General features: G+C 33.3%; 17 protein-coding genes and 6 long non-coding RNA genes across 31 annotated transcripts in view; 15 read left to right on the forward strand and 8 right to left on the reverse strand.

Annotated features, from left to right (window-relative positions):
- The first annotated feature begins 976 nt into the window (after positions 1-976).
- On the forward strand, positions 977-19,296 carry LOC105325855 (uncharacterized). 4 transcript variants are annotated; one of them, XM_066076499.1, is made up of 6 exons: positions 977-1,314; positions 7,818-10,254; positions 10,616-10,777; positions 10,943-11,596; positions 17,300-17,487; positions 18,199-19,296. In XM_066076499.1, exons 1-6 carry the CDS (start codon positions 1,240-1,242, stop codon positions 18,343-18,345), a joined length of 3,663 nt encoding a protein of 1,220 aa, XP_065932571.1. In that variant the 5' UTR covers positions 977-1,239; the 3' UTR covers positions 18,346-19,296. The 4 variants fall into 4 exon arrangements, with proteins under 4 accessions (XP_065932571.1, XP_065932569.1, XP_065932570.1 ...); XM_066076497.1 differs by lacking the exon at positions 17,300-17,487 and having other exon boundaries at positions 978-1,314; XM_066076498.1 differs by lacking the exons at positions 10,616-10,777; positions 17,300-17,487 and having other exon boundaries at positions 978-1,314.
- Positions 19,297-20,367: 1,071 nt separating this feature from the next.
- Positions 20,368-27,085, forward strand: LOC105325858 (uncharacterized). Its single transcript, XM_011425593.4, has 9 exons — positions 20,368-20,512; positions 21,467-21,567; positions 21,664-21,715; positions 21,984-22,016; positions 23,314-23,420; positions 24,361-24,418; positions 24,562-24,708; positions 26,300-26,465; positions 26,787-27,085. The coding sequence occupies exons 1-9, from the start codon at positions 20,458-20,460 to the stop codon at positions 26,965-26,967; spliced, it is 900 nt and encodes a 299-aa protein (XP_011423895.3). The 5' UTR covers positions 20,368-20,457; the 3' UTR covers positions 26,968-27,085.
- On the reverse strand, positions 26,973-41,829 carry LOC105325857 (uncharacterized). Its single transcript, XM_066076502.1, has 6 exons — positions 41,783-41,829; positions 41,248-41,375; positions 41,065-41,122; positions 40,378-40,788; positions 29,350-29,484; positions 26,973-27,098 (listed from the first exon to the last, which is right to left on the reverse strand). Exons 2-6 carry the CDS (start codon positions 41,305-41,307, stop codon positions 27,088-27,090), a joined length of 675 nt encoding a protein of 224 aa, XP_065932574.1. The 5' UTR covers positions 41,308-41,375; positions 41,783-41,829; the 3' UTR covers positions 26,973-27,087.
- On the reverse strand, positions 30,044-36,857 carry LOC117686575 (uncharacterized). Of its 2 annotated transcripts, none has more exons than XR_004599714.2 (2): positions 30,462-36,857; positions 30,044-30,095 (listed from the first exon to the last, which is right to left on the reverse strand). XR_004599714.2 is itself a non-coding variant. In XM_066076501.1 (2 exons), the coding sequence occupies exon 2, from the start codon at positions 36,258-36,260 to the stop codon at positions 30,771-30,773; it is 5,490 nt and encodes a 1,829-aa protein (XP_065932573.1). In that variant the 5' UTR covers positions 36,261-36,347; positions 36,714-36,857; the 3' UTR covers positions 30,114-30,770. The 2 variants fall into 2 exon arrangements, 1 of the variants encoding a protein (XP_065932573.1); XM_066076501.1 differs by lacking the exon at positions 30,044-30,095 and having other exon boundaries at positions 30,114-36,347; positions 36,714-36,857.
- Positions 41,830-42,499: 670 nt separating the features above from the next.
- Positions 42,500-44,890, reverse strand: LOC136272999 (uncharacterized). Its single transcript, XR_010711117.1, has 3 exons — positions 44,187-44,890; positions 43,753-43,913; positions 42,500-42,557 (listed from the first exon to the last, which is right to left on the reverse strand). It is a non-coding gene; the product is annotated as an uncharacterized lncRNA (long non-coding RNA).
- LOC136272998 (uncharacterized) lies at positions 44,245-51,799 on the forward strand. The gene is made up of 3 exons (XR_010711116.1): positions 44,245-44,278; positions 51,441-51,541; positions 51,635-51,799. It is a non-coding gene; the product is annotated as an uncharacterized lncRNA (long non-coding RNA).
- Positions 51,800-65,043: 13,244 nt separating this feature from the next.
- On the forward strand, positions 65,044-121,555 carry LOC105322193 (mucin-5AC). Of its 2 annotated transcripts, none has more exons than XM_066076504.1 (19): positions 65,044-65,214; positions 65,327-65,387; positions 66,655-66,699; positions 66,925-67,049; positions 109,112-109,163; positions 109,404-109,535; positions 111,295-111,399; positions 113,961-114,098; positions 114,337-114,375; positions 114,473-114,496; positions 116,123-116,260; positions 116,426-116,464; positions 116,560-116,583; positions 116,973-117,011; positions 118,642-118,784; positions 119,695-119,752; positions 119,880-119,933; positions 120,521-120,619; positions 120,840-121,555. In XM_066076504.1, the coding sequence occupies exons 2-18, from the start codon at positions 65,375-65,377 to the stop codon at positions 120,604-120,606; spliced, it is 1,254 nt and encodes a 417-aa protein (XP_065932576.1). In that variant the 5' UTR covers positions 65,044-65,214; positions 65,327-65,374; the 3' UTR covers positions 120,607-120,619; positions 120,840-121,555. The 2 variants fall into 2 exon arrangements, with proteins under 2 accessions (XP_065932576.1, XP_065932575.1); XM_066076503.1 differs by lacking the exons at positions 65,044-65,214; positions 65,327-65,387; positions 66,655-66,699; positions 66,925-67,049 and adding exons at positions 106,897-107,141; positions 107,254-107,314; positions 108,546-108,590; positions 108,813-108,940.
- Positions 75,407-75,973, forward strand: LOC136272316 (uncharacterized). Its single transcript, XR_010710301.1, has 3 exons — positions 75,407-75,625; positions 75,803-75,841; positions 75,951-75,973. It is a non-coding gene; the product is annotated as an uncharacterized lncRNA (long non-coding RNA).
- On the forward strand, positions 76,440-80,342 carry LOC136272321 (uncharacterized). Its single transcript, XR_010710304.1, has 2 exons — positions 76,440-77,246; positions 80,114-80,342. It is a non-coding gene; the product is annotated as an uncharacterized lncRNA (long non-coding RNA).
- On the forward strand, positions 84,521-87,861 carry LOC117681543 (uncharacterized). The gene is made up of 2 exons (XR_010711115.1): positions 84,521-84,786; positions 86,052-87,861. It is a non-coding gene; the product is annotated as an uncharacterized lncRNA (long non-coding RNA).
- Positions 121,556-121,584: 29 nt separating the features above from the next.
- Positions 121,585-126,369, reverse strand: LOC105322192 (L-proline trans-4-hydroxylase). 2 transcript variants are annotated; one of them, XM_011420759.4, is made up of 10 exons: positions 126,233-126,369; positions 125,560-125,617; positions 124,811-124,889; positions 123,482-123,563; positions 123,234-123,347; positions 123,024-123,115; positions 122,763-122,853; positions 122,501-122,630; positions 122,113-122,264; positions 121,585-121,981 (listed from the first exon to the last, which is right to left on the reverse strand). In XM_011420759.4, the coding sequence occupies exons 2-10, from the start codon at positions 125,573-125,575 to the stop codon at positions 121,868-121,870; spliced, it is 870 nt and encodes a 289-aa protein (XP_011419061.3). In that variant the 5' UTR covers positions 125,576-125,617; positions 126,233-126,369; the 3' UTR covers positions 121,585-121,867. The 2 variants fall into 2 exon arrangements, with proteins under 2 accessions (XP_011419061.3, XP_011419060.3); XM_011420758.4 differs by lacking the exon at positions 126,233-126,369 and adding an exon at positions 125,996-126,138.
- Positions 126,370-127,058: 689 nt separating this feature from the next.
- On the forward strand, positions 127,059-128,342 carry LOC105322191 (uncharacterized). Its single transcript, XR_010711119.1, has 2 exons — positions 127,059-127,539; positions 127,953-128,342. It is a non-coding gene; the product is annotated as an uncharacterized lncRNA (long non-coding RNA).
- Positions 128,343-132,204: 3,862 nt separating this feature from the next.
- Positions 132,205-140,927, forward strand: LOC105322194 (uncharacterized). Its single transcript, XM_066076505.1, has 6 exons — positions 132,205-133,578; positions 134,247-134,533; positions 136,810-137,050; positions 137,177-137,278; positions 137,902-137,982; positions 139,203-140,927. Exons 1-6 carry the CDS (start codon positions 132,348-132,350, stop codon positions 139,442-139,444), a joined length of 2,184 nt encoding a protein of 727 aa, XP_065932577.1. The 5' UTR covers positions 132,205-132,347; the 3' UTR covers positions 139,445-140,927.
- A 763-nt stretch (positions 140,928-141,690) lies between these two features.
- On the reverse strand, positions 141,691-147,989 carry LOC105322190 (pleckstrin homology domain-containing family A member 8). The gene is made up of 11 exons (XM_011420756.4): positions 147,777-147,989; positions 147,324-147,440; positions 147,075-147,230; positions 146,442-146,566; positions 145,169-145,336; positions 144,504-144,811; positions 144,309-144,394; positions 144,111-144,169; positions 143,760-143,890; positions 142,917-143,049; positions 141,691-142,092 (listed from the first exon to the last, which is right to left on the reverse strand). The coding sequence occupies exons 1-11, from the start codon at positions 147,814-147,816 to the stop codon at positions 141,895-141,897; spliced, it is 1,521 nt and encodes a 506-aa protein (XP_011419058.2). The 5' UTR covers positions 147,817-147,989; the 3' UTR covers positions 141,691-141,894.
- LOC105336217 (uncharacterized) lies at positions 144,694-157,722 on the forward strand. Of its 2 annotated transcripts, none has more exons than XM_034444266.2 (2): positions 144,694-144,829; positions 154,690-157,722. In XM_034444266.2, the coding sequence occupies exons 1-2, from the start codon at positions 144,819-144,821 to the stop codon at positions 156,104-156,106; spliced, it is 1,428 nt and encodes a 475-aa protein (XP_034300157.2). In that variant the 5' UTR covers positions 144,694-144,818; the 3' UTR covers positions 156,107-157,722. The 2 variants fall into 2 exon arrangements, with proteins under 2 accessions (XP_034300157.2, XP_034300158.2); XM_034444267.2 differs by lacking the exon at positions 144,694-144,829 and adding an exon at positions 148,176-148,310.
- An 8,177-nt stretch (positions 157,723-165,899) lies between these two features.
- LOC105338189 (sushi domain-containing protein 2) lies at positions 165,900-182,008 on the reverse strand. Its single transcript, XM_011443190.4, has 17 exons — positions 181,354-182,008; positions 175,558-175,860; positions 175,195-175,332; positions 174,753-174,915; positions 174,358-174,609; positions 173,673-173,809; positions 171,622-171,800; positions 171,061-171,318; positions 170,475-170,740; positions 169,927-170,070; positions 169,248-169,547; positions 168,824-168,949; positions 167,744-167,989; positions 167,358-167,543; positions 166,929-167,070; positions 166,767-166,805; positions 165,900-166,629 (listed from the first exon to the last, which is right to left on the reverse strand). Exons 1-17 carry the CDS (start codon positions 181,588-181,590, stop codon positions 166,542-166,544), a joined length of 3,204 nt encoding a protein of 1,067 aa, XP_011441492.3. The 5' UTR covers positions 181,591-182,008; the 3' UTR covers positions 165,900-166,541.
- An 11,784-nt stretch (positions 182,009-193,792) lies between these two features.
- Positions 193,793-200,626, forward strand: LOC105324850 (uncharacterized). The gene is made up of 7 exons (XM_011424055.4): positions 193,793-194,790; positions 194,972-195,193; positions 195,866-196,009; positions 196,488-196,585; positions 196,780-197,204; positions 198,974-199,208; positions 200,164-200,626. Exons 1-7 carry the CDS (start codon positions 193,918-193,920, stop codon positions 200,549-200,551), a joined length of 2,385 nt encoding a protein of 794 aa, XP_011422357.3. The 5' UTR covers positions 193,793-193,917; the 3' UTR covers positions 200,552-200,626.
- Positions 200,627-201,697: 1,071 nt separating this feature from the next.
- LOC105324851 (uncharacterized) lies at positions 201,698-206,584 on the forward strand. The gene is made up of 7 exons (XM_011424056.4): positions 201,698-201,897; positions 203,820-203,892; positions 204,086-204,171; positions 205,177-205,284; positions 205,496-205,555; positions 205,671-205,751; positions 205,873-206,584. Exons 1-7 carry the CDS (start codon positions 201,823-201,825, stop codon positions 206,176-206,178), a joined length of 789 nt encoding a protein of 262 aa, XP_011422358.3. The 5' UTR covers positions 201,698-201,822; the 3' UTR covers positions 206,179-206,584.
- Positions 206,585-218,995: 12,411 nt separating this feature from the next.
- On the reverse strand, positions 218,996-220,628 carry LOC136273000 (uncharacterized). The gene has a single exon (XM_066076506.1). The coding sequence runs from the start codon at positions 219,890-219,892 to the stop codon at positions 219,365-219,367; it is 528 nt and encodes a 175-aa protein (XP_065932578.1). The 5' UTR covers positions 219,893-220,628; the 3' UTR covers positions 218,996-219,364.
- Positions 220,629-224,491: 3,863 nt separating this feature from the next.
- Positions 224,492-236,626, forward strand: LOC105324853 (sodium/glucose cotransporter 4). Its single transcript, XM_066076507.1, has 14 exons — positions 224,492-224,757; positions 224,954-225,025; positions 226,048-226,152; positions 226,451-226,510; positions 226,596-226,700; positions 229,641-229,746; positions 229,926-230,006; positions 230,177-230,391; positions 230,644-230,779; positions 230,939-231,046; positions 234,230-234,549; positions 234,662-234,883; positions 235,109-235,265; positions 235,553-236,626. The coding sequence occupies exons 1-14, from the start codon at positions 224,680-224,682 to the stop codon at positions 235,759-235,761; spliced, it is 1,974 nt and encodes a 657-aa protein (XP_065932579.1). The 5' UTR covers positions 224,492-224,679; the 3' UTR covers positions 235,762-236,626.
- Positions 236,627-237,797: 1,171 nt separating this feature from the next.
- Positions 237,798-243,386, forward strand: LOC105324852 (sodium/glucose cotransporter 4). Of its 2 annotated transcripts, XM_011424058.4 has the most exons (14): positions 237,798-238,011; positions 238,176-238,247; positions 238,702-238,806; positions 239,073-239,132; positions 239,231-239,335; positions 239,625-239,730; positions 239,906-239,986; positions 240,195-240,409; positions 240,645-240,780; positions 240,894-241,001; positions 241,140-241,459; positions 241,560-241,781; positions 242,499-242,655; positions 242,944-243,386. In XM_011424058.4, exons 1-14 carry the CDS (start codon positions 237,934-237,936, stop codon positions 243,150-243,152), a joined length of 1,974 nt encoding a protein of 657 aa, XP_011422360.3. In that variant the 5' UTR covers positions 237,798-237,933; the 3' UTR covers positions 243,153-243,386. The 2 variants fall into 2 exon arrangements, with proteins under 2 accessions (XP_011422360.3, XP_065932580.1); XM_066076508.1 differs by lacking the exons at positions 237,798-238,011; positions 238,176-238,247 and having other exon boundaries at positions 238,728-238,806; positions 239,231-239,286; positions 242,944-243,385.
- A 1,254-nt stretch (positions 243,387-244,640) lies between these two features.
- LOC117681104 (sodium/glucose cotransporter 4) lies at positions 244,641-251,474 on the forward strand. The gene is made up of 14 exons (XM_034444270.2): positions 244,641-244,836; positions 244,994-245,065; positions 245,464-245,568; positions 245,913-245,972; positions 246,070-246,174; positions 246,541-246,646; positions 246,833-246,913; positions 247,137-247,351; positions 247,537-247,672; positions 247,829-247,936; positions 248,701-249,020; positions 249,849-250,070; positions 250,337-250,493; positions 250,989-251,474. The coding sequence occupies exons 1-14, from the start codon at positions 244,759-244,761 to the stop codon at positions 251,195-251,197; spliced, it is 1,974 nt and encodes a 657-aa protein (XP_034300161.2). The 5' UTR covers positions 244,641-244,758; the 3' UTR covers positions 251,198-251,474.
- Positions 251,475-255,082: 3,608 nt separating this feature from the next.
- The window catches only part of LOC117681106 (uncharacterized), an 8,693-nt gene continuing 423 nt past the window's right edge, over positions 255,083-263,352 (reverse strand). Inside the window, exons 2-9 of the mRNA XM_034444274.2 lie at positions 258,726-258,943; positions 258,201-258,367; positions 257,558-257,808; positions 256,984-257,402; positions 256,583-256,864; positions 256,268-256,456; positions 255,810-255,957; positions 255,083-255,400 (exon numbers count right to left, since the gene is read on the reverse strand). Coding sequence (XP_034300165.2) covers positions 255,138-255,400; positions 255,810-255,957; positions 256,268-256,456; positions 256,583-256,864; positions 256,984-257,402; positions 257,558-257,808; positions 258,201-258,367; positions 258,726-258,943 — 1,937 coding nt within the window. The 3' untranslated portion in view covers positions 255,083-255,137. The remainder of the gene's footprint in view (positions 255,401-255,809; positions 255,958-256,267; positions 256,457-256,582; positions 256,865-256,983; positions 257,403-257,557; positions 257,809-258,200; positions 258,368-258,725; positions 258,944-263,352) is intronic.

Consider the following 263,352-nt stretch of genomic DNA (forward strand, 5'->3'; position numbering starts at 1 on the left):
TCAGAAACTATAAACTTAAGGTTTTTACAAAATCTATCAATTTCAACCTCTTCAGTTTTTGAAAATCGAATCAAATGCGTACACAGTATGACCGCACCCGAATAAAAGTGTATCGAATATTTTTAGTTTAATTGTTTTCGTTTATGTTAAGTGATTTTACAATGCTAGGTTAAGTCGAACTGTGTATATATAGTGACAGATTAATACTGGTTTTTGCAGGTTTTCACCAATAAAATTTTAATTAATGATAGCGCGTACTTTGTAAAAAAAGGGGATTCAGAATGCCCGAAATTACTGTACATATACTGTTAAGTTTATAAACCATAAGTTGTTTGTTTTTTTAGCTGATTGCATATTTGTCATAGGCTCCTATGTATTACATGTACTATGACGGCTTGATGCGATTTGACGCCGAGGTTTCTTACTTTTATCACCTACTATATAATACGTACATTTGTACGTTGATGGTAAAAGCGTGTTATTTTGAGGTTTTGTATTATACCTATGCGCACATTTAAACTAACAGAATGTGTATAAAATATACATGTTGTCTCAGCTATTAATGATTTACAATATCGTCCATATTGATCTTATAATTATATGCAATTTATAAAAATCGGAACAAGACTGCATTTTGCATAGTTATAATAGAAATATTTCAATTGATGTCAAACCATATTTTTACCCAAATAATACACATGCAACTGCAAATATCATGGTTATTACAATTTAAAATTAAAAAGAATTTTTTTTTCATGCATCGTATTATCTATAAAAATATCTTAGTCTATTAAGACATGTATTACAACAATAATCTCTTTAAAAACACGAATTATTTAAAAAGTTGCACAACAAGAACGCCAATGAGAAAAACCTGCGTGCTGGAACACAGATGAATTGGTCAGTGACACATACATGGACAAACAGACGACAAGCTGTCACGCGCGAAAAAAAAAAATGACCGACCAATATAAAATACATGTAGGCAATGTCAAACGCGGCCGTCAATCGTCACTCCAGGCCGTGATTCCGGTCCAAAGGTGCAGCAGGTCGCGTTTTGCTTTTAAGTTTTCGTGCTGCTCAAATTTTTTCTTTCCCTCTCTTTTCGAATTTTTTTCTCAGTCAAAACTAAGCGGATCCAAATATTGACTCTATCATGTCAATATATATAATGTGAGGGAATAATAATCACGAGAGATGTTCTTCTATAATTTGTGAGTGAAGCAGATTGAGTGAACTATGATTGTGATAAACAGACTTTTGACTTTTCTTTCTCCGATGGATCTCTTAATTCCAGTATTACTTTTTTCATTGGTAAGTATATTAATGAGAACTTATAAACTATTCTTTTATTGATTTTTGAATAACAATATGACAATTATACAATATAACACCAATATCAAACTCAACAAATGAAAATAATTTGTTTCTTAAAAGTTAAATATCAAGGAAAATATTATTATGAAAGAAACAGTCAGAATTCAGAAAGTCAAATCCAAAATCCTTGCAGAGTCAAACACAGCAAACATTTCCCTCATTTTCATTTATTTCATTTTATTTATTCTCATATTGTATAAAACAACATAGAGAAGATATACAATACATACATTATTAAACAAAAAGCAAGAGTGTATACTGTACACATCAACCTGGAGAGTTGCAGACTCTCTTATTAATAATATTGATTAACTTACATAAGTTATTAATAACAGCTAATTTATTACATGAAAATAATTCAAAAAATTTGAAAGCATTTGGTCGTCTAAAATACATTGATGGTAAATAAGCTTTTCTATATTCTTTCAATTCCGGACATATCATAATATAGTGATATTCGTCGCCAATGTTATTTTTACATAAATTACAAAATCTTTGATTTCTAGGTACATTGTTCCATCTGCCTGTCTCAATTGGCAGTTTATGGTTGCTTGTTCTAAATCTAACTAATGTAGTAATGTTATTCATATATTCAATAACGTATATGTCAGATTTAAAAGCTGCAAATATTTGATGATATCATTTCCACCCCCCCCCCCCCCAAAAAAAAAATCTCAATTAAAACAAATAACCACGCTGTGATTTTTATCATTTTATCAATTTACTTAAAATGATGCTGATACCCATTTTAAGTTATCTCCCCTTGCCATTTATGTCACGACAAAGGACATTTTTCTAATTCCTTTGCGCCGATATCCCTTATCTTTTTTAAACCGACGTCTTTTCTAATACATCACATTCTGACACACCTGAAATCGTGCTCCAGTCAGTTGTTCACTGTACAGAAATAGACCTTTGAGACGGTTTCGGCATTATACTAGCGTCCAACGGTCCTAGCGCCATTTTACGATGGAGGTGACAGATACCGAAGATTTATACAAGTTTACTGAAATTCTCCAGCCCATGGAGGGAAACGAATATATACTTAAATGCATATATAAAAAAATCATTTCTGGCTAGGAAAATCAAATATACATGAATGTCTAGATTTGTAAGCTCACTTGACAACGGAGCTTTAATTTCTTGGGATCGACAGATTCTGAAGACTAAATTTTTGTAGCTCGTTTATCGATACTGGCCGAATATCTTTTGAGAAGGTGAAATTTCATATTGTAAATTTTGAGTTTACTGGATGGGTGTAAATTTATACAAGATTACACCCACACCATTCAAAATCTACAGTATGCCAGAAACGAATAATAATCGATTTGCTACTTATTATATAAAAGATAAACGACACCATGAGATGGAGAATTTGTTATCTAATGTCAAGCTCTCTAGATTTAAAGAGCCCAATTGAAGAAAGAAAGTGAATATTGAATATATATTCCTGCAAATTACACGAAACTCCGGAAGATCAGAAAATAAATTCCAATGGCGATAAAATACATGTAATGACGAATATCTGAAAAACAGAACTGAGCTATGTATTTTCTAGAACAGTTCTTAAACTAAATATTTGAAACTAATATTTGTCACAACAGAGCTAGTCTACATGATGAATCTTTATAAAATATCAGAACCAAGTAAATTGAACGGATCTCACGCGTTAAAACATTAAAAGAATACGTTCACCAATTAAACGCAGTGGTTTTAAACTACATGTACTTCAGTATTATATATCGCCATTAACCGTGAAATACCTATGCATATAATCGATAAACTCTTGAGTTGTTCACCCCTTAGATGTGTATGTTATGTAATGAAGCCTAAACCTGCCACATATAAATTATAATCAATCCCGAGCTACAAAGAAAATAATTCTCCTAATCATAAACATATCGCGTATACCTGTTTGTCTTTATCACGGCACAATGTTATCGTAATTACGACATGACTAACGGCGCCTAGATCTAAATCATTGTAACTATGGGCCATGTCTATCATTATTGTGGCAATATTCCGTTTTCGTAGTAGCACATGGAAATAAGCAATACATAAGTTCTTAATTGGTAACACAATAATATTGTATTTACATATCAGATCATTTTTGTCTTTATTACATGTAAATATAGCATTATCCTTAATTTTGCCAATTTTACCAAACGAAACAGACAAAACTTCTCATGTTAGGCTGTACACATAGCTGCTGCGAACTCTTCGTTAATTATGCAAATGCCAAGTACTAGTTTCTTTCGTCAGAACACTAGAGTTCTGGAATTGAAGAAAGAAGTGATAACTTTGATTGATGACGAAAACACGCATGCATGTCCATTTTAAACACAACAGGCCATTGGGCTTCGGCTTGTAAAACATTCCGACTCCTCGAGGCTAAAATTGCAATTATATGACCCGTGCTAGTTGACTAACCGACAAAAGCTGCATTTGTTTCATGACAACAACAATTACTATATCTGTCATGACCTTTGCAAAACAAGCCTGGCTACATGCCCCACAAACCACTGGTGGTTTATTTAAGAACTTGTGTGATAAACTGCTACTTGCACGCATGCAACCGCAAAACTCCAGCTTTGAGAATTAATAAGGTTGCCTATTTATTCGGCCTCATTGCAGCTCATCGGTCAAATTGCTGTCAGAGCATTTATATGCAACAGTGGGTATAAATAAAATTATTATAGCTCCGAAAGCTTGCTTTGAATATTGATTAGGATCACCCGTGGATATTTTTACTTTGAGGATTTTCGAAATGTTATTATCTTGTTTGGAAACAAGTTGATCTTAGATATTCCAAATACGGGAACTAAATATCATTAGTTGCGTGAACTCCTTTTCATGTACATATATGAACTTGAATTAGACCATGGTAAAAATATGGAATATACAGCTAGACACATATCATAAAACCAATTAGTTAAATCGTTGAAGTTCTTTTGACGAATTAAAAACGGAAACTCAAATTTGCATTAAAATGTTTCAAGTATTGAAATTATCCACGAGCAAAAACTCGATATCATATTTAAAATTTATAGCTTAATTAAATACTGGATTTTATAAAGAAATATTAGATATATATTAGTATTTTTATTATTTAGTTTCTAATCCGACGTGGATTAAATAATCCACCTAATTCGCCCATCCTCTATAAAAAGATACAAATTTGTATTACTATCATTACATGCAAGATAAAATCCAACAAGTACAATGCATTACGACCCTTGAGTTAGGCACGATCACCGTCGCTGTGGGCGATATTCAGCGGATAAGACTTACAATAGTATGCAAGACCATGCATTGACTATATCACAAAGACAATTCCACTCCTTAAGACGGTTGAATGGTCCTGGCCTTTTCATATAACTACATTTTGAAGACGAACAACTCTGAATGAAGATGAATCCTAAAGCTAAAATATTTGGATAACGTATTTTCTTAACAAAATTAAAGTTTAGGGCCTACAATATCATATATTATCTTATATTCGGTTGTGCACTCATAGCTATGCATAAAGGTTTAAGAAGACTGGGTGGTCATGAATGACCATTTTTTTTTAGACTTTATACATCTTTTTTTTAAAAAGAGCTTTGTATGAGATTGATTTTAAATTTTAATGTTAAAATAAATGAAAGAAATGTTTTTAACTTAATAATGGTTAATTCCCGAACAAATAATCTTTAAAACTATGAGGAATGGATCTGATAGTTTACTTCTTGACCACTGAGCCTCGATCTCAAAAGTCATATAGATAGTTCATAAAATATGTCTATTTTTGTGATTAAAATTTTAAAAAGATATTTTTAAACACATACGCTTAAAAAGCACTACCATTTGTACATATTATGTGAAAGTTAAGGGTGCTGAGTGAGACACGAGTTTTCAAACAGAGCTAGCTCTCCTGATAAGTTTGGATACTGTCATTATCTTGATATCCATCCTCAGCAACTTACACCCATATGTTAAAATTTCATAGTGTAAAGAAAAAAACCCAACAAATATCTTATACTTGAATTTGACCATTTTTCCATATCTTTATACAGCACTCTTAATCTAAATAAGCTTGTATAGTCTCCAAAAGGCCATGGTCGTATATAGTCCTCTTAACGTATATAGAGCTACTAGACGGAATCTGTCACTAACGATAAGGCTATAGTCCTCCCCTGTCCCTGGCATTTGCGCCATTGTAGACTATCAGATATACGCAGTCTAAGGGTTGATTTATAACCACTGTCGTTGTAATACAGATCCCAATAAATGACTTCTCACCGTAAGTGTCGTTTTTATGCGAAACAAAAGACCTACATTGTTTTTCTTTCGTAATGTTCGTGTAAAATAAATCGTCACTATCATACGTACAATATGAAGGAATTTCTTCCCATTTCGTGCGATAGTTTATAGGGAAATACGTATCAGCCGACACAGATCGATAAATCGATCAGTTTTTTATGCTATACTATAAAAGATATTCTGTAATGATTGACAATAGACAAGGAATTTTGATAATGGGTTTGCAAAGGTTCAGGCTTAGGACAAATATAAAGCCATCATATATTCATATACTCTATTTTTCCCCCTAAAAACGAAACATGCCGTTACCTTTAGAATATTGTCTTTTGAATTTGCAGAGAATAAAAGTAATAAAAGTAAACTATTGGCGTCAGAAGGTTAGAATGATACTCTATGCATTAACACGAATATGATTTTCCTTTATAAAACTCCTTTGACATAAAAATTAAAGGTAGACATGCTTTTGATCATAAAGGTAGGAAGTTTTATACAAAATAATTCTTCGTGAACAAAAAAAATTTCTACATGCATACCCCATAATGTTTTGATACTTTTAGTATTTCAACTTTATTGATAAAACAATTCAATATTTTATGATATAGACATGTTTAAAAACACGCCATTTTCCATTAGTTTATACTGTTAAGCTATATTGAGGCAAATCACATACTGTATTTTATGCATGCAATCTCTGTAATAGTATGTAGTTATACAATTGAAGACACAATATCTATCTATACTTATAAATGAAGACTTTTTGCCAATTAACTAGGAAATGCCAGCACCAGCGTGACTGCTTACACCTTTGGTATTTCAACACGTGTTATGTGATGTCTGTAAGCTATAGCTGAATTATACTATGCAATTATTGTCAAATTAAATCTGACGAGAGAATGGAACAGAATGATGTAACCAAGAACGCGGTTTGACTAATTAACGTTATTACGAAAAGTGTAGGACGGTTTCACCATGTTGCGCGAGCAAATATTCATACTTTGGATGGGGCATCTTTAATTAATGCAAAAAGTTAATTAATAAAATGGAACAGTTTGATGCGATTTCAGTTTTGATCGAAAGAATTTATTTTCCACAACGGGGTGCCCAGGAACGCGGTTTGACTAATTTTACACCATGGCAGAAAGTGTAGGGCAGATGCTTTGCATATGAAAACTTTGGTTATAAATGCAAATTGATATGCATGCATAAGCGTTTTTTGATTTCACACATTTTTACACCACGACAAATTGGTAGTAAACCACAGACATTAGTTTGTAAACATAGTGTTCTAAGTCTATATGTATAAATGATGTATGAAGTTAAATGGGGAAGGGGGGTACCACCCTCGCTATTTTTATTTCAATAATTTTCAGTTTTATTCAAATCCTTGTATATGAAATTCTTATTTGGGACGGTGATAAAAATTGAAATGAAATGACCTCAAGAACAAATTTTAGAGATATAACGTCCTATAAATACCCACTCACTGGTTTGAAAAAATCATTGTTATCATATTCTACGAAGTTGCAACAAATAGAATTAAGGCCATGTATGAATTATCCGATTTAGTTTAGATTTTTCATTCCTAAGCTAAATATACAGCTATGCAGTTTTTTTTCCTTCATATTTTGATTTTAAAGAATAGGTTAATCTTGAAAACAATTAAGAAAAAAAATTCCGACACAGTGTAGACGAAAATGAACAACAAATATGGTTTAAAATTTTAGCTTTTCATTAATGTGTAGGGTGTTAATTCCCGCGCATTTGCAGGATACCATCTTGTCATTTAATAATGAAAATTATAATAATAAAATTTTAAATAAACATTCTAGGTAAAAAATGCTAGCAGTTATGAAGTTGTGATTTAATATCAGTATAAAATTGAATAAAAAAAAAGATAAGTACATTTATGACCGGTATCTAATTGATAACAAAATTCAAAATATTAGGAATATTTCAAAAGAATATCTACATAAAGATGTAAATCACTTCAAACCAAAAGACGAATATCTTACATATTCTTACGCATATCCATCTACATAATCATAACATGCATACATATTACATATACAAATACTTATATTAGAAATCGATAAAAAAGAATTATTGAGGAAACCAGCAACATTTTCTGATTTTTACAGGTATCATCGCCATTTTTCGTCGAAGCGTTGCATGCACCAATCAACACGACGAGGACGTTTACAGCACAGCCACCTCCAAGTTTTCAAAAACAGGCTAATTTAGGTGTTAAAAGTGCAAAGGTGTTTAGTTTTTCTGGAAATTCTAATGCCGGGGTAGCGCCACCTCTGCCACCTTTACCACCTCAACCAAAAGCAAAACCCTGGGACGTAAGGAATTCCTACCAAATTCCACAACAGGGGATATTTCCTCCCATCCAGCAACGCAAACCAAATGTACCTCCATCATTTCAAAGAAACAATCAACCGAACCAGTTGATGCCACAAACATTTAACAGAAATCAACTATTACGGGCCGGTAGCTCCGGATTCCCTGCAAAACAACAACCTTTTATAGTGACTACCCCAATTCCAACCCCAAGCCCAGATACCCTCGGTGGATCACAAGTGCGCTTTAACTTTAAAGCAGCGAAAGCCAGACAAGCCCAACTTGCTCGTATGCGCACTACTTCTCCGAAACCTTCCCCACCTGCAAAAAAGAAGATAAATACTTCTTCGTTTAATCGTTTTGACAGATTCAATCGCTTTAAAAAACCTCGCAACAAACAAAAATTTAAGAAACCAACGACACCAAAACCAGAAAAGAAATACGTCTCTGGAAACGGAGTTCAGTACACCGATTTGTCAAAAATAGCAAAAGACGGAAGTTACATGGGAAATCAAGATCCTTTATATGTTTATTCAACAACCACTGCTCCACCACCAACGTATCCACCAACTCAGCCTCCTTATCAACGACCTTACAGAAATAATTATCAAAATAATTACTATCAAACTACAACATACGGGTATCAGTATTATCAGACGACCAATAACTATAACTACGACCCATACTACCAAGGTCAATATCAAAACAACAATGCTCCATATCAAGGAAATAATCAACAATATCAAGGACCAAATAATCAACAGTATCAAGGTAATTATCAAGGGTATGCCACTACAACTCCTTATTATCAAGATCAAGGATACCAAAATCAAGGGCAATATAACCAAGGTTATCAAAATCAGGAGGGATATCAGTACACAACCCCGCCATATTATCCTCCTGCGCAACCAAACAACCAGGCCTATCAAAACAACTACGGCCCATCAGCAGGTACACAGCAAGGCGGAAACTATCCCCAGAACTATTTTGGAAATCAGACTAACTCTAATTATAATTATCCTGGACAAGACCCAAATGCCCAGTATAAACCTCAGCCACAAGGACCAGTACAAAATACTCAATACCAACCCCCACCAGCGAACCAAGGCCCACCCAGTAATCAAGGAACAAATACCCAGTATCAACCACCTCCAGGAAATCAAGGTTCAAACGCACCATATCAACCTCCGCCAGGAAATCAAGGATCGAATACACAATATCAACCACCACCAGCGAATCCAGCACCAAATGCACAATATCAACCCCCATCCGCAAATCTAGCACCAAATACACCATATCAACCTCCTCCAGGAAATCAAGGTTCAAATGCACCATATCAACCTCCGCCAGGAAATCAAGGATCGAATACACAATATCAACCACCACCAGCGAATCCAGCACCAAATGCACAATATCAACCCCCATCCGCAAATCTAGCACCAAATACACCATATCAACCTCCTCCAGGAAATCAAGGTTCAAATGCACCATATCAACCCCCTCCAGGTAATCAAGGACCGAATACTCAATATCAACCACCACCAGCCAATCAGGGACCCAATGCACAATATCAGCCACCACCGGGTAATCAAATACCACCAATGAATCAAGGACCCAATAACCAGTATGCACCACCACCAGGAATTCAAGGACCGAATACCCAATCTCTTCCTCCAACAGGTATTCAAGCACCAATTAATCAAGGACCACCCGTTAATCCTGGAGCGAATGGACAATATCAACCACCGCCGGGTAGTCAAGGGGTAAATGGTCAATACCAACCCCCACCAGGAGCCCAAGGTCCAAATACACAATATCGACCACCATCAGGAGCTCAGGGGCCTCCACCTGTTCAAGGCCAATCTTACCAGCCAGCACAACCTGCACAACCATACCCGCCACAAGGAAATCCTCCTTATCAAACAAACCTCGACCAAGGAGCTCAACAACCACAAAACATTTCATCAAACGCTCCTTATCAATATCAACCGGGACAAGGATATAATGACAATTACATTCCACCCAAGAGTGGGGGAGCTGGATCATCTCCTGAACAAAGCTGGGTTAGAATTGATAACATCATGACCACAGTTAAACCCCCGAGTAACGAACGATGGGTTCAAGTAGGATCAATCAAACCAACTTGGACTACCCAGTCAACTATCACAGTGAATCAAAATAAAAAAGTGCAAGACACCACAACGAGAGCACCACCAGATGTAGCAGGTTGGAGTAAGTATAGTAGATTAAAACATTTATACTACACTCATAACTGTGATGTGATTGCTGTTGTAAACTGCTCCCACCATAGAAAATGTTAACATTGTTCTAAAAATACTCAAACATGAAAATATAACCAGAGTCCCACTTCAACAAAACGGAGTTAAGAAATACTATGTATAATAGCTATGTTTATCATTTTTTCGGGAAAAGTTTTAGACAACAGTCATTTTTTCAAAGGATTTATAGATGCTTTCAGTAATCATGTTGCATGACTATAGACCTATTTATTCATTCAGAGTTGCTAAATTTTGCATCTAGTGCTTTATTTTATAGTGCCTATGATTTTATTTATACGAATCATTTGTTTCAGGTGACCCTGCCCCTAATCCTAATGACATAAATCTCGAAATAATTGGAGACACTTTGATAGATACCCCCATTGAAATCACAAAATCTTTAGACATTAATATGACATCCGAAACTTCCGCTAACACTGGGTCAGATAAGCCCTTGAGGGGGGACATTCAAATAGGTAACTCCAAGGATCAAATCTCTATCAATGTTAAAGATAAATTAGTTACAACTAAAACTAAAGAAACTAAAAATAAAGTTCCACAATCTGATGCAAATAATAAAAGCAAAATTAATAAAGATGCCGTTAAGAAATCAGCCATTAAAACTAATAAACTTGTTCCAGAGAAGGCAGTCAAAGGCAATGTTACCACTGATGGAAAATCCAATGTATCTAGTTTGGAATCTAATGCCAAATTGAAAACGGATAAAAACATGTCAAAGGATCCTCCAAAGCCCAAGACAACTACCACCTCTACGACCACTACGTCAACAACAACAACTCCTAAGCCAACAACAACGACACCAAAACCAACAACGACGACACCAAAACCAACAACGACGACACCAAAACCAACAACAACGACACCAAAGCCAACAACAACCACAAAGAAACCGACAACAACCACAAAGAAACCAACAACAACCACACCAAAACCAACAACACCAAAGCCAACGACGACTACACCAAAGCCAACGACGACTACACCAAAGCCAACAACAACGACCACACCAAAGCCAACAACAAAGAAACCTACAACCACAACTACAACAACAACAAAGGCGCCATCAACAACAACAACAAGAACGAAACGCCCCAAAGTATCTTCCATGCACTATAAAATTGAAAACCAAGCTAGTTCACAGCAGATCAAGGAAACTAAACCTCACGTTAGCGTCGATGTCAAAGAAAAGATTACAAAACAAAGCTCCACTAGTGTTAAAATTGATACTTCTAGAATGCCAAATTCTGAAAACCATACCAACAGAATTCTAGCAGGTAAGGAATCAGTTTCAAAGACTGATATATTCGATCATACTAAAACTATGGATTCTAAAACTCTATTGAAATCTAAAACAAATAAATCCAAGCACAAAAACAACATAACTCTTAAAAATTCGAAAATTGCAATATCCACTGACAGCAAAAAATTAAAAAATAAAGTATTATTGCCGCCTGAGAAACGCAAAACATTCGATTTAAATGATAAACAAACCAATGAGAAGAACCCTAGCAAAAGTTCTAGAAATATAAATAGGTTAAGTAAATTAAGTACTTCTAATATAAATAACCTTTCAAATACGTCGTATCAAGTAGAAATGAAGTCGTTGAATTATGAAAATAATGCTAAAATTAAAACGGGAGGCCTAAACGTTGATAAAACTGTATCATCAGATATTTCGATGAACAATAATCAGGAAACCAGTAAACAAATGACCAGGGATAAAGATGTTGTGTCAATGGATGCGGAATTAGTTCGTAGTTTTGTCAAATTAATAGAACATTTTACAGCTTTAACACAACCAGTTTTATCGGCACGACACCCAACAACCCACATTATCGGTCCTCAAAACATTTCAAATACTTCTTTTGATGGAGGATCTTTTGATAGAGGAACACTTATGAAGACTAAAATTGAAAGCTCTGATAAAACAACTATTTTGAAGGAAAGTAAAAAAGGTACAAAAACAAAAGAAGGGAGCAGAAGACTCCCACCAACCGAATTTATCAAGGAACTGAAGAGTGGACCAAGAACAACACCAACAAATATCCAGATAATAAGGTTATCAAAGATAGAGAGAGAGGCTCAGAAAAACTATGCTCAACGGTTAGAGAAATCAAGAATGAACATGCTGCGAAAGCAATATCAAAGAGATTTTAAAAATAAATTGAATAATGTGAAACAAGACCATTTAAATCTTGATTCCTCTACATTATTGACATCGCAACTTGATTTATCCAAGGAGCCAAGGATTGAAACAAAAGGTGCAATAGAAAAGTTGCAGTTAAATGTTAAAAGCTCTTCGTTGCCAGAAAGTCTTCTAGAGAACGTAATGCCATTGCCAGAAATCAGTACCCCGCCACCTGTTCCATTGGACTTGGATTTATTGAATACCCATTTTGATACATCAGGTATATCCCAACATAATAATCTAGTATATCCAATTGAAATGAGAGAAGCTTTTGAAGCCCAAGTTGCTCGTCATTTACCATCAACAACACCAGACATGTTTGCAGCGTTTGACGAGACCAGTCTCCTTAGAAGTAATGATATGTTCCACGTACAAAAACCACCAGTAACTATAGACAATAAGTTTTTACTTAACAGAAATGATCGATTTGATTTTAACTCAAATCTACAACCAGCTTTTCAGCATATTGATACGACTCACACAGAGACAATATTTACTTTAGATGGAAAACCATTGAGAACGAAAACAAAATCGAAACATTCTTTTAATTCAAAGCCAATCGATCCCAGAAAAAGAAATAAATTTCTGCACGACAAAAGAGTAATGGAAGCATCAAGACAACTTTTACAGGCAGAGAAAAGGTTTGGAAACATCCACAACTCAAACACGAGAGAAAGGAATGAAGTAAATGGACTTCAACAAAATATTTTAGCAACTTTGCCACCAACATTTGAAAAAGCAAGCAATAACTTTTTAACAATGGCAAGGAATGTACCAATGCAGACATCTCGCCAACAAAAAATATCAGTTAGAGAAAAACAAAGGACCTACGATGTTCCTCGAGGTAATTTTCAGGTTGACACTCAAAGTCAAAACATCAAATTGCCACATGAACTGATAATTAATAGTGGAAGAAAAAGAAGGATTGAAATACCAGATAAGGTATTAAATGAAAGACGTGAATTCAAAGCTACAGACAATCCACAAAACTTGTTCCAATGGCAGCAACCTAAGGAAATTAAGCATTTGAATACCGAAAGAGGTACAAGACGTCAAAATATCATTTCACCTCCAGTATCAAATATATATCAAGGCAATGGACAAGGCTCACAGGCGATATCTTTGAATACGTTTAATTCTGAACAAGTTATACCCGATGTTCATCGTGGTTTATCATATACAGTGAATAATGAAGTACAACACATTGGAGAAAAAATGAACGTCCCTGAATTAATGTCTCCAGTACTGACACACACTGAAACAAAAACATATAATAGTCATCTTAATAATTTCGGCAATCAGGAACAAACAACAACATTCTCTGAGGCAGATTTATTGGAATATCTTCAGTCAGGATTTGGTCCCTCAGTTGCTCAGAGTGACAAAGACGGTCTACCAGTTCCAAAAAATAAGAAAAACACTATAGTTTTCAACACAACACCAGACCGGGTACAAACTGAGAATCAAAATACTGGATACGATATATATAAAGTAGAACCACAAGTCAACGATTATGCATTGTTTGATAATATGTACGAAGGTAATTTTGTGAGACAAAAGGAAAATACTTTAGCTGATGAGATTCATAGAACAAAAACCATCAATAACAAATTGATAACAAAATCAACACAAGAACCTAAAAATAAAGCATGGTCATCAACAGAAACATCAAACAGTGACACGAATTTTATGGAGAAGGATAATAAAGTGTCCAATAAGATAACTTCAAATAGACAAAATACTAAAATATTCGGGAATGTCAGGAGGAGAAAAAATAATATGGGCAATAATAAAGGTTCGCAGCTGGTACCAACAACTCCACGAACTTCAAAGAAAATCAACAATCGCTTTGTAGTGGGAATCACAGAAGAAAAAGCCGATAAAGGACGAATGTTAACCTCGGAATATGTAGAACAATCTAACACTATAACAAAAAACCAAGCATTGAACGACAGGACATCAACACAACAGTCGGATAAGAACTCTAGAAGGAAAATAATAATAAAACATGACAACAGACCAGTGATACTCAGGAAAACACTAGTTAAGAAAATTAAATACGTTAAAAGAAAAGAAAATCTACAAAACCAAATTGACTATGTTACTCAAACACCAGAGATAACTACAACTACCAAATCGCCAACAATAAATAAGGCAGATATCAAACTGCCCTCGGTTACACAATCACCGTTGGAAATAATTAAGGAAGCCAAAAAACCATCGACTTCTTTGCTGAAAAAATTTCAACAAATGAAATATTTGATAAATCTAATTGAAGTAGCCGAAAAAGAGAAGCTTAAACAAAATGATGAGACAACTGTCAACAAAGTGAAAAGCGAGAAAAAAATGAAGCATACAGAATTAGACAATGAAAACGGTAAGGCGAAAAAGATATCGATGGATCAGGAAAAATCAAAATTCAGCACCAAAGTAATCGTAACTAGAGGTAACCAGAAAGATAGAAAGATAACATCACATGTAACAGGATTGCATGCAACCACAGCTCCAGACTATAAGCAACCACAGAACAAAACAACGGTGGATAACAAAACTGTTTTAAAAGGATTACAAACAAATGTGGAAATGAAAAACAAAACAATGACTGAAAAAGTTTTTTCTAAGAAAAAGAAATATGAAATAAAATCATATACGATATCTACACCTGCATTTGGTACTAGTCGGGAGACCAGAACATTTTTGTCGAATCAGAAATCAGTCCCAATATTCCACCTTCCCAGAAAAACAAAACTGCAAATAAAGAAACCACAAAGCCAGACAACAGTTAAAGTAGATTTACAAACAGAAAAATCGAAACAACATACCAGAAAGTCAATAAATACCGAAAACGCAACACTACATGATAGCAATTTGACAAAGACAAGTAAAAATTCAAAAGAAAATGAAAAGAAACCAACAAAACAAAGTTCATTTACAAAAATCAACAGTATGGAGAGGACAAACAGTACTTCAAAAGGAAAGAGACATAAAAAAGCAAAAAATGTTTCTTTAACTGAAATCATCAATATGAAGGAGACAAGAAATACTTTAAAAGAAACTAAAAAGATTAAACCAAAACAGGTTTCTTTTACAACGATCAGCAATATAAAGGAGACAAACTTTAATTTTAAAGAAAAGAAATATGAACAAGCAAAAAATGTTTCTTTAACAAAAGTCAACAATTTGAAGACAAGTGATACTTCAAAAGAAACTAAAATGATTAAACCAAAAACAGTTTCTTTTACAAAGATTAGCAATATGAAAGGGACAAATAATAATTTAAAAGAAAAAAAACATCGAAAAACAAAAAATGCTTCTGTAACAAAAGCCAACAATATGAAGACAAGTAATGCTACAAATGAAAATAAAAATTTTCAATCAAAAGAAGTTTTATTTACAAAGGTTACAAATATGAAGAGGACAAGCGATACTTCAAAAGATAAAAAGATAAAAAGAAAACAAAATTCTTTAATAAAGTTGAATATCAACGAAGCATCAACCATCAAAAGTTTACAACCAACAACGTCACAGAATGCTATGGACAAAGATTCAAATTTCGCGACGAAAGAGGGAATGGAGGAAATAAAAGGAAAACAACATAAAACAATAAAATGGCAAGCAAACACTCCAAAACTAAGCAACATTGGCCGGATATCAGGAAAACTCGAGAAACAAAAAGTGTTTTCAATTAAAAAGAAGACAGCGAAGAAGACAATAAACAAATCCGATTTTAAACTGTCAAAAAATGTTAAAACCAACATTTCAGAAAAGAATTCAGGAAAATTGATAACAAAAGCGAAGAATTCTATGATATCTTCTGGAGAAAGAAAGCGACACGTTACAGTCGGGAAGACCAGAAGCCAGAATAACAATCTTGCATCAAAGTCAATAATCACAGAAGGAAGAATGGCAAATAAAACTGAACCTCTCAATCCGCTAAATGGATCAAAACAAGTATCAAGCATGCGCATACAGAAAAGGCCACCAAATATTCCCAGAAAAAAGGCGACAACCGCACAGTTGATAAGAAAAATGGGACTCACTTTGTCAAAAACGAATCGTCCAAAACAAGCGTTGACGCAAGGAAAAACATTGTCCATTGACAATATCAAACTCACAAAAGCCCGCCAACAAGACAACAAAATTGTATCCGTATCAAACAATAAGATTAAAGATAACTCAAATAGTCGCACCATTTTAAAACCAAAACGTAAAAATAAACAGAATTTGAACACATTAGACAAAACGGTATCAATCAAAACAGCCAGAAATCAACCTGAAATAAAATCTGATATAAAACAAGACGCAACCTTTACAAATAAAATGACACGCCAAACTATTATCTCCCCTTTTTCAACAAATAAATTTAGCGTAAGGACAATAAAAAATAAAGATAGTTTTATATCATTTAGTCCTGTTTCGAAAACAGTTTCAATTAAAAGTAATAATTATAACTCAGTGAAAAAATCAAACCATCCTAAAACAAAAATAGGAAATGAAATAAAAGGATCTGTTAAAGTCTCTCAGTATAAAAATAAGCATAGAATAGTAGAAACTCCTTCATCAGTATCATTGCCAAACAAAACTATCAAAGTGCAAAACCCCATAGTAAAAAAACCAAAATACCAAAGCAGTGCTAGAAGATCTCAGAGAAATGAAACAGTAATCATGACATCAAACTCGCAGAAAGACAAAATGGCAACAAAATTCAGACGTACAGGTCCTATTCGTAATTTGACAACCGAAGAGAATCAACTACTTCTAACTCAGAACAATTCTCTTATGAATTCAGTGGAGCCATCGAACAGACACATTCTTGTAAAGATATTACAGTTCCTCTATAGCAACTCATCTGACCCAACCTCCCTAGAAACTATCAAACAAGAAATTCTGTCTACGACGTCTAAGGACCAACAAATCATCATTTTTGACATCCTTGCGGCTTACCTCGGAGGCACTCCTCCAGATAATTCCTATCTTGTAGGTAATCTGTACACCTTGTAGATCCCGGTCACTTTTACCTGATCCCGTACGAAGGTAGTAAATGTCCTTTAGTAAACAGCTGTACGTGTTTTATCCTTTGTGATCGTCCTGGTGTTTTTCACACAATGTAGAATTTCTCAGATTGTTTTTATGTTTCCCGCTTTTAGTAGCACACCTTTAGTTATGCTTTAAAGTAGACAGGTCCTTTTATGTTCTATTTATGCAGTTATGTTGCACAATTTATTGTGATTTGCATAGTAGTCACCACTTTCCCTTGATGTACAATTGTTAATGTATTAGTTTTGGTTAAAAATACTGAAATAATATAGATGATGAAATATCTATAATCTTAAAAAATGATACACAGTAATTATTTAACACAAGAGTAAATACGTAAATTTAAAACTTGATAATTCTAGATAAAAGAATAACATTGTGTCAAACAATATAAGAAATTTGAAAATTTAAATCTTTTTGGTGGAGGTAACAATGCAACTAATTCTCCTTAAAGTAACAGAACTGGTATAGTGCATGTCATTTTTTCGTGTTTTATTAAAGCACTTAAGTATTCTTTTAAGACATGAATAACAATGTTTCCGTTTATATGAAAAAGAAAACTCGTAAGATAAATCGTATATCTATTTTGAATTCATGCAACTTACTTTACACAGTCAATCTATTTATTTTCCCCACATGTCTTTTTTTAAGCAAAAAATAACCAAAGCCGAGTCCAAACGAGCGCGCAGAGAGGTGTTTACGTTCAACAGAAGCCCGTCCTCAAGGATTCACACCGCTATGGCCCCCCGCGACAAGACTACAGAGAACCACAGTATGACGTCCAAGCGGCAGCAGTAGACTCTCATAGGATGAACAACATTGGTACAACTGTTTTCCCACCCGACTTGACAACTCTCCCAACTTATCCTACCACCAAATCTTTCTGGGACAGTCTTTTTAGTTTTACACCGACAACGCCGTACCCAGGCAACAAACCTGGTTCTTGTCCTACTGCATTTGCTTTGATGTTTGACTGTCATAATGTCTGTAGCCACGATAGTCATTGCTATGGTCGCCAAAAATGCTGCCATGGGGGCAGAGGAACGGGTTGTTGTGCTCGGCCTGAGACTATGGATGTGGGATTTAACAACTTATTGATGCCATATATGATGGCTGAAGGTCAAGGACAAGGGCAAGGGGGACAAAACAACAGATTTTTCGGTGAAATACTGAAAAAGAAATAATTTATGAAAATTGTGGAAGTTTTATTTCTTTAATGTGTGATGTTTTGTATTTTAACTTTATTTAAGTTAGATTAATAACTTCATATCGTTTTTATCTGTATTAGTTATGCTTAACAAATATTCTTTTTATAAGATATACCATTCAGTTAATTTCAGTTTACTGATAAACTCTATGACGTATTTTAATTTCACTTTTTGAATTTTAGCAATAAATTAATCAGTCTGATTTCATGTTATCATCTACAAAAAAATCTTTTCTGATAGATTTATGTATTTGCTAACAGAGCCTTCTCAAACTTTTTTAACAAAGACGAATGTATAGATTAATATTTAATGGTACATGTATATCTTTAAGATAATTTAAGCCACGCTTTTTTATTTTATATTCAAATGAATGATTACAAGTATGCATAATAAATCTACTTGGTACAGTACATGTAAAAGCAACCCACAAAACACAACAAACAATTACATAAATATTTATTAAATGACTCGAATTTTAATTTTAATGAACAGTATGTTTTTCTGGATTGTGCATCACTGTGTTTTCATTAAACTATATTTGTAAAAAAAAATCAAACGTGTTTTTTCTGTTGGGAATATTGTATCTTATATGATAATAACAAGTCGACATTATTTAGCATTTCGATAAATATCATAATTATGCTAATGACTCAATGTAAACTGTAATTTGGACTTATGACAAGCCTAGGCCTGTTGAATGATTGGTATATGTGCAGTTAGATTTACTAAGAACAGACCAGACTAACACTTTCGTGTATTGAGTATAATTACCGGTTATTTTGGATACACAGCAAATATTCAATCCTAATAAGTAGAAGAAATTCTTTCTTTATTCACGTTTTTCTCTATGTTAAAATTATCACGTAACGCTTTTCAAAAGAGTCGCAACACACACTAAAATCTAGTAAAATTTCAAAGAAACGCGCATTAATGCTTATTACATGTATATTGATATTTTATTACGATAATGCATTTTACGAAGGTTTTGAAACAAAAATAGTATAAAAATGTAAGAAAAAGGAAATGTCTTGACCTCCTTAAAACACGAATATGAAAGATCCCAAACAATCGTTTATCACAATGTAAAATAAGACCATACCATATAATAATATCAAATTATGTACATGTATGCATGCACCCGTGTGTAAAATAACAAATAGAAACCATAATATTGTTATTCAACACGTTTATTGAAATTCCACTCTCTTTTCTCTGCTGTAGCAATGGGTACACTTCTATCGAATCAGGTTGTAAGTCATTTTTACACTTTAGGCGTCATTGTAAATGAATTTAAAAGAGCGTGTGAACTTTATTTTGATAAAAAAAACATAAAACATGTTTCTGATGGTAATGGTATGATAAACCGGTGCACGTTAAATGTAGTTTGTAAATGAATTTCGCTTTACATTTTTAACATTGTACACATATATCTTGAAACAACTATATTCACATTTTAATTTATGAGATATTTAAATCGATGCCACAATTAACATGTTTTATTTGGAAATAAGATAAGTTTCATATCGATAAAATTATAAAATATAGAATTTAAACGAGAAATGAAAGTACTTTGCTGGTGTCTCTGTAAAATTATGTGGGTTTGACATTTACGATCACTAGAAATAAGTTCACTCGTGATATTTTATGATATGACCTTGTACTTTGAAGATACTTACCTGGAGCGATAAGTCCACTACACATTATGTATACACTGCAAATTCTACTAATTATCTCGATTCAATGGATTTTCTCACAAAGTAAGTACACATTTAACATATCATCATAAAACGCGACATTGGATCAATCGGAAATTGGAAATAGAATATTTTGTCTTTTGGAAATCATGATATGATTTTGGAATGTGATAGAGTGTATTATAGCGGCATGTCATGTGATATAAATTGATTTTGTTCTGTTCCTGGCTAAAAATATCTGTCTTAGACCACATGAGAAACCCTATTATTGTTTCGATGACCTCAGCCATAGGTATCTGTAACTACATATATAACCCGACATTATACTCAAATAACTACTACTCATTTCTATTTCACAACGAGATGAAAATTATAAGAATTTGTGAAACTACCGTTTCTTCGACCGTCCTAAGGAATCCTTTTATCGGCATTTGTACAATATCTTTAGGAGATTTCGTAATTGAAAAAAACAACAACAACAACACATGAAAATCATTATACAAGAGTTTGATTGCAAAGAGTATGTTCGAAATCGCTTCCATTTATCAATATTAAAATGATATTCATCATAAAAGATAGATATATTGTTTAGGAAAATAATAAAAATGTAAAGCAAATGTATGTTTCGACCTATGATTTTTCACAAAATGGCGCTCATTATCTATTTCATAGGCACATGTCAGAGCACATATTGTTTTCATTTTTACAGACTATGTAATTCTTTTTTAAAATGGTAGTTATTAAAGCATGTATAACGTTAAAAGACTCAGAGCTTGAAATGATGATATCGTTTTATATTATGTAAATGTAACACCTCTGGTTTTTACACCTACTTCATGGCTAACCGTTCTAGCTATGTTAACTATGATGGTGTATAACCACCAAAAATTCTAGTTTTCTTGACCTTAGATACATATATACAAACCTAAGTGATCTCCACTATTTAATCAATAATTCATCCTGACTTCTTACTATACAAGTAATCCTTTGTTACATGTATGTGATATTTATCTATAGGTCGAATACAATGTCCATACTGTAATGTTCAATCTTGCTCTACGAAACAATGCCATGCCTGTGCATACCACAACGGGGACATAAGTCACGTCGAATGTAAGGTAATATTCGGTAACATGCATTATATGATGAGTGCTTTTAATTTATGATAAAAAAAACTACCAAAGAAATGAATTATTTATGGTTTTCCTACACAGGATGACTGTCCACATTCTGACAATAAATGCTGTACTGACGAAAACTGTATAGGTACTGTGCAACAAATGAAACAACATCACTTGTTTGTTGTAAATATAATATGTTTAAATTATCTGCTTACAAGAAAAAAATGCTCAAACAGTTAAACGGTGGGTTCCTTTAAAAGTGAGCCCTTAAACTGCTTCCATTTCGACTACTATAAATAAATACATGCATTAAAATGACCCAATTTAATAAAAAAAATTTGTTGGATTCAATATACTGATTAATCACTAGATCTTATTAAAATCCTTATATCTAGTTAGAATGTCTGTTTCAGCCACCGTGTTCGGAAGTCATTATTCACAGACGTGTAAGTATTACTTACTGAAAATGATAAATGAATTACATTATTTTTTTTATATACCCCAGCAGAAGGAAGGTATGAATGAGTCTTATTTTGTCATTTGCTCAGGAACTAGGTTTGGTTTTTAATAATTTGAATTAACCGTCCACAGGACTTAGCTCATGGGTATCGGCTTTTCTGGACAGCCAAGGAGAATAAAAGTTAATGTACATACACAATGATTGAGCCAAAAGAATATGGTTACTAAGTATTTTGTCAAAATGCACGTCTTTAAAATATAAACAACATAGATAGGCTTTTATTTTTTTTAAGAATTCGAATTTTTGATCTATATTTCAATCAAAGAAATTGAAATTAACAGTACATGTATTTTAATTGTTGATTGACTTTAATAAATTAAGGAAGAACAAACTAAATTGCAACTTATAATAGGGCCGCTTTGATGACTATGCATGTACAGATGAACAAAATTTCACATGGTTGGGCTTACTTTGACTTGTGAAACATTGATATCAGGTCTCTGAAAACGGTTATGTATTGTGTATGTAAAAAACAAATCGACTGATACATCTATAAAACAAAATGATATACATCATCTAAATCAACCTTAACTATGGTCAAGCTATGAATATTTTAAATGTCTTGAATCCCGTTTATGGATTATGCAATTACTATGATATGGTATCTTATTTTGTTTAATGGAGATACTTATTTCGAAACTGCAACACAAGATTTCATAATAATAAAAACGGGTTTTTAAAAAAAAATTATTTAAACGCTGTCTGTTTTCCTATATAAAATGTTTAAATTAAAGAACATTAAATGAGGAATGTTATGGCAAAGAGACTTCTTAAATACATTGATGTATTTAATAATTGAATCAGAAATGAAATTGTTAAGATGGGGAAAAAAACTAAGAATGGAATGAATTTTTAAATGTTAAGAATTGATAAAACTCAATCAGGGATGAATAAATATTAGCATTAAAATCATACAACTTAAATTTTAGAAGTAATGTAAAACATTTGTACAAATATGATTAAAAAAATTATTTTAGTTATAAAATTGATATTACATGTAGAATATATTTAGAAAAAATAGACAATTGTATAAAATATCAATGAAAAAATGGTGTTCGATCAATTTGTTCGTAACAAAATTAAGAAAGTTTTGTAATACATAAAATATATATTCATATGATATAACACGAATATGTGCTTTTAGATTTAAATTTAATTGCATTTTGTGAGCGACTTTACTACATATCACATGCAACATGTTAATGTATTTCTCTTTTATTTAGTTGTAAATTGCCCTATATGTAATGGTGACCACTGTCATACTGTAAAATGCATTGAATGTAAGATAAATACACGAAACTGCAGAGCACAAAATACATGCTTCATTGAGGTACGTATACATAAGGTAGATTCTTTTCAGTACTTAAAGGGGCATGGTCACGATTTTGGTCAAATTCAATTTACTATTTTTATTATTTGCAATGCTTTAAAAATGTATTTCTAATGATCAAGTGAAATTTGAGAGCCAGTCGAAGATTTATGAGCAAGATACGTGGCTCACAACTCTTTGTCATGTAAACAAGGTTGGCCTTTGTTTGTTTACATAGGTTCAATATACCAGTAAAACTCTTTTACAATCTGATTTGTCAATCTTCTTATTCATTTTAAGCTTAAATAAACAGATTCTAACGTTTAAACTCGTTTATTTTAGGTCTAAAATTGGAATTTTCACCTCAATATTCAGATTGTAAACAAAAGATTTGTTTACATAGCAAAAAATTGTAAACTTCGTAACTCGCTTAAAACTCAACAAATGACACTCAAATTGGTTGCCTACTAAAATGCCTTAATAAAGCATTGTAAACATTGAAATCGGGAAAATAATTTTTGACCAAAATCGTGACTATGCCCCTTTAATTGTTTCCTGTAGTCCGATTGAACGAAATTGAAAAAAAAGGTGTTGATATACAATTTGGTTTTGCAAAAATGAAGATTACCTTTATATTGAAAAAAAAACCCAAAGGCATTTATCACTAGCATTCATGTTTGAAGAAATAATTGGCAAAGTAATGAATTTCTGTAAAATCTTATTTTTTCTTCTACATATATGCTATATCACAATTATTTTAGAATAAAGTAGCCAAAAATAATTAGTTGATTTTTGAAATATCTATAGATTCATTTTTTATTTATCGGTTTGAAATAAAATGATTCAAAGCTTTAACATTTAATCAGATCAAGATATAAACGAAAATGAAAAATAAACAAATTCAAATTCAATTTTTTTTTCTTCAGAAAATAAAAATAAGTTTCATATTTTTTATATTTAGCCGACGAAATGTCATGCTGATACTCACGAGAAGTGCTGTCGGGATGACCACTGTATACGTACGTCCAATTGTTTCATGACAATCTATTTTTTTTTTACGATTGGTTTATTTCTATTACACTTAATTACGTGTAACGCAAACTTTTTGCACGTATTTTATCAAAATACTTTTTCATAACTATATAAATGCGTATCAATAAAGATGATGGTCTTTTAAAATGTCATTCGACAACAAGTGCGACAACGACGACACCGGTATCAACAACAAGGACAACAACAACAATACCAAAGACTACATCAACATCAACTCTAAGGACAACAGCATTTACGCCACAACAACCAACAACCCGTATGATATTTTTTAATATTGTCGATTGTTTTGTCCTTGATTTATTTTTAAAGTTTTATCCTTAATAAGTTTGCTTTATAAAAGAAGATTTGAACATACTTCATTGCATTTTATATTGCAATGGGATTGGGCACAAGTTATAAAAACTTAATTCGCCCTCTCCCTCACTGACAGATTACGTTTAAGACCTATTTTAAAAGAGTTTTATTTGTTTGTTTAAACTTTACAATATATAATCTTTAGCTTTAGACATATTATATAAGGTTACAAAGACATTGAATATAGGAAGAGTATGACCCAAACATAATGTGAAGCTGATAGCTCTTCTAGGTGTTAATGGAGATTATATTTTTAGCGCATGAATTATTGTTTGTTTTTTAACCTTGTTTCCAAGCCACAATGATTTATATAAGTTAGATTTATTTGGTATTTATTAAACTGTGCCTTGATTGATTTTAATATGTCTGTATATTTAGCTTGTTTATGATTGCAAAGTATGTGTGCTCTTCAAATTCCCAAATAGCTAACATTACAAATTTTTTTTTCACTTTCACCAACCAATTGTCGTATCTGGTCAAAACCGATTAACTCATTTTGCCTATACGGTCTCCAAAGTCTGTTTAAGTCAAAAGTAATTACTCTACATCATTTTTGGGAGTTGATTTTAATCAACTCTCCTTTGTAGTTACTCAGACAAACCAAAAGTGAAACAGTGTTTGGACCTAAGCACAAATCATCAACGCTGACAACATTTAGTTCTTGAAAATAATCGATAAATTCGATGTAATGTTTTCAAAAGCATTGTTTTTCAAGGAAACTTATTTATAGATACATTGTAAATAGTCAGATTTTAAATGGTACGAACAATTTAGATATTTTTTTATTCGTACATTGTATGTATTCCTACGCCAGGGTTCAATATAGTCTCGTTCAGCCAGACGCTCGGTTGTCTGCGTAAATCTCCGACAAGCAGAGAGTCTAACTTTCTTGCTTGTCGAAGATTAACGGAGACAGCCGAGCGTGTGGTTGAACGAGACTAGAGTTCAAGATTGCTTGGATCCATACAATTTCTTAGAAATATTTCGATTATTGATACGTATAGGTTGATGTAATTAATTCATCGAATAATACACATGATGATTCATATGGGTTTTTCCTGAAATTCCTGTCTGAGAATTCATATTATAAAAAATGTCCGTAATTCACATGTACATATAGGATTGCCATGCAAAATAACATGTCGTTGATTTTAAAATAAATAATAGTCGATAAAATCACCTCCCGTCAGTACTTCAGAACTTTGATTTAACTTAGAAGTTCAATGTAGCTTGATATTTGCAGGCGATTAAGTCGTATTTTGATGTGGCGATTTCATTCATATTTGTTCACCTCCTAAAATGTTCTACACTGCATCCAATATTGCTAAACTTTTCCACGATGATTTTATCATATCATGCAGATACCAATTAGCATACTTGTCAGAAATAATTTGATTGTAATTAGTATACAACTCTTTATCCTTCAAATTTGCGAAGCTTCAATTTTCTGTAATTATATCTATTTAATTAATAAATGGTTTACTTTCATTTAGATGCGGTTCAGCGATCCTGTATGGCGTGTGGGAACTATGAAAATGAAAGTCCCTGTGATACACGGAGCATATATTTCGGTCCAACCTCAGCTTGTGAAGGAGGAAAAAGTTTCTGCATGACGGACCTTGTTCATGATCAATTCGGAAACGACAAGATATATAAAAGGTAAACGGACTTCCAAATGAATGTCATACTTATACCATTAAGTAGCTAAAACATCGTATGTCCCTTTTGACCCTGTTTGAAATATATTTATATGTTGTATTTGTTTGTTTGTAAGCAATGAATATATTTTACATTATTTGAGCTTCACTTATATTTTATTATAATTATCAAATAGGTTACGCAAATGTACATTGCGCTCAAACATTTCGTATGTTTAGATGTGGTTCATTAAAATCTCTTGTGGTTTTAATAAATACCATACAGTTCTGAAGAGCCAATAAAAAATAAGTAAGCATTTTTACTACATTTCTTCTATAACAGGTGTGTTGATGAATCTGTCTGCAAAAACCTATGGATTTCTCACAGCTCAACACAAAATCGTTGTGTAAACTTTGGCAGCGTTCTTGCAACGGGGAACTACTCTTGCCATTTTTGCTGTACGTCTGATGACTGCAACACGGGATTGCTGCCAGACCCTACAACGTTCTACACAGCAAACTGAGAGTTTTTGATTTTGAATGAATAAAAGTCACTAGTATAACAAATGAGGGAAACTTTTACATCCGTATTTATGAATATCAACAACAGTACAAGAACTGTAAAGACATTTCTCTTGAGTTTTTCAATGCGAATCTGAAAAAGTGAAAGAAAGTAAGGTCAAAAATCACCGAACTTATTATAAGTAATGCTTATTTACTTTTTACCTCTATTGTCATTGTGAATATATTAAAATGTAAAAGCAGTCTACTCGGGTGTATATTTTGTTGAGACAGCCAAGTGTGCTGATTTAAAGAGGAAACACTAGGGTTGTAATAAATCTGGAATATTATTTAAGTAATAAAGACATACACTTAACTTAATGTTTATTTACAGCCAATAAAAGAAAAACTTAAATAAGTTAGGAGGGATTTCAATATTTCTAAGACTAAATTTGTTATTTGTCGGTGGGGGTGTCCAATATATAAGTGCTTTATTAAAAAAATCCAAACGTCACCTTTCCCTTCATTGAATGGGGATGTAAGCATAAATAAGAATTTAGTTTTTAAAAAGTACAAAATGACAAATAAAGAAAGAAAATTTAATAGAAATCCATGGACTGTGATGTAAAGACATCGTAAATGTTTTGAGCTATTCATTTTGTAAAAAGGCTGCAAGTTCTGGAATATAATATTTTGTGTACTTAAAGAGTTCGTTATCAGTCGATATAGCACTTTAATTATAGCTTTTTCCTATTCATAATTATAAGTATGCTTAAAACTATATCTAAAATCCATGTATGGATAGTTTCTCGAAAATGATACGCTAAATGCTGAAAAATCACAAATCATATATCCTTTGGAAAAAGAGATCTATACAAAAATATAGGAAAATACCAGGATTTAAAAGGTATTTTTTTCTTCTTTTCTAAATTATTAATTTTTGTTAAACATAATATTTTAAAATTTTAGATTAAATTTATTCAAATCTTCTGAATGTGGTTTCATACGAGGGTCAATCAAAAAATACGAAGACAGTGTGGCTGTCTATCATATATTTTTCATGATAGCCAAACTTAAGAGATTAATCTGTGCACCAACACTTATGTTATTGATATGCGAAGTTTTAGTCCATTTGATGAAACGGTATTTTTGTTACCCCTTTTTAAAAACAACATGTTTTGTTGCCACGGCGCATGGTAACGTTCAAAACATGACGTCAAGATTAAACACGCACAGTTTATAGATAAACCCCATCTTTATATCACGCTTAGTCTCTTGTACCTTTCTCCTTACAATTTAAAATTACACTGAACCACTTAACATCTAATTTGCACACATTGTTTCGAGAATCATAAGTTAGTTCTTCATAGTTTTCAATTTCTAACCCTGTATCTCTTAGTTTACAGTAAGGATAACAATTAACGGCGGTTGACATTACTTATTTTTTGACTAAATATTTATAGATGTTCTACTCTCTTTCGGACTGTTTTATATTCAAAATACAATAACCACCACCCCCACAAAATTTATTACAGTTAAACACAAACTTGTAAATAATTGTTGACTTATTTTTTGCACTACTGAGCATTTTCACAGCTTGTGTCGGCTTTTTTCCTGCGTTAAATCCATTTTGTTTGTACCTCTCGTTGTGCCGTGACGTCCGGCGACGTCGATGTTTTTAGTCAATTCTAAAGAGGACTATCTGTCTTTAGTTACTAATATCTGTTCGACAAAACAAAATATCCCGTCACTATTTTGAACATAGAATACCAAGACAAAACTTAATTTAAGGTTTCAATATCATTTGGTTTTAAGCCGAATTTTTAGAGATATTACTTTCGACATTATATGGTTTATTGTAGACATAACACAAATTTTGACCGTGCGCCGTGACCTCATTTTTACAGGATTAGATTCTAAATAATTCTTAGAAATAAAGGAATTTATTAACTTTTTTTTCTTGCAAATTGTTTGAAACTATTGCTTAATTATGTCTACCAAATTTAGTAATGATATGACGTTAAGTAACATAGGTATGACAAAAGTCTTCGTATTTTTTGATTGACCCTCGTATATACATGTACATGTAATATTGTAACAAGTTTAGTTTTTTTGAAAACGAGTTAAGCAATTTGAGCGTGCATTTGCTTACATTATTGACGTATTTACAAATTAAATTTGTTTTATAATCCAATGTGCTATTCCCCCCCCCCCCCCCCAAATGTTGATGCCCATGAATTTACTATGATATGAAAATGTTATTTACAAATCCATTTTTGTTCGTAAAATAAGGTAAACCATAGTAGGTTAACATACTTAAACCTAGATTATTTGTTATGAAATCTGTAGAAACTTAAATCGAAGCTCACACGGTTCTGTTAAAACACTTGAAACAAGCATCTTACCTGTACAAAGCTGACAAGTAGCTTTACATTGTAAAGCCAGGGCATACATGCTCGTTTGTTCTTGAAGGGCATGGCATACACCGTACGATAACCATATTTCACAGTTATTTATATCATCAGTGCAGTTTCCTTGACCTGAAAATTAATTGTGTAAATAAAATCTTAATTATGATTTAAAATTATGATTATAAGAAAAGAATGGTATCCCATGAATATGTTAGCGACCCGTTTTTATACAATTTAGAAATTCTACCAAGATGTTAATAATTTTAAAATGAGAGGGAATAAAAAATAAACGGATTGAATCGATTTTTATTGTTATGATTCGGTGATTTTGTAGATCGTCTAAAAATGTATTTCGTATTGGTTTTTTTGATCATGTCCTTTTAATGAATAAAGATAATAAATTTAGTAGATCTTGATACAATAAACACTATGTTCATGTAGATATTATAAGAAGCAAATCGGATAAGACTCGTGAGCATATATCGTGACATTGTTAATCACTAAATTCTGAACAGTTGAAGAAAAATTTAGCATTCAAAAATACGATACGTCGAAAATGCAACTTATAAATTATAATAATTTTTGTCAATATACTATTTAATATTTATTCTAAAATTGATGCCACCGAAAATATCCATATTCATATAACTCTCTATTGTGCTTTGTGTTGATACTATGATACCCTTGTTGTGCAATGTTCGAGGTTTTATTGCATCCAAACCCCCGGAGAGGGTGAAAAACTACAAACAAACAATACAAAATGTAAACAGTATCTCAATATAAAACATACACAATAAAAATATGACTAAAGTGGGCTTCCATAGTTTTGAATTTTGACAAATCTCAGAGCTATTCGATCGAAATCTTTTACACAAGTTCATAAACGGACATTAAAATAGTTTATCCCTATCATGTTTATAAATGTATTAAAAATGCAATTATCAATCAATTGTTGCATACAAAATTAACGAACAAAACAAAGGCAGGTAAAAACGCGCCAAATACTCGATGACTCTATATGACAGTTAAAAATTATATATATGAGTAGGAAACGAGTGTTATCCATTGGTTACACATCGTAATAAATGAAAAGGCACAAAACTTACTTCATAGGTGGCTTTAAAGATAGTAAAATATGCTGGGTTCTGGAACCCACGAGGTTGGCACTGATGCCTTAGATCACCCGGAATACAGTTAATAAAAATGAAAAGTAAAACCCAACAAAACCGGAAAGAATAATTCCGGGACACTACACTCCCCTCCTGATTTTACAAAAAATCACCTCAATGAAATAATTCAAAACAAACTGACAACTAACAAGGCATTTCATATAAGGTGATGAGAAAATAATCATTCTTATTCATCAAACTCAAAAATGAAAACACACAAGAGCAGTTTTATGTACAAATGTTAATTCAATCAGTGATCAACGGCACAAGTTCATGAACGGGACGAACGTAAGTGACCACTTTCTCTCCTCTACACAAACGGACCTCCACTTCTCGCACTCTTCCATCAGCTCCCGGAAAAGTCTGTTTGACCATGGCAGTCGGCCATGAGTTGCGTCCAGAATCGTACTCGCGTAACAGAACGATGTCACCTGTCTTTAGGTTAGGTTGGTCCGTCGCCCACTTTCTTCTGGTCTGAAGTCCCGTCAGGTACTCTTTCTGCCACTTTTTCCAGAATTCATCAGCCATCACCTGGACTCTCTGCCACTGTGACTTGTATATGTCTTTGATACCAAACTGAGGAATTTCATCTGGTGGTGTTCCAACCTTTTGGGTCAAAAGACTGGATGGCGCTAATATGGATGGGTCATCAGGATCTGTGGATATTGCAGCAATTGGTCTGGAGTTCATGACAGCGCTGATTTCGGCCATGAGGGTAACAAGCACTTCATGAGTAAGATCTTTGATGTGCTTTTGGCTCAGCAAGATCCCATCTAGAATCCTTCGTGCGATTCCGATCATCCGCTCCCACACGCCTCCGAAATGGGAAGCATGTGGTGGGTTGAAAATCCAAACACAGCCGCTTTCCGCTAAGAAGTTCTTGATGGAGGCATCTTCGGTCACAACATTCTTCATGCCCAACTCTTTGACTCCACCGATAAAATTGGTGCCACGATCTGATCTGAAGATCTTGACTGGTCCTCGAATGGCGATAAAGCGCCTCATTGCATTGATAAAACTTGAGGTGCTGAGTTCCTCCGAGATTTCAATGTGGACCGCCCTGCTGGTTAAGCACGTGAAAAGTACAGCCCATCTTTTCTGCGTTACATGACTTCCTCTGGTTTTGCGTGCGGTTATGCTCCAAGGGCCGAATACATCTACTCCGACGTAGGTAAAAGGGGGTCCAGGACTTAAACGGTCTTCAGGAAGTTCGGCCATTTTAGGAGAGCAGAATGTACCACGCAGTCTCTTGCAGATGACACATTTCCCCAGAAGACTGTTGATTAACCTTTTCTCTCCTACAATCCAGAATCCCATGCTGTGAAGTTTCCCTCCAGTGAGGCGTCGACCTTGATGAAAGACCTGTTCATGACAATGTAGAGCTAATAAGTTTGCTAAATGACTTCCTTTCGGTATCAAGATAGGGCAAGTTTCAATCTGTCGAAGTGATTTGGTTCCACGCTTCAATCTTCCTCCAACTCGGAGAAGTCCTCGGGAGTCTAAAAACGGTGACAAGGCCAAGATAGCGTTTCCTTTCTTAATTTCTCTCCCCTCCATAAGGCTCTCAACTTCCTCCAGGAAGAATTCTCTCTGGGCTGCCTTGATAATGAATTCTTCTGCTCTTTTGTAAGCTTCAGCACTCTTTGGGACTGAACAATAGTGCCATCCCACGCAGCTACTAGACTTGTTAAAGGACTGAGCAAGGTGCTGCAGTCGCGCAATTGCTCTGACCAGTCCGATCCAAGAGGAGAAATTCTTAAATCGCTCACACCAGGGGTGGTATACTTCATCCTTACAAGCGGTATGCAAGGTCTTCACAATAGGTCTCACCTCCTTATCTTGTTCCACATCAACCAATGGGAATCTGTCAGTGGGATTTCCTGATTCACTGGGAATATACCTTTCATCTTTTGTGTTCCTCAGGAAATGGGGTCCACATAACCAGCTGCTTTCTTGAAGGTCCTGAGGCTTGATTGACCTGGTGGCAATGTCAGCGGGGTTCTGATCGGTAGGACAATATTTCCACTCATGACAAGATGTCGCCTGACGTATTTTCTCTACTCTATTTCCCACATATATGTAGAATCGTCTGCTTTCGTTGTTGATATACCCGAGTACTACCTTGCTATCTGAATACAGGGTCGTGGCAGCTATTTCAACATCTAGGTTGTTCAAAATCGTAAGTTTCAGTTGAGATGCTAACACAGCTGCACACAATTCCAGACGTGGAATTGTGTGCCCATGTATAGGTGCAACCTTTGCCTTTGCCTGGACAAATCCCACATGAAGGGTGCCATCTGCCTTGAAAGTCTTCATATACGCCACTGCACCAATTGCCTTTTGTGATGCATCGGCAAATATGTGTAGTTCTCTGCGCGAGACTTCTGCACTATTGATATACGCATAAGCCCTTGGTATTGCTATATCCTCTAACGCTGGCAATGACTCTCGCCACTCACACCATAGAGAGTACTGGTCCTCAGGGAGAGGGTCATCCCAGTCCAATTTCTCAGCCATCAAGTCCCGTAGTATCATTTTTCCTTTGACTATAACAGGTGCAAGGAATCCAATTGGGTCATAAAGGCTATTAATAGTTGCAAGTACTCCCCTTTTTGTATACGGATGAAGAGTACGCGACACTTGGAATGTAAACATGTCTGTGGACACATTCCAGCTCACACCAAGGGTCCGTTGAAGGGGGGTTTCATCTAAATCTAGGTTCAGATTCTTGAGTTCTTTGGCTAGGTCATCCGTTGGAAATGCACTGCATACCTTTGGGTCATTGGAGGCAAGTTTATGCAGCCTGATGTTCCCTTCCTCCTTAAGAGTTTTCTGTGTTTTTGAGAGTAAGTTGACCGCTTCTTCGACTGTATCTACAGATAAAAGCCCATCGTCAACATAAAAGTTTCTGCACACAAATTGCCTGACATCTTCATCGGCGTTTCTTACAGTTCTGCGTAGTCCCAAGGTAGCTACCGCTGGGGATGCACTATTCCCAAAGACATGTCTCTTCATCCTGTACTCTGTAAGTTCTTTCTCTGTATCGTTGTCTTTGTGCCAAAAGAATCGTAAGTAGTTTCTGTGACATGCTGGAACAGAAAAACGGTAAAACATCTGTTCTACGTCTGCTGTCACTGCTACCTGGAACTGGCGAAACCTTAACAGGATTCCAAGTAGACTATTAACCAAGTCTGGTCCGGTCAAGAGAATGCTGTTGAGACTGAGTCCTTGAATCTGAGCCGATGAATCAAACACGCATCTGACGCTTCCTTTCTTGGGGTGGTAAACTGCAAAAAGAGGCAGGTACCAGTGTTCCTCCTCTGGAGAAGAAAGTGGTGGCGCAATCTCAGCATGACCATTATCCAGGATCTTGCCCATGAATTCCACGACATGCCGTTTTTTGTCTGGGTCCTTTTGAAGTCCTCTAGTAAGTAGATTTGCCCTGTGAAGTGCATGAATTCTATTGCTCGGAAGGAGCCGTCTGTTTTCTCTAAATGGAAGTGGTGCACACCAACATCCTTCAGAATCTCTTTCAAAACCTTGCTCCATGATGTCAACGAACTTCTTATCCTCTATGGAGAGGCCTGGTGAGTCGTCATGCTTTGTCTTAGCAAATATGTCCGTTTCCTTCAATTGGAATGAATTTTCGCAAGTTTCCATGAGAGACGTACGTCCATTGGTCCTAGTATATGTCTTGCACACTGACAAGGATTCCTGAGAATGTGAGGCCCCATAGCATACCTCACCAATCACTACCCACCCTAGGTGTAGTCTTTGAGCAAATGGAGAGTCGGAGTCTCCCAGTCTTTGGTCTAAAATGTGGTGGGCAGGCAACAAATCTCTGCCAACCAGCAATGTTATCTCTGCGTCCTGATCTAAGGGGGGTATTTCCTCCTCAATGTCCCTCATGTGTCTGTAAGACCTTGCGACCTCTGGTGTCGGAATCTCATCACGGTTGTTTGGGATATAGTTGCATTCCATCAATGATGGAAGACGAAGACTAGATTTTCCGTCCAAAGATGGGATAATGAATCCTGCCGTTCTCCTTCCAGTTTGGGTAGACAGCCCCGAACATGAGGTAAGCTCGTACTGGACGTCCGGACCTTCCACGCCAAAGAAGTTGAAGAAACAACTGTTTGCTAAAGATCGATTGCTCTGTTCGTCAATTATCGCATACGTTCGTAGCACCTTGTTTGGGTTGTTTGCGTGGTGAATGTTGACCAAGAGTGTCTTAGCACAGGATTTGCTAGTTTTATGCACGTTTCCGCAAATTTGTGTACATACGGCCTTTACCTGGCTATCAGTTTCAGTGTCGCTTGCGCGTTTCTCGACATGCAGGGCAGTGGCATGTCCTGGCTCCTTGCAGATGTTACACTTCATTCTTTTCTGACAGTCTTTGGCCAGATGTTTCTCTACACAGCATTTAAAACAAATTCCCTTTGATCGAAGGAATTCTCTTCTCTCTTGAACAGTTTTCTTTTGGAAGGCACGACAAGAGTTCAGTGAATGGCCAGTCTCATGTAAGGGACACAGTTGCGTGTGTTCCGTCTTGTCCATGGGCCTTGAAGCATTTGTGTCAGTTTTCCTTGTAGCGACAGATGATGCACCTGTTGGCTTTCGTCGACTTCCATCAACTTTGGCGTTCTCAATCACATTGTCATAGTAAAAGGATGGATCATTTTTCATTCGTGCCGTGTCACGGATAAATTTACAGAAAACATGGAAGGGTGGAAAGGTCATGTAGTGACTTTCTTTAAAGCTGTTTGCATGCCTGGTCCACTTCTCTTGGATTTGGTAAGGAAGTTTTGACACGATGGGGTTCACTCCACTTGATGAGTCGAAGTATGCGAAAAGCGAAGAGAGGTGTGGAATTTCCTTTGCTGCTTCTATTTCTGACACAATGTCCACGAGGTCGTATAATCGTTTGTTGTCTTTAATACTGAGTCTCGGGAAGGCTGCAAGTTTGTTTTTTAAGGCTGCCTCAATCATTTCAGGCCTACCGTACCTGTCCTCTAAGCGTTCCCATAGTCGGGCTAAAGCGATATCCGGATTCACACTGGCGGTCCTTATGCTTTGTGCATATCTCGCTGATTCTGGTCCCAACCACTTATTCAATAGTTCTATCTCTTCCAAAGATGTTAAGTTCAGTTCACTCACAATGTTTTTAAAACTTGTTTTCCATCCTGTGAAGTATTCTGGGCGGTCGTCAAATTTTGTGAGTCGACACCACAATAAATCTTTCTTTGCAAGGAACTTAGACACTTCATTAATATGTCCATTGCTCGAGTCTTGTTTTGGAACGAATGCCGGCGCCATAGGAGACAGTGTAATGTTGTTTGGTACGACACTATGTTCCTTTTTCTCTGATCCAGTCTTCAACTCTGACTGCTGTTGTACAAACTCCTCGACTCTCTCCTGAGCAACTTGCCGAAGGTTTTGGTATTCTTTATCTGTAAAATTCTCATCAGGTACTTCATCTAAACCTTCTAGACTGTTCATTTCAATCTGTGCTTCCTCCATCTCTCTTTTGCACTGAAGTACCTTAAGGTCTCGGTCAAGTATGGCTTTATGTCTTTCCATTTCATATTCTTGTTGTAGATATTTTTCCCGCACTTTTGCCGCTTCTAGTTTGGCCCGGTGTCTGGCTAGCTCTGAAGCTATGGAGGAAGACCTTCTTCCTGAAGACATGGCTGAAGGTGGACTTATCTGGCTGATGTTTGTCGTTGAACCTTCCATTCAATTAATCACTAGCTCGGCTATGAATTTTTCACTGTGCAATGTTCGAGGTTTTATTGCATCCAAACCCCCGGAGAGGGTGAAAAACTACAAACAAACAATACAAAATGTAAACAGTATCTCAATATAAAACATACACAATAAAAATATGACTAAAGTGGGCTTCCATAGTTTTGAATTTTGACAAATCTCAGAGCTATTCGATCGAAATCTTTTACACAAGTTCATAAACGGACATTAAAATAGTTTATCCCTATCATGTTTATAAATGTATTAAAAATGCAATTATCAATCAATTGTTGCATACAAAATTAACGAACAAAACAAAGGCAGGTAAAAACGCGCCAAATACTCGATGACTCTATATGACAGTTAAAAATTATATATATGAGTAGGAAACGAGTGTTATCCATTGGTTACACATCGTAATAAATGAAAAGGCACAAAACTTACTTCATAGGTGGCTTTAAAGATAGTAAAATATGCTGGGTTCTGGAACCCACGAGGTTGGCACTGATGCCTTAGATCACCCGGAATACAGTTAATAAAAATGAAAAGTAAAACCCAACAAAACCGGAAAGAATAATTCCGGGACACTACACTTGTATATTGCAATCTTTTAAACTCTAATATTCGTTTACTATAGTAATTAATAATGAAATAGATACATGTAACTAAAAATATAAAACATAAATTGTGCTTGTCTATGAAAATAATCATAAACCTAGTATAACTAAAAATATCAGCGTGGTGATTTTACGCTTGCAATTTTACTTCACTGTTCTGTGCAAATGCATGATCAACAAACAGCTGGTACATGTATACCTTATCTTATCCTTATTCTCAATTGAAGGACCAGACCTTTCCTTTTGCAAGGTCGTCTACCTAGTCTCAATTCATTCGCCCACACTGTTGTAAAAGCGATAAAACCATTAGATACATTGTACATGTAATATGTGTTTCAATATACTAAAATTTATACATGTTGTACACAGTAATCTCTTATTGCGCTTATTTTTACCACATTGCTGCAAAACAAAATTTAACCCAATTTTAACTCTTCATAGTTATGGAGGTCGTTGTTCATACAGACACAGAAATATCTTTCTTTGTAACGTTTTGATTCCACGATGGCACCAAAGCTGATTATATTTGTAAAAAAAAATTCAAACTTAATTAAATCAGGAGCCTGTTTCACTTTAAAAAAAAGTAACTTAAGGCAAAATTTTACATCAGTTTGGGCCAATATTTTGGTCTCGTTTAACCATGAGGCGTACGTCTGACCGTAATTGATTATTTTTACCCCGCGCTTTTTTTGCCCTTCCATGCCTGCAAACTGAATTGCCTTGTACATGTCGAATTCGCCCTGACACATCTTTATTAAAGAGAAATAATTTAAATCATTCGAGTTCGCCCAGTCTTAAATTTGCCCGGTGACAATGAGGGCGAAAGGGGCAAAAATAAAATGGGGATGAACATTTACCTGTATACTGTACTATGCACCTGTGGTGAATCATGAAATGTATTTAAAAATGTATTTAAAGTATAGAAGTTTGGTCAATGTGCATAGAAAAATTCAGCACTAGCGTTTTTGTAACTACCATAAACCTGCTTACTTGTTTAGTCTCTATCATTTGTATAGAATTTACACTAAAAACTGTAACTGTTACACAAATTTGAATAACGGTATTGTAAACAATAGCAATTTAAAAAAAATCATACCTGTTTGTAGCCAGATTTATATTTTGGGATTAATTGATGGGGGCGAAAATGTTCTCCCTTTAGTTAAACGAAACTTATCTCTAAAATTAGACTTGTGTCCGGATTTACACCGGGCGTAGAGTTACAATAGGTGTATATACATGTACGCCTTTTAGTGAAATTTTTATAAATTTGTGTGAAATTTAAAACTTAGCATTTACATTGTAGTATTTAACTACATATCCCTTCTCACAACATTAATTGTTGGCCTTCGCGGCAATGATCAGCCTGTAATAATGAAATAAGGATACCGAGGGTTCTACAGCTCTAAACGACCCTTTTGGTTTCTTTTCCTGTTTCCTTTTAATATTTCTTGCTTTCCCCGATAACCTCCTCATATGTTCTTAATAGTAAAACCTATTTAGAAGTTTTTTTTTCAGAGATGACGTGAAACTGAAAAACAAGAACTCGTATGTCCATGGTTTCGATTTTAATCTCGTTCGTAGATTACATCAGATTTTGCGGTTTTCAATGGAAATTTTGTTCCTATATCTATCTATCTATCGATCAAAAGATCGATCGATCGATCGTTTGTTTGTTAGACGTACATCCCACGGTATATCTTAACGAGGCCGGGTCTAATTTTTTCTGCCCTAGATTTTTGAATGAAATTTTTTACATGAATTTCTACTAATATAATTATTATTTTAAGTTAAAAAATTAAGACATTTACCACACCGTTTGTTTAAGGGGTCATCTCAAAGTTTGTTAATTTTTAAAATAGGACCCTATGGGATTTTGCTTGAAATGTATCAATTTTGCTCATTTTTTTTTTTTTTTTTTTTTTTACAATTTTCTTAAACTTCTGCCCTAGGGGTTTCTTTTTCTGTTCTTCATATTAAAGTTATTGCTAAAAGGCATAAAATGGACAAATAAAAAAAACCTTTTACCTCCTGGTTTGTTCCAGGGGTCTTATCAAAGTTGTATTTTGTATGCCCAATTTCCCAGTTTGTCAGATAATTGGCTATTTTTTGTTTGACAAGGACGAAAATGATGATCTTTATAGTATTATTAAAACATTTAGACATATTTTAGTAATAAATAAATATATAACATAACATATTTAAGGTCATTAATATAAAATACATGGTTTCTGTTTTGAAATATATGAATTAAGCTATATTTAGGCGAGTTAAGAAAATGTGACAGAGGGCTAGGCTTGCTGAACCCTCTTCACGTTTTCAACCCGAGCCAAATATAGCTTATACTTCAAGACATTTATGTTTATTCCACAATATAATATCAATTTTACGCATCAAACGAGCTATTTTCAAAAAATTTCGCTGAATATCTGCAGTTGAAACTATCATGCCAGGGCGTCAACAAAGCAAAAAGATGAGGTCACAATACAAATGAAACGCTGCGCGAATGCGTGCGTACTCGTTCTGTACTCGGCCTTGTTAAGTTACGCCTTTTAGTGAAACGAGCTCCTCAGCCATAAGGCTTATGATCTTAATAAAGATTTCGCATTCATTTTATTAATATAAACAGATTATGTCCTAACGTACTTACATTATTTGATTTTCAATGTAATTTACACTATGTGTAATTGAGCCCTATCAATGCCCATTGACGCCATTTAATTTGTTAAGGCCTCAAAGGATAACGGATTTTAATTAAAAATCCTTAATCTATTAAATTTCAAAAATATACATTTTCAGCTCTTAATATGATGTTCTTGATACGCTGAGGTATACTTGGACCTTATAGATTGTGACATTTTATGACGCCCTGAAATATGGTCTAAATGTCATATAATTGGTACTTATCTTTTTCAGATGAATAATTTTCAATTATGAAACTATAATAATGTAGCTCTCTCTGATCCTTCAAAATACTTATATAGCAAACCTTAGACTTTAATTTTATTGCCTGTTTTAACAAGTTGTACAGTGTTCATTTTTCTGTATGAGATTTTTTACCTTTAGAACCATGGCTTTAACAGCTGTTAATTTACATAATATGCATAACATGATCTGATGCTAAATATTTTAAAATTATTCAACACACTCAACCCCATTTCGGTTTTTTTAAAAATAACAATGGCTTCAATGTTAACAATATTGGATGTCCTTCACCTGGATGTTTTTGTCAGGCTTAATCAAAATCATACAAATGGCCTTGAGAAAAAGTAAAACTATAATGTTTTAGTAGACAGATGGGCAGACTGGTAACAAGTAGATGGACAGACAGACAGCAGACAATAGGTAGCCAGAAAACTTACACCTTCGGTAATTGTTGGGAAACACAACATAGTTTATAATGCTATATAAAATATTTGCATTTGAATTCATACGACGAAAACACATTTTCTGAAGAAACTGCACTAAATGTTTCTCTTATAGACAGCAGTTACCTTGAGAAGTTGTAAAAAGAGTAGAAGCAGTAGTGTTGGAAGATGGCAATGCAGATGACTGGTTCAGATCAGAAATGGTAGATGCTGTATATAAGTTAGTAGCAGCCGTGTCGAAAGATTTAGTAGATGAGACACTATCAGTAAAAATGTTCACATCAGTGATTGTTGAAGATACAGAAGAAGGATTAGGAGCAGTAGGAGGAGCGGTAGGGACAAAAGATACAGTTGAGGTAGTAGGAACATCACTTGTAGGAGTGGTAGCTGTTGCGGATGCAGTTGGGGTAGTAGGAGCATCATTAGTAGAATTGATAGTTGAGGATGCAGTTGAGGTAGTAGGGGTATCCGTAGTAGCAGCAGTAGTTGTCGAGGTAACGCTATGGGAGGTTGGATAATACTGTCCAAATGCCTGTGCTTTGATTGAAATGTATATAAATATGAAAAGAACTGAATGAATAAATTTGAATAATACTTATGACAATTTTGAATTTTAAAAAGCATTGCATATTTATTAACTATATCATACATCTCTGAATCATAAATATTGTGCGTCGACGAAATGACCAGTTAAACAAACATACTTGTATGTTATACAATTATTGCCATAGTTTTGAAAATTGTTCATTCAAAATAAGTTCTTTTTAGGTTTCATTTTGATATTAAAATTATATAATATGATATGTATGTTACCAATGCATTGTTCGTCTGAACAACAAAGAGTGTTGTGATGAGTGGGGTCGCAATGTTCCTTTGAAAAGATAAAAACCCTAGTTTGATATGACATTTTTTCATATCTTATGAGAGCCATATAAACAGGAAAATCTTGTTAATATGGATCAAAATAGGAGCAACGTTCATTGGTTCTTTGCTTACATTTTCTTTGAGACAATGAACATGAGGTAGTTGCCCATCGTGCAAATCAAATTTGCACATAAAACATTGATCTCGATTGATGAAGTCACAGTTTCCCTTTTCACAGCTTGGACATCCAATAGTATATGCTAGAAATTTTAAATAATTAAATATCAATAGGTCACGATAGGTAATAATGATGGACTAAATATGATAAAAATGATAAATATCAGAATAAATAATTCATATAATATATGATATATTTACAGCATAATTCGTTCTGTAACAAGATTAAGTGTATGAATATTATAATATCTACAGAGTATATTTTACTATTTTTTCTGCAATGCTCGCTACCTTTACATCCAAAGAATACATCAAGAAAATTTTTGAATTTTATCTTAATTTTGAGGGTACCACAGTTAAAAAAAAACCTTGTAGTTCATGAGAAAAAAAAATGTCATCGAAAACTATGAGACACACAAATTAAAACACCAATAGGTTACCAAAAATAGATGACCATGATGGAACCGAATTTGAAAAAAATAAACAAAACCTGCTGTCGGATTTGGGACTGCTGTAGATCCAAGGTGTCCAAAGATCGATTCTGAAATGGTAATTAATTATGTTTATAACATAGCCATGTGTTTTCAAAGAGGGGAATTTATCCTTTACAAAGTTTATTTCACCAGGACATTTTGAAGGAAGGTTAAAGCTAAAATTAATTAACATTACTAGACATATGACTGACTGCAGAGAAACTAAATCAGCTGAACAAACAGTACAGCTGCAAGCAAAACACATTTTTTTTAGTTTTCGTGTAATCGCGTTTTTTTAATGTATGGTAAAACAACTATATTTGGAAAAAATATTCTTACTTCATAAAAAAACTGATATGCAAAATTTTACTTGCTCAAAGAGAAACCTTATAACCTTATGCGCGATATTACAGTCAGAATCAGAACAACTGAATCGGAGTGTGTGCTGACGAGTATACGAGTTAAATGCATCGTCTTTGCTACTGAAGGTGTGGTACTTTTTAATGTTTTTTTAATATTTGTTCATGACTTAAATCCTAGCTCCCAACTCTATCATATCCAATTATATATATTAATTTATTTGAGTAACGTCGAATCCAAAACACAAGCAATCGTGGGAAAATAACTGATTTTTTCATGCGGAATCAACTGATTGGAAACTTATTACATAATTGGTAGAGATAGAAAAAAATTTAGAAAAAAATGAAACTGATATTTTGCAAACGTTTATTTACCTACACATCCTTCGTTATCACAGCAGAAGTTGTGATGGTCCTCATGACAATGTCCAGCCTATTATGATATAAGTGTATAATTAATTTTTGCTTTCAGTTTGCATCAACATTCGAAAGCTCTGATTGAAAATGGAGGATATTGAGGAATATTCATCAGCAATATCGTTGGGACTGTCACATTATTAATGCTAAATACAGTGTGTAGGAAGCGGGTTTGGTTGAAGAGAACTTTTATTCTTAAAAGAATGATTAATAAAGTCAAGATTAGAGATAAGGTTAGACTTAAGTTTAGAATTTTGAGCCGATACATTAAAGCAACAGGTTATTTGTTGCAACCGTGTGTTCTACAATAAGCCAAGCAGAATATTCTTCTTAAGAATTCATGCTATTCCATTGCTGGATAAAATTTATGGTTTCTAAAGTAATATTTGAGCACTTGAGTTGAAAATCAATGCGACATACTTATTTCAATTTCTGCTTGTTGTATTAAGAACTAGGCACGATAAGCTACTGCGTTACTTTTATAACACCTACAACTGAACCAAAGTTTTAGTGTTCACCCAGTATATAGTATTTCACTATATGAAATAAACTCATTTATTTGTTTTGCCGTCGGGATGATTGATTTCCACTTAACTTTCAACAGGTTAAGAACGATGCATTAATCTTGACCCCTGGTTGCAACCTGAGACCTTGACCTTTGCTTAATTTCACAAGCATTTCATGCTTGGTTGAATTTCATTCAGTGCTTTTGGATTGTTTTAGGTAACTGATGAAAAAATGATGTTACGCTTAGAGAAAAAAATCACATTGAATAAACGTTTCAATCGGATTGCCTCATATTCAAAACAATATCGAGAACAAAATTAACAGCAAATTTGAAGTAAATACTATCTATCTTAGGAACGATGCAGACACCAAACTTCCAACGGTTCGGACAGTTTTTACAATGATCATTTTGGCTTGTGACATTTTTGTTTTTCTTTTGAAACTATCACTAAAGAATATTATCATTAACAAAAAGTTGCCCATCATACTAAGCTTGCGCAGAAAAAGAGCAATTCAATGTTTTGACGTTTAGTCACTGGTACTAGATTTCAATCGGAATTGTCTTATTTTATCTATGCTATTGACGAGAAAACATATATCACTTACGAAATGTTGAAAATTTAAAATTATTTTATTTGGTAGTTTTCAAATTATTATATTTATCAGGGTGAACACTTAGGTTTGTTCAGTGTAGTTTGATATACCTGGGCACATTTGACATTTTGTGGTGGTTGATCTTTGTGGGGTATGACAATTTGACAAACTTCACATTGCATCAGGCTATTGACATCACAAATGTGATGCTCACACGTCGGACAGTTGATTAAAGCCGAGTGATGTCCACCTCTATAACTGAGAGAACTTGCTAAAAGACGCAAACAATTCAGTGACAACAAACAATACAAAATGCTGAACATTATTTGGAATACGTTGCAACCCAATCAATTTTATGACAAAATAATTCTTGTCATATTTTCTTTTTTTAATTCATATACTGTAAATTGGGATGATATTCAAGCAAATACAACTACAGTCTTCTCTTAAGATAATTGGTTTTCAACGTACGTACTACACTATTTTTAAACATGACTTGTTTAGCTGACGTCTGAAAATTTTTATCTTCTGAATAATAACTTACTAAATGATGTGCCCACCAAAGAAAGTAAAACGACAACGAACATAGTAGTCTGCAAAAACTATCGTCAGGATAGGCTGGATTGTGAGGCTAAGGTATGGCATTCGTAGATAAAAGAAATGTGTCTTGGTCTTTAGTATATCATATGAATAGATCAAGGTTATGTCATTTGTGCTATATAATTTTATAACCTACACATTTATACATGATATACATAAAGTGACCAAAAATGATGCAAACAATGAATTTGTACATAGTTTTTTTCAGATTTTTTTTACAAGTATTTTTAACTAACACGCAATCAAATAAATTTCTAAAAAAGAATAGACCGCAGCTATTATGTTTTCTTTTTCGATCGTCCGTCTGCCGGTCCGCATTTCCATCTTTCCATCAAAATGGTTAGCATTGACGCGTTTTAGTGACATCACATGTATATGTATTTTTAGTTTTTAAAAACAGTTTGCTTCATTCCCTACTTTCAGCAGAGTTATTGTTATTGAAACAGGTGTCTTTTTTCTCAGTAGAATCATTTATAAATAACTTGTAGCATGTATAAATAATAGCATGTATTTTTAAAGCCATAAGCTTACGTACGTGTTTTAAAAAAAAAATACATCAATATATTTTACCTTGGTAGTTAAAATGTGTATTGCCAAGGACATACATGTTTTGCAATGTTTGCTACCTTTATACTCAGATGAAACACAATAATTTTTTTTCTCACACAACATTAGTTACATGATTTAAAATCATCTACTGTCGTTTTATGTTTCTTTTAACAAAAGATGGTATCGTTCTTCTCATTGTACGCCACGTTAATTTGCTATTAAAACTTTTATTTTGAATGAAACTTTAAAAATATTCGTGCATGCATCTTCAGACAATCGAATGCGTTAACAAAAATATGATATACAAATATAAACTTGCTAATGGTTTCCCTTATCTAACACTATTTGAGCGAATCGTTATTACTTCTGCATTACAATATGACTAAGTCAAAAGGTCACACTAGAGCTTCAGTAATCTGGGTCTCTTCTTTTTCTTCCTACACACACCAATCAACAGCTGTCAAAACAAACCTAGTATCATTATAAAAGCACATTAATATTTTAATAATAAGCTACACTTAAAAATGTCTTTTCACATTTAACATATACAAAAACAATATGGGTTTTTCAATTTCTAGTGCCAAATTAAACGAAAACAAAATAAATTTAATATATGGTAATGTTTATTTTATACTGATAAATAAGAAAACATGGACATGTATTATTAATTTATAACTTAATTTTATTAAAAGCCCTCAATAAATTTGGTAAACTTTTAGCATACATCCCTAGTCTTTATATTATTAGAAATATAAAATTTTATCATGCATTGAAAAGGACGAAAAGATTCCAAGTTTATTTTTCTTAGTTACGGAATGAATTAATTTTAAAATGTTATCATTATTTAAAAAAAAAACAACCTGCATGGACCTGCCTTATAATAGTCCAATTAATACTTATTGCGTTACATAGATAGACACTTAATTGGCGGTATAGTAAAGTTCACTAGGAGTTGAAATCGCCTTGTTTTGACGTACTGACATATATAAGCCTCTGTCTGTATAGGACCAAAACATTCAAGTTCGTTTTAAAAGTGGTGTGGGAATAACACCAAGTAATGCAAATAACTGCAAAGGCAGATCGATGATAAATGTTTACCCCAAAAAGATAATGCAGAATTTGTAAACATTGTGATAAAATAAACATATTGTGATAAATCACAATTGTAGAACATAAGGGTTCTGGAAATGTTTAAAAATGTATTTATCTTATTATTCCCTAGTATCTAATCATCTACTCCTCTGGGAATGAATTATTTTTCAAATGAAAAGACTGTTACCCTTTATCTTAAGACACTTAACCACTGCCAACACCAAAAACTTCAACAACAGTCGCCAAAAAACTTTGACAAGAAAATTAATTTTTGAGAAAAAAAAGCATAAGAAAATTTTAAATGATAAAAATAAACTAGACACGATCTCGTTGCGAGCAACGAGGAGGTCTTCCGTGCGATTTTTTGAAGGTTATATGAACTTGACTTTGATATTTGACCCTTTATCTCCTTATTGGGGCTGCAAAAAAAAAATGATGGTTGAATTTTGTTAGGAACATCATTCTCAGCATTTTATTCTATATTGATTTTCAAAATAATGCTTTTTAAAATATTTGTTCTGTTTGAGGTATGTTATCAAAGTTTTGTACTTCTGGTCCCTTAAAACCCATTAAAACCCCTTAATACGGAACACGTTATAAAATAATTATAATATTTTGTTAAATAAATGTGAATTGAACATTCCTGCTTCCTAAACATATAACAAAATATTTTTCAGTAAAGTGCTATGGAAGAAAGACTTTAGAGCCCTTTTTGCCCCTAAATTGAAGGGCCAGCCCCTTTTTCTTGGCATCATACGAAAGTTCTTTTGATATTAAACATATTTTGTTCAACAAGTGTTTAGAAATTCTTTGGCGTTTTTGAGCTATCTGGGATATGACATTTTAGGGGCCGACCCCTCATCTCCTTATTGGGGCCAGATTACGAAACTTTTATGATTGAATATTGTTTAAAACATCATTCTAGGCATCTTTTATTCTATATTGCTTTTCAAAATATTTGTCCTTTTTGAGATATATTCGATCGAAATTTTGGACTTTTGGCCCCTTAAAACCCCTAATTACGTAACGCATAATAAAAAAATTATAATGTATGGTTTAATTAGTGAAAGATGAACATTTTTGCTTCTTAAACATATTACAAAACATTTCTCAGTAAAGTGCTATAGAAGAAAGACTTTAGAGCCCTTTTGGCCCCTAAATTGAAGGGCCAGCCCCTTTTTCTTGGCATCATACGAAAGTTCTTTTGATATTAAACATAATTTGTTCACAAGTGTTTAGAAATTCTTTGCCGTTCAAGGGCTATCTGGGATAGGACATTTTAGGGGCCGACCCCTCATCTCCTTATTGGGGCCAGATAACGAAAATTTTATGATTGAATATTGTTTAAAACATCATTCTAAGCATCTTTTATTCTATATTGCTTTTCAAAATATTTGTCCTTTTTGAGATATATTCGATCAAAGTTTTGGACTTTTGGCCCCTTAAAACCCCTAATTACGTAACGCATAATAAATTTTATAATGTATATTTTTTTTGGAAAAGATGAACATTTTTGCTTCTTAAACATATTACAAAACATATCTCAGTAAAGTGCTATGGAAGACCGACTTTAGAGCCCTTTTGGCCCCTAAATTGAAGGGCCAGCCCCTTTTTCTTGGCATCATACGAAAGTTCTTTTGATATTAAACATATTTTGTTCAACAAGTGTTTAGAAATTCTTTGGCGTTTTTGAGCTATCTGGGATATGACATTTTAGGGGCCGACCCCTCATCTCCTTATTGGGGCCAGATTACGAAACTTTTATGATTGAATATTGTTTAAAACATCATTCTAGGCATCTTTTATTCTATATTGCTTTTCAAAATATTTGTCCTTTTTGAGATATATTCGATCGAAATTTTGGACTTTTGGCCCCTTAAAACCCCTAATTACGTAACGCATAATAAAAAAATTATAATGTATGGTTTAATTAGTGAAAGATGAACATTTTTGCTTCTTAAACATATTACAAAACATTTCTCAGTAAAGTGCTATAGAAGAAAGACTTTAGAGCCCTTTTGGCCCCTAAATTGAAGGGCCAGCCCCTTTTTCTTGGCATCATACGAAAGTTCTTTTGATATTAAACATAATTTGTTCACAAGTGTTTAGAAATTCTTTGCCGTTTAAGGGCTATCTGGGATAGGACATTTTAGGGGCCGACCCCTCATCTCCTTATTGGGGCCAGATAACGAAAATTTTATGATTGAATATTGTTTAAAACATCATTCTAAGCATCTTTTATTCTATATTGCTTTTCAAAATATTTGTCCTTTTTGAGATATATTCGATCAAAGTTTTGGACTTTTGGCCCCTTAAAACCCCTAATTACGTAACGCATAATAAAAATTTATAATGTATATTTTTTTTGGAAAAGATGAACATTTTTGCTTCTTAAACATATTACAAAACATATCTCAGTAAAGTGCTATGGAAGACCGACTTTAGAGCCCGTTTGGCCCCTAAATTGAAGGGCCAGCCCCTTTTTCTTGGCATCATACGAAAGTTCTTTTGATATTAAACATATTTTGTTCAACAAGTGTTTAGAAATTCTTTGGCGTTTTTGAGCTATCTGGGATATGACATTTTAGGGGCCGACCCCTCATCTCCTTATTGGGGCCAGATTACGAAACTTTTATGATTGAATATTGTTTAAAACATCATTCTAAGCATCTTTTATTCTATATTGCTTTTCAAAATATTTGTCCTTTTTGAGATATATTCGATCGAAATTTTGGACTTTTGGCCCCTTAAAACCCCTAATTACGTAACGCATAATAAAAAAATTATAATGTATGGTTTAATTAGTGAAAGATGAACATTTTTGCTTCTTAAACATATTACAAAACATTTCTCAGTAAAGTGCTATAGAAGAAAGACTTTAGAGCCCTTTTGGCCCCTAAATTGAAGGGCCAGCCCCTTTTTCTTGGCATCATACGAAAGTTCTTTTGATATTAAACATATTTTGTTCAACAAGTGTTTAGAAATTCTTTGCCGTTTAAGAGCTATCTGGGATATGACATTTTAGGGGCCGACCCCTCATCTCCTTATTGGGGCCAGATAACGAAAATTTTATGATTGAATATTGTTTAAAACATCATTCTAAGCATCTTTTATTCTATATTGCTTTTCAAAATATTTGTCCTTTTTGAGATATTTTCGATCGAAATTTTGGACTTTTGGCCCCTTAAAACCCCTAATTACGTAACGCATAATAAAAAAATTATAATGTATGGTTTAATTAGTTAAAGATAAACATTTTTGTTTCTTAAACATATTACAAAACATTTCTCAGTAAAGTGCTATAGAAGAAAGACTTTAGAGCCCTTTTGGCCCCTAAATTGAAGGGCCAGCCCCTTTTTCTTGGCATCATACGAAAGTTCTTTTGATATTAAACATATTTTGTTCAACAAGTGTTTAGAAATTCTTTGCCGTTTAAGAGCTATCTGGGATATGACATTTTAGGGGCCGACCCCTCATCTCCTTATTGGGGCCAGATAACGAAAATTTTATGATTGAATATTGTTTAAAACATCATTCTAAGCATCTTTTATTCTATATTGCTTTTCAAAATATTTGTCCTTTTTGAGATATTTTCGATCGAAATTTTGGACTTTTGGCCCCTTAAAACCCCTAATTACGTAACGCATAATAAAAAAATTATAATGTATGGTTTAATTAGTGAAAGATGAACATTTTTGCTTCTTAAACATATTACAAAACATTTCTCAGTAAAGTGCTATAGAAGAAAGACTTTAGAGCCCTTTTGGCCCCTAAATTGAAGGGCCAGCCCCTTTTTCTTGGCATCATACGAAAGTTCTTTTGATATTAAACATATTTTGTTCAACAAGTGTTTAGAAATTCTTTGCCGTTTAAGAGCTATCTGGGATATGACATTTTAGGGGCCGACCCCTCATCTCCTTATTGGGGCCAGATAACGAAAATTTTATGATTGAATATTGTTTAAAACATCATTCTAAGCATCTTTTATTCTATATTGCTTTTCAAAATATTTGTCCTTTTTGAGATATTTTCGATCGAAATTTTGGACTTTTGGCCCCTTAAAACCCCTACTTACGTAATACATAATAAAAAATTGATAATGTATAGTTTAATTAAAAAAAGATGAACATTTTTGCTTCTTAAACATATCACAAAATATTTCTCAGTAAAGTGCTATGGGAGAAAGACTTTAGAGCCCTTTCGGCCCCTTATTTGAGGGACCAGCCCCTTTTTCTTTTTATCAAACGGAAGATCTTGTAAATATAAATTTTATTTGCGCTATATGTTATTGTAAAATATTTTCAGGAAAGGAGATAAAGAACAAAAACCATTAAAAATTACGTCGTTTTTTAAAACTCGATTTTCGGGTCCAGGCGAGCTTCGACGCCTTTGAAGCCAGACAACAACAAATGCCTTTAAACACATCTACAATCTTTTGTCTACAATCCCTGAAAATTTAAATTCATTATCTTTTTTCGTTTAGGAGGGGATAGCAGGACAAAATGGCCCTCTAAAAATCACTAAAACGTCAATATCTCCCGAACGGAAATGACGTCATCAAAATAAAAAATTATATATAAGGTTTTTATCAATATCTACAAGATCTGAAATTTTCACGAAAATCGGTCAAGTCGTTTTCAAAAAATCGCTTGTACAAAAAAGCGTAGGAAAAAAAAAAAATAAAAGGGAAAAAGAAACAAAGCAATAACAATAAGGTCTTCCGTTGGAAACGGAAGACCTTAAAAAGTATGAACTTTTTTGCAAGGAGTGCCATCCTATTTTATCTAATTTACATTAAACATTATCTAGTCTTTGAATATTATTGTGAACATGTGACAATTAGCGCATACGAATGATCGGAAGATGACTTTTCAACAAGTTAAGGTGGATTTCTGAATAAGCCTATTGTAATACAAATAAAAATGTATCTACCGATAATGATTCCCTCTATTTCTTACGAAAACTTTTTACTAAGTCATAGCTCTCTTGAAACTAACAGGACTTAAATCTACACATCCCACTAGTTGAAACCTACAACGACCTTAGAAAAATCACGGACTGCGCTAAATAATCATGATGATGTCAAACTCAAATTCCCACAGGAGACGATTCAACTGCTTCTTTAGCTAACATACTGATGTACATTAACAGTAATTTAGTTAATTTAACTTACTTTTTACAATCAATTTGTTAATTTGTTTAAAGAAAGTTGTAAATATAAACAATAAAATGCTTTTTTTGGTGATTTTCGCGGTTTGCGTTATTGTCTGCAATGTCACTACGTTCATATCCCACATGAAACACCCAAGAAAGCATTTTATTGTAGAATTGAATTTCATTAAAGCAATGTACAAGTTTTAGCGGCAGCGGTTTTCCGCCATTAACGCTGAAAAGAATACACAGCCAAGTGTAATACATACGTTTACAGTAATATGTAGCACGTATATATTAAAGCTGGCTTGCGTAGAATGAGAAAAAATCGTAACAGAACTGACATAACCTTGATTCCATTCAGTAGAGATTAAAGACAGTGACACAAATTCTTTATCTACACAAGGTGAACCTTCACCTTACAAACCAGCCTATCCTGTCGATAAGGTTTGCAGAGTACCATGTTCTTCGTTGTGTTTTTTCTTTCATTAGTGGGATCAACGTTAAGTAAGTAAATATTCAGCCAATCTTAGAAATTAAGGGCATCATTTCTTTATTTGTTTTCAAATTTTCGCGTTATTAAAACATATTGTATTTCAGCAAGTTCTTTGAGTAAAAGAGGAGGTGGCGGTGGCCACAATGTTCCGCTAATCAACTGTCCGACATGTGTGCATCACGTTTGTGATTTAAATAACTTGATACAATGTGAAGTTTGTCAGATTCATATACCCCATGAAAATCAGCCGCCGGTAGATGTCAAATGCTTACAAGTAAGTGAAAAACTTCTTACATTTTTCTTTTTAACAATCTATAGAATCAAACAACGATTGATAAATAAAGTGATTCTGTGGTTTAACTTAATGATAAAAACAAAATGAATTACAAAATGTGATGGATGATTTTTTGTTTCGAAAATTTAATGCTGAAAACCTTACTTTGAGACAAAGTTACCACTTGAATGAGCAAAATTCAAACTTTTTCTCAACAAATGGTTGTAGAGAGTACACCAATAAACTTCCTTCATATTTTTTCCAATTTTTAAATCTTCAATATAAGTCTGTAGCTACGCAGTTCGAAAGCTGTTCTGAGTGATTAAAAAGACATTGTCATGTTCTTGTATGCATACTTTTCAAAGAAAATGGCATGTAGGACATATTTATTGCTTTTATATCTTGTGGCAACATTTTTCGCCAGTTTCGGGCAGAAACAAGCCAGTTCAAGAAATCATTACATTCTTATCCTCAAATGTACAAGATGGCCGCACATCCCCCATAAAAATTATGATAAGACTCACTATTTCATCATTTTTGTATGTGGTTATAATGTGCTTTTTATGAAAGTTTTTTTTCCAAATGAAATATATATGTTTTTGCAAATTACATTATCGTATTCTCATTGATCCGTCGTTTGATTAAAACCAATGGCGTTTTTGAGAGCATAAAATGTATCATCAATATGTGTTTTGATGACTCATCTCCCACCAACAAAAGTTGTTGTAAAATGTTTCCCGATAGGATCCAAATTGAAAAATGTCCTTAAAAGACTTAAATAAGTTTAAATAATTGTATTAGGAATTATCTCCTAAGAATATATAAAGTCTTCTTTAATGACATGACAATCAATTTGTAAATAACTTTCTAGGTTAGTATGGGAACATAAAAAGAAGAAAATTAAATGTCATTTTAATTTGATGTCCCTTTGTGTAGATAGACATCCTTTTACACTTTTCGCGATAGTTCAATTAAGTGTATACTAAAACAGAAAACTCGAATGCAAAAGATGATCGTTTTAGCGTCTTTCAATACTATATTCAGCTAATTTGAATGAACGGAGGTAAGCGTAATTGAAAATTTAAGAACAGATTAATTCATAACTTGTTGTTACAAAGTTGTGTTTTCCACCGTTATGAATGCTTTGGACTTGAAACAACCAATACAAACTATAAGCTTTATATACTAATTAATATTGCATTTGAATGTATATTCTTTAAAGAGGAAGGTCTCTATGTTCGATGATGAAAAAATTCAAGTAAAAATTTTAAAACCTTTTGACTTCAGTTAACAGTCAAGTATCTAATATTATGTAGACAACATTACTTAGAACGAATGAAAATTTGAATGTTTACAGGCTCATAAGAACTCGTAAACTTTCAAAACAAACCCTTCGGAAATAACCGATATAGAAGCAGTGGGGGTTTATTCGGGATGGCCACTTAATTGGATCTACGAAGAATAAAACTTTTGCATCAACTGACCATTAATGAATAGAGAGAGAGAGAGAGTGTGAGAGAGAGAGAGAGAGAGAGAGAGAGAGAGAGAGGGTGTTAAATCGCTGGAACATGCAACTGGGCATAACCATTCGTGGACGAAAATAGTTGATATGTCGACAAATAATAGTTTATATGTGCGACCTTTGTGAATGCTGTAGTAACTAGATAGCATGTGAGGTACTTAAATGATATATCTGCCGCTTGGAATAGGCCGAAGGAGTTCACTTGATGCACTACCCATAGCTTTGCTTTACGATGCTTATTCTGATGACCGATCATGTATGTGTGTTAATTTAAATTAAATTTAAATGTTGATCGTTGATATCACGCTGCGCTCGCTATTAAATGCGTAGGATTTTCATACAGTTCCCGGGAAGCACTTTTTAATACAAGGAGGATAAAATTATATCATACGTAAAATGTCAGATTATTTGATCAAGTGTATGCTCTTGCACTACTGCATTTTATATGACAGATTTTGCGTCATTCTCGATACAATCAATCCCAATATGTACTCATTTGTATTTTGTAAAATGTTTTTAATTTTCGAAATACATCTTTTCATGAACATCGCATTAATAATGGGCATGGCTTATGCAAATTTCCTTATGTAACAAATAACATGTGCTAAAATTCTGATTCCTTCTTAACACAGCTGAGATGCAAACAAAAGCTGAAGCTTGTGATATAAATGTAGAAGTATTTTTAGAAACTACCCCCTTATATACAATGTACATGTACCACAATTGTATTGAAAACAAAATTATGTAAAAACCTTTTATTTTTCATGTTACATTTATATTTAATGTTTCTTCAGATTTTCAAATTATTTGTAAAAAAAAAAAATTCGTCGTAACCCTTTTTTAAGTTTTATTGGTTTGCGTGAAGAATTTTACAATTAAAACATATTTTACATTTAAACTTTGAGGTAAAACAAATACGTTAAAAAATGTTGCTTGGGTATTTTTGCGTCTGTTGATGTAAGGAAATATCAAAACAAAATTCGAAAAAGCACTGACATAACCACAAATAAAGCTGGATTATTTCTAAGATTTTGTTGACATAATGCTAAAATGTTTCAGAGAATATCCAAGGACAGTTTTCATTAAAAAAGATTAAACGGAAGTAAAATTTAAACACATTAAAGAACGGATTCTTGTATTTTAATTTCGCATCATCTCTGAAAAAATAATATTCTAAATCGGTCGCACCGTTAAAGGGGCATGGTCACTATTTTGGTCAAAAGTTATTTTTTCGATTTTAATGTTTACAATGCTTTAGTAAGGCATTTTTAATAGGCAATCAAAATTTGAGTGTCATTGTTTACATTTTGAATGCCAAAGTTCAAATTCAAATTTTAGTCCTAAAATGAGTGTGTTAAACGTTAGGAACTGTTTATTTAAGCTTAAAATAAATAAGAAGATAGACAAATCCGCTCAAAAAAATGTTTTACAGGTATATTGAACCCCTGTAAGCAAAAACAGGGCACAAGCCTTGTTTACATGACAAAGAAATGTGAGCTGTGTATCTTGCTTATAACTTATCTACTGACTCTCAATTTCATTTAATCATTAGAAATGAATTCCTTAAGCATTGTAAATAATAAAAACAGAAAAATAAAATTTGACCAAAATCGCGACCATGTCCCTTAAAGACGATATTTGGGGGGGGGGGGGGGGGGGGTCATGAAGAAAGGGAAAAATAAAAAGGAAACAATTAAATTACAGAAGGGTATTTCATTAGGAACGATAACTCTTAGATATCATTATTTCATTATTAAAGGCTGGTCATTGCCACGAAAAACCCGACCATCATTGCTGTGACAACGAGGGATGTGTAGGTAAATACTGCGATATAAGATATATATATAGTGTAAGTTCAATTGTCACGAACAATTACTATATTTAACATGAAAATTTAATCATATTTAAATTCACTTGATTGTCTGATTTTATGATTCAAGTTATTTCTTGTACGTTAAATACATGTATATAAATAAAACAATTTTGAATAATAATAATATTTCAAAAATGAATAAAAATTAACATTTGTAGATAAACGTATAAATATTACTTTCGGCATAATATGATGTATTGTTTCCATAGCAAAATATTTTGACGAACGCTGTGACAATTTTCTTTCCATTTTGTGATTTGATTCGCTACATCAAGATTCCGACCGCCCGTTTAAAAAATGGGGCTCGAAAGACAGACACCCCTAGCAAAATAAAGTTCAACACTAAGAATATTAATGAGGATTGGAGAAAATTAGGAGATGAATTTGAACTCTACAAATTTCTTTCGGAAGAGGAAGAGGACAAAACGAAATTACTGTCGTTGAAGTATTCAATCGGCGCGGATGATATAGAAATCTGTAACACGTTGAAAATTAACAAAGAAGAGAATGACTGAACATTGAAAGGAGTTCTTGTTGTTTTGAACGCATACTGTAGACATAAAAGTACCGAAACTGTTGAGGAATTCAAATACAATGGAGATATTCATTACCGAAATGAAATCATTAGAAGCTAAATGTACTTGTACTTAAAGTGTAATTGTTGATTCCTATTTAAGAGATAGAATCGTCTGTGGAATTATGGATCCTCTACTTAGAAAACGCTTATTAAGAACCTCTTTACCCACCTTAGACAAGTACATAGACATTTCTAGAGCTGCAGAAATTACCCAACAAAGGATCAGCATATTTGGTAATAATCCATGAGCAATTATGCAGACCAAATGTTAACAAAGTCAACGAAGGAAGCCAACCCCCCCCCCCCCCCAAAAAAAAAAAAAAAAAAAAAAAAATAAAACAAACAAAAACTTTAAAAAACTAGTAGGCTAATTGTTCTCGAACAATTAGAGGTCTTTCCACCTTAATTTTTTTTTTAATGAATTGCAAGACTGCTCAATAAGATATATACAAAATTATTATACCAATGCTATATGTTGTACTATAAAATGGGAAAGCCACAAAGCCATAAAATGATAAATGATTTTAAAGAGATTTTCTTTTTATTTAAAGCCATTTCTGTAAGAATTCCATGTTGTATATATATCGTAGACATCTATTGATAACTTTTCTAAAAAAAATTTTCACTTACTCTGAACAAAACTGAGCCAAGTGAATATTCTTTAAACAAGCATATAAACAGAAAACCTAACAATAGAAGAGAGTGTTCTAGAGGCTAGCTGTCTTTGTACTAAATGAATGGGTTGACTGTAAAAACAAGTTCCACTTGAGTAACAACAGGACCTGATATGATACCTGGCTGACCCAGTTGAATACCTTATTGCGCAATTCAGCTATTGAAACCCTTATTATAATTCTTTATTTCAAAAGATATGAAAAGTCATTAATTAAAAGATTTCCAAATGACATTGACCTTTGACCTTTATGTAATTTTCTTTGGCCAAGGTAGACGCTTCTATTCCAAGTGGTCCGAAGTCTCTATGATAAATAGTAAAAAAGTTTGAAGTGATTTTATCGAAGTTTTAATACTTTCAGGGGCAATAACTGCTAGAAGGGGGCCTCAGATCCTTCGGTGTAAATAGATTGAAGAACCCACTAAGTGTACTGAATACATTGGTAAAAGTTCCAAGTCTTTATCTCTTATGGTTATAGAGGAGTAGCGATGATTAGTATTTAGTATAAAAGGGGCAGTAACTCTGTAATTATTTAAAAGTGTGAACTGAGGGGCTATATTTTTAAATGTCTTATGGTGTCCTACTACGTCCATGAAAAAGTTTTTCTCTAGCACCCTAAACAAACATCTAAAAACTCGTTAATTAATTATAACAGATTTTCAAATGACATTGACCTTTGACCTTTTTGTCATTGTGTTCGGCCAAGGTAAACGCTTCAATCCCAAGTGGTCAGAAGTCTCAGTTTCAAGGCAAAAGGAAACAAATATCCCAATAATCTTAAAATACTTAAAATACAGCTGTTTGATGGTCAATGAACCATCGAAATTTACAATCTCAATAAATTCTGAAAAGCATAGTAAAACACTTACAAAAGCCATTGTCAGTTTTGCACAGCAGAAAAATTACCTCCAAACCAGTCAAAAACCAATCGCGTTCAAAAATGTTTCACGTGTAGAAAGTACGAAATTGATTTTGGCATGCTGAGCATTACAAAGAAATTCGATGCTGACTACATTCAGCAATTTGACCAAATTAGACCAAATTAAATGGCTGATGATGCCTTTCGGAATTTTGAACGGAAGAGTATCAACGCCGTCAGGATTAGGCAGGAGAAGGACATCCAGGCATCTAAAGCATTGCCAAGGACCTCTGTGTATGGTGAATGTGCCACAGAGGAAGACCCTATTTTAGATCATGACCAAAAGTTGAAAGCACTGATTAAAAGATGTTGCAGACGAGAACTTGGGATGAACAAAGACAAGACGAGACTTTGAGAGTAAAGTAAGATTCATGGGACATCTCATTACAAAGGCCTAAGAAACGCAAACATGTCAACAAAGTTCTGGAAAAGAAGCAGAAATAGAAGCTTGTAAAGTTGTAAAAACAAACGACAAACACGTGCACATTATAATACTCGTAGTCCTAATGACCTGGAACAATTGACGATTATAGACCTTGTGCGCATCGCACCACCGAATGGGATGGGACCTTCAAAAGAATGAAAAAGGGAGTAGTCACCAAAGTCCTCCCCAACTGATCTTTTAAAACTCAGTTCAATGGAGAGAGAGAGAGAGAGAGAGAGAGAGAGAGAGAGAGAGAGAGAGAGAGAAGTAACCAAGTGAATTCCAAACAGACAACCCAGTAAAAAAGCAAGTTTTTGTAATCGTAGACCAAAACTTGATCATGATGCAAAGTAAAAAGGCCAATTAGATGCAAAGCCTGTGTAAAGTTATCTAAGTCTTTAATATCAACGCTATGTAAGAATCCAAGATTTATAAAAGGGTCTGGCCACGTATAGTCACAAATTTTCCTTGTATTACTTATATGGACACATCTAGGGGCAATACGCAAAAAAATACTAAACGTTGGTTGCTGTAGGCAACCGTTGCCTTAGTCACCGGGGCTAAAGGTGGAAAGTAGCAAAAGTTATCTTCTTTGAAGCCATATTAGAAGGTTTTGGCCACTAATGTAAACTATCAAAGACATAAAACAGCCTTTGCCCTATTTTTATTTCTTATATTATATGAGAAAATTGATGAAGAATCCAATACTAAAATGTTACCTTTGAAACCGTTACAATATTTTTCAAATTAGTGATTTGTGGTTTTTTAAAGGCCAAAATGGGAAACTATTAATTTTTTACATCCTTATAAATGTCCATGCAAAATAAATTTTATAATAAAAATTGACATCCGTTGCTATGATAAGTAGACCAAGAAATAGAAAAACTGCAAAAAGAAGAAGATTTTGATATGCTTTAATTCCTGACTTTAGAAATTTTTAGCAATTTGAATTTAGTTGGAACTTGGAAAAATAAATTTTCATTAATACCACAAAAAAGCTTTGTTATGGAACAGAAAAGTGTTGTTGCTACCGAAAATGAAATTGCATAGAAAATCACACAGAAATTCTTACTTTTTTTGCATAGCAGCCAACGGCAGTTATTTTTAGAAAATATAAGATTTTTTTCAAGTGTCATTAAAGTTTATGATATACTCGATTTTTTCCTCGCCAATTGATTTAATATATTTAATCATTATATATAAATAATATCCATTCAAAAATGCCTGAAAATATTTTAATTTACCTTATTTTATAGCTCGTTACCATAGCAACGAATCTCATTATTTATATTTAAATTCTTAATTGCACAATCACAATAGCTTTTACCAAAAAATCCAAGATTTGCACTTTTTATTCAAATTAAATGATAAAAACATATTTTTAAAGCTGCTTGGTCCGATTTTTTTGTTATTACAGTATCAATTTTTTTCCATACAAACCATTTATCTTAGAAAGTTATGGACTTTTTCTATTTACACCAGCAGAATCAGTCTCCTTTCAAAGTTAGAAATATTCAAAGTAAATATAATAATTTCTTTTTGGGCAAACGAAAAAACAAACCAAAATGCATCACGGGAATGTTTAGAAAAAGAAACCGTTTGGTTTCGTCCCCCGAATGATTGGGGCTATTCAACCCTCATGCTATGCATCGATTGTAAAGAAAGCAAACTTCAGATATATTAGTGAACAAAACGTACACGTTTATTTGTAATTTTTCTGAACATTTCGACCTTTATTTAAAGCGATGTCAAAATCGTAATACAACCATGCCGTCTCGTCGTCAGGGGTGAAATTTAACATGAGGCGAAATAACGCGGTACCCTTTTATGTCGTTTGTTTTGTTAGCAAATTTTGTACGTATTTTTCTTTATTGAAATTTGGCTTACTTGACTGGGAAAACTACTGCAATGTCTATTATTATACATATACTTAGCATAACCATCGTTTAAAAGCGTGCATAAAATTTGATATAAAATCGGACCAAGCAGCTTTAAATTTCTGTTATGTAACCATGGAAACGCTCTAAAAAATGCGTTTCTCCGCGATATTTTGTTTCTCTTGAAAAACATTTTTAATAATGTATTTTACCCTGGAAACCCTCAGTTGTGCACATTACTTACAATATGTTCTCAAATAAGCATTAAAATGCAATTTTAACATCTTTTTCTTCTGTTACCATGGCAACGGTACCACATAGCAACAAATAAATGGTGTTAGGCATTTTTACTTATCAAAGTCTATCAAATTGTAAAGTATGGTGAAAAACCATGACTATGCGTAGCCAACGAATGTTGATTCTTACATAGAATTGATCTTAAATTCTTGTGTGTAAGTCATTCATGATTGACTAGTTGTGTATTCAGGGCACAATAACCCCCAGCTTACCAAACTTTGAGCAAGAGCTGATACGTTTCAATTTTAAATGCTTTGTTCTGTATATGCGCGTCGTTTGAAATTTGAATTTAAAGCTTTACGGATAATACCTTTTAAGAAGACATGATATTTGTTCTTGACTTTCTCTACAACGACAAAAAACTTTATAAAGGAGATAAAATGTAACATGCGATGTTTTACTTATCTTGTTATGGAATGTTCGCATTTTTATATGTAAATATATTTATTTGTTCGTTTCGTCTAAACAAATCAGTGGTTTTGATTCGTTAGTGGCTTTCATCTGTATCCTCATTCTTTGGGCATTCTGATTGTTTGTACAGCTAACCCACTTAGTTAAACCACCTAATTTTTTTTGCAAGAAATGATGCCTTGTTTTCTATATTCTTTTTATATAAATTTTAGCAATTGTACGATCAAATATTGCGTTATTTCATTTCCTTTGATTATGCAAAAACAACTTGTGCTCCAAAAGTACGTCATTTTCGTCAATGGTGAAATGTATTGAACTATACACTTCAAATTTAAGTCGTAATATTATTACAAAGACAATTGAAAATGTAAATGTGTTAATTTGGAATAGGATTTTGCATACAAAATGTTTCTAAAAAATAAACATAGTAAGGACTTAACAAAGTGGAACAATGTTTCAATCCTTCATTGTTGATAACATTATACATTTCAGCACAATACTTTGGACAACATGTATCCGGTGCAGTGACTCAAACAGGTCTGTCATATTTTATTTCTCATTTGTTAATTTCTTAAAAGTCAGTTTACATGGATACGATTGCTAACTCTGATATCAATATTCTATGAAAAAAAATGTTGACTTTTATTTCCCCTTTAATTTTTTGAGGACCCATGATCTCATCATAAGTAGGTAAATAAAATAAAGTATAATAAGAGTTAACCAAAGAAATTGCCAAAATAATGCTTTTGAATAAAATAGCTAAATAATACCAAATATTAAAACATATCAAAGTACACACTTGCATAAAACCCCTTATCAAAACTCATACGTCATCGTATCATTGATAACCAAACACTCAAAATTTAAAGGCATAAAATGTTGATACTTATTATGAAAAAAAAACCATTTTAATTTTTGTGATATACGGTTATTTAATGCGAGAGTTGATCCTATCTAGAGCAGAACGCATTGCACATATAATGTGAGCTATTTCACCATGTAAACCACAACATGCGGGGTGTATATACTAATATGTAATACGTAGGTTATACTCTCAAAGGGGCAAAAAGGAGGTCAAATGTAGATATTTCATCAGTAAAAATGTGCTGCCGTAAGAAAACATTCATAAGAAATATATAGACACGTCTGAATCAATCGTCTCTAGATTTTTCAAACTACGTCGATTGGAGCGAGTTTGACCCTGACGTATGTTTATGATAAAAAATCAGGATAAAACTGCAGTTTATTATAATTTTATATGATTTACAAACACGTCATCTGTACATGAATGATTATATATACAAAAAATAGATTGAAGGTTGATAAAATCAATAGCATACAATGTTTTTGAAGTAAAACTGATGTTGTTCACAAATTACTTAGGGTGATCAGCAACTTTCTAATTTTTTAAATACTCTTTAAAAAACTAAAAGCATTCGGTTATCGTTTACAGTTGAGACTAGAATAAATGAATGTCAGTGATTATTTTTTTAAGAATTATTTTGGATAATTTTTATAATAACTGATGGTTAATTTCTAAAGTTATTGTGATTCATTTAACTAAAATTACGATGATACTGTCTTTGACTGTACACAGGGCTACGTATTCAATATGTTTACTCTCTTTATACATCTAAAACATCTTTCTACAGCTTAGTTTTACTGAAATAAAGGTAACAATATTTATACCCCCGCAAGCATAGTCTGGGTGTATATAGGAATCACCTTGTCCGTCTGTCTGTGCAAACGTGTCCAATTGATAATAGTATCTTTCTTACGGAGGGACATTGAAATCTAAAACTTCACACATAGGTTCTTTATGACCTTACGGTGTGTTATAGTTTTGATCCACGGTCATTTGGGAAAGTTCAAGGTGAGTTGAAGAAAAAATACAAAATTTGTGTGTGCCATATCTTGAAATGCAAAATGATAAGAAGCTAAAACCCTACACAAACGCCTAAAATAGACCGGAATAAAGCTATTCAGAGTATGTCATAAGCTTTGTCGAGATCAAGGTTTGACGTGTTACAAGTTACAATCATAGCCTAGTTATTAAGAGCCCTCGATATAATAGATGACTCAACATAAAAATTAAAATTTGTCGACTGAAAAAAGCATAAACAGAGTCGGCATTTTATAGATTGATTGAAAGAAAGAGAAGCAATATAAGCCAAGTTCATTGTATAGGACTGTCAGGAATACAAAAATAACCGGAAGTAACAATCATTTTCTCGCGTTTTATGAATTTAATATCTTCAAAAGGCATTAAAAATTCAATATAAACTTGTAAAAAAATATTATATAAAAATATTAAAATACAAATATCCGTAGTTTAACATACATTTTTCAATTTTCACTTTACACCACTTTGCGATCGAAATTTTTGAAATTCGCACGAGCTCTCGCATTCGTTGCATACGTTTTACTGGTCGCATCAAGTCTCCTCTGAATAGTGGACATGCACACTATTCAGACGCGACCAAACGCGATCAAAATTATCTCAGTGCAACGCACGAACATTTGTGCGAACGTTTTACAACGTTTTGTGTACTCGCAAGAGTGATGCACGATTTATAAAAATCGTAAGATAAATCGCTGGTGTTTATGCGTCTGTTTTGCGACCTTGAGACTGTTGCTCAACGTGTCTCATGTAATCTTGCAACGTTTTACTATCATTGCACGACTTATTAGCCTCAATATTCCATGCTTTGCCACTAGTATATATACCCTGTATAAGTATCTCTGTTTCAGAACAAAATTTACAATATACATTTATTATAGATCGTGAGGGAAATACATGTATGAATATCTATTCCCTTAAAAAAATCTTATTTCCCGAGGGATTCGCCCGAGAAAAATTTGTTTTTTTCTTGGGAATAAATCTTCATATTCCCTGAACATTAATTCAATAAACGTTTTATTATACCAATCAACATATGATTACACAAACTACGTTGATTTCTAATAATGTTTGACTTTTCAACAGTCGCAACATTTACGTCGTGATTGTTTGATTTCCCTTGTAACTGTCTCACTTTTCTTTCATAAATCATAGATAGTTAAGTTGGTTCTGAGATATAGAGAGAATCATAATGAGGTAATATTTTTGATTTAATCATATTTGTCTACATCGTATGCTCATATCGGCTTTTTCATTCCTATGATATCGCCTTGATTTTGTAGACCAATCAGATATAATAGAATGATCAATATTGAGGTATGATAATAAATGCCGCTGCATATCTGTATCTTCTTGGGACGCATCTTTTCTCGCTTTCAGCTATGTCTACTGAATATGGGCGGTGTATATACCCCCTCTGACTCGCACGATCATTCGTACCATGGAACGCATAATCGCACGTCCAATCACATTGGCGCACGTTCAACCGTTCGATCACCTAGTCTCTCGCGCGTTCCTATCGTACTATCTTTCAACAGTTGCTTTCGTTGTACAACAGTCGCATACAGACGCAAGATATATCGCAAGATACAATGCGTTTACATCGCACAACGCTCGCAAAGATCGTGCGAAATTCGTACGAATACTTTTTTCATATGTGATTATTTCGGCAACAGTTGGCGATTGATATCTAATTTTTTCAGTCGCACGAATATTTGGTCGCTTCTGCTCGTGCGCCAATTGTGAAAGGGGCTTTAGATCCACATTTGGCTGTGTATTTAGATGTAATGTGACGTTGATAACATTTAAAAATAAATAAATGACATATATAATATATTAAAATAAATAATACCTGATCATATTTATAGTCTAGACAGGCACGTGCCAATGCGAATAAAGTGTTGAATCTTTTTTTAAAACTTAATACATTTTAGACGAGCATACAGTGGACGACTTAAACAAATGATCGAAATGGATTAATACAGTAGATTGATAATACAACTTCTATACTCTGTCCTGAGTGTTTGCTTCCACCACTTTTTGCTTGATATTTCGATACTGATAAATACCTTTGTGCTCAAACTACGTTCACCCACTAATATGAAAAATGTCCAGATTATCTGTTTTGAAACGCCCCCTCAACCGCTTCAGGTTTCAATACACATCCCAAAATTTGGTTGTTACACGTTTTCTGATTGCCCACGTAAAAATAAAACTAATATCGATTTTGCTGGAAATAAAGTTTAAACTTTGTACAATTCATTATGATATTTTAAAGATTAATTTGTTTCTAGAATTAATAGCAGAAAATAAGGTTGTAATGAATGATTTCAATGCCCAATTTATACTCATTTATAGTTTACTATAAATTATTGAATGTTTCATCATAATGATTATGAATCGTAAACTGCCCAAATCCAGTTTAACGCGTAAAAATTGAATAGTTATGTTTTATAGTATTTGACACATATGTCATTTTATTTTATTAATAAAAAAGAGATATTTGAAACAAATAAAAATGTTTGATAGTAGGGTTTGATTGAGGATTTAGAAGAAAGTATAATTTGCGATACGTTAGCCGTAAGGCAAATTTGTTAATTCTAATAAATGAATCTATCGAGAGCTAGTGATCGACGAATTTATTCTTATCTGCTTTAGGGAAAAGTATTTTAATCGCAAAAGATATGGTATAAATATATTAACGGATATATAACACATTCAAGCAATTTCTCTTTAAAATCTTTTACATGTGTTATTGTTACAGCAAACCCAACCAGCACAGGTGGACATCAAACAAACCAGACAAACCAACTACTTAATCATATACCTTGTCCTGTTTGTACTCATCATAAATGTGATGTTACAAATACAGATTTATGTGAAGTTTGCCAGATTACTTTCGAACATCAACTACCACGTCAAACAAATTGTCTCACTGTAAGAAAAAATTAAGAATCAATGTGATTATTGTTCTATTTCTAAGATCGCATTAAGCACTTAGATTAGTATTATATGTTTTATGTTGTTTGCCGTATTAATTTTGTTTTAGGTCGACCACCATTGTAATGATGAAAATAAACATATCTGCTGCACTGACATGGCATGTGTAGGTAAATTATTTCTTTTCATATTTATGCAAAAACTTTTCATTCGCTGATTTAGAGTAGAGGTCGGGGAGACCGAACCCCATTAATTTGCAAAGTTAGTGAAATTGTACACACTGTAGTAAATTTACATGCAAGAAGTAACAAAAAACCATTGGATCCGATTATCCTGGATCAGAGTACATTTACAATGATTGACGGTGTCTGTCAACGAAATGGATGACATTTTTATGAATAAAAGAATTTCGTTTAACCTCTTAAACAGCTTTTTAATTCTAAAAATAGTTCTCGGTTGGGAATTTAGGCTATACTTCTTTTGAATAGAAATAAAGAAAATGTTATTAAAAATTGTAAAGATTTCATTCGATACTTGATTCAAAAAATTATTTTAATCTATAGTTAACACTCAAAATATAAACATAATGATCGCAAATTTTGATCAATGAACCAATATATCTTACATCACATCACATTATAATATATTATACTTATTGCTTAGCCGATGAGGTATACATTGTAAAATATATTTTGGTTTTACTAATAACTGTTAAATACTGGGGTTTTTTTGTTGATTTTGATTTGATACCACAAATTCTGTTGTACAACGTGGTAAGAAACCCGACTTAACTCTATACGCACCATAGTCCACAACAATGCATGCTTTTGATTTTACTAAAAATTTGAAAAAAGAATGTGCCAACTAATATACATCATACCTAAATAGCTTCTAGAAGAATAGCAAAATATTAAGTGAAATCCGTTCAAGTATCCGTTTTACGATTATCAGGCAATTTTGAATAAGAATCTCTGAATGAGGTTGTATTTGTAACCCTATAAACACTCCAATCGTACCAATATATATTCATGTAGGGACAGAAGATTACGGAGTGCAGATATTTAAATCTTAGTTTATTTGTAATTACCAAATTGCAGAAATGACAAGACTGTTTAAAATGTAAATTGTGCTATGCATTGTGAATCACACGTGTTTGAACAGTTTTTGTTTAAAATGTATGTCAGCTTCGAATGTAGCACAAGCGTCAAGTACGTATGTAAAACTTATTTAGATTGATTAGATTGCACACCACAACATTCATTTTTAAGTTTAAACCTATATCCCCACAACTGCAAGGTTTGACTTTTGTTAAACAACAAAGGGAAGTAATTTGAAAGTAGGATGCGTGGTGCGTATTTAAGATGTTTTATTTAGAAATATGTGCATATTCAGCGGTTGTTGTATTGTGTATTTTATTGCTTAATTTTATACTTTTAGAGAACGTGTTTGGAAATATTCCTAAATCTGGAGCCTCTCTAAATGGTATACTTTGGATAATGAAACACGATTTGTTAAGTTATAGATAAGTTTAATAGTTAAAATTTTTTTTCCGTAAAGATATAGAATTTACGCAAATGAAGTACGCATTGAAAATAATGATCATGGAGATGAGAGTTATATAATTCTCATTAAGAATATAGAATCTTATTTATTGAAAAAGATTTATTTTTAGGAAAAAATGACAAAATAGGAAAATATTTTTTCCAGGTAATAAAATATATTGTCCAGAGTGTACTTTACATAATTGTAACTTCATCCATTGCGAGACATGCGTGTATCACGGTTTCGTTCATGGAACTCAGCTGCATGACTTTAAAACTTGTGAACTAAAGGTACAGTGAGAGTTTTTTTTTTTATTATCAATGCATCTATATAATCCGACCTACAGAAAACTGATACATATGTATGGATGCAATAACCACGGTTTTGATATAAAGTTATCAAATTTTTATAGTCAGAATGCAGTAAAGAGGGTTTCATTTGCTGTCATGATTATCCTTGCATAGGTATGTTTAGCTTCAATACAGATGATTTTTCTATCTAAACTTAGAATTTCAAGCCAACACTTTCGACATCGTCGGGGCCCACGGGTTTTCTATCCGTTACATTGCAACGGATAGAAAACCAACCCGTGGGTTCCGACGTTAGCCGTCGTTACAATAATGTTTCTGTGTTGTCCTTTATTTTTTTCTCAAGGTCTATTGAAAATGTAAAAGTATCTAATAAGTATATTGTTTTTTTAGATAAACTATTTGGAACACATTTTCAAATCACTCCAACAATTCAATCAACAAGCAATCCAAGCATCACATCTAAAACAACAGACCGAACAAGTACTTCGGATGCTCACGCTTTATCCCATGCTACAAGTAATAAGTATTAAAAGTAACAGAAAAACAACGCTTTCTGGGAAAAAACGTTTATGCTTGTTCTCAAGACGTATACTAGTTACATAGAAGAATTGCTGATAAGGCATTGTTTTCAAAAGAAGCGAGAATGAAAATAATCATTTCAAATGACAATGTCTTCATTGTAGGTTGCACATAGAAAGCATAATAATTCCTGATTCATTTTGGATAAACTTCCTCCCCAGTGAAAAATGTCAATTAATAACAATGTGAATTTGCACTCGGATATCACTTTACGTGCAAGGCTAATTAGGAAGACTTTTTAGTCAGACATTCAAAATATTTGTCAATGCTTATGTAGGATATTTGATCTATAAAACGTCCTCGTCTTTAAAAGACAAGTGAATGTTTAAGGTAATTTAATTAAAAATAGGTTCATTTGGCTAGTCTTTGAAAATAAATATGATTATACAGTACTTGAAATATTGATATAAAATATGGAGGAAAAATTTTATTTGAATCCAGTATGAATCTGGTCAGGAAAATAAAAGAGACAAAAAATCTTGAAACAGATAGCATTATTACTGTACGTTTTAAAATGGTCTATGAGCTTTGACCATATGTCATATCTTATACCACATAAAACTTTAGCTTTGTTTTCACCAATTTCTGTAAAAATGTTGCATTTTACGGAATTTGAAGACTAAAATCGATTGCAGTTGCAATTTGAGTGGTGAATATATTGTTATATGTTTGCAATTTGTTTTGGATAATTGAAGTAATTCAGTCATAATTGATGCGAAATTTGAAGTAATAAACACCTTTTAGTGAGACGAAGATATTAGTGATATGTCCTTGAATTTGACATAATCGAACATTATTGTAATTTGTAAAACTGATATTTACCAGTTTTGATAGATTAAAATTATACTTGATTTCTTTCATTTTGATATGTCTTTCTAAATTCCCCGTATAACTACAGTTTTAGTTCTTGCAAACAATGACACAAAACTTTGCAAATTTAACTTACAATACTAATGCAACAGATGGATCTACAACTTCAACAGTAGCGACAACGATAACAACAAAAGCACATAATACAACACCAGACACAACAATGCCAACTATAGACAGTTCTGTATCGTCAAACGGTAAAAAAAACCTGTATCTTCCCTTTCCATTTATCCTTCTCTCTCTCCAACTATTTCTAAACGATATGTTGGTCACAGGTGTTTACTTGTAATGACATGTCAAAATTCGTCATAAAAATATCTCTAAAGTTATTAAAATAACGCAATATTCAGTTGATAAGATATAAGCCTATTAAAGCTACACACGCTGCTATAATTTGCGTCAATTTTAAATGACGGGGAAAATACATGTTGTTGATTCCTTACAAAAGTTACCTTTATACTGATAATTGTAATGCCAAATTGCAATTCGATTACGTCATAAAGATATATCAAATTTTAAACAATAAAAAATATTTATTTTCCTAGCCTGCCAGAAAAGTAATGCCTTCTCATGGATCTATTACGTGATATCGACAGCTAATTTTGGACTATCACCCAAAACTTGGGTTTTCCCTCTAAGTGCTATTTTTACTTTGTGTGAATGTATCTTATTTCAACATTTAAAAATAATAGTACCGTGAATAACAAACGTATAACATTCATAAGACATGTATATATTTCAAAGTAACAACTGTTAGAACTGTAAATAAAATCGAGACAGATATATAATTAGGAAAACAATAACGGCTAACTGATTTCCCGCGGATATGTGCAATGAGGTCGGTTTCGCTCCTTCTTTATCAATATTCATGTATATGCATTAGGAAAATAAACAATTAAAATTCTATATCTTTGTAACTAGAAAGAATTATTCACTGTAATGTACAGCATATAGTTAACTTTTATAAGTAAACAAACACATGCGTTTTTACTGTCATTCAAAATTGACGCAAATTATAGTGGGTAATAGTTATTTTTTTTATGTTTTCATGTAAGGGGTCAGACCCTATATTATATGTTGCCAAATATATTGAAAATGTACCAGCGGTGTTTTCTTGTGTCGTCTGACCCCCTCAATATTTACAGGTTTTTTTTTTTACATCATTGTCATTAATTTGAATAAAAGGCCTATTTTCATCTTAAGCTTTGTTATATTTTTCTATTTTCATCAAAACCTAGTGCATTCGTCTTGCCTCTTAGTAACAAAGGAACACAAATAGCTTTTAAATCATATTTAATGCATTAAATAATTTTGAGATAAAGCACTTTGTATTTATCTGTTGTTTCGATCCTTGCCCAATTTGCTATTATCGTAAATTATTCACTCAGCACCATTCATTGTAAGGCAGCTTGCAATTCTTTTGATGTTTTTGTGATGAAATAGGCCAATATGTTATAATCGTTGTTTAATAGAATTGAACAACAAAGGTTTTAAAAAATTAATTCATACAGGATAGAAGCTTGTGATTGGAGCACTTACATGGATATCCCAAACTGATCAAGAAAGAAAGCCTTTTATCGTCTATTTTTGTTTCCATTCTCTTAAATTCATATACCCAGATTGAATGAATAGTAATACAATAAGTGTTCTTACTCGGACTTAAGCTTAGACTTCACTTGAGCTGCTGTCACCCAACGATACCTGGCACAAACGTATACCGACGCATAAAAAAAGGCAAACATAGTTTCGATTGTTGAATGCATTGATAAGAAGATTTTAACAAATAACGGGCACGACAAAGTACGCTAGTATTATTTATCAAACGCTGTAAAATCAAGTTGATTTATTCCATTATAGACAGAATTTTGCATCTCTATGAAATATCAAAGTACTGAAGAACTGACGGGAGTTGATTTTATCGATAATCATTTATTCAAAATCAACGAAATGTGATTTTGCATGGCAAGTAGTATCAGTAATCGAAATATTTCTGAGAAATTGTATGGATCCAAGCAAGATTGAACTCTTGTCTTGTTCAACCAAACGCTCGGCTGTCTCCGTTTATCTCCGACAAGCAAGAGAGACTGTTTTGTCGGATATTAACGGAGACAGCCAAGCGTCTGGTTGAACGAGACTACATTAAACTCTAGCGTAGGAATACATACGACTTTAATAAATTTCTAAACTGTTTGTACAATTAAAAATCTTATTATTTTCATGGTATTAATAAATAAGTTTTCTTGAAAAACAATGCTTCAGAATACATAGCATCGAAGCTTCATAGAATTTGCAATCCTTAGAAATAAAATAAAAGTTTTTTTTCTGAAAAGTTGTATTTTCTCAGAATTCTCTAACTTTAAATATTCATTTATTAATTTGATTTATTATTTTCACTTATTCATTAATAGGCCAGCCAACACACCACATGCCAAGCAGTACAACTTTGATGTATGCTACTAATACAACTGCACCAACTACACCAGCATCATCGCCCAATGGTAAATAAGATTCCTCTAGATCACTTAAAACACTCTAGTTAATCTTTGTTTTTACTGTTTTTCGTCATCCGTCGTTTGAATTTTTGTAAATAAATATGCAAATTCTTTGAACAAACAGCTACTATGAAAAGCATTGTTGATCACAATTAAAAAATAATCATCTACGCTTTTAATTTTGAGTACAGGGTATTTTATCTTAATACCACCATCCTTCGTTTTCATGACTTCACATTAGTCTTGAATATGGATCCTTATCTCATATGTATGCATTCATTCGTTCACTTACTCCCTTACCAAATCACCCACTCTCGTTCATCTATAAATATTTACGTGTCATGATCACAGCAAATCAAATTACTGACAGTGTCCTCATCGCAATAGATTACCAGCATTTTGTATTTGCAATAATGGTTCTCCAATTCTTGTTTTTTAAAAGCACAATATCCGCTATTGTTCGTTTTGCTTTTTTTAAACAAAATGATAAACGTGTTTATTTTTTTATCATTTGCAGACACATTTCTCGGCTAAATGTTAATGCTTAACTTCTTATTATAAATCTTAAATAAATAATAATAGCGATCGTAGTTCGCCGGTGCGAAGCTCGATCTTGCAGTACTATACCAAAATGGCTTATCTTTCACCCCCAATGTAGGGTTTCGTTAGATTTGTCGACCCGTTTTGTCACGCTATGTTGAGAACCAAGAGTGTTACGACATGGCTCCATTTTTTCGTAACCTGTTGAGAAACGTAAACAAAGCAAAATGAAGTTTACGTATGACGTTAACTTAACTCGCGCTATGCAGAGGTGAATCAAGCATCTATACCGCCTGTTACGTGTTATAATTACTTTTATTCTAGTGGATTATAAATACACAAGATCCATGTTTTACTCTTTATCGACCCGATAGTGGGGAGGTGTTATATAAACCTATTTTATTTAGAATAACAGCCACGAAATCTGTAATAAAAATAAAAGAGAGAGAGAGAGAGATAAATAATTAAATAATCTTTTTACATATTGCATATCTTCAAAACTTTAAATGGAAATTGGTAATAAATTTCACACCTACAAGGGCCATATTCTTACAACGAATATCTACCATACAAAAATGAACAAAAAACTACAAGGACAAAAGAGAACCTAGAGCAAAGCTTTGCAACGAGTGGGTATTCCGTTAATGTCGAAAGTAAAGCTAGAAGTTCCTGTAAGAAACAGAGGTCTTAAACCTAATTCAGGAGTAACTAAAACAAAAAGATACAAAAATTGCATATTTCCTGCTACGACTTCAAGTACGAATTAACAAAAACCTTGACGATTTCAAGAACGACTTGACAAAAAAAAAACCAAAGGTATAAATGAACAAATATCGAATCATTCTAAGTACGAGTTAATATAACTTTGAACTTAAGGTAAGACTATTTTCTTAACCAAGAACGCGAAATCAAATTTTCCCGAAAAATCAATTTTTTAACCCCAATATTTCTGTACAAGATCGTCTGATTTTCAAACGAATTTCAGCGTTAGATTGAGCTTAAAAATTTCCTCTTATTTTGGCTTAATTAATTATCTTAAATTATCGCTTATGAAAGAGTTATTTTAAAAAGATTTGGCCCCTAATTTGAGGGACCAGCCCCTTTTTGATATCAGATAAAAGGTCTCGCAAATATAAACATATTTTGTTAAACAAGTGTTAACGAATTGTTAACCGTTCTCAAGATATTTAAACAACTTTATTTAAAGGGCCAACCCTTAAACTACTTACCGGGGCAACCCACAACTAAATTGTAGGTATCATAAGGTTAAGAACATTATTCTGAGCAACTTTTGTTCTCGATTGATTTTCGAAATATTTCTCATTTTCAGATATCAATGATCAAAGTTTTGAACTTCTAGCTCCTTGAAACCCATTATTACGTAATATATGACTTAGCTATTGTACTGTATAGATGAACAGCTGTACAATGAACATTTTTCCTTCTATAATTAATTACAAATTATTGTTCGGTAAAAAGTTAATGTGAGAAGAATTTAGAGCCCTCTTGACTCCTAATTTGAGGGGTCAGCCCCTTTTTCCTGATACTAACTGAAAGGTCTTGCAAATATAAACATATTTTGTTCAACAAGTGTTCAAGAATTGATAACCGTTCTCGAGATATCTGTACAAATGTTTATAGGGGCCGACCCTTAAACTCCCTAATGTGGCCTGCAACAAAAAATTAAAGGTAGCATATTGTACAGAACATTATTCTGAGACACTTTTGTACTACATTGCTTTTCAAAATATTTCTCATTTTAACTTCTGGCCCCTTGAAACCCCAAAATACGTAATATATGATGAGGTACGGTACTGTATAGATAAACAGCTGTACACTGAACATTTTTACTTCTATAATTAATCACAATTTATTATTCAGTAAAGAGTTATTGTAAGAAGACATAAGAGTCCTCTTGGCCCCTAATTTCAGGGGCCAAACCTTTTTCTTGATATTAAATAAAAGCTTGTGGTAACTGAAACACTTTTTTCATTACATGTTTTAACAAAATATTCATACATCGAAAGGTATTACAGAAAATATGCGAAAATTTCGTGAAAAAAATTGGTGCTTATTTTCAGGTCCAGGCGAACTTTGAGGCCTTGGGCAATTTTCATAATTGAAAGCATGATGGTACATCTACAGACATTCATCTACAATCCCTGAAAATTTTAAGCTTCTATCTCGATTCGTTTAGGAGAAGATGCGTTAACAAAACATGTATAAAATCGTTAATATCTGAAACCGAAAGTGACGTCATTATTCAAAAATTTAATAATATGTAGCGCCGATGATGCTTTATCAGTCCGGAAAATTTTGTGCAAATCGGTTCAATCGTTTTTGAGACATAACACTCCAAAAAAGTCAGAAAAAGAAAAAAAAAAGATTAACTAGACACGATCTCGTTGCGAGCAACGAGGAGATCTTCCGTGCGTTTTTTTGAAGATTATATGACCTTGTCTTTGATATTTGACCCTTTATCTCCTAATCGGGGCAAGAAAAAAAAATTGATGGTTGAATATTGTTAGGAACATCATTCTCAGCATTTTTATTCTATATTGATTTTCAAAATGATGCTTTTAAAAATATTTGTTTTGTTTGAGATATGTTATAAAAAATTTGGACTTCTGTCCCCTTAAAACCCCTTTAAAAACCCTAATTACGGAACACATGATAACATAAATATAATTTGTTGTTAAATAAATGTGAGATGAACATTATCGCTTCCTAAACATATAACAAAATATTTTTCAGTAAAGTGCTAGAAAAGAAAGACTTCAGAGCTTTTATGGCCCCATAAAAATAAAAAGATAGGTCTTTTGATATTAAAAATATTTTGTTCAACAAGTGTTTAGAAATTCTTTGCCGTTTTTGAGCTATTTTGTAAAGACCGTTTTAGTGGCTGACCTCTTATCTCCTTATTAGGGCCATATGACAAAATTTCGATGGTTGAATATTTACTAGCGCAGCATTCTAAGCATTTATTATTCAATATTGTTTTTCAAAATTTCTCAGTTCTTATTTCTCAGTAAAGTGCTATGAAAGAAAGAGTTTATAGACCTTTTGGCCCCTAAATTGAAGGGCCAGTCCCTTTTTCTTGGTATCACATGAAAGGTCTTTTGATATTAAACATATTTTGTTCAACAAGTGTTTAGAAATTACAAAATATTTCTCAGTAAAGTGCTATGGAAGAAAGACTTTAGAGCCCTTTAGGCCTCTACTTTGAGGGAACATCCCCTAGCTTCTTCTTGATATCAAACGAAAGCTCTTGTAAATATATATTTTATTTGCTCTATATGTTATGGGGATAACGAACGAAAACCATTCAAAATCACATCGTTTTTTTAAACTCGATTTTCTGGTCCAGGCGAGCTTCGACGCCTTTGAAGCCAGACAACCATAATTACCTTTAAATCTACATCTATAATCTTTCGTTTACAACCCCTGTAAATTTAAATTCAATATCTTTTTTCGTTTAGGAGGAGATAGCAGGACAAACCGACCCTCTAAAAATCGCTAAAACGTCAATATCTCCCGAATGGAATTGACGTCATTAAAAAAACTACGAATAAGGATTTTATCAATATCTACAACATCTGAAAGTTTCACGAAAATTGGTCGAGTCGTTTTCAAGAAATCGCTTGTACAAAAAGGCGTAAGAAAACAAATAATAAAAAGGGAAAAAGAAACAAGGCAATAAGAATAAGGTCTTCCGTTGGAAACGGAAAACCTTAATAAAGAAGAAACCGTAGAATTACAGGAGGGTCTTCCGTTGGAAAACTGACAAGCGGGTTATCGTATATAGATCGGATGTAGTTGACAATGGTGCGTGATATATGTAGCATGGCAGAGCTCGCCCCACACCGTAAAATACAATAATGTTTTGTATGCATGTACTTACGTATATATGTATTTTTGCATGGGTTTATGTTTAAGGAACAACAAACAGTTGTGTTGATGAGCTGAAAAACTGCGCCATGTTTAAAAGTATGGGTGTATGTCACGCAAGTCCTCAGGAAGGAGCAAAGTACGACATTGCTTTCCAATGTAAACTTACATGTGATCTATGCAATGGTAATATATATATATATCTCTCTCTCTCTCTTTCTTTCTCTCTCTCCTCAATCTATTAAAAAGATATTTTAACATCATACGAAATGGGCCAACTTTTTAGAAAATTTAAAAAAAGCTTGGTCTGTTGGCATTAACTGGTTTGTTGCATATTGACACAAGTTCTCTTTATTTATTTAGAAACATACGAACCATTAACAACTGTAGCTTTAACCACTCGTAAGTTTGTATAATATACCAAAATCTTGAAAACATAGAATCTGTCGTTAGAATATAGAATATTAGAATATATTTTCTAAAAATTCTATTTCATTTTTATATTTTTTAGCTACCACCTTTGCAACTACCCAGAGTGAGTTTTTTCCAAGAAAATAACAAAGGGTTTTTTAAAATAATGTTTCCTTGATTAAATCCTTTGTTTGGTTTTCATTGTTTTTAAGGTTATGATAATGACATTTCATCTAAAAAATAATAAACATGGAATGTAGAAATCTAAAAAAAGATACTTTGTACTGAATAGATATTTTTAATTAATCTTATTTGCTAATTTTTGACAATTTCGTTTTGCTTGTATTATGTTTTTACCACATATGACTAAGAGAACGAGTAAACATTCTCTTGGTTTTCCCTTCTGTTCTGTCTGCATTCTTTTTCAGCATTAAATCGAAGGTATATGCAAGGTCTCAAAAATAAGAAGTTATGTTTGAATCTTACACCCCATAAGCCAATAATTTAAATAGGTATTTAATAAGCGTACGTAAAATTACATAACCAGTTGATCCTCGTATAAGTGTTTTTATCTAATGTGTGTAAAAAGGACAAATCACGTTTTTAAGACCATTAAGAGGGTTCGGGTAAATGATACTGTTAAATTTTACCACGTAAAACTCTTTTAAATAGTGTCAGTGCACTAGATTATAAATTCACATCACGCGTAATTGATATGAATTTTAAGGAAATTTTGTATAGAAGAAACTCAAATAAAGCAATCAATTTTCAGTGGAATTAAATGACATTTACATAATGAACAATTGCACATAAAAATTAATTTCTATTGATAAACACTACTGTAAACGTATTATATTTGGCGTGTACAATATTTTTGCGGAATCTAGGATGTAAACAAGTTGGCGTGGATTTGAGTTAGCGTATTCCTGAATGTGACTATTCTTATACATATGTGCATGGCATTTAACGATGTACTTGATTTAGCGGACGCCGCATTCCGCCAAAAGCGCTAAATAGAATACACAGCCAAATGTAGTACGTTTAAAGTATATTCGTACAACGTGAATTATTTAAGAAGATACTTAACCAGCTATATTATTGCCATCCCTGACGGTTTGCTGCTATATATTCCATATAGTATGTAAAATTAAAGTATCAATATTCCTTTAAAAGATATTCTAGGAAGCGAATATGATGAAAATATATCTTGATTCCTGTTCACTTTTTTTTTTACTTGTGCAGCTTCCATTCATTGTCAAGTTTGTGGAGATTATGACAGTAACATTCCTTGTGATCTAGCGAGTGTATACAAGGGGTCGTATGTTGCTTGTACGGAAGGAGCGTACTGCATGAACGACGTTGTTCATGAACAAGGCAACGTTAAAACTTTTAAAAGGTTTGATTTTAGATCGATTTCAGCTTAAAAAAAACTACATGTTTATATATATGTATGTATTATATATTACAATTATTAATCTAAATAGACTTGTTCACCAGAGTGACCAACTTTGTACATAAATAGCTTTTCGGAGAATAAGCTTCAATTTTTTTGGTTATTGTTTGTTTTCAGATTGCAATGAATTTTAAGGTCACCCGAGTCACTCAAAAAAACCTTTTGCAATTGGTATTTAACTGCCATCGTGGGTCGTCCTTAAATGTTATCCATCGTGCGTCGGTCGTATTATATTTTAAGATATAATATCCCTCTGCTATTGATTTTACCATATATTTTAAAAAATTCTTTATCTTCATTTTCATCAAAGTCAATATCAATAGATTTGCTAGATTTAAAAATCATGATATGAAGATATTTAGACAAAATGATTAGTTTACTTTTGTTAATATTTTCTCTACTTTTACTGTGCCCTGTCAAAAGTTGGGGCTCAGTTTGTTTGGTTTAAATTAATTTTTTCAACGTTTGAATTTTAAATAAATGTCACCTTCTAACAAAACTTGGGGTCCAGCACCTTCGACTTGTTGCTACTTGTTTTAATTATTGTGAGTTAACAAAACCGAAGTGAGATGGATTTCTACCTAAGTTATCTCTCTTATCAAAGTGACATTTCACCGTAATCTTCTCCTTGAAATTAATAATATCGATTGTCACAATTTTAAGCTTGAAATGTGTCTAGGAAAAAAAGCAACCCAAATTGTGAAACTTATTACCCTTACAACCCTCTGGGCTTCAAAGGCAGGACCAAACACGCCAGGAAAGCCCTCATACCAAATTGTGAAATTCAAAGCCCCTGGAGCAGGGATTCGGGCACTAAGGTGGGGGAAGTATGGCCATACAGTAAATATGTATTTCTCAAACTTAGAAATTCTTTTCCGTTCTATTTAATAAATACTAAATGCACAATTATAATGCTTATGAAGCCTTCTTCCTTAATTTTGAAATTCGTGGCCTCTGGGACAGGGCGATGCTAATATTGCCATATAGTAAAAATGTTAAATCTAGAAAATCTTCTCAACTTCCATATATATTTGAGAAAAAAAGATGCATCGTCCATGAATCCCTCTACCAAAATTGTGAAATTCATGGCTCATGGGGCAGGAGCTCAAGCACTATGGCAAGGCTGGTATTGCCATAAAGTGAAATGTATAAACTCTCTAAAAAGCTACCATATACATTAAGGAAAAAGTAAATGCATCACGTCCATATATCTCCCTACATTAATTGTGAATACACTGCCTTTGGGTCAGGGATTTAGACAGAGCGAATATTGCTTAATAGTGAAAATATATTAAATTTAAGAGTATCATCTATTGCATAGTTGTGGGAGATAAACTGAATACATGTACATGGTTATAATGTTCGTGATGCATTATTTTTGTCCGTCATCCTTAAATAATTTTTATTTTTTTTTTCTTCAAAACAACAAGGTTAGTTGACACTTGACCATATTAAATATAGGTTTTGTTCTATTTTAAACCAAACGCCCAGGGCCCACATAACTTATCTAGTTATGATAGCCATAACTGATCAGAAAAACCTAGATCGTCTTCAGAATATCCAGTATAAAATATCTAAGTTAAACGTTGAGTTCTATTGTTTTAGTTTTTGAGAATAAGATTTTCCCATAGTGCTCAACCCTACTCTCAGAAATCATGATTTAAGCAAACGTGAATAGGCACTACCTGAGAATGCTTCCGCAGAAGTTTCAGCCCTTCTGGTCAAATTGTTTTTAAGAAGATTTTAAAAGATTTTTCTCTACTAATTCCATTCTACTAATTCCAATGAATAAAGTCATTCTCCTTCAATGAGATTCTATCCTATTCTTAACACAAGTTATAGCTTTTCTGGCATAATGGTTACTGAAAAGAGGATTTATTTCTAGATATTACTATTTAAATATTTGACCCCCCCCCCCATAAAAAAAATTGTTGTCCAACTTTTTCCCAGGAATAATAATTTAATCGAACTTTCTTGAGGATGCTTTCATATAAGTTTTATCTTTTCTGGTCAATTGATTTTTGAAGATGTTTAATGATTTCTATAGAAATATTTGACCCCCTATTGGGGCCCAATCCTACTTCCAGGGTATATAATTTGAACAAATCTTATTGTACAAAAGTCAGGATACCTTTACACGGTTTTCTCAAATGGTTGTTGAAAAAAAGATTTTTGAAAAATGCCAACAAAATTTCAATCATTCTGAATTGTCTCCCATTTAAAGAGGACCTTACACTTCATTTCAACAAACTACATGTAATATCCCTTTAACCAAATAATGATTTGCTGATTTAAAGATACATCAATGGTTTTGGATAAAAAATGAAATTTTGAAAGCTCTATAACAACAATGACGACGACAACTACAGATAACGGACAATTTTGATTAGAAAAAGCTCACTATATTTCGGCTCAAGTGAGCTTAAAACCTACTTTATTTACCTGTGCATTGTTAGCTTATAACAAAAATCTGTATGAATGTTATGTGCATTATAAATAAAACTGAATATTTTAGAGAATTGATCATTAAAATCCTGCAGATCTCTTTTTTTTACCTAAAGCTTACATGTTTTTGCCCCAGGAGCTATGGTATAAATAATCCGGAGTTTAACTTAAAATGCACAAATTAGACTCCCTTGACAGGTCTATTTATCCATCAGAGGTTATGGTACTCGGATAACCGTCAAGTCCTTTTAGGTCTCTTGTATATATACACAATAGTAATTTAATTGAATGGGTATAGATAAATGGCCCTCATTAAGTAACGAAGACAAGTTGTTTAAATACATCTGTAAATATTTATACTACAGATGTGTAAATGAGACGGTGTGTAGGAACTTGTGGATGTCACAGACGTCCGACCAGGATCACTGTACCAATTATGGCAACGTGATGGTTAGTGGCGACTACTCATGTCACTACTGCTGTACAACAGATAGGTGTAACCGTGGACTAATCCCAGATCCTTCCACTTACTACATCAAAGCCTAAATTGTGTTTTCCGTTCCTTTATATAAAAATAAAAGTCTCGCAATTTAATTTACATATTTTTTTTTCATTTCTGACTTTAGTTTTTAATTTATGAAAATAATTTTTCTTTGTAATTTCAAGTATAAAAAATGTTCATATAAAAAGGGGTAATCTACCAGTGTCTTCTGAATTATTTGTGTAGCTGATAAACGTTTCTAAATAAAGATTAAAGTTTTATTAATTCGTAAAATGTACTGCTATTAAAGCTATTAACAGTTAGGTGTATGTATTTTGTCTTTTGATTTGTCTCACGGTGTTTATTTCTGAAAATACAAATGGTTAATGCACAACAAGGATCTATGACATCAGACTGGCGTTACGATAAGGGGGATGAATTTCTTAATGCTTATGAAATTAATATTATTGGATTTGGTACACTTTTTACAGCGAAATTAGGAACCTAATAACGTCATCCTGTAACCCATAATCAAATGATTAAATGATTAATGTCACAATAATACATCTCTTACATCTTTGTTCGCCCCAAAAAATTGGCAAACAAATATGACTCAAATTGCGTAAACATTTACAAAAAGGACCATTTAGCAAATGTTATTGAAGTTCATGCAAGGTATCATTGTGCAGAATTTTACTCACCTTAACAAGTGGAGTATAATTATAAGGCGAATGATGGTTCTCAACGCCGGCGTCATTGCTAGCTTTGTTGTAACTGCAAATATGCACCCATCTACGCATGTCACTACCAGTCTTATTTTAATATACCGGTAATATTATTATGTAATAACTGTGGTGCAATACATTGCAGTGGGAAAATAATGCATCAACTGAAATATTTTACTACATTGTTTCTCGTTCATTAACCATGTAGATAATGTTCCAGAATATGAAGATTTCTGGTCGAGATCATGCATATGTACATTTACAGTCAAACACTTACTCGAATTCATTGAACAAACTTGTGGGGACAGGTTTTCTTGACTACTTCCACTCTATGTATATCTGACTCTGTTTGATTAAAAACTGTAAAGATCAAAAAGCCAGATCAACAGTTTGGTAGTAGTGCGGATATTCTTTGATGCCTATTTGTTCATTAGCATGGTAAGCACACTTTTGCCTGGCCAATTCTGGACTAAATGTCATGGTTTGTGTCACCCTGTCTGTCTACCTGCAGACATGTTCACGAAACTTTCCTAAGATATGACCTAAGTGTGTTCCTAAAATATGACTTAGCAAAAAAGTTAGGAACATCCTAAGATCAACTTAGGACACGTCTTAAGATGTAGCTCGATGGTTACTTAGGAACAGCTTAAGTTAGGATATCCTAACCTTCTACAACCATTCTTATTTTTTCACAATTATTCATTCAGATCGAATTTGAGAGACTTGTGTAGGGATGAATCATTAAACATTTTGCCAGAGAAAATTGTACGTCTTGGTAGTTAACACAAAAGGCCTAAAACCAGTAATTTTAATGTATGCATTTTAATAATTTTACATTTACCAAAATATATATCAGTTACCAATAACAATTTAGTTTGTTTTTCTTTAAATGACCCCCCCCCCCCAATAAAAATCAAAATAAAACATATTACAAGCCCCAAAAAAATTCAATAACTGTTCTTTTAAAAAAAAAAGAAAATATTTATCAGGACATAATTGGCTTACAAGTAGATAATTATGTAAACAAGACGTGTGCATTGTCATTTCATAATTAACATTTGAGAATCTTGTCATTCAAGTATATGTAATACATAAACACGCGATTTTCATAGAATTTGAAACGTTACATGAGGAAACACATGTACTCGTACAAACACAACCAATTTCCCTTTAATCTGCAATATATAGAATACACGAACATGTTAAATAAGAAATAAGTTGTAATATATTTCGAAAATATATGAATACAGTTAATTCAACATTACGTACAAATGTTTAAAAGATTATTTTTTTCAGACTAAAGTGATAAAAATTAGGAATGATCATGCATGGTATATGTAACCCGATGTAAATTTACTTTTTATAGCAAAGGACATTTAAATAATTGTTATCAAAAATTATTATAATCAAAACAATGATTGTAACTCATTTAGTGTAGAATGTAGATAAAAAAAAATAAGTGAATAACTTTCATTCGTCAAATAGAGATAGTATTTGCAAAAAAAAAATAATCTTAATTTGTCAGCTCCAAGGCAGGCATGTAGCAACGGGGAAGTGGTGAGAGTTCGAGGCCCCCCTTCACACCATTTTGTTAAAATGAACATACATGACAGAATAATTGACTATGCCTCCCCCCCTCCCCTGCCGGATTAGGAATTTGGTGTTTGTCGAAAATGCTGGAACTGTGGAAAATATTGCCTTATTCTACCGGTCTTAAGAAAAGGCTTCACAACATCCCCATATACCTAAAAACGTGATTTTATAGCTTTCGGATGGTATTAGGACAAGGTAGGTGATGTCTTAAAAAGCGATTTAACGATATAAAAAACAAATAATTACAGCGGTTGAGTTAAGCCGGGAAACCAATTTTCTAAGTGATTTTGCAGACAAGATGTCCAATGGAAAAGATTTAGTACAACTAAAACGCATCAAAGTTTTTAAGCTGTTTTAGAGGGATGATATGGACCATTTGTGATATCAATTACGACATTTTTTTTCTTGCATTTTTTCTCTAAATGTCATCTAACTGTCTAAAATCAAATTCCATTTCAACAATAACGCTAAAAAAAGTCAGTCTTTAAAGGGGCATGGCACGATTTTGGTCATATTTTATTTTTTATTTTTTTATTATTTACAATGCTTTATGAATGCATGGTCTAAAACTGGAATTTTCACTTCAAAATTCAAAATGTAAACAAACGCTTTGTTTACATAGCGAGGAATTGTAATCTCTGAAACTAGCTTAAAACTCAACAAATGACACTCAAATTTTAGTTGCCTATTAAAAATGCCTTATTGAAGCATTTTAAACAATAAAATCGAAAAACTAATTTTTGACTGAAGAATCAAGTACATATATTAACAAATACTCACTAGGATATGCTAGTATATGAAATTAAAAACCAAAAATCTTTAAATATGAATATAAACATTCGAAAATGTTTTCCAGTATTATAACACAGTTTGCGCAATCCGCTGTTATTCCTGTATAACACCAGTCATGGTCAAGACGTCAAAGAAGCGCAAGAATAATCTAGGTCACTACTTTTTCTACGTATTACTTAAACTAATAGACTTATGCTAATAAAAACACCTAATATCGTAATGAAAACATAATTTATGCATAAAGAAAAAAAAATCTATATTTTGTTATACGAAGTTTTATTCATTCATTTATTTTTACTATATATACATGTAACATAAATTGCGGGGATAAAACAACAATTATGTTAATAATTGTATTTATGTGTTGAATGCTATAATTTTATTTGCTGATTTATTGTATTTTTCATGTTTATGTTTGATTAGTTAAGTTGCATTTCTTTCCCAGGCCTTGTAGAGGTCGTTGGCCATATTATGTAATTTCCCTGCAGTGGTCACTGTCCATGTTTATTTTTAGCCCAAATTCCTAGTCTAAAAACCTCCCAGTGACCTATTATGTAATTGCTAAAAATTCCATGGTGTAATTCTCCCCAAATTTAATTTAATAGCCAATCAAATTAAGCGATACGGTCACGTGGTTTGATGCGGTCAGTATCTGACCAGTGAGAGTAGGGTCTTTCTGTCTTCATCTATTAAAGAGTGTTAGCACGAGTAATGTTTTGATACAGTAGGTTTTTGAAACGCAGTTTCTAGTTTTTTGTTGTATGCGATATCGCATGATTATTTCTGCTGGTTCCGGTTGGGGTACAATATGTAAACAATGAGTATTTTAAATGTGTGCGTGATTGGACATTCTTACATCAGAAGATTAAGAGATTATTGTATGCAGACAGAAACAGACAATCTGAATTTGGACCCTAAAGTGTTTAAGATTGGTGAAAATGATATCTGTGAAAGTACAAACAGTGAGAAATTAGCTAGGGATATTATATCTGTTGGACAGTATTTAAGAGATGGTGTTGGAGTAAAATTACGGGCGTGCGATCGGTTCTCGCCGAGTGCCATTTCTCGCCGGTGCATTGTGATATCATTTTATCAACACATAAAATAATATACGAAGAATGACGTCACAATGTGCTGGCGGGAGGTGGTGCTCGGCGAGAGCTGGTCGCGCGCCAGTAGTGATAATAGGCCAGTTAATTCGCCGAATGCAGTTTGCACCATGCCAAAATTTTAACGTCTTTGTGGTTCAGACTAATGAACATTTGAAACGTTTTGCTGAGCCCCTTGGTGGAATTTATTTCTGGGGACATCGGGGGTTTTGGAAGGACTTTCATTATTTAGGCCCGGATGGTGTCCATCTGCTGTGTACCCCTGCCGAGGACCAGCCCATGAGGAAGTTTCGCCGCAGCATTAGGAATGCGGTGATCCTGCACTCAAAAGTTTTGAGGCCAGTATGATTTTAGATCTTATGTGCTACCACTCTAGAATAATGATATTCAATGATATGTGAATATATATATCCATATTTATATATAGGCTATTTACATTTTATTTGTTTTAATTAAGACAGTGTAGGGGCAGTTTATGTCTTAACTCCCTGAAATTTAAATGCGTGATTTTTTCATGTTGATGAGTATCAGTTCAAGTTTTACCTTTCATTTTGAACTACGCGTTTTGGCTGGAACTGATAAATTTTATGTTTGGTGAGTTTGCATACTAAAGAATGATGAAGGAATATTTGGGTCTGTGTTACCCATATGGCCAGTGGGACATGTTTCCTTCCAATTATGAATTTAATGTTAACATGTAATTAAAATCATGTTGAGACTATTTAGTTACATAAATCTTTTGATCTACATGTACTAATAATGATGAAGGAACATTGGGTCTGTGTTACCCATATGGTCAGTGGGACATGTTCCTTACAATTATGAATTTAATGTTAATAATGTTATGTAATAAAAGTCATGTTGGGACTATTTAGTTACATAATATTTGCATCTACATGTACTAATAATGATGAAGGAACATTGGGTCTGTGTTACCCATATGGTCAGTGGGACATGTTCCTTACAATTATGAATTTAATGTTAATAATGTTATGTAATTAAAGTCATGTTGGGACTATTTAGTTACATAATGTTTGCATCTACATGTACTAATAATGATGAAGGAACATTGGGTCTGTGTTACCCATATGGTCAGTGGGACATGTTCCTTACAATTATGAATTTAATGTTAATAATGTTATGTAATTATAGTCATGTTGGGACTATTTAGTTACATAATGTTTGCATCTACATGTACTAATAATGATGAAGGAACATTGGGTCTGTGTTACCCATATGGTCAGTGGGACATGTTCCTTACAATTATGAATTTAATGTTAACATGTAATTAAAGTCCTGTTGGGACTATTTAGTTACATGAATGTTTGGATCTACATGTACTGATAATGATGAAGGAACATTGGGTCTGTGTTACCCATATGGTCAGTGGGACATGTTCCTATTATTATAAATTTTATGTTAACATGTACATGTATATCAAAATCTGTGTTGGTATTCGCTTAACTATCAGGTCAAAATACCAAGTACATGGTTGAAATCATCTGTTAATGCAAAAGTTATTATGAAAAAATGCTTATGGGTTAGGCTAATGATATATGTGAAAGGATAGGATTCATACTTATTATTCTTATTATATATTTAGCCATTATGCCACCCAAAAAGAGAGCCAGGAGAGATGATGTGGCAACGGGAGGAGTACCTCCACCAACACCACCAACTGAAGTACATAATGGGAAAAAAGGGCAAAAAAGAACCCGAAAACAGGCGGAGACTGGCACTGTCAATGTGCTATCAAATCTTGATTATGAACTTCTGGCAAAAGAAATTGTAAATCAACAAAAAGCTGCTAGTGGGAAACAAAACATCGATGAAAGTGTTGGGCAACCTCCAATGGTGAATTCTGTTGAGGATACCGCACCAGTAGTTGGGGAAGCTATACCGGCCGCTGCCACAATTCATGCCTCTGCGGCTGCCACAATTCCTGCCTCTGCACTGTGAACATTACTGGATAATGTATTCACAGGTGAGCCCGCAGACAATTTATCTCAGAGTACGGGTAGTAGTTTTGCATGCTTTAGTAGCCCTCAAATTCACTTATCAGATTGTGTGCCTCTAGGAGCATCAGTTTCCTCCAAACTGAAACTTAAAATTTGGAACAATGAATTTGTTGACTTAAAAAATTTATTGTCGACCTCAAGAGATGAACCCCTTTCAATTGTAGTACAAGCGGGGAAAATTGAGCTACAACAAGCGGCTTCACATAAAACACCTATTACAATCCATCAATGGACAGATGCTTTTCTGGTATTCAGTACAATTTACTTACAGAAATTTCCCCATGAGGCATGCAATCTGTTAAAATACATGTTTTCAATTAGGGAGATTCACAAGCTTCATTGGGACCAACCCTGGAGAATGTATGATGAGTCATTTAGGAAAATAAGAGAGACATCCCTCCTGCCGTGGGAGAGAGTAGTAACAGAGTTGCGACTTAAGGTAGCCTCCATGGGTTTAAAGTCTCCTACCCAATTCCAAGCTTATAATGGTAAACAGCAGCCCTTTCGGGCAAAACAGTGCTACAATTATAACAATGGGCAAAAATGTAACTCCCTACCCTGTCGATTCGCCCATACTTGCCAAGTCTGTAGTGGACCCCACCCCCGATTTCAGTGTAGAAACATGTCATCCAAATCTATCACATCAAACAGGAATGGCGCTGGTTCTTCCAACTCCAGTAAACCCTTTAAGACTTCACAATGAACTATTAGGTTATGAGACAGATGAATTAAAATTGTTAGTGAATGGCTTTACATTTGGGTGTAGATGAGGCTGTGTTAAGTCCCCTTCCATTCATCCTCCTCATAATCATAAGTCTACATATGAGCACCCAGAAGTTTTTGAAGATTACATTCATACGGGTTTAAGTAAGCAGAGGATAGCTGGCCCATTCACAAGACCCCCTTTACCTCTTTTTAAAACTTCTCCTCTGGGGGTTGTACCAAAATCCGAGCAAAACAAGTTTCGAATCATTTATGATTTATCCTTTCCTGCTCAGGACTCAGTTAATTCTAATATACCTAGGGAATACTCTCAGGTTCATTATGTTTCAATTGATACGATACTCAGTTTGGTGCATCAATATGGGGTGGGTTCACTTATGGCTAAAACAGATATAAAGGATGCCTTCAGAATAATCCCCGTGAACCCAAAGGATTATCATTTTTTGGGTTTTACTTGGAAAGGTCAGTTCTACTACGAACGTTGTTTGCCACTGGGGACAAGTAGCTCTTGTCAAATATTTGAGAAGTTAGGTACAGCTCTTCAATGGGTTATGTTAAACAAGCTAGAAGCAGGGGGTATGTCTCATATGTTGGATGATTTCTTTTTTATTGGACCTCCTCAGTCTGAAAAATGTAAAAATCATTTGATGAATTTGTTTGATTTATGTGGAAGGATTAATATTCCAATTAATGATAAGAAAACTTTCTGGCCAGTAACATGCATCACCATTTATGGTATTTTAGGTTGATTCTATCGATATGATGAGTCGGCTGCCACCAGACAAATTAGAAAAATGTAGGACTCTTGTATATCAGTTTAGTAGGCATAAAAAAGTTACTTTGCAGGAGCTTCAATCATTAATTGGAGTCTTAAATTTTGCTTGTTTGGTAGTAGTTCTTGGTAGGGCATTTTTACGTCGTTTGATTGACTTGACTATAGGTGTGAAAAAACCTTATTATCGAAAAAAAATTTAATAATGAGGTAAGAGCTGATTTAGCCATGTGGCTAGATTTTCTTCAAAATTACAATGGAAAATCAGTTCTTTTTCCAGAGGAATGGGAATCTTCAGATGTCACGCGACTATTTACAGATGCTTCTGGTTTTGTTAGGATTTGCTGCTGTGTTTGGTTCAAAATGGTTTGCTGATGAGTGGACACAAACTCTACCTTTGCAAATTGCCGTAAAAGAATTGTTTCCAATTGTTTTGGCTTTGGAAATTTGGGGTTCAGAGATGGCAAATAGAAAAATCTTATTTATGTCAGATAATATGGCAGTGGTAGAAGTAATCAATAAACAGTCCAGTAAGGAAAAGTGCCTCATGCATCTACTTCGGCGTTTTCGGATAGTGGCAGCAACACATGCTGTACAGTTAGGCTATTCTGAGAGTTTTATTCAGCATTTAGGCCGCTGGAACTCCAATGCATTACACATATATATTAGAATACAATCGTTTCAACTGTAATTATTTGTATCTACATTCTTTCTTACCCCTGCAGTTTATTTATAGCAGGCCAGTGATTAACTGCTGCTATTGATCTGTACCAAAAAATGTCATTATGTTTTTTACTTTTTCCATAAGAGAATCTTGTGCGTAAAATAAAGAGGGTGTCTCAATTAATTTTGTTAGTTATAGTATGTTTACAGGTGTAGTAATGTGTAATGATAGGTCAGTGTTTAACTGCTATTTTTTAGTTGCACATTGTGTCTTTAGAAATTGTTAGTACAACTTTTTAGTTAGTCTATTAGAGTGCCTGCGGGTTATCACCTTGGAATTGCCATTCATGTTACATTTGTACGGGTTATAGTATAATGAATTATATGCACTTATTGCCAGGTCAGTGTGTAACTGCTGGTAACAGTATGCCAAGTCAGTGTTTAACTGTTGGTACATTTGACTATAAATTGTGATTTGTGTATGTGTTCACATCAGCATCAACAAGTGCACAACTCACCTTGGATGGCACAATGGAATTGCCAATTGTCATTATGCAATTCACATTTGGTGGCATATTTTATTTTTGAGGTGCCATCTTTTTGCTGGTTTTGTATATATTGTATATAATTTTGAACAAAATATTGTTTTTCTGTATTTTAAGGGGATCAGCATATTGATAAGTTATTTAACATTTTGTGTGAACAGTTTTGGGTCTGATCCCCTACTATGTTGTTTATATTTTTCTTTACTTTCGTCATTTTTTATAAATGACATATTTCATCATGCACAAGTGTTGAGTTCATTTATCAGACAGCAAAAACGGAGCTGCGGTGAGGTTGTGCAGCATGAGAAAACATAAAACAACAATTATGTTAATAATTGTATTTATGTGTTGAATGCTATAATTTTATTTGCTGATTTATTGTATTTTTCATGTTTATGTTTGATTAGATAAGTTGCATTTCTTTCCCAGGCCTTGTAGAGGTCGTTGGCCATATTATGTAATTTCCCTGCAGTGGTCACTGTCCATGTTTATTTTTAGCCCAAATTCCTAGTCTAAAAACCTCCCAGTGACCTATTATGTAATTGCTAAAAATTCCATGGTGTAATTCTCCCCAAATTTAATTTAATAGCCAATCAAATTAAGCGATACGGTCACGTGGTTGGATGCGGTCAGTATCTGACCAGTGAGAGTAGGGTCATTCTGTCTGCATCTATGAGAGTGTTAGCACGAGTAATGTGAGGTTGTGCAGCATGAGAAAACATAAATTATCTTGGCTTCAGATTCACGTAAGATAATGTTTATGGATCAACATCATTACAAAGCCTTCTTGAAAATTACAATCGCAATATGCCAAACTTGTTAAAATCAGTTTAGTTCATTTCATACTCTTATAAAAAGTCTCTATCGAAATCGCAAACGCAATATCACAGACCTCTCGTGTTTATTCCATTCATGGTCAAAATCAATTGCCTCTCTGTCCGTTTCTTCCGTAAAAGAGAGTAGAAGAGCTTAATTGCGCTTACAATATCCGAGAAAAATTATTACGCTCTTGAATCTGATTCTGCGATTGAATTTTTCTCTAAAAATGGTTTATGCCTATGTAGACTCTAACTCAGCTTTTAATCGCTTTGTTTTCAAATTTCCAACCGCTCTGTGACTTAAACGGAAATGCTACTATTTCGCCAAGCTTCAATCGTTTTTTTAAATTGCACAAGTGAATCTTTCTTGTTTCACTTTATTATTATAAAGTCCTAAATTGTCAAAAATAGTGCCATTATATTATAATTATTTATTAAGATAACCAAGTACTTGCAACGTTGCTGAACTGTGTTTTGTTACGTCATGTTAATCGAAGCGGTGTGGCAACGCACTTTGAAAAAATTACGCACATTGAAATTTTTTTCAAAGTGCGTTAAATTTTGAACAAAAGTAACGCACTTTGAAATTTTTTTTCAAAGTGCGTTAAATTTTGGACCAAGTTAACCCACTTTGAAAAAAATTTTCAAAGTGCATTATGAACGTACATCAACATTTTTTTATTATCGACACTCTTCTAATTCTAATTTACCGTATTTAGTACGGGGATGGGGGTGGGGTGGGGGGTTAGGGTTAACCAAAGATACAGGTCAAATACCAGTGCATCATTAATGATTTAAATTGATTACAAGACGAAGGTCCCTTGTCACCCATTTTTTTAAAACATATGATATTCAGCAACTTTGGATAAACTTTTAAGATTGGAAAAAGAAATATGCTCTGTATAAGTACATGCAGTGTTATTGAAAAAATGAGCTGGCCGAACACTAATTTCTCCATTGGTATGTTAAAGAATCTATGTGTTTCAACAGTAACCCTCTTTTCGTATTCTAATCAAATATATCACTTCAATAAAATAATATTAACATTAACGAACATTAAATTATTACTTAAAAATAAGCATTAGGATGTGGGTTATTTTTCTCGCACTGATCTTCTAAAAGATCATATTGTTTTTTTATAAACAGAATTAAGGTATCCTTTTTCACATTATGTTTACAATAAGCCAGTTGAAATATATTATACATTGATCTCCATTATTCATATCTCTAAATCATATTCGTTTGCGCATTGCCCAATATACTAGATAAGAAGTAAATTTGCCGCATACTCAAAAAAGAAAAATGCAGTTGTTAAGTTTCTTTCTGTGTAAATTGTCGATATTGTCTTATGAGAAAAGCAAAGAATTCTCATCTAGAAACTGTTTATCAAGTTACCTGAGAATGCAATGAGTTCTTTTTTAAATATATCACATTAAGCTAAACAAGGTTAAAATAATCATTTATTGAATATAAAACTATCAAATATTTTCACTAAACCCTGAACATTTTTCTTCAAAGTGCGTTACTATCGACGATATCAACGCACTTGAAAAAAAATATTTTTTTTCAAAGTGCGTTGACTTGGTCCCAAAAGTAATGCACTTTGAAAAAAAATTTCAAAGTGCGTAATTTTTCAAAGTGCGTTGCAACAGCGGTTTTCTAGGCCATCACAAAATATAAAAATATGGAGCAATGTTATCGTCATAATTTGCAACAAATGTAAATATAAACAAAAAGGTATGTATCATTTTTGGATGTATTTCGGGATATGAATACGGGTTGATACGAATTTTATCACGTGACCAACCCGTATTTATATCCCAATATACATACAAAAATGACACCTTATTTCTTAAAAAATGCTTTTAATGTCTTGTATATAAACAGGAGATATGTTTACAATTAAATTATTAAAGAAATATTTTTTATTATATATTTTCAGTAATTCTGCTCTTTTAACTTAAGAAAAATTGTCCTCTTGATGACTGTTTTAACCGTGTTGCCACCTGTTTACAAAGCAGATTTGAATATTTGTGTTGAGCAGTCATTGATTGGTACAAGAGGGCGCACAGCAATGCTTCAACATACCGTCTGAAACCGCAAATGTGGTGTAAAATTTAAGGTATCGGTTGAAAGTACAAATGAATATGTTTGAAAAGCTTCCTAGGTAATAAATTTCATCTCCTTCCTCCTTTTTTTTTTTTACATGGAACAGAAGTAGAACTGCAACTAACACTTTTAAAAAATTGTAACTTACTCAATAAAAGTTAACATGTTGTCTGTGATAGCTTTTATGCATTTTCGGGACTATAAGTCAACATACACATATTTGACAAAAAGCTAGATCTAATCGGAAATGCCTATGACATTCATAGATGCTTATGTTAAACCTAATGAAAGTGTATATGTTAGACAAGGGGAACATTTGGTCAATACTTTTATTCATTCAGCAAACTCAAATGGAAAACCAGAAATAGTCCAGAATTTAGTGTTGGCAACGAGTACTCCAGAACTCGACTATCGCTCGATCACACCGATCGTCGACTAAAATTTTCTTAGTCGATTACTCGTAATAAAGTAAATAAGATTTAAAAATATTATTAATTTTTTCTTAACGCAGCAGTATTTGTTCTACGGATGTTGATAACAGTTTTTCTTTCATCGACATGTTTGATCCGTAAGTTACCCTCTTATCCATCGATGTCCCTTTATTTTTGAAGCGGCTAGTAAGTAATCTCTTTTCACTATTTCTCTTTACTTAAACAGACAAATACCGTTACCTAACAATTTGTGTTTTCTTCTCAGTTATTTATTGGATTAGATGTTTGTATAATCAAAACTTTATTCATATCAATAATTATCTTAAGGCGTTTGTTTTTATAATCATTAAACTTTGATTATTGATTAGGCAAGGACAATGACTTAGTACCGTGGAACAGGTCACATTTGATTTGCATAAGATGATACGGAGCTAAATTATATGTAAGAGGCACGAGAAAAAAAAAGCTAGAACACTTTTTAACGGATATTTCGATGAAATTCTTTCCAATTTATTTTAAATCAAATACATCTGGTATATTTTATCAAAGTTTTTAGATATTCTTTAATTAAAGATAAAATCAATGTGGCAATAACATATTATTTGATTTAAAAAGACTCTCAGTTTCAAATGTATTACGCTAAAATCATTGAGTACTTGACTATCGCTCGTCTAAAGCCTCCGATTAATCGACTAAGCCAACCGAGTATAATTGACATCCCTACCAGAATTACAACATGAATATTGGGGTTGGGGTATATGTGATGCACACTTTTCTTAGGGCAATTGAAAATCCACAAAATTCTGAAAAATTGACAGAATTATTATCCTTTGACTGAACAGTAACGGACAAAAATGAATTGCAATAAGTCACATGAGAGTTGGTATTAGACTTGGTTTCTAACATAGGGAAAACAGCATTAAAAACTGCATGCGCATAAAGCTTTACTTGCTCTACTTTTTTAAAAGTTTGATCAAGACAAGTGGCGCTTTAAAACTTTATTCCATTCATTTTTGTGTCACAAATCTACAAGCAAGGGACAGAGCAAAGGCATATTTGATAAATCATACAGCATCGACTGACTAAGATAATTGGCATAATATTTATGAAACGTTGATATTCAAGAAAAAGCAAAAGAAAAATTTAAATGATTTTAAAATTAAAAAAACCAAAGAAATATCAACGTTTGTTTCCAAATGCAACTCTGCTTGATAATAACTCAGTTGAAAGAATGTGAGTCTACAATGTAACTTTCATGTAATATGTGTCATGAATTAAGAGCAACACAATTATAACCACCGGTTTCTACAATAACCGAAAGAAAAGTCTTAAAGAGTAGTGTGACGGAAGGATATAATAAAAAAGGGTGAGAAAAATTAACATTAACCACCTTGCCCGTTTTAACATGTATATTCTTATAAATTAAACATTTTAAAGTAATAGAACTTTACTAGCTGTGGCACCTGATTTCATTATATTAGATATTAAACATTATATATTCTTTACATATTAACAGTAAAATTGCATATACTCAAGCTAAATTGTGTAGTATGAGAGAAAAATAGCAATAGCAGAACCGGCATAGCCTTGTGTGCATTTAGAAGAGATAAAAGACAGTGACACAATTGTTTTCAGGCTGTGCCAGCCGTGCCTTCACCTTACGACCCAGCCTATCCCGTCGATAACTTTTGCAGAGTACCATGTTCTCCGTTGTGGTTTTACTTTCATTAGTGGGGACAACACTAAGTAAGTATTTTTTTCTGAAGCCGGGCGCCAATCTTTGTAAATAAAAGGCATAAGTCATATTATAAAAAATGCATTCTATTATTTAAAGCAAGCCGAATTTCTTTTTTCATATATAAAAGCTTACTCATTTTATAGTTGTAATCCGACAAAAACATTCTTTCTCCTTTTGTTGATGTTATGTTTTAAAAAAATTGAATCTCAGCAAGTTCGCTGAGAAGAGGTGGTCACAATGTTCCACTAATCAACTGTCCGACATGTGAGCATCACGTTTGTGATTTCCACAACTTGACGCAATGTGAAGTTTGTAAGATTTACATACCCCATGAAAATCAACCGCCAGTAGATGTCAGATGCGTCCCTGTAAGTAAAAAATCAGAACATTTCTCTTTTTATCAATCTATAGAATCAATAAATGATTGATAGATAAAGTGATTCTCTGCGTTCACTTCATTATGCAATGTTCATTATTCATATATTTTTTGTTGTAATTTACAATATTGTTTATTATACTTTCATGTTAAATACTGAAATCTGATTGGTTAATACGCAGTTGGTAATCCGTTCTATTACCCTGAGCGTTAGCAACACACTTGGCATGGGGTAACACAACGAATTGTTACATGCGCGTAAATTATGCGCGTACGGTTCGCCGTAGAATTCACTTTATTTCTATTTAAAAGCAGTTAAATTTTCTTTAAAAGTAAGACATTTAGTATAATAAAATAAATAGTGCCTGTTTGGGAGGGTAACTGTTGAAATTGACGCCCCGAGAAAACCATTGTCAACCGACGCTTCTATATAATATCAGTTTTTGATTGGGAAATTCAAAGAGTTCATTTGGATAACCGTTATATCCAAAGTGTTTTACGAAATATTAAGGTGAGCTAGAGCTTAACCATTTTTTTTCTTCATTTTGTAGTGTTAGATATCCAAAGCTTAAAGGATAACGTACTCAGTACATATTTAAACAAACCATTAAATATGTTAATTGAATGTTTGTGTATTGTGTTAATTAAAATCATAAATGAAAATGATGAGACTCACTATTTCATATTTTTGTATTGTATAATTAAAATCATTAATGAAAATGATGAGGCTCACTATTTCATATTTTTGTATGCAGATATAATGTGGGTTTTTTTTAATCTAGTGATAAACATATGTCCTTGCAACTTACATGATTGTATTTGAATTGATTTATGATCGAATAACAACACATGGCAATGTTGAAAACATGGTGTATACATTCAAAATATTTGGGGAATCCATCTCTCACCAACACAGGTTATGTAGATCGCTTTCTGAGAGGACCCTTTAAATTATTGTTCAACTACCTACCTCAGATTGAAAAAAAAATGGGATTTAAAGACTTGTTTCAAGGATAATTTTTCCAAACCATGTAACAGCTTGTTGCTTCAATATTAATATTTTTCAACGTCTCCTTAAGAACCACATGGCACAATTTAACCAAACTTGGCACACAGCAACCTTGTGTGAAATGAATTTAAGTTTAAGTTAAGAGCCAAGCCTTTCACAAGTGGAGCAAAATAACAACAATTGAAAATAAAATGAAAATAAATAACGCTTTTAGGTTTGTGTGGAAACACGAGAAGCGGGAAATAAAATGACATTAAAATTGAAGGTTATTGAGAATACCCTCCCCTTATCTGTAAATTGTTTCACGGGGATACACATTTTTTACACTTTCCAAAATAGTTTAACACCACATTTGAGACGTTACGCTGTTGCAGGAGTCGAGAAATTTTAATTACTAATATTTTCGTATTTAAAACAGGATTCCCTAATCTTCAAAAATCAGGTGTACACTGAACGCCAAACTCGAAAATAAAGAGTTCCGATAATTATTTTCGAAGCTCTCAATACTTTATTCACTTTGCATATATCTTCAACCAAATGGAGTGCTTGGCTTTATGTGTATTATTTGAGAACATGTGAATTTGTATCTTGTTATATATCCTTTAATGGGATAGTCTCGACAATGTATGTCGAACAATGAAAAAAGTAAAAGTTCAGAACTTTTGATTCCAGTTCACAATTAAGTATTTCATGGAATATTGACAACAATAAATAATGCTGCTGAAATTACTTAGAATTAATGCAAAATAAAACGGTTACATCAAGGCTCATTAGAGCTCCGATATTGGCAAAGCAAACCCTTCGGAAATTACTGACATAGAAGGAGTGGCTTACACGTGATGACCACTTAACAGAGACTGAAAATTATGTATTAATTTACAATGTAGATACATATATGTCTTAATATAAGAGGGAAATGCACCCAAAAAACCCCCAAAAAACTTAAAGTTGTAATGAAATTTTACAAGTTTTCTGGGAAATCACCACTTTAAATTTTGTCATTGAATTGAGATTAATATAATATAGAAGAGCCTTTTATTTTTCATTCCTTCTAATTTTATTTAAATCTATTGAAAAGAAAATAATGTAAAAAAGATTTATCACACATTTGATAGGATTTCTTGGGATCCTACATATTTGAGTTTTAAGTATACAATGATTATTGTGATCTCGTTGCGAGCAAAGAGTTGGTCTTTCATTTGTTTTAAGCTCACATGAATTGAAGGTTTAAATGAGCTTTTCTGATCACCTAATGTCGGTCATTCGTCCGTCCGCCCTCCCGTCTGTATGTAAAAATTTCACATTTTTGACTTCTCTAAAGCATTTAACCAAACCTGGTACAAAAGAACGTAATGGAAAGAAAACTCTAAATTGTTAAAGCAGAACTATTTTCATCAGACTGGTCCATAAACATGTTATCGGAATTAGAATTGCAAGAGAAAACTTAGATATGTAAGTATTGATTGGGACCTATTTCTACTCGATATAAATATTTTCAGAATTGCTGAGGATTTCTAATTTGTTACAAATTCTTTTGAGTTATCCGTTATCTGAGGCAGGTTTTAAAGAGCAACACATATAAACATAACGCTTTTTAAATGATTAGAATTTTCACCTGATTCAAAATTTAAATTTCAACAGATCTTGAAGATTATTTTACAATTTAAACATGTTTTACATCATGGAAAAAAAGTTTTAAAATTGTTCAGATTTGTGTGTTCGATAAAAAAACAAAATTTATAAAATGTCATAACTACAAATATAACTGTCATATTATCCAGATTTTTGTGACATGGTACCAATCAAACGGTTTCAGAGAAATACAGAGATAATTTTTTTTCTTTTGAAATTGCAAAATCAGACGTTATTCAGAAACGATAGTAAAAACCCGAAAAATGAGAGAATGGGTTCTAATACTGTGATTTTGCATCATCTCTATGAAAAAAAAACTTCAAAACTGGTCGCACCTTAAAGGGGGTATTTGAAGAGGTGGGAAAGTTATAAGAAAAAAATGGATTTAAAAAAGAAGAAAAGGAAACAGTATAACAACAGAAGGGTTTCTGTTTAGAACGTTAGATCCCTCAATTTCCTTATTTTATCATTATAGGCTGGTCATTGCCACGAATACAGGTACAATCGTTGTTGTGATAACGAAGGATGTGTAGGTAAATACTGCCTTAAAAATATTAATTTTAATGTTTACAAAGTAAAATTACTATATTCCACTAGAAAATAAGTTCAACCAGTTTGAAAATCATTTGATTCTTCGATACTCATGAGTCAAGTTTTTCCATGTACATTAATTATATAAATAAAAGATTTTTAAATAGTTTGAGATACAATAAAACACATATGTATACAAAGGAGAAGAGCGTACAATGCCTGTCGAAACCCCTGCACCTTGATATTTAAACGACTTATGTAAATCTCATATAAAAGAATCTTTTATTTGAAGATGTGCATTAGAATATGTGTAACCGAGCAAGGTATCCAAAAAGACAACCGTTTTGTTTAACAGATTTATTAAACGTTTTAAAGCATTGACCTATAAACAAAGAAAATACATTTGACAAAATACAATTTTACATGTACGTTCAATATGTTTTAGTTTCGATATTTCGTTGACAATAAGCAACCGTTACTCCAGTATTCATTTATAAGGTAAAAACATGTTTTGTAACACTTACAAACAAGTTTTAGAAATTACAATGGCAAGTTTAACTGCAAAAATACGATAAAGTATACATAAACCTTGCATTATAAATAATATGCCCTAATCACTATCATGGTAGTAAAGAAATATATAACTAAATATAAAATTAACATACCAAAAGATGCAGCTCATATACGCTGGATTGATCGACGTCGTTGAAAATGAAGTACTGCCAAAATTTACTTAGTGTGCACGGTTACTTATATCAAATAGAGAATTAAATTTATTAGATAATAATAATATAAACCAATGAAATTAAAGAACCATATGCGCACAATAAAACTTTAGATGAATAATATTTAAGAATATACTACACAAAACGAAAATAGAAATTCCGAAAACGAATAAATACATATGAAATAGATAGTAATAAATCTGTTCTACCACATATGTATAATATAGGACTGCATTCTCAGATCATACACAAACAATTACTAATACTTTTCTTCTCATCTTTATTTCTATGTTTTATTTCTTTACAACTTGATCTCAAGCGATCTCTGAATGTGCTAGTGCGGTTGATTAAACGTTATTTAAGATGAGCAAGGTCATTATGTATTTTTGTCGTTATCTGAAGATTTTTAATTGTTTTCCTAAATGATTCTAGATCTATTACATAATTTTTTTGAAAATTAACATTTTATCTTAGAGGAAACAAAAGCGCAAAATTTAGAAAGAAAAGTTTACTATGATTCGAACACCCTCCCAGCCGAGAATATTGTCTACAGTCCTCCGCCTAGCACAGTGAGCTACGTTTACACATATCACATGTGTAAAAAAAAAAACTTCTATGATTTGACAATTATAAATTAATTTTTGAAGTTTTGAAACTTTGTAAAAACCACGAATTTTGACCCATAATGGGTCTAGACTCCACTTTAATAAATCAATAATTTTAAAAAAAATGAAAACTTATCCTTTTAATAAAAGTACTTTTAGGATGGAGGCTAGACTCATTCACACTAAAAAAAATTGCAATTTAGCAGATGTACAGTAAACATGGTCAAGATTTAGGCACAAAACGTCGAGTGGATTAATTTGGAAACCTATATCTCTTGTGTTTATAGAATGAAAACACGCTATTAACATGCAGCGTGAAATTTATAGTGTAAATGTATACAAGCCAGTAATACAAATTTAGTAACATTAGAACAAGTTCTTTTTTATTGCTCCAAGTGGGGGATATATAACGCCTTGCACGCCCTGTCCTGTACATTTTTGCCAAACTCATATACAAGAAAAACAAGGAAGGTCAATGAAAAAATACTAAGACAGTTCATATATATTTTCATGAAAGTAAGAACTAATACATTTATTGATGCACAAACATGTTTCTTATGTATGTAAGGTTTCATTCAGTTTAATGATATTTTTGTTGCCCGATTTAAAAAGCCGTCACCACACATTAACATCCAAAATATGACGTAATATGAGTCATGGAAAGTTTGTATTAATATTTTCTTTTTGTAACCGTGTATTTCTTTAGAGTAAGAAACACTTCGAACTTCAAATAACTTAATCTTTCAAACAAATATTTATTGAAAAGTTCTTTTCTTCCGAGGCGTTTTCAAATCAAAACACAGTTGCAACCAACCCAAATTAGCATAAATGTGCGCAATTTTTGGACATTAGATTAGTTGAGATTTCAAACTTGAATCTTTATAAGATTTTTCAACGTCATTTGCATGCAGATCGATATAAAATTCACCATTTCTTTAATCAATCGTAACTACATGTCTTACAAGTTATTTCAGTAAAGATGAAATGTCTAAAGTATATGATTTATGTTCAAAATTATGATAAAACCAACATAATTTGGCATATAGTATATGAGACCAATTCTGAATTTTAGGCTTAAATATAATTTGGTTTAAGGCGCATTTGTAGATATATCACTTTTGACACTTCATATTTTTTTGTTTGCTTAACACACAATGTTGACGTGCGCTGTAACTTTTTTGTGCAGATTTAAATGTAAAATAATTTTGATTACAAAAAAAGATTAATCTTTTGAATGAAAAAAAATTTATGATAAGTATTTTATTTTAGATTCGGTTGTAATATGTTGTTAAGTAAAAGAGGCGGGACGAAAGTCTTCGTTTTTTTAATTTGGCCCTTAAAATAGCTTAAGTATTGCTTTCGAGGGCAGTTACAACATTTTAAGAATAAGAGTGAGCTTTCTTGAAAATGGAATCATGTTTAAATTGTTAACTTTCTCGTTACTGTTAAGATAGATAGATAGATAGATAGATAGATAGATAGATAGATAGATAGATAGATAGATAGATAGATAGATAGATAGACAGACAGACAGACAGACAGACAGACAGACAGACAGACAGACAGATAGATAGATAGATAGATAGATAGATAGATAGATAGATAGATAGATAGATAGATTATCTAAAAATAACCAAGCTTCAATATAAAAAAGAGTTATATGCTTTATAACACTGAAAATAAACTGTTCGATGTAACATTGGCGGGTGTTAAAATAAATAATTGTTGATAACATTATACATTTCAGCACACTACTTTGGACAACATGCATCCAGTGCAGTGACTCAACCAGGTATCTCACGTTTTATTTCACTTAATTTAATTTCTCTAGTGTTAATTTTACATTGATACAATTAATGGATGTGTCGAAAATGCCATTGCTAACTTTAACATTAATATTCTATAATAATTTAATTCTGGTTGCAACGCAACATTTGATTGGATAGAAAAATTTAGTTAAATATGTATAACCTGGTTTAAAATTATATTTTAAGAAATGACCTCAATATCTACCTAAGTTATACTCGTATAACTTAGGTCGGAGCAATTTAAGCTTTTTTATAATCCGCGAAGCGGATTATAAAGTGCAAACTGCCCTAACTCAGGTTATACTTGTATAACTTGGGAAGATATTGAGTTCATTTCTTAATTATCCAAACAATTGCCAAAATTATTCTTTTGAATAAGGTAGCTAATTTCTAATATAAGGAATAGATGTACACACTTGCATGAAACCCCTTATCAAGACTCATACATCATCAAATAATTGATAATCAATGTATTCAATGATAGAAATAAAGCACCTATAACAAATACGATTATTCAAAAGTTGATCCTCAAATAATATCCGAGAATATTATGCGCCTATTATGCTTGACGAAAATCGTTTGTAAAGGTGTCGAAACCATTACACCCCTGCGAATGTGTTCGGAATGTTTTCTGTATCGTTGCTAAGTATGTAATAAATATAGAGGTGCTCGAATGAAAGTTCACGAGACTTTACCGAGATTTGTTTAGTTCCTGTGAATTTTCGAGCGGAAGTATAAGTTCTCGGATAATATTCTCAAAATACGTAAGTGCTGGACGTTTTTCATATCATATCCTACTTTAGTTGTGTTAAACATAAAATTAAAGACGTGTCTTATTTCACCATCTAGCGGTTATTTATACTAGACGATAATATTCAGAACAGAGTTATCGTTCGTGTTCAACCACGTGTAGAGTGGTTGAAAAGATAAACACTTGGTTGCTTAATAAAATCATAGCTATGTTTGATGCTTGTGGTGTGCAATACCATGTTTTTAAGAAAATAATAGGTGTCTGTTTTGCATAAAAACTTAGTAAATCTACCATTTTCAAGTAACATTCTGCATAAAATAGTATAGTCTATTTCACTATTGATGCTATAACTAGGTCAGGCGCGGATCGGAAATTAATCCTCAGGGGGGATCTCTATTAAGCATGTTAATTGTTGCAACAGCAGACAAAAACTATTTTTTGTATTGCTACATTTATTTCTAAAACACATTTTTTCCACCAATCAATGAAGACAAAGTTTAAAATCAATAAACCTCTAGATTTTATATTTGACTACAAGTACCTAGATTCTATGAAATTGACTATAACCACGAGGCACGATTTTTACTACGAAACTGAAAGGGTCAAATAAAACCACGTGGTCTAAAATTTAAATGACAATAAGTAATAGCTTTCCAAAAAGCTTGCCTGACTAAACAAAATTATTTAATGGAAGCATGCATGTATCAATTAGGCTATCTTATTAAAAATGAATTGTAATTTTCGGTGCACAGATTTATAAACGGAACGTGCAAATTTAAGAACTTATGTACATGTATCACTTGAAATTCGTTTATTTATTAATTCAAATTTTTAGGAATGTACACATATCATATATGTGCGTGTAAGCTTGAAAGCTGGAGAGTAAAGAGTCGTTCCTTTTTAAATTATATTTGTTATATTAAGATGCAAAATCAACTAAAAGGCATTTTTAAAAAATTCCAACCATATGAAATATGATGGTATACAAACACGTATTGTTCTTGAATGTGTGTGGGCAGCTTCATCAAAATCATCTTGACAGGCAAATCCATGATATTATATTTCCATTTATCATATAAAGTTAAGAAAATGGCCAGCTGCAAAAAAAAGGGGGGGAGCAGCTCCCCTCACCCCGACCCCCGATGCTACGTGCCTGTGATGTAAACACATGGTGTGCTCTATGGTATTCGCATGATCTCAACGGACTCGTCAACTAATCGGTGCGCAAAAACTATGAATGAGACATTATGGCGCGAAATCCTGATATTACCGTTCACGCAACGAATGAACTCATCCATTGGCAGAGATCCATGGGGAGGGGGTCAGATGATTTTTTTGACATTTGTCTTGTAACAGCTACATACATGTACATGCATATTATACTTTGGATCGGATGATTTGGAAGAAATCTAACGAATTAAGAAACACACTTGATTACTAATTGTTAAATGTAATAATGTACATTTAATAAGACGCGAGTTATGATCCCGTTTCAAGATGAATGAAATCGCCCAACTGAACGAAAATCGGGTCACACCCCGCTTCGACGATTTAGTTCCTCCAGTAAACATTCCAGCTGTATAAATATATATTTGTTTTAATCCAAACTGATGACTCTCTTGTAATAATGATAATCCAACACCAGTTATTACTTACATTGTACCGTAATAGACAATATGTTACAACTTGTAGCGATGACCCCCTCCCCCTTTTTCACCGATCAAATACAGTGGAATGCTGGTCTATTTTAAAATCAGGATTACACACGTGCACTGCATGGTGAACGTCCCTTTTACTTGAAAACTCTTGCTCGCTGTTGTTAATACATGCCATATAACATTTTCATCAATTGTGAATGTAAATGCAAACATCTTAAACATGCATCGGTTAATCTTTTTGTGAAATATCATAATATTGCTTGTCCCATTGTCTGCACTGTTTCGGAGAATGCAACTTTTAAACCTTAGATATGCCTGACGTCATGACGTCAGGCAAACAAGAGAGTGGACACGACCCTTTTAAGACGGTTTTAAAATATTGTGAAAATAAAGGTTTGTATAAAAATATAGCAGATGACCGGAAGATAGCCGATCAGAGGGTGTCGTAAGGTAGCGTCCTTCTTTGAGATCAAGGTCTGTCATGCAGCAATCATACCCTTTTAATAGCTTTTTAAGAGCACCCGATTTAACTTATACACAGTATAAAAATTGAAAAAAAATGCATGAAAAGAGTCATCATTTGATAAAATGATTGATAAAGAGAAGAAATTTTCGTCGAGTTTATTTAATGGGACGGATCCTCAGATATACACACATAATTCGCATTAAATACCATTGTCTCAAGTTCTAAAAAAATGAAAATTTTAAAGGGCATTCTAAGGAGAATACAATATTATATTATAACTGTAATAAAAAATTATATAAAATTTTTATAATACAATCATCCGTTGCATTGCGCCACTTAAAAAAATTGTTGGATCTTCATTTGACTATATATACATTCAGTGTATATTTCTCCTTATGTTTCCATTGGAAATCCGCGACGTTCAATTTCCTATGAGTACACTCTGCTAATGCATGCTCCATGAGCACAAATATAAACGCCACCACGTGTTTTGAATATATTAATTTTTGTAAGATTAAATGAAACGTTCAACCTTATATAGCCATTTTGATATGTACTTATGAAAAATAATCATTAAATTATATCTACTCCTTAATGAAAAATATTTTTCTATACAAAATTTTTGGCACTATATTCATAGTCGCGGAAGCGAACTAAACAACATGTTTATATATAGCTTTTCCATGTATGTGTTATATCCCTGACTGAGAGTGTACATGTATGTAATGACTTTACAGCGACATGTGCAATACTATATTTCTTTAAAACAAATCTAGACATCATTATGAACATAAATACATTGAATACTTATTTTTGTCAATGCGAACAATTGCGGTTTGCACCCACGACATTTCAGCAATCATTTTGGTTGTTTCACAGGGGCCAAGCCCGTTTTAACACTAATTTCAATGTAACCAAAATCTTTATTTATGGTTACATTGAAATTAATGTTAAAACGGGCTTGGCCCCTGTGGGTTGTTTCGTCCATGTAACTACACCACAATTCCAAAATCCTAAATGACACTTAAAATATAAAAAATCTCTGCAGGTTAAGAAAAAAATTATAATTATAGATAAAACTCAGATGTTTTCTTTGCTGTTTTAGGCAGTTCCCTCTTCATTCATAATTGTCCCTATGGACACCAAAGCAACCTTTTTTTTTTGGCAATTGAGCAGCACTTGTATGGATGTAATCTATGTCGCATCAATCGCATTTTGATTCTACCTTGTATGTGCCATTTATGGGAGATACAAATACTTGGTTACATCATTATGATACCATGCGTGGACGCAAAGGTTACTTTCGTGACAAGATTAGATCTTACTCAATGTTATTTAGCTGTACAAAAAGTGTGTGTGCGTGCGTGCGTACTTACATGATTGCTTGCTTTTGCACAAGTAAATATACGCAATCCTGCACGAGAATAACCCGTGAATTCATTTCAACCAAATTACGAATTTCTCGTTAAAATCGACCTTTTTGTTAAAACACAAAAGTTACCTGTGTTTGGACTCGTATTTAAGTTATTACCGAGGGTAATTGAATATCAGACTTATTTAAAGTTTACGTAAATTTATGCAAGAAATAATTGACAAGGCGTATTACTGATCAATAATATTAAGTATACCTACATTTAATCTACTGTTTAATCAGGAATTACCCAAATCGAACAGTGAGACTACTGCACAACCTTCGTATGAACGTTTATTTATTAAAAAAAAAAGGGGGGTCGCACTAAACGAGAATGACCCGATTAGTGTACGAATGAATATTAATAAAATCGAGAAATAATCTAGAATTACTAGACTACCGGTATGTCTCACTAAACTGTTACATGTAACGCAAAACTTGGCCAATTATTTACCACAATAAAATCTTAATTTAGGTATAAATTATTCCTACTGTAACAATATTTTCAAATATCGATAGTTCACTTATTTAGAATAATAAAATTCCAGCTATTTACGTTCACCAATTATTTAATCGGTAAAACTTCAGAGATTAACACTTGTCTAACCGTAAATAAAATGAAATATATCGTCTGTAAATACGAGATACGTTGTGTAGCTGCCATAACATACAGCTATTATGTATGCTAGTAGAAGGAAATGTCAAATTACACGTGCATAACAATAAATATCTAATTTCTTTACTATAGGCAGATTATGTCAGCTGAAAAGTTATTGCAATATTTGTGATTACATGTATTGTATATATTGTATGTATATAAGGAATAAGGAATCATTCTTTGAGTATTATGAGGAGATAATTTTGGTCGGGGCGTGATCAAATCCAATAAAGCCCGAAGGGCTTTATGATAGATTTGATCACGCCCCGACCGAAAGTATCACCTCATAATATTTAAAGAATGATTCTTTATTACTTATATTTATATAATCTTAGGCCATCGTACGATTAAATATTTAAATATAAATAAACAAACCCCGCTGGCGCCTCGATTTGGCGTCGTTTGTATTATGAGTTATATAGTACAAAATCAAACGTAGTGTTATCACAGGCAAAGACACTGGATAATGTAAATATACCGGTATATCTATGCAATGTGTATCATGTTAAATTATCGTTTTTCGGCCTTCCACTTTAATTTCAAAAGACGGTGTATTGTGCAACCAGCGCGCTAGGTTCCGTTCTTCATAGAAAGATCAAAGCAAGATTTCAGTCTTGCCTAGATGGCCGAGTGGTTACCACGTTAGGAGAATGGGTTTCGAAGGTGGTTTGTTCAAACCCCGGCAGTTCACTCCCCGGTCGGGGCGTAGGTGGAGCTCCAATATCGTGAATCTCTAAATCTTGAAAACTAATGCATGTAAAATTACAGCAAATCGAAAATGGTATAAAAAGATGCATAAAAAGAATTAGCCAAAAATTAGATGTAAACAGATGAATAACAACTATATCAAGATTCACTTGCAACTGTTTATTAAAACTTTAGAAAAATAAGCAGGTTTGGTACATTTACTAGCAAAAAAATCTATGGGGTACTAGTAACGAACGAATCGGTTCTTTTTTGTTTTAGGGAAAATTATTTTTAATCGCAAAAGATATAGTATTAGTATATCAACGAATATATAAAACATTCAAGCAATTTCTCTTTAAAATTTTTTACATGTATTATTCTTACAGCAAACCCAACCAGCACAGGTGGACATCAAACAAGCCAGACATACCAACTACTTAATCATATACCTTGTCCTGTTTGTACGCATCATGCATGTGATCTTACAAATACAAATTTATGTGAAGTTTGCCAGATTCATTTCAAAAATCAACTACCACAAGGAACAAATTGTCTCACTGTAAGAAAAAATTAGGAATTAATGTGATTATTGTTCTATTTCTAAGATCGCATTAAGCACTGAGATAAGTATTATATGTTTTATGTTGATTGCCGCATTCTTTTTGCTTTAGGTCGCCTACCATTGTAATGATGATGATCATCATCTCTGCTGCACTGACATGGCATGTGTAGGTAAAATACTTCTTTTTAAATTTATACCAAAACTTTTCATTCGCGGATCTAAAGGAGAGTTGGGGAGTCCGAACGCCTTTAATTGGCAAAGTTAGTGTAATTGGACACACTATAGAAAAATAATAAATAACAAAAAAACTAATAACCGAAATATCCAGGTACATTTCGATAATTGGCGGTATTTGTCAACTATATCGATGATATGTTTAAAAAAGAAAGAATTTCATTTAACTTCTTAAAAATCTTTTTAATCCTAAAAATAGTTTTCAGTTAGAAATTAAGGCACTTCCACTTTTTAAATAAGTAAAGAATATGTTATATAAATTTTGAAACAGATATACATGCATGTATGTACTTGAATAAGCAAAATATTTTTTTCTTTAGTACAAACTGAAAATGTGATCATTAAGATCTCTTATAAGATTTGTGTACCAATATATCTTGAAAACTCACATCATATGAAATCATATTATATATAAAATTTAATGCTTAGCCGATGGGGTATATCTTGTGAATACTGTTTTTGTTGATTTTGATTTTATACCACAAATTCTGGTGTACAACGAGGTAGGAAACTCGACTTAACTCTATACGCACCATAGTCCACAATAATGAATGCTTTTGATTTTATAAATATTTGAAAAAAATGATGCCAACTAATATACAACATGCCTGAATAGCTTCTAGAAGAATAGCAAAATATTATGTGAAATCCGTTCACGTATCCATTTTACGATTGTCAGGCAATCTTGAATAACAATCTCTGAATGAGGTAGTATTTGTAACCCTACAAACACTCTAATCGGACCAATATATATTAAAGTAGGGCTATAAGAATTCGGAGTGCAATCATTCAAATCTTAGTTTATTTATAATAACCAAAATGCAGTAATTTCATAAGAGTTTATAAAATGTAAACTTTTAAATGCATTTAGTTCACACGTATTTGAACAATGTTTTGGTTAAAAATTGATGTCAGCTTTGAATGTAGCACAAGTGCCATATATGTGGAACTGATTTTAATAGATTGCAGCAATGGTTTATGTTTCAACCCATATTCCCACAACTGCAACTAATTTTTTTAAACAACAAAAGGGAGTAATTTGAAAGTAGGATCCGTGTTGGGCATTGCGTATTTAAGATGTTTTATTTAGAAATATGTGCATATTTAGCGATTATTGTATTGCGTAACAAAGTACGTCAAAGATTTTGCTAAATTTTATACTTGTAGAGAGCGTGTTTGGAAATATTCCTAAATTTGGAGCCTCTTTAAATGGTATGCTTTGGATATTGCAACATGCTTTGTTAAGTTTTAGTTTAGTTTCCTAGTTTAGTTCTTTTTCGTAAAGCTATAGAATTTGGACAAAAGAAGTATGCATAGAAAATAATGATCATGGAGATGAGAGTAATTTAATTCTTCATAGGTATATGGAATCCTATTTGTTGAAAAGGATTTAATTTGGGAACAATTGACAATGTAGTAAACTATTTCTTCCAGGCAATAGAATTTCTTGTCCAAATTGTACTAAACATGGTTGTAGTTTCATCCCTTGCGAGACTTGCGTGTATCACGATTATACCCATCATGAAACTCAGCTGCATCGGTTTAAAACTTGTGAACATAAGGTACAGTAAAAGTATTTTCATTTCTATGCATCTATATAATCCGACTTATAGACAAACTGGTATATATATATATATATATATATATATATATATATATATATATATATATATATATATATATATATGGATGTGATTAACACGATTCTGATATAATTTATTCAAATTTTAAAGGGAGAATGCAGTCAAAATTTATACATCTGCTGTCACGATTATCAATGTATAGGTATGTTTCGCTACAATACAGAAGAATTTTTTATCTAATCCTACATTTTAAGGCAACACTGTCGTCATCGTCAAAGCTCACGGTTTTCTATCCGTTACACTGCAACGGTTAGAAAACCAACCCGTGGGTCCCGACGATGAACTGTCGGAAACTCAACAATAATGCTAATGTGTTGTATTTTATTTTTTCTCAAAGTCTATTGAAAATATGAAAGTATCTAACGAGTAAAATGATTTTTAGATAAACTATTTCGAACAAATTTTCAAAGCACTCTGTCGACAATTCAATCAACAACCGGTGCAAGCATCACATCAAAAACAACGGACCGAGCAAGTACTACAAAGGCGCATGCATTATCCCATGCTACAACAAGTAATAATTATATCATAGTAATAGCAAAACAACGGTTTTGAGAAAACTTTTATTTTCGTTTTTATATTCTGTATACAAATTGCTGAGTGGGTCAAGTTTATCAAAACAATTGATAATGAAAATAGTAATTTTAAAAGAGAGCGCTTTTATTGTAAATTGTACGTAGAGAGCATTATAATCCCTGAATTTTTTTAAAAGATAAAACCCTACCCTGTGCAAAATGTCAATTTAGAATGAATGTGAATATGTAATTGATATACTCGAAAATCACTTTACACATACTTGCAATGATCAGAAGATTTGAAGTAAGATTTCAAAATATTTGCCAATGCTTCTTTAGAATATTTGATCTGTATAAAACGTCCTCATTTTAAAAAGAGAAATGAATGTTTAAAGCAATTTAATTTTTTCATTGGTTCAATTAATGTCATTGAAATTAAAAATGATTATACAGTATTTTAAAGAAAGGGGGAAATTTTTATTTGAACCCAATATTGGATCAGTATAATAAGGAAACGAAAGATCTTAAAACAGATAAGGATTATTATTACTGTACGACTCGAAATGGCCCTTTAGCTTTGTACCTAAATTATAGTTAATACATGTAAATATACCACATAGAGTTTTAGTTTATTTTTACCAATTTTTTGCAAAAAAGGATGATTTTTTGGAATTTAAAGACAAAAATTGATTTCGATTGCAATTTGAGTGGCTATTTCATTGTAAACTAATTTAAATTGGTTTTGGATAATTGACTAATTGACGAATCATAGTTGATGCACATTCTGAAGTTATAAACACCGTTAGTTGAGACTAAATATTGATGAAATAATCTAGAATTTGACATACTCGAACATAACTGTTGTTTGATAGAAAACACACAACTCTGAAACAGTATTAAATGCTGCATATTTATAACTCTAGGTTTTTCTACTGAATTATTTTGTTAGTTTTTATCCTACGTCAATAATGTGCCTAAAGCTACGTAATGTTTAAATATGACGTCACATGGCGTAAGGCGAACAGTGGATTATCAGAAATTTATCCTATGAGTGATATCCACTGTATATTGAGATAAACATGTGATAAAATAATATATCTTCTCCATCCATTTTTCTTTCTTTCTAAACGATTTGGTGTTAACTTTTTATGACATTTTAAAATGCGTTAGAACGTTATGTCTAAAGTTACCAAAAAATAACGCAATACATGTGTTTACGCAGCACTGTTAAGGTTTACTGTTGAGGTTGGTCGCGCCGACCAGAGAGTACTGGAAATGTGAACTATGACATTATACAAAACAACAAGTCATCAAAAATCCTAATAAATAAAGTTATTTCCAATTGTTATGGTTACAAAAACATTCAACTACATTTAAAATTACCTACGTGTGCAACTTTGTTGTCAAATAGGTCCAACGACGATAAATACGACTGATCGCGGTGCACTTGTCGATGTGACGTCATAAAATAACTATTCTTACTTTGGATTTAAGCTTAGACCTAACTTAAGCTGCTCTCACCCAACGATACGTGACACAAACGTATACCGACACATATTGAATGCATTAATAAAAAGATTTTGACAAATTAGAGCACAACAAAGTACCTTAGTATAATTTATCGAACGCTGTAAAAACAAGCTGATTATTTCCATTATCAATAAAATTGGCTTCATAGAGAAATAAATAAAAAGTTTTTCTGAAAAGTTCTCTGTTCTCAGAATTGTTTTGCATAAAAATATACTTCTTTATTAAAAGTTCAGCCTACACATCATGTATCAGGCGCTGCAACTTCAACGTATAGGACTATCACAACAAGGCAACAATCAACTGCACCACCTACAACAACGTCATCAACCATTGGTAATCAAATCCCTTTAGATCACTTCAGACACTCTAATCAATCTTTAATTATTTTTAATTATACCGTCTGTCGTCATCGGCCGTTCGCATTTTCAAATTTTGTAAATAAATATGCAGATTCTATGGACAAACAGTTACTATGAAAAGCTATTAGAATATGCCTTTTAAAGAAAATGTGTCACCCTTTTATGTATTAACATTAAAACAAGGAAAATGAATATTGATATATATATATATATATATATATATATATATATATATATATATATATATATATATATATATATATATATATATAGCGAGACTGACCATCCGACAATATTGTGTAGTATATCTTAAGGACGTTAACTGTTCTGCCCCTACTTGTAAACATGCTTAATCAAAATTAAAAAATAATCATTTTTAAGGTCTTCCGTTTCCAACAGAAGACCTTACTATTATTGTGCTGGCGAAGATTTTTCTTTTTTTTTTTACTTTTTTTTCTAGACGCGAACTTTGAGGCTTCATATCTTATCTATATCTTGATTTCCAACGAAAATTGTGCAAACAAAAAAAAAGTTTTCTTTTTTTCCTTCCTAGACGCAAATTTGGGACTTAAAAGCTTGCTCATTTCTGAACGGATTTTGCTTAAATTTTCAGTGCTTAGAGATCTAAAACATTTCATTAACTTTAAAATTCCTCTTACGTTAACAAGTTATTCCCCTTTAAATTTTAAGGGTTTCAAGACAAAGGCTCCAAGACTATGCAGGGTATGGGAATCTAACTAATTTAAATAACAGAGACATTGAAATTGTGCATATCAATTTTTTTTGGATTATATTTATTATTTAGAAAAGGGTAGGGATAAGAAAACAGGATTCCAAAAAGTGCGAAAATGTGGACATGTTAGTTTAAAAGAAAAATATTATGTTAAAACATGTAGAATAAAAGTTTCACTTTTTCACACGACCTTACTTTTTTACCAATCAGGGCTTTAGAAAATCTTTACCAATCAGGGCCTTAGAAAATCAATTTGAACTCTTCAAAAGGAGACAAAAATTTTTTTTATACAATATATTTTTAATTATTATTAATTAAATAACGCTATTAGAAATAACGTCCCGATTGGCACAATTAAGTGACTTATAATGTATATTATATCTGGATCAATTGAACGTTCTCGACATCCCATTTACCTGTATTAAAGACCAACATATCAAGTCCATAATTTTAGTTATATACATGATTTTTTTTGGCCAAAATGCTTTAAAAATTATCTTGTTTTTGGTGATTAACCAGTGTACTTTTCCCGCATCATCGATGATGTTTCGATTGTTTGAAACGTAGTATGACAGGTACATGTACAAGGGCCATCAGCCTACAATTTTTAGACAATAATTGCAATCACCCGATACTCAAATCAATGTCCTAAACAACTTGATTTGTTTACATGTAGAATTCCGGATGAGTTTTAATGACTTTTAAACTGATAAGTGGTGCCAAAATGGGTGAACATCCCGTATATTTATTTTCATTTCCCTTTTCATTACTAAAGATTAAAACAATTTTTTTGAGTCACCGTATCACTTTAAATAAAAAGAGTGCCAATCATGAATCGTTCTTTTTCGCCTCGCAGCTTCAAATGAAGACATTCTCTTTATTTTTGTGTAAACGTCGATCTCTTGGATGATTAGTTTTTTTAATTTCTCTTATGCTTTAAATATGCAAGTTTCGTGCTTTACTGCATATTGATCCAAAAGTGGAGAGTAATAATTTTTTTTTTTTTGGAATAACAGACTCGTCATTTTGTAACAAGACAGAGAGTGATATATATATATATATATATATATATATATATATATATATATATATATATATATATATATATATATATATATATATATATATATATATATATATATATATATATATTTATATATATATATATATAATTTAAAAATGATAAATATCCAGAATAAAATCACAAATTGATCCTATTAACCGCAAACGTTTTCGCCATTCCTGGCTCTTCAGGCAGTTATGTACAAAAAAAAAAAAAAAATTTTAAAAACGTCTGAAGATTGAATGAAAGCGCTAACGTTTTACTCTGTGTTGTCTTTCGTTTTTCAAATTTTCTATATATATATATATATATATATATATATATATATATATATATAAAAAAAACACAGTTGAATAATCTTTGTAGATATTGCATATGGTCAAAATTTTACACCTACAAGGGGCACCTGTTTACAACGTTTATTTAGCATACAAAAATAAACAAATTGAAAATTGAACAAAAGACAGGTGAAAAATAAAAAACAAAAAAACTACGAGGAACAAAAGAGAAATAAAGCCGACGAGCAGTGTTTACCGTTGATAGATTTGACTTAACAAATTTTCTTCAATAGTAAAGGACTGTTTTGGGTTGTGCAAGTCTATGGGATGTGGTAAAAGATAGTGCTCGAAATGTGTAGTTTATGCTGCGTTCGCCTCAATTGTCACACTGTAACATAAATTAATGTTTTGTATGCATGGTCTTATGTATATATGTATTTTTGCATGGATTTATGTTTAAGGAACAAACAACAATTGTGTTGATGAGCTGAGGAACTGCGCCATGTTTAAAAGCATGGGTGTATGTCAAGCAAATCCTCAGGAAGGAACCAAGTACGAAATTGCTTTCCAATGTAAACTTACATGTGATCGATGCAATGGTAATCTCCCTCTCTCTCTCTCTCTCTCTCTCTCTCTCTCTCTCTCTCTCTCTCTCCCTCTCTCTCTCTCTCTCTCTATCTCTCTCTCTCTCTCATCAAGCTATCTATCTCTTTAAAAAAGATATTAAAACATCATACTAAATGGACCAATTTTTAAAAAAAAATTTAAAGAAAAGGTTGGTCTGTTGGCATTAACTGGTTTGTTGCATATTGACAGAAGTTCTTTTTATTTATTTAGAAACATACAAACCATTACCAACTATAGCATTAACCACTCGTAAGTTTGTATAATATACCAAAATCTCGAAAATATAGAATATGTCATTATAGAATATATTTTCTAAAAATTTTATTTCCTTTTTATATTTTTTTAGCTACCACCATTGGAACTACCCGGGGTGAGTTTTTTTTTTCAAAGAAAATAACAAAGGGTTTTTAAAATAATGTTTCCTTGATTAAATCCTTTGTTTGGTTTTCATTGTTTTTAAGGTTATGATAATGAAATTTCATCTAAAAAATAATAAACATAGAATGTAGAAATCTAGAAAAAAGAATACTTTGTACTGAATAGATATTCTTAATATATTTTATTTGCTAATTTTTGACAATTTGGATTATGCTTTTTATTTAGAAAAGGGTAGGGGTAAGAAAACAGGATTCCAAAAAGTGCGAAAATGTGGACATATTCGTTTAAAAGAAAAATATTTTGTTAAAACATGTAGAATAAAAGTTTCACTTTTTCACACGACCTACTTTTTTACCAATCAGGGCTTTAGAAAATCAATTTGAACTCTTCAAAAGGAGACAACAATTTTTTTTATGCAATATATTTTCGATTATTATTAATTAACTAACGCTAGTAGAAATAACGTCCCGATTGGCACAATTAAGTGACTTATAATGTATATTATATCTGGATCAATTGAACGTTCTCGACATCCCATTTACCTGTATTAAAGACCAACATATCAAGTCCATAATTTTAGTTATATACATAATTTTTTTTGGCCAAAATGCTTTAAAAATTATCTTGTTTTTGGTGATTAACCAGTGTACTTTTCCCGCAACATCGATGATGTTTCGATTGTTTGAAACGTAGTATGACATTTAGTCACAGGTACATGTACAAAGGCCACCAGCCTACAATTTTTAGACAATAATTGCAATCACCCGACACTCAAATCAATGTCCTAAACAACTTGATTTGTTTACATGTAGAATTCCGGATGAGTTTTAATGACTTGTAAACTGATAAATGGTGAAAAAATGGGTGAACATCCCGTATATTTATTTTTATTTCCCTTTTCATTACTAAAAATTAAAACAACTTTTTAGGGTCACCGTATCACTTTAAATAAAAAGAGTGCCAATCATGAATCGTTCTTTTTCGCCTCGAAGCTTCAAAGGAAGACCTTCTCGTTATTTTTGTATAAACTTCGATCCCTTGGCTGATTAGTGTTTGCTTTATTTGTTTTATGATTTAAATATGCAAGTTTCGTGCTTTACTGCATATTGATCCAAAAGTGGAGAGAAATTAATTTTTTTTTTTTGAATAACAGCCTCGTCATTTTGTAACGAGAGAGAGAGAGAGAGAGAGAGAGAGAGAGAGAGAGAGAGAGAGAGAGAGAGAGAGAGAGAGAGAGAGATATTTAACATATATATATAACAGTTGAATAACCTTTGTAGACATTGCATATGGTCAAAAATTTAAAAAGAAATTTTACACCTACAAGGGGCACCTATTTACAACATATTTTAGCATACAAAAATAAACAAATTGAAAATTAAACATGACAGGTGAAAAATTAAAACAAAAAACCTACGAGGAACAAAAGAGAAATAAAGCCGACGAGCAGTTTACCGTTGATAGATTTGACTTTACAAATTTTCTTCAATAGTAAAGGACTGTTTTGGGTTGTGCAAGTCTATAAGGTTCGCCTCAATTGTCACACTGTAACATAAATTAATGTTTCGTATGCATGGTCTTATGTATATATGTATTTTTGCATGGATTTACGTTTAAGGAACAAACAACAGTTGTGTTGATGAGCTGGGGAACTGCGCCATGTTTAAAAGCATGGGTGTATGTCATGCAATGCCTCAGGAAGGAACCAAGTACGACATTGCTTTCCAGTGTAAACTTACTTGTAATCGATGCAATGGTAATCTATCTATCCATCTATGTATCTATCTATCTATCTTTTTATGTATCTATCTTTCTATCTCTTAAATAATATTTAATTATCATACGAAATGGACCAAGTTTTTAGAAAATTTAAAAAAAGCTTGGTTTGTTGCATATTGACAGAAGTTCTTTTTTTTTTTAGAAACATACAAACCTTTAACAACTGTAACTTCAACCATTCGTAAGTTTGTATAATATACCAACATCTTAAAAATATGGAATATGTCATTATAGAATATATTTTCTAAAATTTTTATTTTAATTTGATATTTTTAGCTACCACAATTGGAACTACCCAGGGTGAGTTTTTTTTCAAATGAAAATAACAATCCACTTTTTTAAGTACAAAATTTATGTTATATTATAAAGATGACAACCTTATCTTTTTTTTGCTTTCCAATGTAAACGTACATGTGACCGATGCAATAGTAATGTCTATCCATCCATTTTTCTATTTATCTATCTATCTATCTATCGATCTATCTATCTATCTATCTATCTATCTATCTCAAAGAAGTAGTTTTATTACCAATCGATAGATCAAAATTTTAAATGATAAGGAAGTTTTTAAAAAATCTTAACATCATACAAAATGCACCAATTTTTGTAAAAACACTTCAAAAAAGCGTGCTCTGATGGCATTAACTGGTTTTTGCTGCTTTACAGAAGTTCTCTTTTATTTCCATCAGAATTATACCAATTTTCAACAACAGTAGCTTCAACCATAGGTAAGTTTATATAATATCGGTATGCCAACATCTTGAAAATGTCAAATATGTGATTATAGAACATAATATATTTGTTTCGTCAAACGTCAACAAAATTTAATGTAGTATCTTCTCCATCCATTTATCATTCTTTCTCACCAACTCTTTCTAAATGATTTGGCGTTTACTTGTAATGACATATGTAGTATCTTCTCCATCCATTTATCATTCTTTCTCACCAACTCTTTCTAAATGATTTGGCGTTTACTTGTAATGACATGTCAAAATTCGTTTTAAAGTTATCTCTTAAGTTATCAAAATAACGCAATATTTGGGGTGAATAAGATATTAGCCTATTGAGTCATATTTAATGCATTTGAAAGTTTTTGGGAAGGAGCACTTTGCATTCCTGATAATTCAATACATTATATATTTAACATTGTACCGGACAATATTTCCAGTGCCAAAGTGGCATTTTTGCACCCGCTTAGATGTTTAAGATGCTGTTTCTTAAAAATCCATATATGTCAAATGATAGACCATTGTCTGGAGAGTATACATATGTATAACCACTTTGTGTTTACTTTGTCTCACCTGAAGGGAAAGATATTTACCTTTAAAAAATAATATCACATAGGAAAACAATAATTCACATAGGATAAATTACTTTCCTACAGGAAATATTGAAAATCCTAAAGGATTTTTTTAACATCCTACAGGAGTTAAATTTCCTACAGGAGAAAAGTATTTCCTGCAGGAATTTGATTCAGACAGGTAGTTTTCCTGTAGGAATTTAAGATTTTCTAACGGATTTCAAAATCCTATGGGAGTTTTGTTCAAATTCAATCGGAATTTAAATTCCCATAGGAAGTCATTATAGAGTTCAAATGTATGTGTATTTATACTTAGTGGACGTCGACTTGATAAAAAAATGTAAAAGTATGTAATACATAAACCAAGACAGAGCTGAAATGAAACGTCTATTCTACATGTAGGCAATGAGACGAAATGAGTTGAGATTCACTCTCTCTTTCTTTGGTCCTAGGAGGATTATTGTCTTTAATCTTTCCTTACTGGGCAAGCCGTAAAACCTTTGCAGCCTAGAGCACTGATGATTTCTAATATACATAAATTTGGACATTTTATCTCTTATACTTCTTTTGCTTCTGCTATTTCATCAGCGATTGCCACTTCAACTCCCCTTACGTTCTTGGAAAATATTGTACAGTTGAAAAAGAAAAAAAAACTTTTTAAATCAACCGAAGATAATAATTTTTATAATAGGTGGTATTAGAATACATGTGGTTTTAAATTAAAAAAATTAAATTAAAAAAAAACACCCAGATAATTGAACAACTTACAGTTTTTTAATAATGATTTAGAAGAGAATATATAAAGTAGGATTAATTAGATATCATTCGAAAGAAGGCACGAGAAAGGTTTGGTCCGTAGATTAACAGAAGAATCTAGCGAGTACTTGTAAACGATGAGCCAAATGTCTGATATACTGTTTTAGAAAAAAAACTAAAAGACAAAAGATATGGCATCTATCTATCTATCTATCTATCTATCTATCTATCTATCTATCTATCTATCTATCTATAATTAAGCAATTTTTCTTCAAAAGATTGTATATGTTTTATACTTACAGCAAATCCAACCAGCACAGATGGACACTTACCTTGTCCTGTTTGTACTAATAATATATGTGACCATTCGAATACAATTTCATGTGAAGTTTGTCAAATTACTTTTAATCATCAGCCACAACCACAAAACGCAAAATGCTTGAATGTAAGTAAACATTATTTTTTATTTTACCATTGAATTGAATGAATTGAACATATTTTATTGAATAAATCAAAAGGATAAGACACAAGTTCTAAAACTTAGATAGTCCTCTCCTAGTAATGAAATTTTATAAATATTGCCATACATTAAATATATTGAAATATTGAATACACATAAATATACATGGATAAACATAATATACATGAATAAACAATCTACTGCATATATAATATCACCTTATAAATTCAAACATTTTTTGAAAAACGACCACATTCACTCAAAAAAATTTGTACTGTCTTGAAAATTTCAGTGTTTTGTATATTTGTCAACGAATCATCCCCCCATAATAATAAATGTGCATCTATAATGTGTACGTAACTTAATGTCAATAGCTTATTCATTAGAGAATTCCGAGCTCTTGTATACTTTTTACAGACAAAAAACAAATGGTATGCATCTTCTGATAAACCACACGAACAGTTTGGACTGGCTATTAAGTTACAGCGGAATAAGTCAGAATTTAAAATACAGTTGTGTCTCAAACGTGTATGTGTTATGTTTAAAAATCTTTTTCCAAATGAAAGATGTTTCTCTGGCTTTACCGTATCATTGTATAAACATTTTTTGAATATTTTAATAGAGGTTGCCTCCTTTGTATTAAGACTTAGGGCATTCCATCTTCTGACAGTATCAGGAATAAATGATTTATTAAATAGTTCTAATCTAAATTTTGGAACAGAATAATCAAGAGAGTTTCTAGTTGTGTACCTTGAAACACTGCCTCTTGTATATGGTACAATGTTTTGTATGTAAGTAGGTATACCATTACAAATATCGCGATAAGGCATTAAACGTTTGATATCTAATGATAGTTTTTTGGTTGTTTTTTTTTTTGGGAAATTCCTTTGTTAAGAGGGGACAGTGTTTTGAAGACGATAGTAACCTTTGCTGCACTGATTTGGCATGTGCAGGTAAAAAATTCTTTTACATTTATTCCACTGTAGATATACTAAAAAGGAGAAAACAACAAACTTACAAATAAAAATAACCTGTTCGATATTACATCTCAACTAATAATAATGATATTTTACATTCCAGAAATCATCTTAAAACATCTTGACGCAGTCACAAATTACCCATTAATCCAACCAGGTCTCTTATATTTCCTTTCTCTATCGCTTTATTTGTATTATGCTTCCTGCCGGTGTTACATGCAAACGATTGGTGTATGTCAAAATTGCATTGATATTAACACTCCTGAAAGGTATTAACTTGAAATTTACTTCTTACAAGGATATATTGTCTAAAAATTGCAAAAGATAGCCGATATCAAATGTAAGAAATAGATGTACATAGTTAAATAACAACAATATCAAGGTTCGAAAAACCATCCAATCATTGATCATTTTTTAATTTAAATTTGAATTCAAATAATAGTTGAGAGGAAATTAAACCATTGAGAAATTCGGATAATTGCCCCAGAAGTAATATTACAAAATACAGTGTTCCTATCTTTAGAGTTGTATTATTGCAAATGTAACATAAAATTGTCACCGATCAATTTTTTTTTGGGATAACAGCCTCGTCATTTTGTAACAAGAGAGAGCGAGCGAGTGTGATGCATGCATGGTATGCATGGTCTTATGTATCTATGTATTTTTGCATGAATTTATGTTTAAGGAACAACTTTATTTGTAATATGCAGTAAAAAAATCAACATTTTGTTTTTCTGTTGGCAGAGATACATGCATCAATCAAGAGAAAAACACCAGAGGAAAGTAACACTGGGGACCTCCTTCGGGAAAATGGAGAAAAGAAGAATTAAGCGCTAACAAGAAGTAAGTAAATTATTTAAGATTTGTTTTGAATTCTTTAATTTACATATCTTCAATTTATATTACTTATCTTATTAATCTTAATAATATATATAGTTTAACAATGCAATATGAAATTTCCATGACTCTTAATTCTCTGTCCTGTAAAAACAGAGAAGCAGATCATAATAATATAGTGTTACAACTAGAATTGAATTATTAAATAAAATATTTTTTTTTCTAGATACAGGAAACAGAGAAATAAAGTATATCAATCTAATTAACTCCAAAGAAATAAACTATCGAGCACAAATTAATGTAGTTTCTCTATTAATCTGTTTAACACATGTGGACACTTTCAATAACAATTCTTGTGAACTAGTGAGTGTATACAAGGGGTCGTTTGTTGCTTGTACAGAAGGAGCGTACTGCATGAACGACGTTGTTCACGAACAAGGCAACGTTAAAACTTTTAAAAGGTTTGGTTTCAGACCTATTTAATCTTAAATTTATATATAGATGAATATCATACAGATGCAAAGAAACTAGTTCTCATGAAAATTGCGAGTAACATTCATGTTGGAAGACACAGAAAAAAAAGTTACTTCTTAAGTTTGGTTGTGAAAAGTGCTGCTTAGTTTATTTTTTTAAATTACAATGTTTATTTTTAATTCAAAATAGTTATCCAATAAAATATGTAAACAATACAGGGGCATTATTTTGAAACAAAGCGAATTTTCAAAAATATTTTTGTGAAACATTTGTACAACATGATGTGTAAATGAGACAGTGTGTAGGAACTTGTAGATGGCACAGACGTCTGACCAGGACTACTGCATCAATTATAGCAATGTAATGGTCATCCGTGACTACCCCTGCCACTACTGCTAGACAACAGATTGGACTAAATTAATCACCGATCCATCATCTCGGACATCCAAGCATAAATTGTCGTTGCCGTTCCTTCATCAAAAAATCAAACTCTAATATACTGCTTAATGTATTTCATTAATTATCCAATTTTTAGAAATTAGTATACAAAATCGACTGGCAGTTCTTAGTTCTTCAATTTTTGAAATTACAGTTACGATATAATTTCAGTATTTTTAAGTATAAGTACATAAAATAGTTTATTTCTCGGTGCATTCTGATTATTTGTGCGATAATTAAACCTTCATGAATTAAAAGTTTCTTTTTTTTGTTAAGATATACTGCATTTAAACAGTTTAGTATTTTGTCTCTTAGTTTCTTCATTTCTGGTAAAACAAACGGCTAATGTACAATCTGAATGTGTGACGTCAGGCTGGCGTTACGGTTAGGGTGAATGAATTCCTTCCCGCTCATATCGGTGAAATTGGTACACTCTTTTATTGCAGAATTAGGAACCTAATGAAATTTAAATTAATAATTTAAAAAATGACATTCATCACAAAAATATTGTGATTCAAGTTTAAATTTAGAACCAATAATGATGAAATAGTTGCAAAGGTCATACAAGGTATAAGACTTTTACCTACCTTAACAAGGGGAGTATAACGCGGATGATGGTGATCTATGACGGGGTCATTGCTAGCTTTGTTGTACGTACAAATATACACCCATCTACGCATGTTGCTATTATTGTCAGAACTGTGGTGCAATAAATTGCAATGGAAAAATAAGGCATCACCTGAAATATTATACTCAATGCCTTAATCTGTATTTTTTGACTTTTCATTGCCAAAACCTTTTTACACAATAGACAACAAAACAAAATAAACAAAACCTTGTACAACGATAATAATTTTATTCACTTGGACTCAATTAAACAGGTTTCCTAGATTTTTTTGCTTTAATATTAAATTAACTTTCAGAATATGGCGATTTCTTAACTAAATCGTATTTATCTAGACGACAATCACCCACCCGGATTCATTTCGACGAACTTGTGGGGACAGGTTTTCTTGACCTCTTCCACTCGTTGCAAATCTGCCTCTGCCTGTTTAAGGACAGGATGATGGTCAATCCTACCACACTTATGCGAACCCTCGAGAATCTGCAATTGTTGTTTGATATATTCACTGTTTAGGTATCCTATTTTTAAAACTGTTCATGACTGAGATTTTAGCATCAGCAATATGTTATCATGTTAGAATAGTGCATAGTTATGAAAATGGAATTTACTAACTTGCAAGCAGCCGTTTTCCTTTTTACACGGGTCCAATGGAATGAAAACTGTCATCATATCAGGAAAGAGGCACCCGTTATTATACCAGTACCTAGGGAGAGGGCAAATTAAGATTTTATAGCTTGTGCCCAATCCATTTGTAACAATTTATAATAATTAAATCTCTTCGAATCAAAACCTGTCCCTAAAGACGCTAATAAGGATTTGTTTATATTGAACAGCTAGGTGAACATTAATTTTGTGATCGTTGTATGAGTTTACCCATAGTCCTGGTGCCATAAATGCCGAGCTCCTTTCTGTGCACCTTTAAGTATCATCTTTCCATGGTAATGGTACACTTCTCCTCCCAACAGCTAAACGTTTGAAAGAAAAGTAACCATAAATGTCTATAAAATTATTTACGTTTTTAACTTAATTTCTATATATTGTCAATGAAATACCAAGCGTGTTTTAAGCAACAATTACATGTACCTGTTCACACGTCCCCGCTACCTTTTCACTGCGAGCAACCATTCCTGTGACGTCACTACCGGGGTGTGACCAAATTATCCTCTGCGTCTTTTTATCTTTATTGACCTCCTCAAACTATTACATGTAATTACAATTTACAATGCACAGAATTTGAAGAAAAAAAATGAATGTCATTTAACAAAAAATAACATAATTGGAATTTATTGTCATTAAAATAACGATGGTTACGGCTTGTCAACATCACATACTTCATAATTTTCTTTCATCATTGCATCACTGCTCTGTAACACAGTCAATACTTTGTTGATTTCTTCTTTGTCCAACAGACCCCTGTAGGTGAATTTTTTAAATTACTGGCATATAACAGAATATGATATCTTTTTTGGTTGTTTGTTTGTTTGTTTTTGTTGTTGTTTGGTTTTTTGGTTTTTTTGTTTGTTTGTTTTTGTTTTTTGTTTTGGGGGGGGGGGGGTATTTCACATTTTCAACAAATAAACAACATTGATTTTATTACTGTGTACTGTGTACAATTTTATCTCTAGAAATGATATCGTTTAAAATTTGATTCTTATGTACATGTTAAGTAGTATACTGTGTAACATAGTGTTTATCATTTAGAATATAAAGTTTAAAGATGCATTATGCATAGCAAAATGTTAGGTAATTTGTAAAAGTAGTATTTAACATGTTTATTTGTTATAATTGACAGCTAACTTGTTGAACCCCTAGCTCATTTATTTCCCTATCAGAGAAGCAAGTTTAAGTGCACTTAAAATGAAGAAAATAAGAAAACGTAGCAACAAATATCTATATTGTTACGCCCCATTTAAAAAAAAAATGAAAATATAACGTTTTTATCAAATAGCAATGGTTTTTCATTTCATGTAATGATTTTGAATTTTTTTTATTTATTGTTAGGCCATTATCATTCACCGAAATGTCTCCGAATTTTTCCGTTTTCACGATTACGACAAAGAGCACACGGCGGGTGAGATCGGTCAACAGAGGATGCTCTCTCCTCCATGGCACCTGGTCTTACATCTTATTTTTGTAGATGCCGTATTTGCTCTGCTCCTGTTTTATATTTTTCTTTTGGACTTTTGAATACTGTTCGTTATCACCAAATTTTATTGATACAGCATACGATTCAGATAGAAACAAAATAAAAAAAAATTGATATAATTATACATTTTTCTTATTGAACTTTGTTTGGAGTTGACTGGGACAGAAAACACAACCAATTTTCCATGTGGTTATATTAAAATAATTTAGTACAATAAAAGAAGATAAATCTTTTTAAAAGGAGTCTTATGTAAATATCATAATGATTTCAAACAATTTCGGTCTTTTCTTTAAGCAGGATTTATACATTAATATTTTGAACGTTGGAAAAGCGAAGTGCAAATGAATGCCCTTTTTAGTATCAGTTGCTTACACATAAATATCCATCGTGTAATTTGTATTGAGTGGACTTTGTGTATGTCGCATTGGACGGTGTTTATATTTATTCAAACAATGCATTGTCACGTTTAGAAAACGACTTTGCATTGTTAAATTTAATAATGAGAGAATCTTGCCTGACAAGAATATATCCATATTCCTCAAAGTCCTTTATGGCTTTTTCTGGAAGCTTGAAATTATCTGTGAACTCATACTCTGGAAAAAAAGAGTTAATTATGGTTTATACAGTTACTCTCCTGATAATAAACATATTATAAGTGTCATTAGTTTACAATAACATATGCATTAAACTTTACACATACCTTTGTTATTGTGTTGCAAGCGTGAGAAACACCTGATCTTTATATGTCGTTGATATAAATGTTATCGTATTTTATTTGTTTTAAGTACTTTACAAAGTATATGTGTATGTTTTTATTATTTTTCTTTCAAAAGTTTTATTTTTTTTTTCTTACAGCCGGAATAAAAATAGTAGTTAATTTGATTTTCTGGCGCAAACATGATGACATGTTTGTTTAAATATCGAACGTTTGTTTCCCGAATCAGAAAAGTAAATTGTTCATTTGTTTTTTCATGTACTTGTAAATAACCTCAATTTCTTTGAAAACACAATCTCTTGCATTAGGATAGTACAAGTGTATCAACCTGCACACTGTAAGTGGTAGTAGTTGAAATAAAATGTGTTAAACGTTGTATTTTTAACTTTTTTTTATCACCATCTGCTACTACTTTCATGTAGATAAAAATATAACATTGGTTCTAGTAATCCATAACGAAAGGTAACAATTTATAGACACTGCAGGTACTATATCTACCAGTGCTTTTTACTCAGATGACATACAGGAGTAAAATTTTGGTCACTCACCTGCGTGATCTTGCATCGTGCGCTTTATCCTGGATCTATATCAGTAAGTCTCGCTGCACTAAAATCATAGCAAACAAATCACATTAGTTTAACTATTAACTAGTTTGGATTAGAGTTGACCCCCCCCCCCCCCCCTTTCTACCCACAAGTATCCCATATATGAGACTGTTAAAACATCTTCGCTAGCCAAGGGTATTTGGTCCACTCTGCTCCCCTAAACCGAAAACCCTTGGCTAGCGAAGATGCTGTTACAAAGGCAATCCTATTCATAGTTCATTCGAAAGCAATTTGAGACCATCTACTTCATTGTCAAATGAGACTATATATGTGCACCATGTATACATTTATATACTTAATATAATATCATGCTTGAAATCTATTTTAGTTATCGGAGTAAGTAAAACATAGTAAACATTACATAATTGTGAAGTCTTACCTATTTGACAGTCTGATATAAACAAATGATTTATCAGTCTGATGTTAGTTTTATATTGAGTTGTTTTAGCACCGACGTAAATAAACAGATCAGCTGACTTTTATTGGCAATGTTCCGAGTAACTACATATACCGATTACAGCTCTATATAAAAAGAGTGTTTGTCTCTTGACATTCTTGCGATTTTTCATACAGAGTTGTAAAGAGCAAAAATAAACAAGAACAAAGCACAGCTTACCTTCCGCGATCAGGTTTGTTTACATTATACACTGTACGGGTAATGACCTAGATAATACAAGCCACGTGATTAACGATTATCGTAGTATTTATGGACCGGATTGGGTATAATTTTGCAGCACTAAATCTGTCGTTTCGCTTTGCTTTTCTTAAAAAGATAAGTTGTACAATAAACGTAAACAAAATTTTATTAAAAAATGCATTTATTTTCTACAGAGCTAATGCCCGGCATAAATGACTCTTTTGAAGAAAGATCTGAATGTCAAAGTCCGAATCTCAATAATATTGTCTAAATTTAATCGTAAAGCGGACACGTAACATCGGATGCTTGGAGTTTCCTTAAAAAATTACAACTTCTGACCAGACTTCAAACATTTTAGACACTCCTAAGGAAATGATTGTTACCCAGTGCAGGATCATAACACCTATCCTACAAGAAAACATATCTTCCTAGGAAGCGCCATTTTGTATAGGTTGTTTTATATTTCTCTGGATAAATATCAAACCTAAAATAAAAATTGTGAGACGTTCATAGTCAAAATCTACATGTACCTTTTAGACACACTCATTTTTGGAAACAACACCATAGACGAAATGTGACGTATGAAATGGATAATTTATCCAGCACAAAATGTTTTATTCAAGTACATGTTTATGATTTAGTCTATTCGTGATATGTAGATTTATGGTACACATCAGAAATAGAACCATTTCAATAAGAGCATGGACTTTGGTAGCTGTGTCAAACAGCAATGTGACGTAGGCATGTCTATTACAGTGTCGGCCACTCAGCCTGGCTCTCTGAAATCAACCAGATTTACATGGCTTATGAGATAAAACTACGCAATCGGTTTATATATATTTCGCTTGAAACTTTGTCATTTTTAACTTGTTTATTGACGCAAGAATTAGATAGCTACGCCCTACACTGAAAGTCCAAGGTCTTGTTAAAATGGTTCTATATCTCTAGCTGTTAAGTATTTCTATAAAACAATCATCATGATGATATTTAATTTGTATACTTTGCATCTTCCATGTTACGGTAAAATAAATTGATGACATATTATTCATTGCAAATGGGCAAGTACATTAAATTTTTGAAGAGCATATGATGGTAATTGTGTATAATAATGGTTGTGACATTTGGCTTTGACAACTAGAGCGAGTATAAATATACATAATGCGTGTTCTTATTTTTACAGTCTAACTTTACTTCACAGAATACAAGAGCCGTAAGAACAGACATCATGTATCTACAATGTACGGTGGTCTATTTCTTGGTTTGTGTGGTGGCATTTTCTGGCGCTGGTAAGATTTTTTTAAACATTAAGAACCAAAAACAAAACACATTATCATAGTGCAACAAAAGTTTAATACAGATACATATATTCTTGCTTTGGAATTCGAATCCAATAAAGTTTAAAAAAGAGAATAATATCACACGGCATCTGATATTAAGAGAATCAACTTTGATCAGTAAATGCACTTGAGAATACAAAAAATTATAAAACTAGTAAATTGTCATTTAATGTTTGCCATTATTTGTCATACCCACAAACCATTTTAAGAGTACTCCATTTTTCCCCGAAAGATATTTCATTCAGATTGGGTTTTTTTGGTATCCCATCCCATAATTCTTTTTAAAGAATATGATTCTACCAAATTAAACATGAATTGTGATAAAATATTCATTAATTTTTATTATTGTATCGTCATGGTAGAGATTCTAATTCGTGGGATGGAGACCGCTAGAGTTGGATCACAGGCCCGTCTGCAGTGCATAGCCCGAGACTACGACAACCAACCAAGAAAGATAAGTTGGTTCCACAACGGGCGCCTCGTTCTGAAATCTAGCAGAAACACCATCACGGAGCTATTCAATGAAAATAAAAACGGCTACACTTTGAGCGAGCTTCAGATTCCCGAGGTACGAAAAGGGGATGCCGGGAGATACGTGTGTAAAACGGACAAGAAGCACCAAGCTAGTCTTTATCTCACTGTTAACTGACACAAAAGCAATAAACAATGAAATCTGATTATTGGTGGGTGCATGTTTTCTATAAATGTATTTTGAATCAACTTTGTAATATAATAAAATCCTATGCACGTAAGTTTGTAATTTCATTGAAAACTAAATTGTTTTTAATGATATTCTCGAGATTTTTTTTATAGAATACGATGGATTATATAACATATCTCCATAATTTTATAAAGTTTACACGAATATTTTGACATATTGTGACTTGTCATATGAAAAAAATACCAGTCCTGGAACAACATATTTTTTTTTCTAGGACAGACAATAACTAATCCTGCCATATATAAGCATCAACCAATAATGTAATTCACTGAAGATTATAAATAATGGCTCGATAAATGTACAAACAGCTGTCCATAAGTGCAATTACAACAATTGGTTATAACACGTTCAGCTGTTCCAATTGTAGTTGTCCATTATTACATATTGACCTACATAACAGACGAGGGAGGATTTGTTTGCTCTGAAAATCTGATTTCTTGACTCTCAATTATTTGGTGCGAAAGGCGAATAGAGCCAGATTAAAAAGTTATCTCGTAATTATGAGAAAAGATATCTCGTAATTATGAAAAAAAAGATATCTCGTCATTACGAGAAAAGATATATCGTTATAAGGAAAAAGCAACCTCTGGCAGTGTAGATTCAAGTTTGATCAAATCATGATCCCAGGGGGTAGGGTGAGACCACATTGGAAGGTCGAATTTTTACATAAGAAAAACTTTGTAATTTATTCTAAAAAAATCAAATGATATAATATATCGTATGGTATTACATTTACTTATATGCAAGCATTTTGACATATTGTTGATTCTTAATTGTTGTGACGTGGGCCCCTGGGCAATTATTGGGCTCCACAAGAGGTTAAAAGTTTGATGTAGTTTTACATATTATATAAATAGTTGTTTAAGATCGTTTTGAGAACTGCAATGCTCAATATTTGAAATGAAATCATCTTGTTACAAAAGGGGCTAAGGGTTTTACATATGAATATCTCGAGAAATATTTGAAAATCTTTTAATTCAGGATCTCTTCTACTACATTGTCCAGATTTTTTGCATATGACCCAATAACGCTGATTTTATAATAGCTTTTGTTGCTCAGGTGAGCGATGTGGTACATATTCCTCTTGTTATTGATGTGTTAGAAAATCCATCATTTTTGCTTTAAGGATTACCGAGTCCTTTTAAGGCCCTGTCACACCAAGCTGCGTTCGCCCGGCGTGTTCACGGCATTGTAAAATTCATGGAATCGCCGTAGGATCGAGAGGAAAATTCAGAAAAAATGTACAATTAAAAGTATCCGCCGAGCGCTCATGACGTGCTAGGAGTTTTTACCGCGCGTCAAAGGCGTGCTCTGCGCGCTGACTGCGCTCACAAGACGTTCTTTACTTCTTGGTAGGTTAATATTGATTAGTACAATTGTATGGGAAACAAACAAAAATTTACAACTAGTCAATATATTATTAAAAAATTGTTTTGATTTTATGAAAAGGTACATTGTAATTGAAACATAGTTACTTCTAAACAATTTGTGAAGGACTAGGATTAAACTCTTAGCAGCCAGGTCTACAAAAAAGATCCGTTATTAGTTGTTAGAAAACAGAGAAAAAATGTAAAGACATCAGAACCAAATGGCATGAATTCCATCTACGTTCATTGATAGGTCTTGGAATATTAGCAAATACTACTTTTTACATAGTCATCTACATCCATTTTGATAACTATTACATCGCTTGCTATTGTACAACAGCCATTTTTCGAGTTTTCGTGGTCTCGATGACAACGCAGTAGAAACGCCGTGGGAGCGCGGTATAAACGCAGAAGAAACGTCACGAGAGCGCGATGAACGCAGCAACAGCTCTTTGGGGTCGCTGTGTGAACGCAGCCAAATGGAAAACAACTTGTTCAAACGCTGTGGATGCGCAGTGAGAGCGCAACAGAGACGCGGTGAGATCCCAAAGGACTCCGTGAGGTCTCCGTGCAAGCGCAATTGACTTATCACTGCGTCTACACTGCGATTAGCTGCGTTCCTTGAGCGCGCCGACGGAGCTCTCGTGGCGCTGTTGGAGATCTTACGGCGCTGTCACGGCGACCTCACTACGCTTCTACGGCGTGTTTATCAGAACGCCGAGCCACGATGCATACTTTGTGCATGTTCAAAGTGCGCGCCGTCGCATGGCGTTCTTAAATGTGCAAGGCGACCCCACCGCGACGGACGAAGATGCCGTTGCGTTGTTACGGCGCTGTAGGAGACTCTACTGCGTTTACCTTGGCGTTTTACATTATTTAAGGACGCAGCGGGATCGCCGTGAGGACGCAGCTCCGGTGTGACAGGGGTTTTACCTATGGGTCATCTACTAAAATAACATTACTACACATTGGTTTAAACATAACGCACCGGTATATGAACATTATTTATTATAATAGATATTTTAAAAATTGAGTTAAAAGTTTTGCAATTAAATAGGCAATTTAAAAAAAAATTCTTTCAGTTTGCAATTAAGAAATGTAAAATAAAAAGAATAGAATCTGACAGAAAACTAAAGCATGAAGATCGTAGATCGCATAGAAATGTTATGTACATTCGTTGGCGTGCTTAAAGTTACATAGACACGACATGAGCTCAAAATGTTTTGATTTAATTCTTTCATTTTTAATGTCTAGAATGGTTAATATGGGTATCCGTAATGCTTCGTCGAAATTTGAATGTCACATATTGAGTTACAAATTCTTTGTTTCGTGATTATATATATATATATATATATATATATATATATATATATATATATATATATATATATATATATATATATATATATATATATATATATATATATATATATATAAAAAGGTGCGGATCGAGATTTTAAACAGATTGATGCCCTAGTTGAGTGATAGGATTAAAATGAGGAGAAAGTAAGGGAAAGTCACAGGGAAAGGTCTACTATGCAGTAGCTATAATATAGCCCAAAGAAAAAGAAGGCCCTTCTATGGGTGGTTTAGGCAGAAGACAAAATTAATATTTTATTATTCTATTATAATCGTATTTGTCAATTCAGTTGAGATCAAGTCGTACAGTTCATCTCGTAAGTTAAATACTTATTATGTGCTCTTAAATCCTGGTAAACCCTACATTACTATTACTGTTGAATATAACCTGAAGCACATTTGCAGCTCTGTTCTGCTGCTACCTTGATAAAGAAAAACTATGGCTTGTGTGAAGAGCTTTTATTAAAAATGCCAGATGAAGTTATACTGAATATAAGAATGAAAATGTGAGACTGCATACATTTAGTAAATTATCAACAATGCAGCAGAAGGTGGGGCCCAAAAAATAACCCACACCTTTTACAAAAGGAAGTTATCCATACCAATCAAACAAAAATAATAATAATACAATGTATTTAGTAAGGAGGATAGAAGGGGTGGAGGTGGGCAAAACTTCCGATGCAAGCTAATTTGGAGCCAAAATTGAAATATTTAGGATCAGGCTAATAGCCTGAAAATGCTCTTACCGGTATGAGTATAAAAACCCCAAAAGACCCTTTAAATCCTCATACTGTACAAATATGACTAATTAAATGTAACATAGTTGAAAACTATATAATACCTAAACTATAAGTATTTAGATCACATAAATTCCTTTATATACATGTACATAAATACACTTATGCTAAAAAAAGGAACTAGTGTCGTTGCATTCAATGTATGCATACCTATTAGCCAATGACTGAACAGTTAACCATTAGTAGACCCCGCCTTCATCAAATCGGAGTTCATCAAGTTCTACCCAAAGTCCAAGCTCTTGTAAAAACGATTCTAATGATTCAAACTGCACAAACATCAACTATTTTATACATAAAAATTTTAAAATTTTGATCTCAAATCGTGTCTAGGTCCCTTAAAAGGAACGTCTCGTCAATGGTCTTTATAATGTGAATTTAAAGTCTGTTCAAATTCAAATCGAAACCTACAGCTGTATAAATAATTGGTTTTCGAATGAGACCAGGAAGTGTTGATATGCTTGTAGAAGAAATGTACTCTGTCAAGATTTGATTTTTACGAAAAAGCTCCGAAGGATGGATATTTATTTCAGTATATCGTTGGTCATTATAACGTATCTGAATTTGGCATATGGGAATCTATGTGATCCTAGCAATGGACCTGAAGGAACATACGACTGTGTACACATTCCCAAGTATGACAGCTACCAATGGGCTGTTTGTTTGTCCAGTCAAACCTTGAGAAAACACACGTCTAGATCTTTTGGATGCAAAGGGTCATCCTACTGTTGGTTATCATGTACCAAGAGTATATACCCAACGTCCCTGTTCGGATATGTTGCGAAGGAATGCAGATGCGATCCAATCGAAAATGAAAAAAGAAAACGATCATTGCAAGGAAATATCCAAAATGTTAAAGTCAAGGTGCCACCTGAATGCTACATTCCGTCTTTTACTAGTAATTGTGATTGGTATTCTCATTGCTTAGAGGCACATTCGTCATGCGAACAAACCGAATTTCATTATGCGGTTTCGTACGGAAAAGCGATTTGCTCTATCTTTGTCGATACTTTCAATTCGTTTTCAGAAGAAGGAAAGAAGTGGATTACATCATCGCAAAAATGTATAGCTAATAAATTGAAATCAATTTTGATGCCAAATGACAAATCAGATTGCAGAAATCTTCGCGAACGTGCATACCTAGCACATACCAAATGCTACTTATATCTTAGTAGACCTCGATTTTGTAGCCTGCAACATACAGACCAAATGAAAATCTACTGGAGCATAAAACAAGTATACCAGAATTCTTTTAGTGAGCACTTTGATGATGCAATGGCAAAATTTAGATCTTGTCTTCGTAACGATGTTTACAATGAGCAAAAGGAATACATATTTTATGTTAAAAAAGATATCGATGCAACCCCAAAGGCAATTGAAAAAGAGTTTGCTTCATCTTTGGCAGACCACTTTGCATTTTCATCGCAAGGATTAGACTGGGATGTGGATGTTCAAATGTCTAATCGCATGAGAACAAAACGAGAAATCGATTTTTACAGTGAAAAGAGGTACCAACCTGTTGGTATCTTTGTCAGTCAACAGAGGGTAAAACTAGTGACGCGTTTAAAGAGGACCCCAAACCAGCATCACCTAGAAATAACGACAGAAAGTGAATATAACGAAACGTTTTTGAAATCTTTTGATGGAGACATTATTGATGCTTTGAAAAAAGATAGATTACAAATTTTGGACATCGCTCAATCAGACCGTAAATGGCAGAGCTATGCTTTTTTGATCGCCACCGGAGGTAAGGTTATGCGTCTTGCTTATACTTATATTGACAGTATATGGTACAACCGTTGGGCTGAGTTTGGATCTAGAATACATTCTAATAAAAACTCTCGCTTCATCGCTTTCGTCACATAGTTTTAGTAGGTTTTGTCTATAAATTATAAAATGGTACTTACAAAAGTATATTTAAACGGGGTTTTAATGAATATTTAGATATAGAAAATGAAGAAAAATTATAGATTTATATATGTAAATATTCAGCTGTTCTTTTCTGTCAAAGATTACATGCATGTTCATCGATTTATGCAATTTTCTATAACATTTATTTTATATCACACTTTTAAATAATCTTTACCCTTATGTTTTAGCGGAATATAGTTGTAAAATTTCAAATTTAAGTTACAAAAGTTTGTCCCGTTTACAACAAGGGGCTACATACATGTACACACGTATGGGCACACGCATTGTCAATCAATTTATTGAAAATATAGAAAAATAAGAATATTTTTTACCAACCTGAGTTCTGCAGTACGAAGTAAAGGTTCATTTTTCAAGCACATTTATAAATATTATCGAACTCATATTAATGAAATACATGTAATCATCTCGTTATGACGACTGGGTATCTCTTTATAACAAGTAGGTATCTTATTAAATCGATTCAATGCCATTATTTTATTTCAGAAATATTCCTCGTCTGCATGCACTTGCCGGTCGCTGTTCCGCTATGCTACTCATCTGTACTTGTATTCCATCTCATGAGTAGGGTTCTTCCAGATACCCCAGAAGAAGTGGATCCAAAATTCTTCCTTCACACCAGAGATCAAACGGATATTGCTCTAAGGTTTACAGATGTGTCATCTCTGTCGTCTTTCAATCATTCTAAGAGAACTTTCATAATAGTTCACGGGTTTCGCTCTAGTGGTGACGCAGAATGGGTGAAAGAAATGACGTCAAGCCTTTTGAATAAGGTACTTATACTATCTGTTTCATTCTTTCATGTAGTTAACCTGTTTCATGGTACACATAGGCGTCGGAACCGCGGGGGCTAGGCTTAGCCCCCCTTTTTTTTCTAAGTAAGACCTAACCTTTAGGCACATAGCAGAATAGAGGGTTCAGGCCCCCCCCCCCCCCCCCCCCACACACACACACTTTTTTTCGCAGGAAATATAATTGTTCGGTAATGTACGTTTGAAAGATTGAGAAGTTGGAGTCAAAGGCATACTAGCTCCCCATTCCCCCCCCCCCCTCCCCCCACCCCCCCCCCCCCCCCCATGGATTAGGAATTTCGTTATTTTTGGAGAAAAAAAGAAAATTTGGTAGGTAAGATTTTTTTTTACTCGAACTAAAGGTATATCCCCCCCCCCCTTATAAGTTTCCGTACGAAATAGAGTTAATATTACTTGGTAGATGTAAATATATTGTCAATAGTCAACATTCCTTAATTGGGAATTTTGGATAATAGGACATACACCTTTCATTCATGAATTAACATTCTTATCGATAACGAATCATGAGACACGAATTTTGTTTGTTTTGTAAAGAAACATATCCACATAATTACATAGAAAAAAGGGACTAAAAATATCTTTGTACTATTTCAAAATATATTCCTATTAAAAACTAACGGTTTAAAAAGGCTGGATGGTCAACAACTTACTAGTAGTCATAAGATCTACCTTAAATTTCTAATGGTCGAAAATTGGTCATTAGATCTACCTTCAGCCTAGTGGTCGACAAATTATTCGTAAGATCTACATGTACTTTAAATTTCTATTGGTAGACAAATTAGTCATAAGATCTACCTGAAATTTTTATTGGTCGACAAATAAGCCATTAGTATAACTTAAATTTCTAGTGGTCTACAAATTAGTCATAAGATCTATATTCAATTTAGAGTAGTCGACAAATTAGTCATAAGATCTATCTTCAATTTAGAGTAGTCGACAAATTATGGGGGGAATAAAGATTTTTTGTTTTGGAAGTATAGGATTCCTCCCACCTCCCCCACGGATTAGGATTTTCATGATTTTGGGGATAAGGTTTTTTTTAGCTCACCTGAGCTGAAAGCTCAAGTGAGCTATTCTGATCACATTTTGTCTGTCTGTCTGTCCGTCTGTCTTTCTGTCCGTCTGTAAACTTTTCACATTTTCAACATCTTCTCAAAAACCACTGCCCAAATTTCAACCAAACTTGGCACAAAGCATTCTTAGCCTGAGGGGATTCAAAGTTGTGAAAATTAAGGACCACGGCCTTTGCAAAGGGAGATAATTAGGAATTTATGAAAATTTTCGAGAAATTCTCAAAAATCTTCTTCTTATGAACCATAAGACCAGGAAAGCTGACACTTGTGTGAAAGCATCCTCAGGTAGTGTAAATTCATAGTTGTGAAAATCATGACCCCGGGGGTAGGGTGGGGCCACAATTGGGGATCGAATTTTTACATAGGAATATATATAGTAAATCTTAAAAAATCTTTTTCTCAGAAACTAATCAGCCAGGAAAGCTGAAACTTGTGTGAAAGCATCCTCAGGTAGCGTAGATTCAAAGTTGTGAAAATCATGACCCCCAGGGATAGGGTGGGGCCACAATGGGGGGGGGGGTCAAAGTTTAACAAAGGAATATATAGGGTAAATCTTTAAAAATCTTCTTCTCAGAAACTAATCAGCCAGATGATTCTTTATAATTGTTAAGACTTTGGCCCCAGGACAATTCTTTGGCCTCACGAAAAGGTTTAGAGTTTGATGTACGTTTAAATCCCATATATAAACTATTGTTAAGGATCTTTTTGAGAACTGCAATACTCAACATATGATATGACTATAAAATCATCCTGTTAGAAAAGGGACTAATGATTATAAACATAAGAATATCCAGGGGAAAAATGGATTTTATTTATACAGGATCTACATGTATTGTACATTGTCCAGATAGTTTGTATTATGACTCCATTAAGCTGATTATATTATACATATTGTTCCTCAGGTGAGCGATATGGCCCATGGGCCTCTAGTTCTATCAATACTTCTGAGGATCAGTTTAGCCGCCCCCCCCCCCCCCCACTTTCAATTTGCTTCCGACGCCAGTGGTACACCTTACGTAGGCTATGCCTGTTGTCCAATCCTATTGAATTTATTCAATGTTTAAATTAATTACACCTTCTCAATACAATGCACTAATGTTCATGGCTGAGTATTGCAAAATAATGTTAGCATCCAATCTGATTCAAACTTTTATTTACAACTAGACTGATGCGAACGTCATTGTCGTCGATTGGAAGAAAGGTGCAAAGTACTTATTACGCTATCATCAGGCCGCAGCAAACACCGAAGTAGTAGGGGCCCTTCTGGCGCTAATGGTGGTGAATTTAGAACATCATCAAGGAGCCACTGAAACCTACATTCACATTATAGGACATAGCCTTGGGGCCCATGTAGCAGGTTTTGCGGGGAAATCACACAAGAAAACAAGATATCAAAGAATAACGGGTATTATTTCTAAATTGACAATCATTATGATTTTTAATTATTCTATTGCTATTCTTTAAATTTCTCTGGCTCTATTCTTTGTCACTATGACTATACTTATAAACCGTATTTATTTATTTTTTATAGGTTTAGATCCCGCTGGTCCTTTTTTCAACAAACAAAAAGATAACGCGAGATTAGCCGAGACCGATGCTCATTTGGTGGATGTGATTCATACAGATGGAGGAGGTTTGGTTTAGTTTTAATATTTTTGCATTTGTGTGAGAGAGAGAGAGAGAGAGAGAGAGAGAGAGAGAGAGAGAGAGAGAGAGAGAGAGAGAGAGAGAGAGAGAGAGAGAGAGCGAGCATTGGCTCATACATGTAACATGTATTTAGGAAATGTACAGAAACACGTGAAAACGAAAGATTACTGAACTATAGCTGCAATAACAATCTGTTTCTGTATATCTAAAGTTTTTTGAAGAGGGTAACATATTCAATATGGGAGGGGGGAATGTACTTTTGACTTCAATTCAACTTTTTTTTCATTATTTTCAATTTGATTTCTTTATATGGTACATAAAAGTGGGGTGGGGGGTGCTACGTGCTTGTACTTGCAGTATTACTATTGCGGCTTAAAAATACTGTTAAAATAAATGTAAACGATGAGAATTAATTTTGCTTTATATATTAGTTGTTCACAAAAAGATAGTACATGTATTAGTTTGTTCACCGGACCAGTACATAATTATACATATCTTTCTTGAGCGATTTGAAGAAATTTAAGTAAAAGTAATAATGTAGATAAGAAGAAAAAAACTGAATATAGTAATAAGATAATTAACAATAATCATGGTGTTATTTAATTGTAGGGTTTGGATATCTAAAACCCTTGGGCCATCTGGATTTTTATCCCAATGGCGGCAAGATTCAACCTGGATGTCTTTTTTCATGTAAGATTTAAGTACGTACAAAACAAATGAAAGAAGTTTGACCTATTTTTATTTATAGAATTTTAAAGTTTATGGTTGTATTGTCCTTTAAAGAACTTCAGATTGATTGTCATGTGCAGGATACCTCAATTGTTGTGAAGGCCAGTGTGGTTAAATATTTTGGAGCATTTTTGTCTGCAAAGTTGAAGCGATTGAATTGTTACCCCCGCAAAACGCTTATTGATTTTTTGGGCCGACTTCAAATTCCAAATGTTTCTATAAGCAGTGCTAATTATTATTTGGAACAACATGTTTGATTTTAACCTTTATTTGGCGAACATTGGCCGTGGGATTGTTGACATTTCCAATCGCTAATGATAAATCGCCGCGTAATGATAGAATTGTATCATTATAATTAGGCGTCACAAATGCACAGCAGCCCTTTCTACACTCTGAACCACTAATGATACAGGTTTTTTTTTTATCATTAAGCATTGCAGTCGCACCCTTTAATGATACAAAAGTGTGTAAAATGGAAGACAACACTTTGGCAAGACTAATCCTCAGAAATCTTGACAAGAAAAAGAAAACAATTTTTTCCCAAAATCATGAAAATCCTATATAGCTAATCCGTGTGTGTGTGTGTGTGGGGGGGGGGGGGGGGTTTAGTTTCAAAAAAATGTTTACCTACCAAAAATATCTTTCCCAAATGTCATGAAATTCCTTATCGGGGGGGGGGGGGGGGGGGGGGGGCTAGTATATCTATGACTCCAACTTCTCAATATTTCCATCTTTTCAAGGTAAAAGGAACAATTATCTTTGCTGCGAGAAAAAGGGGGGGGGGGGGGGGCTGAACCCTCTCTGATGCTATGTACCTAATGCTTAGGTCTAACTTTGCAAAAAAATGTGGGGGGGGGGGGGGGGGGCTAAGCCCCCCTAGCCCCCCCCCCCCCCCCGTTCCGACGCCTATGTAGCTATAAAACATACATATAGATTATAGATAGGTGAAATGCTTATACATGAATATGTGTCGTGTTTAGATAGACAGACAAACTAGCAGACAGACATTTCAACCTTGTATTCATTTAAACTACAAGAAACAAAAGTAATTAATTTAAAAGGACTTCCTAAATTACGACGTATCGTGTAGAAATGGGAAGGGGGCGTAAAAAATATACAGTGTCGGTTTCATCTGTTAGTGCATTTTACATTAATTTGAATTAGGTGTATTGTGTTTTCAGTTGATTTTACGTGTAGCCACTCTCGGGTTCAGGTGTATTTTACTGCTTCGATCATCTCTGACCGCATCTTTGGCGCCAAAAAATGCGAGTCATTGAATCAGTGTAAAACAGGAAGAGGATTAGACTTGGAGGGAGAAGAAGATAACAAGATGGGATTCTATACAGATGTCACGAAGAAAAGGGAGGTTAACACTATGTACTATCTAAAAACCGATATAAGAGATCTTGATGATGTTCCTTGATTAATGGATATAAATGATGCATGTTGTGATTTCCTCTGTTGTTTTCTTTGATGTATATTTCCAGTTAATTATTAAGATGAAATTCTTAACATGAATCTTTAAGCAAATTAACGTTTAAAATGTAAATAGTCAAACACATTCTTCACAATTATATTTTATGATGAAACATCTTTGCTCACCAATGCAATGATGAAACTTACAAATTCTACGGCATTTTGTTTTGATAGATACAATAACGCTACTTCGAAAATGTTCACTTTTAAAATTTTCCAAAAGATGTCCATTTTGTTAATCTTTGCACAATTTACATCCAATGTTTGTTAAGTTCTACATTATTAATTTTCAATTTGATTTTCCTTCAGTTAGTGAGTGTATCATTTTTTCTTAATTCTTGTTTTTTGATTTTTTGATTTATGAAAATGAAAATTCATTTATATTGTAATAATATACTATTATACAGAGCAGTAATATCAAGGGGGAAAAAAACATTAAATTTCTTTTTAATAATTGCTTTAATAGTGAAATCATATTGCACTGTCATAAATTATTACAGTACATAAAAACAAAATAAATTAACAACTCTTTTCATAAACGTGTTTAACAGTCAATAATATATTAAATGAACATAACACCAAAATAATAATTCATATACATTGTAATGACATAGGACTTAGCCCTCTTAGGGTTGAGATAAATTCTGTACACAGATTTACAAACACAAATAGACACTCATTATTCCATTGCTGAATGAGATCCAGACTGTATCCAGTATCATGCCAGTAAACCAAATTTTATTAGCGAGAGTCTTGCCGTCGCGAATATTCCTCGCCGCGAACCAATCCTTTTTCTATAATTTCTATAACAATACAGGCCTGGATAATGCTTGGTCGCGAACATTAGTCTTCGCGAACCAGTTTATCTCCAGTTAATCGCGAAATAAAGTCGCCGCAAATAAAAATTGGTTTACAGTATATAAAGTGCATTTATAATTTTGAGCTCGCATATGAATTAGAAAAAAATCTGAAATTTAAAATTAAACAAAGCACAATGTTATAGACATATTTCTTATATCTACGAGTATTCTTATTTATTTTTTTCTTAATTCTAACATAACTAATATATCAGATTTGGTTTAGTGTCTCAAGGACTGTATTTTTTACCAAATTGTTCATTTTTTTTGTTACTTGAAAAATCTAGATCATTTCAAATTGATGGTTTGAATAATAATACACATGTACTTGTTGTTTTCACCCCTGAGTCAGATAATTGTTTAACAGAGGATGAAACTAAACAAAACATCTCTCATTTTGTAGACTTTGTCCCTATAAATAAAGCTGTTAACTCTTTTATTGAGAGTATAACAATGTACATTCAAGCGTTATCTTGGATAAATAAAGGAATCATCGTTTTTTTGGAATCATTTTAACATCTTGAATAGTTTGTTATCATATTTATCTGAATAAAAAGTTACATTAAGTAGATATTTCCAGTCTTTGATTTTGAATTTGTTGGTTTTCTTCTGACACGAGTATTATCATAAGACAGGCAATTTTAAAAAGGGATTTATAATGATAAAAGCCTATTTTTGGTGATAGTATCTGTATAAAATCACCAAAGTTCAAGTTGCCAGAATAAATTTTATGAATTTATGCATAAAAAGAAATTTTGAAATCCATCCGAAAATAGATGTGGCAAGTTTACCAGGTATGTTTGAGTGTCTTAAAATTGTCAATATTAATTCCTAGCAAAATACAGGTAACTCACTGTTTAATATTTGCCATTATTAATAATGTAATTTTATTTTATGTGAGTATTTCATTCAACGATTCCCTTGTTTTGTATCAAATCACGAGAATATAAAATTGTGATTACCAATTTATTGTTACAATTTCCTATAGTTCAAAACTGTCTGAAATTTTAAAATCTGCGAGGGTGGCTTTTCCCTATCTTGTGCGAAAATTAATTTCTCATATTTAATTAGGAATCTACAGTTTAACATCTAATTTTTTTGTAGAAAGCATACACCATGTACGATTCAACAAGAATTTCAAGCACCACTAATGTATCAAATCTAAAATACTTTCTATGCAATTAATCATTGTCATTGTCCAATAAAAAAAAAACAAAAAAAAAACCACCTTTTCAATCTCCTGTTATTATAGGAACCTCTTATATTACACAAAGACAGTTTCTACAGAAACAGAAAATTATCTAAAAAAAAAAAGAGTGTATCACCTTTGTTTAAAAAAAAACTTATAACTTGTGACTTAATAATTTTAAACCGCATTTTGATTTTTAAAGATGTTTTAAAGATGTATTCTATAAGTATTCAACAGTAAAAAAATTTCAATTTAATTTTGAACACCAAAATAAAAAAGTAAGTGATTCAGGAAAAAAATGAATAATTAAAACTGTAAGAAGCTGGGCAGTTTTGAGCTCTACATCCTCTTTCAAACAGGCTCCTCATTGTCTAGAGTATGAACCTTGTAAAAGTCATTGAGAATGCGCAGGATTTCACCGAGTGCAGTTATATAGTTCTCCATGTCAGACATCAAGGAATGTAAGAAGTCTACCCCCTTGTTCTCTCCTCCTGGGACCGCTAACAGAGAGATGAACACTTCACGGCTTGGTAGGGCTTTCACAGCCACCTGTCACAAATTTTAAAACAATCTATTATCATAATTAAAGAAAGATGTACACATTGCATATAATACAAGTTTGAATGATGTGATTTTTTTTAAGTTTTGCTTGTAAAACATACATCCTAATTGATTTTGAAAAAAATGTTGAAAAAAATTAAGTTGTTGGAATATTTCTACTTTTGGAATTAGTAAGGGTAATTTACTCATATTGGCTGGTTACACTAACTTTTAACCAATTCTGATTGCCTAGTACAGTTACCAGGTACCTTTTAAAGCTAAGTGGTTTGCAGCATAGTTTTTGCAATTGAAGTTTCGTTATGTTTGCAAGTTCTCCTAAACATCACAAAAACCAGTTTTTCTTTCATGCTGATAAAAGCTTGCTTACAGTGTGTGTGACAGGTTGATTCATATGGAACACTTAACACTGATTGAATTAAACAGGGTGTACATATAATTTATGTAAAAGTTCTATGTAGTTTCTCTCAAAAATTATATGCAGATAACAATGTACAGTAAAATTAATAACGAATTGCCAGGGGCAGGCGATTTTACTTCGTTATAAGCGTAATTCATTATATCTGTCAAGTTTAAAACATGTAATAAAGTCTCAGGGAATAGAAATCGCTTTGCTGTTTGCGTCATTTCATTATAAGCATGTTCGCTATAACCGTGTTTTACTGTATTGTCTAAGCAAAATTCATTGATATTCACAGTGAACAACTGATAGATCTAGGGTACTTTCAAGTAAGATCATTAAACATTTTCATACACTCATACATTTACTAGGTACTGTACAATGCTGTGTGTTATGAACATTAAGTGAATCTTACAGCGAACACTCCTCTGACCACCCAGCCATGGTAAGGTCTCAAGGATTTACTGTACGCATTGCCAGCAGCTAATGACAGGTCCTGCTGGTTGTTCAGGATTTCCACCAGAAACTCTCTGATGAATTGCAGGCCTCTGCAAATATCAACAAACATGTATATCACATGGACAATTATACATGGAACATTTTTTAATGAGTATCCTCATTCAAATACTGTAACTCAAAGAAAGAGACGGTAAAACCTAATTATCTTGAATTCAATGAGGCAAAAACACCCATCTAAATAAATGTTATGTAGTAGATATCCAAGAACTCAAGGCATAAAGGATAAGATACATTAAAAAACAGTTGGGAGGACTTTCAACTCACTTTTACATAGCCACAATATTCAAGATATTAATGACAAATGAGATATCAAAGTTCAACAGTACATGTAACATGGGTATTGTAAATGTATTTATTTTATATTTAAAGTGTATGATATTTTGCAAAAAATGATTTTTTAACAAATTTAGTGTGGATTTTAATTAGTGTATTCATAAATGTATCTATTCTTATACATATATGAATGGCATTTAGTTGAAAGCGGATTTCTGTCCAGAACGCTAAATGAATACATAGTTTAATGTAATATGTTTACATTAAATGCTATGAACAACGAAAAATCAACTAATCAGGGAACAATATATCAAATATATAGTTTTCCTGGAAAAAAAAATCTGAATTTTACCTTAAAGTTTGAAAATGCAACAACAATGCTGGCAAAGACACTGTTCATGATTATTCATATAAACTATCCAAACTTTAAAAAATCTGGAAGATAACTATCAAGAGGGTTTTTTACCTCTTCATCCACAACAGAGCCACTGTGGCTGAGCTGGACACCCGGTGGTGCTTACAGTCCACTTCACCCATCACCATTTTCTGTAGTGTTGTGAAGGAAGAGGGGTTTGTGGAATATTTCTGCTGTATTTTCTGAAAACATGAAAAATCTAGGTATTACATGAATAGTGAGATTTAATAGATTTTTTTTAAAAATCCACACAATATCAATTTTTTTCTTATTTTTTTATGAGTAAAGTACTAATATGATATTTCAAGAATATAATACTTAAAAATACATTCAAATGATTCAAAGGGATGTTTTACTCCCTACTGATAAAAAAAGAAGACATACATGTATATTAAAACTTACTCTTATGTTTCCTTGAAAGTCCATTTTCACTGGGGCAAATGCTGTGGCATTTAATTTGTCTACAATTCACAATGTGGATTAACAGATGAAACAGTTAATATGTAAGTTTGAATAATAGAATTCAATAAAATAAAATGTGTATGTAAGTCATTATATACATTATTTCTTTCAATTCAAGCAAAAGAGACATAGCCTTACCAAATATTGGAACCATGCATCTACAAGCTGACAGAAAATGTTCAATAGGAATACCACCATCAGCTTCTAACTGCAAATCCATAAAACTGAAAATTCCAATAGCAATAAAAATTATGGTAAGTTTCTTTTGTAAATAAACATATCACCAGAAATTTGAAGTCAATGATGGTACCTAAAATAAAATAAATAACTTACCTGGATTGCATTGTGGAAAAAAAGTTTGGAATTTTTTCATCAATAGCATCTTTGAACTCTTCTTCATCTCCATTCTCCAAGGAGGCGGATCGTTTCAGGTTTTCACTTGAGGAGTTTTGCTCCTTTTCTTGAGTGTGGGTCTCTGTTCTTAATGCTGGCCTATCCTCCTTTACTCGTGGCTGAGGTGAATTAGACAGGGCAGAATGGGAACGAGGGCTGAGTTTTTCTGGGGAGCTGTCCGAGATCGTACGTCGTCTGGAGGAGACTGCAGGGGGATATTTGTCAGACACTGAATATGACCTTGACTCCTACAAAATGATTGAGAGGTGAACTTCTGTTTTATAAATAATATAAATCTGTTGACTTTTAGAGAACTCATTGTCTTTTATATACTGGTAGCTTTGACACATTTTACATTAAAATAGTTACATATAAATCATTTTAAAATGTTAAAAGATTAGTAAAGGGTTAGGAAAACCTGTTAAAAGGCTAAAGATTGAGAAATAACCAATCCGTTTTGAAAATTTAAAAGTAATTAATACTGGGAATAAAAAAACCTAAATTTTGATTCAAAAGCTCAGAATTGTACATGGGTTTCACTCCATAGTATTTAAAAGAATTAAAATCTCTCAGTTTTGGAGAACTGTAAGCATTGGTATTGGTACCTTCTTCGGAGGGTGTTTCAGTTTAACCATAGGGAAAGGTGAATCACTAATGTGTTGGTGAGGGGAATCATACGCTTTGCTTGCATTTGCAATCTTCATACAATCCTCCAAAGTGGATATAAATGTATCACATGTTGGACCTAATAGGGATGTAGCCTCATTCAACTTCTACAAAACAGGAAGCATTTAGAAATACAATTTTCATAAATATTTAGATCTGCAAAAATCAATGTAAAAGTAATCTTATATCTTGTCAATTTAACACATTTGAACTCTTCAAAATTCTCATCCTCACCTTTCAAATAGCCGCTGCACATTTTTAATGTTTTATTCCTATTCAGTTTTAAATGTTTAAATGTTGAGATGAGTAAGCGAAGTGTCGGCCATATTGCCGAATATTAATTCTCAACACAAGGACATAGAAATATATCCAGCAGTCACGTCATGTTTAATTTTAAACCAATGAGAATGCGACATTTCAGTCCGAGGGAAAACAATAATTAATGTTTAAATCAAAGAAACTTTTCAACTTATTTATAAACTTGATATGTACATGTATTTATGAAATATCAAATTAAAACAAGTTAAAACAAATTAATCCGGTCTCAAAAAAGTTAACCCTTTAAAATTTTTAGAACTACATTTTTCAGCCTCTTTTATGGCTTTTTCATCTTTTTCATATCTCTGACTAAAAGCTTATATTATGGCTTTTAAACTATGATAGGCTTAATTTTCTACCATACAAACAAACATTAAAATTAATCTAAATTATATATAAGCATTAAACACTATTTTAGATATCCTAAGCTGTGCATGAAAATTACAGTGCTGACATGCAGCACTTAATTTGTCTGCACATCCTGGTGCATTATAGGACCATCAATATTTAAAAATAAGCATTCAATGCTATAAAGGTAAACTATTTTATACTCAAAAAGTCATAATAACTATTCTATTAAATATTTCAAACTAATTAACTTGCAATTCTTTTCTGGGTTTTTTTTCTACAATTAAATATCTTAAAAGGCTGGATAGATTTCCTCCTGAATTTTTAAGTGATGCAAAGGCAATGAATTATTTCTGTCTTATCATTCAAATTTGTGGGCTCCAATTTTTGTGGGTTGTCAATATTTAGGGATTATTAGAATGTATTACAGTACACTTTGCTTTGAGGAATTATGAACAAAGATGGAATTTCAAAAATTGTTAAGGATCCACATCATTTGTAATCCACAAAAATTGAGACCCCATACATGTATACATGTGTGCATACCTCAATATCCACTGGATCACCTGCCTGGGCTACAGATTTCACAGAATGAACTTGTTGCATCAACAAATCACAGTACAGTCTTAATTCTGACTTCTTTGTCTTGATGATGTCAGGGGAAACCTCATCTATATATATCAAGAAAGAATTTAGCAAAACAGAAAAAAAAATAGTGAAATAAAAAAGAAACAAGTTTGATTTTTCTTCTAGAAGTTCAATAGTTAGAAAAAAAGTTTTGAACTTTTTTTTTTCATTTATTTATCAAGTAATCAAATCCCAATATCTCTTTTTTTTCAAAGAGTCAATATGTAAATCTAAATAACACTATTTTCAAGAAACTTAAGAAAAGTTATCCTATTGAAATAATTTTAAAAACCACATAATGAAGCATAAGCTCCTTAGTCTTTTTCAATTCTTTGGGAGAGAACCTCGGTCACAAACATCCTCTGGTTTGGGGCATTATAATGATCGCAGTGACCCTGGTGCCTTATTCATGAATTTATACAAAAACAGTTTAGCTGTCAGATTTAACGATGTGGGAAGAAAAGGGCCGTTTATTAAGAATTATTTACCCAGTGGCTTTATAACAGAATACCGACAGTTCTCTCTTCAAACCAATACTACTTAATATATTACCTGCACTCTCCTTGATTCTTCCATTAGTGAGCGATGCTTTAGCTGTTCCCAAGGAAACTAACCACTGCTGTCTCTCCTGAGGATTTGAAGCCCTCAGATAAAAATGGGACTCTCCAGGTATAATTAAATCTAACCGACATTTGTCTGTTGAGTGAACTATGAAGGAAAATTTTTTGAGTGAAATCAAGAAAACATGTTTAGAGTATAGACTATAGATTTTTCATTCATTCCAAAAAATTTAGCACTTACCATTAATGTCACACACTGCCATTCGAAATGAACCTTTACATCCAAGATTAACTTCCTCTTGGGATTTGTAATAGGAGAGATTTCCATTGTCCAACACAAACCATCTGGGCTGCCAACCTTATAAGAACAGTGAGAGAAATTAGTTTTATTTTTGTGTTATAAATTAATTAATTTGTGCATACTGGTACACAATTTTCATGAAATCCTCTTTCTATTTGAAATGAACATGCTTGGTACAGATATAGGTTGGATCCCAATAGAATAACAGCTAAAACAAGACTGCCAAGTATCAGGCTCTTTCGTTTAATTATGATTTTGACAGAATCCGTCGTTCGAAACTACCCCTGCCACAAGACTAAAAATAATAAATATACACGCCCTTATCGAGTGTTTATCTTACTTATCGATCTAAACAAGTGAACTCCAAGTCATCATTCATGAACATTCATTCACCTGTCAGATAGTTGGTCCATTTCAGCAGCACTCCCTCCATCTTAGAGGAAGTCACTGACGCCCCTTGAATATACTAACAAGACATCGTTCAGGGTGATAAGGCAATGGTCATTTTCCACAACCATATAAACACATAAATGTCTTATTTATAGAGCGTCAGGTGGATCTTACAGTGGCCTTCACCTTTTTAACTTTCTCGTGGCAACTACTTCCGGTTTGTCGCGTAGTAGATAGTTTCATCGTTAAATTATTCCATCGACACCGTATATGTTTAGGCCTATAATTCAACTCAAAATTCAATTTACTGACAAAAACCACATGTGGCGCATGTCATACATACAGTATACAAATATAATTAGTACAAAGTACATTAGTACAAATGGTATATGTAATGGGATATGCGAGATTTCACGAGACGACAAGATTTTTCAAATTTAGCTCTCTTGTCAAGAATAGACTCCAACTGAGAATACTGAGTGTTTATTTAGCTATAAAAACACATTACAACACTGCATTCACCAGCGATTGGCCAAGGTAAGTGTTAAGTTGACTTACAGTCTGTCCCAAGATATTTATGCATTTGGTCGATTTCAGACATGCCAACTTTTGAAAATCTTCGCGAACGTCATTTTTCATGTCAACAAATTCGCGACATTTAGTCGTGAAAATATAATTTCCATTCTTACTAAAGTATGAGTTGTAATGCACTATGTATCAAATATTATACTTTTTCATAAATTGCATTTTACTTTCTTATAATCTTGAAAAGCAACAACAATTTTAAAAAAAAATATTTATCATTGAAGTCATCAATGAACATATAATAGCACATATAAGCATTGTCATATGATTCACAACAGAACATAACTCAAAAGCACATACATACATTCATGACAGGCAATTGTAAACTTTTTCATAACACATAAGGACATCAACAAAATAAATATCACAATAAAAACAAGTCTTAAAAAGTAACTCTTTCTGATCAACTAGATGAACAGCTAATGTTGTATCCAACACAGGCCTTCTTTGCAGTTTTAAGAATGTCCTTTGATGGCTTGAAAGAATGACATAGCTGGGTATTGTTCACTTTCACAGTCAATAATGCACAAAGAGTGGAATTGTCCAGGTTTGACCTTGTGTCTGTATGTATCTTCTTCATCATGGAAAAGATCCTCTCACACTCAGCACTGGAGTTAGGAATGGTCATCACTGCCCTCACAATCCTAGCCATCAGTGGGAGCCTTGGAGTGTTGGTGATTCTGTTCTTCACGGCAATGACTTCACCCCAGAAGATGTCAGTCCTGGTGTCCTCAAAAAAGTTGGGGAGCTCCATGGAAGGAATGGTTTGGAAGTCCAAGAACTCTGCTTCTAATTGGTCCCACTGGTCCTTAGGTATTAAGGAAGGAAACCATCTGGCCAGGTCTGTCAGAATAGATGACTGCAAGTCTCCTCAAATTGTGGGGTTAAGGAACCTCAGGCTTGAAATCACAGGATCCTTGAAGGGAAACTTTGCCAGCATCTTGGCGGTCACTGACTAGTAGAACTTCCTGATAGATGTGAAGAATCTGCTCAATGCTGATGGAGGATTTTTGATAAAAATATATACTGGATAACGTTACATGTGAAAGAAAGTCCAATCCACACTTTACAAAAGTTGTTTCCCTTTGCGGTGTCAACCCAAAGGTCAAAAGGGAAAACAACCAACTTTCCCTTCTTTATTCAACCAAATATTTGAGCGTCCTGTGATGAAATCTCTCTAAATTAAATTGATGCCTTTGATCTGTGGGTTGCCCCATTAGATATGGCCAGAAATTAGTCCTGACTTTTATCCACTGTTTTCTTGTGACAAAAGTAACATAATCTATGACAAAACTGTTTATTTTATTTTCGCTGGATGGTTTAACTTCATCTAGCTGCAAGTCTGTAGCTCCCGGTCTGAAAAAATTCAGATGGACGACCTGGGAGCTACAGTGCCTCCCATAGTAAAAATCTACAATTTACGGGGCACAAAAATCTGTGCTAGTTAAGGACTGAATAACGTTATTAACACACAAATTCTGTAAAAAAAATTAGTCCCATTTAATTCTTCATGCAATTTCCTACTGTCAGATATCATCTCATTTCTTGCCTCAGACTTTCCCCGAAACACCCTAATCGACCTCGGAATATGTTATGTTAAATTCACATCGAGATCAAGAGTCACCATTTTTTACATGTAAACAAACTGCATCTTCCACTTTAGCTGGGCCACCTGTTAGTTTCTTACTATTATATATTATGAATGAATATTATTCCCAATTATTATTCCTGAACATGTTATTAAAAATGTAGATACATTTCAAATGAAAGGGATTTGCAGTCAATATCATATGTCAGAACTCTTATCTAAATCAGTAAATTATGCTGACTTGATGCATAGCTTCACTTCAAGGTATTACATCCATAATTATTATATTTAAAACCAAATATTGGTAGTTCGAACACTAAAATCTTTGTATGATTTTATAGGGTCATTCACCTTTGTACCGGTAATTGAACAAAAGTTAAAAAGGAACAAATTTATCACATCTTGAAGCTAACATTGAAGTCTATATAGAAAGGTATAATTTTTTAAGTCTTTTTATATCTTTTCAGTACAGTGGTGATAAGAAATTGCCAAGCTTTCCCCTTCTTAAAAAAATGCAAAAATAACTTAACCGTACACATTTTGAGTTTTTGTTAAAAAAGATGGGTAGTCATTTCAGTTGTTGATGGACCACTTATATATATACCGGTATACAACAAACCCCGTTTTTGCCTTTTTGGGCTGAAGTTGGTTCAGCATGGTTCAGACTCTGTGACTTGACAACCAACATTAAACAATCTTGAAATAAGATTTTTACTGCCATTAACTTCGATCATGTGTTTGTCCGATCCATTATTGTTCGTTTTTACATGTTATTTTCTTTTACTTTGATAGTGGCGTAGACTCTCAATTTCTTATTGTGAAAACTGAATACCTCAATGCTGTCTTTGAGCATGTTTTTCTCTCATACAGGATATAGAATTAAGTCGCTAAATGAAAACCCAAATTGGAACGACTTTTTCAAATCTGGATTTGTTTGTTTTTTCAAAACGACAACTTCGCCGTAACCTACGCGCGCAGGTTACATTAAACGTCGAATTAATTTTGAACAGCCTTAAGATGTGAAATAATTGGAAAAAGATTTTTTGCTTTATAATAAGTATGCATAGCGGGAAGCATGGCAGCACTGTGTGATGCATGGCGGGGGATCTTCAATACATGGCGGTACATGTACCACTATGCAAAAACGGACTGGGGAAAACACTGGCAAGTAAAGTGACAATATCTGTAGTAAAATTTCCTAGGAATTTTTTAAAATCAAACATATGTACAGAATGTGTTCGGAAATAAGACAAGCGCAATTTTTTGTGCGCAGTAAATTGCAGTTTTTAGCTCACCTGAGCTGAAAGCTCAAGTGAGCTATTCTGATCACATTTTGTCTCGTCCGTCTGTCCGTCCGTCCGTCCGTCCGTCCGTCTGTCCGTCCGTCTGTCCGTAAACTTTTCACATTTTCAACATCTTCTCAAGAACTACTAGGCCAATTTCAACCAAACTTGGCACAAATCATCCTTAGGCAAAGGGGATTCAAAGTTGTGAAAATTAAGGGCCACACCCGTTTTCAAGGGGAGATAATTAGAAATTAATGAAAAATTTCGAGAAATTTTCAAAAATCTTCTTCTCAAGAACCAGAAAGCCAGGAAAGCTGAAACTTGTGTGAAAGCATCCTCAGGTAGTGTAGATTCAAAGTTGTGATATTCATGACCCCTGGGGGTAGGGTGGGGCCACAATGGGGGGTCGAAGTTTTACATAGGAATATATAGAGTAAATCTTTAAAAATCTTCTTCTCAGAAACTAATAAGCCAGGAAAGCTGAAACTTGTGTGGAAGCATCCTCAGGTAGTGTAGATTCAAAGTTGTGAAAATCATGACCCCCGGGTGTAGGGTGGGGCCACAATGGGGGGTCGAAGTTTTACATAGGAATATATAGAATAAATCTTTAAAAATCTTCTTCTCAGAAACTAATCAGCCAGGAAAGCTGACACTTGTGTGGAAGCATCCTCAGATAGTGTAGATTCAAAGTTGTGAAAATCATGACCCCTAGGGTTAGGTTGGGGCCACAATGGGGGGTCGAAGTTTTACATAGGAATATATAGAGTAAATCTTTAAAAATCTTCTTCTCAGAAACTAAACAGCCAGGAAAGCTGAAACTTGTGTGGAAGCATCCCCAGGTAGTGTAGATTCAAAGTTGTGAAAATCATGATCCCTGGGGGTAGGGTGAGGCCACATTGGGGGGGGGGGGAGGGTGTTAACATTTTACATAGGAATATATAGAGTAAATCTTTAAAAATCTTCTTCTCAGAAACTAATCAGCCAGGAAAGCTGAAACTTGTGGGAAGTATCCTCAGGTAGTGTAGATTCAAAGTTGTGAAAATCATGACCCCTGGGGGTAGGGTGAGGCCACATGGGGGGGTGTTAAAGTTTTACATAGGAATAAAGAGTAAATCTTTAAAAATCTTCTTCTCAGAAACTAATCAGCCAGATGATTCTTTATAATTGTTAAGACTTTGGCGTCAGGACAATTCTTCGGCCTCACAAGAAGGTTCAGAGTTTGATGTAGCTAAATATCCCATATATAAACAATTGTAAAGGATCTTTTTGAGAACTGCAATACTCAACATGTGATATGACTATAAAATTGAAGCAGGCAGCTATATTTCATTAGAATCTTTTTGTATTACTGTTTTGGGTTATTGCCCTTGATTTATTGATTCTTGATTATTTTAATTAATGCATCCACTGTTAACCAATTATTGTGATGATTATTTTTATACAATAATAAATATTCAATGTATATAAGTTGTTCTGCATAAGTAGTTTTGGGTTAGGCTGGATTAGTTTGTTTATTTTTGATTTCCAATTTTTAGATACTATGAATTATTTTAGGCTGGCACATATATAGGGACAGTGTCTATTTCATTGCAACGAGTGACTGTTTGGGGTTAAACTTGAACAGGTACGGAGAGATTGAGGGTATTGACATCCCTGCTCTTTCTAATCTTTGTGTTTTCTAACCAACGAAACAGAATGTGCGGTCATTTCTGCCCTGTATCGCATTAATACACGTGTGCGGTCATACCTGCTTGTATTGGTGGTGGTTGCGGTGGAGCGCTAGTGTATGGTCATCCCTGCTGGTGTTCTGGCCTTTCTAGCGCAAGTGTGCGGCACTCCATGCGTTAGGTTGAGCTGTTGGCGCAAGTGTGAGGTCATCCCTGCTTGCGTTATCTCTGCTTGCATTAACGTTGGTACCTGTTGAGTTGCGTAGGTGTGCGGTCATCCCTGCCTGCAGAACGTTGAGTCCCTATATATGTGCAGGAGCGGTGATTAAAGTCTGCTCTTGTAAATATTTTCAGCAATCAGGGCTATCCGAGTTCCAAGGGGGAAAAATGGATTTTATTTATACAGGATCTACATGTATTAATGTACATTGTCCAGATTGTATTATGACTCCATTAAGCTGACTTTATCATACCTATTGTTCCTCAGGTGAGCGATGTGGCCCATGGGCCTCTTGTTTACTATGAGAGGCACTGTAGCTCCAAGGTCGTTAATCCAAAATTTTTTAGACCGGGAGCTACAGACCTGCAGCTAAATTTCTTCCAGTAACAATGGTTACAACTTACTATATTCTATTGGTAACAAAAGGTAACAGAGGTGACGAGCCTTTTTCTGTTTAGCTGGGGTTCTTATTTTATTTGGTTACAATGGTTACAGCTATATTCTATAGGTAACATATGTGACAAGCCTTTTTCTGTTTAGCAGAATGTCTTAAAAAATATTATTTTATTTGGTTACAATGGTTACAATGGTAACAGCTATAACCTATTGGTGACAAGAGGTAACATAGGTGACAAGCCTTTTTCTGTTTAGCAGAGGATCTTATTTTATTTGATTACAATGCCTACAGTGGTAAAGCTATATTCTCTTGGTGACATAGGGTAACAGTGGTGACAGTCATTTTCATGGTTTAAAGGAGGTCTTTTTTAAATTGGTTACATTGGTAAACCATGGCTAACCCTAAGGGTGGCCAAGGAATTCGAAGTTTGGTTCATATGTTTATATTTTATATAAAAACATTTGTTTAAGATCTTCTTGAGAATTGCAATGCTGAATATGTGATATGACTAATTACCCTGTTACAAAAGGGGCTAAATGATAAACATAAGAATATTCAGGTGAAAAAATTTGAACTTTTTTATACAGATTACATTAATTTAACTACATTCTCCAGATAATTGTATATGACTCCATGGGGCTGATTTTATTATGACAATTGTAACTCATGTGAACTATGTGGCCCATGGGCCTCTTGTTTGATTTTCTTTCAAAAGTTATTAAATAATTTTCATGATCACCATGCTGTTTTAAGATTGCTGTTTATATCATTCTCTGAAACTGATGATGTACCTATGCATTATGTATTAATTTAAAAAAAATATATTTTCAAACTTTTACAAATGTATTGGGAGGGGATTTATGTTATAATCAGACATTCAACTGAAGGAGAAATACATGTGTTGAACATTAAAATTTACATTTTCTGTATCTGAAGTATTAATTTAGACAAGTGATGTATTCAACATGAATCAACATGCAGCAAATTAATTTGTGATGGGAAAGGAGGGAGGGATATCTTAATGAAATAAATATAGTGATTTCTTTAAGTGTTCAAATTGTAATTATTATGTATTATTGATTTTGGTGTTTTTTGTTTCCAGAGAAAAGATGTTTCCTTAATCCCAAATTTTCTGTCATTTATGATATTAACATAATTTTTTTTTTTTTACAGAATGCCTCGGAAACGAAGATGTTCAGTGATGCAGAAGAAGAAATACCACTACAAAAAGGTCAAGAGTGAGGAATCACCAACCAATGAAGATGGTGTATGCTTAGAGACAAAAGATTCCTCCTGTTTAGATTCATCACAGCTAGATCACAGTTATGGTGTTTCGGATCCAGAGGAAGTCTCGGTCGTAAATTCTACTCATCTTGACCATAGTTATGAATGTTCAGACCCAGAAGAATTCTGCAGGACAAGTACTTCACATCATGACATCAGCGATGGATGCCAAGACCTAAAGAAGCTTCCCCACTCAGATTTCTTACCACCTGGAGAACTTGGAGATGGTGATAGTGAACTAAACATTGACAGTGATTCAAATGGTCCAGAATCAGTTGCTCATAATGACATTCCTTTGGGACAGCGGGTGGAAGTAGAGACAGTGGAGATTACAGATCCGTACCTGAAACTCCAATCCGATTTACTTGGAAAAGTGACTTTTCCGTTCATACTTGACTGTAATGGCCCTAGTTCTTTGATTGAAATTATTCAGCTCTCTCGCAGTGAAAACAGAACATCTGTGAAACTTTCTTTAGTGATTGGACGAGACTTTAAAGTTAGTTTGTTTGTGCATCGTGTGTTGATCCCAGAAAATCATGAGTTTTGGACTGAACTTTCTAGTAGTGTTAAGAATGTTGATGATGTCTGCAAAATATTGGACAAACTTATGCCGTATGGAGTGTGTGTGGGAAATCCAGACCAAGAATTTCAAGAATTGACCCCTGATGGATGTGGACTTTTCAGTGCAGCCTCATCACAAGAATTAACTGCATGCCGTGAGGGACACTTTTGTGCAGTGCAAGGAAATTTATCATTTTCTTCAACAATAAGAAATGTTCAGTGTACCATGCTTGTCTTAGGAGCAAGATGTCCCCACTGTTCCAGTACACGCCGACACTTGCGAGCCAGAAAAACCCGACTTGAGAAGATGGCCTTGAGGACTCTGCCATTAAGCAGTACCTACAAACACTCTGACATGACAAAGGACATGCTCATAAAGAAAATAAATCAGCAAACTGCCAAAATCAAAACTTTGCAACAAAAACTTGACAAGATGAGAAGAGACTGTGATCGAGAGATTAGAAAGAATCCCATTCAAAATGAGGAGATAAAGGACTTGATGGCCACTTGTGAAAAAGATATAGATACAGTTTATTCGTATTGCAGTTCCTCTCAAAACTTGTTCTGGAAGCAGCAAATGAAAGCCATTAAGAGTGGAAAAAATGGAATGCGGTGGGATCCAACTATAATAAGATGGTGTTTGAATATACGACAAAAATCTTCAGCAGCATATGATGCTCTCAGGGACTCTGGCATTATCGAATTACCCAGCTCAAGAACTCTCTTTGCCTATTCACATAAGTGATGTTAAAAAAAATGTCCAGAAAAAACTGTTCAACTCCTGACAAACTTGTCACAATTTGGCAAATCATCACAGCACTATCCCCGAAAAGCTGATGAATCAGATCATTGACAACAAGTTCAAGTGTTGATCTGAAGGCAGCTGTGAAAACTGCTGGGATGCTGCTGTGGATTTCACTCAGCTCTTTTACTGTGGTGTTCTGGGCTTCATCACTCCTCACTTTGTGCATATGGGCTGAAAAAAAGTAAAAGACCATTACTTAAAAATGAAAACAAAAACATTTGTAACAGAGAACGTATTTAGTTCTTTGTATATAAAAATCTTTAAAATAAAAAATGAGATGAAATTGTTCAACTAGAGGTTTATACCATTCTACAATTAGTCTCGTGATACTAATATACAACAATGACTTTTTCAATAGATACCTTTCAAATTTGGCTGGTCGTGCTGTTTTGATGTATGGCCTCTGAAACCAGCAATTGTTTTTAGGGCCTAGCTGCCTACTGGGCTCTTGAAACCTGGACCCTGTCGTCCTATGCCTTTTTCTTTGGGGTCTCAGCATCATCCTCTGTGTAATCCCCAAGCAAAGCATCCAAATCTATACCATCATCCCAAGAGAGAAAACCTGACTTCGACATGGTGATGGTACATGTTGAAATGCATATACATGTAACATCAATAAAGAAGTTATTCACCTGTTGTTGGAAGCTAATTAAGAAATTATCGTCTCTCATAATTAAAAAATTGTACAAACTACACATCCTTACCAGTTGCTTGGCCGTCCAATCTTCAAAGAGCTGATATAATTTCTGTTTGTACAACATCCTGACCGACCGGGAAAATACTAAAGACCTAAAATACTATTCACATAAAAGACCTGAAATTTATATTACCGGTAATGATATTTTTCTAAGATTTTGGTCAAATGAATTACTTTATAGGTCTTTTAATTCCAGGTAAATATTTGTTAGAATATATCATACCGATCAGTTAATTATGCAGGAATACAGAGACCTGAAAATTTGAGCTGACCTGAAATTTTATATAATGAATACATTTCTATATTCTGCATCAATTTTAATGTTTATTTGTGAGTTGTTAAATAATGTTTCTAGGTATATATGTGTTACAGTGTATCATACTGATCAGTTATTTACGCGGGAATACAAGAGACCTGAAAATTTTAATTGACCTGAAATTTTATATAATTTTATATAATTGATACATTTCTATGTTATGCACCAATTTTAATGTCTATTTGTGAGTTTTTATCATATTTCCAGGTACATACATATGTGTTGAAATACATGTATATCATTAAAAAGCATTATTATCGGTTATTTACACAGAAGTGCGAAAGACTTTAAAATTGGAGTTGAACTAAAATTTCAGATAACCTAAAAATTGTATGCAAAAAATACATTGTTCTGAGTCAAATACTCCATCGTGAAATATGTTGAATCAAAACCAAACATGAAATAACACCATTATCAATTGTTACGCAGAAATAAGAAACATGAACATATATATTATATGAGTTGACCTGAAAATTTGATTTGACATGAAATTTTGTTGAAATATACTTTATGTTAATGAAATAAATGATTACTACCAAAGTACATGTGCTTATCTGGGTTTTTTTGCTGTCAATTGCAAACTGCTATCAAAAAGATACAATAAACTTATTAATAAGTGCTATACATGTATTTGAAAAGTATTTACAAAGATATGCAAACATTAATACATTTTATACCAGTATAAATTCGCATTTTGATTTGATTATAAATCATCATAGTAGTAATAAATGTTTGGGTAAAAAAATTAATTCCACTTTTTAACTGGGTTTTCCAACGGAAAAATCCGGTTATTAAAATGTTGATTGAACTTAGACATTTTTTGGCAAAATATTGCATATAGGGTACTCTCATTGTACGGATAACTCCTCCTATAGTTTTCAAGATAGGAAGTTGTTCTTTTGCAAATAAACTGTACATATATCAGAGGTGTGCATATTAGCAGAAATTTGATTTCTGATCATTTATGAAAAAATACCAGCTTTTGAACTTGGTCATTTTTTTGGCAAAATATTGCATATGAGTACTTCACTGGATACGGTAGGTAGTGTTTATCAATTTAGAGTTGACATGGATTATGGGTACAATTCGCATGAAAGAAAACCCGGTTTGTTGTCACATTGACAGCTTTTTTACAGGTTTAAAGGAATGGGGCGTACAAGGCGTTACATACCCCCCACTTGAAGCAATAAAAAAGAACCTTTTTGAATGCTAATAAAGATTTTTTCCTCGCATGTATATACATTGTTTACAGTGGCGTAGCTACCTTTTAATTTACTGTATTCAAAAAAAGGTAGGGGGTCTGGGGGCCGCCCTGAGGCCTCCAGCGGGTCCAGGGCAGAGCCCTGGTGGGGGCTCAGGGGGCGAAGCCCCCGGAACTCCAGGGCTGCATTTTACAAAAGAACTTACGACAAAGTCGTAATATCTGCAGTCTCGTAAAATGATCTTTAAAGAACAAAATTGACATAAAACCATTTGTTTACAAATATTTTAATTCCCAAAATTATATTTTCCAGCCGTAAGAATAAATCATTGATTTGTTGGTGATTAATTAGCATTCATTTTTTTGGTCGTAAGTCGTAAGTTCTTTTGAAAAACGCAGTCCTGGATTTCATGTTATTTGAATGACAAAACAGCCTTAAAAATATGACAATTTTTAATTATTATGATTCCAATATATATGAACAAAAGTTGCTGAATTCCGAGACAAACATTATTTACCGGGTACTCTTCGAATATTTTCTTTAAAATTTCAAGACCCCCGATGCTCTTGGATTTTAGGTTTTAGCTTTTAGATTTACAGGCTTTTGATGATGAGATATTGTCTCAAAATGGTACAATTTTACATACTGTATGTGTAAGGGAAATGTTGAATTTTAAAAGAATGTGTAATTATATATGAAACACTGATACCCCAGCGGAAACCAACTGCATATGACTAAAGATAATAGGCGTTTTGATACAGGTCTATTATTCAAACCGTAACATACTTACCTAAATGACAAATTTTTGATCAAGTTTATCACAATGTATTGTGACTTTGTCAAAATTTTAATCACCCGACCGCCGACTTTAAATTACATGCAAGTATAGACTGACAGAATACAATTTCGGACAAACACTCAAAACTTTGTGTTTTCAGATTTTAGTATGAATATTTAAACTTGAAAGGAGTTAAAAGTTGTTCATCTCATTTTAATAAGTTTATTGTAGATCATTTTTTAAGCCAATAACATGAAAGTCAAATGTACAGCTCGTCCATATTAATTTATGATTCAAACGAACTTCCAATTAATTTTAATATACTTACATTCACCTTCTTTCCTCCTATTAAAATGCATTGATAGATTTGAGTGATATTTACGCATAACACAGAAGACCCAATCACCAAATCTGGTGCGTATGAATACATTCAGTCTTCCTTCAGAGCATGACCGACTCTCCTCCCGACTTCAAACCGGATCACGACCTGATTTTATACTTGGGCTGATTAATATTTCATGGATGTAAATATTTTTTAAAGATATAAATGAATTCAATTGATTGATTTCTTAATACCGAAAATAAATTTGGTATACTAAATACCAGATAAATAAAATTGTGTTATTAGAATTAAAAACACTGTGCACTATATTTGTCAGCATAATTCGGCTGTTCCAATGGCTCTTCCGTTATAATGTCGAGATTTTTTAAAACAAATCATATTTGCAGAAAGAGAAAAAATGTTAAAAAACGTAAATATAAGCATTGAATCATTATCTTTTGAAAGATGTGGTCTCATAACTGCAACGGTGTGTGCAAACAAATTTTCATTATTCGGCTGTTCCAATGGCTCTTCCGTTAATTGTGTATTACTCGTTGAATAATGTCGAGATTTTTTAAAACAAATCATATTTGCAGAAAGAGAAAAAATGTTAAAAAACGTAAATATAAGCATTGAATCATTATCTTTTGAAAGATGTGGTCTCATAACTGCAACGGTGTGTGCAAATAATGCTAGCGCGCGTTATTCAATGTGTATGCACACACCGTTGCAGTTATGAGACCACATCTTTCAAAAAATTATGATTCAATGCTTAAGTAAAGTATGGAATGACGGTATTTTACGGAATCGTAGTAATTGCATGGTTTACGATGAGAACTGAATACTAAATATGCAGATTATAATTCAGTGGAGTCTCAATACGATTAGTTTACGTGCAAACAATAGGAAACTCAAATCATAAGACCTATGCTTTGCAAAATTTTGTGTATTCATTTGCGTTTTTGCGTAAAGGGCGCTACGCCACTGGTTTATGCTATAAATTTTCACGATGCATGTTTACGTGTTTTCATTCTAAAAACACACAAGAAGTAAAAGTTTGCAAATTAAGCCACACGACGTTTTGTGTTTGACCATTTACAGTTATAGATTGCAATATTTTGGTATAAATGGGTCTAGACTCCATCTTAAAAGTACTTTTATGAAAAGGATAAGTTTTTATTCTTTTCTTCATTGATTTATTAAATTGGAGTCTAGACCCATTATGGGTCAAAATTCATATTTTTCGCAAAACTTCAAAAATTTATACTAAATAAGTTATTCACACTGATCGGTATGTGTCAATGTAGCTCAGTGTGATAAGCGGAGGAATTTAAACAGTATCCCGATCCCGGCTGAGAGGGTGTTCAAATCATATGGGAGTTTTTGTTTTTAAATTCTGCGCATTTGTTTAACCATTTAGGTAAAACATTGTTTTTCGAAAATTTTATGTAATAGACATAAAATTATTCTGGAAAAATTTTAGACTATCCAGATAACGACAAAAAATGCATTATGTTGTTGCCCAGTCAAATAACGTTTTATAGTAAACAATAGCACAGTTGAAGAGTGTTTGAGATCACGTTGAAATGTAAGAAAATAATCATAAAAATGAAAATAATAAAAGTATTGATGATGTGCGCAGTTCTATAAATGGACTGATGCACACCCTCAAATGTAAGATTTCTTAAAAGGAGATTTATCACAGGTGATTGAGGACAGGGAAGTAAGGGTTTATCGCAAGGAAGATAACTCGTAACATTATTTTTTTATTTTCTATTTTATGTCTTCCATTGTAATACACTCAGTATGAGTACCTTCTTTTAGCTTTTAGATTTTCCAGTACCCAAGACGATTAAAAAAAAATTCGGAGCTTGATTAGACTTCATACTTCTTACGAATTGTACTTTTTTCGAGTTTGCCATGCAATTTCGTAAATCTCTCGGAGTCATCTTCCTTGCAATAAACCCTTATTTCCGTTGGTTCTAGATGGATCGGTTGAAAACTTGCAACTTCTCGGTGAAAATTGTCCTATGTTAAAACACAGGCATGGCATGCAGATATTCATTGAAGGGAATTACCGGGCTACGACATGAGGTCACCGTTTTTACTGGTATATTGGAGTAGTTTTATAGTACATTTCCACACATAGAGGGTCTGATTTTTTAAAAATATTTGTTTTAGGTAATTGTGGGCAATGGATGTATAAATTAGATTAGAAATATGTAGGATATGAAGGATAATTTAATTTTTAAAAAATGATATTAAAGTCCCGGGGGTCTATAATCATGGGGGGGGGGGGGGGGGGGGGGGGGTCGATCCTGTCCTTAAGCACCTGTGGCAGTTATAAGACCCTAACACACACAGAGTACTCACAGGTTAGAATGACTAGTTTTATTATGACGTCATAAACGTTGAACGCAATGCACAAACGTTTAACGTAAAATGCAACGTCACAAGCGAGAATCAAAGTTCATGCTTGTGGATGTTACAGTGGCTCTATATTTCAGGAATGGATTCAATATTTATTTGTTTTATACGATATAAAATGGTCATGCTTGAATTAAACATGAGCTAAATTTTTATAAAAAAGCGTAAACTGTTTCAAACCATTTTATATCGTATAAAACTAATAAATATTGAATTCATTGCTTATAATTTAATTTTTTTACTCTTTATTGTAAATGAAAACAGTCATTTGACCTTTAAAATGACGTAAAACTGTACAAAATTCAAACGTAACGTCAGGTGTATTGATATGTTTTTGACGTTAGTCAAAATGTATAACGTAGGCAACATTCTTTATACGATATAAAATATTTGTTTAGCCAATCAGAAAGCACGTTACAACCAGAATTAAATTATTGACGTATAAATCGAATTTGCAGACAAGGCAACAAAGTACAAAAATGTGAATATAAGCATTAAATCCTTATTTTTTTAAACGCGCGTTACTTAATTTGTATACACACCGTTGTAGTTATTCAACTATATCTTTCAAAAAATGAGGATTCAATGTTTAAATATTCATTTATGAACGAAGTTTCTGTGCTGAATTCAGAGCGAAATTTTCTAGCAATTCCAGCGAATGTAAATAGATATTTGTATCAAATATTGCCATCATAAAAGCTTGAACATGAGCTAAATTTTATGGAGCAAAATCAGCTAAATGTCCCCACATCTCAATTATCTCATCGTGAATGCCATTGCGAAAGGTAAATTTTAATACCAACTCCTACCTACTGATGCTTTTTTTTCTGATAATAAATATGAATTATCTGGATGCTAATTATGAAATAATCAAATGTAATAAAATATGTAATGCACAATGCAATTGCAACAATTTGGACCACAAAAAATCGTAGCAGTCACGTGCAGATATGTGACATCACCACATACATATATAGAAACGTTAATGCGGATCAGAGCCATAGTCTTATAAGACCGCTAAATATAATGCCATGTCAACATTCACCCTAACTGATTGGGATTTTTAATTTAGGATTTGCGACCTAGGGGTTGGGTGGAGTGGGGTGGGGGGGGGGGGGGGGGGTAGGTGGTAAGTCCGTTCGCTCACTGCAGAACGCAAAATTACTATGTGCCAGAACATACTAGTAGATCGTCATTTTCCATTAGATGTACGTTTTTGTGCAATGAAAGAAACTATATCACATTTGCTTTTTAAAAAAAAAAATAGCAACATTAAATACGACGTAGTTCAGCTGAATAGATAGCCCATATTGACGCACATCAATATTACATTTCTTTGAAGCTTAATAACGCTATTCATTTCCACTCAGTTGATAAATCATCTTGAATGAGATTGCTTTATGATTGTGCTTAAATATTTTCCTTAAATACTATAATCTGACGCAACTTCTATTCACGACCCCACCCAACTTGAACTTTTCAGGGTGTTTTTTTTTTTTTGAAATTGAATTCTTCCTCAATTCTAACTTTGTATTCAAGCAGGTTTTAAAAAATTTATCAAATGAATATTTGTTCTGAACATCACGAAATTAAGAGGAAGATTAGAATAATAATTTTGCGCATTATCGATATTTATTATATTTACTCATTCTAAAATCTGTTTTGTGTGCATTTCAAAAGTTATATGTACTGTCCATGTAACTTCTGTTAATATTAAATTTATAAGTGAGGATCTTGATTGAGAATTGCAAAAAGATATTTTCGCCAACCAAAATATCAGTCCATACTATACATGTATCTGAAACACGATCAGAAACTTTGATCTCTTTGAAAGGTCCTCCAAAATATATCCACGGTTTTTAGTGTCTGAATAAAGGCGTGGACATGACACATGGAGGTGTGGGTTTTTTTTTTAGTCCGATGCAGAGTTGACATTCCAGTCCGATTGCTGAAAGTATATCTCGATCGCGATACTCCATTGGTCTCCTCCCTTTCGTGTCAAAAGTCACGTGAAATTAGAGCAGATTAGTTGCACACCGCGTTGGTTTAGGTGTGAAAGTATCGGATTTGTATGATATGGAAAATGATAGCATGATTTTGAAATTCTTATGCATGGAACAACGATGATTAATTCGCTTTTAAAAAGACATTTTTATATAGTTAACAATCATTAAAGCAGGGATGATGTAATACAAATCCCATAAAAACAGTATAAAATGATAATAGATACCTTTCATGATGAATGGTAAAAATGTCTGACCTATATCTAAGATATACTTAATATGTGTTTATCAAAATTACGTTGCAGCGAAACGTGAATATAATATATGTTCGGCTCAACCTGTATCAACCGTACGATTTCCTTTGGGCATTGGCAAGTCTCCCATACGTAGGGGGTGGGGATGCTTCCCCTAGACCCTAGTACCCCCTGGGTGTTCTTGACACACGGCTGTAGGGACAATTACAAGCCTGACGTGCGCGTCCGCCCGTCCCGAGTTACTGAGTTTGATTGATGTTTATCATGTAATGCAGGTCTTGTAAATAAAATACATGTATGCAGATGTATGTACAGTCGCATTTACGTCTAGGTACATGTAAATCTTACCTGAGAGAGAGAGAGAGAGAGAGAGAGAGAGAGAGAGAGAGAGAGAGAGAGAGAGAGAGAGAGAGAGAGAGAGAGAGAGAGAGAGAGAGAGAGAGAGAGAGAGAGAGAGAGAGAGAGAGAGAGAGAGAGAGAGAGAGAGAAAGAGAGAGAGAAAAAGAGAGAGAGAGAGAGAGAGAGAGAGAGAGCAATTGATCTATCCAATCTGGTTGTTAAGTTCTTGTAAAATAAAAAGAATGATGTTATATGAAATATGTGTTGCAAGGACGTGTTTCTCATCTGTTATTTGTTCACATAAATTTGTTCATTAAGAAATGAACTCAATGTCTACCCAAGTTATACTCGTATAACCTGGGTTGGGGCAATTTACGCTTTATAATCCGCGAAGCGGATTATAAAAAAGCGTAAATTGCTCCAACCCAGGTTATACGAGTATAACCTACCCAAGTTATACTCGTATAACCTGGGTTGGGGCAATTTACGCTTTATAATCCGCGAAGCGGATTATAAAAAAGCGTAAATTGCTCCAACCCAGGTTATACGAGTATAACTTGGGTAGGTATTGAGTTCATTCCTTATAATTTAATTTTCTGGAATTTGCTGTACAAATTGAGTCCGTTTTACTTTTAAAAATGATATAAATCTGTTCAAAATTCATACGTGACGTCAAGTGAATTAGTACGTTGGTGCATTGTGACGTGTCTTGTGACGTGCAAACCAGGTTATACAAATTTAACTAAATTTTTCTATCCAATCAAATGCCGCGTTACAACCAGAATTAAATTATTTAAGAAATGAACTCAATGTCTACCCAAGTTATACGAGTATAACCTGGGTTGGGGCAATTTACGCTTTATAATCCGCGAAGCGGATTATAAAAAAAGCGTAAATTGCTCCAACCCAGGTTATACTCGTATAACTTGGGTAGATATTGAGTTCATTCCTTATAATTTAATTTTCTGTAATTTGCTGTACAAATTGAGTCCGTTTTCTTTTAAAAATGATATTAATCTGTTCAAAATTCAAACGTTACGTCAAGCGGATTAGTACGTTTTTGACGTTAGTGCATTGTGACGTGTCTTGTGACGTGCAAACCAGGTTATACAAATTTAACTAAATTTTTCTATCCAATCAAATGCCGCGTTACAACCAGAATTAAATTATTTAAAAATATCTCTTATTAGAAAAAGGCATGGTTGCTACAATAATGTTTCAATGTACAAGTTTTCGAAGTGATAAGATTGTTTCAAACCAAATACTAGTAATGCATATAGATCTTATTATGTCACCATTAAAGTCATGTATATAATTTTTTTTCGTTCTTTATTTGTTACAAGTTCATTTATATTTTTTTTTTGGAAATTTTAGCACAGAAAATAGCAAGACAAATGTACTTGTTTCGTCTTTTATTTTTCATTTTTAAAGATCCAATCTGTCATTATACACATGTATATGACTGTACAAAATGTAAAATGTAAAGACATGAATAATTTACATCACATACTCAATATTCTTCTTCTTTTTTTTCATTCGTCTGTTTACAATATCACACACATGCACACCACCATATATTAAATCTTTTATCCATCCATCTTCTATCCCATGAAAGTTTGATTTAAAAAAAAAAAAAGAAATGAAATTATATACACTGACGACGATGAAAATGAGATTGAAAAATAACTGGAATGATAAAATTTTACTTGAATCATCCTACAGAAAATCAAAATTCAACACACATCATTTTAAACAAATCATAATTACATGACTGCAAAAATTAAAAAAAAAATCACATTTTTTCATAGGAAAAAAATGCAATAACAATCAACAAGAAATATCTAGCTACAAATATGAAGCAACTGTCTATAAAATTCAAAAAGCAGTAAAAATATTGCAATATAATTTCTGAAAGACTCCTTTTGATATCTGCCGACTAGAGTGATGCACCACACAAAATGTTTGTTTTTGTTCGTCTTTGTTCTTTTAATGTTTCTTTCTTTCTTCATATATTAAAAAAAAAATCACCACAGGTCACTAGAAGAAATAGTCGTCCAAAAGATTTGGGTCGACATACGTAGGACGGGGTATCTTAAAGGCTCCTCCCTGCCCCAATGAGGATAAACTGTAAGAAGAAAAAAATATTAGGTTATACCGTGGAATGTTCCTCTCCAAAAAATACGATAGTGAGTTCGCATACTTTAGGTTAGTATTACGAAACAAACCATTTAACCATTCAAGAAAGCAGACGTTTGTACTTACCTTTCGAGAAAAATTGGATTTTCAAAGATGGGTCCGTTTCTGAAATGTACAAGATTTAAAACATTTGTCGAGATATAATGTATGTATATAAAATAATGAGGAAACTGGTCGGAATACTACAGAATTGGTTTTAGTTTTTAGTTGTATTTCATAAAGTCTTACATTTCCGGATCCGGTTCAGGTTTGGGTTTTCGCCTACATTTGAGGACGGCCATGATGACTATGACAATTACTATGACGCCTATCAGAGCTCCCGAGCCCGATCCTATGTAAACAACTAAGCTACTGATTGGACTATCCTCAACTGAAAAAAATGAAGGAAAAAGCATGTAATGCATAAAAAAATAAAAGTCGAAAATATCGAACGCTTTAAAGGCGTATTCATAATGGTCCGGTTACACAATTAAAACCTCCTCGAAAAACAAGAAAATTATGTATTAGATTTATATCAAACTGTTAAGCTAGATCTTTATCTACATGTAATAATAGCTGGGATAAAAAAACCTTGATATTTATTTTGGTTGGGTCTGATTAATCATATACCAAAAGAACAAACCGGAAATTATTATTTGCATCTTTGCGGCCACCTACCGATTTTCTCCACACAGACTGGCGATCCCACTGACCACTGCCCGTTCTCCCTGCACACAACAAAGGAGGCTCCCTGGAGGAGCTGGAAGCCCTCATAGCACCAGAACGTGGCGTTGTCGCCAACAGCATAACCACTGGCGGAGCGATTCCCATTCACGGGCACCTCCAGGAACGGACACCTTACCACTGAAATATACCAGAAAAAAGTTCTTTAAAAAAAAAAATACCTGACGGGATTTTTAACATCAAACTCTAAAGGGTTTTTTTTGGTCAAACCAAGATAAACTTTTACAAAATGTGTTACAGTAGTAAAAGAAAAGTGGACATTTTAATGTGAAAAATAAATACTCTTTATAATCTATGAATAAAGGAGATTAACTCTGTACCTTTTTGCACATCACTTTCAATTTTCTTGAATTTCTCAATGAACTTCATGGTCCCTTTGGCAATTTGTTCATTTCCGGTCACACTATAGTCATACTGGCATTGTTTATTATCACCACACAACTCTAGCACGACAGAAAAGTTCAATTCCGGATTTCTTATCTCCTCCAGAAAAATCGGTTCGTAGTTAATTGCATTGTTTACTGTCCCTGAACGATTGAACAGCGATTCGTTTCCATGTACCTCCCCTGTAAAAAGGAGAAATATAATAAAATGTATCAGAAGTGAACACTATAGTTCAATTACAGCAGAGAGGGGGGGGGAATTTCATTCTTCCTTAGTTAATAACTCAAGTACCATATAAATATACATTTATCATATTGTGCTATAATGGTCCTCGTTTTGTATGGATGAAGTGAGGCGAAAATAAAACCCCAGCAAAAAACGTTGCCGTGACGCCATTATTTTGTTCGCAAAAAATTATTTCCAATATTAAGGTGGCTCACTACACCTTGGAATATTATCTCAAATCAGCAGAAAATTAAATTACTTGATTGTGATAGATATCATAATGGATAAGAAGTATTTAAGTCAAATAGGCAAAAAATGTGCAATTTTGGATGAAAAATTACATTTTCGAAAATTTAATTCAGTAAACATGAACAAAAGCTCAAGGCGGATTCGAATTCATGATTTACGGTTCAGAAGCCCAAAATTTTAACCACTGAGCTACGACGATATACAACCCAGTCGAAAGATATAAGTCTAGGTGTAGTGAGATACCTTAATTAAACTTACAAATATGTTTCAATACTAACATTCACCAAAATCGGAATTCTAATGTCCAAGATAAATTAATTATAATTAAGCAATTATATTTTAAACTTATTAGTGATGGTTTGATGACATTAAAAAAACCACAGTCAACAATAGCGATTGTAAAAATATCTGATGGGTTTTTTTTACATACAGAAATGTATTTTGCATTAATTTATAAATATCAAATGCACAGGGCATCTTGAGAGTTTGTTTCACATAAAAAAACCTAAAAAACACCGATTAAAAACTAGGAGACAACTTACATGTCATGCCAAACTTGTAATGTAGGTCTCTCATTGAAGAGTCAGACGGCAGCACTAAATTGTGTCGAGTTATGAAGTCATCATTGTCATCTCCATTAAAATTACCAAGCAGACCACGAATCTGGCCTAAAATAAAAGGTAAAATAGGTTTAATTGAGGTCAAGGCTTCTTCTTGAATGACCTGAATTCAAACAAAAATCTTGTTAACAAGACTTTTAGTCTTAGCATCGGAAAATAAACACTGGATGGATATGTCACTCATTGCTCTTTTTTCCTTTATCCTACTTTAATTTATTTTTTAAAAATGAATTAGATTTTTTTTTTTTTTTGGGGGGGGGGTAATTTTTGTTTGCAGTTGAGTTTAGTAAGGTCAAATTAATCATCAGGCATTAAATGTTAGGTAATTCCAGGTGAATAGTAATACCTTTGTATCTCTCGCCACTGATCATGACTAGGACGTTGAGGAGATCAGCTGATACATCGACGGACACGGATAAATCCTCATTCTCAAACACAATCAGAAAGTTCACAACGGACTCGTCGTCCCCCACACTTCTCTCTAACTTCACACCGTTAAAGTTTGAGGTAGCGTCAACAATTTCTACGATTTCACTGTTCACTAAAATGTCTGTTGCCCCGTCAGACGTTTTGTAGATTTCGATCTTGTCAGAGGTTTCTGTTTTCAAGGCCAATGCAGAAAATACAGTGGCGTTTTGTAGAATTCCTAAAAATGTATGAGAAGGAGAAGAAAATGTCATGTTTGTTAAAAAAAAGTACGTTGCATAAAAAGTTATGCCAACAGAAAAATATATGTATATTATTAAAGTGATATTTTTTTACAAAATGAATGTTAATACACTGAATATTTTCGGCTTCAATTTCTTGTTTCTAAATTTAACAGCGATTTCTTCTTTATCCAAGCAGTTCAGTATTTAACAACAACAACATTAAAAAAAAAATTACATCTACGCAATAAATGTGCATTTCTGGCTAAAAGAGCAACTGTACCGATAAGCAAGCTAAGATTATTTGATCAATGAATGTTTTTATGCCAGAAACTGATAAAACTTTTTCTCGATTTTTATAAATTTTGCATGACTCACCGGCAGTGTCTCTCGTCTGAACGGCACGGACTTGCACAACCATTGAAGAATTGACGTCTTTCAGTAAGACAAAATCCCCGATACCGTTAAAAGTATAATCTTTTCTATCTAGGGTTGTCAAATGTGGATCCCCCGCTGCTTGCGCTGTGAAGATGAAAACAGACACGTCAAAAGTACATATTACCTGAAAAATTCCTAGACCAGATGTTCCTTTTCTTAAAAAAAATCACTTCATTTTATATTTTTATTTTCAACAAAGAGCATTGATCGGCTCAACTTTCAATATGTAAATGCATTCCATTCTAAATAAAATAGTTTCAGTTTGAAGAAAACATCCTTATACATTGAAGTTATTGACAAAGTCAAAATGATTTTGATTTTGTTAATCTATTAAACACAAATGATTAAATTTGTCACAAACTTTGAATTTCTGTTATGGGGTTCGTGTTTTCAAGCAATAACTGAACAACTTAATATGTACTCTTGGCAAGTATTGGCTTGCAGCAATGATATTCATAAATGATGAATTATTCTGATAATGTAATTACCAGGGGTTGGAGGGGTATAGGCTTGGCACGTCGTCGGCGGTCGGAGCTTCAAGAAGCGTTGGCACAAGGAATTATTGAAAGCATACTGGCAGCACTGTAGAAAAGGCACCAAATCGTTTTGGAAGTAAGAGAAAAACGGCACCAGTTCCTCGCCCTGCGCGTGTATGTGATATCGAGATCGAGTCCCTCCTGCGTGCGGCACCTCACGTGCATCCAGAAGTTCCCCGGATGAGCTGTAGCAGCAGGTCTCTCCACTTGTAGAAAAACTGCGTAACAGGATATTAAGAATGGTGGTTACATAATTTGCTGAAGTCAACCAATTTGTTTTTTTCAAGGCTATCTAAACACTTATATTAACTTTTAGGGGGGTTACTGAAAGTGTTGCGAGAGATGAAACTTCGATCATAATTTATGATAACGCCAAAATTGTTTTGAATAGGTAATCTACGGTATCCTCAGGATACACTTGAATTTAACTTGTCAGAAGCAATATTTTCTTGATAAAGAAGATATGGTAAGTGACACCTATTAGCAATTGAAAACTGATAGATTATGGATAAAAACAAGAAAAAATGGCAATACTCACCCATGCAGAGATCTTCGAAAGCACTGGGCTGCTCCTTTGTTGTATAAACAGTTTGTGTCTATCTTGTCGTTTTGCAAATTGCACAGAGGGTCCACAAAATAGCGTCCGGTGTCACGTAACGCCTGTCTAAGGGTACACGGACACGTGGAAAGCGTATCACTAGATAGAGACGGGGACAACTTCATCCAGTTATGACACATATTTGCAGCATCTTTAACGGTAGGCCACCTAACCGGAAACACGTCTGACCATATGGAACTGAATAAAATCAAACAGAAAAAAAAATGATTTGCAATCATTTAGGAAGAGTTCTTAAAAATTAAAACAAAACATGCATGTGTTTGACATTTTTACATCTAAATTGTTTTAAACTATGATGAGTACTAATTTTATGAAACATGGATAAATGTTAATTCTTTAAAATTTGGACCGGTTTCCAAAAAATTAAAACATGCGAACAAGCTTTAAGTTAATCTTTTGTTTTAAAATATATTTTGTAATTTGATATCACATTGATTGCGCGCATGGTGTGCAAAACTTTGCAACAAGCTAGGAACATACCTGTAGCCAGCACTGATGTTGGTTCGGATGCGTAGTACTAATGACGTCATATTCTCATGCAATAAGTTCCCGTCTAATACGATGGAAGTGAATACAATGTTTGATGAATTGAGAGGAGATGAGAGGTCAAAGGATTTACTGCGAACCGTAACGAAGGATGGTTTGCTGTCATTTGAATACTAAAATATAAAAAAAAAATCCAGTATATATCAAGATAAAACTACAAGTACATAATCAAACATATACAGCAGTTTAATGAATCTTTGGAAAGGGTTTATTTTAAGAAATGAACTCAATGTCTACCCAAGTTATACGAGTATAACCTGGGTTGGGGCAGTTTACGCTTTATAATCCGCGAAGCCGGACAAATTAACAAATTAAATTATTTAGAAATATAGTTTGAAACAAACATACATATATATTAAGGGATTATTGAATAAAACGAATACATATTTTTTTGTTCAAAAACACAATGTACAAAAATTTTAAAAATATATCTTTCTAACGATTTCTTGGTAATATTTGTTATGTGTAAAAGTCTTTAACACCTTAAGTAATTAGTGTTTAGTGCCATAGTTCAAAAATCTATCTTCTGTAAAACAAGATCGACGCATTTAATTCAGGGGCCGTCCAATTAATCATAAAGGCTTAAAGTTTCGGATAAAATTTACATTTTAGCCTCTTTTAGAAAACACAATTAGTTAACTGTAACAGAGATGATCAATTATCCCATTCAATTTGCCTTTTTTTCCCACATCTTTAGGGATCGATTCTTACATTTTCTACAACACAGGGAATTCTGAAGGGCTAATCTACAACTTGATTATCTATCGCAAACAAAGTAAACCTTCAAGATCATGATTTGAAATATTTACGAGTTTCAGGTGTGAAGATTTTGGCCGAAGGGGTACAAGAAAGGGGCTGCAAGGTTTTTTTCCGGTAATTTCACTTGCGTATTTTTAGATTATAAAAAATCAACAGAAAATCTCTCCTGCAACGGGCAGATTTAAAACGGTAATAGAATTGTTATTAAAGAGATCATGTTTTCGCGATGCTTTTAAAATTCTAACTTTCAAATAGTGACGCAAGTTACTCGTGTGATAAAGATCAAATTATATATTGCTATACGATAAAAACTCCCAAACACGAAGATTTTTTGGTTTTTTAAAGTTAATCCACACCAAAAAAAAAACAAGCATCGTCGTACTTTTTTTTTTCTTTTTTTGCTTTGTAATTAAGGAAAACTTCAAGAGTTTTTGGCAAAGTTGGAAGAATAGAAATGATAAATAGTTCAGATAAAAACTTCCCCTGCATCTGTTCAATCAAAACGAGATATACAAACAGAACGCGAAGATAAGAAAAGCAAATGAGAGATTCGGGGTCCCACCCATCTTATTTATATATAACTGATCTTGAATTACAGTGCAATCTTATTGTAAACGAAGGGCAACTTGAACACATAAATTACGCCAGTCAGTTTTCTCAGATTTCAACTTTACTTTTTATTTCTGTAAGTTGCAGATTTTATAATGAAAACATTTTAAAATTAATATACTTGTGGATCTATTAAACCTACATGTACTATATATAATATGTACAGAGAGCGTATATACTATTACCACACTTTTGAATTTTTCTAAATGACAAGTACATGTATTAATATCAACTATGAAAAGTTGGTATGCAGAGATTATCATATAAGAGTATCGAGAAAGTATATTTTTCTTTCATGTAAATTTGATAATTGACCAAAAGTACACAAGTACAATTAAGAAATACTTCGCACATAAAAATTAACGGTTAGCATCTTTTTGGCAGGTGAACATTCTGAGACAAGCCAAATAAAATATTGTATTACATGTATATCAAAATTAATCATGATTCAACAAATCGTTTTAGTTTCTTGGTGTTTCAATATTCTAATTTTCAACAATTTTATTGCAAAAATGGACGAAAGTGAGCACAGCGCCAAAACCACTAGTGCAAGTAAAAAGTTTGAAAAGAGGCCTGACTCGTCAAAAACACTACTGCAAATAAAAAATAACATGTACCTGATATGCCATAATGTCCAGAAACAGCGAGGGGGACGGAGTGAGGGAGGAGTTCCAAGACAAGGTCACGTTGCGACTAATGACCCAAGAGTCGGGACTGAGTCGAGTGATTTTTGGCGCCAGAGACGCTACGTTTTCTGTTTAAAAAAAATCACAAAAATAAACAAATTAATGAGCTGGAAAATACTTATTTTGGTTTGAGGTACTATTTCATTCAACTCTGACAACGGGGAAAATATCACTGCTTCGTAAAATTGTTAAGTTGAAAGAGCATTTTTAAGCAAGAAAAACCATTGTCACAGAGATAAAATGCTATAGAGTGTATGCATACGGAAGAACTTTTTTTAATGGAAATTATTCATATCGGTTCTCTATTTTAACTTTTAGCACAAATGATAAAGCATTATACTAATGACTTTTAACGGGCATTGAAAATAATATATAATATATATTTATCACAAATTGCAATTTTTCTGTCTTTTCTGTAAATGGATAAGCAATTTTTAATATGAAACCTTCGAATCTTAAAAAGTACATCAGCTTGAGCTAAAAGAAAAGTTATCCAAAGGTGTAGGGGATCCTTAAATAATTAAGAACAAAGCATCCAATTAGCATTTCAATACACTTATGAATTTATATCAAGATGGATGAGTGCATGATTGAAGTATTATATATACTGCCGTACCTATTTGATAGGTAGAGGAGTAATTCCAACCCATTCCATATGGGTTAATCTCCAACGTCACCTGGCCTGTTCGGAAAACACTGGGCATGATGCAAGCTGCCGATATGTCATTGATAGCTGTGCATTGAAAAGTGTCATTTGTTTCTCTGATGCGGGCAAGAATGTTAAATTCTGAATTAAAACACGGTCCCGAAATTCGAATTTCCTCGCCTCCAAACATGGATCCGGATTTCGGATATACATTAATTTGTACTGAAATAGATACAAGGATATCAAATTAGAATTGATCGTTGAGGGTTTTTTTTATATTTTATTTTTGTTCATTTGTATAAAGTTATGCAACTGCATGTTTAATTTGATATTCAATGTCATTACAGTTCCTATGCGGGACTTACCAGCATGGCTACATTTTATATCCAGTATGCTGTCACCGTCTACTTGGAAAACCCATTTTCCCGGAATCCCCACGTTACTTGTCCGAGTAAGATTGATGACGGCGTCCGTTTGGGCTCCCGGGATAGAGTAAAAGTTCTTCTGGTCTCCGGCGTTAAAACCAGCCTGTTAAAAAAAATGGGTTTACACATGTTAAAATCTAGAATGTGCGTTCCATTATTTTACTGCGTTTTCTTGTGAACAGATTTTATTTACAAAGTTGAAGTTTTTTTTTATTAGTCCTGTTTTGAAATATGGTCAACGTTTTCTTGTGGATAATAGGTGATGTAATAATTTTTTTTCATATATCGATTTGTTTATCCTGGTTTAAACCTTTCAGAAAAAAAAACAAATATGAACTTTTAACATTTTTATTTTACGGCATTGAACGATTTTTTTTGTTACCTGTGCAGGACTTCCTCCTAGACCCGTTTGGGGATCTCCCAAACTGTTACTTCCGGTAGTCCACTCGATAGTTAGATAATTAAAAATCACGAAGGACCTCTTTTCGTTCTTCACAAGAACAGTTTGAAAAGTATTAACCTGTAAAATATGGTAACAAAGAAATCAAATAAGCTTCTAATACCAAGGTAGAGAAATAAAATATCTACTTTTATTAATTGATTACAATTTAGCGTTATACAGATGAAGGCTAAGACATTTCTTTCTGTTTAGAAAGAATTGAGCTAACGATTTTTTTTTTTACAAAAACCGTTGTTTTAGGAAGAGTGACGTATTTTTGATAGGATTTGAACACGATCCCCTTACCTTACTGCGGCCTGACCCAACTGCTGCATAGTAGCCCACTTTATGCCAGGTAGCAATGAACACCCAGTTAGCCTGGAAGTTTCGCTGAGAGATAAAGTATTCTCGGATCTCCTCTGATGCTTTTCTCAGGAGACTCGAACTTTGGTCCTGGCGGTACCACACGTTACCTTTTGACCATTCCGGACTGACGTCTACGTCGGCCCAGAATGGTGCTATCAATGGCGTATTCTCTGCCAAGGGAAATCGTTTAGGCTTGTACTCGTTCAATTGTGCATCAAAGGTTATAAGCCCATTGTTGTTAACCTAAGGAGAGAAAAAGAATTTTTTATTTATTTACACGTAATGTATAAAACATTATGTAACATAATTGGTAATACGTTTAATTAAATTCAGATTAATAAAATATAAATTCAAACGTACATGTTAATTGGGTGTACAAACATTTCTAAAGACAGGGCAGGGTTTGCATTTAATGTCTAAGTCTATACGTATATGTAATACATGTACTTAATATTGGGACAGAGTTTGGATCCTATATTTATGCCTCAGAATATCTTCGCGCGTTATTAAACTCTCGTTGGAAGGCGTAAGAGAGCGGATTTATATACATGTAATATATCTCTGAATAAATCAAGAGTCGATGTCCTTGTGGCTTGATGTAAGTATATATATAACGCCAGGTTCACGAGGTGCGAGTCCAGCGGCTGCATTCAATTAGCCCCAGGTAAACACTCTGGTATAGGCCGACAACGGCCACCTAGATCGTTTTATTGACAGAAGCCGGACTCCGCCTGGCTATTTCACCATTTGCCGGCGTTTTGCCCATTTCAATTGTGATCAATCATGGCTGTTGGACGTCAGGTTCTGGGTAACGATCCACATTTTTGTTGTCGGGTGTCGTAAAAATCCTTAAAGGGTGGTGACCAGAAATTATCGCGGCCTCGTTGTTGACGGGGATGACAGACGAGATTGTGTAAAAATACACAGCGATTATGAAATTTGCACAATAATTGAGTAAAAAATAAATATTGACAAACTTCTTACTTAGAAAAGTGACGTCGCCAACTACAGCGGGTTACGTGTATATTCGATCAAGCCTTTATATCTTTACAAAATAGACCTTTACACCAGGTATATTTTCATTAATATCAATCACTTTCATCTTTTTAAAGTTAAGCTTTAAATTCCTTACGCTTAAACAGAATTTCACACGATGAATAAATATTTTAATTCCTAATATTTTTTTTTGTTCTATTAAACAAACTAACTTTATGAACTCTGTCCTGTATTTTTACTTTTCAGTATGTATTGATTTGAATTGGCATAAACAAAAAAAAAAAATAAAGAAAAAAAATAAAGAAATCAAACTAAAAGTATTTGTTTAAAAAAAACAAATTCCGTTCTTTGTTGAATTAAAATATTGATTTTCACGGGGGAAAAATTGAAAATGAAAGAAGATTAAGGTACAAATACAATTAGTTGAAAATCAATTACTGTAAATATTATTAGTTTCAAGCTTTTGCAACTGGCAATATACAAATCTAGCCCCCCTTTAGTGGGCCCCAATATGCTTCACCTCTCTGCCATGTAAACAAGGGTGGAGTAAAATAGCCTCGATTTGGGTGTTAAAACAGCTTCTCTCTATTTTACAATGGATTCTTATCGGCGTTTCCGCTATCAAGGCCCGAAGAGGGGGCAAGATAAACAGAGAAGTCCACGAGGAAGTTTTGTGTGGAAAGCTTTAGCAAACAGATTCGACGACTTAGTATTTGTATAGAACTGTTTGTAGTGCATGGTGCACTGGGATATAAAGATAAACACCGATAAAGATTTTCGTAAGCCCTCCCGAACTTCCAATTTCATCGAAAACCACACGTTCTTGTTTGTCTCCATAACAAATCGAAAAATGGGCATGCTTACTGCATTTAAATATACATGTGTTGCAAAATAAAAGCGTATTTATATACCCATATTATGTCATTTGTTAGCTATTTAGGCCCACAACTGCTACAAAATATTATATTCATACGTCTAATTTTCATTCAAAGTTAAAAATTAATATTTTATTCATATTTCCAAATTATAAACGTACTAAATATGCATCAATGCGGTTATATTAGAGGTTTAAATTACTTTAAAGTACATTCTTTAGTCGTGATCACTGCTCATTTATAAATCATCAAAGGACCTGGATAACACTTGTTTGTAAAAAAAAAAAATTAAACTAAGATGATTACGTTTACAAAATATTTCATACGTTTAGGTGTTTTATTTTCTTTTGGGGGAAGGGGGGGGGGGTCATTTTTTTCTGAATTTTTTTTTACTTTGATATATGAACTTAGCCATGCAAGACAGAAACATAAAATTGATAGACGGAATGAGCGCCGGTAGGGGGGCTGGGATCTTAATGACCTTACACGGCACGTTAGCGGGTATTTCATCAACACTTGAATGGTCAGGGCCTTTATTGTGCGTATTCAATGTGACACAAGTCTCATAAAGTTACTGAAGACAGGCAATGGGTCTTTATTCTATAATGGAATGCGCGTACTTTACGCTAGGGACCTTCAAGCTATTACAATAGCTATTCGTATCTCACACATTGTAGAGTATATTACAAAAGAAGAAGTTAACCAATGGGGTTACGTTTTTTAAAATAAAGATCAAAGAGACCAAGCCTATCAAATTTTAATCATCTAATGATAATACAAAAAATGCATATCATGCTATTTATTTGCTTCTAAAATCTTTCGCTGCAATTCTTTTTAGCTTAAAAAAGATCTATTTTTAACGTTCACTTTTCAATTTCAAGTTTTTAAGAATAAAATAAAAAGGTGAGAGAAAACCTTCATGGTATATTTATGACGTCCTTGTGACGTCATGTTACATGTACTAATTAATGGTAGTCTTGTTTCTGGCAACGAAAAGTCGTGTAAGAAAAACAAGAAAGGCGGGGAGGATTCATTAATTACTAGTTACACTGAAAAACGTGCTGACACACTGTGGCAGACGACAGAAGGTCACGTGTCTCGATTGACCTCTGCAGTGATCTATACCATAAGGTCAAACGGTATTTCATAGTGCTGGCTTGAACAAAGTGCATCTGGGGCTGGTGCTCATGTATAGATATTACTAATATAGGATTATAAGTTATTTTTTTAAGCTATACAATATTCAAAGCAATGCGTTGAAAATTTCGTCCTTGATGAAATATTTTAATAAATGTAAAATAAAACCAAAACCTTGGCCTTCCCCCTCCTCCATTTTATGTTTGAGCACAAACTGGATTTCTATGCATACGTTTTATTTATCATATTTACATTACGAATTACGTAATTTTTATCTGTGAGTGATACACGACTGTATAAAGTTCTTGTTTAAATATATGACTTTCCATATTTATTTTCAAATAAACAAAATCCCCTAGTCTCTTTTTATCACTAAAAGTAAAAAATAACATTGGTAATAGATGAGCATCGAAGTTTTCGGCAACAAATCGTATTCTAGTAATAGAAAATGGCGTGTTTAGGTTGAAAAGCAGAGTAACGGCTCACTCATTCATCTTTTCATTTTTATCTTCTATCCGCGTTTTTTTTCTGCAAGAAAAATTATTCTCTGTAAATTAATTTCAAATAAGCTTGTTTTGTTTCGGTTTTTTTTAAATATGAAAATAACCATTAGTAGATTTTCCTACTGTCGCCACATTCAAGAAAATTAATGAATTCCCCCTTACGGTGCTTCCACCCATCCCATCTTCACAGAGAACAGTAAACATTCAACTTCTCTGCAGCAGCAAACAGGAATCAATTTTGATCCAGGGATAAGTTTAAATCTTTTGAATTTCTAATAATAGCATCAAGTTGAAAAGCGGGATGAAAGAGCTACCAAAGTTCCTTACGTAGACTTACGTCTAGTATTAATGAAGCAGATTATCAGTTATTGGAAGCAAAGGATTCTGTTCGTGTTTCGGTAATTATAATCACACACAAGAACCTTCAACATTAAAAATTGGCATCGAGTTCTGAAAATGGGTTTGTTTAGGAACGCCCTTTTGTTTTATTTTCTAAGAGCGTATGTTGCACCCTGAAAAAACAATAAACTTGGGTTGTAATCATTGACTATATAACCTTGCCTTTTAATTTAAAACGAAGTTTGCATATTTATATAATGTATTACTTTACTTAAAAGCAAATTTTGTAATTTGTCTTAATAAATTTCTTCTCGAAGAAAGGAGAGTTTCTTTTCTGTAAAGACTACAACATTAAAACTGTAATTACCACTTGTCATAATTTTACTTTAACATGATATACTTGTACACATTTTCTTCCTGATTTTATACATTTATCTAACCCCTTCAAAAACAGTGGGTTTATACGTATTGGAGATACCCAAAAATCAATCAATCCATTGATTTTATCTGAAAACTTTGGATCAGTGTCAATTTTACCAAGACCAACACAGCAAATCCACTGACCTTGGGCCTATATCGCTACTTATTGTGAAATACTTTAACTTGAGCATGACAGTACTTTACCAAATCCAAGCTCAGTTTTTGAAATTTGTATTTAAAAAAAGAGAGAGATTGAGAGAGAGAGAGAGAGAGAGAGAGAGAGAGAGAGAGAGAGAAAAGGGGGTAGAAAAACAACCAATCTTAAAAAATATTCATAAGAATTTATTTAAAAGTTTTGCATTATTGTATTGCCTTTATACCGGGGAACCATTGACTACTCGCCTACCAGACTCACGAGTACAAATATTAGTTTTCTCCCTCGCTGTTTACCTAAAGTAATTTGTGTGGTTGGAGAGACTCCTCCCTACCCCCACGTGTGTTTTATTGGGTCGGATCGTATCATTACACTGGTTCATATAATTAACCGTTCCCTACTTTCTCCATGCATCTGGGTTTTTTTTTTGCTTCAAGTGCCATTTTTACTCGTGGGTTTCATTTTCTTGTTCGAAAATGTGAAGAAAAATTTGAAGAACACAAAATATGAAAAGATATTTTGAAAAGAATATTACATGTACTGGTTTTCGCCTCCATGACAGGGCCCTTGAGCAGTATATATATACAGCTGATGTAGTCTAGGGGCGGATTGCCAGTTATTGGTGTTTTGAGTGATTACTAATAAAATGCCCCGAAAACTAGAATCTTATGACATGTGACAAGACACAATTTGTGTATCTGTGGACATTTCATCAACTTAAAAAATAGAAAAGAAAGGCCCTTAGTGAGTTCAGTCTTTATATATCTGAATAATTTCATATATGTATGTGACTTCGTTAACTTGTTGTGGATTTTTAAGGGTAAGCTACAGTGTATGAAAATGTAAAAGATAAAACCTGATATATCCTATTTAAGAACAGCTGGAAATCCCTAATTACAGATAAATGAGTTATAATACACGAGGGTGTGTATCGGAATTACGGTGTTTTTGTGAACAACCTCCAAAAACTTCATAGTGACGTCATATGAATCCCAGCGTGCTGCCTGTATTTCCAAAAGACGGGGGCTTCGAAAAACAAAACAATTTGCCATCCGCCTTTAGAGTAATCTCCAAAGGGAGCGGAAATTGATTTTGACATTACATCAGGGGCATATTCAATGCACATAAACACCGTATTCATGATACATCAAAGCACTCCATCCACACGGCTTATAGCAGGTGTAAAATGCACCATTCAACCGTAAATACGGGAGTCAATCAGTGTGTTTGATTCATATAATTTTCGTCTTGCCTTGCCGGAAGCAATGGCATGTTACACACCAAATGCTCCCAGACATTAACAGATACTTACAAACAGACTAGACTTATTTCTGCCGAAGAATTTGAATGGATTCTTGAGCAGTATCTTGTGTGAGCCTCCGTCGTCGGCAGGGTCAGTTTTGTTGTCTGAAGTGGATCTCCCGAAAGAATAAAGATCGGACGCGGAGAGACTCTGGATAACCGGAAGACAACTAAATAAACACGCGTAAAAAAGAAAGACCAATTTGACAACACTTTTCCGATTACATTTCCCAACATGTGAACACATTATACACCATAGGAGGCATGGAGTTGAGAAGTACGCCCGTATCACATCCTGGCCTCCAGATGTCCAACCACATTTTTTGCCAAGACCTGGTCAGTATTTTGTAAGTTTCTGTTAGTAACAACACAGGTAGTCACGAACTTCATATATTCACACACAAATTTCACTGAATCGATTCACTTATTCCTTCACAGAAAGTTGAATAAAACCAAAACATTTCGTCCCGGCGTAGCTGCCAGTTCTCTCACTACTACTTCTCTCTTCTGCATGTACACAACACACGCGAGCCTAGTCATCCCTCTCTTTCTCTCTCTCTGCGTTATCGCTAATGTAGGTCAGGCGTTCGGCTCACTGAATAATCTCCGCGATGGGTGTGGTTCAATTTAAATGCACTGACAGATGGCAAATCACAGTGCAATAACGTCGGCCCCCTTGGCTAAGAATCGACAAATGAATATCGATATTTAAAGGTACATAGAATTGGATTACTATATTCAGGTCACATAAGTTTAAAATGAGGAAAAAGGAAGGAAAAATCAAAAGTTTGAATTTTTTACATTCCAATAATGTAGTTATTAGGGTTAGCTATCATTTTCTGATTTTGTAATCAATTCTCCGTTATTTTTGGTGTAGAAGGAGAGGGGGTGTCGAATTGAATAAAAATGACTTGAACAGCGATTATTATTGCGATGGTATAGTACAAAGCATATATATATATATATATATATATATATATATATATATATATATATATATATATATATATATATATATATATATATATATATATGTTTTCATTTTAAAGGGAAAGTTTAAATGTCTGACTTTCGATGAAATTATATACATGTATGTGTATGCATATAAAAACATACATAAATTCACTTTTGCGTAAAATAAATATTGGCAAGAGTTTTAGATGATATCTTAAAAGATATGACATGGCCCTATGGGATTGATTTTTTTTTCATTGCGAAAGTCATTCAGAAATTCTATCAGTTAACCCAAACAAGACATTCATTTTAGATCAGTCACACACACGCGTTTGTGGTATATTGCTTTTCTTTATACGAGACGGCGCTTGTCTTTGTAAAAGTAATAGAAAGTCCGAAAACATATACAAGCGCCCACAGAACGCATGAACTTGGTTTTACAGCACATAAAAAGTTTTGAAAGTCGCATTCAGACCTTATCGTATGACATAAAAAGATAATTATTTGTTTGTTGAATGCAAATTGCTGTTTTCTCGTTTGGGCGTGGGACTTTTTTTTTTCCTTTCAGTGTGTGTGATTTATTCTGCCCTTCCGTCAAACACAAGAATGTCTATTTTCCGGAAGATTGCGCTAAGTGCGCGGAAAATATTCAAATATGTGGCAGAAAATGAAAGGAGGGTTTAAAGTAATAACATTAGTTTGATCTCATTTCCAATGGTAATCTCTTGGTACCTTTCAAACTTAATGGCCAGAAAATCCATCAAAGTGTACAATTGATTGACTTAAACTCACCGTGTCTGTTGGCTTGTTTTTATATTGTTCATTCTGATGTAAATGAGTCCTCAACATTCTCTTGTCTACAGATATCTTTAGCAATCATCTAAAAAAAAAAATGGGGGTTACACCCAAAGTTATACGACTTTCGAACTCTAGTGAAATCAGATCAACGGAGACGGAACAAAGCGGCATTGAACAAACTCTAAGAAAACAAGCAAGGATGAGTAACAGTTCTAATTTTATTTTCTCCTCTGCAGAACACCGCAGGTATTGCAGGTTTTTTTGTATATCTTTTTTTTTAAATTATATGTTAAAATGAAATTCTTTGAATGCAATCGTTAAACCAATCTAATTACAATACATTGTGATCCAGGCTTCACTCGCGCCCATTCCGTGACTAAGGAATGATTGAACACCCTCCAAAAAACGTCTTCTTTAATATTTTATTATCTTTACTGAATTTAAAAATCTCACGTTATCCATTTTATTTTTGCGCGGACCATTCCATTAAGAATCCAGCATTTCCATTTGCATATCATTAAGTACACTTACATGTATAACCAACAGAGTTTTAAAATTTTATATTCAATATATTTGACTCAGTTTTTTGTTAGATTCTCGTATCTATATTGTAAAGTTTTTTTTCGGTTTTTTTTTTTTTTGGTTTTTTTTTTATTAATTACAATTTTTTTTCGTATGATGTCAAGAAACAATAACAAAAATTTACATTTTTATTTTCTGAACTATATGTACATGCACTGTAAAACAACTAAATCTGTATTGATATATTTTGAAAATGAAAGCACTTTTTTATCTTAGGATGATGCGATCATTATGGTGGGGCGTGATCAAATCCAAAAAAGTTGGAAAAGCTTTAATAGAGATTCATTTATGATTCGACCGCATGTACAATGAGCACCTCAAAATATCAACAAAATAGTTCATATATTCATATGGTTTTTAGGAATCATACAAATAAATATTTTATCGACGTTTTAACTTCATTTTCATTTCAAACTCGTAATAATGCAAACAACGCTTGCGCCCAAAAAGTGACGTCATTTGCATCACTGATGAAATTGTATTGAACAATAAATACGTTAGTTATTAATATCACAAACAAAGACTACGAAGGGTTAATAAAACATAATGAAATATTGATAAAAAGCTTTTATTAAAAACATAATAGATATGTCAATGTACATGTATAATTTAATTTTATTTCCTGCAGTTGTTAAAGATTAAGAATGATAATCTGCCAAGTTCTACAAAAATGCCAAATAAATTATTTACTTCGTATTCTATATTTAGTAAAATTTTACACCAACACCACCCTTTTTCTCTATTTAACATCTCTGTGATCGATCGATTCACAAAAGCTTTATCATTGTTTGTTTAAAGGCGTTTTTATTTTGGCATTCTGGTATGTAAGGTATTTTACAACAACGATATTCAAATTGTCATAATAATACTAGCAGTGCACAAACAGTTTTTGAATATTTACGTAAACCGGACAAAAAGTGTACGATCATTCAGTGTGTAAATGGAACAGTGGCGTTTATACTAGTGTATATAGAATGAGACATAATGAAGTTCCCTTACAAAAGCCAAAGATATTATACCGTAATGAGATTTTTTTCACATGAAAGGGTAAAACGACCCCCCTGTTTAACCGCATGATAAAGAAAGGTGCTTGTAAAAAGGATTTATCATAAATGAAGGGTTTTACTTTTATCATAATAACGTCAAAAATGTGGGCGGCTTCCAAATAGTTGCCGTGCCTCGTTCTCAAATTCGGTGCTGCACGACCTTCTCACATTGTATTGATGCTGTTTTTGTTTGTGTGGGGTTTTTTTTTGGGGGGGGGGGTGTTTTGTTGATTTTTTAAAATTCAAACATTGTTTCTTTTGGTGGAAATATTATATCATCAAGAAAAATCATTTTTAAAACAGCGTGGCATTAATTTTTTTTTACCACAATTCAATGAAGTCATGACGTTATTGTTCATCTTATTTTTATTTTGTTTTATTAATTCCGATTTTTTTAAAAACATATTACATGTATATTATAACAGGCATAAATAATTGCTCGCAGGAAATGTATAAACAAGTAGATTATATCAGTGGATTTTGCAAATATATAAAGTAATATGAGCAAGGTTTTTTTCCGGAAAGACGTGTTTCTATGGAAGTTCTCCATCAAACTTTAACAACCTTTATAAGAAGTGAGACTTTTAAAAAAAACCGATTGATTTAATCATGCAGAAGAAGCATTTCATCGTTTCTGAATTTTCGCAAACCAATTTTGTAATTTTGCTTCAATCAGAGGGTTTTTTTTTAGACAGTTATCATGAGAATGACAAATACAATACATGACAACCAAAATAAAGCTGCTCACATTGCATCTTTGTAATAGATAGATAGTATTCATGAATAAATATTTACATCCGCCAAATATGATTCCCTCTATTTCTTACAGAAATTGATTGTACATTCATAGCTCTGTAGAAACTGACAGGACTGAAATCTACACACCCCTTTTATCGATTGGTCGAAATCTTCAGCAAATTAATAAAATTGACGCAATGCACAAAATAATAATGCTGATATCAAACTCAAATTCCTATAGAAGACGATTGAGCTGTTTCTTTTATCTAACGTATACTTATGTATATTAGCAATGATTTAGTTAATTTTTCTTACGTTTTACGATTTTATCAATATGCTACATGAAGGATGTAAATATAAACAATAAAATGCTTTCTTCAATGATTCAAGCGGATCGTGTATTTTTTTCTGCAATGTCGCCACCTTCATATCCCGCTTAGGTCGCCAAATGAATCACTTTAATGATTAAATTTTGTAAAATGAAATTTCTGTTTGATACAAAAGTGCGTAGGTTAATAACATTATAAAAATAACTTTAGAGCATCAACTTCAAAGGTTGAAAACAAAGTCCAAATTTCGTTTCCACTTTGCATTCACTATTAGTTAGTACATCTACGTATATTATATGTTCCTTTAATGCACAGTTTCTTCAAATTATGTGGATTTTATTTGTTTTATTTACGAATTATTCGTGCAAGTATTAGTGTATGGATTCTCAAGTCATTCCCAAAATCATTTGCATGGATAAACTCGCTATATGTACATACTAATGCATAACTATACATACATTGTAACTATACATAACAAACACATTCCTTATATAAGTAATCAAACTAAAAAATATTTATCGTCTCTCAAGCCATGGTCAAGAGTACGTGTACACATGTACATATCCCTGACCTACTCGACACATGGGAGAGAATCAAACATACTGACCATGCATATTTTGCAATTGCGACGATGAACTAGTAACGTGTGTATGAAGATCATGATGATAAAAAGACTGATGCATCATACACTTTCAACAGAAAGAGGCCATATTTGCGCTCGTGTGAAAAGGGAGGGTCCATTCATGGGTTTCCGGTGTGGTTTTCGTGTCCTGTTCAACAGATGCAGAAGGGCCGGGACACCTTCCAGCAGTTTTAACAATTCATTATTTTATCACCATGCAACAATTTGTTTATTGTCAACAACCTGTTTGGAATAATAATTTACAATGAACAACAACAGTGTTCAGCCATCTGGAGTATTTCCTGCCCATACATCTTCTGTCTTTAGCCGTAGGAATTTCTCTATAATTCTAGAACGTAGTATTCTTTTCTTTCTTTTTTATTTATTTTTTTTTTTTTGGTTTATATATCTTTTACATTATATTATGTATTTTAGAGACATGTCATTTTGTAAATTTTAATTTATTTTCTTGAATAAATCTTAAATTCGTTGTTGTTAAATTGTTCAAAATGTAGGGTGTAACGGTTTGCAGTATCAAATAAATGAAGAAAAGTTTGATTTCTTGGCATACTGTATACATGTACAGTCTACTTATCTTCGATATAAAGAAATTAAACATTGACAATTGATTAGCACAAAAAGTCACAGTCTCCATTAAGGAGTTTAATTTTCTTTTTCTTAACTTTTTGTGCTTTCTTACTTCATACTAATAATCACAGTCGTAATTTATGTTAACGGTGCCATGACCCTCCCCAAATTCTTGCTTATGCATGATGAAATAGCAATTTAGGTTTTTTGTTTTTTATATCAGCAATTTTTTTTCACTTTTCATCTTTTTTATTTGTGCCATTTTCTTTTGATAAAACTATGAATTTTATAGTAGTTCAGGGGAAAACAAACTATATGAGAAACGAAAAAAAAATGATTACATAATATCACAGACAATTAGCCCTTTTAATTAACAATCAGGAAAATGCATTTTAGAAATGTGACTGAATGAGTTAAAAAAAATTAAGCTGTTTGAAAATTTAAAAAAAAAAAAGCATTTCAATTCGCTGTTGGAGCAGATAGAATTTATATACATGAACGCCCAATTTGTCAACAAAAGTGGCCTGATAATTATCTTATATGGATTTGATGTAGCTTTGATATCTGTGTACGAATGTCTAGCTCTATAGTGTATGCGCAGTAGACGCTGTAATTAAGAACCTTATATGATTTATTTTAAAAGTACAAAACACACGCAATCAGTTCCAATCTTTGACATTTTCCTTCCTTTTTTTGCAAACATATCTAGGTCTGTTGGTCATATTTTTAAGTGCTACACAATGTCACGAGCCGAGTTTGGATACTTCAAATTAAACTGAACACTTTTGTTTTTTAATGATATGACTTCTTGTAGACGGTTAAGAGTTTTCTCAATTTATCTGTTATCGGCATGAAATCTAGCTCCAGTCGCTCAACAGCATAAAAAGTATTTTATGACGTTAGCGTATAAAACGGATCTTTAAAAAATGATCTTAAAGACATACAAAAAAAAGAATAGAAAAAAGCATGTATTTCGAAAGAATTAATTAAACAGTTTAATCTTAGAAATTATGTCGTATATATATATGCGTCATTATTATGCAATTCTTGTCTTGATGCCAAACATCGAAAATCAATAAATTTACATGTTGAGTTCATTCTGTTTAAATTCCAATTAGATTGCCCAAACTTCAGATGTGGTTCTGAACATAAACTTTTACATGAAAGTGGATTTATTAAAAGAGCTCCTCTAACAAAATCATGAATTTTAAAATTGTGCTGCATATTTTTTTTTTTAAATGTTGAATACGATGGTGCTGATCCTGCATTTGGTACTAAAACGATCGTTGATAAAAAAAAAAATTGGTCGGCAAATTGCACAGTGAAGTCTATTAATTAATACATTAACATGACATTTACATGATCTGGGGTTTTTTTCAAGTTTAGGTGTTATTCATACATGTATGCACAAGTATATACCTGAACAGAGTTTCGTCTATTTGTGTGTGGTCCAATTATACCTCTAGTCTACACCAACCCCATCCAAAATATAAAAAGATACGAATGAGAATATTACAACTGATATCTTAACCAAAATTTAAAAAATAACTAAAGATGCGATAATGACTAAAATACTTTGGATGCCTAATTTACAGAAAATGATTATTATTGCTGTTAAATCTGATTTTTGAAATGTTCCTAAACACGAACGTGTTTCTTCGAGGTCGCTCTTTAACAGAAAAAGATTTTCGTATGTAAAAAAAAGTTTCGCACTCGACAGTAGCAAATGATGAGAGAGAGAGAGAGAGAGAGAGAGAGAGAGAGAGAGAGAGAGAGAAAATTTATACATTTTATAAATAGATAGAAAATCAACATTAAATAGATGCATATCGTATCATAAGCAATTTATTCAATGTTCCCTAACAAATTTTCGACCACCAAAAAGTGCTTATCTTCGTTATCGAAATGCGTGAATTATGATGTTCAGGTCCAATTACATTACACCGAATAGTAAACCTAAATCTCTATTTTACTCACGCAACACAATATTTTTTATCATGAAACAACCTCATTTCTTTCTCTTTTTTGTTTTTTGCAAAGTTGGTGGCGTTATTTGTTTACTTTTTTGTCTTTTCTCCTACAAGAAACTGGTGAATGGGAAATATACAAGATGAGACAAAATCTGACTGCATGTACATGTGTAGCTTCCCGCGGATAGTGATTGAAATACTCGCAAAACTAAAGTTAACCATACTGTTCTTAGTATAGAGTTACAGAGTAAACGCTGATGATGGACTCCACCCTTTTGCTAGGTTGTTGCTCTGACACCTGAACTGTGCGATCTGTCAAGTGTGGATAATGTATATTGACATAGCACCCTATTGTCACACGGAAAGGGTGTCTCTAGATCTGGTTTCCATACGGAATCATTTGTCTGTTTTTATAGTAACTTCTTTGTATTCACATTTATATAGAAATCATTTTGTTCCGTCAGTTTTTTTTTTTTTAAATCGAAACTATATATGAAAAACAAGTGAACCTTGTTGCAGTAATATGATTATCAAGGAAAGAAAGAAAGAAACAAAGAAAGAAAGAAAGAAACAGAAACCCGCACGTTAAATGATTTTTCGTTTTGGTGAAATTGTGTTGATGTAAAATAAAATATATATTTATCAAAATACATAATTATACACGTCTCTGTAAGAAAAAGAGATAAGATTTCAATTACAAATATAGGTATAGCGTTTTCTTTACAATTATTCAACTTGTAAGAAGTGATTATTCTTAAATTAAATGTACGAAAACTGGTGCTTAAAATTGACAGACGTTTCAAGTTTCGTTTGAAAAAAAAATCTTTTTCATTAATTGATTTTTTTCTAGATTTCGTGCATATTTTAAGATTTAATTTTAAACAACTCTCCTATGCAGTTATTCTTGCAAACCAGTAGTGAAAAAGTGTTTGGACATAAGCACAAATCATCACCGCTGACAAGAGAAAGTTCTTGAAAATAATCGATAAATTCGATGTAATATATTTAGAAGCATTGTTTTCGAGGAAACGTATTTATAAATTCCTTGAAAATAGTCAGATTTTAAATGGTAAGAACAATTTACATATTAATATTTTACCCTGTATATGTATTCCTATGCCAGAGTTCATCATTGCTTCGATACAATTTTCAGAATTATTTCGAATACTGATAAAAAATGCATTGTATAGTTTGATGGCGTTAATTCTATTTTGCGACATGATTATATGGTATTTTCCGTCTATGGCTCGGAATTCTTGTCGGAAAGGCCCGATAATTCATGGTAGAAAGAAATGTGCATAATTATTCAAAAACACATAAAAAACTAATTGCTATAAAAAATTACATATTGTTAATTTTAAAATATAACAAATAAAATCAACTCCCGTCAGTATTTCAGTACCTTGATTACTGTTTGTGCCCTCATAAACATAGTTTTATAGGCCACATTTGTTTACCTCTAATTCGCTTGATGTTAATTCGTGTATAACCGTATGACGTCGTGTAAGAAGTGTTATGCAATTCGTACTTAGAGGGAAATAAATGTCTTATATACCTTCAAAACATTTTAATGTGTTATGAAATTCGTTTGATCGCAAGCCGTTTTTTGATGAAAAACAAATGGCTTGTTCGCGCCATCAGGTGTGCTTCAATCACATGCTTCACGTGCATTGGTTCGTTCTGGTGTGCATCTGTGTTTTGACATGCCTATGAACTGCAAAATAAACCGATATCGAATGCGATGACTCAATGATAAATGCACCTAAGTCACTCCAATAATTCGAACTGTTTTATTGAATAAAATAACCAAATTTAATATAATTTCATTTCTTTGCCACATGCATTTAAATTGTCTCGCATGCAGATTATTCGCCTAAAGTATATCATAAACCTGAAGTAGGCACTTGAACTAGGGAGATTAAAAATTGACAATGACCGGCTTTTTCACCAGGAAGAATGGTACACAATATAGTTGTGATCTTTTATTCTTTAAACTGGGTGTTACTGGCAGAAGAGTGGATTTCATTGTAAATCTATCACAAATTTATGCAGCAATTTACATATATTCGTCTTTAGATTTGTGTCCTTGTATATCGTATACACCGCGATATAGTAACATTTAGAAGACTGATGAAATGGAATTCTGTGTCAAATACATCCGTTATCCCGGGCCCTTCATTTCAATGTGTAAACAAGTCATTCTATCATTTACGGCTTTCATAATTAATCAAAATGTTGATTATACCTTGGAAATTTTTTTTTTTAGAAAAAGATAAGCATCGTGTCTGCGCATGCAGATCAATATAAAAGATTTTCGATAAAAATTTGTGATTATCGATCTGTATTCAAGTGTTCGTGGAGATTCCTTAAGCTATTTTCAGTTTCGAAGGGCGGGGGCTCTGCACTGTCAAATAAAGAAGTCCGGTGGCCGTAGAATCTCTGCGTATTTATCCTTTCATTCTTTTTATTCGAATTTCATGGCATGTTTTGGCATTTGATTTGACCTTCACCTGGTCACTTTGTTAACGCTTTGTTTCTTCTGATGTGGCTACGATTTGATTGTAATGCCTGATGGTAAGATAGTCCTGTGGTTTTTGCCAACAAATACTTAAGTTAATGGGCTGTATACTGGCGCAGGGCTTTGTGATATGATATGCTTTTTATCTTTTATTTGCACATGCATGACATTTAAAATTATCTGTCAAATGTATATGACATATAGTCATTAAACGCACTACATGGTAAACCTAAGACAAGCCGGTCGTGAATGGATTGTGTGTTTGGTTGGGTTTTTTTCATTGTATGGTTACAAATTTTTATTTATTTTTTTTTTTTCATTAGGTAGGAAAAAATTTGAAGCTTTCTTTTTATTTCATTAAAATGAATAATGATCCTTTTTATTTTTAATCGTACGTGTCAAATCAATGCAGTTCTGGCCAATATAAATAAGAGTATGTATAAATTTGTATGCAAATGTCAACTTACGTACATGTATTCTCCGTTCTCCGTGTAATAAAAGTTTACGCTATGCAAGTTACGTACGTGTAGTACATATTTATTGGTTTCCTCGACAAAGTTTGATAACTCTGCGTCAGATTTAGGCCTTTGTATTTGAAGCGTATAGTGTGGTGTAATCTATGTCCAGAGGCGGATCCAGCTATTTGGAAAAGGGGGGGGGGGGTTCCATTTGATGAAAATCAATATGTGCAAAATTGATCATTTGTCAATAAACAAGGACTTTTTTAACGTTCTCCGAGCGAATACAACTGTATTTAATAAGTATTTATCTCATCACTCTATTTCTTCAACAGCAGAGTGCACTGCATTATTGAGCGTTTTGCCGTTTTGGTTTAGGTAAGGAAAATTTGCATAATATCTAGCCTCAAGAAACCCAAGTTTCCATGCAGCAATGAGAAAGTGTGTCTATTCTTGATAGAAAAGAAAGACTAAGAAACAAAAAATAACTCAGACTAATTACGACAAACTATTACTATAAAAATGGATGTTTTGGTAATTTTTTTATGTCTTTGATATTTTTAAATTCTTAACTATTTATCGATTTTGATTTCTATCGATTGCCTTCTTAAATAAAGGTCTAAATGATAGGATATGACAACAAAATGGGGATAATTTATCTGCAGTAAAGATGGTACGTGTGTAATACATTAATACAATGGTAAAAGCAATTGTCGTCCCAGGAAACTTCTGTAATGGATGCGCTACATCATCTGGACAAGTACAGATGCGATCATATTTAGAAACATTTTGAAAGTTGTGCATTTTCATAATGGTTTACATATAAACCCTTTACACGGTATTTTTGTAACAAAATTTTCGATTCTTGGAAACAAAACAAAAAAGGACTTTCTTTTGTGTTTCATGTGGGTATGAAGGTAGCTAGCATTCCAGAAAAATAGCATAACCCGCATAAGCAGGTCATGTAATTTTCTTTGAATTTTTCGTATGAAACGAAATAAAACTCATATAGATCTATTGTAATTATTTAAGTTAATTAACTAAACAATGCATTTGGAAGCGGCTTTTTAAAGTAAAACGAATGCGTGTACTCATATTTGAACGTCGTTTTACTCGATGGCTTGTCAGTTCAAAACTGTATGAACTATATAATCGAATTTTTAAAGAAATAGAGTTGAAAATACATTGTAGATGTTATTATAAATCTGTGATACTGCTTAATTTTATGTATTTTTTCTTTAATTTTCCACAGATTTACTCAATGTAGTAAACACCGAATGTTGAAGGGGAGTACAATGTACTTTATTTTGATAAAAATCGATAGGGTTTTTTCATATAAGAACAAAATTATGGAACGTAGTGCGGAATTCTTTAAATAAGCAATTTTAAAAGCATTTATTTGAGATAATTACAGTATTTCTATTATAAATGGGAAAAATTGCCTTTAAATAGGCATTAAACGTTAAAAATTTTTTATATGTCCCAGAGAAAGGGGGGGGGGGAGAGAGATTTTACCTTAAACTCCAATATTACGTGCTAAAAAAAAGTCCCAAATTATTGAATTCCTAATCCGTGTGTGTGTGGGGGGGGGGGGGGGGGGGGCTAGTATACCTTTACTATTACAATCTTTCCAAGGTTAATTTAGGCTGCGAGATCGAGAAAAAGTGGGGAGCTGAACCCTCCCTGATGCTAAGTTCCTAATGGTTAGGTCTAACTTTACAAAAAAAAAAGGGGGGGGGGGCTTCCCCCTAGACCCCCCGGTTCCGACGCCTATGACATGCACGTAACCTCTAATTTATTCGGAATTCTCAGGGCCGTGCCAAATTTTATCATTTACTTGTTCTACTTTCACTTTCTACACATTCGCGGACTTTTCGATTTCGAAAACAAAAATGCTTGTAAATTTTACATCTAAGTGGTGAAAACAACCAATATTATGCTTATTTGTGAAACAGACAGCATCTTTTTCAGATGGATCATTTGTTTATATTCGAAGGAAGGCTCTGCCAGTGTTTGATCGAAAGATCTTCATCTAACCGCAGAGCTCTAAAAGTGTCTGTGTATGAATTTTGTCAACATCGTAGGATTTTCAAGAAATTGCAATTTTGTTCAATTGATGTAAGTCATGAAATCAAAGAAATTATAGGGATACACGTAAAGCTTAACCTTTTTACTGGATTTTATACAGTGATTTTACACGCTTCAACACAGAATGCTTGTAGACTTGTGTTGGTGCTGGACAGACATTTTAGCTCTTATCGAGTCATCACACAGCCAAATTCTCCTTCCTCCTCTACACAGGATGCTTATTTTATCGATGGACCAGGTTTAATTCAAAGTAATACCAGTAAAAATTTGATTTTCCACAGACTAGCGGAGAAACAAAAGGAGTTGGTCCTAAAAGAAAGTGTTTCTGTGAAATCCATGTTGTGGTCTGGGTATTGCAAAGAAATAGGGAGTGTAGCAGTGTTTTTATCCATAATTAGAAATGACCAGACAGAACACTTCACTTTCTTCATTCATCCACATTCAGAGGATTACGAGACGGTAGATTCTATTGTATTTTTCCCAAAAGAGTTACAGAACTTGGTGACCGCAAATGTTATCCAGATATCAAAAGGAGGGAGTGAAGCATCTGCTTATTATTCAGAAATCGTAACACTAACCAGCGAAGGCTTTCTTATTTATCTACAAGAGGGAAGAATTATGTGGGCCTTGCCTACAACAATCTCTAATCTAAGGAGACCTGCTTTGTTTTCATGGAGTGCATTTTCCTTGAATACGCAGTTTTCAGCAATATACAATAATGACATCATAACATTTATCAACTTAAAGGAAAGGAAGGTATATATATGACATGAAATCTAGAAAGTCAATAAAGAGTTTTTTTCAGACTTTAAAATCTTGAGTTTCAAACAATTAATCATCATATATCATGATTTGAAATAAATATGGATGTAGACTACATGTATGTAACACTATTTTATTCGTTACTTCAATTTTTCTTTCAATGTTATTTTATCAGATTTTAAATCAAGTGACAGATGTCACTGCCGTGTATCAGGATGATTTTGTTGGATGTGGACGAACTCAGATCCTGTGTCTTCTCCCTGGGTTTTCTTTGGAGTCCAGCTCTGATTGGCTACTCACAGACAAAGGGGTGTGGCTGTTTGATCAAAAGAGTACAACTGAAGAATGCCACACAGAGCATCAGCCTGCTGTGTTTGCTTTACAGAAAAGACTTCAGGTAAATTTAGGCTGTAGATTCCTCATTTTACGAGAGAACATTTAATCGCAAATGCTGAATTTTATCATACATGTAGTTTCATTTCATTTACATCTGTCTGAAAAACAAAAACCAGATAGATACAGAAAATTGGAAGATTTGTGTCTCACGATTTAAGCAGATGCATTAATTAATTTTATGTGCTTAATTGGGAATCTGAAGTATTGTCATCTACCGGATATATACAAACTGAAAGTATAGAGTTAGATTACGGTAGAATAGATAGCAGTTAGTCTATTAAAGCAGAACTATTACATGTACTGAAGTATGTACACAACACCATTATGTTTTACACATTTTGGGAATTTTTTTATTTTAAAAAAAATATAAAATTAGCACTTTGTTACATGAAAATTGGAAAATTTCACCCCACAAGTTTGATATGCATTTTACAGTACAGGGAAGCCAACAAAATTTTATTCCCTTAAAAATGATTTTTTTTGTTATTGATGATATTTCCTTTTATCTTTCAAGCAAGTTCAATATATATTGTATTTCTAGATAATTCTAGTTAATCATTGTTGACTTTTTGCATATACTTTAATTACTTTAATTCATACAGCAAGGGAAAAATAGATCAGCTTTACATACATGTATTTCCTTTAAACCTAGAATTTTACATTTTTTTTGCAGGGTGAGTTAGTATCATTTCACAGAAAATCTTACTTTGTTGAGAGAGAGAGGTCAGACTTCATCAGGAATACTTGGAAATCTCTGCTGCACCAGCCATTGTTCTCACATGCCAACAGAGCAATAGAGGAGCAAAAACCACTACAGGTATGTACATGTATATAACTGTATATTTTTAAATAGTTTCAGTAGAAAGACTTTGAAAATGCAGTGAAAAATTTGAAACTTGGATACTGTAAACCAGCTTTTATTCGCGGCGACTTTATTTCCCGATTAACTGACAATAACTTGGTTCGCGGCGACTTGTCACTTATGTTCGCGACCAAGCCTTATCCAGACCTGTATTGTTATAAAAACTATAGACAAAGGACTGATTCGCTGCGAGAAATATTCGCGACGACAAGGCTCTCGCTAACCTCGCTAATATTCCTCGAATGCTTATAAAAGTTGGTTTACAGTATTTGATCATTTTTTTTTGTCTTGTTAATGCCTTTATTTTTATTAAAATTCTTATTCTTGCATTTCAAAGAAAACTTTTTTCTCATCCAGCTCTTCTTTTATTTTAAAACATTTTTAATTCTGTAAAATACATATAATCACTGAGTTTGAATTTTTGTCTCTGTAGATCTCAAAGACCTCCCTGATTTCTGTAGAAAAGATTTGGCAGGTGGTGCTCGATGATAATTGGTTGGTAGGAGTGAGGATTGTGAACAGCTATGACAGGTACAGGTAGTGTTTTATTAATTATCAAAAATATTTTTTAAATGTATTTCAACATAATTAATCAATTTGTAACATCATTTTACCATTGAACGTTTTGATTTTTTTCCATTGCAATAAGTTACTTACATGTTAATTTAACGCCGGAAAGAAACCTTTGAATTAATAATTCATTTACTCATATTTTGTTTATTTAGTCCACTTCACAACCTCTCGCTTTCTCTCTCCTCTGTCGACCAAGATGGCAAACAGCCACAAAATGTCCTCTACAGTCAGAGCCAATGGCTGATTGCAGAAAACCCAGAATGCCGGAGTTCAAAGGTCATAAAACGAGGCCCTAGTAAGGTCCTCCGATCCAAAGCCCCTCCCTCAGAGCTTCAGCCAGGCGAGAAGGGGGTGGTGGCTTGTAGAACTGACATCCCTTGTTTAGTCTCACAACCTGAATTTAGATGTGAAGTTGTTCTGACTTACACGGTTTGCTGTGATTCTGACAAAAATGGAAGTGAATTGGAACAGCGTCAGTACCAAGTGCAGCAGTGCTGTGGGACTGTTACTTTAGAAACATCCAGTTTGATAGAGGGAAAATACAATTTGGAAGAGCCATTAGGGAAGACAACTCTAGGTGTGTAGCTGAATTTAATGCTAGGAACTATAACTCTTGCAGGAAAACGGGTTTGCTATGTTAAAAGTTGTTTTACCTGTGTTAAATCAGTGTGTTTAGACGGAAAATGACAAACAATGGGGTTTTGTAGCCAGCAGCACGCTTATTTTGCTTTTAATGATGCATACAAAATTAGCCCAGATTTCCTCTGAAATGTTCTACTGCCTCAAAACAATGAGCCATTTATAGTAGATCGGACCGTCTAAACTGTCCGGAAATTTTTTAGCAGATCAAATACGATGTAGTATTCATCGTCGTAAACAACAAAATATTCTACGGGGTGTGAATATCAAATAAAATCGGTTGTTTAGGCCCTTGTGTTACAGTAAGAAATGCTCAATTTATGTCCAAAATTGAGAAATACTGATACGAAAGCGGAAAACAGCTGAGATGTATCACCCATGTTAGTTAGATTAGAACAATACCATGCTATTTTGGACAAAGGTTCTCACCATTTTCATAAATTGTATGAAATAATGAAGTTTTCTCTACCCCACCCCCCAGAGGCAGGGTCATTGAATTTTTGGCCGACATAATTTCTGGGGTCCACATGATATTAATTAATTTGCGTCATTTTATACATTTTCATACATCACTTGTCAATTTAAAACCAAAAAAATCACTGAATATCAAAACACCGTGTAAATGCATACAGTATAACTTTGATCATATTTTCATAAATCAGTGGCCACCGTGTACACCGTGGTGTTTAAAAATCGCTCATAACTTTCTGAAATGAGTAGATATCTTCATAATTTTTTTTTAGTCACACAACACATTGAGTATTAATCAATTTATTAATGTTCATTTTGCGATAACAAAAAATGAGTTATATTGCAGGTGTCATAACAGTATTTCACTGAAGGTTCACGTCAAAACATGGCTGAGCCAAAATAATTCCCGAATTTTCCTTTGAATTCGGGGCGGTTCCGCTCGAGACAGGACCTGATTTTTTGTATGAGATGAAAAACAATGTGTAAGAGGTCTAACTATCCCAGTTTTGTAATAATGCGAGGTCATTTGAATTTTTGATGCGCGTTGTTTCTGGAGGGGGGTGAAAAGTCCCGGGCTTGATTTTCAAGCACATGTGTAACTTCGATGTAAACAAAGTCGCACGCCTTGCTGGATGCACGTGTGTATTTTGCTAGAAACTTGTAAATGAAGCGTTGTTTAAAAAGATGTCAAGAGGATTTTTTCCAGAAGTTCGTTTTGAATTTTTAATCTGTATGTAAAGTTGTGCAATTTTGGTAAGAATATATAGTAGAATTTAATACTGTAGTGCAACCTGCAACAAAAAATGAGTTATATTGCAGGTGTCATAACAGTATTTCACTGAAGGTTCACGTCAAAACATGGCTGAGCCAAAATATTTCCCGAATTTTCCTTTGAATTCGGGGCGGTTCCGCTCGAGACAGGAGCTGATTTTTTGTATGAGATGAAAAACAATGTGTAAGAGGTCTAACTATCCCAGTTTTGTAATAATGCGAGGTCATTTGAATTTTTGATGCGCGTTGTTTCTGGAGGGGGGTGAAAAGTCCCGGGCTTGATTTTCAAGCACATGTGTAACTTCGATGTAAGTTGTGTAACTTCGATTTAATATTTTAAAGTAAATCTCATGTGTAATTAGTTGAGCATTCAGCCTCCTTAACCAAATTGTTTGCTAATTTTTCATATCTTTCATTTCTTATGTATTTCTAATAAGTAATTATCTCCTCGTCTTTTTATTTAAGACCATTGGTGCAAGGAAGCAGTAATGCTTCTCACACAAGTCACGTGTCATCTTGAAATGAAAACCACGTGGTCCAACGTTTCACGGTTGAGTGACTGGTTGGTGAAGCTGTGCGATTTCCACTGCAATGCAGATCAGAATGTCTACCAGTCCACGGCAACGGCGTTCTCTAGAATGAAACTAGTGATTCATTCACATCCGAGTCACAGCAAGGCCAAGTTTACAGTCTACGCAAAGTAATCAATATCAATCTTTAAACAATTTTTTTTATTAAATTTCAGAATTCATATTGCTTCTGTTCTGTGCAAATTTGAATGCTTTGTGAGATTGCGAACCCAAACACTAGTTGAAGTCACGCGGAAGGGCTTTTCAATCTGTTTCTTTTCTCATTAAATGTGGTTTATGATACTACGAGGTTTAAAATCCCTTTGTACCGTTCGTAAGTGCTTGGAACCAAATTCAACATTGTGAAACTTGGTCGATTTTATCAGATTAAAATTCCTTTCAGGCTCACCCTAATTAAATTAAAAGGGGATATATTAATCCGTCATATTTCAACATACCAAAGAGCACTATAACAATAAAACACATTAAGGTGTTCGAGCCGTTAAAGATTTTTTAAAAACTGACGGAAAATGAGTTTGTTCAAAACGTACTGGAGTGTTGCTATCAATGAATCAAAGTGTTATTTATATGAAAAGAAAACTTACAATTTTATTTAATAATGTAGATGAATTTTAGGAGAAGGTTACTTGTAGTTTACGGCTTTATACGGCGTTATTCACGTGCATTTGCACCAAAAAAAAATGAATTTTTCAATCTTATTTAACAAATATTTTATTTCTTTTTTAAAAAAAAATGAAATAAATATATAAACATGGGCTGAAAAAAATGAGTTTTTGTGTTTCAGAATGTATTTCAAATTTTCCTAGAATGTTAAATGCTACATATGATATTAAACTTCGATTTTTATATAAACTTGCGGTTAATCATCATATCAAACGAATCATCATTTTACAACCGTCAATTGGAGAAGGATTTTTTTTTTTTACCGTTAGTAGTTTATTACAGAGTTTTTTAATAAAATTTCTAATTCAGACTGCTTTTTTTCTCTTAAAAAGGTTTCAGATGTATCTTGAAGCCGAATGCAAATGAGACAATAATTGCAAATGTATGGATTTTACATTGTAGCTCGAAGAAACAAATAATGCTGCTGATCCATCATCTATACGCTCGGTTAGCAGACGACATTGTCATTATGTCGCTTCTTAAAGAAGAAGAAGAGCACGAAGGGCTTCAGATAGCGATCGTAGCAATTAGGAGAGAAATCGAGATAACGAAACCTAAGCAACGCGAAAACGCAACCGGAAGCTGCCATTTGGGGGATCCGGAACTTCCTGAAAGTGACGTTAGTGGTGCTCTTCTTGTAAACAACATCAGGGAGAACTTCCGCAAACGAAAAGAATCGACATTTAGATCTAAAGTAGATTCTGAGCAGAGCAACGATAAAATGAATGAACACAGGTTTTATGAAATACAACGAAACACAGACGAAGCCATAGCAAAATTAAAATTGTGATAAAGGGTTATTGATTTAGTCTTAATAATTGAATTGTTGTCGTAATATATTCATAATAAAAGACGAAAAAATCTAGACTTATTTATAATATTTTAAATAACGTATTTAATAAATTTATCATATATTTGAATGCATGAATATCCAGTATTCTATAGCCATATCTATCTAATTTAAAAGATGTGATATATTCAGTCAATGGGTAGTACGCTGAAGCTAATTATAGTTTAAAATTTGACATTTTTAAAAATGTATTTGATAGATTTATATACTTTAAATCTTTTTGATACTATAAGTTGAAAATTGTTTCAGATATTATTAAAAATTGTTTGATATTTGCTTGATCAGAGTGACTCAGTTGACAAAGTAACATCATAATGACGTGTGTTTTCGGGTAATTGAGACATTCTCGCTTTGCCTTGCTCCAGATGTTATCTCGATAAACTCGGAACCACAACAATTTCCAGTTTTTCTCTACAAATTTATTTAAATTCTTAAGTCTATAATAGGTGGTCCTTTTCGTGCTGAATTTCATTGAAATAATATTTAAAGAATTGACTTTGGTAAAGGAATGAATCATTTTAACATAACATAATCGTAATTGTTTGAAGTGCGGATAGTGAGCATTGACCGGAAAAGGGACAGTGTAAAGTTTGTTCGGGAAACAAAAGGAGACTCGGTTTTTAACGGACATCGAACAAGACATATAGGCGAAAGGGGGAGAGTTTTTAATCCTAACCAAACACCACTCGGTGTTTATCAAAATACAACTTTGAATGTAATTAAACATACACCCCCAGATTACGTGTAAATATCAAAGAAAAACAAGCGCTATAAGTTAGATGTAGAGTCCCTATTGTTCAATTTCCGTTGTTGAATTTAAAATTGAATAGAACCACATTCCAATGCCTATAATGCGATTATGGGGTTTTTTTCACTCAGTAAAGTGTACAGAGAAGCGAAATCGGATGGAAGAAAAAAATAGCTAAGAGATCGACTGTCCTTGATAGAAGACAGATTGTTTCTTAGAAGTTTACAAACGTGAAGCGCTACTTCATCGATTTTGTCGTTGAGAAACCGAATCGCTCGTAGGATATAAATACAGTCGTTGATTTCAGTTTACCTGTGATGACGCGCTCAGGTGTATTCTGGTAGTGTGTCCCGACCGTGACTCATGGTCGATAGAGCCCGAGCAGGAAGGAGACACGTTTTAATGGTGGCTAGAATCTAAGGGCTGTTCACGACCAAAAAAAAAAAAAGAACAACACGGTGGCATGGCCATTGTGAAGACTTTTCTGTGTTTTTCCAATACTAGGGTTGGAACCCTTATATGTGGATGTTACAGCTTGGTATGTTTGGTTTTTTTTAAAACTTCATTTCTGTGTATATTTTGTGTTCTAAATGTGTCTCTAATTTATACGTACTGAGTCCTGGGTTCATCATTTTCTTTTCATTTAAATGTGTCCTTTGTATTGATAGCACGTTAACGCGCTATGTAAAATTATCTAGTTTTTAACAAACATTTTTGTTAAGTTTTGAATGCATAGCGACTCAGGTATGGAGACATTGTTAATATCTTCTGAGGTTGTTTTTTTTTTAGACTGTTGACAACTTGAACTGTTGTCCTGGTAATTGACAAGTTTTCTCACGGTCCAGTCTGTTCACTGCGGGAATTCTCGCCTATTCAATTGACAGGCAGCCTTAAAAAAGCAAACGTGGTCCCCCTTAAATTAAACATTCAGTGGACAAAGTAGCATTGTGTGTCCTGTCTGGCTACGGCCCGTTCTGGACAACGGTCTGAAAATTCTGTCTATTTTGTAGTATTGGTAATCGATTATTCAGTTTAAATCAGACAATTCGAAATGTGAAAAAAATTAGAAATCTGTTTACTCGGAAATTAAAGAAAGGGGAACGTTTTTTGTCTCTTTACAAATTGCTGAAATTCAGAGCAACCATGATTCATTTGTTGGGAATTTTAACAAGTGTTTATCTTTGCTTCAGTTTCAGAGATGATGTGAAAACTTAAAACCTTGGCAAATATTGACATTTTATCAGGATGTCAGAGCCGTCGCTTCTATGGGTCTTTTATAGACGCGTTTGATCATTTTATTGCAAAAAGGCATCTCTGAAAGTTTACTACCCGTGTAATAAATCTTGTAGAAGGACTGAATTCAAATTGTCACGGCAGATAACAAAGAATCCTAAATGTAGTTATTTACCCATGTTCTTTAAAGGGGTATTCTTTCAAAGACGTAAAAGTGTTGTAAATTTTTAGCACATATACTCTCTCTCTCTCTCTCTCTCTCTCTCTCTGAGATATCGATTTTTTGGAAACTAAGCATGCCAGGAATTCATTTGATCAATCAGTTTTATATGGAAATGAGCCGAGAGAATTCAATTGTATGACAATACCGTATCGAATTATACAGTGGTTTATAAAATGCCGGCCGCGCAACGGAGCTTAGCAATTGGTTGGACTGATTGAATTTCCATTAGTAGAGGACAATTTCATTAGTTTATTTCAATGCTTAAAACAGATAAATATGGAGATGCCAGATTGATTAGGCTCGATCAAGTGACACATCGACATGATTACGATAAGACACGGATTAAGATTCTCGGCACACCTCGTCCATGTTTGTTTGTATTTTACTCATTAGTAGTTACATAATATTTGTGAATTTTTCCGGGGGCTATACAAAAGACGACCGATAGCCCCTATCAGTATGTTTTAGGGAAAGACTTTATAAATTAACCATTAAGTCGAGATGGACACGTCGTCCATCAAAACGAGGTTAGCATGTACTTCATAGGTCGGAAATGGACCGGTAAACTGTTACAGGACCCGACACAACATAATGCCTACATGGCAGTTTTAATGTAGGATGCACTTAATAGACTCTCCTAAATAAAATAAGACAACGGAATCTTGACAGCTTACAACTTTGAGGGAAAAAATATCTTAATGATATTTCCTATCAAAGGACTCCCTTTTATTGAAATTATTAAAATGAAAACTATACAACTTACGATAAGATGACCACCAAAAAATGACAAAATGACTAGGCTTCCTTTGATTTGCCTCCCCACCCTCTTTTTGAGGTGGACGGGGTGGTATTGGATGAATTGTACGATTATGGTTTTGATTTTTTCATCTGTACATACATGCATGTACTTCATATGATTCAACTATTTTTTGTATATATGACAGTTATATATTCTGGCACACAGTAGTCTATACGTTTAATATAAAGGCCGTTTATATTGACAGGTGAATTCCCTGATCTGCCTGGTATTCTATCTGTTCCGTTATGTCGGGTACCAACTCATTGAAGACTCTCAGGGTATGTAGATTTTCTTTCGTCAATCATCTTCGCAAACCAAGGTTTTTTTGATCCACTCTGCTACATGTACCCTTGGCTTGCAAAGACGTTCGTCAGTCGGATGCTCGCAAAACAATTGATGGTTTCATGCCATTATGTGTCCATTCAGTAAGATATTTGACTTAATTTCCTATTTTCTTTCATTTATTAACAGAATACAAAGGAATCGTGTATGCTGGTTTTGTCTTGTATGGACTGATGATTGCAGCATCCCTTATCCTCATCCCAGGCGTACAGTTGGTATGTGTGTTGTTAAAATGATGAAATTCAGGGCAGTGGATTTTTTGTCTAGAAGAAAAATACTTACCATGCCGAAGTTTGCCGTTAATATATACATTATTTACGTTTTAAGGTATTTTCAATGTATATTTAATTTCTTTTATTTTGGGACCGGGTGGGGGTGTGGGGGGGGGGTGGGGTTATGGCTGTTTCACTCCACCCCAACCGCCTTAAAATAAACAAATTGATATGAAACTCATTATTTAGACAAATTATAAAAAAGGTTTACAAGTTTCAATTTTAGAAAGTTGGGAATTTTTTGCCCTTTTCACTCTTATTCATGAGATTTATTACTGCGATATGATTTTGTCGTAGGCAAGTTTCATTAAAGTGATACACTATTTCACGCTGTTATGAGTTCGAAATTCCAAAGCGATAAAAACAACCCTGATAGCATCATATTGTCTCGTAACACGGCATTGCTTTTACAACATTTCGTATGTTTAAACGAAGTGGCGTGTAAACATCTGAACTTGTCACTTCACTGACAAATGCTATCTAAAGGCTAAATATCTTATTACGACACCCACCTTGGGACATCGTATTGCAAACGTTTTATTTTGCTCATGTGTATTTAAGTTACTTGTAAATAGCAAAAGTTAGGTTTCCTAGTACATGTAACATGTACTTGTAAATATAACAAAAGTAGGTGCATGAAAGAAATTGCACGGATTATAGATTATCTAAAATTGTACAAATGTTTACATGTACATGTGAAGTGAAATTTCGTTAGTTGTAAATGAAACCGATTTATTTTTTTGTATACTGTACAGCCCTATGAAATATGACCCTACTGTAGTTATATTTTATGTTAAGATATATATAAATCATCTCATGCACATTCCAAACTTCTTACAAAGAACATATTGTGGAAATAAGAGGCTTTAACTCGTCAAAGAAGACCTAGAAATTACCTTTGTCATGCACCGACTGAAATAGTTATATCTACCGTGACTTCTTTTACAGGACAAGCGATATCTCCTGTTACCCTGGGTCTACGTCCTCATCCTCAATGTACTGTACGAGACAGGCTCCATAGCTCTCCTCACCACCGTCCACATGGAGAGGGAAAAGGTAAGTTCCGATACCCCACAGGAAAGAGAGAGAGAGAGAGAGAGAGAGAGAGAGAGAGAGAGAGAGAGAGAGAGAGAGGAGAGAGAGAGAGAGAATGTTAACATTTGGTTTTCATTAAGATTGTTCAGGGTTTTATTCATGGAATTATGATTTGATCGAGTTTTCCAAATGTGTAGCATTACAAATAATCATGCTTCATTTTTTTGTGCAGACATTGAATGCCTGGGAAATCGTATGGATGTTTTACTATTGTTTTAAACTCATAGCAAATGTAAGTGTTACTTGATTATAATTTCCATTCTTTTATGATCGATATACGTGCCTGATGATTTAAATTTTTATTAGAATTTGGTACTTTATAATAACTGATGCTTGTACTTTTACAGTGCTACTGTTTTGCCTGTGTGGTTTCGCAGTATCAAGAGCTATCAGAAGGAAGGGGCACCTATGACTATTTATACAAACCCGTAAGTATATGAAACGGTTCTCAATAATATTAGCTTGAATTTCAAATACATTTTCTCATTGATATCAATGTTAAATATTGATGATAAGCCTTAAAGAAGAGTTTTGTAATTTGCTTTGCAGAGAAATCGTCGTTCGATGGGGCGAGCGCGGGAACACGACATTGACACATTTGAGCTTCCATTCGGTGTCCATCTCCCACCTTATTCTGAATCGGACCCGTGTAAAGAGTTAAATCCACCTCTATATGAAAACTTATACCCGCAGCCAAAACTAGAAGACAGGAGGTCTATAGACATAAGACAAATTGGACTATGTCACAATGTGCAAACAGTGAATCAACATTCAGAAAGATACAATTACAGTCAAAGATATTCCGGAGATATGCCAGACAGATATTCAATTACGGTGGATGTGGTTTGGATATGACATCGTTCTTTTCTGCCAGTTGGTGTTCATATGTTATTAGTGTCTCCTAAGACATCGTTTTGCCATTACAAAACGGAAACGATAGCAGCGCATGCTCATCAAGAAGCCGCTGTTTCCTCCTCCTGAAATATAGGTCTCGTTTTCGCTCCTGGAGGAAAAAGATGTGTGTCGTTAAGGAGAAAGTGAAAATTCTCGAAAGTACAGAATTTTACCCATGATTCTATTGTTCAGGAAGCAGAATGGTGCTCTGTTTTAATGGAGAATTGATTTATTTCACCCTCACGGAATCTTTTTACCATGCTGTTCACAAACTGAATTTTTTACCTCAGGGATGTATTTTATATATATGTATGTGTTGTATAACATTTCAATGTGCCAAAGAGAGTAAAGAATTATGAATCTATAACGATTTCTGTCTTATTATATTTTCATGAAAGCTATATTCTATAAATCAGACGCCAAAGTAAATACAGATTATTTCATCACCATCTGTACCTTAGATTGGTTTACAGAAATTGTACAGATTTGTGGGCAATATAAAAAGTAGTGAATTAAATTTTTTTTACAACACAGGTCAGAGTCGCCAAATCGAACCTGTTCAATATTTAATTTAATTTAATTAAGGCTTATAATTTTAGACCATCTGAGCCGAAGGCTCAACGAGCTTTTCTGATTAAAATATGTCCATTGTCTGCATGATGATGTCTTTACCTGCAAATAGACTGCGCAAATCTTTTAACAGATTTTAAGGGCGATGATTTAAAATAAGGAGGCTGGAAGGCCAACCAAGTATGAGATCTGCCTTAAATTTTTTGATATAACATTTCTAGTCATTAACCAATCATTAACAATTATCGAGTAAAGAAAAATCCGAATATTTTGGCTTTAAAGTTTGAACATTTTCCTATATCCTATAAACCGTCCTCTTGGTCTGATGGAGGTAAAAAAAGCCTAAAAATGGCAACGGCCAATCCAGCCCTCTTAGTTAAGTTTCTTCAGAGTCCCTTAATATCTTCATAAAAGCTACAAGGGTATGATTTGTGATATGACTAAACCATCATGTTCAAACCATTACCAGTGGTTTGATATAGGGCTTCATGAGGGATGCTACGATATAGAAACCACTGTTTATCAGAAATAGTGGAAAGAAATCCGAAAAGTGTATCAGTAAATATCTCAATAGGCATTGGCATAAAAGCTTACTGCTATGATAAAAGTTGAAATCTTGAACAAGAAGCCCAGATTGAGACCACGTGTATAGTCCAGTTTTAAATGAAAATAAAATAAAAAAATGTGATAAAGCTGATTTAGAAACCGTATCCATCATTCAGGAGAAGGATGTGGACCATGAGCCCGATCTCAATCTCTTGTTTTGTGCTCAATTCAATTGTTTTTGTTTTGTTAAACTCCCATTTGCTTTACCATCGACAAATGATAAAAAAAAAAGTTATTTGTACGATCGTATATCTGATCATGTTCTGCGTCGAACATTTCTACATAACATAGAGAGGGAATCAATAATGAGATCTCGTTTTCGTGAATAGAAACGCATTACCAACCTATCTTTATACTGTATATGCATACCCTCAAGTATTAACCGCATTAATGCCAGCATAAATTGGTTAAAACAACAGGTAAAAGAGATCTAAATATCGATTTACAGTCTCATAAAAAAAAAATTGGAAAAATGACACTTTTTAAAAAAAAATTCTAGATGTCCATTCAAGAAGTCGTCAGAGAACTATATACATTTTAAATGTATCTGCAACAATTTGATTTTTTTTAAAACTATGATTAGGTTTCAAATACATATATGTTAAGAGCTAAAAGGGGCATTTGACTATAGAAATATATGCTTAATACATTTTAGCAGCTCAGTCTAGGTGCCAAACTTGCAAACTTTAGGAAATTTATATTCTAATGATTTCTTGGATATATATTCGTGGCATTTCCGTCTTTTTTTTTATTTTTGTCATGTTTTGTGATCGTTTTTTATTTCTTTTTCTTGTTTTTTATTTTATTTATATACGTTTTTGTAATTTTTGCTTTTGGAGTGAGGAATTCTTCGATTTTTTCGCGTGTTTTTTAAGTTTAAAATTTCAAATGCATATATGTACATTTTGATAAAAACAGTGTACAAATAAATCACGAAGATGAGGAATTTAAACGATTTGCTCATAAGCTGATACACAAAAACAATGCAATGTAAAAAATAAAACCATGAATGTTAGAATGTTTTATCACCCCCTCTTTAAAGCCTTGTATTAAAAGATTAATATTTTGAAAGTAAAGTTTACATCCAAGATGGATGGAAGATGTAATTTCTCTTCTTATTAAAACATAAAAAAGAAAGTATTTCACAATTTAAAAAAAAATCATTTACTCAATAATAGTTAATGACTAAACATATTAAATTAAAAAAAAATAAGGCAGATCTCATGAATACTTTCTTGACCATCCAGCCTCCTTATTTTAAATCATCGCCCTTAAAAATGTTAAAGATTTGCGCAGTCTATTTGCAGGAGAAGATGAAAACTTAACGACGTCAACATGCAGACAATGACACTGGACATAATGTTGGAATGTGTTATTCCAAACAACAATACACAACCCTTTATTATTCGAAAGTTCAATTGAAATATGCCTATCAAATGTCTTTTATATGCTGTTTGAGCGTTGCAATATTACGTTAATAATATGTTTATAATAATAATGTTAATATTAATTGCTTTCAGTAAAACAATAGGAATAAATCAATGCACTGTGTCTCTCTCCTTGTGTAATATGGAAACAAATAGACGCGTATGAAAAAAAAAAGATCTTTGCAAAATGCAAGAAAGACAACTCAATGAACTAACTATACACAAGTGTGATTTATTTATCAACTTGCTTCATGGTCAAGAAAAACAAGAAAGGTAAAAGAGCATCCTCATCAGCACATAACAGGCAAGGATCCTAGCACAAGTGTTCCCCAAGGAGGATACAATGGAGGGTGATTTCGTTTCCTAGGGAGGAGGTGGAGGGGGCGGTCATTATTTTGTTAACTCCAGTAAGCTAGGATTCATGATATCTAATTTTTTCCTCTAAATCAGTTTTATCATAACATGAAATGCTATTTAAGGACAGACCCATTACATAAGTGACTTGTGTGACGATTAAGCGCTTATTTTGAATCGCCTAAATGAATTACATGTTTCAGATTTTACACACAGAGATTTCGTTGCAAATATTTGTTGCAAATAAATTGATTTTGATTACATGTAGGTAATGAAAATGTGATAGCTATTGTGTAGGACTTATAACTGCTAGATTAGGTTTTACCCTTTTTATCATGGAAATTTCCCCCAGATTTATCCTTATTTTATGAATTCTTCCAATAATTGTACTTAATACTTTTAATCATTAATGAAAATTCAAATCAAAACATGAAAACATTTGAAGCCTCCACATAAAATTAATTATGGAGATTGCTCTGATTTTAAAATGGAGCCAATTAATATAAGTACCATTTAACCACCAAAACTCATCTGATTTTTTATTTATTTTTTTTTTTTGGGGGGGGGGGTGTTGAAAATTAAGTTGTATGTTAAATATATCTAATTTATTGTAGGATTTTTACAACGTTTACTTACATGTAGAAAAAATATTCAAAGTCAACTCAGCGGTTAAAAATGATTGGGTATATCCCTCCAACTAATTTTAGAACAAAGTAGTGCTTTAAGCAAAATAGTTATTATATATATATATATATATATATATATATATATACGTTTATTGGGACACTTTAAGTAATAGTTAGATCATATTAAGTAAAATTTACGCGATTAAGAAGGGGCGGAAAGAGCGAATCGAAGCGATCGATCCCCTTCTTAATCGATCGCGTAAATTTTACTTGATATGATCTAACTTACTTAGAACATAAACCACTTTTTCATCGGTTGATCAAAAGTTCTGCACCAATCGGACATTATCTCTCTTTTGTTTAAATTTTTAATTACAATCTTGACTGTGTTCATATTATTCCATTTTTTACGGGTCGGGAGGGGGGGGGGGGGGGGGTAGATACATGTATGTTTACATTATTCTATCCTGTCATATATAATTGCTCGAGACTGAAATTGGAAATAGGTAAATTTCAAGGTAATGTTTTTGGGGATGAAATATCAAGATTGTCTCTTAATGTTTTATTATTAAATGACTGAATTTATAAATGGAACATGCATGCAACTACGCGCCCCTTGTCCAAAATAGTCAATTGTACCTGTATTTGTTATATCAGAAGGGACACCATGATTTGTCTCATTTATGAAATGCTGCAAAGCTGAAAGAAAATAGTACAACAGTCTGCATCTACAAGAGTAACTCTCTTTAGATGCCGTATGAGTTGATGCATTGCAGATTTTCGTGATACTCTTCCTGCATTGCTCAAAATAAGAGTGCCATCAGATCTATAAAGGACCAAATCTGCAACCCATATACATGTGTATACGCTACACGAAAAAGATAATTATAAGCTTGCTAACGCCTATACTACATATACTAATGTTTTTAGGTAGAAAAAGTAGACATAAATTGGAAATTTAAAGGGGCATGGCTACGATTTTGGTCAAAAATTATATTTCCGGTTTAATGTTCACGATGCTTTAGTATGGCATTTCTAATAGTCAACCAAAATTTGAGTGTCGTCGAGTTATAAGCGATCGAGATACAGAGTTTACAAATTTTTTGATATGTAAACAAAGCTTACTTTATGTTTCTCTTTACATTTTAAATGAAGAAAAAATTCATTTTTAAACCTAAAATGAATGTTATAAACCGTAGGAACAGTATATTTATGCTCGAAACGAGTTAGAAGATGAAAAATCAGCTGAAAAAAGATTTTTACTGGTACATGTATATTGAAGATTTAGAAAAAACAGGACAAAAGCCTTGTTTACATGACGAATAATTGTGAGCTCTGTGTCTTGCTTATAACTCTTCGACTAACACTCAAATTTTGGTTGATCATCAGAGATGCATTTCTAAAGCATTATAAACACTAAAAATAGAAAGATAAAATTTGACCAATATCGTGACCATGCCCTTTTAGATAAAACGCACTGAAAGTTGTTGGTACCAAACAATTCAATTTTAACACGTCTTTTATGAAGTACGTGTATTTGAATTCATTGCAGTAAATGCTCTTGTTGGTCATGGGTACCTTTTCTGTCTAAATTTGGTTTGGACGAGGCTTGAGTCAAAAGTTGAAATTCTGTATCTATCTGTACATGATAGATTAAACCAACGCGATAAAGTATTAATTTAATAATTGTGTAATTCGGTATGTTTAAACAATATGCTTTAGCAGTGTTATAAAACAGTTGCCGATAGTAGTCAACAGATTACCCACCAGATCCGCATCTCATTTATAGCTAGTTTACCTTGTATAACTGTTTAGCCACAAACTATCATATGGTCAAGAAAGACCCGTATGTTCAAGCCTTTATCTATATATTCCAATCGCAGCTTCTCGGGCCTTTCTGGCAGGCTCGGAAAAACACCTCGAATGTATTAACATCACCGTATGTTAGAATTTTATACAAAATGGAGTCGCTTCCCATTAAATTAAGTATCGGCTAGACAGCCACGTGTGTCGCTTTTGTGGTATATTTTAGGGTATATCATTGACTTTAAAGAAGTATAGGTGACATCTCATCAGATCGTAAAATGTGTTGTATTTATATCAAATTTGATAAAAAGGGGGGTTGTCATTGATGCTTAGGTAATACATTCGAGGTGTTTTTCCGAGCCTGCCGGAAAGGCCCGAGAAGTTGCGACTGCTATATACCGGTATTCTATACAGAGCTCTTTTTTCCAGAAGGTGAGAATAGTCTAATATATTTGAACAAGTAAAAAGACCACAGGGGCTCGTCACGAAGTTTTTTCAATCTTTTATATATACCACCTCTATACTATAAAATACACAAGGGAGGAATCAAAACTCGAAAAAATCGCTACCTCCCGATTTCGGTCGCCTCGTATTAATTCTTCTCGGACGTTAAACCCTGCACTCTAGGTATCATTAGATCGGGAAAGGACCATAGTTTTTAGGAATACCTGCAAAATTTAAACATCGGTAACAATTTTAGAAGTTTTCACGCATTTTCTTCCAGTTTACTCTCCGGTGACACTTTCTTCGATCAGATGTCGCGCTCTCATTGGTCAATTCAATGTTGCTCAAGATAACTCGTACGCGGACTTGTATTTTAGAAGGATTTTCAAACGATATTCAAACTTGCTTTGATGCTAGAAATACATAGTCACGTCCTACCGAATGTCCGAAGTATGGTTAAAATATTTCTACATAAATATGAAAATTAATACATATACTCACCACGTAATAAGAACTTCTTCACTCATCATTTGAATATCCCTCTAAAATACGAGTCAACGTACGATTTATCTTGATCAATAAAATTAACCAATGAGAGCGCATGAATAAATTTGGTGCGCGACATCTGATCGAAGAAAGTGTCACCGGAGAGTAAACTGGAAGAAAATGCGTGAAAACTTCTAAAATTGTTGCCGATGTTTAAATTTTGCAGGTATTCCTAAGAACTATGGTCCTTTCCCGATCTAATGATACCTAGAGTGCAGGGTTTAACGTCCGAGAAGAATTAATACGAGGCGACCGAAATCGGGAGGTAGCGATTTTTTCGAGTTTTGATTCCTCCCTTGTGTATTTTATAGTATAGAGGTGGTATATATAAAAGATTGAAAAAACTTCGTGACGAGCCCCTGTGAAAAAGACTAGTAAGTATAAAGAAGTATAAGTAAACCAGTTTAAAGTAACCATCTAGGCCCTGCATAAACGTAATTAATTGGAGATGCTTTTCATGTTCTGAGACAAGACCAATTTCAAGCTAGAAAACAACTTTACAGCTTTAGGGAGGCTAAAGAATGCAGCCGTTTTGCAAAGTCTCTTGAACAACACTTGACGTTAACGGAGCTGTCAGACTTTGGACAATAGAAAAGTTGTTTTCGATACAATTTTAATTAAATAAGCTATAAGATTTGTCCTGGTAGGGTTCGAACGTTGACCATCTGTAAACTGCTCGAGCAATCTTTGGAAACGTCGCGCAGTCAATTGTTTTTTCTCTACCTTTATAAATTGCAGCACTCGGTTTCTTTTCATTTGTTCGTCGATTTCTATTCATTTTGATTATGTGGATTGATATCTTCTTTATATACATGTATACATATGGTTGTAATGATCCAATGTAGTACATTAGGATACTAAGTAATGCATATGATAATCTATTGGTCAAATCTGGGATCGATTGATCTTACCGACAGACATGTCCTGAATAGAATCAAGACTTGCATCGATGCATTCTAAATAACACTGCTCGTGATAAATAATGCAAACAGATGAAGCATCCACTAAGTAAGTAAACAACACATAATCCGTATATCCCCCTAAAGTTATGCTTATAGTAACCTCATAACCTACAAACACTTGTATCCATCTTATTTTGAGACACCAACAATGTATAATCAAATAAAATATATATTGATATGGAATAAAGTACATCATGTTAACATTGCATGCCAAATTGAGATAAAAATAATTAAAATTGTAATATTCAAATCCAGTTCGTCATTTTCGCCGAAAAGTTTCTGTTACTGTTGTTATTTCGATCGAGGAAATTCGCGTCTGAAAATGGAAGTCAATTGTGCGAGCTTTATCATTGAGGATTCAAACCCATACTAAGACATTGCCAAACTTTACGCGAAGGGGTTTACAAATATATGAGGTAAAGGGAAATTCCTACTGTACGGAATAGGATCGCAGGAATAGAAGTCAATATCAGACAGCTATAATCGCTCTGTCGACAAGTGTTAGGACAAAATACTGTTTACAAAAAGTGTGAGTAAGTCTGATTACAACATCCCACCCCCAATTCAAAATTCTATAAAAACGGTACAGGAACATTGCACTTTGATAACACACCTACTACATGCATGTAGAAATTATTTGATATACAGCACGATAAAAATTATTGCTGGGGTTTTTTTTTTTGGTTGTTATTTTTGGTTTGATATCTATTTCTACATTTTTCAAAACGAACTTTCAAATGTCATGCCAAATGTCAATGATCAAACACATGTAAAATACATGTTAACAGACTAATCTGCAATGATAAACATAACACCAATACAAGTTAGTTCACTTATAAATGCTAAAAAAAGAAGAGTTCAAATACATTAAATTGTGAGGAGTTGAAGAGTTTCTGTGATAAAAGGTGTTAGAACGAGTTTCCAAAGTGCTTTCTTGGAGATATAGTTTCACACATGATCTCAATTTAAAATAACTTTTTCAGTCAGTAACTGGTTTCTTTTAACTAAAGTTTTGTTTGATTGGCTATGACAGGTGTTGCGTTAAAAGAAAAAAAGAGAGAGAAAGAGAGATTCTAACAAGTCGTGTAAATTAAAGTAGGAAAAATCTTTTATCATTTTTTATTGTCGGTATTTAGAAAAATCCATGACGAAAACCTTCTACCTTATCAAATTTAAGAAAAATAAACCCGTAAAGCATCATGCAAAATGCATGTTGAATCTCTATGGGCATGCACTTTTGCTTTACAAAATCAATATTACGACTACGTAATTTTGATTAAAACCTGTTGAAATGCGATTTTTACTGGTTTCCAACGTCAGTGGTATATCAACAAGAAAACAGACAATGCTTCGGAGAGAGGATGTCGGATGTCAAACTTTGCACATATTGACTTCAGATACGTCACAGGGATAAAAAAAAAAATCATCAAAAAAGCCTTAAAACTTCAGATTTTTAAAGTGGGAAAAAACTAGCAGAGTTCGAGCTGATGACGATCAAGATGATTGAAACACGCAAATCTTCCTCGGGTGAGAGACAAATCAAGAGAGTAATTACTTCCATCAAAAAGTTTCAGCACAAAAAGCTATTTTAAACTTCGGCGGAGAGAATTGAAAGAACTGCTAAAGAAACATAAACAATTCCACCGGCAGGTGGCTCTTCAAACGCCCGAGCCGGTGAGATTCAGTAACCGGCAATCTGCGCATGCAATTCATCAATTCGGATACTGATCAGATGCGTTTGATTCTCCTGTTATTTTTGTAAGTTTATGGCGTGATTGATGGCCTTCATTTCTGATTTTACGATAAAAAAGAATAATTTATCCTCAGAATTACCTTAACTTTATCGTGAGACCTAACACTCTGTGCAAGATTACGATCGCAGCTTTACGTTTCAGAGTCGTGTTTCCTGAGCAAACTCCTGTATACTTGATCGAGTCTGCATATAGCTATAAACCTTGGAAACCTTCTTTAAAGATTTTGCAATACAATCCATCATGTTTACCGAATCATGAAAAAAATTCTGAATTAATTAGCAATACACACTGTCTGACACGTACCTGAAGAGATCTCTTAATCTGTATGTAATCGGAGTCAAGCAGTTAAATAATCATGTAATCCCAAAATTAGTGTGCTACCCAGCATGTAGTACAGCAAAATTAAAGTTCAACGACTCCATCATAAAATTCGACACTCAAGTTGAAAAGTATCCAAGAAAAGATAATTTGTGAAGACAGATTTTCGTAATCTCTAATGTGGCGTCATTTTTGTTAACGTGTTCCTGTAGATACATTATTTATTGGTACTTACTATCTATTTACGTCAGAAGTGAACTGGCCTTTAAGACTTTCTTAAAAACGATTCACTTTGAACATGTTTCATTATCACATGGGAATTTATTAGAGTTATACTTAATTTGTTTTTTTTTCTTTAAAGCAGAAGAAAATATCTTTTATATAATGACTAGCAAAAGTGATTAAGCTTGGAAACGGTCATAAGAAGATCTCATTAAAGTTTTAATTAGTAATTTAGGAAGAAAAAGTGCAAGACAAGAAGGCGAAAAAAGATGATTATTTCAAGAATTTCTTTCTATAGATTATGAATCATAATTGCACTGTCCCTTGTTCCCATGAACACGAATATAACGCAAATACAAAATTTCGTTTGCCACCATATACTTTTCCCATATACATGTACATGTACGTAGGAAGAAGCATTTGAGCAAGATCATGCGGTAAATTCAAATAAATGTACATGATTTTTAAACATAATTTAACAATACTTTATTATGTATAGTAAGAATTGAACAGCATACAATCTCCTTACTTAGACATTCTCCTTATGCAGACAAAAATTGACGAAACAATGCATGTGTAGTTATACACAGACATATAGAATATATAAAAGATACAAGTCGTGTATACATGTTTTGACCATTTGACCAATAGTAGGAAAAATATCAATGACGTAGAATGATCAACTGGATGCTAAACTAAGATAGCTGTATGTACTAAGCTTGAACTTTCCGGTGTTCATTGTTTATAGTATACATGTATGTCATAATTTGGAACAATAGCAAAGTCTATCACTCCCTCCTTTTTTGCAATTCAATGCAAGGATTTGTATGAGTTTACTTGTCCTTAAATCAAATTACATCTTATTTAATTAGTTTCTGTGGTTTACGATACTACCATACTGTGTACGATGATTGACAAAATGACATGAAGAAATCACTCCCTCCGTTTTGCAATGCAATGCAAGGATTTGCATGAGTTTACAGTACCGATCAGACCCAACCTTACACCAGAGTAACCCCAACTAAACCCCGGGTTTACTTTGGGTTTACTACGGGTTTACTTTTTGAAAATTTGGGTCCACTTGGGGTTAACTTTGGGTTTACTTTGGGTTTACTCGAGAATTGCTTTTTGGGTCAACTATACGCACTGAAGTGTGAAGAAGACCTGTATTTAATCTTACCATCTTACTGCCTGTAATTCCTGCCCCTTGTATATTCCGAATACACATGTAGTGTCTGCTTTCAGGGGTATACTTCTAATCGAGGTTTTAATTACTCTCTGTGTCCACTCTGGGTTTACTTTGGGTTTACTCTGGGTCAACTCTAGTAAACCCGAAGTAAACTATGAATTTTATAGTACTTCTGGGGAAAACAAACTATATGAGAAACGAAAAAAAATGATTACATAGTATCACAGACAATTAGCCCTTTTAATTAACAATCAGGAAAATGCATTTTAAAAATGTGACTGAATGAGTTAAAAAAATTAAGCTGTCTGAAAATTTAAAAAAAAAGCATTTCAATTCGCTGTTGGAGCAGATAGAATTTATATACATGAACGCCCAATTTGTCAACAAAAGTGGCTTGATAATTATCTTATATGGATTTGATGTAGCTTTGATATCTGTGTACGAATGTCTAGCTCTATAGTGTATGCGCAGTAGACGCTGTAATTAAGAACCTTATATGATTTATTTTAAAAGTACAAAACACACGCAATCAGTTCCAATCTTTGACATTTTCCTTCCTTTTTTTGCAAACATATTTAGGTCTGTTGGTCATATTTTTAAGTGCTACATATTGTCACGAGCCGAGTCTGAATACTTCAAATTAAACTGAACACTTTTGTTTTTTTTAATGATATGACCTCTTGTAGACGGTTAAGGGTTTTCTCAATTCATTTGTTATCGATATGAGATCTAGCTCCAGTCGTTCAACAGCAAAATGACCTCTTGTAGACGGTTAAGGGTTTTCTCAATTCATTTGTTATCGATATGAGATCTAGCTCCAGTCGTTCAACAGCAAAAAAAAAAAAGAAGTATTTTATGACGTTAGAGTATAAAAACGGATCTTTAAAAAATGATCTTAAAGACATACAAAAAAAAAGTAAAACTGAAATGAAGAAAAGGCATGTTTCATTGGTTTCCCAACGTTGATAACGTTTGCAGAAATTAATCAGCACTGTTTCCAAGAAACCATTATTTTTCTGCATGTGTTGGTAGAATAGAGCACGTATCGAATAATTCATATCATATATAACAGAAGCGAGAGCGACAAATACTGAGTGTATTGCTTGCATGCCAAAGGCAACAATATCGCTCCAAGTACCTAATTGGGACATGTTTATTACTAATCAATAATGAGAGAGTGTACATATGAGAGAATGGGAATATTAATAATTTTCAATTAAACAACACCGAATACCCATTTGAATATGAACAATGCCCTTTTGTAAAAGACAAAACCAAATCAGGATCGGAAGCATGACATTCTTCTTAAAACCGGGTGTATTTATAACACTACAACGAATGGGCGATTTGTAGACTATCAAAATAAGGCATCAATGTAAAATTTTGCATTTTTCATACTAAATTTTGAAACTTATCACTAAAAGTCGAACAAGCAATGTGTAAAATAGTTCATGTCCGTAAATTTTTAGATGTTCATTTTTTTAGGGGGAGGGGATTATTTTTACCGAGTAATTTGTATAATTACCGAAATCCCCGAGATCTGGTCGTTTAAGCTTGATTGGCAGATTGTTTACGTTTTATAGCATTCTCCTTTTCCCGAACACAGCCATTGTTTTGATTGGAGTTAAGAACAAACTATGTAATGTGCGTCAGCCTTCTCGATCTTTATCTTAAATAATAGACTTTTTGTTCTTACTGCCTGTTTTTTTTTTCGACGATTATTTTTGGTAATTGGTTCAATGGGGGCATTTGTTAAGATAATTATAAGTTAAAAAAACGTAACTTATGATAAAAGTCGAAATATCTTCAATGCATGTTTTTACTCGAAGTTGTAAGATCTTAAATGAAACTGACAGAACTCAGAAATATAATCAAAGGATCCACTTTTTCGTTCACCAGTCTGCGTAAAGAGATAGAGAGATAATCAAGTCTCCGAGAAGAATAAATACAGGAATGAAGTGTGAAGAGATTTTAATCATGGTCCGTGTACTCAGAAATTCAATCAACAAAATACTTGTATATGAATTAAAGCGTCGATGAGGTTGATTCCAAGTCATGAGATCATGGTGGCGCCTTGTTTTAATGAAACACTACTACACCTATACATACACGTATACATACAGCATCCTTTCCTGCTACAGGGTTCCTTGCGATCACACATCTAAACACGATTCATTTCACTAATTAGAAAGATACGAAAGACGTTAGCGTTTGAACATAAAATGGAATCCTTTGAGATATATTAATGTATATTCACACATATCACATATTTCCCATGCTTTTTTTTTTCTATTTTTGAACACTAAAATTAAGCACGCACGAGTCATATAATGAAGGTGGAATGTCTCCTCGGCGCTGAGTACGTCACAACGTCGTGGTCCGCTAAAGCGCTCCAGTTGACCGATCCCCTCAGGGACCGGGAGCTGGGGACTGAGGGGGTTAGGCTGGGAGCCCGGAGCGTGTTCCGGCGCTTCTGGTAAGAAAGTTCTGAGTCGGTGGCCGACATAATGGAAGTTGAGGTGTAGGAAGGAGGGACTCCGACAAAACTTGTCTTTGTAGCCAGTTTCACCGCCAGCTGTCGGGCCCTGGAATCCAATTGTAAAGAATGACAGTAATAAGCCAGACAGATAAAAATCAGGATACCTATTGCCGCTACAGAGCTAGCGATCAAAAGAGGAATGGGTGGGTCCCTGGGAGGAGACCCTGAGTACTCTGTCAACAGGCTGTTATCCGAGTCCAACACTACTGATACGTTTATCTTGGGAATAATTGATCCATTGAGCGTTTGGTTGTGCTCAAAATTACTGCTTCCATTAAGAGAACCCGGTACGTCCATATCACTATTGTGCATAGTTTTCTTCTTTTATTTTTTTTTTCTTCAGAAACTCTGCTGACGTTTCGTGATAACGATCTCCATTTTTACCGTTTTTTACACTTCATCTACAGAAATAGCACTCCTCCTTTTTTTCTCTCTCTCACAAAATGCAGTACGAATGGTTAGGATCATAATCCTTGGAAGGAATGTGGCATTTGGTGTACCTCATCCTCAAATTGAATATTTGTTTAGCTGCGGGACCGCATCATCTGTCAACGGGCCTGATAAATCCGATCAAAACATAAAGAGTTCAGTTATTATCTATCATACGCTTCCTGCCAATGCAAGTATCTTAGCTGTATCCGATAGCAATGAGTTTTATCAAACAAGCATCAAACCGCGGAATAAAACCATTTTTAAAATTCTCCTCTCTACATATATTGTGCGTTTCTCAGAATCACAGATTCAGCGCTCATTTTATCCTACTTAACTTTACTTTTCTTCCTCGAGAAAATGCTCACCATCGCTACCCAGCACGTTCACTGAGATCATTTGATTCCAGATTTTACACGTGGTCATTCCTTGAGTCCCAATCACGTGCGAGTAAATATATACAATTTATTCAATAAGCGTTCTCCATTGGAAAAAAGAATGAAGCAGCAATAATGTTCTGGGAGAGAAATCTGAGATTGGCCACAGATTGTAGGGTTTAAGGCAGTATTTAAGGATAAAGCCGTGATGGATTGATAAAAGATCTGAAAGCCGACAGGTACTTTCGTGCAGGGCGACGATCGCGGGCTCACGCCGAGAGAAAGCATGCCTATTGATTGGTCAGCTTTGGGCTGTTGTAGCGGATCATGTCATCAAAAATTTAAGTCCGTACTATTTTCAACCCAAGAACTAGTATACGTACATGTAAGTTAGAAATAAAGATTCTGTATATATATATATATAAGGATTGAAGAATCAATAACTTCAATAGTATTCAAAAGATTATTTTAAAAAGAAAATAAAAGGGAGAGAAAGAAAAGAGTATAAAGACGAATAACGAATTCATGATATTGTCAACAAGTTTAGTGTCACCACTAAACGAGACATCTAAAATAGCAAATATAATCTAAAGAATTATCCTAAATTTAGTTTTTGTTTAGTTTCCTGAATTTCTGATTAGGGATTTATAAAAGATCTTACAAAGGTGCTTGTTAACTCGCAAGAACTTCTTAATTGAATTATAGATTAAAAGAAATCAGGGTTTTTTTGGACAAGATGTACTAGGGTGAATTAAACCCATCATCATATCATGTACCCAAATGCACCAACATTAAGAGATTATTTTTACTGGATTGGATTAGGATAAAGTACACATTTCTTTTAATCAGCGATTTTATTATGATCGTCAAAAGTTTAATGGAAGAAATGTTGATTGGATTAAAAGTACGTACTTAGATTTCATGGAGATTTGTACGCAAATTCGTGGACAAAGATTATACCAATTACCTCTTACTTGAATATGCATTTTCTGTGGCATCTTAACTACAATTAATGTATATAAGAAATCCACAAATTTGGTGACTCGAGGTTTTATACTGTTCTAATATATAGACAACCCAATGCTGAAAAGAGTGACTAAATCAAACGAGAAACCGGAAACTTTCTGGCGTTTTCAAATGGCTATTTTATCGACGCTATCAGTAATGGCTTTTATCCTAAGTATACTGTTAAACTCTTATAAGTCTTCTTGATTTGGAACGTTTCTTTTTTGACGTCATTATGCCGAGAAGCTAATTGATGGCATTGGTTAGAGCGCCATTGTTTAGATTGCAAATCAGATTTTTCGCATTACGCATCGCACATAAATCAAAATTAATACTGTATGCTTATAGATATGATGGCCATTCATCTGCGATGAAATTGTTTCCGCTGAATGAATACTCTTAGCATCTTAAAGAGAGAAAGATAAAGCATTTTAAGGAAGGAATCACGTTATATTTTTTAAGTTCAAAATTTTTTGAAATTTCCAAACAATTGAAAAGAATATTTTACTCTTTACTTGTGCTTAGTGATGGCCCGGTATCAATTAAAAACAATATTCGGTATTTATCTTTCCATTAATATAAAAAAAATAAATGCTCAGGTTGATGTCACAACATCCAAATCAAATTATCCTTTCTAATACTAAAACCTCTTCTATGAAAAGGTCCTGAATTTATTTTCATTGTGTTAAAAATATTCTTTCAAATTAACTTTCAACGTAGTCTTCTACTGTACATGTATATTGATTTGCTTTGGTGATCGGCTTTATAAATTTATGTAGTGACCGGGCTAGCAGGGTGCCGGTGTAACGTAGAATAATGACCCCGTAGAATAATGACCCTTTTGCCTGAAGAATAAGTGTCATTTTACAAAAATGAGCACACTCTACATGAAGAAAAGTGACCCCCTGTAGAATAATGACTCCCTTATATATTAAAGTTTTTCAGTGTAATTTTTTATTTTTTGTGAAATATTCTTTACAATATTGTAATGTTTACTGTAGTTTACAGAAAGTAACAAAAATTATAATTCATATTCAAATAAACTTAAAGTGAAAGAAGGGGTATATCTTAGAAAGTAAAACTCCTTCTGTTATTACAAGATACTGACGTATTGCATAGGGGTATGGTTGTCATCTTGACGAGTTACATTTACATGTATATATCTCATTTTAACGAGTGATAACCCATTAAAATTATTTTGAGATACAATGTCAAATAATCTTACATAAGATATATGTAGTGAAGCGCTGCTTTTTAGTTCAGAAGAGCACTTTGTTGTGTAGGTTTGTCTTTTCTTTTTTTAATTTTGTTTCCCCATATCTGATCTGATCCTTTGTGAACAAGCGATTAAGAGAGAAATAAAAATTTTCCATCTAAAGATTCTCTGGCCTAAACCATCAAACACGTATTGTTGGTGGACTGTACAAGTACATATAATTAAGATATTTGAAAAAAAAAACAACAACAATGCATTGGAGGATGGGAGAGGGGGGGGGGGGTTATAGATATGGCCTCTTAAAATTTGATCAATATGATTAGTTTAAATTTCTTGTATTTTTTGGTAAAACATTTCTAACTTTTTTGCGCCCCCCCCCCCCCCTGCCCTGAAAAGTTGGGGTTCAGTTCGTTCCGTTTAAATTTCATCTTTTAAAATTTGAATTAAAATAAATGTCGACTTCCAGCATAAACTGGGGGTCTAGTACGTACCGCCTCCCTTGTTGCTTGTTGTCCGTGTTGCCTTGTTGGAGTTATCAGAAACAAAGTGAGAATATTTTCTACAGAAGTTATCTCTCTTATCAGATAAACATTCCACCTTAAAAATCCCTTTCCCCCAGCTCAAAAATATATAAATCATTCTTTGTTTGACAATTTATTCACCAATGAATATTGCTTATATTATTACAACACTTATTCTTTCTTGATTGTTGTTCGTTAATTATCACACAATTTATTTCCTCAATATATATGAATTTCTTTTTCATTTGTTTTCTTTTTTATTTACGGAATGACTTTGCAACAGTAACACCACCTGCACAGATTTCAAACACACACGTGCAGACCTGGCAATTTGTTGCCGATGCAATTGTAAAATCGCGATATATAAAGTTAAGCAAACTGTACATACATTTTATAAATGAAATATCGTCTTTAAATAATAAAGCTATATAATATTTTGTTAAGAATTATTCATGGTAAAGAATCAAGTATAGATCAGCAGATTTCTATAAAAGTGGAGGGTTTTCCCGCCATATGTCGACGAGAGAAGAGACGTAACAATTTGTGGCAATATAAGTGTGTTTGTGTGTGTTTTTGCTACGGATATGAAAAAAATATATACAGGGATTTCTTCACAAGTTCGGTGTTTATAACTTCAAAATCGACTGAACAGAGTGAAAATTCCAGTAATTTCAAAGTCAGATACCTTGTCGGGATACTGTATAACAAATTTTATTATTGTTTAGAGCAGGGGTCATTTTTTTATGGGGGTCATTTTTCTTCTCGTTTGACCTAAAGAAAAATGACCTCTGGGCCTTTTTTATTCAGAAAAATCCAATTATTCTACAGCAAGGGGGAGGGGGGGTCATTATTCTAGGTCGAAAAATGACCGCCGGTCATTATTCTACGGGGGTCATTATTATTCATTACACCGGACTAGTGTTCTGTCATAACAACCGGAAATCTGAGTTCGGCGGCACTTTTTCTCAAAATGTTGCCTTGTAACACATTCCTGTCTCCTATATGTAAATTTGGATGCTGTCCCTCTCTGATCATCACTGTATTTCTTATTTTGCAAATGCCCGTGGTCAATTGTTGGTGAAGAATTGGACCTAGAAGATCTTCTTTTAACATTATTTACATGTGTAAATATTCTATATGCAGAAACAATTTATTTCAACTTAGTTCACTTTCGTGGTTAAATATCTTCTCTTTAAATTCACATAATATGTTAGAAGTTTTTAGGATGGTATGCACTTTATTGGGACTCTTCACTGTTATACGTTTAAGTAGCGTGACTTTGCAATTGTCCACTTTACTGTCATTATGAATTTAATTATAGAAGCTATCTCACAAGTTTGCCGAACTTTCGGTTTCATCTTTGTTTATACCAAAAAAATTTCTGTGAATCAAATACGTAATAAAAATTTTACTTATGTCTAGAATTTCACAAAAAAACAGTAGACGGCTAGCAAGACTAAATACGTACCGAATTTTAAAAGACAAGTTACAGCTTGACGTGTTGGTTAATAATGAAACTAGAAAATTTAACGTAAACTATCAATCCGAAAAATGGCAGAAAACTTATTCTTGGAGGATTATATTACTCTTGGTGTATACTTTTGCATTGTGTTGGCCGTCGGATTATGGGTATTGTTGCACAACAAATTTTACTTGCTTTTTAATTTGAAAGAAAGTTGAACTTTTTTTCCTTACTAATGTTTCCTAACATTTACTTTTTTTTATATCTCTTACTTTTATAATAATAATTAAGTCCTTTAAGTTGAAATTTCTTCTTTTCAGCCTTGATTGTTATTTAGATTGATTCATTTCATTTTCTATGTAGTCAACGTTCAGACCCAACAAAGGTAATGCCAAGGGATACTTTCTTGCGGGAAAGACCATGCATTGGATTCCGGTGAGTTTTTCAATGACACTAGCTCTGTGATCAGAAATTTAAAACTGATTACCTTTTACCTAATGTGAACAGCCGCGTATGGTACAAAAACAATTTATACAATCACTGATAGTGTTAATAAAAACACAATTCATTCACCCCCCCCCCCAAAAAAAAAAAAAAAAAAAAAAAAAAAAAAAAACTAGAATAGATAATGTTGCCCGGTTGCATAGTTATGTACGTATCATGCTTCACCATGTTCTCAAATGTCGGAACACTTCGTTGTTGTCAGTGATAAGGAATTGCCAAAAAAAAAAGGAAAAAGCAAAACGATATATATATGATAAATGTAAAGGATATTTTAAGGATAACGTTTGTGTACATTTAAGATTGTTAGCAGCCATGAATAAAAGCTAAATGTACATATGTTTTGTTTATTATTATTTTCAAACATATATTGACAAATACTAAGAGTCGTCACAGAAGAAAATGCATATAAATGTTATTTGAGTATTTGGAGTATACATAACTTGAGCACTAATTGGAGAAAAAAAATAAAATCATACACAACAGTCATGTTTTTATAGAAATTAAATGTACAAGTATTGAATAGCACCTCCACGAGTGGCAGGCATATTTTTGTTAATTTAAAGGGATACTACGTCATACTCTATACGTAGTAAACATAGCAGAAATAAACATTGGATACCCAATCACCTGTGTTGAACTTTCTAAATGCTTCTCCTGTACATGTATATTTGAAAAATTAAAATCAAAACGTTCTACTCATTTGTATTTAACGCTTGGAGTTAGATACTGAAATAACTTACTTCCATAAAGAACATCAATATACGAAATGTTTAAATTTCAAACTTTTAGTTGTGTAATGAACAATGGAGTATCCGATCGGAAAAGCAGGCTATAGAATTTGTTTATGAAATATCGACCGAATTGAAGAATCAATCTTGAAAGATTGTTCCCTTTGATTCATTGTTGAAATTCCAACAACGCCTTGCAAAATTAAACTTTATATTTACCTTCAGATCGGTGCCTCAATATATGCAAGTAACATAGGAGCTCCTATGTTCATTGGTTTGGCAGGTTCGGCTGCAGGATCTGGAATAGCTGTCACTATATATGAATGGCATGTAAGGCTATGTTGTAGAACGTGAAATCAAAATAACGGCGTTTCACAAAAATAAACATAGATGAATATCACATAGGATGTTTTTCAATTGTTTTTCAATCATTTTTGTGGCTTATAAACAAATTAAGGTAAAATGTCCTCTTAATGAGTGAGCACAAAAACATTAACTAAAAGGCTTCCGTTTCTTGTTAAAAAAAAACCGCCAGGAAAAGATTACCGAAAGATGTGTATATTTCAATTAAAATTGAAACTGTATTATCCAAAGAATCTTAGCATACATAAACGTGTTCTCTTTATAGGCGGTGTTTTTCCTGATTTTACTCGGTTGGGTATTTCTTCCCGTGTATGTTTCATGCGGGGTAAGTGAATATGAATTATCTTTTGGATGCCCGTTTGATAATCGAACAATTCTTAAAAACATGACATAATTCACCGTTTGTAAAGGCCTACACCATACCTGAATGGGTAAAGAAGCGATTTGGAGGACGTCGACTGCGCATGTATGTGTCCTTCCTCGCTCTACTTGGCTACATCCTCTGCAATATTTCGGTAAGTTACGTCTAAATTTTCCGATTGTCTAGACGAAACAGAGAGGTTTTCCTTTAAATAAATATCTCTTTGCAAGCTGTCATACCATAAGCCACGGTTTGTGGTCCGTAGGCACCTGACGTAAAAAAAAATATTTTTTATGCATTGTACTACTACTATGATAATAGATGTAACAGTTATAATTATTTTATAAATTGTACAGCGCAGAAAGTTTTTTTTACTATACAAACATCCATTTATAAACGTCATGTGTCTTTGTTCTAGTTCAGTATATCATTATGTGCTTAGTGGTTTATGATGCTAATTTCAGAATTACATGTACGTATACTTAGCCTTTCGAAAATGTATGTTAGCTTGTTAAATGAATTGTCTTCACTAACTTCAAATTCCTAGAAAAAATGTCCAACTTTAAGACATTAAAATGAGGATCCCAAACTGGTATAGATATATTTTTAAAAAAACCTAAGATACATGTATCTATTTTCTGTACACACTTAAAAAGAGACGATTTTTTTCATCTCTGCACGCTTTATTATGGAACGCCATAGCTGCCTTAAGTGGCTATTTTATATGTAGATGGTGTTTTATTATATTATGCTGTGGTTATTTCATGTGAAGATGGTGCTTTATTATATGAAGATGGTGCTTTATTATATGAAGATGGTGCTTATTATATGAAGATGGTACCTTATTATATGAAGGTGGTGCTTTATTATATGAAGATGGTGCTTTTTTATGTGAAGATGGTGCTTTATTATATGAAGATGGTACTTTATTATATGAAGGTGGTGCCTTATTATATGAAGATGGTGCTTTTTTATGTGACGATGGTGCTTTGTTATATGAAGATGGTGCTTTATTATATGAAGATGGGGCTTTTTTATGTGATGGTGCTTTTTAATGTGAAGATGGTCACTCGGAACTTTATTTTTGAAGACTGAGTTAAACATTTATTATCTCGAAATTTTGAAACTAGAACAAAACTGATACAGTTAAAATCCATTCAATACACAATTGCTAGTTTCTCTTTTTTAGCATAATAAGTATTTATGTTACGAGATGAACTGTACGACTTAATCTCAACTGAATTGACAAATATGATTAATTTAATAATACAATATTTTGTCAGTATTTCTTGACATTTTACTTTTGCCTTTACCACTTATAAAAGGGCTTTCTTTGAGCTATATTATAGTATAGTAGACCTTTCCCTGTGACTTAATTTCCCATACTTTCTCTTCAAGTCAAATCCTATCACCTACAGCTAGGGCATCAGTCTGTTTAAAATCAGATCCTCAATCCGTTCCTTTGGTGTTTTTTTATGATGTTTTGTTTTGAACACTCAGAATGTGAGCTCTTCCTCCAACTCACCACTTAGGTTAAAGAGGAACGGTCATCAATGACGAAGACCGACTAATTTGTATTTGAATTACGCACATTTTTATAACATGAATTTTTGGACTTTTTCGACAAAGATGTCGAGAAACCCCCATATGAATCATCTTAAATAATATTTAAAGATGACATTAATTCTTTCAAACTATGTATCAGTAATAGAAATATTTCTCGAAAATTGTATGGATCCAAGCAATATTGAACTCCATAGTCTCGCAATCGCAACTTCTCGGGCCTTTCCGGCAAGCTCGGAAAAACACCTCGAATGTATTACCTAGGCGTCCATGACAACCCCCCTTTTTGTAAAACTTGAAATAAATAGAACACATTTTACGATCTGTTGAGATGTGAGCTATACTTCATTAAAGTAAACGATATACACTAAAATATAACACAGAGGCGACATACAAGACTGTCTAGCCGATACTTATTTTAATGGGAAGCGACTCCATTTTGTATAAAATTCTAACATCCGGTGAATTCGAGGTGTTTTTCCGAGCTTGCCGGAAAGGCCCGAGAAGTTGCGATTGCATAGTCTCGTTCAACCAAACGCTCGGCTGACACCGTAAATCTCCGACAAGCAAGGGAGACTCTCTGCTTGTCGGAGATTTACGGAGACAGCCGAGCGTCGAGTTGAACGATACTATACTGAACTCTGGCGTAGGAATACGTACGACTACAAAAAATATCTAAATTGTTCGTACCATTTAAAATCTGACTATTTTCAAGGTATTTATGAATAAGTTTCCTTGAAAAACAATGCTGTAGCATACATTACATCGAATTTATCAATTATGTTCAAGAACTAAGTCTTGTCAGCAGCGATGATTTGTGCTGAGGTCCAAACACTGTTTCACTATCGGTTTGTCTGAGTAACTGCATAGGAGAGTTGATTAAAATCAACTCCCAATTAAGAGCGGATCAAAGATCTTATTTTAATCAGATTGCTAGGGTATAACCTTCGCTTAAACACAAATAATTAAGAAATTCAATTTTCTGCTTTTCAGGATAACGTTACTAGGCTTTAATTCGTGTAATATTCCGTCATTATATAGTTGTCACTTAATTAGATGTAAGTTCGGTTGGGGTAAAGTCGTACACAGCTAGATCTCCTCGATAGCTTATATACTAATTGTGCTAGAAAAAAGAGGAACTAGCAATAGTGTATCAAATGGATTTTGATCGCATCAGTTTTTTGTTTTACTTTCAATATTTCGAGATAATACATAAATGGTTAACTCAGTATTCAAAAATAAGAGGAGTTCCGAGTGACCACCTTCACATTAAAAAGCACCATCATATAAAAAAGCACCATCATATAATAAAGCACCATCTTCACATAAAAAAGCACCTTCACATAAACACCATCTTCATATAATAAAGCACCATCTTCATATAATAAAGCACCATCTTCATATAATAAAGCACCACCTTCATGTAATAAAGCACCATCTTCACATGATATAACCACAGCATAATAAATTAAAGCACCATCTTCACATGAAATAGGCACATAAGGCAGCAATGGCGTTCCATACTTTATAGGGTGAAATCTATACAGGAGCAATCTTCCTACAACAAATGCTGGAATGGAATATCTACTTATGTGTCAGCATAATACTTGGAGTCACCGCTGTATATACAACAGTCGGTATGTATGAATATGTTAACGGCATCAAATATATTAAAAGTCAAATAACTTTGAACGTACTTTTATAGTGTGTAGTAATGTGAATGTTGTCCTTCTTGTCATGTACTTCCACGAATCACACGGATAAACGTGTCAATTATAGCATGTATAGTACATGTAACCAATCTCTGCACTTTCAGGTGGTTTGGCCTCTGTCATCTACACAGACACCCTGCAAACCGTGATACTTATCATTGGTGCAACCATACTCTTCTTCATGTGTTAGTATACATGTAATATCACCCTAGGTAAAAAATGATGAGAATTAATGATGTTGACAATGATGAAGCAAATCTATCTCTCTCTCTCCCTCTCTCTCTCTCTCTCTCTCTCTCTCTCTCTCTCATTTCAGAAGACTTTTTGGATTCTGATGTTTTTTGTCCTGTTTCAGCGATAATTGAAGTAGGAGGATACGCTGCCATGGAAACAAAATTTATGAATGCCATGTCAAATGAGACCAGGTACAATCGCTCTTACTATTCCTGTGGGGTGCCTCCAGCAGACTCGTTCCACATTTTCAGAGATGCTGTAACGGGGGATATCCCCTGGCCTGGGGCTTTACTTGGGCTCTCTACCTTAGGCCTTTACGGATGGGGTCAAGATCAGGTATATCAGGGTACCTGTTTTCACTGGGAATACAATGATAGAAATCTAATGAAGCAAACAAATACGCATATTGAAGATGAGATAAAGAATAATAATCATTCTTGTTGGCCCCAGAAAACCCCCCCAGAAAATTTGTAAAGTTGAAATAAAATCAGCATTTATCGAGGAATTACCCGCAATGGATATTAAGTTAGTCTTGTTAATGTGTTTTTTCTCAAATAGATTTAACCTATAAATCATTATATACAATAGATAATCGTTCAGCGAACACTGTCTGCCCGAAATATGGTACACGCTAAAGCAGGGACGCTGCTGGGAGCTGTGTTGAAATTGACGGGGTTTCTGTTGTTTGTAATTCCCGGGATGATCAGTCGTATTCTCTATACAGGTCTCTCTCTCTCTCTCTCTCTCTCTCTCTCTCTCTCTCTCTCTCTCTCTCTCTCTCTCTCTGCCTGTCTCTGTCTCTCTCTGTCTTTGTCTCTCTCTGTCTCTCTCTCTCTCTGTGCATTACTTAGTGAAATTTTTCTTACTTTTTTTTTTATTACAGAGGAGGTGGCATGTTCTGATCCAGATAAATGCATGGCGTTCTGCAACAACAAAAGTGGGTGTACCAACATAGCTTATCCGCTCATGGTTCTACGTTTGCTGCCAAAAGGTTCACATGGTTTTTCTATAAAAAAAAAAAACTGACGTTTGATTTTTTGGCATTTCTATTACGATTGGGTAAAACACAAAACTATTAAAGAAATATTACTTTGATCTGGGATTTTATTGAAATCCCAATCCAAGCTTTTAAGCTTTTCGTAGAAATTAAATCTCTTAAATTTTTTCATGAAAATTTCAAAAAATTTGAAACTGACCAAAATTGAAGTTCAGGGTAATCAAGTTAGCAAGTTGAAGGGGGGGGGGGGTGTAACTAAGGATTTTCAAAGATCTAAAGGTCAAAGGTCAAGGTTAGATGGAAATAATAATTAAAAATACTTACTTCTTTTTTTATATATTAAAATTAGAATTAAAGCTAGTGCACATTATCCTATCTGAAAAATAAAAAGGAAGTTTTTTTTATATGCTATAAATATATTAAATAATCAACCTACATGTAAAGATCTATTATCTGTTTTTGTTCTCAAAAATAATAAACATATTTCCCAAAAAGATCAATAAAAAGGTTGGTGTGTCGCTTTACCCCTTAAATCCATAACTGATACTGTATCGAGCCCACATCTGAATTTACTAATGAAATGAGACCCATGCTTCGTAGTTCATAGCCTATTAGGAAAGGACTGTTAATAATAAAGATTTGTTATAATTTAGAAATAGATTAACACTTGGCTTAAAAACACAATCATCGATTGTAAAAGAACTATTGTGTGTGAAGTCATTAAATTGATATGAACGAAAAAGTGATAATACTTCTGTGCATTTAAAAAAAAAAAGACTTGCTAGAGAGAAATTATTGTCATTCAATCTAATTGAATATTGACGAGTAATTATCTATTCATCATCGCGTTACCTGTTTGTCTTGCTGTTTAAATATTTAACATTTACAAAACAAATATATAAAATGCGATGAGATGAAACTTCCTGTTTCTTTCAATAAAGCTAATCAATTGTATCATTATCATAATCTAGAAAAGATAATTAAAAAACTTAAGTTTACTATGTGATCAAATAATTTCATAGAACTTGTTAAATAAAAATCCCGATAATTCTGATTAACTTGTACCTGACGCCAAATGATGCGATATTCGATGCTTTCAAAGCAATGAACAGAATTTAATTAAAGCAATTCTATATTCTTTCACACACTAAAGTACGTGTGGAAGCGTATTAGTGCCACATATGCATTCCACAATTTTCTTTTATTTTGGTTCACTTTAATCTGTAAAATTTACGCTTCGAAATGTAAATTCACACTTTAAAGAGTAAAATTCATGCTTTATTCTGTAAAATTCACACTTTAATCTGTAAAATTCACACTTTAATCTGTAAAATTCACATTTTAGTCTGAAAAATGTTCACTATAATCTGTAAATTTTACACTTTATTTTGTAAATGTTACACTTAAATTTGTAAAATTAACTCTTTAATCTGTAAATATCACATCTTAATGTGTAAATTTTACACTTTAATCTGAAAAATTTACAGATTAAAATGTAAAATTCACACTTTAATCTGTTGAATTTAGACTTTAATATTCACACTTTAATCTGTAAAGTTCACACTTTATTCTGTAAATGTTACAGTTTATTCTGTAAATGTTACAGTTTATTCTGTAAATGTTACACTTAATTCTGTAAATGTTACCCTTGAATGTGTAAAATTCACACTTTAATCTGTTGAATTTACACTTTAAAAGGGCATGGTCACGCTTTTGGTCAAAAATTATGTTTTGGATTTTATGTTTACAATGCTTTAGTAAGGCCTTTTTAATAAGCAACCGAAATTTGAGTGTCATTTGATGAGTTATAAGCGAGTTACAGAACTTACAATTCTTCGCTATTGAAACAAAGCGTTTGTTTACATTTTGAATGTTGAAGTGAAAATTCCAGTTTTACATCTAAAATGAATGTATTTATCGTTAGGAACTATTTATCTATGCTTAAAATGAATATTAAGATAGACAAACTAGCTTGAATTTTTTTTTATCGGTATTTTGAACCTATGTAAACAAAAACAGGGCACAAGCCTTGTTTACATGACGAAAAATTGTGAGCCCTGTATCTTGCTTAAAACTCCTCGACGACTGGCACCCAAATTTCATTTGATCATTAGAAATGCATTCGTAAAGCATTGCAAATAACAAAAACAGAAAAATAAATTTGACCAAAATCGTGACCATGTCCCTTTAAGATTTACACTTAAATCTGTAAAATTCACACTTTAATCTATAAAATTTACACTTTTATCTGTAAAATTTACACTTTATTCTGTAAATGTTACACTTAAATGTGTAAAAGTCACACTTTAATCTGTACAATTCATTCTTCAATTTGTAAAATTTACACTTAAAATATTTTCAATATCTATTAACAATTAATAAATAATTATTATGATATGAATCTTAATATCAAGTAAACACGTGTTGTTTACCATGTATACAACGTGTGCGTTATGACGGGAATCACATGTACTGATAATTAACCACCGCAAAAGAGTTAAATGATATAAGATTTTGGGAATTAAAGTAATCTGGGTTTTTTTTCGTGTTCAACCTAAAGCATACAATACTCGGATTTATTTTCGTCTATGAAGTGATACCTATATTGCAGTCGTAACACAAACGAACCGTTGAAGAAGATATAAGATTTAAGGATTTTGATTGACTTGTTCACCACAAACACACTTTTGTCCACTCAGAAATCATGTGTATTTCGTTGTTGGCATTGGATGGATGATCTTTAATTGCAGCTTTCTGTATTTCTGTTTAAAATTGTCAAAATAAATTTATGCCTATTAAGGAGGTGTACAACTAAAGTTTTATTAAATACAACAGTTTGCAATATGCCTTGTAAACAAAGCTATGTTCAAATATTCTACCTAGCCAAGACGACCGACCACTTCTTTAAAATACCACACGACCTCCTATCTAAGAAACGAGATATTCTAGACATGAGTCATATATTAGTTAATTACATTGATTTTTTTTTTTTGGGGGGGGGGGGGCAAGATACTAATTAGAATATACGCAACACGCTGAACGTAATAAAAGTGAACATCTTAAGAAAAACGAAATTATAGTAAATGTTATTTAACAGTAAACTATCTTAAAGTTAACCATTATTTTGATACTGGACCGTTTTGGAAGACAAATTGTTACTCTTTTTCTTCCTTTCAGGCCTCCGTGGTCTGATGTTGGCGGCTTTGTTGGCTGCACTGATGAGTACCCTGACCTCCATCTTGAATAGCGCGAGCTCCATTATGACCCTGGATATCTGGCACCAGTTCCGCAAAAAAGCGTCTCAGTCCGAGTTGATGATTGTAGGACGAGTTACTGTTCTTGTCCTTATAGCCCTCAGCATTCTTTGGCTGCCCATTCTTCAGCAGACACAAGGTGGACGGTTCTGGTTTTACGTGCAGTCTGTGAGGTCCTACCTTATACCTCCACTTTGTATGATGTTTCTTTTGGGGTTATTTTGGAAGCGAACGACAGAGCAGGTCTTAAGAAATGATTTTAATTGTTGATATACATTTATTGTCGTTTTCTATAAAAAAAAATTGTACAATGTGATGTTTTTTGAAGCATTCAATGAAATAATGTTGTTTTTAGGGCGTGTTTTGGGGACTGATGCTGAGTATTGTGGTGGGATTTGTACGCATGGTTCTAGATTTTACTTTTCTTTCACCTGCATGTGGCAGTAACGAAGTGGACACAAGACCGGAAATCATTTCCAAAGTGGATTTTCTACACTTTGCAACACTTTTGGCTTTGTTTGCAACCATTGCTATGGTGGTCATCAGTTTATGTACTCAACCCCGTACGGAAAAGCAGGTACACTTTTAATCATATATTTTAGTATATACTACATGTCACCTCAGAAGTTAAGCTTCTTATTTACGCTGGAGTACCGATCTCCAGTTGTAATATCCATCGAAATTCGTGGGCATTTATTTTCGTGGATTTCATGAATAATACAATTTTAATGAACCGTAATTTGCGGACCATGATTCTGCAGCAATGATCCAAATCTAAAGAATAATTTATGCTCTTTTGTAGCTTCATCGATTGACATGGTGGACAAAGGATGATAAAGCAGAACCGGAACTGACTGACGACGAGGATGAAGAAGTTCATATGTCATTCCTTAAAAAAGGAGAAGAATTCGAAACTATGCAGATACAAGAGAATGGTCAAACAACTGAGCATGATGAAGGTAAGCTTTGTTTGTTAGGTTTTGATGGTAACGCGATTTTGGATGAGGTGGTGTTGGCTATTTTCTTTGAATTTTGTGTGCATAATGGTTTTGATTTATAAAACACTTTATGATCCATTGTTATTATGTAATGACACAGTCGTGGCAACTTTTATATGAATTTTTGAAGATTCATAAAAAGAGTAAAACATTATGTTCTTTGTTTAAAAAAATATTTTAAAGTTCAGTTGATATATATGCATTTCTGTCAATATATGTAGTTAAAAATCTTTTGAACTGTTTGTCAGCTGAAGAACAACGACTAAAGACTAAGTGTAAAAACTGGGTGTGTGGAATCGATGAGGATGCAAAGCAGGTAATGACAACACAGGAACTGAAGGAGCTCCGAAAAAAGATGACGTCATTAGAAGAAGATTCAAAGATGAAGAACATTCTGAATGTGTCTGCTGTTGTCATCTTTATCTTGACTATTGTTTTACTAGTTTACTTTGGTTAGAATTTACGAAACCACATATTTGCGTTCCGTTTCGAAATAAAAAAGAGATTTTTTCAAAGACTTCACTAATGAAATTAGAGAAAATTGTTTTTTCACCTTGCCGGATGAGTAAATTGATCAAAATCTTTTATTGTGATTATTAAAATATCTACACATTTTTTACTTTTAAAAAATGCCAGTACAGTGTAAATACCAACTGTGATAGCATAACCCGACTTGCCCTCGAATGTTTAACAGTAATTATAGAACAAATACATGTACGTACTGACCAGATTTGCACTATTAGACTGTACCGCTTATGGAAGCAGCAGCACACATAAGAAGAACCTGTTCCATTTTACATTGACTTCACTATTGATACAGGCACGTAGCACGTTTTCTCGCAGCAACCATTTTTCTTCAAATTACATATGTTTGGAGTATGTAAATAATTGAAATGAAAATAAGGAAACTAAGAGTGAAATTAAAGTTATAGATACATAGATATACATGTACTACAGTAATAGATATACTACAGCCACAATATCAATTTTCATATCAATTGATGACTAATATCACGGTTACTAGCCAAAGTGAAACAAAACTGTATTTCGACATTTAAATTATCTTACATGTTCTAATGAACACGAATCTTTATTTTTATTTCAGCTATCCTACTGCCTCTTAATGTATATTCACTTATTAGTACCACAAAACATGTTTTAAAAATATATGTATTTCGACATTTAAATTTGGATCATATATTACCCTTTTTTGTATTTTAAATTTTGTTTATTTATAATTTATAATTTCCATGATCTCTGAAACAGAATGTTTGTTTTTTGTTTGATGCTTGATGATAATTAGATAAATGATATTATACTGATGCATGTGTAAATAAATATTTGAAAAGCCAAACTTTTATATTCCCTCGTTTTTCTATAACCGTATTGAACTTAGTAAACTGAACATTTTTTCATGAAATAGCATCTTAATTTTTTGATCATGTATGTAAATGAATATTATTCTTATCAAACTTTCAACTGAAATTCTTTTTACTAGAAGAACCATTTTTCAGAATGTTAGTAAGCTCTTTAACCGTATTAAGTCTAACACACTTCACTATAAGAAACAATTCAATTTATAAGGAAAGTCATCAAAAAAATGAGTAAGGTTCATTGGCCTTTTAAATTAAAAAAAAATTTACATTAAATGTCCGATAAGTAAATAAAGGTGGCATTTACACCTTAAATATAAACCTGTATGAAGTAAATAAACCCCCATAGTACTCAGAAATGAAGATACGTTATACATTGTAAATTTGAAAAAGGTTCACATTTTTAACAATACAAAATGTAAAATTAATGCAAAACAATTTTCATCCCAAATTTCAAATATGATACATATCTCGCATATAAATTTATGATATAATTACTATTACTAAATGTTATAATGAAATTAAAACACATATAAAACATACGTACCTGTTTTAGGTTATTTTTACATAGACGTACAATCTATATTCTATAGTTGACTACTCTAATTTCAAATCGCCTGCATTGGTTATTGGTATTTAAAAATAAAGACAACTTTAATTTTATAAAGAAATTTAAGTTTCACATTTAAATGTCACATGTAGAATTTCATATATCTCAATAAACCAATAAGTTACTGTTATCTCCGTTTCCAGTTGTCAGTGTTGCCCAAACCATACATGCACATTCTAGTACTGTAGGAAAAAAGTTATAATTTAAAGTTTGTTCATATCTGACTTTGCTGATTCATTGGCATCATTAAACTACAAACATTTTACGGATATTGGCTAAGACAGTGAAAGTTTAACCTATTGTTGTTTTCTTCCCAGAATTAAATCCTATAACGATATCTCTCATATTATAATAAAAATCATGTTTGCATATTTTATGGTCAAATAATAAGAAACAAATCAGTAGCTTTTTAGTGGGGGAGTGTCTTTTACAACTCCATTCCTCAAAAGCAATGGGCCTTGGCGACCTTAGGCCTTCAGCCCCATTTATTTAAAGCGATGGAGAGATACTCGGACATAAATCCTTGCATAATGTTTTTACGATATATAGAATGTTTACAAACCTTCTGATAAATCTACCTGAGAATTTAAGCTTGACCTAGGTTGAGTGAACGAGGTTCGAACTAGAATATCCGTATCTAGGCATTATGGCAGAAAACCTTTTCCTGGAGGATTACATAACACTTGGCGTATACTTTTGCATTGTGCTGGCTGTTGGATTATGGGTATTGTAGCACAAAATATTTTTGCATGCTTTTCAAATATTATTAAATGTATTTTTCATACCATGCTATATATATCCTATCTTAAATTGTATCTTATCTAAATCAGTAGTGCAGTAGTCGAAGTTTTGAACAAACAATTTTAAATAATTTTATCTTCAATTCAGTCGACTTTCAGACCTAACAAAGGCAATGCAAAGGGCTACTTTCTGGCGGGAAAGAACATGCACTGGATACCTGTGAGTTGAAAGCGAATTCATCAACAATAAAAGTGAACATGTGTTCAGTCATGTAGAAATTTTAAATCAATGACCCTTAACCAAATGTTAAATACGAAAGTAAAAACTAGGAGGCAAAAACGTGTTATACAAATGTACAGAGACAGCAATAAACTGCATGGATTTTATTACAGGCTCTATTTTAATGATTTTTTAACGTACAACCACGTTAATGCTTAACATTAATCAAAATATTACAAAGTTGGCAAATGTTTTGATTCTCGTTCCACATAATAATCTGAATGTTGCTAGTCGATAATCACATCGTAAAGCAAATTGTTTGCTTTTTAGAAACTACCTCAGCTTATTCGATGCTTGTATTGAAAAATGAAAATATGATTGAGTTTATTCTATCGATAAGATTTTTTACAATTTTTCACAGATTGTTTAGAATTACGCATTACATTTTCTGCAGATTGGTGCCTCAATATATGCAAGTAACATAGGAGCCCCTATGTTCATTGGTTTGGCTGGTACAGCTGCAGGGTCTGGAATAGCTGTCACTATATATGAATGGCATGTAAGAATATAAGATATACAGTGCATGTCATGTTTTTTCGTTGTAAAAGCGTTTCATAATATGTTTAATTTATTAACTATAAGATTTTAAGGGGCGGAGGATTGCTTCAATTGATAAAAATTATGAAACAACTAAAATCAAAGCTAACGCTCAGTTATAGTTTCCCCTATAGATGATTTCCCATAACTCAAAAATAAAACTGTTCATCATTTACAATAAAGTGAAGCATAACATATGTTAACATTTATATGTTTATTTCTTTAAAGGCAGTATTTTTCATTATTTTACTTGGCTGGGTTTTTCTCCCTGTTTACGTTGCATGTGGGGTAAGTGAACAAAACTCACTGTTTGACGGCTCCTTTAGTCATTGAATTTGTCCATATCGGTATTCTTATAAGAATGACACAATTCATTCTTTATAAAGGCTTACACCATACCTGAATGGGTGAAGAAGCGATTTGGAGGACGTCGACTGCGCATGTACGTGTCCTTTCTCGCTCTACTTGGCTACATCCTCTTTAATGTGTCTGTAAGTTTTCGTTGATTTCTAACATTGTGAAAGCACAACGAATGGTGTTAGTTTACTTTAAAGCAAAGATCTTTGTTGTCATTATCATAAATCAAATTCGTAATTTAAGTTTAAGAAGGATGTCACTGTTTTCAGGATCTATACCTTAAAGATGTCAAAAACTATCAGAAATTATGCCTTCTTTTGTAGACACATTTGCAATTGGATATCGACGGTCAAATTACTTAGTTTTTGTACTGGAGCATTTTACACGCATTTTACACGCTATTTTAACTAATAAAAATTCTAGGGTGAAATCTATACAGGAGCAATCTTCCTACAACAAATGCTGGAATGGAATATATACTTATGTGTCAGCATAATTCTTGGAGTCACTGCTGTATATACAACAGTTGGTATGTATGATTATGTAAACTGCAAGAAAGATAACAAAGCTCAAACCCAGTATGTGCATATTGACACAGTAACTTTTAGCCTTTTTTTAACTGTATTTTGTACTTTGAGGGATCTTAAAACTGATTGACGACTGGTTAATGTTAGATATACCTATTTTAACTTTTGCTCTTTCAGGTGGTCTGGCGTCCGTTATCTATACAGACACCTTGCAGGCCGTGGTACTCATTATTGGTGCAACTATACTGTTCTTTTTGTGTTAGTTGAGAACATGTACCCACGTTTCTTACAGAGAGAATTACTAGTATTTCTAATATTAATAATAAGTAGTATGCTTATAGGTAGTATATCAAGATATGATAATGACGATGATGGCGATTGTTAAAGTTATTCGTGAAAGTAATTCATATATTAATCTCTTTGCATTCATTTCAATTTCTTCTTCCGATATTTTGTCCTCTTTTAGCGATAATAGAAGTAGGAGGATACGACGCCATGGAGACAAAGTTTATGAATGCCATGTCGAATGAGACCAGGTACAATCGTTCTCACTATTCCTGTGGGGTGCCTCCGGCAGATTCGCTCCGCATGTACAGAGATGCTGTCACAGGGGACATTCCCTGGCCAGGGGCAATACTTGGGCTTTCTACCTTGGGTCTCTACACATGGGACCAGGATCAGGTAATATTTAGTAATCTGGGTGCAAGAACATTTATGAATCCTATTACAAGACTTTAATGAAAAGACATTTTTATGCATTTTATTAAATGAAAATGCTATGAAAAAGATAATGGTTTTTTTCGTCTGTATATAACGGTTTGTAATATTCCAAATTACATAAGTAGCAATAATCTGAGTAAATTTTTAAATTAAGTTGTGAAAGCTTGTACTTTCTTACATTACGAACATAAAATAGATAATCGTTCAACGAACACTCTCTGCTCGAAATATGGTACATGCTAAGGCAGGGACACTGCTGGGAGCTGTGTTGAAATTGACGGGGTTTCTGTTGTTCGTAATTCCTGGGATGATCAGTCGTATTCTTTACACAGGTGTCTAATTTTCTTTCTATCTCCTTATCTCTGTCTCCTTTTCTCTTATGCACATAAAGTACATATGAAAATATTATCGAAGTAAATAATATTCTTCATTCTCTGTACTACAGAGGAGGTGGCATGTTCTGATCCAGATAAATGCATGGCGTTCTGCAACAACAAAAGCGGATGTACCAACATAGCTTATCCGCTAATGGTTCTTCGATTGCTTCCGAAAGGTTTAAATTGTTTAATACAAATAAAAAAACCAGAGGCTCTTGATTTACAATTTAAAGCTTTTGTTACAGCACTAAACATGTACGATTTTCACATACATTATTTAGCATACATATTTCAGTATTCTATTTTATGGACAGGCCTCCGTGGTCTGATGTTAGCTGCTTTGTTGGCTGCATTGATGAGCTCCTTGACCTCCATCTTGAATAGTGCGAGCTCCATCATGACCCTGGACATCTGGCACCAGTTCCGCAAAAAAGCGTCTCAGTCGGAGCTGATGATCGTGGGACGAGTTACTGTTCTTGTCCTTATAGCCCTCAGTATACTGTGGCTGCCCATTCTACAGCAGACACAGGGTGGACGGTTCTGGTTCTATATGCAATCCGTAAAGTCCTATCTCATCCCTCCACTTTGTATGATGTTTCTCTTAGGGTTATTTTGGAACAGAACGACAGAGCAGGTGATTGGAAATTATTGACATTATATTTCAATTATCTTGAAGTAATGTTCGATAGTTTTTTCTAAATATACTATGAGACTACATGTAGTTTGTTTTATAGGGCGTGTTTTGGGGACTAATGCTGAGCACCATAGTGGGTGTTGTACGCATGGCTCTAGATTTTACTTTTCTTGCACCTCCATGTGGCAGTAACGAAGTTGACACCAGACCAGAAATCATATCCAAAGTGGATTTTCTACACTTTGCAATAATTTTGGCTTTGATTTCAACCATAGTTATGGTGGTCATCAGTTTATTTACTCAGCCCCGTCCAGAAAAGAAGGTACCTACTGATTAGACATACAACTGTATGAACAAAATTTGTAGATTTTTCATTCTGTTACCGTGTAATATAAATGATTGATTTATCAAAAAGGTTTTTTGGAAGGGGGAGGGGGCAAAACGGCAGGAAAATCTGGCTTTCAATTAAAGAATATAAAACACAAGGAAATGCATTAATAAACAATCGTTAATCTTAAACATGGTTTGTATTAAAGTAACTTTAACATGAAGCACCTTTACTTACAGACAACCCTTATGAATAGTCTAGATACAACAGATAATCAAATACCACGTCATTTTCTATTAACAGTTTTTATTTGCTCTCCACTATGTTGGGGTATGAGTCCGTTTACTTAAGTCCTTCTTTCTATCAATGTTTGCAATATTCATAGAGCTTATTGTTTCGCGTTTTAGTTTTTAGTTTAAAAGGTGGTCTTAAAAGTGTAATCTTCTCTCCTTTTTTCCTTTTTTTGGGGGGAGGCTTTTACTTTGTAGGTTGTCATAACATTAAATTTATACCCCTCCAATTACTATGAGTTCTTATATCTTGTACTAATATTTACCTTTTCTATCAACTGATATTAAAGTATAAAAAAATCCATCATGGCTGAATCCGTTTTGACCCTAAATTTCATATGACCTTAACTTTACAACGAAGAGTTTGAAGTCAAAACTGGTTAAGCACCAGATAGATATCTCACTGGAGACTCCTCTGTAGCTTCACCGATTGACATGGTGGACAAGGAATGATGAAGCGGAACCGGAACTGACTGATAATGAGGATGAAGAAGTTCATACTTCATTCATAAAAAGGGGAGAAGATCCTAAAACCATGCAGATACAGGAAAATGATCAAACAAATGGAAATGAAAAAAGTAAGCTTTTATGATAATTATAACGTTTTTGTGACCACATGGTCGAACAGAAGGGATGAGACGGGCTTATTGTCATTTTTTCTACAGTTCTAGGGGTGTTGATGAAACACTCTATGATAAACATTGTATGAGGTGTCTGTATAGACTGTTACCAGCTATCTTTGAATGAATTTAAAAGTTTTGAAAATAGTTCCAAGACCATAACGATTTGCTAAACGCAACATTTTGGAATCCAATACTGTAACATATTTCAACTAATAGTTCTTTATCCTTGAAATTGTTTGTTAGCTGGATTTGAACGACTTAAGACTTCGTTTAAAAACTGGGTGTGTGGAATTGACGAGGATGCAAAGCAGACACTGACAGCTCAGGAACTACAAGAACTCCGGAGAAGGATGACGTCACTAGAGGAATCCTCAAAGATGAAGATCATTTTAAATGTGTCTGCTATTTTCATCACCATTTTGACTATTGTTTTATTGGTTTATTTCGCGTAAAATGCAGGTATTAAAGTTTTTACTGCGTATTTGAAAGCTAATTTTGCAAAAATGTATTTATATTTAACATTTTTCTTAGCATGTACGGTATACACCGTTTTTTTTGGGATTTTACTTGGATAGCTGAGTCGATTTATTTTGGGCTTTAGTTGAGCAATAGTAGATCACTTTTTTATTCAGTGTACGTTCTTGTCAAACAAAACAATGCCTCTGTTGCATACAATGTATATTTTAATAAAAGAAAATATGTACGTACTAATTTAGTGTTCATTGTTTTGTTATTAATTATATCGTAATATCCGTATACAAATCGTTGACCTGTGCCTAATCAACAAGTGATTTTTATTTTTTTTTTAAAAATGTCTTCTCGATTATATTGATTCTTTTGTGCTAATCTGTTAATCGATCTTCAAAATGTTAAAAGATCTCTTGCACCAATACAATATGCGCTTAAAAACACATCAGAGACATCAGTATCTTGAACAGACACTAACTTGCGGAGCACAAAAGCCGAGAAAATGAAGAAAGTTTTTATTTATTCGAAGACAACACAACAGCCGTATCTTCATTTAGATATGATTATCATTTTAAGAAGCATTTGTACCTATGGCCCTTTCCTCACATTGTGCTGCAAATTGTTGAACAATTTTTTTGCAGCGTGGTCGACATGCAAATGATCATCAATTCAAAATTTCCCTATTTAAATAATAACAATGAACCCGTTCAATTTTCACATATAATTATTTGAAAACACTGATATGTTAAAAAATAAATCAGATGTTACATAGATTTAAAAACATGTGGTTTGCTTAGAAAATTTAGTTAATGATCAGTAATAGCAAACATCGGTCAATAACTGATTACTTTCTGACATCCTTTTCTTTAATGCAGAAAATCACATCAACTGAAATAGCTTGACAACATTTATTTATAATTTACCTTTTTGACTCCATGAGCTATTTTTAAAAACAAACTTAAAAAGACGAATAAGGTGCATAATCAATAAAGTATAATGCATATGAAAAAACAGAAATAAGTGTGAGTTGGCCTCGGATTTCTTTTAACTCTCAGTAGATAAAGGGTGGATATCTATGCACCATGTGCCTTTGAATTTTCTTGTTAAAATATTCCAAATAGTTATATAGAAAATTAATAAAAATCAAAACACAAAAAACTGAAGACTAACAGATGGTTATTTATTTCAGTGATCGGTATCCATCTTACCAGAGGGCCATCATATCTAAAACGATATATCCTGTAAAATATTGATTAAAATCACAATGGTCAAAAACCTTTCATATCATTAACTATGCAATGTTTTAATGACATTTTTGGTTTTTGCTGAGGTCAATCGTTAATATGAAAGTCAAACAGATCTATAAATATATATTGGTTGAGAAGAAGGAGCAAAAGTTGATAAAACGATCACATACGTACGAACAATAAATTTATCTGTGAAAAATAAAGGCAGACGACTACAGCACTATGTATATATCAACAGACGACATCGCGTTAACGCAGTGTCATTTACCTGAGATTTTAGGCATGACCTCCGGTTGAATGCGAAACGTTCATATTGAAACTAGAAATTTTACAGTTAGCTACTATGGCAGAAAACTTATTCTTGGAAGACTATATCACCCTTGGTGTTTATTTTTGCATTGTTCTGGCTGTTGGATTGTGGGTATTGTTTTAGCTTGCCTTTTAGATATAAAAATTGTTTTTATCTTTATGCTACGGTGCTTCTGATTTCAAGTTTATCTCACTAAAATAATGATATATTAGTCGTTCTTTTGACTTAACAGTGCACATATTCATGTTTTATTCAATCTTCAATCCAGTCGACGTTCAGACCAAACAAAGGCAATGCGAAGGGCTACTTTTTGGCGGGAAAAGACATGCACTGGATACCTGTGAGTTTTACAACGAACCTAAATTCAGCAACTAAAGAACCGTGTTCAGTCATGTAGAAATTTGAAATTCATGACCCTTAACTAGTGGTAACAGGTTTAATGCAAAAAAAATAAAACCCTAAAGGGAATGCTAATGTGTTTATACAGTATTACATTACTGATTTTGAATACGCGTTATTTTTGATAATGTTCCGACCCCGTCTTTTAACCAGTGCTTGCATAGAAATCACCTTAATTTATAACGTGGAAATTGCAGGCATTTTTAAAAATGTTTAAGCATTTGTTTAACGGTTGCATTTAAAATTATAAAGATGCCTTTGTTGTTTGTATACATGTATTTACCTATTTATACTATTGATAAAAAATATTACAGTATCAAGCGATTCTTTTCTCTCCAGATTGGTGCCTCAATATATGCTAGTAACATAGGAGCCCCTATGTTCATTGGTTTGGCTGGTACAGCTGCAGGGTCTGGAATAGCTGTCACTATATATGAATGGCATGTAAGGCTATAAAATGTATATAGTATGTATATGTAATTAATGTGTAACAATTTTAAATGAATTTTTTTTAAAATACTGTTTTTGCAATGTATGGCATAATGTTATAAATATTAGATTGTTAATATATCTTTAGAGAAAGGTACTCTCACAAAAAACTATTATTATTTTTCATGTTTGTGATTAGAAAACCTTTTTTAAAAGATATTTTGAATTTTAGTGCGAGTTAGATTTCACTTAAATTTTATTTCATGACGAAAATTTCACTGTTTACATAAAAAAAAATTTTTGACTTTTTATTTTCGGATGAAGTGTGGAAGACGCAAAATATATGTTTTTCTTTATAGGCGGTGTTTTTCCTGATTTTACTGGGTTGGGTATTTCTTCCCGTGTATGTTGCATGTGGGGTAAGTGAATATATTACATGTATATCATCTTTAGCATATTAAACAATCGATTTGTTCACATCGTTTTTTTAAATGACGCAATTCATTCTTTATAAAGGCCTACACCATACCTGAATGGGTGAAGAAGCGATTCGGAGGACGTCGACTGCGCATGTACGTGTCCTTTCTCGCTCTACTTGGCTACATCCTCTTTAATGTCTCTGTAAGTTACCGGTATATTAAAATGTTTATATTGCATAGAGCGTTTTTTAGTTGTTTTTTGGTCAGAAAACGAGGACACCGCGTGGATGATTCCGTCATCATCTCATGCCAACGTTTATTGAACAATCAAATCTATTTATATGTAACCAAACAACTGTGACAAGACAGGTGGACCTGGAAAAAAAGCTTTTAAGAATACATATATTGAGTTCACTCATTACTAGCTGCTTTAAAACTTTTAAAGGCGTTCTGTTTTGCATGACCCCAATATGCTTACAATCTTCTGCACATGTATACATCTTTCGCTGGAACAGAAAAATGATATGTACTCGTATCAAAGCTTTCATCTTAACTTACACTTTTGTAGGGTGAAATCTATACAGGAGCAATTTTTCTACAACAAATGCTGGAATGGAATATCTATTTGTGTGTCAGCATAATACTTGGAATCACTGCTCTATATACCACAGTTGGTAGGTACATGTTGGATTATGTAAAGTGCATCAAAGATAACGGAAGCTTTAACCTGTAGTGTTTATATACATAGCAATGCCCAAGGGTTTTTCACTGCGCGATATATGCTCTTGCATGTGTTTTAACTGATCAATGACCTATTTAATGTGTCAAATATACCTATGTCTTTTTTACTTTACTTTCAGGTGGTCTGGCCTCTGTAATCTACACAGATACCTTGCAAACCGTGGTACTCATCATTGGTGCAACCATACTCTTCTTCATGTGTTAGTAAATTACATATTCTCATATTTCATATTACTGGGTAACGAATATGATAACGATACTTAAGAGTCATCTAATAATATGTTATTGATAATGGTCATATATGATGATGGTTCCAATGAGGATGAAGCAAAGTAACATCTCTCTCTCTCTCTCTCTCTCTCTCTCTCTCTAATGTTTTTTTTTATTCCACATTTTAATAACTTTAATTTTAACTTATTTTAGCTATTATAGAGGTAGGAGGATACGAGGCCATGGAAACAAAATTTATGAATGCCATATCAAATGAGACCAGATACAATCGCTCTCACTATTCCTGTGGGGTGCCTCCAGCAGATTCGCTCCATATTTTTAGAGATGCTGTCACAGGGGACATTCCCTGGCCTGGTGCTTTACTCGGCCTTTCTACCCTGGGTCTCTACACATGGGACCAGGATCAGGTAATATTTATTAGCGTTTCCGATTTAAACAATTGTTTTAAAAAAAAATCTACAATCTTGCCTGTTGTATGAACTAAACTATATGGACTTAATGGCTACACGTAGCATTAATCAAATCAAGCTTTTATGTACGAATGTGTCTTCTTTTGTGCGTTACTTTTGTCTTTAATGTCATTATACAATAGATAATCGTTCAGCGAACACTATCTGCTCGAAATATGGTACACGCAAAGGCAGGGGCGCTGCTTGGAGCGGCGCTAAAATTAACGGGGTTCCTGATGTTCGTAATTCCCGGAATGAACAGTCGGATTCTCTACACAGGTTTCTACTTTTCTCTGCCTATCTGTCTCATTCACTCTTTCTCTTTTCATCTTACACATATGATCATATAAAAGCCTTATAAAATAAGTTATCGAACTGCATTGTACCTGATTTCCACGCTCAGTCATATCGTTTTACTTTTTCTTTATATTACAGAGGAGGTGGCATGTTCTGATCCAGATAAATGCATGGCGTTTTGCAACAACAAAAGTGGATGTACCAACATAGCTTATCCGCTCATGGTTCTACGTTTACTGCCAAAAGGTTCATGTAATTCCTTAACAAAAACACGTGTAAACTTATTTTTAGACTTTTATAAGCTGCTGCCCCCCCCCCCCCTACGACCTATAGCGCCAATGTATGACACGTGACAACGCAAAAATAGGGCACAAAAGATGCAAATGCATTAACTGAAGAATAAACATCTTAGTATGCTGTTAAACATTACCATACTATAATTTTTTTAAGAGAAGCTATACATAAGTTTACGAGCCTTGTGTTAGCATTGACAATTTCCGATCATTAATTTAATCAATAAATGTGTTTCATTATTGTTTTTGTAAGTCATGAGGGTATAAAGGTATCATTCATAGCAGAGAAAAAACATTGTGTTTTTTCTACTACATGAATGTTTGCTACCTGTATAGCCCAAATCAACAACCAAAAGATAGTGTTTTTTCTTTTTAATTCACGTCTTTCATGTAAGTTCTGATCAATCTAGAACAAATTACATGGAAAGAAACCCCGATTTTTACCGTAATTAGAATTAACTACAACTATTTAGAAGAAGTCCGTTGTCAGTCCCTACATATATTGTTTCAATGGATAAAAAAAATCACACATTGTGACCTGAAAAATATAAAATCACATGTAACAATTAATATTTATAAGAAATGCAAACCTTTTGGGTTTAACACTACTCATAGTAGAATTAATGGATTTGTAGAGGGTGTCAAATACAGGTATGTCTCCTATCTCTTCTTAGACTAGTTCTTTGCATAATACTTACTTATTATTTTTTATGACAGGCCTCCGTGGTCTGATGTTGGCGGCTTTGTTGGCTGCATTGATGAGCTCCTTGACCTCCATCTTGAATAGTGCAAGCTCCATCATGACCCTGGACATCTGGCACCAGTTCCGCAAAAAAGCGTCTCAGTCGGAGCTGATGATCGTGGGACGAGTTACTGTTCTTGTCCTTATTGCCCTCAGTATACTGTGGCTGCCCATTCTACAGCAGACACAGGGTGGACGGTTCTGGTTCTATATGCAATCCGTAAAGTCCTATCTCATCCCTCCACTTTGTATGATGTTTCTTTTGGGGTTATTTTGGAAGCGAACAACAGAACAGGTAAAATTGTATGCTCGTGATAGATATTCTGAAAGTGTGTTTGGGACAAAGGAAGGAGGGGTGGGCTCACAATGATTATACTAATCATAGGCGTCGGAACCGGGGGGGGGGGGGGGGGGGGGGGGGCTAGGGGGGGGCTTAGCCCCCCCCCCCCCCACTTTGTTTTGCAAAGGAGGACCTAACCATTAGGCACATAGCATCAGAGAGGGTTCAGCCCCCCCCCCACTTTTTGTCTCAGGAAACATAAATGTACCTTGAAAAGATTGAAATATTGAGAAGTTGGGAGTCATAGGTAAACCTATGCCCCCCTCCCCCCCCCCCCCCCACACACACACACACACGGATAAGGATTTTCACGATTTTGGGAATAAGGTTTTTTTTTTTGCTTGTTAAGATTTCTGAGGATTAGTCCAGTCCCCCCCCCCACTTTCAATTTGCTTCCGACGCCACTGCTAATAATCTCAATTTCAAGTCTTAGCAATTTGAGCTTTTTTCCAAACTTTCTTTTTCGATGTTATGATAATTCTTCATGTAATTTTAATGTTTTATGATAGATAAGTTTAAAGCAAATGAATAATTTATTTTCGAACAAATATTTTACAAACGTGGTCTATACAAGACAACAGTACTGTAATTTTGCGCAGACTCTCAATAGCTTTTCTTACAAAAATGTAACTAACAAAAATTTATAACATACAAAATTTATTTTGGTCATGTAAGTAGTATATATTACAGTTCTGCAATAAAATTCCAAAAAAAAATAAATTAAGCTCATATTGCTTCAACAAGCTGTCAATGTAATGCACTATTGTACAATGTTTTTCATAGGGCGTGTTTTGGGGACTGATGCTGAGTATTGTGGTGGGATTTGTACGCATGGTTCTAGATTTTACTTTTCTCGCACCTGCGTGTGGCAGTAACGAAGTGGACCCAAGACCAGAAATCATTTCCAAAGTGGATTTTCTACATTTTGCAACACTTTTGGCTTTGTTTTCAACCATTGCTATGGTGGTCATAAGTTTGTTTACTCAACCACGCCCAGAAAAGAAGGTATAGGTTACTCTATTTATATTAATTTTTTTTCAATTATGAAACAAATTTCTTGATGTTGCAGATTTTTATGGTTCCATTATGTACAAGAAGGGTTTTGTTAGAATTTACAGAAGAAAAATATTTTAGTTGAAAACATGTTTACGGTGATTCAAGATAATTTAAACAGTTAAAGGTAAAAACAAATTATATTTGTAAATCAGAATTTTTTTATGATGAAAGATTTCCCAATAAACCTTCGATAAGTACACTTGATTTTTCTGTAGCTTCATCGATTAACATGGTGGACAAAAGATGATGAAGAGGAACCGGAACTGACTGACGACGAGGATGAAGAAGTCCATATCTCTGTCCATGTAAAAGGAGAAGATTCTAAAACCATGCAGATACAGGAGAGTGATCCAGCAGCTGAGAACGAGGAAGGTTAGAATTTGTTTTTTTTTTTGCATTGTTCTTGACTACTCCGCCCATTGTAAGCTTTCATTTTTTTTTTTTTTGGGGGGGGGGGTTATGGAATTCAACGTCCTTTTACAATAAACGTTATTATGAATACCTAAATTCTTTTTAATTGTTTTTGTCTATCCCGATCTTCAACTGACATATTTTATGGAAGGACACCATGCAGTATGACTTCAGTGTTTGAAAAAGAGAGATAACTCATGACACTGTTTAGTTGAAGTTCTTTCCATTTGAATTTGATTTTTTTTTACTCACATGTGCATAATTTTTTGTTTGAATTTAAATGACCCAGTTACAAGTTAACATTGCAGTCATAAACTTTAATCAATATGGCATTCTCTGCATACAAAAATTAATTTTTTTTTCAAAAGATGAAAGTACAACTATATAATGCACCTTTTATGTTGGTAGAAATTTCACAGATATGATACATTCCTTTAAATGTTACTCATTTTTCAGGCGGTTTCCAACGACTTAAGACCAAGTGTAGAAACTGGGTGTGTGGAATTGACGAGGATGCAAAACAGAATATGACAGCACAGGAACTACAAGCATTGCGTAGAAAGATGACGTCATTAGAGGAAGACTCGAAATTGAAGACCATTCTAAATGCATCTGCTATATTTATCAGTCTCGTGACGGTTTTCTTACTAGGCTATTTTCATTAGTATTTATTGACAAGAAGCGGAATTTCTTTTGGAATCTAATGTTACGAAAACTTTAAATATTTCAAAAGTATTTTAGTGCAGTATCAATTTCAATTAAATTGACTGGAGAACTCGAAGTATATAGAAATAGAACAGATATATTTTTCTCTACGTCGAAAATGTGTTGACTTATTTTTATATACTAGTATTTACTGTACATGCATATTGTTCATTTTCATACTTTAATAAATAAATATACATAACTAAATCAAGAACTAATAAAGTGATGATTGTTGTTGTACATAGTATTTATTTGTATATACAGCACGCATGTAGAATCAGGATGGTGGGGGCAGGGCTCTGTTTGTGGACAGTGTTGAAAATAATTAAAAAATATCGGAAATGTCGACATTTACTAGTAGACTTTAAAATGGTACGACGCATGACACCACCCCAATCCCAACGGATTGGGATTTTAAAGATTGAGGAAGCTAGTAAGTATTTTTGGCTTAGCAAGATTTTGGGAAAGTCTGTGCATCCCCCCTTTCCACTTAAAAAAACAATGCTACGTGCCTGTATAATGTTTCTCTCCACGATCAAAAGGAAAGAATTACGTATACTAAATAGTTGTGAATGCTTTTGATGATACTTCGTCACTTGTAACCTCGATAAGTGACTGGTTAATTCATACCCACAGTACAACATGTACACTGATTGATATTTACCTTTTATTGTATGGTGAAATAAAATAAAACTAAAAAAATTTAAATCTTTATCCTAACCCCACCGGTCACACAGGCCAGAATATTCGTCTATCAACTGCAATTGTTGAAATCGCACGTGTCTGTGTTATGTAATTGCGGTTTATCAAGAATGAACACGAAACTTACTTTGTAGTGTTATCTCAATATAAAATGCACAAATACTAGTTCTTTATAATCATTATCCCTTCATACATGCATTCATGTTTTCCATAGAGAAAATGATATTCCGAAAGATATTTTTATAAATTATAATTGAATTTCAGCATACTTTGCGCGCATAACTTGACAGAAATATCCTTATAGCAGCCGTTGATCTCATTGGGAGTAATATTCCTCTTTTTTCGATTCATGAACTAAACGCTTACAAATTCAATGTCCCTGCATTATGACAAGGCATGGTAAAAGGTAATAAACATGCAGACATAAATATAACAGATATTTTTAAATACAGTGTAAAAAGGTAAAAACTCCAAGAAAATTATCAAATCAAAATTTATAAGCAAATGTGCTTGTCCATACATTATGTCTTTATCAACGGACAATTGTTTCTTGAAATTCTGTTAAGTACTTTCAGCCCCGGTCCCTATAAATTCGCGCATGGAGAAGTTGCACTGTTACTAGTAAACAGTTTCGGAAGTATATTTGATAATGCCAAAACTTCTAAGTTCATAAGGAAAATGCATATAATAACATTGTATCCTTACTAACCAAAGTAAATATGAAATTTATGTTCAATGGATTTGAAGACAAACTGTTTCCGCAGTTTTTCATTTTTAAATAGCATCTAATACAGTTCTTACGAAGGTAAAATTTTGCAAAAGTTCCGGCGGTACTCGAAGTCAAGACGTACAGCTCAGAAGCTGGCGGGTTTTTTTTATCATTAATTAACTGCAGTTTTAACGTGCTTTATACGGTATTGCACATCGATACTGTGAGAGAAAGCATTTATGAAATGGAGCTGTCCTCACCCCATTATTTAATTTACTGTTTCGTATATATTTTACGGATTGTTTCCCACATTATTGCCTAAATTAAACGCCATACGAGCGGAAGTTGGGGCTTTCCTCAAATTCCTGAAATATGAACATGTAATTAACAACACGGAGATGCCGAAAATGATATATCACTAAATTGAGATTCATCTCACTGACGGATTTGCGTCTTCGAAATATATATGTAGTTGTGGGTCGAATCCAACTGTTGTTCAACAGGTATGAAGAATGTTAATACTATACACATCTGGCTCTCTTAGAACTATAAAGCCAGAACTGTTAAGCAGTGTGTGTGTGTGTGTGTGTGTGTGTGTGTGTGTGTGTGTGTGTGGTTTTTATGACCATGTCAGAGAAATCTTGTCTTTTTGATGTGCCTGTACCGCTTGGTGTGTTATAGGACCGACGATATCCAAATATAAATATTATATGCTTAAACATATACGTACATGACAAGCACGCGCTTGTGTCATACATTGTATATAATAATAAACCAGACTGCGCAATGTATATACCAGAATGATTTCCTACTGCTCACAATTTTTTACAAACTCTGAAAACAAATTTGTATCTGGGGTTTCTTTTTGTAAGTTTTTGGTCTTGCAATATCAAAGGGGAAACATGTCAAACTCTTGGATTGCAGGAGTTAAAATATATTTTAGATATGTGTGGTTTTTCAAATATTTGGTTTGAACAAAATAAAATAAATGTAAAGTGGATTTCTGCAATTGTAAAACAAAGGTTACAAGAGTAATATATCCCAAAATGGTCTAGTGAAATTAATGATTCTTCAAAAGGGCAAATTTAAAAGATTTTTAAGAAAAAAATTAGTTAGGAAAATTACATTAAGATACTGCCACATAAGCTCAGAAAGATTTTTATGAAATTTAGAACCTCAAACCATCATCTCCCAGTGGAGACTGGGAGATGGCACAATGTTCCTCTAAACCAAAGAGTGTGTAAATTGTGTAATTCAGGTCAAATTGTCGACGAATTCCATTATATTCTTGAATGTAAAGAGCTATTGACATTTAGACATTAATATCTTGATGATAAATACTGTTCAGCTCCAAATACTATTATATAAATAGTGCCTGTTTTGGAGGGTAACTGTTGAAATTGACACCCCCAGAAGCGAAGCGGAGGTTGACAATGGTTTTCGAGGGGTGTCAATTTCAACAGTTACCCTCCCATACAGGCACTATTTATTTTATTATACTGAATGTCCTATTTTAAAATTTTTTTTACTGCTTTTAAATAGAAATGAAGTGAGTCCACGGCGAACCGTACGCACATAATTTACGCGCATTCGTTGTGTTACCCGTTGCCAAGTGTGTTGCTAACGCTGAAGGTAATAGAACGGATTACCAACTGCGTCTAAACCAATCAGATTTCAGTATTTAACATGAAAGTATAATAATAAGTTTTGTGAACTTAGGTCTTGTTCTAATGTTACAAACCTGAACAAATTATTTTATTTTATTATCGAAATATACAGTCTGAAGTAATAGTCTGTCCTCTATTATTATACTTTTCCTATTTTCATTGTATATATTGTATATTTATGCTTATTCACTATTTATCTACTACTTATCTATTCATTTCCGACTTTTGAACTGTATATAATGAATGTCCTCATGTATTATTTCATGGTTTGAGCGAATAAACTGAATTGTTATATGCGCGTAAACTATGCGCGTACGATTCGCCGTAGATTTATTTAAAAGCAGTAAAAAAATTTCTTTAAAAATAAGACATTCAGTATAATAAAATAAATAGTGCCTGTTTGGGAAAGTAACTGTTGAAATTGACACCCCTCGAAAACCACTGTCAACCTCCGCTTCACGTCGGTTGACAATGGTTTCCTCGGGGTGTCAATTTCAACAGTTACCCTCCCAAACAGGCACTATTTTTATAACATTTATGTTATATGTGCTTTTGCCTTTGTGCATTATGCCTATCTTATTAACATTACTATGAATCTAACTATTGATTGATTGAATTTTGATTGATTTTTGACGTTTGTTCACTTTCACTTACCCATCGCACGATCTAGCTATCGATATCCCTGTATTGATTGCAAGTCGGTCCGGGGTAGCCTCGAAGTGAAATCGTAGCGGCCAGTCACACCACAAAATTACAAGAAACATATCAATGTTTTTCCCCTTGATATATATTTATTAGGTATCATATCGAGTGTTTAAACTGTTACAACAAACATGACATAACAAAACACAAGTAACCGAACATGAACAGCGCCACAGATCTCGTTCTATGCACACTTCCGGTATTGTTGATGGGGCATTTGTCCTCATCTTCCTCATCCTCTGCTGGTGTTGTATATTTCCAATTTCCGCACACTGGAAACTTATGCGGTGCTTTTGGCATTTGTTTCAATTCTCCGACTTGCAAAACAAACCCCATCCCTATTTCTGCGTGGAAATCAATGTGGCAATGGAAAAACCAAAACCCTGCGAAACCAAAATAAACAGATTGTCAAATAAAATGTTAAAAAGTTGTCAAGAGTTTTATATGTGTACAATAAATTTGCCTAATACGCACAACATACAGATGAATTAAATTAAAATACGTACTTTTAAAAAGCTGTGTATAAACGACATATGATTCGTAATGCAAACCATGAAAATATTTACCATGTCAGAATTTTCCTCAATCCAGAGCCTATTAGTTATTTTTTTTGTATGAAAATAAAGCCCCACTAAATGAATAGGAATTTGGGTTCATTTTTATATTTAATGTCAGAATCACCCGAACTTGGGCGTTTTTCTTGCACATTTCTAACGATATGAAGAAAAAAAATTCCTCAGCGATACATACTTTAAATTGACTTGTTTGTATATACTCGAAATTCAAGTGTACCTGGATTGTTGGCGTGTATCCGGACAATGCTGTATCCACCGTCAGGAACTGTGATAGTGTCTTTTAAAGCTGACATATTTAGATTCCTGGTAATGTTTCCGGCTGCGTCCAAATCCTTCACCTCTTGCATGGTGGTTGATTTGCCAATCTGCATATAAGCATATAATATGAATGACAGCAATCGCTGTATACAGCAATTCCTGGTTCCTTGGGACTTCGAACACAATGTATAAACCAACTTATCAACCATTTTTCTTATTTCTTTGTAAGCTAGTGTTTTTCATATCAAAATAATTCTTTTAAAAGTCGGCGGTTAATAACTTAATTAAACTCTGTAAAAAAAAAAAATAATAAATAATAATAAAACAACGAGCAGATTACCAATATGTAGATATCATATGGAATATACATTTATTACGTTTATTCAACAACTTTTTTTTTTACATTTGCACACGTACCTTTCCCATTGCTACCACTCTGTAACTAAACCCATGAAGATGCATCGGATGGTTGGCGTCAAATGTTTTACCCTCGTCAACCATAACAAACTCGACAACGTCTCCTAGTCCAACTTTCTCAACGTGCACACACTCACAGTATTCTGAGGAACAGTCACGACCGACGTTGTCAGAATTGCAGAATAATTCCTGTAAAAGATTTTTCTTATTATTACCTTTTTGTGCAAATCGCAATTCAAACGGTTTTTTTTTCAAAATTGCTTGTGATAATCCAAGGTTAATAAGGTCTGATTTGTTGAATATCCATGTATGTACCTGTGGAATGTCCTTAAATTGTGTGAGGGGCGGAGCGGGAGGCAGTATCATCGATAAGTTGTTGATTTGGGGCAGGTACAAATGTTTGGATCTCTCGACGGCCGAAATTGGATACAGCAAAGGATCATGGAACCGGTAGTTGTCGATCTTATTGAAGTCCATGGACATGTAGATAGTTTTGTTTGGTGTTTTCGACAAAGCGCCGTCGTTATCCCGAAGAGAAATCAATCGGGACACGGGAACGAGGTCATCAGTTTCTTCTTTATTCCAAGGGTTCAGTTTCTGATTAACGTATCAAATAATTTCATTGAATATACCTGATGTTGTACAGATATTAGTATTATTAAACAGACAGATATATTTGATTTATATGTGCGTTTATAGTATTCTTTTGCAAGTACCTTTCCAAGGCGCCGTCCTGCTTCATATCCGGTATTTTGTTCCGGCAGACTATCGGAAGCTCCTTGGTACCGCAGTATGGCCTCTTGATGGGCTGATTTCACGGAACAATCTGCTTCACCGCGCGTGCGAATCCAGTAACTCCCAACAGGTTGTGTGGCAGCGATGACAACGTCAAACCGTTCACCTGCAAACACGTTCAAAGACTCCACCGTTACAGGTTTCACTGGGAAACCGTCTGTAGCTATGACAGTCAAAGAGTGGTTGTCCACTGAGAATTGAATGGGACAGTTCAATACGCCGTTGCTGATCAGGCGCATTCTGTAGCGTTTCCCATGCTCGACCGTTAGAATTTCATGAGGTGTGTAAATTGTCTCATTGCTTCCATCACGGTTTTCAAACTTTCGAAAAGTTCCTTTGCCTGCAAGTAGATAGAATAATGGCGTTAAATTTATGGAAGAATAAAAAACTTTTCAAATAAGTATGAACTTTTAAAGCGAATGGAAGACTGATGTGAGAGTTAAAATGTCGGAAAAGAATTCACTAATTTTTTTTTTAATCGAGTTTAGACCTCACCATTGATCAGCATAGAGGCGGGTTTATTATCACCGCCTGCATAGTGATGATTGGTGAATCGATTGATAGATAATTCCACCAACCAGTCATTTATAATAACTGTGTGTTCAGGCAAGTCATGGTCGTAAAGTCCAAGATGGGGTTCGGCCGCGTCTTCTTGTCGAATCACTAATGGTCCAAAAACACCGTCCATTCTCTGCGTTCCAGAGTGAGAGTGCCAAAAGTAGGTTCCTGGATAGTCGGGTTTGAATCTAAAAAAATTGTATGTTTTGAAAAGGAATAATGTATCTTTATTTGTTTCTTTAATCCTATAATACTTTTAAGTATGCATCAACTCTTTTACATTATGCCTACGTTGCTCAAGTGCTTACATGTAGTGGCATGGAGTACTACGCATTTTGTTTTGCATTTTTTTTTTTTTTTTGCTTTTGCAAATCAATTCACATATTATGTTTAGAAAATCTTATAAATAAATAGAATGAATGACTGATTACTGTCTTAACAAATTGTTCTACATTTAGTCATACACATGAATGAAATTATATTATTTTCATAAATGCAAGATTGCGTTCACAATTATCATATCGTTTAATGTAAAAAACTATTCTTCGGGACCGTGTTTCAACTATTCTGATTTTCTTACTTGTATTGAAATGATGAATGAGCGTTAATAGGACACTGTGTTAACATGGAGACCCCGTCCATGTGTGGCGTTTGTCGTTGGTGAAGGCCGTGCCAGTGTATACTTATTCCATCAGCGCCCTCTAATTTGTTATACAGGTTGACAACAACCGTATCTCCCGCACAAATCTACAACCAGATTTTAATAATTTCTTAAAAGGTAAATTTAGTTCCTACAGGTTATCAAAGCACCGTACACTCTGCAAAGGTGAAACACGTGCTTAAAAATCTATAATTCTATTTTTAAAAAAAAGAAAGAAAGAATATGTTTCTCTTTAACTGTATAGAACAGAGTTATAACAATTAAAATGATATTTTTCTTTATTAGAGTTTGCATGTGCTTTAGAATAAGAAGTCTCTGTTTGCTTGTATTTTAAAACGATTTGAAGGAATTTTAAGCCTCATTCAAATATTTAAAGCTTTTTTAGATGGTTGCACAAACAAATGACAAATGGCTTTGGAGATCGTTGTGCACTTTATTACGTACATGGATCCCGGGTCCGGGCACCATTCTGTTCACTGTGATTATCCCCCTTTTTGTTCCATCTGCCGCGACACAGTGAGGGCGGTCGCAGTCGGTAGCATTGTACGGACAATCGAAGCATGCTTTGGCCAAAGTATGGTAGTACTCAACTGTGAAGTTATACTCGCATGTCATCGGAAAATGGCTGTCGCATTTTCTTCTGCATGGATGATTGTTGTAATCTGTTCAAAAGAAAAGGATATATATATATATATATATATATATATATATATATATATATATATATATATATATATATATATATATATATATATATATATATATATATGAGACTTAAGTGCTAAGTCAATTTCAAATAAAAGTGGTGTATATAATAAATAAATGATGTTGAAATACATGTATATTAGCTACTTCGAACTATCATGAAGAATAGTTTGAATGCGTTGTAATTATTTAACTAACGCTTCATATTTTTTTAATAGCAGAGGTTTTTATTGCATCCTTATGTTTCCAAAGTTGTGATGAACCATCTTCCAAAATGCTAACATATTGAAAATCTACCCAAACATTCATATTTTTCTTCACAATTCAATTGTTTAAAAGCGTTAATCATCTGCAAGTCATTATTTTGAGATTTAGCTTCTTTTTTTTTTTTGCTTGGGTACAATTGTTTTCTTTATTATAACAATTTATATGACTTAATTGTGCATATTATTTTGAAATCTAAAACGATAATAATATTCTAAAATATATTGTTTTTACGCCACCTTAAGCCCTTCAGTATTTCAAAACGTTAATGGACTGTCTGGTGTAAGTTTCATGCACACACATACATGTTTATATACACGCAACTTAACACATTCAGAATGTACGTATGCCACTCAACAGATTGCTTGTTTTAGTCGAAGGATTAGAGAATGGATTTAATTAAAAATCAAAATCTGTCTTAAAATGAGTATTACACCTTGTGAAGAAATTCTTTACATGAAGATTCGCTAGTTATGGTGGCATGTCTCTGCCCCTTGTGTGCAAGTTATTTTTCTATTAATTATGTCGACATGCAAGATAAAGCTGTGGCATGCGAGGTAGTTATGTCAACATGCAACATGACTATATTGACATGCAAGAAAACTGCAATCAAATAAGAGTTATAAAAAATCTCAAATATCGCCAGCAAGTGACATCAAAGATGCTAGATACGCTATCTATTGATGTCAACATGCAACTTATCTATGTTAACATGTAACTTCTTAATGTCGACATGCAACTTAGTTATGTTAACATGCAAGATAAATATGTTGACATGAAACATATTTATGTCGACATACAACTTAGTTATGTTGACATACAACTTATAAGTTCCATGTCAACATATTTATCTCGCATGTAAATATAACTAAGTTGCATGTCAACATACTTATCTCGCATGTCAACATACGTAAGTTGCATGTTGACATAGATAAGTTGCATGTTGACATAAAAAAGTTTCATGCATGTCAGCATATCTATCTTGCATGTTAACATAGCATAAATAAGTTGCATGTTGACATAGAAAGGTAGAATTTAGCATCTTGGATGTCACAGGAGGGCGATATTTGAGATTTTGTATAATTCTTATCTGATTGCAATTTTCTTGCATGTCAACATAGTTATGTTGCATGTTGACATAATTATCTGCATGTCAACATAATTATCTTGCATGTCGACATATTTGATAGAAAAATAACTTGCACACAAGGGGCAGAGATATGCTACCATAGCTAGTAGATCGGTATACAAGCATTATAATACTGAAAACAAACCGACAACTCCACTCCTTTGCAATTCCCTTAATCATAATATAAGTGTTGTGATGGCATATATATATATATATATATATATATATATATATATATATATATATATATATATATATATATATATATATATATATATATATATCCAAGATGAGCAGCATTTTAAGTGGGTAGTACATCCAATTATAATTTGGTGGGAAAGTTTTGTGTTTAATTTGCTTGTCATTATTTCTCTACTTAGAGAATTGTGAGCAGAACGGAAGGCCATTAATTTTTAGGCGACAGCAGGAAATGAATAGGATTTGTTACAAGTGTGTTGATTTTTTACAGTATTTTGTTTAATTTCATAGTTTTCTTTTTTGTTTGCTATTCCAGAGTTCAGTAGAGACAAATTTTCATTTTATTTAAAAATCTGAATGGTTTCCTCCGAGCAAAGTTGTATGTTAAAAAAAACTAATGTTTACGATATCTACTAGAGGTAAAAAAAAAAAAGATTCAAATTTGATATCAAATCAAGTCACATCTTTTAACATTAAGAGCATTTACTGTGGAAATTTTTTCCTTTATCTGGGTCTCTCTTGAATGTCTCAGTGAACTTTTAAACTTTTCAAAACAAGACAGTAGGAAAGCGTTAGATTATCTAATAAGTACTAGCGTCCGTCACTTCCTCTGAACTCCATGTCACTCTACCAGTTCTTGTTTACAATTGTGAGACAATAATTTCAAAACAAGATCAAGATAGGGGTATTTTAAAAGTGCTTTAATTGGGACTTTATCTCTCAAACTCACATACCCTGCCCGTGGACACATTCCCCTATCGTTACGCCGGGGACGTATATACGTCCCTGGTTTATAGGCCTGTTTGGATAATATTTATCTGGATTAATTGACATTGTGTGATTGTTATTCTTTTCTCATTGTTTTTCGTTACAAAATTCAATGATCTGACAACGAATTGTCAGATCATTGAATTTTGTAACGAAAAACAATAAGCAAAGAATAACAATCACACAATGTCAATTAATGCGTCGATGGTGTAAGATTCTTAATGTAAAAATCGCGTTCGATTTAACCATTAAGAATCTTACACGATCGACGCAAAGAATTTTTTTGTTATAAATTTGTGCGTTTATGTATACTTCATTTCTAAAAAGAATTTTCCGATCATGTAACAGGAATTTATATATGAATGCATTAAAACTGTTTATTAAGCGTGCTGAATAAAGATAATTAAAATATATATAAACTGTTCAAAGATCGATATATATATATTAAATCAACATTTTTAAGATGTTACGAGTACATGTAAAATTCGTTAACGTAAAATGAATTTAACGACAGCTAAAAATACCACGAATGAGCCACTCAAGTTTGCTGATCAAAGTCAATTTAGGCATCTCTAGAAAAACCTTGAACCCCCCTAAAAATCTGTGATTCTGTGCCTGGTAGATTCTGACAGGTCTCCTGTGAAGAGTCCCCATACTTGTAAACATGCAGATTTTGTAAAGTAGAATAATGTCACTTAAATTATGTAATACATAATGGATGACGTGATTATCAAATTGCGAGCTGATAAAACAATGTACGTCTGCGGACAATAGACAAATATTTGATCTTAATATGCAATCAAAAATATTTTTTAAGCATATAAGCTTACTTAACTGACTTATGGGAAAGTTGGTAGGGGAATATTCAATAGTCGTTTAAATTAAGTCTTTAACAATTTTTTTAACAATCGTTTAAGTGTTTTCAATAACAATTTTAAGACACCCAGTGCCTATAGAAAAGATTTTGGAGTCTGGCAATTTTTTTTTTGGAAAAGGGGGGGGGGGGGGGGTTAAGGCAATATGAGCTGCAGTTTTCATGAATATTAACTTTAATTGTGAAAATGTGATTTACTTCAAAAATGACAAAAAAAAAATAAAATCGTTATTGTTTACAAACATCTGTTAATCATATTTTTGCCTCAGAGGGGTGCTTGAGGACAGAACAGCACCCCCCCCCCCCCCCCCCCCGACCGAAGTATAGACCCCGAGACTTTACTTTTTTTTGTAAAAATCAAATTATACTTTTTTGACATGTTTCTATTCTAATTCATTGCACAAAATTACCTTAAACAAACATTTTTAAAATATCAGAACCTCCGTACATTTAGAGGATCTGATTTTTTAAAAAATGTTTGCTTTAGGTAATCTTGTGCAATGAATATATAAATTAGATCAGAAATATGTCATGAAAGGGTAAGTTAAGAGAGAGAGAGAGAGAGAGAGAGAGAGAGAGAGAGAGAGAGAGAGAGAGAGAGAGAGAGAGAGAGAGAGAGAGAGAGAGAGAGAGAGAGAGAGTAAAGTTTCGGAATCTATACTTGTTGGGTGGAGTGGTAGTCGATTCAGCACCTCTGATTTTTGTGGGAAAAGCTATTTAGGGGCCCTGAATGAAGCAAAACATTATACATTACTGTCATCCTGTACAAAAACTGGTTTGCCATACATTTCTACATAGAGGAATCTTTCTTCTAATGAATCATCTTAACTCTTGTTTTATCTTAATCTTTATGACAAAGGTTTAAGCGACATTCAGAATTAATATTAAAACAGGCTTTTGCAGCTAAATAAAATGATTAAAAAAAACCAAAAACTCATATTTCTTTAAATAGCTGAAAGACACCTACTGTTTGCGAGGCAATGCATTTAAAATTCAAAAATATGAAAGGAAAAGCGGTCGGGAGTCCAGCGATCGTTGCTGTCACTTATATATACCCAAGGGTCTAATGAATTCATATACACACAGACGGTTATTAACCTGTACTGGCTTGAAAAATTTTTAAAAGATAGTTT

This window comes from Magallana gigas, chromosome 2 (genome assembly GCF_963853765.1).
Source record: "Magallana gigas chromosome 2, xbMagGiga1.1, whole genome shotgun sequence".
NCBI classification, from domain to species: Eukaryota; Metazoa; Mollusca; class Bivalvia; order Ostreida; family Ostreidae; genus Magallana; species Magallana gigas.

Excerpts from the sequence above, each read along its gene's own strand:
- LOC105325855 (XM_066076497.1), top strand. The coding sequence starts at position 1,240 with ATGATTGTGATAAACAGACTTTTGACTTTTCTTTCTCCGATGGATCTC. Across the intron at positions 1,315-7,817 it reads CAGTATTACTTTTTTCATTG|GTATCATCGCCATTTTTCGT; the intron begins GTAAGTATATTA and ends TGATTTTTACAG. Across the intron at positions 10,778-10,942 it reads GAGGGGGGACATTCAAATAG|AGAAGGCAGTCAAAGGCAAT; the intron begins GTAACTCCAAGG and ends AACTTGTTCCAG.
- LOC105325858 (XM_011425593.4), top strand. The coding sequence starts at position 20,458 with ATGTATACACTGCAAATTCTACTAATTATCTCGATTCAATGGATTTTC. Across the intron at positions 20,513-21,466 it reads TCAATGGATTTTCTCACAAA|GTCGAATACAATGTCCATAC; the intron begins GTAAGTACACAT and ends ATTTATCTATAG. Across the intron at positions 23,421-24,360 it reads AAAATACATGCTTCATTGAG|CCGACGAAATGTCATGCTGA; the intron begins GTACGTATACAT and ends TTTTATATTTAG.
- LOC117686575 (XM_066076501.1), bottom strand. The coding sequence starts at position 36,260 with ATGGAAGGTTCAACGACAAACATCAGCCAGATAAGTCCACCTTCAGCC.
- LOC105325857 (XM_066076502.1), bottom strand. The coding sequence starts at position 41,307 with ATGTGCAAATTTGATTTGCACGATGGGCAACTACCTCATGTTCATTGT. Across the intron at positions 41,123-41,247 it reads TTCATTGTCTCAAAGAAAAT|GAACATTGCGACCCCACTCA; the intron begins GTAAGCAAAGAA and ends ATCTTTTCAAAG. Across the intron at positions 40,789-41,064 it reads TTCAGACGAACAATGCATTG|CACAGGCATTTGGACAGTAT; the intron begins GTAACATACATA and ends TTTCAATCAAAG.
- LOC105322193 (XM_066076503.1), top strand. Across the intron at positions 116,584-116,972 it reads CACAATTGGAACTACCCAGG|AATTATACCAATTTTCAACA; the intron begins GTGAGTTTTTTT and ends TATTTCCATCAG. Across the intron at positions 119,753-119,879 it reads CACTGATTTGGCATGTGCAG|AAATCATCTTAAAACATCTT; the intron begins GTAAAAAATTCT and ends TTTACATTCCAG.
- LOC105322192 (XM_011420759.4), bottom strand. Across the intron at positions 123,348-123,481 it reads TGATGAAAGAAAATTATGAA|TTTGAGGAGGTCAATAAAGA; the intron begins GTATGTGATGTT and ends TACATGTAATAG. Across the intron at positions 121,982-122,112 it reads GTTATACTCCCCTTGTTAAG|GTTCCTAATTCTGCAATAAA; the intron begins GTAGGTAAAAGT and ends AAATTTCATTAG.
- LOC105322194 (XM_066076505.1), top strand. The coding sequence starts at position 132,348 with ATGGATATTTATTTCAGTATATCGTTGGTCATTATAACGTATCTGAAT. Across the intron at positions 137,051-137,176 it reads AAGATATCAAAGAATAACGG|GTTTAGATCCCGCTGGTCCT; the intron begins GTATTATTTCTA and ends TATTTTTTATAG. Across the intron at positions 137,279-137,901 it reads GATTCATACAGATGGAGGAG|GGTTTGGATATCTAAAACCC; the intron begins GTTTGGTTTAGT and ends ATTTAATTGTAG.
- LOC105322190 (XM_011420756.4), bottom strand. The coding sequence starts at position 147,816 with ATGGAGGGAGTGCTGCTGAAATGGACCAACTATCTGACAG. Across the intron at positions 144,170-144,308 it reads ATGCATGGTTCCAATATTTG|ACAAATTAAATGCCACAGCA; the intron begins GTAAGGCTATGT and ends TGTGAATTGTAG. Across the intron at positions 142,093-142,916 it reads TGGTCAGAGGAGTGTTCGCT|GTGGCTGTGAAAGCCCTACC; the intron begins GTAAGATTCACT and ends AATTTGTGACAG.
- LOC105338189 (XM_011443190.4), bottom strand. The coding sequence starts at position 181,590 with ATGTGTTCACATGTTGGGAAATGTAATCGGAAAAGTGTTGTCAAATTG. Across the intron at positions 168,950-169,247 it reads CAGTGGCGAGAGATACAAAG|GCCAGATTCGTGGTCTGCTT; the intron begins GTATTACTATTC and ends CTTTTATTTTAG. Across the intron at positions 167,544-167,743 it reads TGAAAGTGATGTGCAAAAAG|TGGTAAGGTGTCCGTTCCTG; the intron begins GTACAGAGTTAA and ends GGTATATTTCAG.
- LOC105324850 (XM_011424055.4), top strand. The coding sequence starts at position 193,918 with ATGGATCATTTGTTTATATTCGAAGGAAGGCTCTGCCAGTGTTTGATC. Across the intron at positions 197,205-198,973 it reads ATTAGGGAAGACAACTCTAG|ACCATTGGTGCAAGGAAGCA; the intron begins GTGTGTAGCTGA and ends TTTTTATTTAAG. Across the intron at positions 199,209-200,163 it reads AAGTTTACAGTCTACGCAAA|CTCGAAGAAACAAATAATGC; the intron begins GTAATCAATATC and ends TTTACATTGTAG.
- LOC105324851 (XM_011424056.4), top strand. The coding sequence starts at position 201,823 with ATGGCCATTGTGAAGACTTTTCTGTGTTTTTCCAATACTAGGGTTGGA. Across the intron at positions 201,898-203,819 it reads TATGTGGATGTTACAGCTTG|GTGAATTCCCTGATCTGCCT; the intron begins GTATGTTTGGTT and ends TTATATTGACAG. Across the intron at positions 204,172-205,176 it reads TCATCCCAGGCGTACAGTTG|GACAAGCGATATCTCCTGTT; the intron begins GTATGTGTGTTG and ends CTTCTTTTACAG.
- LOC136273000 (XM_066076506.1), bottom strand. The coding sequence starts at position 219,892 with ATGCACAATAGTGATATGGACGTACCGGGTTCTCTTAATGGAAGCAGT.
- LOC105324853 (XM_066076507.1), top strand. The coding sequence starts at position 224,680 with ATGGCAGAAAACTTATTCTTGGAGGATTATATTACTCTTGGTGTATAC. Across the intron at positions 226,153-226,450 it reads TCACTATATATGAATGGCAT|GCGGTGTTTTTCCTGATTTT; the intron begins GTAAGGCTATGT and ends TTCTCTTTATAG. Across the intron at positions 235,266-235,552 it reads AACAACTGAGCATGATGAAG|CTGAAGAACAACGACTAAAG; the intron begins GTAAGCTTTGTT and ends ACTGTTTGTCAG.
- LOC105324852 (XM_011424058.4), top strand. The coding sequence starts at position 237,934 with ATGGCAGAAAACCTTTTCCTGGAGGATTACATAACACTTGGCGTATAC. Across the intron at positions 238,012-238,175 it reads TGCTGGCTGTTGGATTATGG|TCGACTTTCAGACCTAACAA; the intron begins GTATTGTAGCAC and ends TCTTCAATTCAG. Across the intron at positions 241,782-242,498 it reads AGCCCCGTCCAGAAAAGAAG|CTTCACCGATTGACATGGTG; the intron begins GTACCTACTGAT and ends ACTCCTCTGTAG.
- LOC117681104 (XM_034444270.2), top strand. The coding sequence starts at position 244,759 with ATGGCAGAAAACTTATTCTTGGAAGACTATATCACCCTTGGTGTTTAT. Across the intron at positions 246,647-246,832 it reads TGCTCTATATACCACAGTTG|GTGGTCTGGCCTCTGTAATC; the intron begins GTAGGTACATGT and ends CTTTACTTTCAG. Across the intron at positions 250,071-250,336 it reads AACCACGCCCAGAAAAGAAG|CTTCATCGATTAACATGGTG; the intron begins GTATAGGTTACT and ends ATTTTTCTGTAG.